Source organism: Eschrichtius robustus, chromosome 11, assembly GCF_028021215.1.
Source record: "Eschrichtius robustus isolate mEscRob2 chromosome 11, mEscRob2.pri, whole genome shotgun sequence".
NCBI classification, from domain to species: domain Eukaryota; kingdom Metazoa; phylum Chordata; class Mammalia; order Artiodactyla; family Eschrichtiidae; genus Eschrichtius; species Eschrichtius robustus.
This window is the reverse complement of record NC_090834.1, coordinates 64,562,826-64,843,067: the sequence shown is the minus strand read 5'-3', so window position 1 is coordinate 64,843,067 and position 280,242 is coordinate 64,562,826. Positions and strand designations below refer to the sequence as shown.

General features: G+C 48.7%; 13 protein-coding genes across 21 annotated transcripts; 9 read left to right on the top strand and 4 right to left on the bottom strand.

Annotated features, from left to right (window-relative positions):
* Positions 1-5,610: 5,610 nt before the first annotated feature.
* On the top strand, positions 5,611-7,056 carry MRPL17 (mitochondrial ribosomal protein L17). The gene is made up of 3 exons (XM_068555848.1): positions 5,611-5,834; positions 6,150-6,218; positions 6,596-7,056. Exons 1-3 carry the CDS (start codon positions 5,661-5,663, stop codon positions 6,869-6,871), a joined length of 519 nt encoding a protein of 172 aa, XP_068411949.1. The 5' UTR covers positions 5,611-5,660; the 3' UTR covers positions 6,872-7,056.
* A 20,569-nt stretch (positions 7,057-27,625) lies between these two features.
* DCHS1 (dachsous cadherin-related 1) lies at positions 27,626-62,093 on the top strand. Its single transcript, XM_068555214.1, has 21 exons — positions 27,626-27,862; positions 41,909-43,816; positions 49,503-49,691; positions 49,782-50,013; positions 50,145-50,381; positions 50,713-51,738; positions 51,959-52,152; positions 52,359-52,455; positions 52,558-52,715; positions 52,922-53,786; positions 53,882-54,121; positions 54,216-54,341; positions 54,895-55,104; positions 56,118-56,996; positions 57,121-57,234; positions 57,409-57,620; positions 57,710-57,864; positions 58,056-58,186; positions 58,302-58,585; positions 58,915-59,053; positions 59,386-62,093. Exons 2-21 carry the CDS (start codon positions 42,029-42,031, stop codon positions 61,995-61,997), a joined length of 9,888 nt encoding a protein of 3,295 aa, XP_068411315.1. The 5' UTR covers positions 27,626-27,862; positions 41,909-42,028; the 3' UTR covers positions 61,998-62,093.
* A 1,179-nt stretch (positions 62,094-63,272) lies between these two features.
* On the top strand, positions 63,273-69,852 carry TPP1 (tripeptidyl peptidase 1). The gene is made up of 13 exons (XM_068554605.1): positions 63,273-63,361; positions 63,477-63,548; positions 63,811-63,950; positions 64,783-64,933; positions 65,140-65,267; positions 65,364-65,542; positions 65,732-65,930; positions 66,079-66,272; positions 66,512-66,576; positions 67,007-67,127; positions 67,212-67,370; positions 67,538-67,663; positions 67,837-69,852. The coding sequence occupies exons 1-13, from the start codon at positions 63,318-63,320 to the stop codon at positions 67,975-67,977; spliced, it is 1,719 nt and encodes a 572-aa protein (XP_068410706.1). The 5' UTR covers positions 63,273-63,317; the 3' UTR covers positions 67,978-69,852.
* Positions 69,853-70,722: 870 nt separating this feature from the next.
* Positions 70,723-72,143, top strand: TAF10 (TATA-box binding protein associated factor 10). The gene is made up of 5 exons (XM_068554891.1): positions 70,723-70,991; positions 71,131-71,285; positions 71,526-71,590; positions 71,679-71,793; positions 71,977-72,143. The coding sequence occupies exons 1-5, from the start codon at positions 70,760-70,762 to the stop codon at positions 72,064-72,066; spliced, it is 657 nt and encodes a 218-aa protein (XP_068410992.1). The 5' UTR covers positions 70,723-70,759; the 3' UTR covers positions 72,067-72,143.
* ILK (integrin linked kinase) lies at positions 72,118-78,688 on the bottom strand. Of its 3 annotated transcripts, none has more exons than XM_068554888.1 (13): positions 78,608-78,688; positions 78,038-78,218; positions 74,781-74,946; positions 74,503-74,598; positions 74,219-74,315; positions 74,037-74,120; positions 73,840-73,925; positions 73,599-73,708; positions 73,361-73,488; positions 73,148-73,269; positions 72,949-73,048; positions 72,711-72,841; positions 72,118-72,527 (listed from the first exon to the last, which is right to left on the bottom strand). In XM_068554888.1, the coding sequence occupies exons 2-13, from the start codon at positions 78,124-78,126 to the stop codon at positions 72,378-72,380; spliced, it is 1,359 nt and encodes a 452-aa protein (XP_068410989.1). In that variant the 5' UTR covers positions 78,127-78,218; positions 78,608-78,688; the 3' UTR covers positions 72,118-72,377. The 3 variants fall into 3 exon arrangements, with proteins under 3 accessions (XP_068410989.1, XP_068410991.1, XP_068410990.1); XM_068554890.1 differs by having other exon boundaries at positions 78,038-78,172; positions 78,608-78,685; XM_068554889.1 differs by lacking the exon at positions 78,608-78,688 and adding an exon at positions 78,473-78,562.
* Positions 78,689-78,783: 95 nt separating this feature from the next.
* RRP8 (ribosomal RNA processing 8) lies at positions 78,784-89,875 on the top strand. Of its 3 annotated transcripts, none has more exons than XR_011075401.1 (8): positions 78,784-79,025; positions 80,213-80,582; positions 80,786-81,239; positions 81,330-81,459; positions 81,630-81,736; positions 81,821-81,917; positions 82,146-82,390; positions 86,233-86,322. XR_011075401.1 is itself a non-coding variant. In XM_068555341.1 (8 exons), the coding sequence occupies exons 1-8, from the start codon at positions 78,927-78,929 to the stop codon at positions 86,603-86,605; spliced, it is 1,512 nt and encodes a 503-aa protein (XP_068411442.1). In that variant the 5' UTR covers positions 78,784-78,926; the 3' UTR covers positions 86,606-89,875. The 3 variants fall into 3 exon arrangements, 2 of the variants coding, with proteins under 2 accessions (XP_068411442.1, XP_068411443.1); XM_068555341.1 differs by lacking the exon at positions 82,146-82,390 and adding an exon at positions 86,503-89,875 and having other exon boundaries at positions 86,233-86,384; XM_068555342.1 differs by having other exon boundaries at positions 82,146-86,324.
* A 12,811-nt stretch (positions 89,876-102,686) lies between these two features.
* Positions 102,687-176,957, bottom strand: DNHD1 (dynein heavy chain domain 1). The gene is given in 42 exon segments (XM_068556821.1): positions 102,687-103,075; positions 103,259-104,046; positions 104,270-104,419; positions 104,581-104,672; positions 105,474-105,675; positions 105,761-105,883; positions 106,079-106,265; positions 106,465-107,427; positions 107,560-107,738; positions 107,918-108,070; positions 108,314-108,595; positions 114,259-114,730; positions 114,947-115,378; positions 115,504-115,686; positions 115,936-116,085; positions 119,578-119,680; positions 119,756-119,960; positions 120,159-120,367; positions 120,562-122,158; positions 131,354-131,642; positions 131,872-132,064; positions 132,235-132,412; positions 132,613-135,499; positions 135,603-135,700; positions 136,009-136,134; positions 137,517-137,724; positions 138,273-138,367; positions 138,753-138,951; positions 139,053-139,180; positions 144,526-144,878; positions 144,880-145,010; positions 145,504-145,661; positions 150,027-150,270; positions 150,361-150,626; positions 161,290-161,341; positions 161,475-161,612; positions 161,722-161,976; positions 165,372-165,528; positions 167,538-167,648; positions 167,728-167,931; positions 172,948-173,121; positions 176,446-176,957. Coding segments are annotated over 42 exon segments (13,962 nt in total). The 5' UTR covers positions 176,943-176,957; the 3' UTR covers positions 102,687-102,724.
* Positions 176,958-189,097: 12,140 nt separating this feature from the next.
* On the bottom strand, positions 189,098-189,999 carry TIMM10B (translocase of inner mitochondrial membrane 10B). Its single transcript, XM_068556820.1, has 3 exons — positions 189,921-189,999; positions 189,634-189,729; positions 189,098-189,436 (listed from the first exon to the last, which is right to left on the bottom strand). The coding sequence occupies exons 1-3, from the start codon at positions 189,963-189,965 to the stop codon at positions 189,260-189,262; spliced, it is 318 nt and encodes a 105-aa protein (XP_068412921.1). The 5' UTR covers positions 189,966-189,999; the 3' UTR covers positions 189,098-189,259.
* A 164-nt stretch (positions 190,000-190,163) lies between these two features.
* ARFIP2 (ARF interacting protein 2) lies at positions 190,164-195,012 on the top strand. The gene is made up of 8 exons (XM_068555922.1): positions 190,164-190,262; positions 191,065-191,205; positions 191,462-191,558; positions 192,296-192,414; positions 192,591-192,812; positions 193,333-193,490; positions 193,639-193,813; positions 194,276-195,012. The coding sequence occupies exons 2-8, from the start codon at positions 191,107-191,109 to the stop codon at positions 194,429-194,431; spliced, it is 1,026 nt and encodes a 341-aa protein (XP_068412023.1). The 5' UTR covers positions 190,164-190,262; positions 191,065-191,106; the 3' UTR covers positions 194,432-195,012.
* Positions 195,013-197,315: 2,303 nt separating this feature from the next.
* On the top strand, positions 197,316-221,151 carry TRIM3 (tripartite motif containing 3). 2 transcript variants are annotated; one of them, XM_068555614.1, is made up of 12 exons: positions 197,316-197,432; positions 205,176-205,341; positions 210,964-211,195; positions 211,416-211,567; positions 211,793-211,973; positions 212,256-212,988; positions 213,094-213,197; positions 218,718-218,885; positions 219,076-219,244; positions 219,498-219,568; positions 220,576-220,716; positions 220,843-221,151. In XM_068555614.1, the coding sequence occupies exons 2-12, from the start codon at positions 205,211-205,213 to the stop codon at positions 220,993-220,995; spliced, it is 2,235 nt and encodes a 744-aa protein (XP_068411715.1). In that variant the 5' UTR covers positions 197,316-197,432; positions 205,176-205,210; the 3' UTR covers positions 220,996-221,151. The 2 variants fall into 2 exon arrangements, with proteins under 2 accessions (XP_068411715.1, XP_068411714.1); XM_068555613.1 differs by having other exon boundaries at positions 197,316-197,458.
* Positions 221,152-229,732: 8,581 nt separating this feature from the next.
* Positions 229,733-238,540, top strand: HPX (hemopexin). The gene is made up of 10 exons (XM_068555584.1): positions 229,733-229,826; positions 229,975-230,039; positions 230,138-230,209; positions 230,388-230,509; positions 232,126-232,276; positions 232,970-233,182; positions 233,446-233,553; positions 237,686-237,816; positions 237,897-238,059; positions 238,196-238,540. Exons 1-10 carry the CDS (start codon positions 229,744-229,746, stop codon positions 238,453-238,455), a joined length of 1,368 nt encoding a protein of 455 aa, XP_068411685.1. The 5' UTR covers positions 229,733-229,743; the 3' UTR covers positions 238,456-238,540.
* Positions 238,541-246,578: 8,038 nt separating this feature from the next.
* APBB1 (amyloid beta precursor protein binding family B member 1) lies at positions 246,579-269,188 on the top strand. Of its 3 annotated transcripts, none has more exons than XM_068555716.1 (14): positions 246,579-246,674; positions 254,032-254,763; positions 260,339-260,514; positions 260,610-260,666; positions 260,750-260,835; positions 260,950-261,013; positions 261,451-261,600; positions 261,976-262,103; positions 262,502-262,616; positions 262,765-262,849; positions 263,127-263,210; positions 268,096-268,211; positions 268,356-268,532; positions 268,617-269,188. In XM_068555716.1, the coding sequence occupies exons 2-14, from the start codon at positions 254,046-254,048 to the stop codon at positions 268,782-268,784; spliced, it is 2,124 nt and encodes a 707-aa protein (XP_068411817.1). In that variant the 5' UTR covers positions 246,579-246,674; positions 254,032-254,045; the 3' UTR covers positions 268,785-269,188. The 3 variants fall into 3 exon arrangements, with proteins under 3 accessions (XP_068411817.1, XP_068411816.1, XP_068411815.1); XM_068555715.1 differs by having other exon boundaries at positions 246,579-246,724; XM_068555714.1 differs by lacking the exon at positions 246,579-246,674 and adding an exon at positions 247,031-247,129.
* Positions 269,189-269,320: 132 nt separating this feature from the next.
* On the bottom strand, positions 269,321-273,922 carry SMPD1 (sphingomyelin phosphodiesterase 1). 2 transcript variants are annotated; one of them, XM_068555972.1, is made up of 6 exons: positions 273,456-273,921; positions 271,749-272,521; positions 271,012-271,183; positions 270,628-270,704; positions 270,277-270,422; positions 269,321-270,089 (listed from the first exon to the last, which is right to left on the bottom strand). In XM_068555972.1, exons 1-6 carry the CDS (start codon positions 273,753-273,755, stop codon positions 269,680-269,682), a joined length of 1,878 nt encoding a protein of 625 aa, XP_068412073.1. In that variant the 5' UTR covers positions 273,756-273,921; the 3' UTR covers positions 269,321-269,679. The 2 variants fall into 2 exon arrangements, with proteins under 2 accessions (XP_068412073.1, XP_068412074.1); XM_068555973.1 differs by lacking the exon at positions 270,277-270,422 and having other exon boundaries at positions 273,456-273,922.
* Between the last annotated feature and the right edge of the window lie 6,320 nt (positions 273,923-280,242).

Sequence of the window (280,242 nt, the reverse complement as noted above, 5' to 3'; positions counted from 1 at the left end):
GATAGAAAGCCCAGAGATAAACCCATGCACATATGGTCACCTTATTTTTGATAAAGGAGGCAAGAATATACAATAGAGGAAAGACAGTCTCTTCAATAAGTGGTGCTGGGAAAACTGGATGGCTACATATAAAAGAATGAAATTAGAACACTCCCTAACACCATACACAAAAATAAACGCAAAATGGATTAAAGACCTAAATGTAAGGCCAGACACTATCAAACTCTTAGAGGAAAACATAGGCAGAACACTTTATGACATAAATCACAGCAAGATCCTTTTTGACCCACCTCCTAGAGAAATGGAAATAAAAACTAAAATAAACAAATGGCACCTAATGAAACTTAAAAGCTTTTGCACAGCAAAGGAAAACATAAACAAGATGAAAAGACAACTCTCAGAATAGGAGAAAATATTTACAAATGAAGCAACTGACAAAGAATTAATCTCCAAAATATACAAGCAGCTCATGCAGCTCAATATCAAAAAAACAAACAACCCAATCCAAAAATGGGCAGAAGACCTAAATAGACATTTCTCCAAAGAAGATATACAGATTGCCAACAAACACATGAAAAGATGCTCAACATCACTAATCATTAGAGAAATACAAATCAAAACTACAATGAGGTATCACCTCACACCGGTCAGAGTAGCCATCATCAAAAAATCTACAAACAATAAATCCTGGAGAGGGTGTGGGGAAAAGGGAACCCTCTTGAACTGTTGGTGGGAATGTAAGTGATACAGCCACTATGGAGAACAGTATGGAGGTTACTTAAAAACTAAAAATAGAACTACCATATGACCCAGCAATCCCACTACTGGGCGTATACCCTGAGAAAACCATAATTCAAAAAGAATCATGGGGCTTTCCTGGTGGCGCAGTGGTTGAGAGTCTGCCTGCCAATGCAGGGGACACGGGTTCGAGCCCTGGTCTGGGAGGATCCCACATGCCGAGGAGCAACTGGGCCCGTGAGCCACAATTGCTGAGCCTGCGCGTCTGGAGCCTGTGCTCTGCAACAAGAGAGGCCGCGACAGTGAGAGGCCCGTGCACCGCGATGAAGAGTGGCCCCCGCTCGCCGCAACTAAAGAAAGCCCTCGCACAGAAACGAAGACCCAACACAGCCATAAATAAATAAATAAATAAATTTATATTAAAAAAAAAAAAAAAAAAAAAAAGAATCATGTACCACAATGTTCACTGCAGCACTGTTTACAATAGCCAGGACATGGAAGCAACCTAAATGTTCATCGACAGATGAATGGATAAAGAAGATGTGGGACATATATACAATGGAATATTACTCAGCCATAAAAAGAAACAAAACTGAGTTATTTGTAGTGAGGTGGATGGACCTAGAGTCTGTCATACAGAGTGAAGTAAGTCAGAAAGAGAAAAACAAATACCACATGCTAACACATATATATGGAATCTAAAAAAAAAAAAAAATGGTTCTGATGAACCTAGTTGCAGGGCAGGAATAAACAGGTAGACATAGAAAATGGACTTGAGGACATGGGGTGGGAGGGTGAAGCTGGGGCGAAGTGAGAGTAGCATGGACATACATACACTACCGAATGTAAAATAGTCCGTTGGTGGGAAGCAGCCGCATAGCACAGGAAGATCGGCTCAGTGCTTTGCGATGACCTAGAGGGGTGGGATAGGGAGGATGGGAGGGAGGCTCAAGAGGGAGGGGATATGGGGACATGTGTATGCATGTGGCTGATTCGCTCTGTTGTGCAAGAGAAACTAACATAGTATTGTGAAGCAATTATACTCCAATAAAGATCTTTTTAAAAATATAAATAAATAAATAAATCTAATTTTTAAAAAAAGTTGGCTTGGGATCCAATCGACAATTGCTTTTCACCATCATCATTAAATCGCTGATTGAACACTTGCTGAGCTCCCTGTACAGGCTCCCAGGACATTGCTTCATGAAGGCATCAGTAGAAGAGGATGCAGTTATTTCAGAGTAAAGAAAAAAGCTTGTTTTTCTATTTACAATAGTTCTGACACCAAAGCAATTATCCTAGTCCCAAAATCTCTCAAAGCCAGTGGGCACCAAGGGTTGGGAGGTAGATGTAGCCTGGCCCAATGCAAGCATAAGGAGGTGAATTTTCTGTAAAGAATTTTAAAATAGTAATAAAACTAACTAAAAGTCAATCTGATTTTTATCACATTGCATGACTATGCTAAGCAGTGTTAGTGATATAATAACCCTCAAAGAAAAATCTTTTGTTGGTCTAAGTTCTAAACAATTGATATGGTTACTGTTGCATTAAAATAAAATACATGTAAGCTTCAAACTATCACTTTTTAAAACTAATCCACTAAAACATTTTATTCCACATGCAAGTTAATTTGGAAAACTATCAGTTACATAGTCAGATTCGGACACATGTATTATTTTTCATAGTATTGATAAATTCATAACAATTTGTGATCTTTCAAGCTCACTTGAGGCACATTTTGTACCTCCAACCCTTGTGGTAGAACACAGCCCTGCTTCTAAAACTATAAATTTAAAATGAACAGTCCTAGTTGTATGAGATTTTTCTTTCCTGAGTTGTTTTTGTTTTAAGGTGAAGTTTCAGATGAGATCAACCAGACACAAAAGTATCTACAAACAGCCAGAATATGCCTTGAACAACATACAGTAAGACACCAAGGTTTAAAATGGTTCCTTGAACATCAATCCTCAAAAATTGTAGAGAAAGCCATTAACTATGCACCAACAAAATGTAAAGAAACTGACATAGACAAAAAGAATTAAGTTTGAATACTGCCAGGAGAACAAACAAGAGATGATGATCTTGAAGCAGGAGACAGATGGGACCCCAGGGGCAAATGGTCAAAGTTCATTCCCTGTGGACCAATACTCCAAGACGGAAATAACAAGACAATTGAGAGAGGAGGCTGGGCCCTGCCCAGATAGAAGGTAAGAGAGCACGTATTTCTCATTCTCGGCGTCAGGAGACCTCTCCGACTACATATGCACAGAAAGCCTCCTTGGAGGCCGAAAGGGGAGTGATGCTAACTGATGGCAACTGATGCTCACTACCCGTAGGCCTCTTTGGTAGAATCTATCTTGGTTAAGAGATGCGTGTGCATACATGGGAAGATCCCAAGATACACCCAATATGGACTCTGAACCAGACAAACCAAAATGATTGGCCAAAGGAAACACAGAAGAAATGCCCCATAAAAGTGATTTAAACTGCCACAAGGGCGCGGCTCTCTGAGCCCACCCGTGTGTCTATCCACACGTACTGTACTTCTTTTTTTCCTAATAAATACTTTACTTGTTTCACTACTTTCCATCTTTGTGGAAATTCTTTTTCTGCAAAGCCATAGGGCCAGGGCCTTGTAACTGACCACTGGTCTAGTGGCTAGGATTCGGCGCTCTCACCACCGCGACCCGACCTCAATCACTGGCCGGTAACTGAAACCCTGCTTCAAGCCGCTGCAGGCCGAGGCCACCCTAGATCAGCCTCACATAACCAAAAAAATAAATACGAACAATGTTTGACGCTGTACATTTTGACCAAATGGACATTCCTTTTCTAAAGCAATAGGTCAAATAACACCAGTGTCAATGTTCATTTTCTCTGACTTTTGCAAAGAAGAAAATCTTCCCAAGTTTTTACCAGTAGAAATTTATGATGAATTTTCTGATGACGATGTTACAGTGAAATGTGGAGATAACTGAAAGCTGCAAGAATCGATCCCAAAGAAACAAGACACAGACAGTATTGTAATTTCTGGAATTTATTGTGAAGTGTGGTTTGTATAAATTTCTGCCAACATATCCATATGTTTAAGACTTTTCCTATTTGCATGTATGTTGCTTCAGACAAAAGAAACTTTCCAAAATTAAAATTAGCAAGAGGTGTTCTCTGGTCACCTAAGAGGAAGACAGAATGACAAATCTAAATATGCTTTCTAACAAACATGAATACGTGTCTAGGGCTTCTGTAACAAAGTGTCACAAACAGAGCAGAAATTTACTGTCTTGTAGTTCTGAAGGCTAGAAGTCCAAAATCAACCTGTCAGCTAGGCCATGCATTCTCTGAAGGATCTAGGGAAGAATCTGTTCCATATCTTGCTCTTAGCTTCTGATGTTTGCCAGAAATCCTTGGCTTGCAACTAGGCAACTCTGATCTCTGCCTTCCCGGCCACATGGCATTCTGTGTGTCTCTGTCTCTCCACAGGTGTTCTTTTTATAAGGCCATCAGAAACTTTGGATTAGGCACCCACCCTAATCCAGTATGACCTCATCTTAACTAATTACATCTGCAAGGACCCTATTTCCAAATAAAGTCACATCATGAGGTACTGGGTGAGGGAGATGCAGGCTATATGGGGGTGGGGTAGGTCTTAGCATATCTTTTTTGTGTGGGGGACATATCTGAATCCGTAACAAAGAGCAATTTTGACTAGGTCATTGCAAATCGGCAGACACTAAGGCTCAAAACCAGAAACTATAATGTTACTGTTCATTACTTTAACACATAAATGCATAGGTATGGTTTTCCCGTTTTAAAATAAAAAACACACTGATGTAATTTAAAAGTATTAGCCCATTATTTTTCCTTGGAGTGTGGTAATTCTTCTTGAACCGGGATGATTATATGTACTTTGTGAACTAAAAATGCCACCTGCCATATCAGTAAACAAAGGATGTTGCAGCCATCAGCCACTACAGCCACCCCGGACAGCTCACCCTGAGGAGACTCAGGATGAGAAAACACAGGATACTGGTCCCAAATAGCTGAGGTGCAGATCAAAAGAATGATTTCAGTGAGCCCAGATTCTTGCATCGTCTCATACATAGAAAAGCGCTAAATTCCTTAACCTGAGATGTCTGGTTTTCTTTTAATGAACAGTAGTTTTTTGATGCTCCAACTACCTGGTCTTTGCTGCAAAAACTCCTATGTATCCTGGTCCCCACGCCACCCCACCCCCACCCCTTGCCTCTTCAGAGCAGCCTCTCAAAGTTATCTGAGCTGCTGTGTCCCCGACTTAAGTCCTCAGTTTCGTCTGACAAATAAAACATAACTCTCAACTTTTATGTTGTGCTTTTTTTCAGTCAACAACTTAAACCAAAGAAAATTTTCACCACCTGCGTTTCTTTCATATCATTGTTATCCCACTCATTTCACCATTACTACTGAAAACAATATTCTTTTAAAAATGATACGCTCAGGGTGTGGGACGCGCCGCACCTCAGGGAGGGCAGGGCAGCCAGCCTGAGGGACCAGGACCCCGCCAGGCACTTTCCCCTCAGGTACTCACTTTTCTAGCCGACACCAGGCGGACCTTGCCAGCGCCCTACCGGCCACAAGACGAATGACGCAGCACCAGAGAAACCAGACAGCCGGGTCACTCCACACCAGGGGGCGCCTGGTTCCCCGGCCGACAGGGAGCGTTCCCGGAGGCCAAACCCCACCAGGCTCGCTTACCCTGGAAGAAGTCAACGCCTCTTCCCCGCCCTCCCCCAGGCTGCCAACGAGGCAGGCTCTGATACACATGCGCAAACACGTCCACCACGCACCAAAGTATGGCGCATGCGTCCTCTAAGCTCCGCCTCTCCGCCGCGTCTACCCTGGAGTTTCCAGTTCCGGCCTCACAGAGGCTGGAAGAAGTTGGGAAAATGCGGCTGTCGGTCGCCGCTGCCATCTCTCACGGCCGCGTATTCCGCCGCCTGGGCCTTGGTCCCGAGTCCCGCATCCACCTGCTGCAGAACTTGCTCACGGGGCTGGTGCGACACGAACGCATCGAGGCGTCATGGGCACGCGTGGATGAGCTGAGGGGCTACGCGGAGAAGGTGAGGGGCGGGACCCTCTTGTTCCTCTCGCCGGTCTGGCCTGGGGAGGCGGGATCCGGCTGGAGTTGGGGAAGAATTGGGACCGCCCTGGTAAGCTGTGCCCGAAGGCTGATTCCCCTAATACAGTGAGCTGAACCTACTCCTCCGGCCCCTCTCATTGAAGACTGGTTAGGGCTGCGGAGTTAGAGGTTGCCTGAATTGGCGAGATGCTTTGCTAGTGTGTGAAATGAGTAGATTGAAGTCCGGCATTTAAGGAGTAAGATTGACGGCCTCCTTTCTTGCTGGGGTTGGGTCAGTGATGTTATGTCCTCACAGCTCATCGACTGTGGGAAGCTGGGAGACACCAACGAACGAGCCATGCGCATGGCTGACTTCTGGCTCACGGTGAGTGCATCCTGTCTGCCTCCCAAATCTCATCCTTTGCTCCCTAAGTGGGAGGGGGTTGTTAGAGGAAAGGGAACTGGGCAGAATTAAGATAAGGCACAGGCTTATGGACAAATGTGAACTAAATTAGAGATCTGTGTCCTAAGTTGAATTCAGTGTGAATCTCAGTCTGCACAACTGCCTGTAACTGATCCAGTCTGTGTAATTTTGACTCTACCACATCAGAGGGTGAGGGAAGGGGTGTGTGTGTGTGTGTGTGTGTGTGTGTGTGTGTGTGTGTGTGTGTGTTTGGACCCTACCTTTGGGAGTGCTGAAAGTTAAATGTCTCTGCGGTGGTGCCTGACTCTGCTGTCTCCTGGATAACTCTCCCCTTCCAGGAGAAAGACTTGATCCCAAAGCTGTTTCACGTACTGGTCCCTCGGTACCAAGGTCAGAATGGGGGCTACACGAGAATGCTGCAGATCCCAAATCGGAATAAGCAGGATCGGGCCAAGATGGCAGTGATCGAGTATAAAGGGAACTGCCTCCCACCCCTGCCCCTTCCTCACAGAGACAGCAACCTCACACTCCTAAACCAGCTGCTTCAGGGGCTGCGGAAGGATCAGGAAGCAAGCACCCACAGCTCCCACACAGTTCAAACACCAGAGATTTAACTGGAGCCAAAGGGTATGTGGCCCTCATCAGTGCCCATGATCCACAGGCCTTGGGAGCTCTTTTAATCTCTAAGAAGAACTGGAGCTTGAGTTGTAAAATGAACTGTCTGATTGGAGCCCAAAACCTTCTGGGAGCCAGATAACCCTCTCTTTGCACAATAGATAAAATTCATTGTATGAATATATGTAAACTGATTTTTTTTTTCCCCTCCCCTTGGGATTTCTGGAGAATGAGAACTAGCCACATGCTTGGTCTGTGTGGGATAGTAAATTCATGGTGTATGTTTCTGGTTCTTAAATCTGGGTTGGGTTAGCACAGTTTTGTTTTTTTTAATGCTAGATTATATGAGGTATGTATCCTGTAATTCCAAACTAGCCCCCAGAGGTGATTGAGTTTTGATATCTAGCATAGAGACTGAGCCCCAGGGATTTCTTAGAGAAGGATTACCTCCTGACAGGGGTGGGAGGGTGAACATCTAGAAGCGAACTTTCTGTAATAATCTGGTACTCTAGGAACCTACAAGGTTCCATTCCTCTGTTTCTGGACAGGATCACATATTACCCTTAAGTGTTCACCTCTAGCCCCGAATAGGCCTCAGAGGAGAGGACCTGAGAACTCAGATGTACGACCACCCTGGCCAAGGGAGTGGAAGTGTTCAGCAGAGGATGTTGACTCCAGGATAAGCTCCTTCCTCTTGGGGTGGGAGTGGAAGGGTGAAGGAGAGGGTTGAAGTGGGAGGAAGATTAGGAAGTTAAACCTGTGGGAATTTCCTGGAAGTTTTCAATCTGGGCCTCTCCGGGAACTCGGAAAAAGGAAATCCGGCTTCAGAATGGTCAGGGCATGAGAAAAGTAGGAAGTTCCTTTATGTGCACTAGTTACTGTGAAGCCAGACTTGGCCCAGGCAGGCTGCCCATCCCTCACACTCAGGCTTGACAGGGGTGATAGTCGTGGGAGGACTTGGAGCCATCATCCCTGCATGAACACGTGACAGCAGGGCCTAGCAAATCCCATCTTTCTAGTAAAGTGGAAAAAACAGATTTTTATCTTAGGCCAGACCTACAGAGGGTGTTTGGCCCACCAAACCCATCCACTGTCTGAGATAATGAGGGTGTGGGTGGAGGGGTCACTGGTCTAGCAGACAGATACTAGCTTCAGTGACAGAGCTATTCTGGTACTATTTCAGTACAGCTGCCCTAGTCTGAGACTCATCTGCTCCCAACAGGGATCTCATCTCTTTTACTCTACTCCAGTTGGTCTTTCACACTATTGCCAGAAAGCTCTTTCTGACATTATATTTTGAGTGACATATAGTAGACACTCAAAACATTTATTGAATAAACCTACAACTCTGAATGCTTCTCTAAAAATATTTGCCCTCTTTCTGTCTTTTTGGTACGAACATTCACCTCAGCCAGATGTCTTGGAGTCATCCTTGACTTCTAGAGAAAGCTCTTTCCTTAAAATTAAAACCACATCTTTAAGTAACGGTTAACAGGTGAGTTATGGCTGGACTCTCACAGCTTTTCCTGCTGGCGCCCAGAAATGTAACTTCCTTTGGGGCTTTCAGTAGTTCCCTAAGTGCTTATTCAGCATCTGCTAGTACCCAGCATCATTTTAGGCACTAGGGATATACCAGTTTAACAAATGTCAGCCATGTGTCGGGCCCTGGGCTAGATACTGGGACATAGAAATGAGAAGAAACAGGCTTTGCCATCAAGGAGCTCACAGTCTAATGGGCCACTTCTACTGCCACAGTGGTCTCAAGAGACACTGCATCCCCTTTAATATTTTGGAGCACATGAATCCTAGAACATTTACTAAAGGCTCAGGGATTAACACAAGGGAAATAAACAACAATGTAGCAGTTTTACTAATCTGGCCTATAAATGGTAACTCTTCACCTAAATTGGTGGAATATGCCCCCACGTCCATCCAGGCAGCTCTTTAATAAATTCCAAACTTCCAAGAGAGACCTGGATACACTGAAATTCCCTCTTACTTTCAAAGGTTCACTGTTCAGGCCCCAGTTCTTCACTACAAGGTTCACAGTTAATGCCCATTCCCCTCAAAATGTAACAAATTTCCTCTAGCCTCAATAGATCAGTGACACAGTGTAAGCCCAAGATCTAGAGGAGACACAATTACAAAAGTCAGACTGTTTCCTTACATTCATCTTCTGCAGTCAAATTAGCACATCATGTGGATTTTATCAATCTGCAGACACCTCTCCCTAGGCTGAGATCCAAGACATCCCTATCCTGGATTACTGCAACAGCCTCCTAACTTGCCTCCCTCCCCACTGCAGCCATGGTGATAGGAATCTGCTGTCTTAATTCTCTGCTTGATGGTCTCCAGTGGCTCTTCTCTTCCTGTAGGGAAAGAGTCCAGATTCCTTACCATGACTCCCCTTGGTGAGTAGGCACCTGCTCGTTGCTCCAGCTTCTTCCCTTGCCTCTAATTTTATGCTCCAGAGGCTTGGAAGGCCTTATTTTGACTGTTTCCCTATGCAGGTCTCTCCCTAACACCTTCTGTTCATCTACTACCCAGAAAACCCTCCCCGTTTTACCTACCTGCCTTGTACACAAACTTTTGGCATCTCCTGGGTGACTGCTCTGACCATCTCCACACCTAAGTTCATTACTTTGTGACCGTAGGTGCCACTATGGTATTCCCATAACGCACTGGATTTACCACATTTCATTACAATTCCCTGCAGTGGGTTAATTCCCAAACATCCACCCCGGTTTAGTCTAAGGCAGTCCTGCTACTTCCATCCCCTAGCTATTGATGGATTCAGGGATGGACAGGCCTTAAATAATTTGAGGCGATGAGAATCCAGGCTCTACTCTGCTAGATAAGAGTAAGATTGCTTGTTATTCTGATAAACACAGGGAACTGGCTCTAGGCTGAAGATGACACTTAGAGTGGCAGGTCAGAACAACTAAAAGATACTATATAGTAAGAATCTTTAGTGACTACTCCCATTTGTGCCTGAGTTTTCTGTTAATTGCTACTGAAAGTAATCTGGTAAATTATTTTGTACTGTTGAATCTTTAGGCTAGTGTTTCCCCAAATTTTTTTTACTATGACCCACAGATCAAAAAACACATCAGAACACGAAATTGACATGTATATATATAATTGAAACAAAAGCATCACAAAACATTATTTATTTGTACAAATATCATGTGCACTGATATTGTCTACTCTTTTCTAATTTACTCTTTTAAAATGATGGTCCCAATTCACTAAGTTGATTTTACAACTCACTAATGTTTTACAACCTTCTCTGAGAAACACTGATCTAAACCAGCGTTACAGTGATTCACCATTACCTTTGCTGGATAAAATCCAGGCTTCTGTCATGGCACAAAGGCCACCTATGGCCTGGTCTCAGTCACCTCTCAGGCTCATCTCCTACCATTACCTGCTACCACCCTTCACAGGAAATTAACTTGTTATTCTCTGAATGTATCATACCTTTTTGCATGATGGTGCCTTTACTATTGTGCTTGCCCTGTTTCAAATTACCTCCTACACGTCGTTCAAATCTCTACTCAAAGTCACTTCTTTGAGGCCTTCTCCAAACTCCACATCATCCTCCAGATGGGACTAGGTCCATTCCTGGGTGCAGTAATAGCCCTTGGGTCATATGTCTGTCAAAGCATTCATTACACTCTACTACAGTTGCCTGTCTGCTTGACTGACTCCTTCACTCAACTGAGCTCCCAAAGCCAGGAACTGGGACTCATTCTTCTGGGTAACTCTATACCTACCATTGGACCTGATTCAATATATGTTTATTAAATGAGGAGTAAGCTACATGTTGTCTATGACATAATCAACTCCCTGGCTTAGCTGTATAAAACCATAAACATGGTACTGTGTGCAGGGACAGTGCTAAGCTACACTGCTGAGTATACCAAGGCTGAAGAAATGGGCTCCTTCCTCTCCAGGGATTTAAATGTTCATAATGACAGTCAAGAATGTAAGCATGTGTCTAATTCATTTCCCACACATTTCATATTTCAATTTCCTGAAATATTTCTAACCTACCTACAGACAGAAAATACCTATACATTTTCCAAGACATAGCCAAAAGCTGATCTGATGCCTCTTCTGAGAAGTATTCACTGAATTCTGCAAGCTAAGTTAGGGACTTTTCCAGTGGTCCAGTTTCACACGTACATCCTTCATTGTAGCAATGGCACAATTACATTGTTCAACACCCATAACTAGCTGATTTATTCCTAGAGGGTAGGGGACATACCTAATCAACTCTTGGGCTACCCAGTAGAGAACATGGAACAAAATAGGCGTCTATAAATGTCTGTTGTACTAAGTTCTTCAGCCAAGCTCTGCCTTTTAGGTTTACTAACTCCTCCCTTCCCCAGTTTCCTCTTACTTCATCTGAAAATGAACTTCCTGCAACACTGATTCCCCATTGTTCACTACTGGGTAACGTCTGTACCCTTAAGGTTTTCCTCTCCATGCCCTTAAATGTGGGGGCATATTGTAGCTCTCTGACTCAGGGACATGAATTCGGCAGTTAAATTTGAGATGCCCTAATAATAAAAATGGTCTGTGTGCTTATATTTCGAGGAAAGGAGTTTCAACTTTTCTGATATTTTGCATTCTGTTCCACAGTATATCTGTTTAATATAAAAGTAATGTTTTTAGTTCTTACAACTTAAATATTGTACATTGCACACATACATACACACACAATTCTATCAAAATTGATGCTCTAAGCTCTAAGATGAGCCTTGTTTACACTGTGGCTTCACATATGCCTTGGCACACCACCGTGTAGCCCAGCACGGGAAGCACAGCATTAAAGTTCTACTGCTATTCACTTCAAGGAGATGAAAATGCAAAAGCTGTACCTAGAGATGTCACTGAACACTCAATACCATTGTTCTGACTTAATTTCTAACTTCTTTTCCTTAAAATGGTCTCAGAAGCTTTCCTACAGTTATCTTTTCCTTTTATCCCAAAAGGAACAAAAGAAAGGAAAAATAGTTCAGTTTTGTATGTGCTGAGTTTGAGATGCCTGGGAGCATGTGGAGTTCAGGAAAGAGTTCCTCGCCGGGAAAAGAGATTTGGGAGTTCTTGGCAATTAAAGCTAAGGAAATGGATGGGATGACTCAGAGTGTATATGTAGAGGAAAAGGAGACTGAGGTCAGACATTAGAGGACAGACAGGATGCAGAATCTATGAAGGAGACTGAGAAATTGCCTTACAGAGAGGAAAGAGAACCTGCAAAATTCATCACAGTACCCAGTACAGTGTCTTCCTTGTACATAGGAGACACTCAAAAAATAATTATCAAATGAATTTAGCAAGCATAGTCCTTTTTCATTCACAGCACTGTGCTAGTATAGAGAATACAGGGATGACTCCTCCTGGGCCCATCAGGCCAGTTGGAGAGACAGATCATTAATAAGTATAAGATAGTAAGACAGGTAGCTAAGAAAGTGGTGTGCACAAGGCATACTGGAGTACCAAGAAAGGAGAGGTCAATAAGGAACTCTTCAGAGGAAACAATGCTAGTAGGGCTGCATCTTGAAGAATGAATAGGCATTCATCAAGCTTTGGGTAGAGAGGTCCTCTGGGAGGGCATTCCAGGCAGCAAGATCTGCAGGTAGAAGTGCACTGAATTACGAAACAGAATGGAGTGGTTGAGAAAGTCCAAGTAAGTAATTTGGTACAGCTGGGATTTAGTTTTGAGGAAGAAGTGGAGGAAATGAAGCAGGAAAGCCAGGCAAGATCAGGTTACAAAGGACCCTGTAAGACATGATAAAGTGCTTGGATTTTATCCTGAAGACCAGGGGAAGCCACCGAAGGATTTTTAAATGGAGAGAAAAGGGATCAGATTTACAATTCAGAAATATCATTCTTCCATCAGACCGGAAGATGGGTTAGGGGCCAAGACTAGAAGCAAGGAAACCAAATAGGAGGCTAGTTAAGGAATCCAAGGGGAGTTGAGGGAAGGCTAGACTAGGCCTGAAGCAGGGGGGAAGGAGAGAAGCCAACAGATCAAACAGATATACAGGAGATAGAATAGACTAGACATCGTGTGTGACTACATGAGATAGAGGAAGAAGTTAAGAGTCAAGCACGATACCAAGTTTCTACTTGGGCAGTTGGGTGAAGTAATTCCATTCACAGAGAATGAGGATAGCAGAGGAGAAGCAGATCTGAGATTCTGTGATGAGCTCTGTTGTAAACGTATTCATGTTACAGAGTTGTCTTGTGAACAGTTGTTCTGGATCTCAAAGGATAGAGGTAAGCCAGCAATCCAGATGTGCTATTCACACATAGGAGGAAATTGAAGCAATTGGACTAGATGAGATTTCCCAGACAAAAAATATAGAGTAAAAGTAAAAGAAAAAGGATAGAGCCAACATTCAAAGGCCAGACAGAAAGAAAGAGAAGCCCTCGGAGGAGGGTGAAAAGAAGGACTACAGCTAGAACACTGGTGTCTCAAAATCCAAGGGAGGTGGGGTCAAAAACATCTCCCTCAGATTCTGAGGTCCTAAGGACAGACACTAGATGATTTTTGTATTCTTAGAACCTAATGTTGGCCAGGCTCCGGAATAGTGGTTTAACGAGTATCTTTGGCCATTGGACTTAAAAATTAGGATGTTCACTGTTGACCTCTAATGGAGCAGTCTCTTGAGAGGGGCAAAAGCAGAAACCATAAAGACAACTGGAGAAGTTTGGTGACAATGAAAAGAGAAGATACGGCAGCAACTTGAGAGGAAAGGAGATTTAAAAAGTGAATTTTGAAGATTAATATATTTATTTTTTGCTATGGTCTGAATGTTTGTGTCCCCCCCCTACCCAGATTCATATGTTGAAATCCTAATGCCCAATTTGATGGTACTGGGAGGTGGGGCCTTTGCAAGGTGCTTAGGTCATGAGGGTGGAAGCCTTACAAATGGGAATATTGTTCTTATAAAGGAGACCCCACAGAGATCCCTTGTTCCCTCCACCATGAGAGGGCACAGTGAGAAGGTGCTGGCTGTGAACCTGCACGAGGGTCCTCACCAGAACTCAGCCATGCTAGTACCTCGATCTTGGACTTCCCATCCTCCAGAACTATGAGAAATTTCTATTGTTTATAAATTACCCAGTCTGCGGTATTTTGTAATAACAGCCCAAATAGACTAAGACAATTTTGTAATGAGTACTTTTGCCAGGCCTTAGTTATGGAGATAGACACTTAAGGGTTTGTATAGGTTTGAGGGAAAAGTCCAAAATCTTGTGTTGAGGGCAAAGGGGATGGAAGAGAGCTTTCTCGTTCGCCACTGTGGCTTCCATGGCTCCTCCACCTTTATGTAAAGCCTCTTTTCTTTGGGGACTCGAGACCTTGGTTGACCACCTCCTCCTGATGTTCTTGGCCTTAGCTTCTACAGGATGCCTAAAGCACCTGCTGGCCCAACGTACAGGAAGTCAGTTGGCAAGCTTGCAGTTTGAACTTGTCTGCCTTTGAGGAGAAAACATACACAGTGTATAGCCCAGAGCTAGTCACAAAATGAATCGTTAAATTCCGTCAGTCTCAGACCTAACAGGATGGGCTAGAGCAGACAGACAAAATATCAGGAATTCCGAATGTGACTGAGAAGTCAGCATGGAGCTAGCAGAGATAAAAGCAAGTACAGGAAAGTCAAAACTCTGAAGGGGTTTTGTAACACTGAGAACCCTACCCCACATCTGTCTTTTTTATAACAGACTGGGCCATTCATTCCAGGCTGACTGGGGGTGAAGGTGGGGGAAGACAGCTTCTGATCACTCACACATTCATTCAAGTCTTAGGCCCAGAGGCTTACTCACCATCCCAACCTTGGATGCCCCATTCAAGACTCTGCCCCTGGGACTTCCCTGGTGGCGCAGTGGTTAAGAATCCGCCTGCCAATGCAGGGGACACAGGTTCGATCCCTGGTCCGGGAAGATCCCACATGCCGCGGAGCAACTAAGCCCGTGTGCCACAACTACTGGGCCCACACACCACAATTACTGAAGCCTGAGCATTCTAGGGCCTGCGTGCTGCAACTACTGAGCCCATGTGCTGCAACTACTGAAGCCTGTGTGCCTAGAGCCTGTGCTCCACAACAAGAGAAGCCACCACAATAAGAAGCCCATGCACTGCAACGAAGAGTAGCCTCCACTTGCCGCAACTAGAGAAAGCCCGTGCTCGGCAACTAAGACCCAATGCAGCCAAAAAATAAATAAATTTTTAAAAATTTTATTGAAAAAACGACTCTGGCCCCATAGTTCTTTATTGTTCTCTCCTACTGAAGCCCATCAATCCAGCCCACTCTGTTTACCACGCCTTTGACCCTTTCATGACCAGATCTACTTTACCCCTGAAGCTTTATCCTCCAGAATCTCACTCTCTAAACCCAGCTTCTTGCCTCTGGGTCTCCCTTTGCACACATATCACATTTTCAAACTCTAGAAACTCTAGTCCTCTGAACTCTTTTCTCCCTGTATATACCAGGCCTTTCTTCCTTTTCAACCCAGCCTGGATATCATGATCCAACTTCACCTGTTCTCATGGCAGCCCCTACTCAACCCCATGTCTTTCTCTCCCACCCACTTATTAATTACCAGATTTCTCTACTCCTGTGCGCTCATCACTAAGAGCTCCTAGGAACAAAAAATATCACACAACCACTCGCACTGGGATCGACAGAACCAGGCCCTGAACACAACAAGCCTGGATTGCTCAATCCTACCATCTCTTTGACCCCTGCAAACTTTCTCCACTTTTCTTAAACTCTTTGTATCATCTTCATCTCTTAGTATAAGCACTTAACTTCACCTCCTACTTCCCAGAATTAAAAAAAAAGGAGGCTGTAGGCATGGTCTTCTCAATTCCCTATCCTCCTGATCTTTATCTATATCTAGGAACTAGGCAATAAGTTGAAAATCTATTTACTGAAGACAGTTCACCCAATGACCATGCTCCCAAAAGCTCAATTCATCAAATTTTCCAAAGTTATCAAGTTTAAAAATTGTTGATTTTGAGCACCAAAATCTATTTGGTAGAGTTATCAATTCACCAAAAATTTGTTTCTATCAATAATGTATAAAATTTATAGAAATTGTGTTGTGTGGAAAGATTTAATAACCTTATGGATTCACTCTTTTTTCTTTTGCTTTTTTTTTTTAGTTTTAGTTTTCAATTAATTTCAGCTTGATTTAGTTTAGTTTTAGTTTAACCAGAGTCTTCTCATTAGGTCTGTTGTATAACCAGATTTCAATCAAACTGTTGAATGTCACTTTTGTGTGTGATACTCATATCAGAAACTTAGGATTCAGATGCCTAAAATGAATATATAATACTCGTTTGATCAAGCTGATAAAAAAATCTAGGAATTAAACAAAGTTAAAAACAGCACTAACTCATTCTGTGAAGCCATTATTACCATGATACTAAAACCAGAAAAAGACATTGCAAGAAAAGATCAATATCCCTTATGAATATAGATGCAAAATTTGCCAACAGAATACTAGCAAACTGTATCCAATAACATAAAAAAGGAATTATACACTAGGACCAAGTGAGCTTTACACCAGAAATACAAGATTGGTTACCATTCTGAAATCAATCAGTATACAAACATCAATTATATTTCTACACACTAGCAAGGAACGATCCAAAAAATAAATTAAGAAAACAATTCCATTTACAATAGCATCAAAGAGAATAAAATGTTTAGGAATAAATTTAACAAAAGAAGTACAAGACTCACACACTGAAAACTACAAAAGATTATTAAGAGAACATGTAAAATGCCTAAATAATGTAAAGATAACACATGTTCATGGATTTGAAGACTTAATATTGTTAAGATGCAGATACTCCCCAAATTGATTTAGAGATTCAACACCATCCCTATCGAAGTCATGCTGCTTTTTTTTTTTTTGCAGAAATACTAAAATTCATATGGAAATTCAAGAGACTCAGAATAGCCACACAAAATAATCTTGAAAAAGAACAAAGTGGGAAGACTCATACTTCCTCATTTTAAAACTTCTACAAAGTAATCAAGACTCTGTGGTACTGGCATAAGGACAGACATGTAGATCAAGGGAACAGAATTGAGAGGTCAGAAATAAACCCTTAGATTTATAGTCATTTTTTTTTCTTAACAAGAATGACAAGAAAATCAAATAAGGAAAGACAAGTCTTTTTAACAAATAATGATAGAACCAGCTATCCACATGTAAAACATTAAAGTTAGACCGCTACCTCACACCACATACAAAAATTAATTCAAATGGATCATAGACCTAAATGTAAGAGCTAAAACTATAAAACTGTTACAAAAAAATAGCAGTAAATCTTGTCCTTGGATTAGATGATGATTTCTTAGATAGAATGCCAAAAACACAAGCAACAAAAGGAAAATAAGAGGGAGAAGGGGCAACATAGGGGTGGGGAAAAAAAGGGTTATTTAATGTGATTATATGAAATCATGTGTGTGAAACTTGAAAATTTAAAGCGCTACAGAATTTAAAGAACCATTTAATTTTAAAAAGTTTTTAAAAAAGGAAAATAAGATAATTATTTAAGGAACAGAATATCCAAGAACTGTGGGACAATAACAAGAACTATGGAACAATAACAAAATGTATGTAATGGGAATACCAGAGGAGAAGAAAGAGAGAGAGAAACAGAAGAAACGTTTGAAGTAATAATCACTGAGAATTTTCTGAAATTAATGACAGACACCAAACCACAGATCCAGAAAGCTCAGAAGACATCAAAATAGACACTGAAAAAAATCTACACCTAGGTGTACAAAACTGCAGAATATTTAAACTACAGAAAATATTCAAACCACAGAAAATCAAAGGCATAGAAAATCTTGAAAGAAGCCAGAGAAGAAGTTATACAATGGCCAATAAGCATACAAAGAGAGGCTGAACATCATTAGTCATTAGAGAAATGTAAATCAAAACCACAATGAGATACCACTTCATACCCGCTAAGATGATTATAATAAAAAAAGATAAACAATAACAAGTGTTGGCAAGGATGTAGAGAAATTGGAACCCTCATACACTCCTGGTAGAAAGGTAAAATGGTGAAGTTGCTGTAGGAAAGTTTGGCCACATTTCCTCAAATATTTCCTCAAAATGGTGAACATAGTTTATAATACATAGTTACAATGTGTATCATACCAGCAATTCCACTCCTAGGTATATACCCAAGGATATTGAAAAAGTACGTCTACACAAAAACTTGTATGCAAATGTTCACAGCAGCATTATTCATAATAGCCAAAAAGGGCAAAAAATCTAAATGTCCATCAACTGATGAATGAATAAACAGAATGTGATATATCCATAGAATGGAATATTATTCTGCCATAAAAAAGAATGAAATACTGATGTATTCTACAACATAGATGAACTTCAAAAATAGGATAAGTGAAAGAAGCGAGACACAAAAGGCTACCTATTGTATGATTCCATTTATATGAAATACCCAAAAAAAGCAAATCCACAGAAACAGAAAACAGATTATTAGTTGCCATGGGCTGAAGGGAGAAGGAAATAGGGAGTAACTGCTAGTGAGTATGGGGTTTCTTTTGGAACAATGAAAACATTCTGGAATTTGATTGTGGTTGATGGATATACAACTGTGAATATACTAAAAACCACTGTGAACTATACAGTTTAAAAGGATGAACTTGGGCTTCCCTGATGGCGCAGTGGTTAAGAATCCACCTGCCAATGCAGGGGACACGGGTTCGAGCCCTGGTCCAGGAAGATCCCACATGCCGCGGAGCAACTAAGCCCGTGCACCACAACTACTGAGCCTGAGCTCTAGAGCCCGCAAGCCACAACTACTGAGCCCACGTGCCACAACTACTGAAGGCCGCACGCCTAGAGCCCGTGCTCCGCAACAAGAGAAGCCACGACAATGAGAAGCCCGCGCACCACAACGAAGAGTAGCCCCTGCTCACCGCAACTAAAGAAAGCTCGTGCGCAGCAACGAAGACCCAACACAGCCAAAAATAAATAAATAACTAAATTTATAAAAAAAAAAAAAAGGATGAACTTTATGGTATATAAATTGTATCTCAATAAAACTGTTACTTAAACAAATAAAAAATAAAATCAAAGTAAAAACTTTATTTAGAAGTAGTAGCAACTACATAATCAAGGATAAGAATAAGCAGAGATACTCCTAAAGTACAGTCATCCTATTGTGACGTGAATGGGACTGGCAGAAATTCTACAAATGTTTCTTTGATGTCACTATGGCAGGAGGCCCATTCATCAATGGTCATCATGAGATCTTAGAACAATTATCTTTAACTAATGAACTTATATAATTAATTGTAGCACTTACTGTAGTAACTATTAATTCCATTTACCAACCAGTATGGAAATACAGTATGGCCATATTTCAGCCCATATCTATATACCTATTAAAATTATAAGTGCAAAAAAAAAAAAATTATAAGTGCACAAAAAAGTGTTTTTAAGAAGGAAAATTATGAGATTGAAAATGTTCTGAAAGAGAGAACCACCCCCCCCCGCAAGATTGTTTATATTTGACATTTGAGTCATTGCACAACACTTGTAGAACAAAATACACAAGAACTTCTCAGTCTCAAAAGTTTAGATTCAAAGTAAGGAAAATTTTAGATTACACTGAACTTTGGCCAGCCATGGCAAAATGACTTCAGTGAAACAGCAAATAAATTACAACTAAAACTGAGCTAAACTACACTTCAAATGAGTCAACTGATAATTTGTAGAAATGTTCAAAAGTAGTTAAAATCCATACAACCATGCAATTGTTGTAAACTTTACACATAATTAAAAGAAACAAAATTTTGGTAAATTGAGAAAATTGGTGAATTTCAGCAAATTGATCATTCTGTGAACTGAAATTCAGAGAACTGGCTCTCCTTACTTCCTATCCCAGAGGATAGGAGTCCTTCCTCTTCTCCACATTTAATCCTTCCACCTGTGTTCTAGATTCCATCTGGTTCTACCTTCTCTGGCTCCTGCCCTGTGGGAGAGAATCGAGAGTCTCCTTTTTCCTTTCCTAGAGTCTCTGCTGGGAATTGAAATCCTTCAGAGCCTGGAAAACATACTTGGTCTTGGAAGATCCCAACTCAAACAGTGCTGGACTCTGGCCATTTTTTTAATACTCCTGCTCACTTTCTCCAGGGCTGGGCTCTACTGAAGAGTGCTAATGACCGTGGTCTCTCATGAGCATTTGAACGGGGGCTCAGTCTCAGAGCAGTATGCAACCAAGCAATGATGCTACCCGGTGCCTCCTCCCGCACTAAGAAGGAACAATTGGATAACAGAGCCAGTGAGAATTGTTAGCCTCCCATCCTGTCATTCAGGATCATCATTTACAAGGCAGGCCTTTTGGGTCATCTTTCCTTTTCCATTCGATCTTCCCCACATTCATCTGTCCTTCCTTGCCCCTGGTTAATTTGTCCTTCCACTGCTTCCCAGAGTTTAGCCCTTTCCATCGTGGACTCTCCTCCCAATCTCTCCTGTTCTGAAACCACTAAATTCTCAGCCCCATTATACACCCCTGAGTCTCCACTTCCTCTGAGAGAGTTGGCTTTGTTTAAGTACATCATTTCTTCACATTCTTCCACAAGTCTAGGGAGGAGAGAGAAGTTATCTCCACTCTTGGGGCTCCCTAAGGCCCAAACACACATAAGTACTTTTCCACACCTCCTCCCAGTCTTTGAGAATCATACCATCTTGTTATTCAAGCCTCTACCCTCCTCAGTGTTGTCATGAAATGACCTTTCTTTTTCATCAAAGACTTTAGTATAGCTGTGCCTGTACCCTTTGTTCTCTCACCAGCATCCTCAACTCCATGGTCCTTTAAGCCTGTAAGGCCACCAGCCATCATTCCTCTTAACAGTGTCTCCATTCCTTTAACACTTTCCTCAAAATCACTAACATACTGCCTCCCTCAAGCCCCATTTTTCACAAACTCCAACTCCTCTCCAGAGAGAATGGGATCACCAGGTATGATGGCCTCAAATTCCCACCCTGTCCGCCCTCCTTCTGCACTGCCATCATACCCTCATGCATGCACTTATCTGCATCCTCACCCATCTTCCCTTTCAGTCTTGAAGGAGGAGGTACCTCTCTAGGTTAAAAACCAATTCCTTCCTGTAGCCATGGTTAATTCCTCAGACCCTCCTCTCTCCTCTGGGACCTTGCTCCACTAGCCATTGCCTGTCCATCAGCTCTTTACCTGCGGTGTTAAACGAGGTCCCAGTGCTTACTTCCCAGCAACTGTTCCTCAATCCTTCCCTTCCCCTCCCCACTCCTCCTCTCAGCCTCCTGTTACCTATCCTTTCTCTCTTTCCTTGCTGCACTCACTGAGTAGTAGTTCTTCATCCTCCTGTCTCACTAGCATCCTTTCTTTATTCTGGAAAAAATATTTATATTCTTTCTTATATTCAGCATAAATGAATATTATTTATTCATTTATCCATCAGTGAACACTTAGGTTGTTTCCATGTCTTGGCTTTTGTGAATAATGCTGCAATGGACGTGAGGTGCAGATATCTCTTTGAGATAGTGATTTCATTTCCTTTGGATATACCCAGAAGCAGAATTGCTGGATCATATGGTGGTTCTATTTTAAAATTTCTTGAGGAACCTCCATAATGTTTCCCATAGTGGCTGTACCAGTTTACATTGCCACCAGCGGTGTCCAAGGGTTCACTGTTTCTCCACATCCTTGCCAGCATTTTTGATGTCTTGTTTTCTGATAACAGCAATCCTAACAGGTATAAGGTGGTATCTCATTGTGGTTTTGATTTGCATTTTCGTGATGATTAGTGATGTTGAACAACTTTTCATGTGCCTATTGGACATTTGTATATTTTCTTTGGAAAAAGATCTATTAAGATCCCTTGCCTGGGGCTTCCCTGGTGGCACAGTGGTTGAGAATCTGCCTGCTAATGCAGGGGACACGGGTTTGAGCCCTGGTCTGGGAAGATCCCACATGCCACGGAGCAACTGGGCCCGTGAGCCACAACTACTGAGCCTGCGCGTCTGGAGCCTGTGCTCCGCAACAAGAGAGGCCGCGATAGTGAGAGGCCCGCGCACCGCAACGAAGAGTGGCCCCCGCTTGCCGCAACTAGAGGAAGCCCTCGCACAGAAACGAAGACCCGACACAGCCAAAAAAATAAATAAATAAATAATAATTAAAAGGTGATAATAATTTTTTTAAAAAAATCCCTTGCCTATTTTTAAATTGGATTTTTTGGTTTTTTGCTCTTGAGTTGTATGGGTTCCTTGTATATTTTGGATATTAACCCCTTAGCTGATATGTAGTTTGCAAATATTTTCTCCCCTTCCATAGGTTGCCTTTTCATTTTGTTGACGGTCTCCTTTGATATGCAGAAGATTCTCAGTTTGATGTGGCCCACTTGTTAATTTTTGCTTTTGTTCCCTTTGCTTTTAGTGTCAAATCCAAAAAAGTAATTGCCAAGACCAATGTCAAGCAGCTTACCCCCTATGTTGAAATTCTCCTAGGAGTTTTATCGTTCCAGGTCCTAATGTTCAAATCTAATCCACTTTGAGTTGATTTTTGAGTATGGTGTCAGATAAGGGTCTGGTTTCATTCTTTCGCCCATGGATATCCAGTTTTCCCAGCACCATTTATTAAAGACACTATCCTCTCCCCATTGTGTATTCTTGGCACCTTTGTTGAAAATTAATTGACCACAGGGACTTGGTGGTCCAGTGGCTAAGGTTCTGCGCTCCCAATGCAGGGGGCCCGGGTTCTATCCCTGGTCAGGGAACTAGATCCCACATGCCGCAACTAAGAGTTCGCATGCCGCAACTAAGAAAAATTAAAAAAAAAAAAGATCCCGCATGCTGCAACGAAGATCCTGCAAGATCCCGCACGTGGCAACGCAGATGCCGTGTGCCACAACTAAGACCTGGTGCAGCCAAATAAATAAATAATTTTATTTTTAAATATTAAAAAAAAATTGACCACATATGCATGGGTTTACTTCTGGGTTCTCTATTCTGTTCCATTGATCTATGTGTCTTCTTTTATGCAGATATCATACTGTTCTGATTACTATAGCTGTGTAATACAGTTTGAAATCAGGAAGTGTGATGCCTCCAGCTTTTTTCTTCTTCCTCTCCTGTCTTTGAATCATTAAGATCATCAGCCACATCCTAATTTCAAAGTCTAATGGAGACCTATCAGACCTCATATTACTGTGGTATTTTTACTCTGTTGACGACTCTCATTCTAGTAGCTGTTTCCTTCCTTGGCTTCTATGATAACACATTGGACACTACTCTCTTGTTCAATTCTTACCTCATTGGCTGCTCTTCCCAATCCCCTTCATGGCTCTTCTTTTGTTATCCACCTTTAATGCTGCCCAGGCCCTCCTTTCACTACATATTCTCTGGAGGTGACAACATCCATTCTCATGGTTCCACTTAACCACTATAGACTGACAGACTGATGTCTCCAAAATATCTATCCTCAGCTCACCTGAGCTCCAAATTTTATACTCAACCACATCCTAGACATCTTCATTTGGATATCTCACATACATCTTAAAGTCATCATGTACAAAACCAAATTCATTATGGTATGTCTCTCCTCTCAAACCTGTTCATCCTTTCCTTCCCAAACATCATGAGTAACGTCACTAATGTACGTCCCAGGAAGACAGAAGTCATCTTACACTACACTCCTCCCGCACCACCACTCCTCACATCTAGTCAGCCACCAAGAATTGTAGTCTCTGTAACTTCTCTCATATCTTACTCCTCTTTTCTAATCCTATGACCACTTAGTTTAGATCCTCATTACAAGCTGGGCAATTGAAACTGACTCTTGTCTATTTTCCTTTGATCCTTAGTATTGAAGCCAAAATGATGCTGATGTTACATAACCTGATCACTTCCCTTATTAAATAAACCTTACAGTGGCTCCTCAGAGCCTGGACTATATGCATGATAGGTAATATCCTCCATGATTTGGCCCCATTTACCTTTCTTGTTTTCTCCTTTCACACCAGCCCGTATGCCTTACACTCCAGCCAAGTCAGTGTACTCAGGAACCACCAACACTTACCACCTGTACACCAGCCTCCACGGCCAAAGGCTATTTTCTTTCATGCTCTTGTGATTTTGAACATGGTGCTGTTTACTCTGCCTGAAAGTCCTTTCTCCAACTTCTCCCTCTGCTATGATTCTACTCATCTTTCAAGATCCAGTTCCAGCATCATCTTTGTGACACCACTTGCTGACATCCCAACCCCGGGCTAGATTAAGAATCTTCTCTATGCCCACAATCCCATGCTTTCCTCTATCATTATACTACCCAGTGCCAATGTGCAGATCGGTCTTCACAGCTTACTGTGAGCTCCTTAGTCATATCCTAACTATGTATCTTAAGTATAAAGCTGGCCACTTATATGTGTCTTAAGTAAATAGAAGGAAGTAAGAAAATTTAGGTTCTCCTATTGGAAAAACTCTCTGGCCCCCTAAAACACCTGTCCCCTTCCCCCTGCTATAGATCTCTCTCCTTTCCTGTAGTCAAGCCTCTTTAAAGAACAGGCTCTACTCCATGTCTTCAGTCCCCCCCTCCACCCTACCCAACTCCTTTACTGACTGCTGACTAGTTTCCACCCTGACCTCTCCACCCACCCCATTGTCCCCAAGGTCACCAGTGGTCTCCCTCTGGCCAAATCCAATGGATACGTATCAGTCCTTGCCTCCCTGGCCTCCTCTGTGTCAGTCAACCCTGATGAACACTCTCTGTCCCATGGCTTCCTTTGGCTTTCCCTTGGCTTCATTGGCACTGCCTCCTCCCCTTCTTCTCCCTCTCTGGCTACTCCTTCTCACTCTCCTTTGAAGGCTGTGCCTCCTCTCCTCAACCTTTAAGTGCTGGAGCTTCTTAGGGTCTGTCCTAGCCCCCTTCTCTTCCCAGTGTACATGCTGTTCCTGAGAAATCTTATTCACTCCCTTAGCTTCATTTACCATTTATCACATTTCCCATATAAGCCAACCCAAACCTAAGGTGATTCCTCATTTTCCCAATGAGAAAATCCAAAAAGCTTTTTGACCAACCTGAAACTGTATACCTTCAGGGATGAGGATGAAACAACCAAAAGTTTACTTCTATCAGTTAATGGACTTTATTATACATATATTTAAATTCACATATCCTCATGAAGTATAAATATTTATAAATAATATATTGATTTATAAATATTGCTTTCTTTCCATTCTCATAATTCCATAAACAATTTAATGCATACTTTTAACATGAATTCTCCAAAGCAGTGTCTTTCTCATTATTAGGGTCACTTTTTCAGCCATCTTACCTATTTTCCAGAACAGATGATCTTCTCTTCAGTCTAAGTGGAGAATTTGGGAGAGGACACAGCACAATTTGAATCCATTTGTGATGCAGTCATTGGAAACTGTATCCCAAGTCACAGGTCCCCATTTGCATCACTCTAGGGCAGCTGGTGTTTGGCATGCATCCTGCAAGAATATAGTCATGACCTCTAACAATCACTTAACGTTTTGCCTTTTAAAAATAACTTTTTAATTGTTAATTTTTTTACTGAAGTATAATATTCATACAGAAAATGGCCCAAGTCATAAGTGTTTGGCTCAATGAATTGTCACAAAGTAAAACATCCATATAACATCACTCAGGTCAAGAAAGAGAATATTTCCAGCAGCCTAGAAGCCCCTCCCAAGTACTACAGTATTACTTTTAAAGGCACTTTTTATAAAGCATATTTAGAAACATTCAACACATGCAGTTGTGAGACTATTACCAGGAATAGCTATCAAAGCTGTGACTATTGATTCTGTGGCAAATGACCTATACAGGCATCCAAAATAGCATTGTTGAGGGCATTTCAGGTTAATGGGTCTTGCCCAAACAGTAAAAATAGTTAGCATTTATGGAGCACTCACTATATGCCACGTATGAAGTACTTTATATATATTAAATACTTTAACCCTTAGCCCCACTTTATAGATGAGAAAACTGAGGCAGAGACAGGTTAAGTAACTTTTTAAAAGCCACACAACTTGTAAATGGCAGGGTCTGGACCCCAAGCCAGGCAGTCTGGCCCCAGAGTCCACAAGCTTAGTCACCATACCATACTGCTCTATCCAGTGGTTTGTTGTTCAAAATAAAGTAAATGAGAGCAAACCCTGTAATATGAGAGACTTTGTAAGGACTCAAATGTAAGGTTACTCCCTCTTTCCTTGGGATGATTTTAGAAAAACAAAACAGCAAAAACCTCACCCTATATTCAAGCTTATACGGTATTTGCAGATGACTCCCAAATATTTATGTCCATCCCAGACCACTCTTCTAAGCTGCAGACCTACCTACCCGACAGGCACTTCAAAGTTAGCAGCCCAAATCGAAAGTCATCATCTTTCTAAATCAGCCTCCTGCAAGCAACTCCTGTTCCTTTTGTCCAACACAGTGAATGTCACCACCATCCACCCAGCTGCCCAAGCCAGAAACCTGGATGTTATCAAGGATTCCAGCCTCTTCTTCACTCCTCTATTTCAAAATCACACTCTCTTCTGCTTTAACTGAAAGTGTGTTCTCTCACCCCAGAAGTTCCTGATTTCTTTGTACCATTTGCACATGTCTCAAGTCAGAATACCTTTGGACTCACAGCCTATACTCAGTCACAGGAAGGACAGAGGAGGGATCAAAACTCTTCCAGTTCTTTAATACTGTCTGCCTCCATCTGATTTACTTCTTTCCATTTTCTCTGCCAGTTGGCCCCTCAAGCCCCTTCCCACCTCCTTGCCTAGTTTCCATCTCGCTTTCCTTTTCTGAGGAGTATACCCTGAGTGAGACCACCATCCCTAAATCTCCTCGTTCCAATACCCTCCATCTGGAGCCTCAACTTTGGGATGAAAGAGGAAGTGAGGGAAGGAGAACTAATAAAGAGCATGGGTTAAACAGAAGTGACCAGGAGGAGAGAATGGAGAGATTAATATGGAAGAAGAGGATGAGGAAAGAGGGATGACAGAAGGAAACTGGGAGGGAAAGCCATGTGGGGAAGAGACAGGGAGAAAGGGACAGGGAGAAGGGGTTGGGGGGAAAGAGGTGAAGAGAAGAGGTGGGGAGCCAGGGAAAGGAGAAGGGCAGGCAAAGGACATGGGGAGAACTGGTGTGGAGAAGAGGCTGAGGAGAAAGGATCGAGAAGGGATGGGGACAAGGGGCTGGAGATGAAAGATGGGAGATGGGGCGAGAAGAAGAGGGTAGGGAGAAGGGAGAGGGGAATGGAGAGGAAAGGGTTGGGAGGGAGAATAGGGCAGTGAGGGAGAAGAGGGGACGGTGGAGGAATGGGGGGTAGGAAAGAAGATGGAAGAGCAGGACGAGAAGGAGAAGGGGACGAGGAGAGAGGATGTAGAGAACGGGATGGGAGAAGGGGACAAGGCCCTTGGACCAGGAGAAGGGAAGAGAACGGGGACGCGGGAACCGCGCAGCGCTGGGGCCGGATCCGGCCGGGGACTGGGGCCGGGAAGTCTAGGGGCGGAGGGAAGACTGGCGGGCGCTGGGGGGGCAGCGGCGCGGAGCGCGGGTGGGGGCGGGGGCGGGGGCTCGCGGGCGGAGGGGCGGGGGCTCGGGTTACCGCGCGGAGGGCGGGGGAGGGGAGGGGAGGGGGCGCGGGGCCGCGGCGGCGAATCTCGCTTCCTCCTCGGGGCGGCTGTGGAGGAGGCGGCGCCCCGGCGGCGGCGACGGCGGCGGCGGACGGACCGATCGACGGGCGGGGGCTTGCAAACCGACGGCCGGCCGCCCGCCCGGAGCTGCTCGCTGGCCGGGAGACAGCGGTGGCGGACGATGCGCGGCCCCAGGCCCCGCGCAGGCGGGCGCTGCCCAGGGGGCTGACCGCGCCGGACGGCGCCCCAGGACCGGGCAAGGGAGCCCGCGCCGCGCGGAGGTCAGTGCCCGCGGTCGCCCGGCCCGTCCGGCCGCACCCGCCTGGCCGCCGGCCTCTCCTGGGCGGCGGTGGCGGCGACGGAGCCGGGGGCTTTGTTCTGAGCCGGAGACAATGGGGGAGGGGGGGGCCTGGGCCTGCGGGACGAGGACGAGCGTGAACGTGAGCGTGGGGGCAGGGCCTGGGGGTCTTTGTGTGCGTGTGTCATCGAGTCGGATGTGTGGCGGCGTGAGTGTGCCGGGGATGTGGGCAGGGTGTGTGTGTGCTCCTCCGAATGTGAGTGTGAGCGCGAGTGCATCGCCTAGTGTGAGTCAGTGCGTGTCACTGGGGAGTTTGTGTGCGTGTGTGTGTGTGTTTGGCCGTGTGTACGTGCGTGTCACTCCGAGGGTGTGTGGGTCAGAGTGAGTATGTGTCTGGTGAGCCAGTCCCTGTGAGGGAGTGTGTGTTTGTGTGTGTGCACGCGTGTGTGTGTGTGTTGCCTGCCTCTGTGGGAGCCATGTGTCAGAATGTGGAGGATGGGTGTGTGACAGAGACAAACTGAGACAGAAACAAAGAAACTGAGGGGGGAGAAGTAAAGAGAAACAGAGGAGAGACAGGCGAAGCCCGAACTGGAGGTCTGTCACCCAGACTGGTGTTGAGTTTGTATCCAGGATGCCTAGATGGGAATCCTGTGCAGGGGACGGAGGAGGGAGGTCACTGCGGGCCTAGTCCCACGTGGAGGGGGTGGGGAAATGGAGGTCTAGAAGTACAATGAGCTCAGTGTGGCGTGGGCCGGGCTCACAGCCACGGGGTCATAGGCCAGAAAAATATTGTTGGTTATGTCAACTCCTCAAATACCCACAGGGGACACAGTTGCAGGCAGCACACATCCACAAGAGATGCCTTCACAGCCATCACACAACCCCCGGAAGCACTGTCAGAGCCACTACACATTTACAGAGGGTGCTTCAGAACAGCATACACCCACGACAGAAATGGTGCAGCCAACACATTCCCACAGGATCACTGTCAAGGCCACCACAAACCATGGGAGACACCACTGCTGCCAGCACCTTTCCGGAGACACTGCCACAGCAATATACATCCAATGGTAACCCTGTCACAGCCAAGCCATCATCTAGGTTATACTTCATCAGGACTGCCTGTACATCGCAGGTGTCTCAGAGACCTGACACTAACAGGAGGCTGTGTTGCAGTCACCCTTACCAACACCCATGTGTATATCCCATAGGAAACACAGTTTTAGGTGTCTTGCATACACCACAGACTGAGCTGTCGCAACTGCTGAATAAACTCCCATTAACTTATGATACTCACACCATGGCTTCTTCTCACTCATAGACTTCGCAGGCTTACCCTCTGGGAAGTTCCCTGAAAACTTGGGGACCTACATCAGTCTTCCCCTCACCCTATACCCTGCTATGGTTCCAAGTGTCCCTCCAAGTGTAGCCTCACAGTTTCTTGAGCTCTTTAGGTCCTGTTACCTTCTCCCCTCCCACGACCACTCTGTGTAATTGGTCCATCTCTAAAATTCTGAACTCCTACATTCCACTCTGCCCACAGCCTCCAGTGTCCTTCCAGCTCCCGGATGCCCTCGCTCCCATTCCACTTACTCTTCAACCTCATAATGACTCCTTGCCCTTGACCTCTTTGCTTTGTCCTAATCTGCCCCTTTCTGGCTTTGTGCTCTCCTTCCAGTTTATATGCCCAGGACCATCACTTCACCCACTCCTTGGCCTCTCTTTGTTCCGTTTTATTGTTGTCCTTGAGACCACCCATCCCACAAAGTCTCAACTCTAGCTGGAATGATTTCTCAACCACACCAAGTTATGCTTCTATAAATTCACGCTTCTATAAATTGCACCCTCAACTGGGCCCTCCATAAATAAATAGATGAAATTTTTTCTATTTTTTCACATCCCTTTACCTTACATCCCTTATTGTTTTCAGCAGATTAATTAGTCAACTCGCTGGATCACCTATTAACTCGCTGCAAACACCTATTAAGCACCTACTCTGTGCCAGGCAGTGTGGTAGGTGCTGGCATTACAAGGGTGAACAAAATAGAGGTGGTCCTTGCCCATATGGAGCTTACAGGCTATGGGGTGAGCTCTGTACCATGGCAGCACATAGCAGGGAAACCTGAGCCCTTGTAGGGAGACCAGAAGAGGCTTTTGGAAGGAAGTGACATTTAAGCTTAAGCTTGATAGATACATAGGGAGTCTACCAAGCAAAGGAGAGGTGGAGGTGAGGTGGAGTGGGTGGAAAATATGCCAAGCCTAGGGAGCAGCAATGGAAAGCCCACATGTAAGAAAGTATTGTATGTCTGAGGGAAAAAGCAATCCAGTGAGCCTGGCACTAGTAGCATGATGTGAGGGCAGGTCACAGAGTCTGGGAGAGGTAATGAAGGGTTAGTTAGGTCATGCAGTTCTTGTAGGTCATATGAGAGCTTATGGAAGCCAAGAATAATTGAAAATCACCGAATCATTTGAAGCTGTGGTGTGATATGATCAGATCTGTCTTATAAATACCACTCTGACAGCAGTGTGGTGACTGGAGGGAGGAGTCTGAAAAGAAAGGGATAGTTGGCTGTTGCAGGAACCCAGGAGGGGATAATGCTGGTCTAAACTGGAGGAGTGGCAGTAGAGGACAAGGAAGTAGATAGTTTCAAGAATTCTTTAGGCAGTGGGGTCAGAAGGGCTCAGTGACAGAATGGATGTGGAGGCTGAAGGAAAGGGGGGAAGGAAGAGTAGACATGACAGACACACCTGGTCTGTCGGCCACTCGGAAAATTGAGGCCATCCAGTTTGAATTCCCTCGGCTGTTGCAGATCCCACCCCCTTCGGCCTCACTTGACAAATTACTCTGAGTCTTATCCATGTGTCCAGTTTACCCCTCTGTACCCGTTCCTCCTGTGAGCACATGAAGAGCCTCCAGGCTCTCCTACCTTCTAGGTTATAATACCTCTCCAGGTATTAACCCCATAATACCTGACTAGCTAAGACGCTCTCTCGCTTTGCCTCACTGCCACATTTTGTGAAAGGGTCTTCCGCACAGAGCTGTTCCCACCTCCTCACTTCCCATTTACTCCTGCCCCATCCAATGTAACTGCTCTCCCTAAGAGAACATGACCTCTCACCTGCCAAATTCAGGGGCTCTTTTCAAAACTCCTCAACTGCTTGACCTCTTGGCAGGGTCCAACATTGTTGACTGTTTTTTTCTCTTTGAATCATTCTTACGCCTTTTGAGCCACTATTTTATTCTGTCAATATTTAATGAGCTCACTGCTAGGTGGTGGGGATACTGTAATAGAAGACACTATTCTATACCTACCCTTGGCAAGGGAGACAGACAAACAGATAATACAGTAGGGTGGGATCTGTGCATCTCTCTTTCAGAGCACCTCCTGGCTGTTCCTTCTCAGTCTGCTTTGGGGGCTCCCTTGGGTGGCCCCTAAATGTTACTGTTTATTAGGGTTCTGGCTTGGACCTTCTTATTGTCTCACTGTATACACCCCTCTTGGTCATCTGTCTCATTCATTTCCAGGGCTTTAATTATCATCTGTATAAGCTGATGACTCCCAAATATCTATCTCTTCCAGACCTCTCTTCTGACCCCCAGACCTGCAGGTCTGCTTCCTACCTGATCTTTACTATAGAGTCCATAAACCCCTTAACATGTCCAGACCTGATCTCATCATTCCTTCCTCCCCCAAGCCACCATCCCCACTCAGTTATCAAGCTACCAACCCAGAAATTAACCGTAGCCACTCCCTTCTCCACATGTCCCATAACCCAGAAAGTCATTGGGACCTGTTGGTTCTACTTCCTTTCCAGCTGTCTCTGATATCCCATCCCCGTTTATCCATGGCCTCAGCTACTGCCTTCACCATCTTTTCACATGAATTACTTCAAGAGCCTCCTAACTTGTCTCCCTAGACGTCTACTCTTCCCTCTTCCAATCCAGTCTTCTCATTGCGGCAAGAGGGATCTCCCTAAAGTGCAAATCCAGCCACGGCATTCCCTGCTCAGCATTCTTTAGTATCCTACCACTGTCTTGGGTGAGATCTCTACTTTAAGGAGGCTTAGGAGGTCTGTCATGACCTGACTCCCCCAGCCTCCCCACCCTCTCCCATTTCCATAGCTCCCTCACATTGCAAGTTCCAGCCATACTGAATTCCTTGTAGTTCCCCAAAGACACTGCATTCTTCCATGCTTCTGGCCCTTTGCACATACTGCCTGGAAAAGCCTTTTACTCCCTTTGTCTCCTGGCTAACCCCTTCCCATCCTCAGCTCTAGTCTCAAACCCTGCCTCTCCTGACCACCAGGCAAGCTTGGGACCCTCTTGTCTCACTGTTGTCATTACCTCTTCCCTTTCTGTCTCTCTGCCTGGGCTGGGATATCCTTAATGACAAGGTTGTATATTATTCATCTTCATGTCCCCGGACCCCTCTACAGATGCTTGGCAATGAACAGATGAATGAATGAATGAGGCACCTCACAGCACCTCCCTCACCCTCATTCACTCTTCAGAAGACTCACCCCTGGTCTCAGCTGCCCACACAGTAGAGACATTTTCACACACGCCCACTTACCCACTAGAGACATTTCCACTCCCCTCCCCCACAAGTTGTCCTTCCTCACCCTACTGTCTCTCCTCTTCTCTCTCTTTCACCTGGACTTCTCTTTTCCTGGATCCTCTTCCTCTCCCCTATTGTACTTTATTTCCCTTTCATTCAGCTAGCAAATATTTAACAAACACCAGAAATTTGCAGATCCAAATCTACTGGGCCACGTGCCTGTTGGGGTTCTTGGAGGGAGTGGAAGACGAGGAAGCTGTGACATGCCATCAGGCCACAGGACTACAGTGCCTCTCCATCTGCTCTACTCCACCAGGCCCCCTTCCCTGGAGGTGCCACGGGCTGCTCCTTCCTCTAACACCCCCTCACATACACCACTCTGAGCCCTCCTACTCCTGGCACCCAGGCCCCTGCTCCTCCCTGTATCAGGTTCCCAGATACTTGTGCCCTCTTCTTCCTCTTCCTTTTGCCTGTCAGTGGTGACAGAAGCAAGACTGGACTCTCTGATGCCCCGGTACCTGCAAGCAAAAGCCCCTCCCATGGGTTCATGGTATTGGATCCCATCTTTTTCCTGGTTTCCTGCTGCCTGCCCCTTCCTTCAGCTCCGGTGTCAGTGTTTCCAGGTAATCCTCTGACTTCCGGGCATTTCAACCTCTGCCACTTAGGAGGGGCTTCTCGGTTCCTGTGTCCCCTGGTGAGAGGGCACCTCCTTCCAGCAGTCCCACCTAGAACCCCCAGGCCTGAGTCAGGATGCCCCTCTGTGTTCGCTTAGCACAGTGGAGTGCCCTGTTGTTTATGTTTTTCTGTCTAAGCTGCTCCGTGGAAGGAGCTGTTTCCTCTCAGAGCCTAGAACACACTCTCATATGCTTGGTGAGGAAGGAGGAAAGGGAGGAAAGGAGGCGGGGGCGGGGGGTACACCTCACACCTTCCAGCCTCACCATTTACCACCTGGATGACCTTAGCTTCTCTGAGCTTCCCTTTCCTCAGCTGAATATGGAGGTAACAGTAAGAGAGTTGTTCTGAGGATTGAGAAAGAAAACAACTATTAAGTGCTCAACTCTTAACTTAGTTCATTTTACTTCCAAGATCTCAGTCCCTCTACTACTCTCTCCTTCTCCTCCACCTCTTGCTTCCCCAGACTCGTTCTTCCCTCTACGTCTCCAGCTTCTCTGCTAGCTCCAGCCTCACTGGCCTCCTCTGCAGCCCGGACTCTACTTGTGAGAGTCAGATCTTAAGACCAGGTCCTTGCTGCTCATCCCACCACTGTAGCTCCCTCCCCCTGCCCTGCCCATCCCTGCCCAGGCCTCCCTACCTGTGAACACCATGAAGGCAGGGACGCGATCTGTCCAGGTCACTGCTATGTCTCTAGTGCCTAGTATGGTGTTTGGCACATGGTAGGTCTTCAATAGGTACTTATTGAATAAATCTATTAGTGAATCATTTCACACACATGCCCTGGGCCCACCTCTCCTATTTTTCCCTTTGTCTCCTGGAGACCTCCAAGCATCCTCTGGTCACTTCCCCTCTAACCACCTGACCCCATGCCCACCTGACCCTCAACCTGGACTCAGAACTGCCTCGTCACTGATCACCTCCTGCTCCGACCCACCTTGCATATACTGCTGGAGTTACTCTCCTACACGCAGCTCTGCTCAGGCTCCTTCCCTGTTCGGTTGCCTGGCCACTTACATGAACGTTTATCAGGCTGTTCCGAGCCCTCCAGCAGAGAAGCAATATTGTGGAAGAGAAAGCACTAGCTTTGGAGTCCATCAGAGCTATGTTCCAGATGTTTCTCTGCTACCTAGTCTGAGCCTCAGTCTCCTCATCTGTGGAATAACACTTATCCCAGGGTTATTGTGAGTGTCTGGCACGCAATAGCAGCCAACATTTATTGAGCCTTCACTGTATACCAGCCACTGCTAAGTTTTTTGTCATTCTTTCATTTAACTTTCATATCAACCATATAAAGTAGGCACTTTAATCCCCATTTTACAAAAGAAGAAACTTAGGTCTAGAAAGGTTAAACGGTTTTCCCAGGATTTCACTATAAGTGGCGGAGTCACAGCAGAGCCCATCTTCTTAACCACTGTAATAATAGTTCATGCTTGTGTACTTACACAAGCATGTTTGTGTTCATGCTTATGTGTGCTTACTGTGTGCAACACACTATTCTAACTGTGAATACACTGTAGTATTATTATTGTCCCTATTTTTTTTATGTGGACCATTTTTTTAAAGTCTTTATTGAATTTGTTACAATACTGCTTCTGTTTTATGTTTTTCTGTTTTTTGGCCATGAGGTGTGTGGGATCCTAGCTCCCTGACCAAGGGACGAACCGGCCCCCCCCCCCTGCATTGGAAGGTGAAGTCCTAACCACTGGACCACCAGGGAAGTCCCTGTCCCTATTTTATAAATGAGGAAATGGAAGCACTGAGCATTTCAGTGGCTCACCCAAGATTACACAGCTAGCAAGTGAGAAGCTGGGGAGAAATCCCAGAGTTGGTTTACCCCCAGAGTCCATGTCTTCATCACTGCCTGGTCCTACCTCACCATGATACCTTGCCTCCATTTTCTAGGAGTGCAGTAAGCATGTGTTGATGAATGAATCTATACTGACATCTGGTCTATGGCTAGTTGTTAGTTGATTCATTCTCTATCAGTTCCCATTGCAGGAGGCTTGCTCCCTTAGGACTCTCCTGAAACGATTCTCCCCAAGATCACTATGACCTCCTGACTGCTAAAACCAGTGGCCACTTCTCAGTCTTCATCTTTCTTGACCTTTCAGCAGCATTGCACACTATCGCTCTCTCCGTCCTTGTTGAAATGCTCCCTCCTTTAACTTCTGAGCTACAGCCTCCCTCTCTTTCTCCTCCAAGAAGGATAACGCTCTCCTCAGTCTGCCCCTTGAATGTGACTGTTCCCCAGGGCTCTGTCGTAGACTCTTTTCGCTCTACATGTCCTACCTGATGGATCTCCATACCCATGGCTATGAGTTACTCCTTGATTGGTCCAAATCCATCTCCAACCCAGACCTCTCTCCTAAGCTCCAGACCTGCAAATCCAACTGTGTTTGGGACATCTCCATGGGGAGACCTCAACAGGAACCCCCAAAATGGCTTCTCTTTTGTGGTGTCCTAATGGCACCACATTAGTAATCAGGCCAGAACCCTGGAGTCAGTCTAGAGCCCTTCCATTCCCTCACCCTTCCTGAAGGGCTGGTGGCCAAATCTTGTCAACTTCACCTCCTCACATCTTTCTTCTCTGTGTCCTCTCTGTCCCGCTACTGCTGACCTGGGTTACAAACACCTTGTCCTTGGTGTCCCTCCTCCCGTATGTTCTCTTCTCCAGGCCTCCATTGTCTTCCTAGGTCTCTCCCCTGAAATTTCTTCCTCTCTTCATCTTTCCCTTCTCCATGAATCTCAGGCAGTATGGAGTGCATAGTCCTGGGATCAAATCAAGGCTGTGTTAACTCAGGACAGTTGTTTCACTCCGAGCCCCAGTTTCCTCAGTGGAAGGTGGGATGCCTTCTTCACGCGGTTGTTACGATGATAAAATAAGGCACCGTTTATGAATTGCCAGCACACTAACAGTTCAGAAAAGAAACTTTCCCTCTGCCTTCTCTGCTCACATCCATCCCCGGCCTCTCCCTGAGGTGCCTAATGGGACCAGTCCTCAGGAGGGACAGAGCCAGGCCTGGACACTGCCCTGGCCACCCATCCATGAGGTTGTCCTGGGGACATCCAAGAAGCCAGCTTGTCAGCCTTCTCCTCCCTCCTCCCTTACTAACGCCTCCTCTCCTCTTTACCCCCTTCTACCCACTCCCCAGCCCTAGCTCCCGCCTTTATTTACCGCCCCCCACCTCTCCAGCCCAGCTGTTCCTGTCTCTGACGTGCCTCCCCTTTCTGTATGAACTCCACTCACTCTTTCCTTTGCTGACACACGCTCTCCCTCAGTCCTGCTCCGAGTCATCCCCCATGAGAACTCTCGCCTCTCTTCCTCTCCTTTATGCCTGGCCCTGTATCTCCACCTCCCTTTGCTCACCAAAGCTACCCTCTTCTTCCTCCACTTCTGGGCCAATCTGCCTTTTGCAGCCCCCTCCTCACCCTGTTGTCTTTCTGGTCTCAGCCCCTCCCTGGCTCTGGGACAGGAAGTTGAGGGAGGAGACCTGTGAGGTACCAGCTCCCCCAGCCTGCTTCCCCTCTGCACCTTGGGCCATTCCTCTGCTTCCTTCTGGAGCACCCTTTCCCTTATGGTCCCCCTACTACTCCCCCACAGCCCACCTCTTTCCTCTCCCATGTTCTCCCTGCTCCCAGGTCCTATAGACGCACAGCCTGCTGGTGGGGGGGGGGGGATTGACATCACATTGCAGGCCCCAATGAACAGTCTCGCCCCTCCCCCTCCTAATGAGAACCAGCTGTGGTTCCAGAGGCCCAGATGTGGGGCTAGAGGGGGAGAGCAGGATGGAGCCAGAGGACAGAGTAACAGGACCGGGACAGGGTGAGGGCATGTAGCAAGGCAGAACTGGGTGGGGGAAGAGATGTGACCAATCTGGGGGCAGAAAGAAGACAGATCTGGGTAGGAGGCAGGACAGATTGGGGAAAGAGACAAGACGGATGGCTTAGGCCAGGTCTGGGGGAAGGGATGGGACCAACCTGGAGAGGGAGAGAGACAGGAACAGAGAGGAGGAGCAAGTCTTGGGGAAGAAGCAGTGAGAAACAGTGGACAGATGGGGAGATGGTGCTGAGAAGGGAGTTGGAGAGAGGATGAGACAGTCTCGGGAGAGAGTCTGGCGTTCGAGTTTGGAACTAGAAGCCCTGGAGCAGGAAGTGATGAAGCATAGTCCAGACAGGCCCCAGGGACCTCGAGGTCACAGCTGCAGCCGCAGAGCTGACCACGAGTGCCCCAACAGCGTGTGTGAGAGCGTGCCGGCGTGTGGGTGCATCTGCAAGTGTGTGCGCGGGCCTGCCAGCGTGAGTCTGTGCAGGGGTGAAAGTGGTTCGTCTGTGTCCATGAGAGGGAGGGGGTGTGAGTGTGCCTGTGTGTATGTGTGCGTGTGCGTGTGTGCGCGCGCCTGTTTGAGGCCCGCGAGAAAGTGTCTTTCTGCGTGCATGTGTCTGTGTGGGCAAAAGCATGCCTGTGTGTGTTTGCATGTGTGCCTGCATGTGTGTGGGGGGTGGGGGAAGGTTCCAGGTGAATGAACATGCCCATCTGTGTGAGTGAGCATCTGTGTGATGCTCCTCTGTGAGGCTGGGTGTCTCTGTGTATGTTAGAGTAGCTCCTGTCTATGTGAGTATGTGTGTTGAGTGTGCCCGTCTGCATGTAAGTCTGTGCATCTGTGTGCCTGGCTGTGTGTGGGTCTGTGACTTCGTGAGTAGGCACCTTTGTGTATCCACTGTGAGGGTGTATGGGGGAGTTTGCATTGAACAGGGACCCAGGAGGGCACCAGGGTCTACACAGGTTGGGAGAAGGGACATCTGCCTGGGCCTGAATCCCTCCTCCTCAAGGCTGATCATTCACCTGAGTTTTATCTCATACCATTCATACATCCTTTCATTCAGAAAATGTATTGATCATGTGCTATGTGCCATGCTCTGTGCTACACACAAAGGTGAATAAGATACAGTCCTGGCCCTCAAACAGCTGACATTCTGGGTTGGGGACAAAGAATCCTAACACAGAATGTAAGAAGTACATTGACCTCACTATCCATTATCCCCACTCTGCTTTCTCTCCACTGACTGATTAAAGGAATAGGACCAATTCCTAACCCTTGACCCCTAACCCAGTCTCTAGGCCTAGATCCCTGCCCCGGCCACTGCGCCATCTCTCTACACACAGCCTCTCCCCTCTCTGAGTCAGGCCTGTGTTCACTCTGACCTTCTTGTTCTGAATTCCTCTGATCTGTTATTCCATGTGGAAGCTCCACAGACTTCACAGACTTGAGCCTTGGGGAGAGGGGTCTTAGTAAATCCTAGAACTCTGAAGCCAGGGATGGTGTTGGGAACCGAGGAGAGAGCATCTACCAAATGCCCAACTCTGAGCTCCTTGTTTCCATTGCCTGTAATTCTCCTAAAACCCCACAAAGTAGGCATTAACATGGCCATTATATAGCTTAGGAAAATAACACTCAGATTGGACTCAAAGCCAGCTCAAACTCCAGAGTCCCAGCTCTTTTCATTGCCTCACACAGATGGGAGAGATGGGGGTTGGAAGTGTAAGCAGAGGGTCAGAAACTCTCATCCCTTGGGAGGACAGGAAGTCCTAGAGCAGAGCGAATCTAGAAAGACCAAAGGACACACTTCTGCAGCCATTTCTACGGCCACACTCCTGACCATGGTGCCTCAGGGGCACGGGCTCACACGCGTTTGTGTGTGTTGTCTGAGTTGGCGTGTCCAGGGACGTTTCTCCCTGTGTCAGTAGGTGAGGGTGGTGGTGTGCAGTTATGAGGTTCTGCACATTTGTTCAGCACTGATTGCCTGCTCTCGTGATACCTCTACGAACTGCTGGAGAACCAGAAACTAACTAAGACCCTCAAGCTGCTGTCCTCAAGGAGCTTTCAGTTCGGTGTAGGGGGAGGGGTGTGATGGGCAGATACATGAACAAATCAGGGCTGCTGTGCAATTTATTGTCAGTGTGCATCAAAAGCAGTGAGAGCCCAGTAGGGGATACCATAGGCACTGCAGGGAGGTCAGCGAGATATCATAGAAGAGTCCACAGAAGACAGGATATTTGAATGGGATCTTGAAGTTTGAGTAGGGGATGGCCAATTGGACAGGACTTTTAGAGGATATCTCAGGACAAGACCATGGTGCATACAAGGCAAGGAGTTGGGAAGGATCAGGTGATGGGTTTAGTGTTGGAATGCAGGGTGCAGTGGGGGAAGGTGAATGTGGGGCACAGTGGAGAGGTTGGCAGGGCTCAGGTCAGGAAGATATATTAAGGAGGTTGGGCTTTGTCTTGCGAAAAGAAGCTCTATACCTAGTGTCCATGAACCCGTGAAACTGCAGACACAGTTTGGGTGTATGTGCATCTGCATTTTTTTGTCCGTAATGGGCAGCAGTTTTCTGCCGTCAGTAATGGCAAACCAGTGGAAGCCTTTTGTCGGGACTGGTTTGGTGAGAGTTGTGAGGATAGCTCTGGTCAGGTGGACATGGATCAGAGGGTCCAATCCAGGAGGCATGGGGGCCAGGAAAGGGCTGTGGCAGGAATCGAAAAGAGGGATGACAGTGCTTGGACTGGGACAGCAGCAGTGTGGAAACATAGGAAAGGGCAGACTTGAGACATGTCTAGTTAAGATGGTCAGGTTCTGAAGACTAATTGGAAATCAGGACTGAAGAAAAGCAAGGAAAGCAAGGAGAGTTTCTGAGCGGTGGTGCTGTTCACAGGAAAGGGAATGGAGGAAGAAAATCAGGTTGAGGTGAAGGTTGGGGATACACTGTAAGGAAGTCCATTGTATGGATGGACATGTGTCTCCAGTGCTCTCCAGAGCTGGAGATTGCAAAGTCATCAGCACATAGACGGTACATAAAATGATTGATACATTTGAACTGAAGGCATGGGAGTGGATAAGATCACCCAGGCAGTGTGGTAAGTGGGAAAACATGCGGCCCTGGACTGAGTCCTGAGGAGCACCAGTTTTTAAGGGCAGAGGAAGAACTTGCCCAGGGGACTTTAGAGTGGACATAGAAGTACAATGGAAGCAAGAGGTGGGGGGTCACCATGGGAGGCCAGGAGGGCTAGGCTTCAAGAAGCCAGTGATCAGTGTTTCAGTGTTCCAGAATGATCCAGCAAGAAGATAACAAAGTGTCCATTGGATGTAGAGTATAGCGATGATTTGAAGCTTAGTGAAAGCAGTGTCACAGGAGAGGCAGACTCTCTGTGTAGATGGAGGAGGGGGTGAGAGGTGAGAAATTGGAGGAAGTGAACAAACCTTTCAGAGAGGGCAACGTCTCCACGGATTCTGCTCTCACTCAGTCCTTAAAGGCCTTCATGGGGCTTTAGGCCTCCTCCTTCTTGAACGTCAGCAGCATTTGAAGCCCTGGCTCCCTTAGTCACAGAGGCACCGCCCTTCCCTGGATTTCTTTCTCTGTCTCTCTCTCTGGCCAGTTAATGCTGCCTTTGTCCAGCTAATGGTTCAGGCCTGAAATCTGCCCATCATCCTTGACTCCTCCCACTCCCTCATCCCCTGCCTCAAGCCATCATCAAGCCCTGCCTGTTCTACCTGCGAAACGTCCCGCAGAGCTATCCGCTTCTCCCCATTTTCATTGCTAACACTCATCCAATTCACCGTCAGTTCACCCTCACCTGGACTCCCCCAAGTGTGTTATCAGGGCTGTCCTAAGATAACCTTCCCATCTGTGTGATCCTTGTTTACAAAGGGGCAGCAATAGAGATCTTCACAAGACGTAAGTCATATTGCAGCACCCACTCTTAAGATGCTTTCATGGCTTCCATTTGTCCTCGGCATAAAGTCAGAATCATCAGTATGGCCTACGAGCCCCTGCCCCATTTCATACCTTCTGCCCCAGCACTCTACACCTCACACACGTTGTGCCCTACCTGCCCCCAGACACCCTCAGCCCTTTCTTGACTGCAGACTCTAAGCCTCCCATTCAGTTCCCTCTTCTGAATGTTCTTCTCTCGTTTCTGTATCCCCCTTCTCCGCCCACCATTGTCTAGCAAACACCTACATTAAGTAGATCCTGACTTGAATGTCGCTTCCTCAGAGAAGCACTCCCTGACTCCCTGACTCCCTGACTGTGGTAAGCCCCTCCTATACCTGTGCCTTCACAGCTCCCCGCACTTCTCCCTCACAGCTCTTATCACACTTCTAATTACTTGTCCAATTCCTGGACTGTTTCCTTTATTCTGAGGTGTCTCCAGTGCCTCCACATAATAGGTGCTCAATCTCTTGTTGAATAGAGAGGGAAGTAGGGCTAAAGGTATATATATATATATATATATATATATATATATATATATATATATATATATATATATAATAGAGAAAGAGAGAGAAGAGAGGAAGAGAGAGAGAGAGAGACTTCAGCATAGTTAAATGTTGGTAGAAGGCTCTGGCAGAGAGGACAATGTTGAGATTCGGGTGAGGTTGCCAAGCACATGATTACTGAGGTATTAATCCTGGATGAGAAGAAAAATGAGAAAGAATTGGCCACATGTTTAAGTCTACAGATGGAAGGAAGGGAGTCTGAAGGCATTTAGGTCTGAACAATAGGAAGAAACAATCTGCTGGGGGGTGGAGGGGGGACGGGAATCAGAGTGGGATGGGACCTGCCAGGTAAAGACTGGAGTGGGTCCTGAGGAGCTTCCTGGGCCCCAGACGGTATGAGGCAGCACAAGGGCCCTGCGGGGGGACTGAGCATGCTTGAGTCCTGGTGTGGCCTAGACCTCAGCCTGGACGGTTGATTCCTCCTCCATCATGACCTTTTTGCTTCCGATTTTCTCCCAGGTCAGGAATCGTGAGCTGGAGTCGGGGTCCAAGTTGGATCTGATCCAAAGCCTGAGATCAAGCTGGGCCCGGAGCCTGGCCTGGAGCTGGAGCCCAAGCCACAGCTGGACTGGCCCTGCCATGCAGAAGGAGCGGGGCATTGCACCTTCTTGCCCAGGCATGCAGAGCCCCAGGCCCCTACCCCTGCTATCACTGCTGCTGCTGCTCCTGGGTGCGGGGGTGCCAGGCGCCTGGGGTCAGGCTGGGAGCTTGGACCTGCAGATTGATGAGGAGCAGCCAGCGGGCACACTGATCGGGGACATCAGTGCAGGGCTTCCAGCAGGCACGGCAGCACCTCCCATGTACTTCATCTCCGCCCAGGAGGGCAGCGGTGTGGGCACAGACCTGGCCATTGACGAACACAGTGGGGTGGTCCGTACAGCCCGAGTCTTGGACCGCGAGCGGCGGGATCGCTACCGCTTCACTGCAGTCACTCCTGATGGCGCCACCGTGGAAGTTACCGTGCGAGTGGCTGACATCAATGACCACGCTCCAGCCTTCCCACAGGCTCGAGCTGTCCTGCAGATACCTGAGCATACAGCTCTTGGCACCCGCTACCCACTGGAGCCTGCTCGTGATGCAGACGCTGGCCGCCTAGGAACCCAGGGCTATGCGCTGTCTGGTGATGGGGCTGGAGAGATCTTCCGGCTGGAGACACGTCCCGGTCCAGATGGGGCCCCAGTGCCTGAGCTGGTAGTTACCGGGGAGCTGGACCGAGAGAACCGCTCACACTACATGCTGCAACTGGAGGCCTACGACGGTGGTTCACCACCCCGGAGGGCCCAGGCCCTACTGGACGTGACATTGCTGGACATCAATGACCATGCCCCAACTTTCAATCAGAGCCGCTACCACGCTGTGGTGTCTGAGAGCCTGGCCCCCGGCAGTCCTGTCTTGCAGGTGTATGCCTCTGATGCCGATGCCGGTGCCAATGGGGCTGTAACTTACGAGATCAACCGGAGGCAGAGCGAGGGTGACGGACCCTTCTCCATCGACGCACACACGGGGCTCCTGCGGCTGGAGCGGCCACTGGACTTCGAGCAACGGCGGGTCCATGAACTGGTGGTACAGGCACGGGATGGAGGGGCTCACCCTGAGCTGGGCTCGGCCTTTGTGACCGTGCACGTGCGAGATGCCAATGACAATCAGCCCTCTATGACTGTCATCTTCCTGAGTGCGGATGGCTCCCCCCGAGTGTCTGAGGCTGCCCCCCCTGGCCAGCTTGTTGCTCGAATCTCTGTGTCAGACCCAGATGATGGTGACTTTGCCCATGTCAATGTGTCCCTGGAGGGTGGAGAGGGCCACTTTGCGCTCAGCACCCAGGACAGCGTCATCTACCTGGTGTGCGTGGCTCGGCAGCTGGATCGAGAGGAAAGGGATGCCTATAACTTGCGAGTTACTGCCACAGACTCAGGCTCACCCCCGCTGCGAGCCGAGGCTGCCTTTGTGCTGCATGTCACTGATGTCAACGACAACGCCCCTGCCTTTGACCGCCAGCTCTACCGACCCGAGCCCCTGCCTGAGGTTGCGCTGCCTGGGAGCTTCGTGGTGCGAGTGATGGCCCGGGATCCTGACCAGGGCACCAACGGTCAGGTCACCTATAGCCTGGCCCCAGGTGCCCACACCCGCTGGTTCTCCATCGATCCCACTTCAGGCATCATCACCACAGCTGCTTCACTGGACTATGAGTTGGAACCACAGCCACAGCTAATTGTGGTGGCCACGGATGGGGGCTTGCCCCCTCTCACCTCCTCTGCCACAGTGAGTGTGGCCTTGCAGGATGTGAATGATAATGAGCCGCAGTTCCAGAGGACTTTCTACAATGCCTCCTTGCCTGAGGGCACCCAGCCCGGAACCTGCTTCCTGCAGGTGGGTAAGCCCCCGCACACAGCAGGATGATTCTGTGGGCAGGAGTGGATCAGAGGGTCACAGGGGACCTCAGAGCAGGAACCAAGCCTTGCAGGTGCCATCTGTTGATGGTGACATATGCCAGAGGGCTCGGTCCTACTTGGTGAGCTCCAGTCTGTGCAGAGGGTGAGGATTAATGAGAAGATAAGAAAGCAGGGTGCAAGAGCTGGGCCAGGTAATCTTGGCAGTTGAGAGAATTAAGATTGGATATAGAGAAAATGTGTCCTGTGGTGGCAGGAAGTGAGAGAGGACTCTTTAAAGTTTCAAAGTTGTTCTGCAGGGCAGAGACGGAGATTCTGCACACCCATGTGGCTCCTGTTCCCCAAGGGAGATGCCAGCATTTACAGAGCTCTCCAACCCTAGTCTAGTGCTGAGGTGTCCTGGAATACACCCCCATCCCTGCCCTTGGAACTGAGCCTTGATGGGACACTTGGGCTCAGGCACGAGGATGAGAGACAACAAGAAGTATCGAGTGAGATCCCAATGTCCAGAGCAGGAAGACCTCTCAGAGGAAAAGGCAGGAGCCCTGGACAGGCTGTGGGAGCCACAGACTTCCTGCAAGTCAGGCTTGGAGGAGATGGGTGGAGCATGAAACTGGAGAGGCAGGCTGAGACCAAACTGCAGAAGTCCTTGGACACCAAGCCATGAGGGGTTAGGACTTTACTTGGAAGGCAAAAGAGGTCACTGAACTTCTTTGAGGCAGAAAAGGCATGATCAGATTCGGTTTTGGTTTTTTTTCAGGACTTTATGTTTTGGGGGCAGTTTTAGATTCATAGCAATATTGAGTGGAGGGTACAGATTTCTCATATACCCCATGCCCCCACCCATAGCCTCACGCATTATCAACATCCCACACCAGAGTGGTACATTTGTTACAACAGATGAACCTACATTGACACGTCATTGTCACCCAAGTCCATAGTTTACATTAGAGTTCACTCTTGGTGTTGTACATTCTATGGGTTTGGACAAAAGTATAAAGTATATGTATAATGGACATATATAATGACATACACTATAGTATTATAGAGAGTAGTTTCACTGCCCTAAAAATCCTCTGTTCTCTACCTATTCATCCCTCCCTCCTCACTACAGATTGTTTTTTTTTGTTTGTTTTTTGGCCATGCCACACAGCATATGGGATCTTAGTTCCCAACCAGGGATCAAACCCATGCTCCCTGCATGGAAGCACACAGTCTTAACTACTGGGACTGCCAGGGAATTCCCATTTTTGTATTTTTTTTTTTTTTTGGAAGCTAACTTGCTTTAAGGGTGAAAGAGAGATTAGATCAATGGTAAGTGATACATTCAAAAATTAACTTACCCACTGTAAGCCTGGCACTCTGCTGGGCCCTGTGAACAAAGAAAGGAAACAGTCTTATTCCCAGGCCAGTCCCAGTCTAGGCAAGGAGACACACCAGTAACTAGTAATGCATCAGGCTGCATATGAGGTGCTATGGAAGCCTAAAGGCAGACCTTTGCAGAAGCAATGAGACTTTGCCAAGTGAATAACATGGGGTATGAGGACAGGGACTCCAAGGCCACAGAAAGAGCTACAGAACATCATGATGTGTTCATGGAGCTGCGTTGTTCAAGTTGGCCTCGACTGTGCTGATGAAAAAGAGTTATGGGGAGATGAGACAAGTGAGTAGACAGGGAACAGATGACAAGCTTTGACTTTATTTTAAAAATCATAGGGAGCCATTGAGAATCTCTAGGCAAATCTGATATGTCTTTTGGAAAGATTGCTTTGGCTGCCCCATGGAATTTGGATGCAGAAGAGGACACTGGAGGCAGGGTGGTCTCTTAGGAGATTCGTGCTTGAAGTCTTTATGTCTCAGAAGTCCACCAGATCCCTGAGCATCTTCTAGGAGCTGCCTGTTGGCCTAGACTTTCAGGCCAGTGCCTAGGCCTGGCTGACCTCCTGTCTGGCCAGACTCTGGGTACTTGCCTGCCTACTGCTGTCCAGCTCCCACCCACTCTCCCATGTGTTTACTCTCCCTCTTGGCCCAGGACCAATGGGCTGTGGCTTCCAGACGTCTTCCCTCCTCACTAGTGCCTGAAGCAAGAGGGCATCTCTCCAGGTGGTTTCCTGGAGTTTTTACTAGTAGTAATCATAGGGAAGCAGGGGTAAAAATGACCGTTGGGTGTTCATAACTGTTACAAGAAGTCTTAATATTTGATTTAGTCAGTATTCATTTATCAACTATCTGCCATGTGCCTGTCATTGTATTAGGGACACAGAATACAGTAATGACTGAGTAACCCCTACCTAATTCATGGAGTTTATAGTCTAGAGGTGAGATTCATATGCAGAGAAACAGTTTTATTCCAATAATAAAAACTTCTATATGGGGATATTCATGAGGTACAGATAGGCAGTTGGAATGTTTTCTCAAAAGAAAGGACCTTTGAGCTGAGACTTAAAAGATGAGCAGGAGCTGATGAGGGGACGAGATAAGGGAAGGGTTGAAGCAGAGGTGACACGCAGAGAGAAGTGGAAGAGCTTGACTTGTCTGACTCGTTCAAGGGCCTACACGTGGCTCGGTATCTCTGGAATTTAAGGTGGGAGATGAGACTGCAGGAGGCCAGACAGTGAGGAGTCAAGCCAAGCCAAGGAGTTTGAGCATTTTTCTTTAGGGGACACTGAAGATATTTGGGTAGAGGAATAATATGATATTTGTTTTCTCAAAAGATGTTTTTATTAGTTAGTGTAGAGCAGTGGTTCACAACAGCTGGTGATTTTGCCCTCTGGAGGGGACATTTGGCAATGTTTAGAGACATTTTTGGTTGTCACAACTGGTGGGATCTATTGGTATCTAGTGGATAGAGATGCTGTCAACATCCTATAATGCATATGACAGCACCACAACAAAGAATGATCTGATCCAAAATGTCAGTCATGCCAAGGTTGAGAAGTCCTGGTATGGAGGACAGATTGGAGGGTCAGACACCTATGAGAAGGGAGCTACAGTAGTCCAGGGGAGAGACGACTCAGGCCCAAGTCAGGACAGTGATAATGGCGATGGAGAGGAACAGACAAATAGGAGGGATAATGAGGATTTACTTAGTCCCTGCTTGACTGATATGCCAAGAGAGGAAAAGGGAAGAACAGATTTCTGGCTCGAGCAACTGTGTGGATGGAGGAATCATTAGAGAGGGGTTGGAATTATCATGAGTTTAGTTTAGGACAGGTTGCATTTAAGGTGCCTGTGGGACGTCCAAGTGGAGATGTTGAGCAGGCATCTGGATGTACAAGTTTGGAGCACAGAGGAGTGGTCTGGGTCAAAGTACAGATGATGGTCAAAGCCACAGCAGTGGAAGAGAAGGCCCTCAGAGTGTGTAGAATGAGAAGAGGCCAAGGAAAGATTCCAGAGAACAACAGTGTATAACATACAGAGTAAGGAGAGGTGGAGGAAGGCTGGGGGTGGGGAAGCAGTGGGAGGAGAAGCAGGAGAGCACAGTATCAAAGTGTCAAAGCAGGAGCGACACCTGGGAAGGATGTCAGCATGGGGCAGATGAAGTAAGTTTGTGGTCTGCTAGGAATTTTAGAGAGTTCACAGATGAGGGTCTTTATTTTCTCCTTGCACTAGTGCATTTGATGAGAGCTAGGGGTGGGGTGGGGACAAGAGGAGAGAGATGAGGTTAGTTACAGCTTTCAGGCAGAGCTGGAAGCGGGAGCTGACCAAGGTTGGACTATGAAGCAAGGCTGAGAGCCTGCTGAAAATGGAGACTGCATTTGCTCTAGGACCTCCGAGCAGGGGCTGCACAGGCCAGAAAATTCACTTCTGCCTTGGTCATTTCCAGTCAACGGCCCCTGTGCCTTTTGGGGTCACTTCCTGACAACTTCTCTTGACCACTATTTATTGCTTTCTTCCTGCAGCGAGTCAGAGGGCAGAGGTCTTTAACAGCTTCTGGAGATGGTGCGGCAGCTGTGCCGCAGCCCGCCAGACTGATCCAGGGGCAAGTTTGTCTCCTGGGATATCCAGGCCCACGGCCACAGTAAAGAGTTGGGGCAGGAGCTGTTTCCAGGATTCAGCACGGCAAGGTCTTAGTGTCTCTCAGGAGGGTAAACAATGGCACAAATCACTTCTGTCAAAGGCCTCGGCAACAATCAGAAGTCCTTGGCTAGGCTTCTCTCTGAGCAACATTTTCTGGCCAAGAAAGGGGAACTCTCCAGCTTCCTTTTGCAGCATATCATGACCCTGGGGCCCGTGTAGCCACAAAGAGTACTTTGTCACAAGCTACAGCAGTCTGCACCAGCTAACCCACTATTGAGGGCCTAATGTGCACCCAATTTATAAAACTTAGTTTGAAAGAAGCTTTTGTTGTAAGGCAGGGCAATCCGAATGCCTGTTTACTCAATGAACAAATATACATAGAGTACCTACTGTGTGCCTGGCCCTGTCCTAGGCTCAGAAGCTTTCAGAATGGTGTCTCCTGCTGATCTGGCTCTGAAATGTTCAGAGGCTCCTGACATTGGTGTCCAATCATAAACTCTTCCTGAGCCAGTCTGGGAGATGCCTGAGAAGTCACCAGGAAAACCTTCCCCTATTACTTAGTTTTGGGGAGCCCCTGGAACGTAATGACCTCGGTATTCTCCTATAGACCTGCAGTTCTCCCTTTCTCATTTCCAGTGAGGTTGGCTTGAGAGATGAAGGGGTGCTAAAGGAGCATGAGCCACACCCCATAAATTCACAGTGCAGATCCTGATCACTCCAGTTACCAGAGCTGAGTATCCATCAGATCCCACTTTATAACCAAACTCAGTAAAGAGCAGGCCTGTAACATCAGTCTCAATAACTCTGTTGGTCAGCCAGTTCTCTGACTGGAGTGATTATGAGACTCGGTGATGGTTATTAACCCATCTGGAATTTGCTATCACAGCCCTTAGCACTCCCCTTTTAAGTACAGTTGGTCCTCATCATTTGCAGATTCTGTATTTGTGAACTCACCAACTCTCTAAAATTTATTTGTAACCCTTAAATCAATACTCATGGAGCTTTCACAGTCATTCCCGGACATGTGCAGAAGGATGGAAAATTCAAGTCTCTCAACAAGCACATTCCCGGCTGAGGTCGAACAAGGCAATGCTCTGCCTTCATGTTACAGCTCTCATATGGTAAACTAGGGTCCTTTTCGTGGTCTATTTAATGCCACGTTTTTTGCATTTTTGTGCTTTTTGTTTGGTGATTTTGCTGTATAAAATGGTCCCCAACTGTAGTGCTGAAGTGATGTCTGGTTTCCTAAACACAAGAAGGCTGTGCTGTGCCTTATGGAGAAAATACATGTGTTAGATAAGTTTCATTTAGTTATGAGTTGTGCCATTGGCCATGAATTCAGTGCTAATGAACCAACAATATATATTAAATAAGGTGCCTTTAAACAGAAACACACATAAAACAAAGTCCTATATTGACCAGTTGACAAAAATGTTGTGGTCAGAGTCTCACAGGAACCTAACGCAAGTGGTGAGGTCTGAGCTGGGTTTGGATTTTGGCCCGTGTCCTACTTGTCCCTTCTGTGTGTCCACCATCCAAAGACTCTGGGCACCAACTGGCCCAGGGCCTTCTCCTTCCAATTGCCACTTAGTTATGGCTTTTCTGGCCAAAAAGATGGGGCATTACTCACCCCAGCCTCTCCCCAGGTGACAGCCACAGATGCAGACAGTGGCCCATTTGGCCTCCTCTCCTATTCCTTGGGTGCCGGACTTGGGGCCTCGGGGTCTCCCCCATTCCGCATCGATGCCCACAGTGGCGACGTGTGCACGACCCGGTCCCTGGACCGCGATCAGGGGCCCTCAAGCTTCGACTTCACAGTGACAGCTGTGGATGGGGTAAGTGGACAGTCTGTGGGCAGATTGGGGTAGGGCATTCACCAGGGCCAATCAAGGGCCACCTGACTTAATGGCTGCATGTCTCACCAGGGAGGCCTCAAGTCTATGGTGTATGTGAAGGTGTTTGTGTCAGACGAGAATGACAACCCACCTCAGTTTTATCCACGGGAGTATGCTGCCAGTCTGAGCGCCCACAGTACACCAGGCACAGCTGTGCTGAGGGTGCGTGCCCAGGACCCTGACCAGGGACCCCATGGGCGACTCTCCTACCACATCCTGGCTGGCAATAGCCCCCCACTATTTGCCTTGGATCAGCACTCAGGTGAGGATCTTCACATTCCCAGGGCTTGCCTCCCCATCTGCCTAAATGAAGTACTGCCTGCACCCCACCCCCCAACCTTTCCAGCTCTATTCTGTTTCCCTATATATCTCCACTTCTGTCCCTCCTCTCAGGGCTGTTGACGGTAGCCTGGCCCTTGGCCAGACGGGCCAATTCCGTGGTGCAGCTGGAGATCGGGGCTCAGGATGGAGGTGGCTTGCAGGCAGAGCCCAGTGCCCGAGTCAACATCAGCATTGTGCCTGGAACTCCCATACCACCAGTATTTGAGCAACTACAGTATGTCTTTTCTGTGCCAGAGGATGTGCCACCAGGCACCAGTGTGGGCGTAGTCCAAGCACACAATCCATCAGGTATCACTTATCATTATATCCATTCGGTGCCATACCCAGACACCCCAACATAACCCTCGAGTATCACACCACTGATAGCCCCAATACAAAACACTGTGGTTCCAATCCCCGCCACCTCCTTGGGCATGGTACAGGCACTCTGCTTCATCCCCAGGTACATGAATATCACCCTGGTGCCACCCGGCTTCTCTGCCAACACCTACCCCTCCCTCTAATACTTTGAAAGGTCCAGGTGTGGGCACTGCCTAGCCCTTTTGGGGATCAGAGTCTGGGCCCCAACTCAAGAGGTACCCCCCCATCTCTTTTCTGACCCTTCTTTCCTCTTCCCTAGGTCGCCTGGGGCCTGTGACCCTCACCCTATCAGGTGGGGATCCCCGAGGACTCTTCTCCCTAGATGGGGCCACAGGGCTGTTACAAACGCTTCGAGCTCTGGACCGGGAGCTGCTGGGACCAGTGCTAGAGCTGGAGGTACGGGCAGGCAGTGGAGTGCCCCCGGCTTTCGCTGTAGCTCGGGTGCGTGTGCTGCTGGATGATGTGAATGACAACTCCCCTGCCTTCCCTGCACCTGAAGACACGGTGTTGCTGCCACCAAGCACTGCCCCAGGGACCCCCATCTATACACTGAGGGCTCTGGACCCCGACTCAGGTGTTAACAGTCGAGTCACCTTTACCCTGCTTGCTGGGGGTGGTGGGGCCTTCACTGTGGACCCCACCACAGGCCACATACTGCTTATGGGACCTCTGGGGCCTCCAGGGGGGCCAGCCCATGAACTGGAGCTGGAAGCCCGGGATGGCGGCTCCCCACCCCGCACCAGCCACTTTCGACTGCGGGTGGTGGTACAGGACTTGGGGACCCATGGGCTGGCTCCCCACTTCGACAGCCCAACCTACCGTGTGGACCTGCCCTCAGGCACCACCCCTGGAACTCAAGTCCTGCAAGTGCAGGCTCGAGCACCAGATGGGGGCCCTGTCACCTACCGCCTTGCAGCAGATGGGCCAAGTAGCCCCTTTGGCCTGGAACCACAGAGTGGGTGGCTATGGGTGCGAGCAGCACTGGACCGTGAGGCCCAGGAGTTATACACACTGAAAGTAATGGCAGTGTCTGGGTCCAAAGCTGAGTTGGGGCAGCAGACAGCCACAGCCACCGTGAGGGTCAGCATCCTCAACCAGAATGACCACAGTCCCCGCTTGTCTGAGGAGCCCACCTTCCTGGCTGTGGCTGAGAACCAGCCCCCAGGGACCAGTGTGGGCCGGGTCTTTGCCACTGACCGAGACTCAGGACCCAATGGACGTCTGACCTACAGCCTGCGACAGCTGTCAGAAGACAGCAAGGCCTTCCGCATCCACCCCCAGACTGGTGAGCACTGGGACCCAAAATCTGAGACCCCATAGCCTCATCCTCAGACTGGTGAACACCCAGACACGCTCCCCAGAGCCTGGCCATGAGGACCAGGACTGAGCTGGAGTTTTACCCGGGCATTCCCTTCCACACTCCCCAAACCCCGGCCTCTCACGGACCTCAGGCTCTGCATCCCTAGCTACCCCATACATGATCTCTATCTGTCCTGCACTCCCAGGAGAGGTTACCACACTCCAAACTCTGGACCGTGAGCGGCAGAGCAGCTACCAGCTCCTGGTGCAGGTGCAGGATGGGGGGAGCCCACCCCGCAGTGTCACAGGCACCGTACACATTGCAGTGCTCGACCTCAATGACAACAGCCCCACCTTCCTGCAGGCTTCAGGGGCTGCTGGTGGGGGCCTCCCTGTACAGGTATGTGAAGCTGCAGGACTCTGCCCTGAAGAAGTAAGAGGGTATGTGGGTCTCTGCTTAGAGCTGTAGGTGTAAGTGAGACTGCGTCTTGGAACAGGTTTGAGAGCAAAAAAGGGGCTCTGCCTGCACATAGGTGATGGGAACTCCATCCTGAGTTGTCTCAAGAACAGGAAGGAGACAACTGTAGATGAGCTGTGTTCCCACAGGTACCAGATGGTGTGCCTCCAGGAACACTGGTGACAACTCTGCAGGCCAGGGATCCGGATGAGGGGGAGAATGGAACAATCCTGTACATGCTAACTGGTATGGGGGCTGGAGAGAAGGGAGTTGGTGGGTGACGGCAGGCCCTCATGACATGCCCAGCTCTGGAACCCGAGGCCTCACCCTTCCTCTGCCTGTCCCCAGGTCCTGGCTCAGAGCTCTTCTCTCTGCACCCTCACTCAGGGGAGCTGCTCACTGCAGCATCCCTGATCCGAGCAGAGCGGCCTCACTATGTGCTGACGCTAAGCGCTCACGACCAAGGGAGCCCCCCTCGGAGCTCCAGCCTCCAGCTGCTGGTGCAGGTATGGCTGCCCTTCCTCCAATCTGTCCACGTCTCCTTGGTCACCAGTGTGGGCACCCCCCTCCAAGAGAGCATCTTCCTAAGGCCTTGCACCCTCTCCTCTAGTCAGGCCACTCTGACCGCCCTTCCTGCTACTCAGCAGGCCAGCCCAGATTCCCGTTTACATGGGTCCGCCTGATTCCGTACTCCCTCCTGGGTTCACAACAGGTGCTTCCCTCAGCTCGCTCGGCTGAGCCTCCGCCGGAACCTTCAGACCCAGACCCGGCCGCACCTGTGCCTGTCGTGCTGACCGTGACAGCAGCCGAGGGGCTCCAGCCCGGCTCTCTGTTGGGCTCGGTGGCGCCGCCAGAGCCGGCGGGGGTGGACGCACTCACCTACACACTGGTGGGCGGCGCCGACCCGGAGGGCACTTTCGCGCTGGACGCGGCGTCTGGGCGCTTGTACCTGGCGCGGCCCCTGGACTTCGAGGCGGGCCCGGCGTGGCGCGCGCTCACAGTGCGCGCCGAAGGGCCGGGAGGCGCGGGCGCGCGGCTGCTGCGAGTGCAGGTACGCGTGCAGGACGAGAACGAGCATGCGCCAGCCTTCGCGCGTGACCCGCTGGCTCTGGCGCTTCCGGAGAACCCAGAGCCGGGCGCAGCGCTGTACACTTTCCGGGCTTCGGACGCCGACGGCCCGGGCCCCAACAGCGACGTGCGCTACCGTCTGCTGCGCCAGGAGCCGCCCGTGCCCGCGCTTCGCCTGGACTCACGCACCGGGGCGCTTAGCGCCCCGAGAGGCCTGGATCGGGAGACCACTCCCGCTCTGCTGCTGCTCGTGGAAGCCACCGACCGGCCTGCCAATGCCAGCCGCCGCCGCGCAGCACGCGTTTCCGCGCGCGTCTTTGTCACGGATGAGAATGACAACGCCCCGGTCTTTGCGTCGCCCTCACGTGTGCGCCTCTCGGAGGATCAGCCGCCGGGGCCCGCAGCGCTGCACGTGGTAGCCCGGGACCCGGACCTGGGCGAGGCTGCACGCGTGTCATATCGCCTGGCAGCTGGCGGGGACGGCTACTTCCGGCTACACCCCAGTACCGGTGAGTTGGGCCGGGGGTGGGGGTGGGGACGAGGAGGGTGCTGACGTGGGGCGAGTGTTGAGGTTTCCTTCCAACCCGCCCTACCGCTCAACTAGGAGCGCTGTCCGTGGTGCGGTCCCTGGACCGTGAACAGCGAGCTGAGTTCGTGCTGACTGTGGTGGCCTCCGACCATGGCTCCCCGCCGCGCTCAGCCACGCAGCTCCTGACTGTCAGTGTCGCCGACGTCAACGACGAGGCACCCGCTTTCCAACAGCAGGAGTACAGCGTCCTCTTGCGTGAGAACAGCCCGCCTGGCACATCTCTGCTCACTCTGCGGGCAACCGACCCAGACCTGGGTAAGGCCTGGGGGGATGAGTTGAAAGAGGGATGGACTGGGTCAAGAAAGGGTATATTCACCCTCTGATCTTCCCCCACGCTGCCCCTCCTCAGGGGCCAATGGGCAAGTGACTTATGGAGGCATCTCTGGCGAAAGCTTCTCCCTGGACCCAGACACTGGAGTTCTTACAACTCTTCGGGCCCTGGATCGGGAGGAGCAGGAGGAGATCAATCTGACAGGTATACGTTGACAGGATGCCCAAAGCCTGAGGTGTTGTAAACAGCAGTGTTACATGGGCAGGACCCCCAAAGTACATTTTATAAGCTTCCACCTCTTACAGCACAGTTTCTATTATATTTTTAATCCTTTTGGGGAGTCAAGAGTTTGGCAGAGTCCAAGTTGAACTGCTATCTAGGCTGTCACCAGTGTGATCACACTAACTCTCAAATGCGTAATGTCACAGCTATGCCCTCTAGGATTCCCTCTGCAGCCATTTAACAGAGTAGCATGTGGATATTGAGTACCAGAGAGATTAAGTAACTTGCTTAGGCTAACACAGCTTGGAAGTGGCAGAGCTGGGACTTGAACTCAGATCTTTTGTTACCTCATTTAGTGCCTTTTCTGTCACACCACCACATATACGTATGTGTGCCTGTGTGCTTGTGGGGTGTGGAGAGAGGGACATATTCTGATTTTTGTGTGCACCTGGTGAACACATGTGAACACTATGTGGTGTGGATTCCTCCATGGGATGAGAGCAGGCTAGATCTCACTGATTTTGCTTCCCGATAGTGTATGCCCGGGATGGGGGCTCGCCTCCGCTGTTGACCCACGTCACAGTGCGAGTGGCTGTGGAGGATGAGAATGACCACGCCCCAGCCTTTGGGAGTGCCCATCTCTCCCTGGAGGTGCCTGAGGGCCAGGACCCACAGACCCTTACCACGCTGCGGGCCTCTGACCCGGATGTGGGAGCCAACGGGCAGCTGCAGTACCGCATCCTGGGTGAGAACCTTCCCGCACCCACTTGCCCAGGGGTACTCCTTGTTGGCCTGTGTCAGACCCAATGTGCCCGGTCTCCTTTTCCTTCTCTTTATGTTTCTGTGTCTCCAAGCATCTATTTCTGTTCCCCTCCAGTTCTTGATCTCCTCTTTGTCTCTTTTTATCTTTTTGTTTCTTTTCTTTCTTGATTGTCTCTCCCTGTAGAGCAGTTGTTCTCAAACTTTTTCGTCTCAGGAACCCTTAACATTCTTAATTTTTGAGAACTGTAAAGAACTTTGGCTTATATGATATCAGCATTTATTGATGTAATAAAATGTGAAATAATAATTTAATAAATATATAAATATATAATAAACAAATTATATCAGTATTTACAATATTTATATTAAAGATGAGAAAATTTTAAAATATCATTGCAAAGCAAACCAATGAAGTATACCACTTGCCGTATTTCTGCATAGGCCCAAGGAAATTTTAGGATTTCAACTAACAATTTGTTGGACAGTAATGAAGTTACAAAGATTATAGCAGGTATAACTGAACACAAGCCAGCAAAAACTGAGTGAATCTCTGAAAACAACACATATTTATGCTCTAAACTTTCTACCTAGAATGTTCTGGGAAACACAAGACTACACAAGCACACACATTCCATTAACCATCCAAGTCATGATGTCCTCACATGTCAGGTAGCATCTGGACCCCACTCTGCATTTATGAGTTGATGAGAATGAAAAAGTCATATAATGTCTTAGTATTACTATGAAAATAGTTTTGATCTTATGTACTCCCCAAAAGGGTCTCAGGGGAATCCCTGGGGTCCGCAGACCACACTCTTAGAAAAGCTACTTTGCAGTATCTTTCTTTACCTTCTGTGTTTTTTTCTGCCTTTATCCCACTTTCCCTCTTTTCTCTCTCCCTCTCTCTTTCTCTTTCTTTGCCAGGTTGCCTGTAAATCACCCCCACTCCCATGGGCTGACACATGTATGTTTATGTGTGCATGCCCTTCTCTGCAGATGGGGACCCATCAGAAGCCTTTGTCCTGGACCTAGCTTCTGGGGAGTTTGGCACCATGAGGCCACTAGACCGGGAGGTGGAGCCAGCATTCCAGCTGCAGATAGAAGCCCGGGACGGAGGCCAGCCAGCTCTCAGTGCTACTCTGCTTGTGACAGTGACAGTGCTGGATGCTAATGACCATGCCCCCGCCTTCCCTGTGCCTGCCTACTCTGTGGAGGTGCCTGAGGATGCACCTGCAGGGGCCCTGCTGCTGCAGCTACAGGCTCATGATCCTGATGCTGGGCCCAATGGCCGCGTGACCTACTACCTGGGTGCAGGTGCAGCAGGAGCCTTCCTGCTGGAGCCCAGCTCTGGGGAATTGCGCACAGCCACAGCCCTGGACAGAGAGCAGTGTCCCAGTTATGCCTTTACCGTGAATGCAGTGGATGGTGCAGCTGCTGGACCCCTAAGCACCACAGTGCCTATCACCATCATGGTGCGCGATGTCAATGACCACGCGCCCACCTTCCCCACCAGTCCCCTGAGGCTGCGCCTGCCCCGCCCAGGCCCTAGCCTCAGCACCCCAACCCTGGCTCTGGCCACTCTGCGAGCTGAAGACCGTGACGCTGGTGCCAATGCCTCCATCCTATACCGGCTGGCAGGCACACCACCTCCTGGCACCACTGTGGACTCTTACACCGGTGAAATCCGTGTGGCCCGCTCCCCTGTATCCCTGGGTCCCCAGGATCGTGTCCTCTTCATTGTGGCAACCGACCTTGGCCGTCCAGCTCGCTCCGCCACTGGTGTGGTCATTGTTGGGCTGCAGGGGGAGTCTGAGCGTGGACCCCGCTTTCCCCGGGCTAGTAGTGAAGCCATGCTCCGTGAGAATGCACCCCCAGGTGGGTGCCCAACCATGTCTCCCAGCTTTGTATGCCTGGATGGGTTGGGGTTACTAACTAAAAATAGTCCCCAGACTCCCTCAGTCTAGTGCTCACATTTCAACCAATATCATCCTCTCTGCAGGGACTCCCATTGTCTCCCCCAAGGCTATCCATACAGGGGGCTCAAGTGGACCCATCACATACAGCATTCTCAGTGGGAATGAGAAAGGGACATTCTCCATCCAGCCTAGTACAGGTAAGGGGCAGGAGCAGGGGGCTCTGTGAGGGGACAGGCTCCTGGCGGGGCTCCTGTTTGGGCCCGAGGAGACTCTGGTTGGGGAGAGGCTGCCCTTGAGTAGCGGACCTCAGACAAGGAGGCTCTAGGGCAAGCAAGAGGTCTGTCAGTGATGTACGTTCCACCTCCCTCCAGGAGCCGTCACAGTTCGCTCAGCAGAGGGGCTGGACTTTGAGGCAAGCCCACGGCTGCGACTGGTGCTGCAGGCGGAGAGTGGAGGAGCCTTTGCCTTCTCCGTGCTGACCCTAACCCTGCAAGATGCCAATGACAATGCTCCCCGCTTCCTGCGGCCCCACTACGTGGCCTTCTTGCCTGAGTCTAGGCCCTTGGAGGGACCCCTGCTGCAGGTGTGGGGTGTGACGGGAAGATGGGGGGCAGGGCTGGGCAGACTTTGTCTGTGGCCAGCCCAGTGCCAGCAGCCTCCTACTTTCACCAGGTCGAAGCAGATGACCTGGATCAAGGCCCCAGTGGACAGATCTCCTACAGTCTGGCCGCATCCCAGCCAGCCCGGGGATTGTTCCATGTAGACTCAGCCACAGGCACTATCACTACCACAGCTATCCTGGACCGTGAGATCTGGGCCGAAACACGGTGAGGCTTGGGTCTGTAGACCCTGAGACTCCATCCCAGGTCCATCCAGTTTCGAGCCCCGCATGGAATCCCCTTCAATCCCTAGGCCACGTCCTGAGTTCCCCACCCCCCAGCCTGTCCTGAGCCCTCCTATCCCTGCACAAGGTTCTCCCTTATCCCCAGGCCCCACCCCGATTGTGCTCTGTGTTCAGGCTGGTGCTGATGGCCACAGACAGAGGAAGCCCAGCCCTGGTAGGCTCAGCTACCCTGACGGTGATGGTCATCGACACCAATGACAATCGCCCCACCATCCCCCAGCCCTGGGAGCTCCGAGTGTCGGAAGGTGAGGACTGGGTAAAGTGAGAGGTACAAAGGGTGGTAGGGAAGCACTTTTCCCCACTCTGGGGCTCCAGGGGCCTCTGGGACCATGCCAAACACACTTGTCCCATGTATTGCAGATGCACTATTGGGCTCAGAGATTGCACAGGTAACAGGGAATGATGTGGACTCAGGACCAGTACTGTGGTATGTGCTGAGCCCTTCTGGGCCCCAGGATCCCTTCAGTGTAGGCCGCTATGGTGGCCGCCTCTCCCTCACGGGCCCCTTGGATTTCGAGCAGCGTGACCGCTACCACCTGCAGCTCCGGGCACATGACGGGCCTCACGAGGGCCGTGCCAACCTCACGGTGCTCGTGGAGGATGTCAATGATAATGCACCCGCCTTCTCACAGACCCTCTACCAGGTACTGATGCCCCCACCTCTGGGCCCAGGGTTGTTCACAACGGAGGGGAGTGACAAGGCTAAAAGGATCTGAGGTGGGCTGGATGTCGGGACTGACTTGGGGACGGATCTTTGGGGATATAAGACCAGCCTTATAAGTCCTGGGAACTGTGTCCAGGTTCTTCATCCAGTGCCCACAAATGGGGGAAGGTGCACAATCCAGATTCTAAGGGGTAGATGGGCTCCAAGCTGGGACGGATGCCAAGCGGAGCTCATGAGACCAAGCTCCAGAACATAGGCTGAGTGGGCAGCTGGGATGCTTGGCCATAAACCCTTGTCCTCACACCTCAGGTGATGCTGCTTGAGCACACACCCCCAGGCAGTGCCATTCTCTCCGTCTCTGCCACTGACCGGGACTCAGGTGCCAATGGTCACGTCTCCTACCACCTGGCTTCCCCTGCTGAGGGCTTCAGTGTTGACCCCAACAACGGTGCGTCCTTCCTGGGATCTACCCCCTTATCCTTGACTGTGCTGGGCCATGTTTTGACCTCATTCCTGGAATTTCTTGCCTGAACTCTTAACTCCTAGATCTCTGACCCAGGAAGGACATTTTCCACCCTTTGTCTCTATTTTAAGCACTGTCCTGACTGCATGCCTAGAAGCCATTCTCTGAATCCTGGAGGCCACTCCATAATCTCCTAGCACACAGGCCACTCCCTGGAGTCTGACTTCCGAGGCCATTTCCCAGTCCCTGAAGGGTCACTCTGCTCACCCACAGCCTCTGCTGATGGCATATTTCTCTTCATTCCCGTCTCATCTCAGGGACCTTGTTCACAACAGTGGGGACAATGGCCTTGGGCCATGAAGGGCCAGGAGTGGTGGACGTGGTGCTGGAAGCACGAGATCATGGGACGCCGGCTCGGGCAGCACGCACCACAGTGCACGTGCAACTGCAGGACCAGAACGACCATGCCCCGAGCTTCACGTTGCCACACTACCGTGTGGCAGTAACTGAAGATCTGCCCCCTGGTTCCACCCTGCTCACCCTGGAGGCCACAGATGCCGACGGAAGCCGCACCCACGCCACCGTGGACTACAGCATCGTCAGTGGCAACCGGGGCCGAGTCTTCCAGCTGGAACCCCGGCTGGCTGAGGCTGGGGAGGGTGATGGATTAGGCCCCCGGGCCCTGGGCTGCCTGGTGTTGCTTGAGCCTCTAGACTTCGAAAGCCTAACCCAGTACAATCTAACTGTGGCTGCAGCTGACCGGGGACAGCCACCTCGAAGCTCGGCTGTGCCGGTCACTGTCACTGTGCTGGATGTCAATGATAACCCACCTGTCTTCACCCGAGCATCCTACCGTGTGGCAGTACCCGAGGACACACCTGTTGGAGCCGAGCTGCTGCACGTGGAGGCCTCCGACGCTGACCCAGGCCCGCATGGCCTTGTGCGTTTCACCCTCAGCTCAGGCGACCCTTTTGGGCTCTTTCAGCTGGATGAGAGCTCAGGTGACTTGCGACTGGCCCACCCCTTGGACTGTGAGACCCAAGCTCGACATCAGCTTGTCGTGCGGGCTGCCGACCCTGCCGGGGCACACTTTGCTCTGGCACCAGTGACCATCGAGGTCCAGGATGTGAATGACCACAGGCCGGCCTTCCCTCTGAGCTTGCTCAGCACCAGCCTGGCAGAGAACCAGCCTCCAGGCACTCTCGTGACTACTCTGCACGCGATCGATGGGGATGCTGGGGCTTTCGGAAGGCTCCGCTACAACCTGCTGGAGGCTGGGCCAGGGCCTGAGGGCCGTGAGGCATTTGCGCTGAACAGCTCAACAGGGGAGCTGCGGGCACGAGTGGCCTTTGACTATGAGCACACAGGAAGCTTCCAGTTGCTGGTGGGTGCTACCGACGCTGGGAATTTGTCAGCCTCAGTCACTGTGTCAGTGCTGGTGACTGGTGAGGATGAGTATGACCCGGTATTCTTGGCTCCAGCTTTCCACTTCCAAGTGCCAGAGGGTGCCCGGCGTGGCCACAGCCTGGGTCACGTGCAGGCCACAGACGAGGATGGAGGTGCTGATGGCCTGGTGCTCTATTCCCTTGCCACCTCTTCCCCTTATTTTGGTATCAACCAGACTACAGGTGCCCTGTACCTGCGGGTGGACAGCCGGGCACCAGGCAGCGGAACAGGCACCTCTGGGGGTGGGGGCCGGACCCGACGTGAGGCACCACGGGAGCTGAGGCTGGAGGTGGTAGCACGGGGGCCTCTGCCTGGTTCCCGGAGTGCCACGGTGCCCGTAACTGTGGACATCACCCACACTGCGCTGGGCCTGGCACCTGACCTCAACCTGTTATTGGTGGGGGCTGTGGCGGCCTCCCTGGGAGTCGTGGTGGTGCTTGCACTGGCAGCCCTGGTCCTAGGGCTGGTGCGGGCCCGGAGCCGCAAGGCTGAGGCGGCACCTGGGCCGATGTCACAGGCAGCACCCCTGGCCAGTGGTTCTCTACAGAAACTGGGCCGAGAGCCACCCAGCCCACCGCCTTCAGAGCACCTGTATCACCAGACTCTCTCCAGCTATGGTGGGCCAGGAGCTGGAGGACCCTACCCCCGTGGTGGCTCCCTGGACCCTTCACACTCAAGCGGCCGAGGCTCAGCGGAGGCTGCAGAGGATGACGAGATCCGCATGATCAACGAGTTCCCCCGTGTGGCCAGTGTGGCTTCCTCTCTGGCTGCCCGTGGCCCTGACTCCGGCATCCAGCAGGATGCAGATGGACTGAGTGACACATCCTGCGAGCCACCTGCCCCCGACACCTGGTATAAGGGCCGCAAGGCAGGGCTGCTGCTGCCGGGTGCAGGGGCCACTCTGTACCGAGAAGAGGGCCCCCCAGCCGCTGCCACAGCCTTCTTGGGGGGCTGTGGCCTAAGCCCTGCACCCACTGGGGACTATGGCTTTCCAGCAGATGGCAAGCCATGTGTGGCAGGAGCACTGACGGCCATTGTGGCTGGTGAGGAGGAGCTCCGTGGCAGCTATAACTGGGACTACCTGCTGAGCTGGTGCCCTCAGTTCCAGCCGCTGGCCAGCGTCTTCACAGAGATCGCCCGGCTCAAGGATGAGGCTCGGCCATGTCCCCCAGCTCCCCGTATTGACCCACCACCCCTCATCACTGCCGTGGCCCACCCAGGAGCCAAGTCTGTGCCCCCCAAGCCAGCCAGCACGGCCACAACCCGGGCCATCTTCCCACCAGCCTCTCACCGCTCCCCCATCAGCCATGAAGGTTCCCTGTCCTCAGCTGCCATGTCCCCCAGCTTCTCACCCTCACTGTCTCCTCTGGCTGCTCGCTCACCTGTTGTCTCACCATTTGGGGTGGCCCAGGGCCCCTCAGCCTCAGCACTGAGTGCAGAGTCCGGCCTGGAGCCACCCGATGACACGGAGCTGCATATCTAGCTGTGGCCCGGGCTGGGCCCCGACCTGGGATGCGCACAGTGTCCCCAATGCAGGCCCCATCTGAGCCTGCCCTGGGCAGCCTCGGACCATGATTGGCCGCGGGGGAGGCCAGCGCCCCACCCCAGAGTCCTCCAGTGGGGACAGGTCTCACGTCTCACCCCGGCCCTGTCAGAGCACCAGCACCACGAGGCCCTGTTGGGCACTGACCTGTGGCCAGGTCCAGTGTGGAGAGAAAGATGATGAAGGAGGCAGCAGCCCTGGGTCCTCCTCAGTGAGGGCTTCTTGCCCTGTGCCAGCACCCTGAGATGGAGCTGAGACTTTATTTATTGGGGGGTAGGGGGAATGGGGGCAGTCCCTCTAACTTGTTTGGGCCCAGCTCCTTTGGGTTCCACTGACACCCCTGCCCCTGCCCAGAATCAAGTGCCAATTCTCACTCTGGAGCCTTAATAAACTGCAGTTTGTATCCAGTGTCCGGCTCTGTTCTGTGGGGACCGTAGGGGTGGGGGGGATGATGGGAAGGCACCTGGCACACTGTGGACACCTCAGAAGTCACGGAAGGTGGTGGACATAGGAGCATCTAGGGTGGGAGCGAGTGGGGATGGCACTGGGAGCCCAAGCCCAGCCTGAGGCTGACAATCACATCTCTCTGCAGTCGACCTTTCCCTCTAACATGGGCAGGAGGCCAGAAGACGGCAGACAGCAGGGGCTTGCTTGTGGCAGTGACCTAGAGAGGGATTGGCTGGCTGGGGAGAGATCTTGGAGATGACCAACTCTAGGCCTGAGGGTCTTCAGGGAGGTGGGGGTGGGTACAAGAGCAGCCACGTGGTGTATTTGTTTTCCGTGGGGCCCCTATATACTCGCGTGTAATAAGAGCTCACATTTGTTGAGCCTTTGCCATGTGAGGCTCTCTGCTGAGGGGTTTGCCTGCTTTACCTCTGTAAATTTTCACTGCAACCCTCTGAGGCAGAGCACTTTTAACATAATAGTCTCCATATTCTACATGAAGAAACCTAGGCTCCGAGAAGTTAAGTGACTTTCTGATATCATACAGCTAGTAAGAACCTGGGTCTGTGGGTTTGTGGGCCTTCAAAGCCCCTTACTTAAGCACCCCCTACACTGTGGTGAGTCCTGGATTCTGGCAGCAGGTAGGGAGCCCTGAGCTTACCCAGGGTTTGACAGTCCACAGAGGGAGAATCTGAGGGGCAGCCCCTCCCCTTCTTCAGCATTCAGGACCACCCATTCAAGGGAGGAGCCAGCATCGTCACTAGTTTCTAGGCAGAGACGGGTGGTGGTGCACTATAGGCTCATGTGATCTGTCACATGACAGCGGATCTGCAGAAAGGCAGAATGGGCCCCCGAGCCTGGTAAGAAACTAGGGGGCCCTGGGAGAAGGGAATCATGTTGGAGGGAGTATATGTTGGAGGGTGGGAACACAATGACAGTCCAGCTCCTGCTGAAACCCATGTGCTGCCCCTGCAGCCTCCTAGGGCTCCTTGCCCTCTTCGTCGCCGGCAAATGCAGTTACAGCCCAGAGCCTGACCAGCAGCGGACGTGAGTTGACTTAGCACTGACACCCCCTACCCCATGGCCTCTCCTGTACCCGTTTTCCTGGTTCTAGCCTCCCTCACCCCCCTTACCAGCTCCTGGTACCCACTCCATAGCCTTATTCCCAGGTTCCCAGACTCAGTCCCCGATAATCCACCTCCTGTGATCCATATCTGCTTCTGGAATCCTCCCCAAGGTCTAGGTCTAATGCTGAACCTTCCCACCCCTACTCTAATGAAGGCCATGTGCCTGACCCCTGACCCTGCAGGCTGCCACCAGGCTGGGTGTCTCTGGGCCGTGTGGACCCTGAGGAAGAGCTGAGTCTCACGTTTGCCCTGAGACAGCAGAACCTGGAGAGACTGTCCGAGCTGGTGCAGGCTGTGTCGGATCCCGGCTCTTCTCGCTACGGTGCCTGATGGGACTGGGGGTGGGATGTGGGATGCAGTGGAGGGACACAGGACTGGGCTGAGCGTGGGACGGTGCAGGTCATGTCAGGGACGTGCTCTTGGGGCCTGTCGAGAGGGTGGTATAGGACAGATGAATGGCAGTGACCCTTGTTAAAGAGTTTCTGACTAAAAAGGTGAATTGGAACTAGAGTGTCCAAAGCTAATTTACATTCTTTCCTCCAAAACTTTCCACCTATGTTCATCAGGCTGAAAAACTGAAAGTGGGTATGGTTAAGAGCACAGGCTTGGTGATCAGATCCGGATTCAAATTCTGACTCTACTGTTTACCAACTACCAGACAAATGGGGAAGTAGCATCCAGTACATATAAGTGCTCATTACCTCAAATTTCACCTCCCCCCACTAAATTCACTCTCATTTACTCCTCCATTCGACCCTAAGTCTGCCAGTTCCAGCTCTGAAATACTCCACTGTCTCACCATTCCTTGTTGCCACCAACTCAGTTGATTACTCTTTCACCTGGACTGCTGCCAGCCCCCTCACTGGTCTGCAGTCTCTTCCCCTCCACTCTTCTCCCTACTTTACTCCCCACTCTGCTCCAGAAGGTCCATGTTTTGCTCCAATGGTCAAGCTGGACTGTGGGCTTCCCCTGCTGGAAGCCCTTCGTGGTGAGGGGGGCAATCTAAGGTTCACCCAGGAGGTGTATGCATGATCCACACAGGAGAGCAGTGACTCGCCATCATGTTAAGCTCCAATGTCTCCTGGTTAAGGTTCAAAAAGGGCAGCTTAGAAAAGCAAGGAATGAAGGCAAAAGCCTCTACTGAATCCCTGCAGGAAAGTACCTGACCCTAGAGGATGTGGCTGAACTGGTCCGGCCATCACCACTGACCCTCCACACAGTCCAAAAATGGCTTTTGGCTGCTGGAGCCCGGAACTGCCACTCAGTGACCACACAGGACTTTCTGACTTGCTGGCTGAGTGTCCGGTAAGAGGGAATAATTGCCTCATGGAGGGCACCAATCATCCCATCAGGGAGATTTGTCACCGCAGTGGAAGGGAGCTGAGAGCTTGCCAGGGCCTGTGGGTGAAAACACGTGGGGAGATAACGACTAACTGCCCAGTGATGCTCAGGCAGCCTCCTCTGCTCTGTTCCATGCTTTCTGACCTCTGTTCTCTGATCTCGGACTTCAGACAAGCAGAGCTGCTGCTCTCTGGGGCTGAGTTTCATCGCTATATGGGGGGACCTGCAGAGACCCATGTTGTAAGGTCCCCACGTCCCTACCGGCTCCCGAAGGCCTTGGCCTCCCACGTGGACTTTGGTAACACCCAGGGGGGTTGGTGGGGGGGGGTGTCAGTGATAAAATGGGGGTTGGAGGCTAAAGGATCTCTTCCTCAAGCCTGACTCCTCCCCACAGTGGGGGGGCTGCACCGCTTTCCCCCCACATCAACCCTGAGGCAACGCCCCGAGCCACAGGTGCCAGGTACTGTTGGCCTGCACCTGGGGGTGACCCCATCTGTGATCCGTGAGCGTTACAACTTGACGGCACAAGACGTGGGCTCTGGCACGACCAACAACAGTCAAGCCTGTGCCCAGGTGAGCCACGCAGAGAGCCTCAGGGTCCTTACCGCCTCCCCAAGGTGCCTGACCAGCCTGGGGCTGACTCTCTTGACTCTAACCCCTGGGCTCTCACCCCCAATCCTGCGATTTGGGACAGTATCCCCTGACCTGACCCTTGGGGCTGTGTCCTCTGACCCATGATATCTGCTCTGATACCCTCCATAGTTCCTGGAGCAGTATTTCCATGACTCAGACCTGGCTGAGTTCATGCACCTCTTCGGTGGGAACTTCGCACACCACGCATCAGTAGCCCGTGTGGTCGGACAGCAGGGCCGGGGCAAGGCCGGAATCGAGGCCAGCCTAGATGTGGAGTACCTGATGAGTGCTGGCGCCAACATCTCCACCTGGGTCTACAGTAGCCCTGGTACTGCCAAGGGGACTGGCGGGTGGGGATAGAGGTGGGGGTGAGTGGTGATCTTTGCTTCCCCAAGGGAATCCCATGAGCTACAGGGAGATCCTGACAACCTCCCAAATGACTGCCCTTGTGCCCTCTTCTCCAAAAAAAAATCCAGGCCGGCATGAGTCACAGGAGCCCTTCCTACAGTGGCTCCTGCTGCTCAGTAACGAGTCAGCCCTGCCACATGTGCACACCGTGAGCTACGGAGATGATGAGGACTCCCTCAGCAGCGCCTACATCCAGCGGGTCAACACCGAGCTCATGAAGGCTGCTGCTCGGGGTCTCACCCTGCTCTTTGCCTCAGGTGACCTCCTACTCTAAACTTAGACCCCCACACCCACCCAGCCTCAGAACTTTGACCGCGCAGTGACTCCTGGACCTGATCTCTATCTCATAATCTGAACTCAACAGGGACCACTGACCTGACCTCAACTCTGACCTCTTGCAGTAATGACTAACACTTGAATTTCCTCTCTGACATCTGAACCCACATTCCAAGCTCTGACCAATTAAACTGAGTGGCAAACTTGATCTCTCTCCCAGGTGACAGTGGGGCTGGGTGTTGGTCTGTCTCTGGAAGACACCAGTTCCGTCCCAGCTTCCCTGCCTCCAGGTAAGCACCCCAGCCCACCACTTACCTGTGACCACCAATTCATCTATGACCTCATGATCTGGAACCTTTGTCTTGATTGCACCAGGTGCTCCTGTGGCTCAACCCTCAACTTTACCTGCGCCCCCCTCTTCTTCCTGTAGGTCGCAGGCCCCAAGTCTCCTGAGTAGGACATAGCTCCCAGTGTTCCGCTTCCTCAGTCCCCAGGCATTTTAGGGGGAGATTTGGTGGGTGTTCCGTAGGGAAAAGTGTGCACAGTCACCTCAGGCCATGCCTTGAGGGCCCAAAATCTCTCAGTCATCCCCATGTACATACTTCACCAGAGTGCTTCCCCAGTCCCTCCAGCAAGACCCAGACCCATACTCACCCATCCCCATGCATTTTGGAGGTGCCCTTAGGACCCTGCAATCTGAGTGCTGTTTTCTGCCCTCAGCCCCTATGTCACCACGGTGGGAGGCACATCTTTCCAGAATCCTTTCCGAGTCACAGATGAGGTTGTTGACTATATCAGTGGTGGCGGCTTCAGCAATGTGTTCCGACGGCCTTCATACCAGGTACGTGTGTGTTTGTGTGGATGGAGGGGGGACGGGTGGGATCCTCAGTGCAGCAGATGATACTCACTCAAGAATGCCTTTTAGGAGGAAGCTGTAGCCCAGTACCTGAGCTCCAGTCCCCACTTGCCACCATCCAGTTACTTCAATGCCAGCGGCCGTGCCTACCCAGACGTGGCTGCACTCTCTGATGGCTACTGGGTGGTCAGCAACCGTGTGCCCATTCCATGGGTGTCTGGCACCTCGGTGAGAATGAGCCTGGCTCCAAACCCCCACCCAGGGACTACCCGCACCCTCCACCCCCAAGACCTTACACCCAGAACCCCGATTCCTCAGAGACCTCTGATCCATCCCTCCCAAAAAGTCCAATCACTCTGAACCCGTAACCTCTACTTGTACCCTCACCCTTGCAGGCCTCGACTCCAGTGTTTGGGGGGCTCCTATCCCTGATAAATGAACACAGAATCCTCAGAGGCCTCCCCCCTCTTGGTTTTCTCAACCCACGGCTCTACCAGCAGCATGGGGCAGGGCTCTTTGATGTGAGTATGGAAGCGAGGGGTGTGGCCACTTTCGTAAGAGTATGTGGAGTGCTAAGATGAACTTGAGGACAATTCTGATGGGGTGGGATAGCCTCTGGAATGTGAATACAAGGTGAGGTGCTGTAGTCTGCTAGTATCAGCAAGCCGGGATCTGATGCCCACCTTCTCCCTAGGTAACACGTGGCTGCCATGAGTCCTGTCTGAATGAAGAGGTGGAGGGTCAAGGTTTCTGCTCTGGCCCTGGCTGGGATCCTGTGACCGGCTGGGGAACACCCAACTTCCCAGCTCTGCTGAAGACACTAATTAACCCTTGATCCTTTCTTGCTAGAAGAGTGGGCCTGTCCACTGCCCCACAGCTGGTGGCTCGGTCCCTGATTCTGCACTGTTGGAAGCCCTGCTAAACCCTCAACTGTTGACTGCCGCAGCTTATCTCCCTAACCCAGAAATGCTGTGAGCTTGACTTGACTCCCAACGCTACCTCCTCCCTCATACTCAGTCCCCCTGCCCCTTCCCCAGGTTCCTCTACAGATGCTATAACCTGCACCGTTTGGGAGCCTCCCCCGCACACCGCCCCCTCTTCCATTTTTTCTTTTTTTTTTCAGTTGTTTACACTGTCTGTGTAGTACACTATTTCACTTCATCTTCACTCCTCAATTCATTGCCATGAGACCTCTGCTCTTACTTTTTCACTCTTTCCTCCCCTGAGAAACACTGAGAAATGAAGGCCTCCCTGCTGCTTCATCCAGTGGACACTTCCCAATCTTTGCTTTGTGGGCTCTCTGTCACAGTAGTCTACTGCCTCTCCTTCCTTAGCGTCCAGGGCTTAACTTCTCCTCTGACGACTCCCTACTCCTCCTTCATTCCCTCTTCCCCCTTCATTCCCTCTTCCCTCTTTCTCTTTCTCCGCTTCCTCATCGAATGTTGTTGTATTTCATTGCTCCATCCTTAGTCTTTTGCTCTTCTCACTCTACTCATTGACCCTGGAACAAATCAATCACTGGCATCCACAGCCATCACCATCTCACTATATCAGACTTTTTATCCAACAGTGATTGATACCTCAAAAGTAGTATGTGTGATACTCAATATTTCATCTCCCTTCTTCCCAATCCCAAACTGTTCTCTTCTGTTTCTTCTTTGTAAATGACACTATGCTTCTTCCAACCAAGCCAGAAACCTAAAGTGTCATCCTAGACTCCCTTTTCCTCACCTCCTCCCGTCATCATCTTCAATCAACAAGTCCTACTGACTTTACCTCTTAAATATATCTTTATCAATCCACAAGTCCTGCCATTTGTATTTCCTAAGTATATCTAGAACTCATCGAATTCTCTCCATCTCTATTGCTACTACATTAGCCCTGAGCCATATTCCCTCTCCTCTGAATTGAGGAGGCCCTTGCAAGAAGTGTCCTTACTTTCCGCCCTTCCCTAAACCATCTACCAGAGTAAGATGCAAATCCCATAAGGTCATTTACTTGATTAAGACCCTTCAAAGATTACTGGATATAGTTCAGGCTTTTTATCATGACTTAAAAACCTAATCCCTTACTTGCCATTTGTTCCTGAGTAACAAATTGTTTATCCTTTCCTGCCCTCCCCACAGACACTTTCACTTTTGCTCAAGATATTCTGGGCCCTAACATTACACCTGGCTCCCTTTGCCTGGTTGATTTCCAGAATTCTTTCGAGACTCAGCTCAGAAGTCACCTTCTCGTGTGAACCTTTTGGCTCCCTGAAGCTAGTTGATTTTGGTATGACAGAAAAATCCTAGATTCTTGAAAACAAACCTGTTTGATTCTTGGTTCTGATATAGACTAGGCGAGAGCCTTGGGCAAAAAAGTTCAACTCTCTGAGCCTTTTTCCTCATCTGTTACATGAGGATATTGATACCTGCCTCTAATATTCAGGGAATCATTAAATGGGATAAAGTTAATAGAATGCCTGACACAGATATAGGCAGCAGCTGTTAGTTCCCTTCCTCCCTTGCACTGTACACTCTGTGTCTACCTCCAGTACTTAAACCCCCATATATTGTTGAAATGGCCAGTTTAACTGTTTGCCTCCCTTTCCAAGACTATTGGTGCCTAGAGGACTAGAACCTTGTCCTACTTAACTTTGTATTTGCAGGCCCTAGCTCAGGACTGACAAATAGGAATTAAATAAATGTTTGCTGCGTTGAAAACCCCACTCTTTCACTAGGTGTGATTTTGCATATCTTGTTTATTCAGGCTGAAAGACAGCCATCCCTCTGTATCCTCACATACCACAGCCACAGATTCAACCAACCATGAATTGATATTTAAAAAAAAAAAAATTCCAGGAAGTTATAAAAAGCAAAACTTGAATTTACCAGCAACAATTTACATAGCATTTACATTGTATTAGATATTATAAGTAATCTAGAGATGATTTAAAGTATACAGTGCAAATACTATGCCATTTCATATAAGGGACTTGAGCATCCATGGGTTTTGGTATCCAGGGTGGCGGGGGGGTGGGGGAAGGGGGTTGAGGGGAGGGTCCTGGAACCAATCCTGCCCACCCCTCACCACCTATACGGAGGGTGGACTGTACCTCCCTCCCCATCTGCAGCAGCACTGAGTTCTCCTGTTGCCCTCACTTCTTTGGGCAGCTGCCAGGGAGAGAGGCTATCCAACTCCACTACAAACCCGTAAAAGCCTGAATACAGGGACTAGAAAGGATGCAGACTGGCAGGCAACCAACGGTCGAGAGGTGTCGGGGCGATGGGCCCCAAAGCAAGGTTTTCGGGCGTCAGGCTGGGTGAGGGGTCCCAGACCTACGGAAGAGACTCCTCGACATTCAAGCATTCCCATCCCAGCGGATCGGCCTAGGAGAACCGCGGGGTGGGAGGAGAAATGTTCGCGCTACCGCAGTTCTCCAACACTTGGTCTCCGCCCATCGGCCTTTCTCATCTAGCCGCCCGAGGGGCCGCGAAAAGAGGCGGGCGGCCTAAGGGAGGAGCGAACGTGGCGTGGGAGGGGCGAGTCGCGAGGCGTGTGACGTCAACCCTGGTGCGTGCGTAACGTGAACGGAAGCGGAAGCGGCTCTGTTCGCCGCCTCTCCCACCGGCCCGATGAGCTGCAGCGGCTCCGGCGCGGACCCCGAGGCGGCGCCGGCCTCCGCCGCCTCGGCCTCGGGCCCGGCACCCGCGGTCTCGGCCCCCGCCGCGCTGCCCGCCGGCGTCGCTGCGGAGAACAAGGCCAGCCCCGCGGGGACAGCTGGGGGGCCTGGGGCTGGAGCCGCGGCAGGGGGCACGGGAGCCGTGGCGGCGCGGGCCGGGGAGCCGGCCGAGCGGCGCGGGGCGGGTGAGGGCCGGGACGGGTGAGGGCGAGGGCCGCGCCTTGGGCTGGGCTCAGCGGCGGTTGAGGGCAGAGGGTTAAGGCAGACCTAGCTGGGCCCCCGCGCCTCCCACCTCCATGTCTCAGTTTGCTGGTTCTCCTCCAGCTCCGGTGACGGCGGGCGGCGCGGCGCCCCCGGAGGGGGCCATGTCTAACGGAGTTTACGTGCTGCCAAGCGCGGCCAACGGAGATGTGAAGCCGGTGGTGTCCAGCACGCCTCTGGTGGACTTCCTGATGCAGCTGGAGGATTACACGCCTACGGTGGGCTTCCCGCCTGAACAGGCTGCTGGCCCGCTGTCACGTCAGCTTCTGCCACACCACCTGTATTTGCAGCGTCCTCTTGCGTGTACTCCCCTACTAGCTCTTGTGATTTATCCCTTCTGCCCACCCAAACGAGGAGCTTCCTGGTAGCCAGGCTTGCCCTCCATTTCCCTTACCCTCCCACTCTAAGCCCCACAGTACACAGGGCTAACACTGACAGTCGTCTAATTGATTTCTCAGATCCCCGATGCAGTGACTGGTTACTACTTGAACCGTGCTGGCTTTGAGGCCTCGGACCCACGCATGTGAGTAAACTCCGGGCAGGTTAGAGCCTTGGGTGCTTGTGTGGAGTTTGCTGTCCACCTCCTTCTCATACCATCTTTCTCTCTCTAGAATTCGGCTCATCTCCCTAGCTGCCCAGAAATTCATCTCAGATATTGCCAACGATGCCCTACAGCACTGCAAAATGAAGGGCACAGCCTCTGGCAGTTCCCGAAGCAAGAGCAAGGTGTGAGGGGAGGCTCATTGAGTCAGTTATTACCTCCTACAGCAGCAGAGGCTTAAATTATCCTGAAACCCCTTTGAGGGAAACTAAGCCCTAGGGGAGGTGAAAGACCTACTCAGGGTCACCCACCTGGGATTGAAATCTGGAATTCCTGTGTTCAGCTGGTGCTCTTCCCTCTTCCCTCAGGACCGCAAGTACACTCTAACCATGGAGGACTTGACCCCTGCCCTCAGCGAGTATGGCATCAATGTGAAGAAGCCGCACTACTTCACCTGAGCCACCCAATCTAAATGTACTTGTCCATCCCCTTGTCCCCACACCAGCCTGTTTTCATAATAAACTTTATTGTGACAGGCAGGGCTGATCCCTCCCATGCTGGGAGACACCGTGTGGCAAGTGACAAAGCTTTAAGCCCATTCCCTTTTTGGGCCACAGTGGTAGGGATGGGGGCAGGGGGTGGGCCCCGTGGCTGGGGTAGTACCATGACTAGAGGCAGGGGAGGCAACCAGAGGCCTGCTGCTTTGGGGAGGTGCACTCCCCTAACCGTGTCCTGACACCTCTGGAGTTTAGACAAGGACTCTCCAGCCCTACTTGTCCTGCATCTTCTCCAGGATAGGCACAATCATGTCAAACTTGGGCCGCTTAGCAGGGTCTTCATTCATGCAGATCTTCATGAGTTTACATACATGGGGGGAAATGCCTGGTGGGATGGTAGGCCGAAGGCCTTCCAATGCCACCTGCAAGCACAAGGAAAAACAACGTGGGTCTCAGAACTTGAGTCTCATGTGGGGATCGGCCTCTAGCCCTCAGGACAGGATTCTGTATATTTGAACAAATGTAGGAAGAGTCCAGCCCCACTACAATTATTGTCACTACCACCACCATTCCCCCAACACAAGTATATCCAGTTATGCTCTCACCTTCATTCCAATTTCCATGTTGGAGAGGTCAGCAAAGGGTACCTCCCGTGTCACCAGTTCCCACAGAAGCACTGCAAAACTCCACATGTCTGCTGAGCGTCTGTTTGTGTCTTCAGGCTTCTTTTGCAGAGCTGGAGGGACAGGACTTAACTGTTCCAGCTGCCTATCTTGTCTCTGCTCCCTTCCGTTACTACTGAGCTGCCCCTTCTCTGCCTCCCAACATAATGCACTCACTCACCTTCAGGGGCCACCCAGGCAGGTGCATACATGCGTCCGGGGCACTGGAAGGAGAACTTGACGTCGGCCATACTGATTCGAGCAGTCATGTCCTCATCAATCTGAGGAAGAGAAGATAGTTGTGTGGAAGGAGGTAAGTCCTATTCTAGATAGGGAAAGGGCTTCTGGGGCCTGGGCCAGGAGTGAAGTTGTGACCTCACCATTACACTACGACTGTTGAGTGCATGTCGTGGGATGAGGGGCTCTAGTGTGTGTAGGAAGGCCATGCCCCTTGCCATGTCCAGTGCAAACTTCACAGCCTGGCTCTGGTCCACAACGAAATCTAAAAGAGGAGGCAAGAGTTAAATAGTTTGGAGAGGCTTACACTTCTCTCCCCTCCCCTGCCACAACGAGATTTGGCATCCCCTACTCACTGGTGCCTTCGTGTAGCACATTGTACAGGGATCCATATGGCATCCAGTGTGTGATGAGGGTGGGGTGAGGAGCAGGTGGAGACTGACAGGCACCGAGCACTGGGAGCACATTCGGATGGGAGAAGATCCTGGAAGAGGGAGAGAATGTCCCTGGCTGAGACCCAGCATAAAAGATCTCCCTCTGGGTGCTGGGCAGGGTTCCTTGGAACCAAGGCTTCCAGTTTAGGCCTTGCCGCACCTGAGCCGGGGACACTCCTCGTTGAAGTCCCTACTCTTCCTTGTACTCCAGTCTCGAACCTTCAGCATCTTCACGACGATGTCATTGCCCTGCCAGCGGCCCTTCCATAGCTGGGGGACAGATATGGGTTAGAAGGCTTTAACTAAGGCCACTGCTTTCCTGCCCACTAACTGGAGGAAAAACAAAACGAGTGCAGAGCAGGTAATATGTGGGGGGGTGGGAGGGCAAGGGCAGGGGTCACCTCTCCAGAGTGATTCTCGTTGAGCTTCGCCAGGAAGTTGAGCTGTTTGAAGTCAATGCCAGAGTGTTTGTTCAGAGTCCCATTTCCTGAGAGTACGGGCAGGTCAGGTACTTCCCTCTAACCAGCCTCCCTCTCACCCAGCCCCAGGAGCCCAGGATTATTCTCTATCACCACCCCTCCCCTCACAACTGACTCACGGGGCCGAGTGCGGGTAGTCCCCTTCCAGAATGTGTCCTTGTATGGAATACGGTTCAGATTCTGGCCCATCTTCTCTGCCCGCTCTAGGGAAGAAAGACAAACAGTCTTGGCCTCAGCTGTTGTGTGCTGGGAGGAGATAGGCTGAAATATGATAAGACACGAGCGGTGGGTGGGGACAGACCTCGGAGAAGCTCTCTCAAGGGTGGCTTGGCTTTGTCCACAGGCATCTCTCCATACTTGTTACAGATGCTGACAAGGGCCCCATTAGCCACGAGGTCCTGGAATTAAAAGGTGGCTGTGATGAGGGCAGTCACAACCAACCATGAATGTAGATGCAGTACAAACCCTGTGAATGTCGTGAGTACTGGGCAGTACTCATAGGATGGATTGAGGGTTCTAGAATCTCCCACTCCAGCTCAGACTTTGCTTCCCACCCATCCCGGAACTCGGGGCCTGAGTACTCACCTCTGCCACCTGATCTTGGCCCCAAAAACAGGCATAGTGCAGGGGCACATTCCCATGCTCATTCACTGCATTGATGTCAGCTTTGTACTGCAGCAGCTGGTCCCCATGGCCAAACAGAAAGAGGCAGAAGGTACAGTCAGTCCCAAATGAGAGATGTGTGTTGAGGCATGCAAGGAGGGAGAAGAGTATACATACTTTCTACGGTATGTTATAGTGCCTGTGGCTGACTTCCAGGCAGGTACGTCAAGTAGATGACAGAAGCAGGGGTTCATACATACCTTCTGTACAATATCACGGTGCCCATGACTGGCTGCCAGGTGCAGAGGGGTGTCATCCCCACGGTTCATCACATTGATTCGTGCCCCGCGCATGATCAGCATCTCGACCACAGCAGATCGGCCTTCTCGGCAGGCCCAGTGCAAGGGGGAGAAGCCATGATCGTCCCTTTGAGGAAGGGGCAATGGTCATTGATCTGGAGGTGGGATGGGGGCAAAGGCTTTGATACAAAAAAAACTGATAGTCACTCTGCATACTCTCCCTGAGAAACTTTACCTCTAGGACTTTGATTCTCATTCATGCCAGCAACTCCCAAAGCTGTCCAATTCAGACCTTCCCCTGAGCTTCAAACCTAACCAACCACTACCTGAAATCCCAACAAATCCATATGATTCATTGTCTTCATCACCATCTCCCACTAGCCTTTCTTACCTGGCATGCCCTATCTCATTAAGTGGTAACATTCTTCATCTGGTTTCCTTTGCACCCCTTTTGCAACATCTGTTGGTCCTTTCTGTTTTCCACTGCATCTGGCACACCCCCCTACTACAGTACTTGTCACACTGGATTGTAAAAATCTTTTAGTGGGCTGTCTGGTCTATTAGACTGTAAGCTTCTTGAGAGAAAGGAGTGAGGGCAGCTGTTCAGTGCATGTTAATGGGAAGGAGGGGTAGCTTTGAGAAGGAAAGCTGCAGCTCATGGGAGAGGAAGCAAGCTTACTGATTGGTTCTGATACTGAAATTAAGATCTAAAAAGGGAATGGAATTAAAATGATGGTTTGGAAGGGTTTATAATGAAAAGGAGAAATGCTTTTGATAAGTCATTCATGATGAAGTAGATACCACCACATAAGACAGGATTCCTCTACTCAAGCAATCCTGGGCAAAGAAAACAAAATGAGAATGGCTTCTTTAGAAAGAAAGCTATACCTGACTTTTTTCTTTTCCCAAGAACTTGTACAAAAAAACACAAACAAACAAACAAAAAAAACAACTGGGTGGAAGCTAGGCCGGCCTGACAGCCTGGGGCCATAAAAGGAAATTCCCTCCAGTCCTGGGCTGCAGATCCAAGGGGCGGAGCAGGGGGGCAGTCCGTGGTCTGGGCCGGCAGCCTCGGGATGCCTTAGTGCTGCGGTCACTTCCCGTGTGTGGGCTCTGGGCGGGGCCTGGAGCCGCCACCGAGGGCCACCCAGATGTCCCCACAGCCAATGTGGGTGGTGGGTGTGGCCTTTAACTTAGATTTCCCTCCACAGCTGCCCTCATCTGCTCGCAAAGATAGCCAAAACCTTTCCTGGGAGGTGGGTGTTCCCCTCCCTCTTCCTAAAGCAATCACCACCCCCTGCTTATCAGTCAGTTTTGCATCCCAGCTCTTTAATTTGTGCCCCAGCTTATCAGCCTCTGGCAGTCTGTAGCCCCAGAGCAGGCCAGAGCCTGAGAGCAAAAGTATGGGCACAAGGGTTCTGCCCACTGTCAGGCTGCCGGTCACCTCAGAACCTGAACTTTAGTCCCGAAGAGGCCAGCAGGAAGTTCACCCTCACTTCATATCCAGCATATAGCCAGTTGGGCCCCCAAAGCCTATCCACTCAAACCAGCACCAGTTTCACTAATGCCACCCCTTCACCTTTTGGCAGCTGAGTCTTCCTAGATGCCAGGCTCACTGGACAACCTCACCTGACCCGTTATAAACCCACCAACAAAATACTAACTGCGCTCGCTGTCTTTATCAGAGCACGCTTTGAAGAATTACATGAAAAACGGAAGGAGTGACTGCGAATTATGGAGAAATAGCATAGAGCCTAATAGGGACCTGTAAAGCCTGGATGAAGATAACAGGTGATCCTTACCTCGCAAACCTAAAAAATAAATTCTCCCAACCTCAAAAACTAAAATTTTAAAATAAAATTAAAATCCACCATCCTGAATCAACATCACTACTGCTTTTCTTGTCCTCCTGTCTCAGCCAACCTTAAAGAACTTGTCTACATTCACTTTCTCTACCTCCCATTCAACCTGTCACAGGGCTGCTGCCTTGAAGGCAAGCATTATGTCTGATTCTGGACCTCTAGCACCCAGCACAGAAGTTCAGTATAGTTCCTTAAATAAAGGAACCAAGTATAGTCTGGTTTCTTCACCTGTTTTCCTCTGAAACAGCCCTCACAGAGATCATCAAATATATAATTGTAAATTCAGTGGTTACTTTAAAGTGCTCAAGTTCTTTGACCTTTCAGCAGCCTATAGTACCGTTGACCACGCCCCTTTTTTTGAAACAGTCACTTCTCCAAGCCTTACTAGCATATTTTCCTTCCTTCAACCTCCAGTTGCTCCTTTTTGGTCTTGTAGGTTTCTCATCCCCTCTGTTTCACACCCACCTCTTCAGGTGCCACCTACCTGCTAATATCTCCCAAATCTGTCTCCAAGTCAGATCTCTCTTGAAATCCAACAGCCTACTCAACATTTCCACTTCACTGTACTGTCACTTTAACATGTCCAGAGTGGAACTCATCACCCTTCAGTCTTGTCCATGTCAGTAAAAGGAACCACCATCTACCCAAGTGCCCAAGCCAGAACCCTGGTCATCATCTTTGACCTTCCTCACTTCCCACACCAAGTCTCACCAATTCTTTATCCTAAAGGTTTCAGGAATTTGATCATTTTTTTCTTTTTTACCTGCCCCAATTCCAGTCCAAGCTATCACCACTGCTGGTGCCTCTCTTCACATCACCACCTGCTCTTCACAAAGCATCCAAGACACTTAACAAATGGAGAGTCTCATCATATCATTGCATGGCTTTAAACCCTTGTTCTTGGAATAAATACATTATTATAGTCTAAATATTCTTGCATGATCTGGCTGACCCTTGCAGACCTTTCCAATCTTATCTCCTGTCGTTCTCCGCTTGTACCCAGTGCTTCAGCCCACAGAAGCCCACAGAGGTCTTCTATCCTCTAGCCATACGGAACTCCGGACAATTTCCGGGCACCCTCTTCTGGGTGTCTTGCCCCCTAGCTTTTGCCCATGCAGTTTACTGAGGCTAGAAAAGTTCTCTGCAGCCTCTGCCTGTGAAATTCTTAGTCAGTCCAGATTCAGCTCAAACAACAGTTTCCTGTGTGGAGACCCTCTGCCCCGCTGACTGGCTGTGCTTAGCCCTCATCACACTGGATAGGAAAGTCGGCAGCCCGCACCAGACGTGAGCACCCCCACATCGCGGAGAGGCGCATGTCTTCGCCCTTCCTCTCCCCCACCAGCCACCTCAGCTCACCCCTGGTTGAGGTCGTTCTCCGTGTTGTCCAGCCACAGGCGGACGGCAACCGCATTGCCCTCCCGGCACTGAGTGAAAATGTCGTCCATAGCAGCGTCCCGGCGCTCAGTCCCCTCGATTGGGAAAGCGTGGGGACTGTAGAAGGATCCAGGGAAGGGGGGGTGAGCCCCAAGCTTTGTCCCTTAAAGGAGAGAAGTGTTTGTGTTGGGGTGGGGGTCTGGGCACTGCGTCCCCGGCTACTGGAGGTCTGTGAAGGGGTTAGGGGGGCAGCGGGATGATCCCGTACTGTGTCCCCTGGGCGCGAGGGAAAGGCGGGTCGGGCGAAGTAGGGGGTGATTAAGAGGTAGTACCTCCCAAAGGGACGTCAGAGAGCAAGCACAGAGACCCTACCCGCGGACAGAGCTGGGGGGAGGAGGGAGTTTAGGCGCCCTATACCCTGGGGGAGGGGACCGGAGGTCCTTCCCGGGGATGGCCCTCGTTCCCCACTCGGAACGGAGTAGGCGGAGTGAGGGGTGACCGCCTGGTAGAGCTCGAGCCTTGGGGAGGGGGCACGGGTGCTCCCACACTCACCGGGACTCGGGCTGGAGGAGCCTTCTCCGGGGAACTCCCGTCCGGCCGCGCCCGCCGCCCGGCCCCGCCCCGCCCCTGGCCCTCTCTGGCTAGCGCGGGCCTCCTTCCCCCAGCCCTCCAGCCCGCCTTCCTTGACCTTCTAGCCCACCAGTGTCTAAACTCGATGGTTTTCGGCGCTGCGCCGGCTGCTCTAGCCGCCTTAGCTTTCACTCTTTGGTTTCCGGCCCTGTTCTGGAGGCTGTGAGCGATTTGATTCCTGGAGACGAGCTGGGCACGTGGGGAGGCTGGTGGACCGCGCGACCTCGCTCTCGCCAGCCCCATGTTCGAGGAGCCGGAGTGGGCCGAGGAGGCCCCAGTAGTCGCGGACCTCGGGTCTGTAGCCTTACGGCCTCGGACCACGGCCGACTCGCAAATCAAGGTGAGTGGACCCGCAGGGGCACTCGGAACGGACCCCGCTGGATCCCAGAGCTGGGGCGCGCCGCATGTGTATTAGGGGGAGGCGGGAGCCTGCTGCCGCCCGAAAATCCCGGAACTTCCAAAAGAAAGTGCCGTTGGAACTGAGAGAGACTTGGTGAGTAGAAGTTAGTGAAGCAAAGAGGGTTTCTTGGAAGGCAAAGCACGTGTAGAGACCGTGGTGTGAGAGAGCATGTTCTGCTAGGGTCACACACCTACACAGAAATAATCTGTGTAGTTGGAACGGAGAGAGTGAGAGGGGGTGCCGTAGAAATTGGAGAGCTAGATTAGAAGCTTTGCGTACAGTAAAGATAGAAGCCAGTGGAGTGTTTTAGCAGAGGAATGATTTCTTCAGATTTGAATTTTGAAAAGGTCATTGGGTGCTGTGTGGAGATAGGAGAGAGCAAGAGTGAACGACGATGAAGGGTTGTCAGTACTACCTTTCAAAGGGAGGTGGTGCTGAGGGGAACTCCAAGGTAAGTGCCTGGCTTAGGACCGCCCACTAGGACTTCAACCTAGAATGGCCTCCCAGACAGCAGACCTTCTCCTTTAAGCTTTTGCCGATGTGAGGGCTGCTGCACTTGCTCAGGCTCTTTCTATCCTTCGGTCAGCCTCCAACATGGAATCTGTCTGCTTTATTCCCTCCTCTTCAACCCCTCAACCCATTGCTGTAGTCCGTGCCACTGGCCTCTGTCTACAGCTTGTCCTTTTCAGTTTGTTCTCTACACTACAACTATTAAAGGAGGCACCTTTAATACACGCACGTGTGATCCTGTTACTCTTGTGTTCAGAAACCTTCCTAACTTTTATAAAAAGGTATTAGTTAGAGGTAGAAGCCTGAGATTGAGGGTTGGAACTCCTGGTTCCTGGCCTTGATCTTGTAGCTTGTGACCTTATCGCATTTCTCTGGGGAACCCCATTACCTCATCTGCACAATGAAGAAAGTGGGGTGGATGATTTATCTGCCCTCCTTGGGATGGCGACTTGAAAGTTCTTCAGGGTCTGGCAGTCTTCATGACAAGTTAAGTTGATTGGGAATAATCCAGAGATGCCTCTAACCAGCGTCTGAATGAGGTCCCCATCTCTCCTTTCTTATTCTCCAGGCCCCATCCATTCTCTTCGCCCCTGCTCTCATCCCTTGTTTTCCCCCAGGGCTCCAAGCGCCGCCAGCTCTTGGCCACATTACGGGCCCTGGAGGCAGCATCTCTTCCCCAGCAGCCCCCCAGTCTGCCTGGCAGTGACGAGGAGGACGAGGAGGAGGTGGTGGAAAGAAAGAAGAAACGCCCAAAAAAGGTCTTGTTTGCCAGCGCTTCTCCTGAAGTAGAGAAGAAAAGGAAGAAGAAACGTCAAAAACAGGGCCCACCTAGCACTGACTCCAAGGAAGAGGAAGTGGAAAGGAAGAAGTGCCACAAAGGGGCTCTTCTTGGCAATGACTTTGCTGAAGAAGAGAAGAGAAAGAGGAAATGCCAGAAACAGGACCCTTCAAATCCTGCCCAGCCCCTGGACAATGTTGACCAAACTGGTATTAGTGCATGTGGGACAGGGAGGGGGGATCAGCTGATCCTACATATGACAGAGGTTATCTGCCACCACTAGGTTTGGGGTTAGGGAATAAGAAGTACTTTCGTCTGGGCCACAACCTCTGTCTCAGGTTTAGTCTCTTGCTAAGCCTCTGAATTCAGAGGATATTGCCCCAAATATGCCTTCCCATCTCACTCCCTGCAGGTTCCAAAGCTTGGAATTCTAGTGCTGCAAATGACTTCACCAAGCCAAGACCTGAGACCCCTTGCTCTAATCCTCCGCATACCTTGAGTCGCAAGCAGTGGCGGAACCGGCAGAAGAACAAGCGTAGACAGAAGAACAAGTTTCGGCTTCCTCAGCCACCAGAGCAGGCCTCAGTCACAGCCGCCGCAGAGGAGACAGAGGTGCCTCCTGCCCCCAGTCCAGACAGCCATGGAGCCCGGGCGGAGGCTCTGCGAGCCCGCATGGCGCAGCGGCTGGATGGTGCCCGGTTCCGCTACCTCAATGAACAGCTGTACTCAGGGCCCAGCAGTGCTGCACAGCGCCTCTTCCAGGAAGACCCTGAGGCCTTTCTCCTCTACCACCGTGGCTTCCAGAGCCAAGTTAAGAAGTGGCCACTGCAGCCAGTGGACCGCATTGCCAGGGATCTTCACCGGCGGTGAGTGGGAGTTGGGCATTGTGAGAAGCGAGGTGTGTCAGTCACGGGCTCAGACCAGACCAGTGAGCTATTCCTCCCTTCCACTTCCAGGCCTGCGTCCCTGGTGGTGGCTGACTTTGGCTGTGGGGACTGCCGCCTGGCTTCAAGTATCCGGAACCCTGTGCACTGCTTCGACTTGGCCTCTCTGGACCCCCGGGTCACTGTGTGTGACATGGCCCAGGTAAACCCCACTCCTTCCACATATCTGGCCTGTGCCCTAGGCCCAAACTCCATGTGCTAATCTCTAACATGCCGTCTCTGCCCGGCATCCTTGTGTCCACCCCTAGCACTCAGTGCTGGCTTTCTCCTCCCCATAATGTGTGCTTCATACAATACTCTCACTCTGCACAGGTGCCTCTGGAGGATGAATCTGTAGATGTGGCTGTGTTCTGCCTTTCACTGATGGGAACCAACATCAGAGACTTCCTAGAGGAGGCAAATCGAGTGCTGAAGCCAGGGTAGGAGTCCCCAGGAAACAGATGCATGTATATGTGCACATGCGTGTGTCTGTGCATTTACCCAGAACTTTCCATCCTTTGCAGGGGTCTCCTGAAAGTGGCTGAGGTCAGCAGCCGCTTTGAAGATGTTCGGACCTTTCTGGGGGCTGTCACCAAACTGGGCTTCAAGGTCATCTCCAAGGTGAGGGCCCCAAGAAGTCTGTCCGTATTTTTGTCACATGTGTGGCCCTTCAGGGTAATAGTGGTGTTCAGGAAGGAGGTCATAATCAGACACAGACGTTTGTTCCTTGAAGGCATGACTCGTGGGAGAGCCCTGGGAAGCTTTCTGAGCAGGGACGGGATGTGGACGGAGGTGGTTTGAGGAGCTGGGGTGAGGATTTAGAGCTCACTGGGTCTTTTATGTCCGTAGGACCTGACCAACAGCCACTTCTTCTTGTTTGACTTTCAAAAGACTGGGCCTCCTCGGGTCGGGCCCAAGGCTCAACTCTCAGGCCTGAAGCTCCAGCCTTGTCTCTACAAGCGCAGGTGACCTCTGGACCCCCCTTGAAAGGGGAGGCAAGTCTTGAACTCCAGGCTCAGTACTCTGAAGACTGTATCCAGCCAGGCTGTGACCCGGGGCCTGGTACCACCCTTGCTCCATCCCAAGAACAAAATGTAATGAAACCCCTGGCTCAGCCCTGCTCTAATGAAGGCTTCTTGGTTCCAGGAAGCATAAAGTCATTTGGGCTAGCTAAAGAATAAGGAGTTTATTGTGAGAATGCAGGAGTATCTGGGAATTATGGATCCCCTCAGTGTCATGGAAACGACATGGTTTGGAATTCAAGGCATCTCTGGGTTTGGCTCCTCTTTCCATCTCAGGAGCCACATGGGCTTTCTGTCCTAGCATCTCCACTCTCCTCTATTCTGCTTTTCCTGTTTGAGCACCAGCTCCTTCTGCTTACCCATAGCTTCTGCAGCTTTGGTCTGCCCAGGCCTTGAAGGCCTGGGGCAGGCATTGCTTCTTGGCTCTGGGGCAGCTGGTAGCCCGCCAACATCCTGGCTGAGCACATCAGTCTGGACTTCTAGGTCAGGGTGGTTTGATTGTCCCTGTACTGAGTGCTTCTTGCCCCTGATCCTCATCTCCATCTTGGGAGCTGTATGTCCCAAACTACTCCTAGTATCTATTGTCCCATAGGGCCCTGGTGTGTGTCTGGCTGAGGGCACAGATTTGGAATCAGGTAGGCCTGCCACTGATTGCTGAGAGTCTTTTAATCTTTGAATGTCATATTACTCATTTGGAAAATGGTAGGATTCTTGTCTCATGGGATTGTTGTGTGGTGTGGGTTAATGAGGAAATCTGTAGCTAGGGCTGGGTGCACAGGAGGTGCACAATAAACTAGCTGTGGCTGATGTGTGTTGTAAGCGTTACTGTTTTCTAAAGACCTTCTCCAGGCAGGGTTAGGGGTTGAAGAGTAAAGAATGGATTTGTTGACTGAGGAAGACTAGGAGAGCTCAAGATAGGCCTTTCAACAGGCTTATTTTATAGGATTTTTAGAGATTCTTGACAGATTGTGAGCTGTTCTTGGAGGGGGGGTGGTGCAGGAGCTGGGTCTCTTCATAAATCACAACTGATTGATGCTATTTGGGGTGGAGATTGGGCTGTTCATTGGCAGAAGGGTCTGTCTGTTGTTTCTGCCTTGTAGTGGGCCCAAATCAGCATGTCCTAGGAAAGCTATGGACAGGGAAGGCTAGTGCTGGGAGAAGATGAACTGAGATGATAGGTCCTTGGCCTCTTCCAGAAGGCATCTGCCATGGGCCCAGGTATAAAGATATAGCCTGTTCTACCTATTTCAAAGAACAAGCACTGAGAGTGACCACTGGGACACAGGTTCTGGGGCTCTGAGGCAGTTGGGTGCCTCCAGTAAGGTGGGTGTTTTGAGGCAGGCTGTGTAGGCCAGAGGGCATGTTTGGAGGCTGGGCTATGAACCATCCAGCAGATACTGCTCAGTACCTTTGCGTGTGCTTCTCTCTGCTGAATACTCATCTGATTGGCAGAGTCTTACTCATCCTTCCAAACAGCCTAGTTGTTTCCTACTCCGTTACTCCCAAAGCAGAACTAACCTCTTCATCCGCACTCTCAAAGTACTACGTGAAGAGTGCAATTTCAGCACTTAAGTACTGTGTGGCAATTGCTTTGTGCATTAGGCTGCAGTCTTCTCAACTCATATTTATCTTTGTATTCCCGAGCTGGTCACTTGAGATCCATCTAAGGAGGTGATAAGGATGACAGGGTCCAGTTGAGTGGGACCGATGAGAAGCAGGGGTGTTGCAGGAACCCAGGTTCGGGCACATGATGAGGGCACTGTGGACTAGTGACGGTGGAATAGGCGGAGGCGGTTGGGAGAGCTTCAGTGAGTAGAACCGGTGGGACATTGCGGCTTGGTGAGAGAAAGGAATCTGAAGCAAGTCTTGGGCTTCTGGCTTGAGCAACTGGTTGGGCTGGTGATGCCATTCAAAAGGTTGGGTTTTTGGTACCTAGATGTTCATTTGGAAGTGGGACAGAAACTCAGCAGCCAGAGGAGGTAATTCAAGTCATAGGAATAGATAAGATATCCAAAGTAAGATAATGAGAAGAGAAAATGGCTTGGAATAGAACTCTCAGGAGCACTTAATGGATAAGTAAAGGAAAATGAACCAATAAAGGGGACAAGAAGAGAAGGTGGGGCCAGAGATGGAGGAGTAAAACCAGGAGAATGGATTTCTTAATGTGGAAGGAGTGGGGAGGTTTCTGGCTGTCAGATGCTGTTGAAAGGTCTATTAAGATGAGAGAGAGGTCAGATCGCAGCGGGGAGAGGATTGCTGCATAATGTTGAGGGCCTGGGGTTTGAATTTATAGTGGTATTATTCATGAATTTATAGTGAGCCCAATCAGCCCAATGCTGTGGTTATCTCTACCTACTCAGGAATCTAGGTGTAGCTGTGGGAAAAGTGAGTACTGAGGGATCATCCAGAGTTGGAAACTTGCCATGCAATTGAAATAAACGAGCAAAGGAATTTCAGACCGTTCGTAAGTAAGTGATTGCTATGCTGGACCATGGAATTTGGTAGAACAGGTGAGTGGAGTAAAGACAGGAGTAGGTTGTTGCATTGGGGGTAACTGAACAAGTAACCTGGAAGGATGGGAGACTGTGGTCAGAAACTGGAATGCCTGAATTCCTGAATTCCTGAAGCAGAGCAGCTCCAGGCAATGGCCAAGTTTAGAGTGTAGTTATAGGGGTGAATGCCTGAGAGGTGTGCAAGGGAGGTTGCCAGGAGATTGGTTAATGCATGGAGGCCTCAGGTGTTGAGAGAGGTTCTGCGTGGACTTTGAAATTCTCCAGTATGATGGTAGACATAAGCATGGAACAGGTGCCAACCTCTTGAAGAAGGGGGCAGATCCAGGAGATCTGCAAAGAGTAGGAGAGGCGGGATAGCATGAATTTCAAAGGGACAGAGGGTTCACACAGCCTACTAGAGAGACTTCCATCTTGGATCTTGGGGGTGATGTGAGGCTGGTGAGTGGAGCTGGCTGCCAGGCAGCCAAGACAAAATACCCTGACAGTCCTCTCCAGCTTGTCGGGATTCACTGGGGATTGTTGGAGAGACAACTGTTGTGGCAGCTCCATGGGACAGGAATCACCTGGGATAACAGGGAGGCAAGCCATAAAGTCTAAGGGATGTTTTGGAGTAACAGGGCATCTGTCTCACTGTAGGACACACATCACCTTTTTATAGTTCCACATCTCTGTTTCCCAAGTGTTATTTATATTCCTAGATCTTGATTAATTTTCCCTGCCTTATTATTATGCTCAGCAGGACAGCTGGGGTCTGCCTTCCTCCCTCTTTTGCTTTCCTCCCTTACTTAAAATTTGGATTCTTTCTTTGCCTGTTCTGGCTCCAGCCACCTATATAAACATCTTTCTGGGTCTGACTCAGGCCCCCGGCTCCCCCTAACTCAGCCAAGCCTCTTATCTGCATTTCTATCAATTCTGAAAGCAGGACTTTCCTGCGTCTGGGTCCTCCCTGCTCCATCATCAGCTTCAGGACAAGCTGTTCTTCAAGTCCATGCCTGGGCTTCAGTGTCTAATGTTGAGAGCCTAGACTGAAGAGAGAACAATATATATTTCTTTAAGAAATAACAGCATGCCAGCTGTTTAAGGAACAATGAGATCAGTTTAAGGAACAATTGGAGAACAGAATGAAGGAGTGCAGTCATAGTAAGAGGTAAACAGGAGTGGGAAAGAGTGTAATTGGAGATTCCACTGGGAGCATTTGGGAAGCTTGAGGTATTTATTCCTAAAGCCAAGAAATGGTGAACCTGGAATCTGACTCCTGCCCTGGAAATGCGGAGGGCAAACAGAGATTCATTAACTGTTTCAGGGGTGGAGCCAGGGGAGTGCTGCTGCTTTTGCATTGGCCTGTGTTCCCAGAATTTGCTGTGGTAAGCCATGCATGAGTGTATCCTTTGCACCTTGCAGGAGAGGGAAGCGTCAGCTGGTCTTGAGTCCTGTCCAGTAGGACCATTTGAAGAGGCAAGGAGACCTCAGCACAAAGAAGCTAGGAGTGTGCCATGTGGGCTGAGGAGGGAGGCTCAGGAGACCACCCAGAGTATAAAGCTGCCTCCACCAAGGTAAAGGGGACTGCGGAAAAGGGACAGCATGATGCTCCCTTTAAATATGTAGCAGGCTCATGGGGCACAGAAACATCCAGTCAAGCAAGAACTGTTTTATCCCCTTCCTTCTCTGCAGTTGGGCCCAGAGCAGTCAGCAGCTCTTAGGTGGAGAGGAGGTGAGAAGAGCAGAGAGCATCCAGGTCGTTCCTCCCTTCCCCAGTGCAGGCTCCTTGACTTAAGTGGGACAGAGCTGGGAGGCGAAATAGTTCAAGCTACAATAGGTGCAGATTATTTATTGTAACGTAGGATTAGACATTGCAATCATTTTTTTAAAATTAATTAATTAATTTATTTTTGGCTGTGTTGGGTCTTCGTTTCTGTGCGAGGGCCTTCTCTAGTTGTGGCGAGCGGGGGCCACTCTTCATCACGGTGCGCGGGCCTCTCACTCTCGCGGCCTCTCTTGTTGCGGAGCACAGGCTCCAGACGCGCAGGCTCAGTAGCTGTGGCTCACGGGCCTAGTTGCTCCGCGGCATGTGGGATCTTCCCAGACCAGGGCTCGAACCCGTGTCCCCTGCATTAGCAGACAGATTCTCAACCACTGCGCCACCAGGGAAGCCCCATTGCAATCATTTGAGATTGGTTTTGTATCTTAAACTGATTCTAAGACATCTATGAACTAAGAATGAGCTGAAAAGTCACAGGCTTGCTGCAGCTTTTCTCTAAATGAAAAAGGGTTGGTGGGTGGTGAGAGACAAGAATAAAGTTGGGTTTGGATAGCAGTCTGTGCTCATGCTTCCTCAGCATCCCTTTTAGAGGCTTATTGCCCCTGCAGTCATCGGGGTGCTCCAGCTTTTGTTCCTGTAACACTGTTCTAAGGGAGCACAGTTCCCAAAGAAGCAACGTGGTCTTGGCAGAGACACAGCTTGGCTCCAGTCACTCAACCACTTACGTAATTGCACGAAGCCCTTTACAGATTCTCACAGAGACCTCTAATTACGTCGTCCTCCATCCCTGGTGACCTCTCAGGCTGGCCACCTGGTTCTAGGACATTCGACTACTGCAGTAACCACCTTACTGGTCCAGTTGCTTCCACTCCTGTCCCCAGAGCAATTCATTTTCCACTCAGCCAAGTGAGCTTTTTAAAATGTAAGTTAGATATGTCACTTCTCTGCTGAAAATCCTTCAATGGATTCACAGTGCTCTGAGAACAAAAGGCAAACTCCTTCCCAGGCCCTATGTGATCTTGCCCAGGCCTCTCCAACTGCACCTTAACCCACTGCTTCCACACGAAACTGCAGCCACACAGGCTTTCTTTCCATTCCTCCATTTCCATTCCCATGGAAAGTGTTCCAAGCCATTTCTACTTCTGGGTTGTTACATTTGCCACTCCATCTTCTCAGGATACTTTTCCCTGGTGAGTTCATTTTCATCTTCCAGATCTTCACACCAGCATCACCTTTTCTTTGGAGGAAAAAACGGGCTAGATGCTCACCAAAATGTCCTTTTCCTGGACACACAGTTAAATTACATTTCCCAGCTCCTTGCATCAGGGTGGGGCTGTGTGCATAGTCCTTCCCAGTGGAAAGTGAGTAGAAGTGATGTTTCACTGCCAGACCAAGACAGTTGAAGAGTGGACGAGCCTTCTCCGTATTCTCCACCCCCTCCTCTGCCTTCCAGGGTGACCCTGAAGCACGTGTTTTGAAGATGGCGTCAGAGCATAGAAGGAGCCTGGATATTTTAAGTCCCTGCTTAGAGGAGAATTGCTTGACCAAGAATATCCACATTTCTTTGAACAAGGAATAACCTCTGTTGCGTTAATGTTTAGCATGATATGCCCTGGCTAATATATCTTCTCTGGCCATACTGTCCACCTTATCTTGATCACAAAACCCTTTTTGTTTCCTTCAGGTGCTTCAGACATTTAATTAGCTTACCAGATGCCAGTCAACACTTCCCCCAGTCCTATGAATTGGACTCCTAACTGGGGAAAAAATGCTCACATGAGGAAGTTGAGATACTGATTTTATCAGTTTATCAGTTACATTTTGATTGTGACCAAAAAAAAAGGAAATCCCCCTAAAGAATATCTTAAACAAATTAGATTTTTCTTCTTGTAAAACTAAAAACCTGATGGTTGATGGTTGTTGGCATTGCTTCAGGAATTCAAGGATGTTAGCAGTTAGGTCTGTGTGATTCTCTTGATCTCTTGATCCTCACGGTCACAAGATGATGTGTTTTGATTAAGCAGAGACACCCTACTTACCGTTTCCCTTCTCAGGAGTCTCACAAGTAGCCACAGCCCCTATCTTTTTGGCTTTACTTCAAGGGTCCTTCTACATTGTTAGTACTCTGGTGTAAGTATGTTCCATTACTCCCTGTAACGTGGCTGAGACCAATCTGAAATATTACTATTTTAAATATATTTGTCTCCCCCGCCCCTTCCCACATCTCAGTGGCCTGTCAGCAACTCATCCAATTCAAAGCTGTTCTCCCTCCAGCTCAGTGGGGTGGGGAAACCTTCATGGTCTGTTTCTTTCACTCATTCTTTACCACCTCTGTCACTTCTAGGATTGGGATGGGGGAAGGCATGTTAGAGGCAAAAAGGCTAAACTGATTTAGTTTAGCTTCATCAGTGTGTTCTACCAAGACAGGCATTTAAATGTTGGCTCAGTGTGTGAGGTATTGGGGTTCTTTGGAGTCCCGCCATGGGGACTTGCGTGCTAACTGGTTTTGGTTCCCTCCTTATGATACTCAGCCCACACTCCCCCTCGGCTCCTCAGCTCCTGACACTGACAGTGTATGCACAGCGTCCTCGTGCTAAAGTCCCTCACCCTGGTGGGCAGCCCTCCTGGGAGAGGTCCCAACAAATACCTTAAGAGTGGTTACCTTTCCGGGAGCTCCCAGGAAACTCATGCATGTTGGTCCTGCCAAACAGCCCAAGTGCAGCCCAGCCAGCAGCTGACTCCCCTCCCCTTGCCCTGTCCCAGCTAGCCTGACTCTGAGCTCTCCATATCTCTCTCTCTCTGGCTCCAAACCCTCACAAGTGATTCAGGTTACTTTCTCCCAAGAAGCCTCTGCCCCAGGCTCCACCCCAGTGGCCATATGGAGCTGGGTCTATAAGTTTCTGAGTATAGCAAGCGTCTTGCTAGAGAATGTAGTGCTGAATGAATATAAGGTCTCTCCCTCTCATGGGAACATGAAATGACAATAAGTGGTTCTGTTGGAGCCCTCCTCGCTTGATTTAGGATGGAGAGAACAGCACTGCTTCTTTACCTTTCAGGGAGAAGTTCTCTCTATTCCTAAAAATTCCCATCAATGAAGCTTGCATTTCTAACTTCATGTACAGTAGGAAGGTTGGTGGGCCCTGGATCACCTTTATTACCTTAGAGTAAATTCTATGTAGGTATATCTAGCACCCTTATTTAACATCTTCTTACTTGTGCAAGTATTCTTGTAAAATGTGAATTGTTCTCATGCATGTGCTTTATTTATAGAGTATTGTCAACAAATCTTGTCTTCTTTTTTTCCATCACTCAACTGTGTTTTTAATATCCATCTATGTTATCAATCAGGGCCCACTCAGGAAAATAGAAACCATTCTAAGTGTTTCAATTAGAGGGCATTTAATGCAGAGAATTGACTACAAGTGATAGAGGCTGAGACAAAAGAAGATGCTTGATGTAATTAAAAATTAAGAACTGGAGAAATCAGATAATGTCCTAAGGCCTGGGAAAACAAAAGGGAAGAAGGGAAATGATTACCAGAAACTAGGAGCTCAGAAAAGGGGCCACTTTTGACTGGTCAGTACTCAGATCTTTGTGGGGAGGCTCCCTCCACATACCTGGTGCTTGGACTTCTGAGGAAGGAAATGGCCTTGAGGGTGAGGGAGCAAGGTCTGACTGTTCTCTGACTGCCAAGCGGGGAGCTGATCTGCTGCTGGTGTCTCAGAAGTGCAGCAAAGCTGCTGCTGAGTGCAAAAGAAGCTAGTAGCCAGAGACAACTGTCTGCAGCTGAAATACTGTGACAGCAACTGGAAAACGGGAATGAAGACTTTCCCCCCGTGTTTCATATTCAGTTTCCCTCTATGGCATCCCTTTGGCAGAACCTAATGGAACCACCTGCCAGTGGATTCTGGGAAATACACTTTGCATAGTCACAGCTGCAACAACACAACTCTAGAGTGTGTGTACGTGGGGGCTGAGAGGGAGGTGTGTTGCAGAGGGAGATATGGAGAGTGTAGGAGCCAAAAGAAAATAGGTAAATAGCCAGTATATTCCATGTAGCTGCTCATACATCTAGATTGTTGCTTCTGTCAGCTGTGAAGTACTTCATAATATGCATCCACCATAGTAAACTTATATATTGGCCTGGTTGCCTCAAATTCTTTGCCATCTGGAGAAATTAAAATCCTTGCAGCTAGGGTTCTGAGTACAAAATAAGTGCCCCCGACTAGATGCACTCATTTGAGATTTGGGAGGTAAGGGTCATCTTCCTGCCGCTTGGCTGTGATTGCTGGAGGCAGGTGTAGGCGCTGGGCTTTCTGCAGCAGCGTCCCGCTGAAGCCAGGGACAAAATAGGGTGCCTGCTGTAGGGGCGAAAGTTCAGCATATTCTGGAAGTTCAGTAGGTAAAATAAATCTGCTCTGTACAAATTTGGCTTTAATAAGATGGTTAAGAAGAAAAATTATTGGAATGGTGTCAATAATTTATTCAGAGAACTAATGGAAAGTCCAGGGAGTGAGGCTTAGAGAACAGACAGGAGCCACGGGAGGATGAACAGCTGCAAAATCTAAGGTCAACTTTAGTCAGTCGGGTTAGGATGGCACTGGTGTCACCATTGCTACTTGACTTTTCTCTCACTGTTGTTGGTACATAGATTGATGCTGAAAATTGAGTTAATCCTCCTCTGTGTTCATGGCGCTATATTAGGACTGGCTCAGAAAGACCCCTCTCCTGTTCTTTGTTATTTTGTTTGTTTACTTTATTCCTGATTCATACTTCTGCCCCTCTTGTACCCCACAATGTGTTTGTCGTGTGCCCCTGGACACCTGTGTATCTTTGGCAAAATAGATGGTGGTTTTGGTATATGCATGCTGTGGCAGAGACTTGCCAGCTGTTCCTCACACCCATTTTCTTCTTCCTGGGAAATGAGCTGTACTCGTTCCCGGCTTCCCTTATTCTTAAGTGTGGCCATGTGATTGAATCTAGCCAATTGGATGGTAGTGGAACTAAGGTGTGCTACTTCTGTGACTTGGGTCCTTAAATTTTCCTATGCACAGTCCCCCATGTTATTTCCACTTTGGCCTTTGAGCATATGACCTTGAAAGCTACACATTGAAGATGGTGGAGCCAAAAGGTGGAAGGAGCCTGAACATCACTTAGAGGAGAGCCACCCACCAATTAGGAACATCTGTTTTAGATTTCACGTGAGTGAAAAATAAATCTCTATCTTTTTGCGCCATTATACCCTTGGTTTGTCGTTAGAGCGACTAGTAATCTTTTTTTTAAATCCCTTTTAATTGAACACATCAGAAAAGTAAACAAAACACACACCCATACAGAAAAGTAAACAAAAATGTTAAGCCTAATGGTTTATCACGAGGCCAGTACCTGTGTACATGCCACCTAGACTAAGAAACAGAAGGCTGTCAACACCCGGAAGCCTCTTTTATGTCACCTCCCAACTTTCTTCTCTTGACTTCGCAAAGTTACCACCATCCTAACTTTCATGACATTGATTTCCTTGCTTTTCTGTATAGTCTTACCAGTTGAGCATCCATACCTAAATTGTATATATTTCCATGTGTCTGGCTTCTTCCACTCGACATTAGATTTATGGGATTCATCCATGTGTTGAGTGCAGCTGAATTTCATTCATTTTTATTTCTGTAGAAATATATCCCATTCTGTGAAGAAACCACAGTTTATTGATTCAACTGTTGATGTACATTTGAGTTATATATCAATCAGAATGGCCTGGATCATGCTACAGGAAATAAAAACCCAAAATATTAATGGCTTAACCCCACAAAAGATAATTTTTTATTATTGCTGTAGGTTGGCAGGGACTCTGTTCCTAGTCACTAAGGTACTCAAGCTAATGAAACTCCATTGCAATACATGCTTCCATAATCACTAGGCGAGAAAAGGGAACAAGGCAGATCACACCCTGGCACCAAAAGCTTCACCCTGGAAGCGACACATGTCCTTTTTGCCCCGTTTAATTGGCCAAAACAAGTCTCATTGCCATATATACCTCCCGTACAAGCCTACCGTGTACCCAGAAGGAAGAGAAACAGAATGTGAACTGCCTAATGATTAGTTTGTGGTTCCTACAAACAATGCCGCTGTGAACAATCTTGCAAGTGCCTCTTGTGCATGTGCACATGCTTCCTTTGGGAATATAACTAGGAGAAAACTGGTCATAAAGTATGTATATCCTCAACTTTAATAGTTAATGCCAGGCTGTTTACAAATTTTTCAATTTATACTCCCTTCACCAGGGAAATGAGTGTTCACATAATCCACGTGAGAATTCACTTTATTCCATATCTTTGCTATCTTGTGGCATTGTCCCCCAGTTCCAGTATATGTGTTATGTTATGCCCCTTGGTTTAACTTTTCATTTCCCTGATTACTAATGGGATTGACCTTTTCATGGGTCTTACTGGCTGTTTGAAAATCCTCTTCTATCAAGTGCCTGTTGAAGTCTCTTGCCCATTTTTTCTAATGGATTGTCTTTTCTTTGTTGATTGTTGTAGTCATATATATGTATATATATATATATATATATATATATATATATATATATATATATATATATAAAATCCCTTTTGGTTATATGTACCGCATGTATCTTCTCCCATTCTGTGGTTTGCTTTTTCACTCTCTTAATGGGTGTTTATTGATGAACAGAAGTTTAATGTAGCCTGGTCTATCGATTGTTCATGGTTAATGCTGTGTGTGCCTATTTAAAGAATCATTCCTACCGCAAAATGATGAAGATATCTTACTAAATTATCTTCTGGACGTGTTAGTATTTTGCTTTTCATAGTTCTGCAACCCATGTGCAACTGATTTTTCTGTGTGGTTAGAATAGGAGCCAAGTTTAATTTTATTTCCATCTAGATATCCAATTAATACAACACTGTTAATTGAAAAAAAAATTTTCCTGTTGCTCTCTACCTTTCCATATTTTTCTATATAAGTGCGAGTTTGTTTCTGGGCACCCTAATCCATTCCTTGGTCTGTATGTCTATCTTCACAGCAGTACCTCACTGTTTTAACTACAGTAGCTTTCTAATAAGTCTTAGTATGTGGTACAGCAAGTCCCACACGTTTTTCATCTCCAGAAGGACTATTGTTGGACCTCTGCATTTCCATGATTGTCAAGTTCCCCGAACACCCTGATGGGATTTTCTTATGCTGGATCAGTTTGGTGCGATTGGATACATTTGTAACACTGAGGCCTTCCAAGCCTGTGGTCTGTGTGCTCCATTTCATTAACTGCTGTCAATAATGTTTACAGATTTATGTGCACAGTTCTTCTTGCACATCTTTTGTTAGATTTATTCCTAGGCATTTCCTGTTTCTTTTTTAGACATCTTGCAAATGGGATCTTTAGAAATTTCATTGTCTGCTTGCTTGTCTATAGAAATATAACCACTTTTTGTGTGTTGACCATGGAGCAGCACCCTTGCTAAGTAACCTCGCTTACTAACTGTAATAATTTATCTGTATTCTTTTATTTTCTACATATATTATACGCATATCATCTCTGAACATCGTATCAGTTTATTTCATCCTTTCTAATTCTGTATCATTTATTCTTATCCATGCTATACTGCACTGGCCAGGAGATCCATCACTGTGTTCAAGAAAAGTGATGTTGGTGGAAGTGTGAATCGTTATCAGACTTGAAGGAAAAGCTTTCAGTATTTTGTCACCGAGCGTGATATTTGAAGGGAGATTCTGATTAATGGTTGTCAGATCAGTAATGTGCTCTACTTGCTATTACTTGTATCATGAATTGGATTTTTTTAATTTATTTATTTATTTATTTATTATTTATTTATTTATTTATTTATTTATTTACTTATTTATTTTTGGCCGTGTTGGGTCTTCGTTTCTGTGCGAGGGCTTTCTCTAGTTGCGGCGAGCGGGGGCCACTCTTCATCGCGGTGCGCGGGCCTCTCACTGTCGCGGCCTCCCTTGTTGCGGAGCACAGGCTCCGGACGCGCAAGCTCAGTAATTGTGGCTCACGGGCCCAGCTGCTCCGCGGCATGTGGGATCTTCCCAGACCAGGGCTCGAACCCCTGCCCCCTGCATTGGCAGGCAGATTCTCAACCACCGCGCCACCACGGAAGCCCCCATGAATTGGATTTTGTCAAATGCTGCTTCTGAATTGAGATGATCATATATTTTTAAAAATTCTGTCAGTGTAGCAAGTAAAAGATTTATTTCCATATGTGAAATCAACCTTGAGTTTTTGGAATAAAATCAGCTTAGTTGATTATATCTTTTTTATATATTGATGAAATCAGTTTAATAATACTTTGTATAGGACTTTTTAATCTGTGCTCATGAGTGAACATAAGTGATATCTTCCTATAAATCTTCCTTTTCCCACTCAACACAGTGCTTTTAGTTCTCTTCGTGTTGCTATATGTACCTATACCTCACTTTAACCTCTTTTTCAAATGCTCTAATGGCTTCCCATCTCATTCATAATATAGCCCACAGTTCTTTACTATAACCGAAAAGCCCCTTGTATTATCTGGATTCCAATTATCTCTCTAACACTCGCCCCCTTCATGCACACCTTTTCAGCCATACTGTCCACTTTGCTATTTATTGAATATTCTAGGCATGCCCCTGCCTCAGGGCCATTGTACTATTTCATCTACCTGGAATATATTTTCAGTTACCTTTATGGCCTACTTCCACACTATATTTGGGTCTCTGTTCAAATGTCAGTCTATCAGATAATCTCTCTCTCTAGCCAATACTTTTTTTTTTTTTAACTTTTTTTTTTTAAGCCAATACTTTCTACTGCCTTACCATGCTTAGTGTTTCTTCAGGGGACTAATCACCACCTTTTAAATTACATATTTATTTGTTTATATAGTTATTGTGTATTTCCCCACACTAGAATGTAAATTCCAAGAGAGCAGGGACTTATCTGTTTTATTTAATACTGTATCCCTGGGATCTAGTACATACTTGCATCTGAAATCTGTTTAGTGTTCCAACATGTATTTGTTTAGAACATTTAACGTAGCCATTCCTCTAAAGACATTTAGATTATCCAAATCCTTCTGACTACAAAAAAATGGGGGAAGGATTTTCTTATAAATGTTCTCTTAAATGTATACAGTGTATATATGAGTCTTGGTTCCAGATTTCAAGTTAATTTGTCAGGCCAGTTATGCCACAATTAACAACTATAAAATCTGAGCAAAATACAAACAAAAACCAATATTTGAAGGCCCTGGAAAGTGAACAAAAGCAGGCAGAAAGCACAGGAGAATTTACCCATGAAAGACTTTAGCTGCAGTGGGTAAGAATTGTGATTTTTGTGGTCTTTCTGTCTGAAGGTTTTCCTTCCCCACCCCATTTTCCAGCCCCACCCTATCCCCCAGTTCCAAACGCAGAAAACCACAGCCTCACTCAAAACAGCAGAGGACAGAGTTCAAGGCTGGTAAAAATGCTGGAAATTTAAGAGCAAAAATCCTGGAAGAGAGAGTGGTATAAGGGGTGAAACCAAAATTTGGACAAACTCAACCCAAATCTTTGGATGACTACTAAATTACACATGCAAAGGGGAGACTCAAAGGGACCTAGCAAAAATAGCTGGCAGAATCCAGCGTGGAGCCTATCTTCAAATGACAGAAATGCACTGGAGTAAGATGTGCAAATTTGCTGCGTTTTTTGCCTGAATACATTCCTCAATTCATGTCCAGCTTGGGTGGCAGCTGAAGTGTCAGAAGACAGGGTTTGGCAGTGGAGAGCAGCTGGAAATTTAAAAGGAAAATCCCAGAAGCAAAAGAACTATAGAGGAGATGAACCCCCAAAATCTGTCCAAGTCTTTGGCCAGTGACTAACCTATGTAAATGCAGGTGAGATGCTCTGAGGCTAGGCTAAAAAAGCAGCTGCTAGAAGCCGAAAGAGCTAAGTAGATATGTCAACTGTTGTATGCACAACATAGGAAATATGAAATTTGCATTTTGAGGCCCCCCCATCCCAAAATTCCTTCATAACAACACCAACAACAAATCTTCAGAACATAACAGAATGAAAATTTCCATTTGGTTCTTTCTTGTAGTTTCTGTGTTTCTACAACATATTATTCACAATATCCAGTTTTCAACCAAAATTACGAGACATGCAAATAAATAGGAAATTATAGCCCTATTATAATTATAAAAATATGAAATTATAAACAGTGATTTATACTCAAGGGAAAAGACACTCAATAGAAACTGACTCTAGTGGGCTCAGATATTGGATTTAGTTGTCACAGAGTTCAAAGTAGCTGTTAATAATGTGTCTAAATAATAAAATGAAAATATGGATAAGAAATTCAAGGAAAATACGGCCTCAACGAATATACAGTTGGGGAACCTTGCCAGAACATAGAAACTACAAGAAGGAACCAAATGGAAATTCTAGAACTGAAAAATATAAATAACTAAAAGGGGGGAAAATGAAGGATAATACAAAGTACTTGATTTGTACGACAGAGAAAATAGACTGAAAAAATTGATGGGACCTGTGGGATTATAACAAAAGATCTGACATTGTGTCATTGAAGTGCCAGAAGAAGATGAGAAGGAGGATGTAGCTGAGAAAGCACTTGATGAAAAATATCCAGAAACTTCCCAAGTTTGGTAAGAAATCCATATGGATTCAAGAAGCAAGTGAACCCCAAACAGAATAAACATGAAGAAATCCATTTAAAACATATATAATTAAACTTATGAAAACTAAATAAAAAGAAAAAATTCGAAACAACTAAAGAAAAATGACACCTTACCTAAAGGGGGAAAACAATTGAATGACAGCAGAGTTCTTATCAGAAACAAAGGAAGCTATAGGGGAGTGGCACAATTTTTCTCAGATTTTGAAATAAAAGAACTGTTAACCCAGAAACTTATACCCAGTGAAAATAAAATATCCTTTAGGAGTGAAGGGGAAATTTGGATATTCTCAGATGAAGGGAAACTAGGAGAATTTGTCATCAGCAGACCTACCCTAAAAGAATGGCTAAAAGAAGTTCTCCAAATAGAAAGGGAATGATAAAAGAAGAAGTCTTAGAACATCAGGAAAGATGAAAGGGCACAAATATATGTGTAAACAAACGTGTGCATGTACAGCTAGCTTTCCTTCTCTTGAGTTCTCTGAATCGTGTTTGATGGTTGAAGCAAAGTTTATAACATTGTCTGATGTGGTTCTAAATGTATGAAGACAATTACATTATAAACAGGGAAGGATAAAGGGAAGTAAGGTTTCAATACTTCACTTGAACAAGATGACAACACCAGTAAACCATGTTAAGTAATATATATATAATGTAATACATAAAACAACTACTAAAAAGCTATGTAAAGATATAAACTCAAAAACACTATAGATAACTCAAAATGGAGTTCTAAAAAATGTTCAGTTAACTCATAGAAAGCAGAAAAAAGAAAACAGACAAAAATCAGAGAGAGTAAACAGAAAAACAAACAAAAGCAGATTTACTCCCTAGCATATCAATAACTATATGTTAATGAACTGAATACACCAATTAAACAACAAAGATGGGCAGAGTGATTTGAAAAAAAAAGACCCAAATATATGTTGTCTACAAGAAACTCACTTTAAATATAGCAATATAGGCAAATTGAAAGTAAGAGGAAGAAAAAGATATATCATGCAAACATTATTTAAAAGGAACCAGGAGTGGCTATATTGATATCAGATAAAGTAGACCTCAGAGGAAAAGATTTTGACAGAGGGAGAAAGGGACATTATATAATAATAAATGGGTCAATGCAGCAAGAAAACATAGCAATCCTAAATGTGTACACACCAAACAACAGTGTGCAAAGTACATGAAGTAGATCTGATATAACTGAAAGGAGAAATATACAAATCCAAACTTGCAGTTGGAGACTCTCAACAATCGGTAAAACAACTAGACAGAAAATCAACAACACTCGCAGGATTGTTAAAAGGATTAAAGGAGAGAACCGATTTGAAAGTGACTCCTCCAGTACCTGGCATATGGCGTGTAGGATCTGCTCCCCAAAATGAGTTAATCTGTTCAATCTAAAAAGACTAAACACTCAAAAGGCCCATGTCTCTACCTTCAGTGCTGGCACCAACCAGTCTTCCAGCAGACCCATACTCTCCAGGGATGGGCTAATCGTTCATCCAAGACGAAAGAGGGGCCTCCTTCCCCCAACTCACATACACCTAGAGAAAGCCATATTCAGTGGGGCGAACTTGAATCCCCATTCTAACCGGTGGCTCAGATCCTCAGGGCCAGTGACGACTGTGCTGGATGTTTACTGTATTCTTTCATGCAGAAAAAAGTTCAGTATAAAGTAGTGCTGTCTTAGGTCCCATCCAAGAGGATTTGTCATCCTGAAGTTTTTAAAAGTACTCTTATTCAAAATGCCATTCCTTGCATGGCTGTCAAGCACAGGCTCATAGTCATATGGTCTAAAATGGTCCAATTTTCTCTCACAAAGTGAGAAAAGTATGTCAAGCAGAGTAAGAACTTGAAACCTGAGTAAGAGTACACTTTGCCTAAAATGAGACCCAGGTATGATTTTGTTGTAATAACTACTGACTAAATTTTTTTAGAGAAAGAAATATAGACAATAAAGGTAAAAAACAAACAAACTGGCTCTGACTTTATGACCTTGAATAACTGACTGAATTTGTATCTCAGTTTCCTGATCTGTAGCACGGAATAATAATAGTACCTATTATAGCTACTATTATAGTTACCAGGGCTTCTTAGGCATTAGTGGGTGAACTGGCACCTTTTTTTTTTTTTCTATTTCAGACATTTCTCCTATATATCCTATTTCTGAATGAGGATTTCAAATTAGACTGAAAAGCTGAAAAAATATGAGTTTCAGGTGAGCTGCAGAGCACTAGTGAATGAAATTTTTGGTTTTTGGATTTATTAGTGCATATAGTGTACAGAGCAGGATCACAGATTTCCTCACAAATTTGGATATGCAAATAAAATTTAGCTCCTTTCTCAATTACTGGTCTGATTTTCCTCACAAGTCTCACTCCCATTCTCCACTCCGCTGGATAGTAGAAGAGGCTAGAAATAAATTTGTTTCACTCTCTTTAGGTTTCATTTATTCTCTTTGAAATACAGACTCAGAATTTCAAATTCTGAGCATTCTACCTTTGCTCCTCTCCAAAGTGGCATCTAGGTGTAGAGAGGAGGGCTTGTGTGGCATTTTGATGTTCAGAAGGAAGGGGTCCCTGGCCTAATACTGGTTCTTGGGTGTGCACAAGCTGGAATTCTCTTGGGTATGGTTGGCCCAGTTCCACCCCTGGGCATCCTGCCAGAATTTGCTTCTAAAGCTGATGAATTCGTGGTCTTGTCTTTTTCAGCTGTCAGGGCCTTTTGCTCCTCCCTGCCAATTTGGCCTCCTCTCAACAACTCTGTTTGGTGCTGCAGACCCTAGTGATTCTCTGCCTCATATTCCCTCGAGCCTAACAGGTCTCTATTCAGTTTCCACACCATGTAGGGATCAAGGGATACTTCTTCCTTTCCATGTCACTCTGCCTTCTTTATCCTCTTGGGGCCACAGTAGGTCCATGCTGCAGAGCAGTTCCCTTCTAAAGTCCCAGTTAGGGAAAAGGGCAAAAGCCTCTGCCCTCAGTACCTCAGTTTACTGCTAAAGTCCCAGATCAGGTTGATTTTGTCATATTCCTCCCTCCCTTGATTCCACTCCTTCATCCATCCGCCCAACCCCTGCCACCCCATCTGTCCAGACAGGATGGGACATATTTCTCTCCTTTGTCAAGTGTCTTACTTCCTCCTGACTTTTCACTGAGACTTTACTTCCCTAATGAGATTTTTTGGGGCCACACCTAGCAGCATGAAGAATCTTAGTTTGCCGACCAGGGATCAAACCCAGGCCCTGGCAGTGAAAGCACTGAGTCCTATCCACTGGACTGCCAGGGAATTCTCCCTAATGAGATTTTAATTTACCTGCTAGACAATTTCAACAGTGAAACTGTCAAATCTGGAACATTTTTACATGCAGTCATTGTATTTGAGCTATGCTGTCACTTGGTACTTATTTTATAATCTCTGATTGACTAAGTTTAATAATTTGCTGGGCATAATTCAAGAATGAATTTCAGTCAATGATGCATCAATAAAGCTGAAATTTAAAAAAATAAAAGAAATGCTAGGTTACAAAAAAGAATAAATTTTGGTCTCGAGAAGGATGTGGATTTGTAGAAACTATTCTGTGCTAACCAATTTCAGATGGTTTTACTCGTATATCACTATTGTTCCCTGTTGCCACTGGGGAAAATAGTACTGATGGTAAATATGGACAGAGGGTTCATTTATCCAGAAGGACTTCTTTAGTACTCTGCTAATCTCCTCTCCTGAAGGAGTAGGCATGCCCCTGGTTGAGTGTGGAAAGGAAAAGGGAAGAGTTGCTGAGGAAAGAGAAGGCTTTTGCCTCTTTGCTTAGCCTTTCGTTAAAGGAAATCATTTGCACCGCAGTCACCAGCAAGTGGGATGACTGTGAAGAGGTTGTGCACTGATGCTCAGTATACACCTCTGTTTGCATTTCCTTCCACCATGTAGCTTGTACCGAATCATACAGCAAGGGGAGTAAGTTGTACCTAGTAAGTTTTGGTGCTTGGGGGCAAGGAGAGGAGCTCTTGTTGGCTTTTAGCTGGTGTTGTCTGCTATACTCTAACCCAGCTTTTGTCAGAGAGGTTTGCCCTGGGGTAGCAAGCAATCACGCAACTAATAATAACTGAACGTATCAAAGCAGAACTCCTCTGATTCCCTACCTCCAACCTGTCTCTCAGATTTCTCATCTCAGTTAGTGACACCATGATCCACCCAGTTGCTCAGTCATCCTACGGTAGATTTGCCCTCTTCCCTCACTCTTCACATTCAATCCATCAGCAAGTTCTGCTGGCTTTGCCTCCAGAATATTTCCTAAATCCATTAATTTTCCATCTCCACTGTTAATGACCTTAGTCCAAACTCCATCATCTCTCACTTGAATTACTTCAATAGCCTCCAAACAAATCTTCCTCCTTGTTACTCTGGATTTCCTTCCATCCATCCACCCACCATAGAACAGCCAGAGTGATCTTTGAAAAAGCTCATTTCCCAACTAATACTCTCTAATAGATTCCTTCTTTTAAAAAATACAAGCTCATTATCATGAAAAGGCTCTACGTGATCTGCCCCTTTCTATACCTTTCCATCCTTTTGGCTTACTCTGACCCTCACTCACAGTGCTCCAGCTATATGTTCTGTTCCTTGAACACCCCAAGGTTGTTCCTGCCTCAGCACCTTTGCACCTACTGAGGGCTCTACCTGAAACCCTCCTAGATCTTCAAATAGCTCTCTTTCAAATATTCAGCGAGCCTTCCCTGACCACCCAAACTAGATTAACTGCTCCCCTTTAGTCACTCTCTAACACATCAGCCTGCTTTGGTTTTTTTTATAGCACTTAAAAGTCATCAAATTTCACTCATTTGTATGTTGGCCTTTTATTTTCTGTCTCCCGGCATTAGAACAGCCTCATCAGTGCCTGGCAGAGCACATCGTTCAGAGGAGAGCTCATAACCAATCATTGAATGAACATATGACCTTGTGTCTTATTTTGCTTTTGTGTGTGTGTGTGTGTGTGTATGACTCACTCAGGATCCATTCTGGGGGAGGGGATGACTAGTAGGGCAGGATTGGGGCATTCCCAATAATACTGCTAAGTGCCTGAAGAAATTATCTTGAGTTCTAATGTTCTCCCTTTAAAAATATCGCTTGTGGGTTTAGCACAGTCGAGGGCTGGGTAGGGATTCCAAGTCCTGTGTGTTAGCCATCCTGAGATCTGCCTAACCCCTTGGATATGTGACTAACCCCAGGCCCATCTCCCCCACAGTGTACCCACCCTCCCCTCTCCCCATCGCCAGGCACACACCCTCTTCTACCTTCAGTGTGAACAGACCACCTCTCTCTCAGTTGTGTACACTGTGCTTTCCCCTCAGTGTGTCACATTATCAGTGGGCACACACCTGCATTCCTTATTAAGTCTCAGAAATCTTAAATCAAGGCACTCCAACTTTATTTTGGCTGAGGGCTCAGGGCAACGGTGGGCTGCACACATGGACTCTCCGTTGGGCACAGGTGGCGGGGCTGAGCTTCGTGGGCAGGGGCAGGTGCATCAGGATCTTCCTGCTGTGCAGCCTAGTGGTGCCGAGGGGCCCTTCCAAGTACACAGGACAGGAATACACGGCCAGGCCGGCTGGGGGTGGCACGTCATTGGCCCCCGGGGCCTGGGCGCTGACTCTGACCGGAGGCAGAGGGCTGGGCTGACAGGAAGAACTGTCCTGCAAGGCCCCTGCGAGCGGGTCCCACTCGGCGTTCCAGAGCTGTAGCCCAATCAGCAGCAGCCCCACCTCTGGAACCCTGGGGTTTGGGCCGTTCACCACCTGGGGGCGCCAGAAACTGGTCAGGCAAGGCTAAGAAGCTGAGGGGTCGTGGTGGAGCGGGATCAGAGAAGCAGATGGGGCTAGAGGGAGTAAAACCAAGAAGAGGCAAGGTGGGGTAACGAAGAGGTGTAATCAGGGACTTCAAGGGGCGGAATTGGAAACGAAGGGGCAGCACGAGGATACCTGGAGGTGCAGAGGGCTGTTTAGCTCCTGACGTTTATGGGGGAGCTGACTGGAGCTAGAGCCTGGGCAACCAGGGAAATTCGTCAGGTCAACCCCAGCGAAGGCAGCCTCCCAACGCAGTGACAGCAGCAGGCGGCGAGGGTGGCAAAAGGCTGACAGGTGAAAGATGCGCTCTGGTACTTGGGTTCCCACACCCAGGTAGCGAACCAACAGCTGCCCACGGCGCGACAGCTGTCGCAGCCAGTGCCAGGGCGGCTGAGGCCCGGCAGGCGCGTGGGGTCGCCAAGGCGAGGGTAGGCGGCCAGTCCAGAGAGCGTGAGCCACCGCGGCGCAGCGCCGGGAGGCACACGGGGGCGCGCCCTTCAGCTGCTGCAACAGGCAGTCAAGGTCCCGTTGCAGCGCGCCCACCAGCTGGCTCAGTTCCAGCACCTCCGTCTTGAGGAAGCCCTCCAGAGGCCGCGGCGCACTCAGCCCCAGCTCCCCCCACCCCGCGCAGGACTCAGCTTGGCGAGTGGTCTCGGTCAGCAGAGCCTGCAATGACTCCAGCCTCCGCTTGGCTTGCACCAGGCGTTGCCGCAGCCGCCTTTCGGCGCGCCGGGAGCCTCCGCGGGCCGCCGGAACCCAAGTGGGCGAACACCGCTGCAGCGCGCTCAGGACTGCGCGACTCTGGCGTCGCAGCAGCCAGGTCTGGGGGCCAGCACTCAGTCCGCAGGTCCGGGGTTCAGGTGGTGTGGGCAGTAGGTGCATCTGGGTCTTGCACTCTTCCATAGCATCCAGCTCCCCTAGTTCTTGGGGGTGGAGGTGAGTGAGGGGTGAGAGAGAAGACTGTCTCTTGCCACCCCAGACCCAAGGGATTAGGCCTTTCTCTGACACTTTAAGCCATCATCATCCCATAACTGTGAATATTGCCCCCTTCTACACCTTTATTGGTACCTCTGTTATATTCCCTTGAGCAAGGTGGTATTACTGTGCTGTTCCCCACCTCAACGCAGATACCTGACTGGAGCTTACCTGGGCTGGGCATCAGAGTGGCCAGCAGACACTGGGGTGTGTGTGCTTGGGCCCGGTTCCCGCTGCTGGAGCTCAGGCAGGCTTGCGTGAGGCTAGTCAGGACCTCCCTGTCCTTCTCGTCTCCCACAGGACCCCCATAGAAAACTGAAGCTGAGGATGAGGTCAGAGCCCCTCAGTTACAGCCCCTCCAGTTTCCACCACCTCCCAAACCAAAGTCGTAGATTATGTCCCCATCTCAGTGCTCCCCTCCCTACCCCTTTCTGGGCTCTCCTGGGGGCTGGTGACTGCATGGGGGACAGGAGGAGTCTCACCAGCCAGCTCCTGCATGGCAGCACTGGGATTGCTCAGGCTGGCCCACAGCTGGTCTTGGATCTGCAGGACCCGGGTCAGCGTCACTTGACTCCTGGGGGTGGAGAGCAGGAAGTAGGGTTTCAAAACCATCTATATGCTGAGGACTTTCACATCTTTCTCTCCAGCCCAAACCTCTCTCCTGAGCTCCAGACCCACGAGGGCTCACTAGTCATCGCCACTTGGCACCACAAATACAACTTCCTTTCAACTGAAATCATCATTTCCTCCCACACCACCCACCCAGTTGTCCAAGGCAGAAATCTGAGAGCCATCCTTGACTCTTCCCTCTTCCTCAGCCCATATTTACTCTCTCCCCACTGTGACTACCCTAGTCCCTACCTCCCATACCATGATCTCGTTCCTCAAGACTGCCAGAGCCTCCCAAAACTATTATGCTTGCCTCCAGCCCTGCCCCATCTGGTCCATTCTCCAGGCTGCAGCCAGAGTGATCTTTCCAACAGACAGATGGGATCATGTGTCTTCTACTTAAAACCGTTCAGTGGCTTCCCACTGTCCTCAGGATCCAATCAGGTCCCTTGTGATGGTCTTAAAGGCCCTTTACCACAAGCCTCGCCTCTCCCCACTCAACCCCCAGCATGTCCACGTCAGCCACACTGAAGTCCTCTCTCCTGCTAAGCTTAGTTCCTTCTGCTCAGAAAGGCCTCATCTCCACCTCATCTGCCTCTGCTGTCAGGACTCAGTTCAAAGCGAGATCCCTAAGTCCTTGGAGAAGCCTTCCTTGACTTCCCCCTGCCCTCACATTTTGGAGCTCCCCAGAGATGAATCCCAGCATGTGAAAAATATTCAGTGTTTGCTGAGTGACTGACAGAGTAGGATGGGTGGGGTCCCTCACCAGCACCCCCTGTGAGCCTGCAGCTTCATTCCATAGAGCTGCCGGTGTAGCAGGAGGCCATGTAGGAGGAGCAGAGGCAGCACCCTGGTTGGGGGTTGCACACAGAGTCCTTGCTGGACTAGCTCCACACTGTCGACCAAGACATGGCCCAGCTCCAGGGACTGGTCCCAGAAAATAGGCGTGGAGTGCTGAGTCAGCACAGCTAGGGAGGAAGGAAAGTGCTGAGTCAGCACAATACAGTTACCTCCCCACTCCAATCTGAGAGCCTAAGGGGGGAAGCTCCTCACCTGGTAAGGAAGTAATAGCCTCTGCAGATACAATAAGCCAAAGACGGAAATCTCTGTGGACAGTGGCCACATTCTCTCTTGCTTGTTGAGCATAAAGCAGTTCTAACTCCAGGTCCGAGACCACTAGGGGTCAGACATGGGGCTGAGATCAATCGCTGGGTAAAGGGTCAGACATAAGCCTAGAGATCAGACTTAAGGCTAGGGGGTTAGGAGTCAGATAACAAAGGGCATTAGGGGATCAGCCATGAGATCTGAGTTCAAGCTCAGGCCCAAGTGTAGGATAGGGTCCTAGAAGCCATCTCTAGGCAGCAAACCCACCCTTGGCTCTGGCCAACAGCCCCAGCAAGGGCTGTAGCAGCTCTTTTGGCCAGTGAGGCATCAGATGACAGTTCTCCAGCACCAGCCAGTGCCCGCTGTGCATAGCCTTGCGGAGAATGCTGACCACAACCGAGACCGGGTCCCAGGCTTCAGAGCCCAGAGCTATCACCTTCAGGTGCTTCTGCCCCTGAGGACCAACAGCAAAATGGCAGAGTAACTCAAAGGGATCCCAGGGTGACCCAAGGGACCCAGAGTAATGCCGTAGATGACCTGAAAAGTCCCTGAGTAATCCAGAAGGATCCATGAGAATGCTGGGAGGGGAGACCCACACCCCATCCCAGCCCTAAGAGCCCGGTGGCTCTGTGGCCAAGAGGCTAGGCTCAAACCTGCTCATGTTTGGCAGCCAGTTTCTGGATGACGGTCAGGGGATGCACAGTGGCGGTGGGGTGACCAGGTGGTGGCAACAAAATCAGCGTGGGCTGAGTAGCCTGACTGTGTTCAAAGGGTATGGTGGGAGCACACAGGTTTTCATCCAGGGGCCGGCCCAGGAGGCTGGTGGTGAAGGTTGCCAGGGCACTGGCCAGGCACTCAGGTCGCAGCACACGCCACAGGATCAGCTTTTGGAGGAGGCTGAATGGGTCAGTCCCAGGCCCCGGTGCAGGACCTAGCACTGTGGATGACAGTGACAAGTAAGCCTGCCAAACATTGGAGTGGCCTGCCAGGGATGCACACAGCCCAGCATATGGGGGCAGTACCTCTAACATCTCACATTCGTGCCAGGCTCTCAGCCCTAGCCAGGCCGGTCGAGCCACACCTGGGACTGGTCTTCTGTAGCCTGTGCTGGGAGAGGCTGCCAGTCCAGGCCAGAGGGCCAGCCTCTCCAGCTCTGGTGCCTTCCTTGCCACTTGCAGCAGAGCCAGAGCACCCAAGGCACCCACCAAGGGTACTTGGGTCAGGCCCAGTGTAGCAACAGTACTGCCCAGTAGCTGGAGGGTCAGCTGTCTTTTTAACTGCAGCAGACGGCAGGGTAGTTCTTCCTGTTGATGAATCTCACCTTTCATGCTGTTCAGAGCCCGCTTGGTGGCTGCCAGCCAGTTCTCTGGACTCATACGGAAAAGCGGTAGCAGGTTCCGCAGTGAGCTAAGAGCCTTTATAATGGCCATTCCATGCCAGACCACATGCCGATAGGGTGCCCACAATGCCACCTCCTGCATCCGCAGCTCTCCTAACTCCTCGAAATGGGCACGCAGCCGACACAGCTCTGCCTGGGCCCTCACCATGTCTCGCAGGAACTTGGCTGGTTTCTGATGCCCTGGGTTCTGGAGCAGCAGCGTCGTCAGCAGCCGCTCCTGCAAACAGTCGCCTGTTGCGTGGATCCGGCCCTTTCCCACGTAGCTCCCAATCAGCAGCACTCATCTCCACCCCCGTACCTGGGCCCCTGCAAAGCTCATCCCAGCCCGCAGACTGGACCCCCCAAGCACCTCAGCAGCCTGCACAGCTTCCCAGGCATCCAGGAATCTGATCCTCAGGTCCTGCCAGTGGCTCTCAAGCTCAGGACGCTCTGTGCACAAGATTTCACACAGCAGCTGTTCTTCTAGGATTTCCATGTTCATGCCCAGGTCCAGCACGTTCAGCCCTTTCAGCAATTCACAGCCTAGCACTTGGAATCACATGGGAGACACTTAACCTCTTCCCCTTGGCAGAGCCAGGGGTGAGAGGCACAGGGAGCATGGCTCCCTGCTACGGTCCTGAGCCCGCTCTGGGCCAGACTGACTGAGTGAAGCTCAGGCCCTGGTGTTCCCACAAAGCTGTTCCGGCAACTTACCCACTGGGCCTCACCTTTTTCCAAAGAACTGAGGGGAAGGGTCGTGCTCAGATAGAGACAGAAGCCAGGCTGCAACTGGGGTGGGCACAGCTGTTCCCGCTGCAGTAGCCTTTGCAGTTCTGGGCACTCTAGGCCCAGCTCCATGTTGGTCAGTAGCACCGGCAGGCCTGCGAGGGGGAGGCAAGGACACCCTACCCACCATGCCAGCACCTGGGCACCCCCATGCACAAAATCTGGCTCCGACTTGCTCCCCTCCGGCTGACAGGATGGCTCCCTCAGGGCTCTTCCACAGAGTTAGTGCCCAGGGTAAAGGTGGGAGCTGAGGTCAGACTGGGGTGTTGGAGTCCTGTGGGGCCACAGAGTAGGGGGAGGACACGGGAGACACGCGGGTGGAGGGGACGAGTTCTCACCACCGGCAGCTGCCTCCTGGAGCTGAGGCCCCAGCTCTGGGTCAGCACCGGAGAAGACGCGGAGTTCGGGAGGGGGCGGGGACTGCGACTCAGTCCCCGCCCCCTCCTCCTGTTCTGTCTCCTCTCGCTCCTGCTGCGCTTCCTCTTCCTTGTTCTTCTCCTCGATTCCCCTTTCTTCTGCCGTCTGCTCTTTTGTCTTATAACACTCATCGCTCTCATCACCTTCGTCTTCCGCGTCCTCCTCTTTAGACTCTTTTCCTTGATTTCTCCTGAAGCCCTTCCCTGTGGCAGAAAGATGAAGAGGAGCTCTTCTCAGGGAGGGACTCAGGCTCCTGGGGAGCCCCGTTCACCCAAGGGCTCCAGCTCATGAAGGAAGTTCTGCGAGAAGACACCTTAGGAAAGTCACTTAAGCTCTCTATGACGCAATTCCGTCATCTGCAAAATGGGGTTGATAGTAGTGAGTACCTCACAGGGTTACTGTGAAGATGACATGGAACAATGCATAGAAAGCACTCTGCTGGCACCTACCAAGCACTCAATAAAGGGTAGCTCTCATTATTGCTACTCTAAAATTCCAGGGAGGGGTTCTAGTCACCCCTGAAATCAGCTCCATTTCTGCTTTTCTGTAGGTTGGTTAGAAGAGTCAGTGCATTTCCCTTTTTGCCTAAGCAAAGTCTGTCACTAACAACTACAAGAGTCATCACTAGCGTAGAGGCCAGTGCCTGGAAGTAACAACTTGTAGGAGAAAGGCCATAAACTGTGGCCTTAGCCACGTCATGGACAGTGCTGTGCACGAGGTGGTTAGCTGACCAGCAGCCGTCTGCAACCCCCTTCTCCTTTGCCTCCTCTACTGCAGGATCTGGAAAACATAAATACTTATTTTTTTAATTGTCAAGAAATTTAAGAATTTTAAGGATTTTTTTAAAATATTAAGTGTTCAAGAAGTGGGCAAGTGGAGGTTGCCAGGTCCACAATTTGGTATGTTCGTTTCCTATTGCTTAACAAGTTACCGCAAACTTAGCTAAAAACAACACCCCATTTATTATCTCTCACTTCAGTAGCTTAGAAGCCGGATCAGGCACTCTGCTCAGAGTTACACTGGGCTAAAATCAAGGCTAGAATCGGGCTTCCCTGGTGGTGCAGTGGTTAAGAATCCGCCTGCCAGTGCAGGGGACATGGGTTCGAGCCCTGGTCCAGGAAGAGCCCACATGCCGTGGAACAACTAAGCCCGTGCGCCACAACTACTGAGCCTGCGCTCTAGAGCCCACAAGCCACAACTACTGAAGCCCGCGTGCCTAGATCCTGTGCTCTGCAACAAGAGAAGCCACCGCAATGAGAAGCCCGCGCACTACAATGAAGAGTAGCCCCCGCTTGCTGCGACTAGAGAAAGCCCGCATGCAGCAACAAAGACCCAACTCAGCCAAAAATAAATAAATTCATTAATTATTTTAAAAAAGACTAAAATCACTGGGGCTGCAGTGCTCATCTGGGACTTGCGTGCTCTTCCAGGCTTATTATTTTGGTGTTTTTTGTTTGTTTTTGTTGTTTTATTGAAGTATTGAAGTATAGCTTATTTACAATGTTGTGATAGTTTCAGGTGTACAGCAAAGTGATTCAGATATATATATAGATATATATATATATACACATATATACGTATATATATATTTATTCTTTTTCAGATTCTTTTCCATTATAGGTTATTATAAGATATTGAATATAATTCCCTGTGCTATACTGTAGGTCCTTGTTGTTTATCTATTTTATACATAGTGGTGTGTATCTGTTAGTCCCAAACTCCTAATTTATCCTCCCCGCTCCTTCCCCTTTGGTAACCATGACTTTGTTTTCTATGTCTGTATGTCTATTTCTGTTTTGTAAATAAGTTCGTTTGTATGTTTTTTTATTGATTCCACATATAAGTGGTGTCATATGATATTTGTCTTTCTCTGTCTGACTTGCTTCACTTAGTATGATAAGCTCTAGGTCCGTCCATGTTGCTGCAAATGGCATTATTTGCACATGTATATATATATATATACATATATATATACATATATATATATATATATATATATATATATATATATACATATATATATATATACATACATATATATATATATATATATGTATATATATATATACACACACACACACACACACACACACACACACACACACACCACATCTTCTTTATCTGTCGATGGACATTTAGGTTGCTTCCATGTCTTGTCTATTGTAAATAGTGCTGCTATGCATACTGGCGTACATATATCTTTTCAACAAGGGATTAATATCCAAAATATACAAACAGCTCATAGAGCTCAATATCAAAAAACAAACAAACAAACAAAAAACGGGGACATCCCTGGTGGCACAGTGGTTAAGAATCTGCCTGCCAATGCAAGGTACATGGGTTCAAGCCCTGGTCCAAGAAGCTCCCACATGCTGTGGAGCAACTAAGCCCACGTGCCACAACTACTGAGCCTGCACTCTAGAGCCCGTGAGCCACAGCTACTGAGCCCGTGTGCTACAACTACTGAAGCCTGCCCGCCTAGAACCCTTGCTCTGCAACAAGAGAAGCCACCACAATGAGAAGCCCGTGCACTGCAACGAAGAGTAGCCCCGCTTGCCACAACTAGAGAAAGCCTGCACGCAGCAACGAAGACTCAAAGCAGCCAAACCAAAACAGAAGCCAACCCAGTCAAAAAATGGGCATTTTAAGGTCAATTGATTAGCAACCTTAATTACATCTGCAAAGTCTCTCTTGCCATGTAACATAATTATGGAGTAACATCAGAGGACAAAGGTGATGGGGGCCAAATTCTGCCTAGAGCATTTGGCTATTGAGATTTCTGGAAGATCTTTTGTTTTCCTGATGAAGGGGACAGAATTGGCTAGGAGGAACTCTGACACGATGCTTGGAGGGATAGCAGCATTTGATAGCAAACATGGTGGCTTAAAACAACAGAAACTTATTCTCTCAGAGTTCTGGAGGCCAGAAATCCAAAATCAAGACGTTGGCAAGGCTGCACTTCTTCGGAAGGCTTCAAGGAAGACTCCTTTCTTGCCTCCTCCAGCTTCTGGTGGTTCTAGGAGTTCCTTGGCTCGTGGCTACATAATTCCACTATCTCTCCATCTTCACACGGCCTTCCTCTGTGTACCTATGCCTTCTCTTCTGCCTCTTATACAGACACTTGTCATTGGACTTAGGCCAACCCTTGGAAATCTAGGATGGTCTCATTGCAAGACCCTGAGCTTAATTACATCTGCAAAGACTCTTTTTCCAAAAAAGGTCACATTCATAGGTTCTGGAGGTTAGGATGTGGATATAACTTTTGGGTGTACACCATTCAACCCACTACAATGTGATAAATGAACATACCAAGGATCATAGGTCAGAAAGGTAGAAGATTCTGGGTGCTTGAAGTCAACACTTAAGCCCTGTACCTGTTTATCCCAGTCCATCTTATAATGTGAGATGAATAAATCCCATGGTGAGCTGGATTTTTGTTACTGGCAGTGAGAGCATTCCTAACTGGTACAGCACACTGGGGAGTAAGGGCAAATGAGGATTTTTCTTTTCCCTGCTGGGAAGGTAGTTAGGCTGTGTGGTGGGTAAGAAGTTAGCTTATCTCATGGGACTTGGACCATGTGCTCACTGAACTTCAGTGGATTTAGTAGAAAATACTGGAGCATGCTGGCTACTTCTCTACTTAGATGAGAGAAACAACCTCCAGAAAAAACTTTCAGGGAATTCCTTTCTTCTCATATCAAGAAATTTCAGATCACACATGATCAGATACTCATGCAACTTGCTGATTTACAAAAAATGATTCTGTATATCATGTCACATGGAATAGGAAATTATGGGCTATTGGAGGAGCCTGGAAAATCAGGGAAGCCTCCAGGTTCATCCGAAGCACTTCTCTCTATGCATTCCCTGCTTGACAAGAAATAGTCTCCCTCCCCCTTTTGATTTGCATACAGCCCAAATAGGGGCTCCACTCCATGGCCAGTTAGCCTAAGCTCACTACTCAGACTATTTTCTTACTACAGCTCTGAGGTGAAGGCCAAGGTTTAGATGGATGACAGTTACACTAAGGCTTAGTGGAATTTGTGGAGCCCCCAGAACCAATGTTAAGAGACAGAAGCCAGAAGCTGGGGTTTAAATTCAATAATGAGACTGTATCAAGATTTCTGGCATCTGTTAATAGCTAATAGAGTCCTTACAAATGAAATCTGCAGGAAAAAAGATGAGAGATTTTAAGGGATTAGCTGGAAAATCTCCCATCTGGTAACAAGTGATCTGTGTTTGCTTAATTTTAAGGCAAATCCTAAGCCCCCATGCCCATTCCAATAGGAAGTGGACATTTATGGCATAACGGCTATGAACAGGGGACTTTTGCCCAACTTTCCTCTCACAGATAGCCCTGGGGACAATGGGCAAGGAAAATTATGCTATTCATCAGAACTCAGGGCAGCTGAACTGGCTGTCCAAGAACTCACTCCAGTGAGTTCCATTAGCCAGTGAAATGATGCTAATCATTTGTCTTACTGTATCTGTCTAGCATTGTACAGTACATGCTAGAGACCAATATACAGCGTGCACTTCTTACCCTTTCCAAGTTTCTAAACAGAAGTTTATTATAGTTATCTTGATTTGATTTTGCTTCACTTTGCATATCAGGTGTATTGGTATGGTGAGATTCAGCGTGTCATGTAGCATAGGTTACAGAATCATGAAGAGCCACATCCAGATCTGATCAAGAGCAACAAACATCATTCAGAGTTTCAGGACTCAGAATTGGATATAGCAGCTAGATGTTTCTTTCAGGGTGTCTCTTATTAGAGAGGGGGTAAATTAATTTATAGATACACATGTGATAGCTGTATAATGGACGTTTTTGTAATGGAGTATGGGAACAACAGAGAGACAGAAAGTTGTGCTGGACAGCCAAGGGATGCACGGTAATAATGACAGCAGTAATATATTGGTAGTAATAATGACTAATGTTTTTGAGAACTTATTATGTATTAGGCACTGTGTGAACTCTTTCTTCATGAATTATCTTAATACTCACAACAATTTATGAGATGGGTATAATTAAGACCCTCATTTTATTGGCAAATAAACTTGGGCTTAGAGAGGTTAAATAACTTGCCTGGGTCACACAGCTAACAAAGGACAGATATTTGACCCAGATAGTCTGCTTATAGAGCCCCTGTTACAGACAAATTTATTATACACCTTCTATTCTAGATGTCTATTGCTCTTACCAGTACAACCCTCAACCCCTTCTTCTGGGAAATAAACACTCTCCCTTCCCCTAGGAAATGCTCCTTCTGATGCTCTACCCAGATGGGTCCCTGATCCAAGCAGGACCGATAGAAATATTTCCCCAGAATTCATGAACATGCGATAAATTTGGGTAGTAAAGCTCTGAGTTGTAGTTCAAGTTTCTAATAGTGCTGAGCAGATCAGGATGCGGAAGATCATGGTCAGCCACGTAGATTCAGAATCATTGCAGTATGGGCCCAAAAATGTAAATGTGACCTAATTTATTAATATCATGTTGGCTGGGGACTTCCCTGGTGGTCCAGTGGGTAAGACTCCGTGCTCCCAATGCAGGGGGCCCGGGTTCGATCCCTGGTCAGGGGACTAGACCCCGCACGCATGCCGCAGCTAAGAGTCTGCGTGCTGCAACTAAAAGATCCTGCACGCCGCAACTAAAGATCCCACGTGCCGCAACCAAGACCCGGCAGAGCCAAAATAAATAAATAAATATTTTTTAAAAATATCATGTTGGCTGATGGAATCTGGGATACCCTGGCCATAAAAATTTAGTGTCTTCATTATGAAAGGGAAGAGCACATGTGGCTGAGAGTGTTGGGCAGCTCAGACACCCAAGATGCACTGGGTTTACTATCCCTGGCTTTACCTCTGCCTTTGGTGGGACCTGTGGCCAAGCATCCAGCCTCTTCTAGAGGCAGTGGGTTCAGCCAGATGAGGGCCTGGTTGCTGGGGTCAAGCAGCAGGGGCCAACGGCAACTGAAGTAGTGAGTGTGACTTCGCAGAAGTAGGCCTGCCAGGCGGGCTGACTTTGCCTGGGGCTTCAGGTCTCGGTCCCACTGTAACTGTTCGGATTCAGAGCTCAGCAAGGCCAGAAGGCTGAAGGGAGAGCGTGTGGAGAGCGGGGGTTTCTTTGGTGGCGTGATGACAGATTTCTGCATCTGCTTCAGTGCCTGTGCCACGTCATCTGGGCCCAGCGGCTCCTGACAGCCCCTACAGAGAGCCAGCCACTTGTCGAGTAGCTCCTGGCGCCGCACTGGTGGGAAGGGACCCAGGTAGCTGATGGCAGCTGAACACAAGACAGCATCTCCAAACACAGTCGTGCAGTGCCCCTTCAACTTCTGGTGTGGAAGGGAAGACCAGAGGGTGTGTAGGCCAGCGGGGAGGGTAGAGGCAGAGGGTCTGGCAGAGAGGGAGCAAGGCAGGGTGTGGAGGAAAGCGTGGCAAGGAGGGCGGAGTGGGACAGAAGAAGGCAGTGAGGGCACGGGGAGGAGCAGAGGAGTGGGACTGTGGTGCCAAAATGGACTTTAGGGGGCAGCCTAGGAGGGGCTGGTTACCTGGAGCTCTGTAGTCCAGGAATGCATGGGCGTGAGCAGTGCAGCCTTGATGGGCCACCTGTGATGATGGCCACACTGAGCCTGGCTGAGTTTCTCTGCCACATGCTTGTGGGAAGCCTGGGCATCTTCCAGCTTCTTGGACAGGGCCAAACTGTACGCTAGGATCTCCTGGGCCTGGAACTGGTACTGGCCCAGGCGGGCCTGCTCCCGAGCCAGTGTCGCCTCCACCTGCCGCAACAGCAGGCCTGTGGGCAGTCCTCGGCGCCGTGCCAGCCCGTAGCACAGAACGGCCCAGAGCCAGGCTGCCAGCCTTGCTGCAGGTGTGCTCACTGCCCGCAAGGCTGCATCGCTCATGCCTGGAGCCTTCAGAGCTAGGTTTAACTTTATCATCTCTGAGTCTGTCATCTTCTCCTTGGGGAAGAACACCAGCTCCTGGGAGAGTGTGTGTTAAGAAGGGTGGGGGAAGACATAGGTGCTCTGAACCTTGCCCCACAGCCTTGCCAAGTCTCCCCTCCATGCCTCTACTCTCCTCCTCCATTGCGCCCCACATTCCCTACCTGATAAAAATCCTCAGTGCATAGCAGCTGCTTGGCACTGGCCCAGCCTGTTTCGCGGTGGAAGAGGTCACACAGAGCATCAGTCACCTGGACCACAGATTCTGGTGGCGCTCGATAGCTCCGTATCTCCTCAAAGTCAGCCACCTGCAGCTGGCTCAGGGGCCCCAGAAATGCCTTGCCCATCTGAATGAGGAGAGATGGGCTCTTGAAGTGAGCTCCCAGAATGTCCTCTTTCTTCAGTGTATTTCCAGGAGGGATCATCTTCTCCTAGGGTCCCCTAAGGGACCATACCCCAAGCCATCTTATTACCTTTACCCCCTCCCCCAGGAGACTTCATGAGAAGTCAACCCATCCTCTCCTCTGGGCATCCTATGAGGGGTTGTCCTCTTCCAAGAGAGGAGCAGTGCCGGGCAGGCAGCAGGAAGAGCCCACCTGCTCCAGGAAAGCCTCATGCTGAGCCCGCAGGGCATCCCGCTGCTTGGTCAGGTTCTCAATGAGGTTCTCCTGCTGCCGACACTCTGCCAGCTGCCGCTTGTGCAGAAGCTTGTTTTGGTCTAGCTGATGATGCAGTCTGCCGAGGCTCTGTGAACAAAGTTCAGGCTCTGTAGCTCTAGATCCCGGGCCAGGTGGGACTACCCCAAGGGAAGACCCCATGGGCTTGGACTCAGGCGTACTCCTCACTCAATAGTCAGGGTGACCAAGCTGAACTCCAAATAGGCCACAGATACATGCTGAGCTCTGAAAGTGTCATTTTCTCATCTGTGAGTTATACATGTAGTAATGCAGCCTCGAGTGGGTGGGTGCTTCTCCTGACCTACCATACAGGCCCAGGAAGTCTGAGTCCAAAGCCTGCACACTAACCACCGGGCTACACTCTTACTTGACCCATTAGTGGCATTTGCCACAGAGGACAGCTACCCCCCTCTTGAACATTCTCCTCCCTTGACTTTCATGAGCCCGTGTTCTTCTTTGGCTTTCTCCAGCTTCTGTGGCTGCTCTTTCTCAGTCTCTTCCTCTGCCATCCCTTAAATATTTCTCAGAAATTTTTTCAGGGCCCCCTTCTCTTCTCAGCCTACACTTCTGGGCACCCTCCTTAATCTCATGGCTCTGAGTACCACTTATACCGTAACAACTTCCAAATCTTCATATCTAGCCAGATTCTTTCCCAAGACCCACACCCCCGTATCCATCCGCTTAGTGGGAATCTCCTCTTCGGTGTCTCACAGGCCCCTCAGACTCCACGTGTCCAGAAGTGAACGTATTAGCTATGCCTCCTCAGATGTCTTGCAATCTTACCCATCTTTTCATGTGTTCTTTTCTCAGAGAACTGGCAAAATACATCGAAGTTTCCCAAGGAAGAGACCTAATTGTTACCCTGACTCCATCTCTTCTAGTCCCCCAAACCCAACCCATCTTCAAGGTCTTTTGGTTCCACCTCCTAAACGTCTCTCGTATCTACTCCCATCCCCAACACCATCATTCACGCCCATGCTGTCTCACTCCTGACCTTCTGCACTGGCTTCCTAACTCCTACTCCCCATCCTCTAACTGGCTTTTCATGCTGCAGCCTAATTGGTTTTCTCAAAGCCAAATATCGTATCATCATGTCCCTTAACACTTGCCACTTTTTTTCATTGGGTTTACAACGCCTCCATGACCAGGAGGCCTCTACTCATCTTTCCAACCTCATTTCCTTTTCCTCTCCCAGCACTCTGCTCTCCAGCCATTCCTGACTTTCAGCTCCTCCAACGTGGCACACAGCCTCTTGCCTCTGGGCCTTTGCACCTGCTGTTACTACAGCTTGTGACACTCTTCCCAAACCCTTTTATACATAATCTTACCTAACCTTCAGGTATCAACCTTGATACTTCATTCATTTGTTTACATATTTAAGGAATACTTTTGAACACCTGCCGTGTTCTACACGTGCCTCTGTGCTACATACTGTGTGGCACTGTGCTTTCTCTAGAAAGTCTTTCTTGATACTTCAGAGCACCCTGGACTTGCTCTGTTATAACACACTGTTTTGTAATCGCCTGCATGAGCCTATATCTTCCAGTAGACTAGGCACCACGAAGGCAAGGGCAGTGTCTTATCTTTCTTATTAGGAGGCAATCTAATACATGATAACATTTATTGGGCTCTTGCTATGTGCTGGCACTTTGAAGTGCTTTACATGTAAGATCTCATTTAATTCTCATCCTAACCTCTCTGGATCTGAGTTTTCTCATCTGTAACACGGAAGAAAGGATGGCCTCCTTAGAAAAGTTGAGGCGAAACTTCTATCTATCTAGATGTAAGCATAGATGTAGACATGGACAAAAATATTAATGAGTGCTCGGACAAAAAATATGGAGTTCAATTAATTTTTGTTGAGTACAGTAATAAATAAATGAACCAATTGAATATGAGAGGGAAAAGAGATGGAGAGGTCCAGAATGACTCCTGGGATTTAGCTTAAATGACTAAGTGGATGGTGGTGCCATTTCCTGAGGTAGACAACATTGAAAGAAGTACACACCATTATGGCTGTTGAGTGAATGCCCCTGAGACTATGAAAATCTCATATCCAGATTTTGGGGTTCTTATGTTGTGCTCTGATGTAACTGACCCAGGGATCAAAGAATAATAACACCCCTAAGCCATATCAACAATTCCTGGTATTATCCATTTTGGGAAAACGTAAGGCCCAAGACAAGAAACTGAAATTTGGAAAACATGGGAAAGAGGACTCCTGTCCATCTATGAACTTCTCAATTTTTTGCATCTCAACTGAGTCTTCATGTTTAATCTAAGCTAGTGACCTTCTGTGGCTGATGGTAGGCGGGCACCAGTACTATGAGGACTGCACAGAACACATGTGGAGTAGACACATGTACTTAGACACAATGTAAGCCATGCCCCTGGAGTTGTGCAACACTGGATGACAGCCCTGAGGGCACCCATCAGAAGAGGCGGGTTAGGCATTGGGAGCTGGAAGCCCTGAAAGCCCAGTAGAAAGTAACTCAGATTATCTGCTCATAAGTTGATCACTAGTTTACTTCACTGTAGTTATCCCTGAACCTTCATCAAAAAGTCTTGTGTAGCAGGAAGGAAAAAAAAAAAAAAATGCAGTTTCAGAATTCCTCTTATTAAAAACAAAACGAAAGAAAAAAGTGTCTTTATTTTAGAAAAACACTATTAACTAAGAGTGTTTGACTATAGAAGGTGTGATGACCCCACTGCTACCAGTTTTAGCTAGATATGAGCGGTTTGTTTATTCAAAGAAGAAATTGCTCTGTATAAGAAAGCAACAGGATTTAGGGTTTGGACTAGAAAGAAAAACCTCTTATTACATGAGCACTGTATTTGGGGAGCTCTAAAGGAAAAGTGGGGTGGCTGAATAGCATTGCGGAACAGTATTGTGGAGATGGGGGGAGGAGAGAAAAGTCCGTCACTAGCAAATGCCCTGTAGAGGAAGGTGACAGAGAAAAATTCAGGACACTGAGCTCTAGTATGCCATTTAATCTATTTCTGGTTCTGTTCTAGAATGTAAATGGCCCCCACAGCCATCTCCCATCCGCTGTACATAACAGTGTATATTTTTATATATACAGTGTATATATTTGTGTATTTGGTGCTTTTGTGGAAGGAAGCCGTGCAGGGACAAAGCAGCATGAGAAGAGAGGACAGCTACAGGAGGTGTGCCAACTAGCAGTGATAGAGAATCCAGGAGAAGAGGATTACAATGAGAGGGGACCATGAGGATGTAATCCTGCCCCATCCCCAGTGGGGATCTCTGGAGAGCTTGGGGAGCATACTGAAATTCACACAGTCAAGGTACTAGGGACAACCAGAAGCAGACACTTGGGTTTCATGTGTTTAGAGGAACCAGCCCGATCTCAGCTGCGCCATGGGGAACTTTGAGCCTGAGCTCTAAAGGAGGAGGTGGCAGGAATTAGGGAGATCCCCTGGGGAAAGGGGGACTCTCAGGAGACAAGAACTAAGGTTCCGTCTGTATGGTTCCTCCAAAGTCCCCGTTTGGGCTCCTGCTTTGACCCTACTGTGCACGCCTCAAAATCCTCTCCCCTTTACCTTGCGGGAGTCTTTCAGCTGCTGCTCCAAGCTGACGACCAGGTTGGCGTGGGCACTGTGCTGCTCAGTCAGCATCCTCAGGTTTCCCAGGGCATCCTGGATCCTGAAGACACAGTGTGCCAGTGAGTGGACCTGAGGGAGCAGAAGGAGGTACGGGGGAGGGAATGGGGCCACTCACCGCCGGGCCTTGTTCTTAATCTGCAGGGTCATCTGTTGCTGCAGCAGCACAAAGTTGTCCAGGAAGTCCAGGAAGGCCTTGGGGGTGACGAGAGGCAATTCCGGGCACAGGTGCCCGTGGTAGCTGGCAGCCGAAAGGTGGATGAGAGCCATGGATTTGGCCACACTGGGAACTGAGGCCTGAAGGTCTGGGCACTTCAAGAAGTCTGAAACAGGCATGGCTTTAGCCTGGACTTGTGAGTTCGTAGGGGAAGAAATGACAGAGACCCTCTCCTGGCTCAGGAAGGAGGGCAGAAGAGGTGAAGGGGGCTCAACTAGGTTCTAGAGAGAGAGACTGACCTAATTAATAATCCTCTTTAGAACCTGGTCAAGATGAGTGGCAAGGACAGGTAAAAAGGGCTCACCGTCATCAAGGGGTGGGCTCTGAGCACCCTCCAGATGGTGCTGGGCCACACTGACCAGGGAATCTTGGTCCCAGGGTTCATAGCAGTCAGTGCTGGCGATGGCCAGTTGAAGGAGCCTCAGGAAAAGGGTGGAGGGCAGCTGTTTGTGGGCCTGGTCATCTCCGATCAGGATGAACATGTGCAGGTGGCTGCACACCTGCTGGTAGAACCTGTGGGGCAGGAGCTCAGATACCGTCCTCCGCTTTATCCCTGTTTGCCCATCTAGGTCCCCATCCCAACCTGACGCCTCAGCCCTGCTCTCCTGTGCCCTCACAGTAGCCCTTCGGTTTTGTGGGGGGTTTTGGCCTTTGGCCAGGGTGGGGCAAGAGCAGAGCAGCCCCTAGCTTGGGGTTCTTGGCCTCACCTCTGCAGCAGCATTTCCTTCTTGACGTTCTGCTTGACACTAAGGTTGTCCCTGGGGAGTTGTTCTTCAATGTTGTCCAGATCTGCCTCTGTGTACTGGTCAGGGAACCTGCCTGAGGTTGCCAGGGCCAGCAGGCGATGAAGGGTAGTGAGATTCACACCCTTGGGCACCAGCAGGGCCACTGGCTGGCCTAACATGCCAGCATGCCAGCTGGCATCCCGTAGACACTGGAGAACGGCCTCCTCTGATCCATGTGGCAGATGGAAGAGGCGGGCCTGACAAATGCTAGCAGCCAGAGTGACGGCAGTACGGCGCCCAGTCCCCTGAGCCCCCGAGAGCAGGAGGCCATGCTGCCTGGGCCTGGCTAGCACCCGGACCAGGCGGGCCACGTGCTGGGCCATCGAGCGGCACCGGGCCAGGTGGGGGCTCAGCTTCAGCTGCGCAGCTGATGCGGCCAGCTGCTCCTCCAGGCTCACCCACTGCCGTTCCAGGTACAAGTTGGAGCTCTCCGAGTTGGACCGTAGTATCAGTTCCTGACTGAAGACCAGGTCTGAGGGCTTTTCCTGGGGACAGAGCAGTAGCACTGGGAACAACAGGGGGGAGGTCACGTCTGCCTGGGTTGTCTTCTGCCACCAGTTCTTGGATCTGTTATTCAGCTGGAGTTTGTAGCTGGAGGTCCCTGTGCCTTCCTCCTGGCTTATCTTCTGACTTAAGCTCCCTGTGGTCGCCCTCTTTACTGGTGCTCTGGATGGTGCTGAATCATTGGACAGTGAGCCTGTGGCCTGAAGGCCGCACGGGTCCTCCTCCTCCTCGGTCTCACCGCCGCTGTTGCTCAAGTCCTCCCACTGGGCCAGCTCCCCTTCGGATTCCACTTCAGGCACCCTCTCTTCCTCCTCCTCCTCCTCGTAGCCCTTGCCCAAGCTCTGGGGCGCTGGCCCACAGCAGAAAACATTCTGAGCTACCTCTAGGAGCAGGTTGGCACAGAAGGAGCGTTCCCTGGGGCTGTCCAGCCGGTCACAAAAGGTTCTCTGTGCCTCATGCAACCAAAGACGCACTATGTTGCGCGTGGCCATCATGACTGCCAGGCGGGTGCCACGTAAGCCGGACACCCGGCGCAGGTGCTCCTGGTGGTTGGGACAATCCACAAAACCCCGGGAGCCCACCCTGGTGGGCAGCAGCTGCAGGCTGCCCAGCAGCTGGCTCACAGAGTGCAGGGAGAAGCGGTAGTGTGGGCGGAGGGGTGAGGGCAGAAAGCAGTTGCCCACCGCCTCCCAGGCCTCCACTGAGGCCCGGACCAGGGCTCTTGCTAGAACGCTCTCCTGCTCCACAGAGGGGAAGCTCTCGAGCCAGGCCTGGATGCTGGGCACGTGCCTGCTCAGCAGCGTGGCCAGGGTCACGCTGCCCAGGGCCAGCACGGTGAAGAGCCGAGAGAGGCGTGGGCACAGCGGGAGCTCGCAGAAGCCTGGCACTGTGGCAGTGGCGAGGAAGTTGACTATAGGCTGCAGCGTCTGCACCTCCAAGGTGCTGTGGGCATACACGGTGCCGTCTATGGCCTGGCGCAGAGTCTCCAACACTGGCTGACAGCTCTTCTCTGGGTCTGTGGGCCGTGAAGAATAACAGAGAGAACAGGCGTAAGTCCTCATGACAGTGTCACCCCACTCCTCCTCTCCCTGCCTCACTGGGTCTGCTCCTGGCACACACGGGGTTCTAAGGAATTTTATGCATCTGGTGTGTTGGGACTTGGTCATGTCTGAGTAAGTTCTTCTCTCTCCCTCGCACTCTCCTTAGGAGTGAGTGATTTTTTTCCCCTCTTCTGCCCCAAATCCTACCTCTAAGACCAATTACATATTCCTTAACTGAAGGTTAATGAGTGGGAAGGTTTGGAAACTGAGACTGATGGAAACATGATCTGACCACAATAGAGGGAAAAGTGCAATCATCACAGTCAAACATAGTTGAGTTATATCTCATGCACACTTTTATAAAGTCAACTTTATTAAGAAATTATTTATATAAAATAAAATGTACATATTTTAAATAGTTCAATGAGTTTTGACAAATGTGTATGCCTGTGTAACCACCACCCCAACGATACTTAGGACACTTTCATTGCCCCAGAAAGTTCCCTCATGCCCCGTCACAGTCAATCCCCTGTCACACTGTCCCAGGAATTTCTATCTGATCTGATTTCTATCACTATGCATTAGCTTTGCCTGTTCCAGAACTTCATATAAGGGAATCATACAGTATGTAGTTTACCGTGTCTGGCTTCTTTCACTCAGCATGATTTTGAGATTCATCCGTGTTTGGCGTGTATCAGTAGTTTGTTCTATTTCATTGCTGAGTGATGTTTCATTATGAAAATGTCACAATTTGTAGATCCACTGACACATTGATGGACTTTTACGTTGTTTCCAGGTTTTGACTATTCAGAATAATGCTATGAACATTCATGTATAAGTTTATTTGAGAACATACATGTGCTTTCATTTCACTTGGGTAAATACCTATGAGAAGAACAGCTGGGTCATATAGTAAGCATACATTTAATTTGTAAGAACTGTCACACTTTTTTTTTCCATAGTGGTTGTATCATTTTACACTACCAGCAAAGTGTGAGGGTTTCACTTTCTCCACATTTCACAATTATTATCGGTCTTTCTAATTATAATCTTTCTAGGTGTGAAGTACTGTCCCACGGTGGTTTTAATTTGCAGTTCACTGATGCCTAATAATATCGAGCACCTTTTCATGTGCTATTGGCCACTCATATATTTTTCTTTTGTGAAGTGTCTATTCAAGTCTTCGCCATTTTTTTAATGAAATTTTTCTTACTGAGTTATAAGAGCTTTTTATGTATTCTAGGTATAAGTCCTTTGTCAGATATATGTATCATGAATTTTTTCTATGGCTTATTTTTTCATTTTCTTAACAGTGTCTTGAAGGACATAGGTTTTTAATTTTGTATCTTAAGAAATCACTGCTTCTAACCAAGTTCACACAGATTTTTCTCCAATATTTTTTTAAGTTTTATAGTTTTAGCTTTTGCATTTAGGTCTATAATCCACTTATAATTGATTTTTGTGGATGTTGTGAGGTAGGATTCAAGGTTCATTTTTTTCCCCCCACACAGACATACAGTTGTTTCTGCCCCATTCACTGAAAAGACTATCCTTTCCCTCACTGAATTATCTTGACACACTTGTTGAAAACCAAATGATTGTATATTTGTTCCTTTAAGCTGTATCCATGTCCTTATATCAATATTACACTTTCTTGATTACTGTAACTGTATATAGCAAGTCTTGAAATCACTAGTGTAAGCCCTCCAACTTTGTTCTTCTTTTTCAAAGTTGTTTTGGCCCTTCTAGGTCTTTAGCACTTCCATATAAGTCTCAGAATGAGTCTGTCAATTCCTAAAAAAAAAAAAAAAAAGAAAAAGCCTGCCCAGATTTAGACTGGGATTACAGTTAATTTATAGATCCATTTGGGGAGAATGAGCACCTTAACGATGTTGACTCTTCTGATCTATGAACATGGTATAGCTCTTCATTTACTTAAATCTCCTTTATCTCAGCAATATTTAGTAATTTTCAGTGTATATCTTTCACTAAGTTTATTCCTAAATACTTTGAGCTTTTAGATGATATTTTAAATATTTAAAAATTTTGATTTCCAATTGTTTGTAATTAGGATATAGAAATAATAATGATTCAACAGATTGACTTTGTATGCTGTGACCCTGCTAAATTCACTTATTTATTCTAATAGTTTTGTAGTTTGTTTTTTTTTTTTTTTGATAGATTCCTTAGGACTCTCCGTGTAGTAAATCATGTTATATGCTAGTAGAGACAGTATTACTTTGTCTTTTCCAATTTTAAAGGCTTTTATTTCTTTTTCTTATTGCACTGATGTGGGTCTCTGGTGCACTATTGAATAGAAGCAGTGAGAGTGGACATTCTTGCTTGTGACTGATCTTATGGAGAAAGTGTTCAATATTTCACAATTAAGTATGTATTAGCTGTAGATTTTAATAGATGCCCTTCATCAAATTGAGAAAATTCCCTTCTTTTCCTAGTTTGCTGGGAGTTACCATAGTGTTGATCTTTTTTTTTTTTTGGCCGCACCGCAGCACGCAGGATCTTAGTTTCCCAACCAGGGATCAAACCCATGCCTCCTGCAATGGAAGCATGGAGTCCTAACCACTGGACCACCAGGGAATTCCCAATAGTGTTGAATTTTATCAAATGCATTTTCTTTATCTAATGAGGCGATGTTACACTTTTTCTCCTTTATTCTGTTAATGTCATGAATTACATTGATTTTTGAATGTTGAGTCAACTTTGCATTCTTGGGATATACCCTACTTGATCATAATGTGTTGTTCTTTTTATATGTTGCTGAATTTTACTTAATATCTCATTGAGGATTTTTTAAAATAAATTTATTTATTTTATTTATTTATTTTTGGCTGCATTGGGTCTTCATTGCTGCACGTGGGCTTTCTCTAGTTGCGGCGAGTGGGGGCTACTCTTTGTTGCAGTGTACGGGCTTCTCATTGCGGTGGCTTCTCTTGTTGAGGATTCCAGGCTCTAGGCGCACGGGCTTCAGTAGTTGTGGCACGCGGGCTCAGTAGTTGTGGCTCGCAGGCTCTAGAGCACAAGCTGAGTAGTTGTGGTGCACGGGCTTAGTTGCTCCACGGCATGTGGGATCTTCCCTGACTAGGGCTCAAATCCGTGTACCCTGCATTGGCAGGCGGATTCTTAACCACGGCGCCACCAGGGAAGTCCCTGAGGATTTATTTTTGCATTTATATTTATGAAAGATCATGGTCTATAATTTATTTTCTTGAAATATCTTTTCAGAACTTGGTATTAGGGTTATGGTGGCCTTATAAAATGAGTGGAAAAGCATTTACTCCATTTTCTGAAAACCTGTGTGTAAGTTTCCATTGTTTTCTTAAATATTGGATATAATTTAACTGTGTAACCTTCCGGGACTGGGGATGTTTATTATTATGAATTCAAATTTTTAATAGACGTATAGGGCTATTCATTTTCTATTCTTTTTCCTCTCGAGTCAGACTTTGATAAGTTGTGTTTATCAAGGCATCTGTCCATTTCATCTAAATTGCTAAATTTATTAGTATAAAGTTTTTCTCAATATTCCCTTGTTATCTTTTTTAACATCTTTAAAATAAAACCTCTTTCATTCCTGATGTTGATAATTTATATTTTCTCATTTTATTTCTTGATTTGTGTTACTTGGCGATTCATTTGATTTATCTTTTTCAAATTTTGGCTGTATTGATATTTTCTGTTGTTTGTGCTTTATTCCGTTTCATTGATCTTTATTATTTATCTCCTTCTAATTACTTTGGGCTTAACTTGCTCTTCTTTTTCTAGGTTCTTAAGCTGAAAATACAGATCACTGATTCCAAATTTTTCTTCTTTTCTAATATAAGCATTTAAAGCTATAAACTCTCTGAGCACTGCTTTAGCTACATCCTACAAATTTTGATGTGTTGTGTTTTCATTATTTTTCAGTTCAAAATATTTTCTGATTTCCCTTGGAGTTTCTTCTTTGATGCATGAGTTATTTAGAAGTGTGCTGTTTAATTTCAAAGAACTGGGGATTTTCTAGGTATCTTATTATTACTGGTTTTTATTGTTACAGTCAGAGAAAAATATTCTGTAAATTTTAATCCTTTGAAATTTATTGAGACTTATTTTATGCATATGGTCTGTCTTGGTGGATGTTCCATGTGCACTTGAAAAGAAAGTGCATTTTGCAGTTAGTGGGTATAGTGTTCTCTAAATGTCAATATGGTTGATAGTGTTATTCAGATCTATATTCTTATTTTCTCTATCCTTGTTCTATAAATTATTAAGAGAGGAGTGTTAAATCTCCTACTATGATTTTGAAGCATTACTTTTTAAAAAATATTTATTTATTTATTTTTGGCTGTGTTGGGTCTTCGTTGCCGCGCGTGGGCTTTCTCTAGTTGTGGCGAGAGGGGGCTGCTCTTCATTGCAGTGAGTGGGCTTCTCATTGCGGTGGCTTCTCTTGTTGCGGAGCATGGGCTCGAGGCAGCGCGGGCTTCAGTAGTTGTGGCTCGCGGGCTCTGGAGTGCAGGCTCAGTAGTTATGGTGCACAGACTTAGTTGCTCCACGGCATGTGGGACCTTCCCAGACCAGGGATTGAACCCGTGTCCCCTGCATTGGCAGGCAGATTCTTAACCACTGAGCCACCAGGGAAGGCCCCTTACTAGGATTTTGGACTTGTTATTTCTCCCTCATTTCTGTCCGTTTTTTTTCTTCATATATTTTGAAGCTCTGTTTTAGGTGCATACACATTTTTGACTTTTATGTCTTTCTGATTATTTGAATCTTTTGATTATGAGATCTCCAGCTCTCTATAATACACTTTGTCTTGAAGGACTTTCATATTATTATAGCCACACAACTTTCTTATGCATACTAGTTGTATGGTAAATATTTTGCCTTTAAAAGCATCTATCTGTGTTTTTAATTTAAAGTTATCTCTTAGATAGCATATAGCTACTTCTTACCTTTTCATCTAGTCTAACAAAGCTATCCTTTTATTTAGAGTGTTAGTCCATTTACATTTAATGTAATTACTGATACGGTTGGTTTAAAGTCCACCATATTGAGGCTCTTTAAAAAACTAAAAATAGAGTTACCACATGATCCAGCAATCCCACTCATGGGCATATTACCTGGAGAAAACCATAATTTGAAAAGATACATGCACCCCAGTGTTCACTGCAGCACTGTTTACAATAGCCAGGACATGGAAGCAACCTAAATGTCCATTGACAGAGGAATGGATAAAGAAGATGTGGTACATATATACAATGGAATATTACTCAGCCATAAAAAAGAACAAAATAAGGCCATTTGCAGCAACATGGATGGACCCAGAGATTGTCATATTGAGTGAAGTAAGTCAGCAACATGGATGGACCCAGAGATTGTCATATTGAGTGAAGTAAGTCAGACAGCGAAGGACAAATATCGTATGCTATCACATATGTGGAGTCTAAAACAAATGGTACAAATGAACTTATCTACAAAACAGAAATGGAGTTACAGATTTAGAAAACAATCTTATGGTTACCAGGGGGGAAGTGTGGGAGGGATAAATTGGGAGATTGGGATTGACATATACATCACTACTATATATAAAATAGATAACTAATAAGGACCTACTGTATAGCACAGGGAACTCTACTCAATACTCTGTAATGACCTATATGGGAAAAGAATCGAAAAAAGAGTGGATATATGTATATGTATAACTGATTCACTTTGTTGTACAGCTGAAAGTAACACAACGTTGTAAATCACCTATACTCCAATCAAAAATTTTAAAAAGTCCACCATATTGTTGTCTTCTATTTTTTTTATTCCACTGTTGCTCATTTCCTGCTTTCTTTCACATAACTTAAATATTTTTATACCCCACTGTATTTCCTTTATTGGCTTTTTTAGTTATACTCTTTGTTATTAGTATTTAGTGATTTCTCTAGGGCTAGCAATATGCCTCCTTAACTTCTCAGTACTTAGAAGTAACACTGTACCACTTCACACCTCATACCTAACCTTTCCCACTTCCTATTTCACCTTCCTATTTCACATTTCACAAATGTAAGAACCTTAGAATGGTATAAGTCAGTTGACTCACTGCTCCCCACCCTGTCCTTTTACTACTGTTCCAATTTTTTTCACTTCTACTTACATTGCCAACTCTATCTAACAATATTATTATTTTTGTTTTAAACTACCAGCTATCTTTAGAAGAAATTAAGAGACAAAAAATGGTTACTTATATGTACCCACATATTTACTGTCCCTGATGCTCTTCATTCTCTTCTGTAGATATGAGTTTCCATATGATATTATTTCCCTTCTACCTAAAGAAAATCTTTTAGCATTTCTTGTAGTACAATTCTGGCAGCAATGAATTTTCTCAGCTTTCATGTATCTGAAATATCTTTATTTTATCCTCATTTATAAAGGTTTCTTTACTCAGTAGAGAATTAGGGTGACAGGGTTTTGTTTTGTTTTTTCCCTTTTAGTACTTTAAAGATGTTGTACTGGGACTTCCCTGGTGGTCCAGTGGTAAAGAATCCACCTTCCAATACAGGGGACAAGGGTTTGATCCCAGGTCAGGGAACTAAGACCCCACATGCCGCGGGGCAACTAAGTCCACGCTCCACAACTACTGAGCTTGCCCGCCTCAGCTAGAGAGCCTGCGTGCCACAAACTACAGAGCTCACATGCTCTGGAACCTGCATGCCACATCTACAGAGCCCACACACCCTGAAGCCTGCATGCCACAACTAGAGATGAGAAAACCCACACACCACAACTAGAGAGAAGCCCGCCTGCCCGCCGCAACGAAAGATCCCCCGTGCCTCAACGAAGATCCCGTATGCCGCAACTAAGAGCCAACACAGCCAAAAATAAGTTAAAAAAAAAAGATGTTGTACCACCACCCTCAGGACTCTGTTATTTCTGATGAGAAGTTAACCATTTTTAATGTTGTTCATGTGTACATTATGTGTCTTTTCTTCCCTCTACTTTCAAAGTTTTTCTTTCTTTGGTTTTTCAGCAAGTTGACTAAGATGTTCCTAGATATGTTTTTCTTTTTATTATCCTACTTGGGGATAACTGAGATTTCTATATCTGAAAGTCAATATTTTTATAGAAATTTGGGAAAATGTAGGCCATTATTTCCTCAAAGATATTTTTCTGCCCTAGTCTCACTCTTCTTTCCTTCTGAAACTCCAACTATATATACATTGGATTGAAGCTCTTTTCATAGTCAATATTTTTCCACGCTTCAGGGTTCACTGACTCTTTCTTTTGCCATTTCCAATGTGCTGTTAAGCTACCCAGTAAATTTTTCATTTCAGTTATTGTATTTTCCAGTTCTACAATTTCCATTTAGTTGTTTTTAGTAGTTTCCATTCCTTTGCTGAGATTACCTCTATGTCCACTCATTAAGCTCATATTTTCCTTTCAGTACTTGGATGCTCTGAAACTCAACTTCTAGACCATCTCAGGCTCAGTTTTTTATTGACCATTTTCTCTTGACGGTGGGTCAGTTTTGTTTTGTTGTATGTATATTAATTTTCTACTTTATACTGGATGTTTTGGTGGCTTTCACCCAAGGACAGCTTTTACACTGCCAGCTGTGTATACTTCACTCTACAACATTGCTTACAATGTTTTCAACCTTCCTGTTGAAATCTTGTCTTGGTTGCCATTCACAGATCTGGCAGTACCACCTTTTACTCTTTCTATTATCCACTGACATCCTGATTTCTTGTGTGAGTTCACTGAGAAGGCCAAATAATTTAGTTGGAAGAAATTGCTGGTTTTTAGCCAAGCAGGCTTAAATTTTAATCTTGGTCTGATACTTACTGGCTAGAGTGTCTTGGTCAAGTTATAAAATCTCCCAGTTTCTTTATCTTTAAAATAATCATAACAAATCTCCATCTTATTAGGCTTTTATGAACACTAAAGATGACATAGATAAAGCATGTAGCATATAGTACTCAATAAATAATACCAAATATTACTAAGTACTTATACCACCTGGTTCAAGTTTCTACATTGCATAAGGACTCCAGTGTCTAACTGGACAATCCATCTAAAGCTTTAGCCCACTGACTTCCTTGACTTCAATAACCTGTACCTATACTTCATTTTTGCCCATTCCCATGGCCATATTTGGAAACTGTCATCATCTGGATTTGACATCATATTGCTTTAGAAACATTAAACTTTAATAACCCAAACTTTCATCACAATTTCTCCCCTTTCCTTCCTTATCTTTTCTTCTACAAACTCTTACTGAGAACTTACTTCCTGCTGGGTCTATCAAAATGAGTGAAACAACTCTCTGTTCTGATGAAGCTCAGAGTGGGATGGCAGGGACAGGCCAGTAAACGTACAGTCATAAAACCATATTTGTCATAGATTTTTGTACAGAGCACAGAATGAGTATCGAACCTAGCCTGGAGGCCCAGACTTCCTGGAGGAGATATTGCCTGAGATTATTTGTAAAGAATAAGTAGGATTTAGCTAGATAAATGCAGGAGAGAAGGCCGAGAGGATGGCGATCCCAGAGGCTAGAGGAAGCCTAACTTACTGGATGCCTGCATTACAAAGTTGAATCCAGTTAGAGCACAGAGCATAAAAATCTAGAGAAGACTCATCACAAGAAAATTTGCCAGAGTTCCCGGTAATGACTGCCTGAACCAGGGAAGATGGAATGGAAATAGGTGGAGAGGTTTGAGAGATACTTAGGAGGCAAAATTAAGACACATGGTGACTGGATATTGGTGAGGGAGGGGAAGATGTCAACAGGATTTCTGGCTACAGTGACTGGATGGATGGTGGTACCAGGTACTGAGAGGGCACATGAGAGCAGGGTTTTGGGGGAGGATGATGAGTTCAGAGTTGGATCTGTGGTGTTAATGGGACAACAAGGTAGAGATACATAGCAGACTGTTAGATAAACAGATCTGGTGCTTAGAAGAGGATCTTGGAGATGGAGATTTAGCAGTCAGAGCATAGAGATGGTGGATGAGGCCATGCAAGGGACAGGATTATTCAGGGAGCGTACGTAGACTGAGAAGATATTAAGAATGGAACACTGAAGTTTGGTCTGTAGGTGTATGTTTGAGAGTTGAATATTGCTAGGGCTTTTCCGGTCTCAAGAGTTGACAGTGACTCCTTCCCTCCTCCCAGCTCCTTACCGGAAGCAGCCAGGTGCAGATCTTCCAGCAGGAAGAGGAGAAAGCCTTTGGAATCCACGTGCCGCCCAGGCCACGGGCTGGCTTGTGATTGGCCCTGGACCCCCCGGCTCAGCAGGAGGCGAAGGTGGGTGGGACTGACGGCAGGGTGGATGGGGCTGGACGTGTAAGGGTGCTGTGGCTCCACCAGCACCTCCAAAAAGGCTGACTTCCCCGTGGCTGCCTCTCCAGCCAGCAGCACCGGGTGTCCCTCTGACAGAAGCAGGTCCACCACGTACAAGAGCCGTTCGGTCTACAGGACAGGAGCAGGGCTTTCTGTGGCAGCTCCAGGTTAGCACAGTAATCTAGCCGAAAGTAAAGGTCTAGGAATCTGTATTAAAGCTGTATTTGCAGAACACTGCATGCATTCTGGAGACTGTGAAAACATTTCAAGGAATGGGAGCAGGTAGGCCTAGGACATGGACCGCCCCAGGATATCTCTTTGAGCCCCAACCCCAGCTACTGCCCCACTGTCCTCACACCTGAGGAGAAGGGTTGAAGGTGCCCTGAGTTCCCTTGATGCGGCTGCCCAGGTATTGGCCATTGAAGGGGGCCAGCGTCCCATCTTCAGGGCATACGTGTAGATCAAACACCAAGGCTGAGGCTGGTAGCTCAGGGTAGTCGGAGAGGCAACTAATAGAATCCCTCAGGAAGGTATCAAAGAGGGGCCAGAGCCTGCTCAGATGGACATACAGGCAAAAGTGTCAGACAGTTACAACAGTTCCATTTGTGATACACTCACACACTCCACCCTCCCCCAACAATGTCACCTGGGTTTTGACTCCCGTGGGCCATTCATTCCATCTCAGCCCTCTGCATCCCCCATCCCCCATCCCTGTAGATACCTGGAGGGAAGGTGGGCTCCAAAACCCCAGATCAAAGCAAAAAGAAAGCTGCTGACAGCCAGCAAGTGCTCCCTGCGCTTACTAGGCACAGCGTCACTGTCAACCTGGTACCGGTGCAGAGAGCTGCTTTTCGAGGACTTGAAGCTTCGGGCCACAGGATCACTATAGCTGAGGTCCTCTGCAAAGGTCACCATGGCCAGAATCAGAGCCCCAGGAGGAAAAAGGGGAGGGAGGTGGGGGAAGAGAGTAGAGGTTGGCTATTACTTCTCACTTTCAGTCCCCAGGCCCAAGTCCACCTAAGAACCTGGGCCACAGGCTCGAGCTATATCCCAGCTATCCTCAAGGCCACATAGCTCTCAGATCAGCCCTTCCCTTCACCTGGGATATGTGCCTTCTCCTTCTCATCTATGCGCAGGTGTGGGTCAAGCAGACAACGCATGATGCGGGCCAAGCTGGTGACTTCAGCCACACCTGGGCAAACGGCCCGCTGCCCATGTACCTGCAGCAGAGAGCTGGCACCCTGGCAGGTGAGGAATCGGAATGTGGCAGGCACCAGCACTTCTGCCAGGTGGTTGAGTGCAGTGACAGTCTGGAGCTGCAGGCGGTACTCCCGGGGCAGGGCTGCCATCAGGACGCTCAGCATACCCTGCCAAGTCTGCTCCCCACCGCACCAGACTAGGGCACAACGGCCCACCGCTGTGGGAGACATGTCTGTTGCATCTCCCACCTCCATCAAAAGAAAAGTACCTGGGGGTCGTGCTATTTGCTGACCATTGGGGAGGCTAAGCTGGGGGGGGTCACCCAGGAGGCAAGTGATGGAGTCCAGCCAAGCAGCACTGGGAGCCCCATCCAATATTATCCAGTGATGAATCCCCACTGATTCCTGCACCTTCCCCCTTGGGCCCACAGTCTTACACCGACTGGCTTCACGAAGCAGCCTGGGGAAGACACCATGGTGCCAGCAGGGGCCCTCCAGCCATCCCAGGAACTCCTGGGGACTGAGGACACTGGGATACAGGTGAGTAATTTCCACAGGCTGGCAGCTCTGGGTTGAGGGGTCCTCCATGGCTGCCAACCGATTCTGGATCTTAAATAAGCTGCGCCAACATGTGGTCTTGCCACTGCCTGCAGGGCCCAGGAGCAAAACACCTGAGGCCTGGCCCAGGGCCTGACTCAGCTGCTCCAGGGACCCCAAAATATCAGGGCTGGGATGCAGGCCTCCTTGCTGCAACTCCTCCACCAGCAGTGACTTCCTCAGCCTGGGGGTTACAGGCTCTGCCAGCACCTCGTTGGTGGTAGGGAAGAGCCCACAGAGCAGCTTTTGGAGGTTGTGCAGGTGGACCCCATCCAGTATGCTGAACAGTGGGGAGCGCAGCAGGGCACGCAGTAGGGCGGCCTCCTCGATGGCGGCTAGGCTGCGGGGCTGCTCGGACTCGGGATCCTCCTTGGTCACGTTTAGAGCCTGTATCATGTCTTCCAGCACCTTCTTCAGCAGGGGCAAGCGGCAGGGCAGGGGCCCAGACACCAGCTCACACTCAAGGGAGAAGAATTTGGATAGGCGGGTAGCCATGCGGGAGGCGTCCCGTATCCCCGCACCCAGCAGGGTCAGCTCTGCCACTTGCCGCAGGTCAGGCAGTGTCAATGCCACAGGCCTCAGTAGTTGGCGCAGGTTGGCAGGCACGGCAGGGCTCAGGGCACGCAGCGTCAGGAGACAGCCATAGCCAAGGCGCACGTCCACGTGACGTTTCTCAAAGAAGCCACTGCCAAGGAGCTGGGGGTGGGTGGGGTCGACGGTGCTGGTACTTCGGGAAGCTTCCTGGTACAGTGGGGCATAGAGGTGGCGCAGTTCGGCCAAGCGCTGGCCCAGGGCGGAGAGTAAGCCAAGGGGCAAGTGCTGAGCTGCTTCTAACAGCAGCCAGCCGCCACCCTGCAGGGCCCCGTTCAGGTAATTGCTCAGGCTTTGGGCCTCCATCTGAGGCAAGCAGGGCACCACCACCAGCTGGCGCCCCAGGGCCTGCGCTAGCGTCTTCACCATAGCTGCCTTGCCCACACCATCAGGGCCCAGTAGGGTCCCACAGGCCACCTCTTCCAGGGCCAATAACAGCACTAGGGCCGGCCGCTCAGGAAGCAGGCTGGGGAGAGACCCCAGTCTGGGACCCAGGTACTCGTAATTGTACCGGAAAGACCGACCCAGCACATCTATCCAGCATGCAGCTGGTGACAGAGAAGTCTCAGTAGGTGCAGGAGACTTGGGACTCTGCAGGGGGCTTTGGGGAGTGGGGTGAGGCGAAGCCAGGTGGTACTTGAGTTGGCGGGCCCAGTGGAAGTCCGTCAGATCACTGACCTGGTGCTCCTGCAGCAGCTGCGCTATATCCCGGTGAGTCACTGTCATGACCAACAGGGCGCTGAGCAGGCTGGTCTGGCGGACAGAGGGCAGGGGCTGCTCACCCTGAGAGGCCCTCTGGGCCCGCAAAAAATTCACCAGTACCTCAAGCTTGTGCACGTGCATGGGGACTGCGGCCAGGGCCTTCCCTTCAAGCAGAGCCTCCTCCATGTTGGCCCGCCATACCACCTCCTCTGCCACCAGCACACACTGCCACGGGAAGGCCTGGACTAGGTCCAGCCAGTGCTGGACATACATCTGCGGGGGCGACTGGCTTTGCTGGGGTGGCTGCCCGAAGGCCTTGTCTAGGGACGGGCCCAGAGCAAGACGGGCAGCCACGCAGTCCTGCAGCATGTGCACCAGGGCCAGACGCAGACACTCCTCCAGGGAGGCCAGCCACCTGGGGAGATCTGGATGCAGAGGAAGGGACCCCGGCAGCTTCACCTCCTCCCCACCTGCCCCGAGCACTGCAAGTGCCTCCACCTGAGTCTGTGGGCTTGGGCTTGACTCCCGGTCATCCGTGTTTCTATCAGTTCGGCTGGACTTGAAGCTCACGGCATGCACGTGAGGAAAACAGCGTCGTGCCCATAGCTGGGCCTCACAGGGCTCCAGCGGGGCAGCTAGCAGGGCCACCAGCTCACTGTCACTGAGGAAGAAGAGGCGGGGGAAGTGAGCACACGTGGCATAGAGCACGCTCTCCAGAGCCACGATGATGCCCTCCAGCTCCACAGAGCCCGCTTGCAGCAGTTGTTGCAGCTGCTGGCCTTGGAAGGAAGGGCTCCGCTTGGCACTGGGCACTATAAGTGACAGAACCAGGGGGTCAGCTACAGAGATCCTCATCAGGGTCCGATACTGCTCATCCATGGCCGCGAAACGGGAGCGCTGTGGTGAGAGAGAAGGTAAGAGTGAGGGCGGCATCCCCCTCCCACCCCGAGCCCCACTGTCCAGTAGCACTTGCCCACCCTGCCACACCCCCCTTCCCTACCAGGTCAGAACTAGGAAACTGGATCTTCATCTCATGCAGAACTTTATTCAAAAAGATCCACTTCTGCTGGAAAGTCACCCACACCTGCAGCAGGGCACCTGTGAGAAGCAGCCAGGGGAACACTGGAGGGAGACTAGGGTTCTAGCTTCTGCGAGGGGGTCCAGCCTGCTCCTGCCCTCTTGGGATGCCCCACCCCCGCAAAAACTCTGCTTAGCAGGACCCAGGGACCTTGCTCGAAGGAGAGAAAACCTGCAGCGTGAATAAAGACCTGGTCACTTCAGCCCAAGAAGTGGCCCTGAAGGAGGTCCTCACTCCGTCCTCACCCACCCCCGACCTCTCTCCCCATCCTTCTGGGCCATCTCACCTCAGGACCCACCCACCAGCCCAGCTAGAGGCCTGCACTCACTCAGGCCATGCATGATAGTCACCCACTCCAAAGCCATTTTGTTTAAGTCTCCTGACTTCTGGATGGCCAGGATCTTGAACAACACCTGAAGACTTTCCTGGATAGAATCCTGCAGGTTGCTGTAATCTAAGGAAGAGTGGGCTCGAGCTGAGCTGAGCTGGCAGTCAGATGGGGCAAGGGCAGGGGTGACTGATACCCAAAATACACTGAAACTCACAGATCTCAAACTACTCTCTAGAAGACACAAACTTTTTTTCTTCTACTAGTTGAACCTAGTTGCTCACCAAGAGCCAGAGTGTGTTTGCAAACTTGTTTATGTGAGTTCTGTTTGTGTGAGTTATAATTTTAAGTACAGAATTTAATCTTATATCATGTTAACCACTGAAATATGGGTGGTAAAATAGTTGCTGGATCTATGGAAACTATGGAAGGGCTTCAGTAAACTAATAAAAACATGATATTAAATTAGATATAGGCAAGTCGATATTTTAAGATTGTGAAATTATAATAAAAATCTAGAAAAGTTCTGGATTCAGATAGCTTTACAAGTGTCCTCATGTCGCTTCTCAACTTTACAGAAACTGAAAGTGGAAATAGCAGATGATGTATTAACGCAAGAAAGGCAGTGAGGAGCTTCTATCACTTGACTGCAAATCAAAGAAAATCTCTTGTCTTTAGGTTAAAAGGTTAGTAAATAAATGTACATTATATGATTTAAGCTAAAATAAAAATCTTAAGCCATGTATGCATATTTTATGATTTCCCTGTTTAACTTTTGGAATTCGCCAGTTGGGTTTCAATTAGGCTGGATAAGAGAATTTCTACTTTACTTCCCTAATTATACCATCTTGAGTACCCGTACATACGCTGCTCCCTCTGCGTGGCATGCCCTTCTCCCCTTGCAAATTTGGCAAACTCCTACTCCTTCAGAAGTCAGAATGAGGCCTTTGCCTAAGGGAAGGGAATATTTCTCTAACTCTGCGGGTCCCTTGATGTTGGTCCTCTTTCTGAGATGCTACTGCCCTCAGTTAGGTGCTCTGTCATGCACCTGTCTCTATTCTCTTGTCCCTCTCTCACTGGACTGGGAGTCCGCAAGGGACGGGACTTCGGTCTGTAAATCTCAGAGTCTCCTGCATTTGGCTCAGAAGAGGCAGGTGAGTTTGATGAGGGAATGACAAAGGAATTAATGAGTGGGTGCAGTCTGGAGGACAGAGCATTGAAAGCTGGAGAGACGTGACCATGAGGAATTTCTTAGCACACGCAGAAAGGGGAGGACCTTTGCTGAAGAGGCCAGGCATTGGGTGGGAGGGAGTGGGTGGGGGGCTCCCAAGAAGATTAAGACTGTACGAGAGCTACGTGGAAGATATTGTCTCAGAACAGACTGATGGCTCAGGCTGTCCAGGGGGGAGGGGGCCCTGGCTAGAGAAGCCAGATCCGGCAGGGCTTGGGGGATGAATACGCTCCCCAGCAGCAGGGGCTTTCACTGGGCCGCGAGGGCTGGGTCTCACCTGAAAGGATGAAGGTGCCACTATCCTTGCCCACCACCTGCCACTGGGGGCTGCGGGGCGCTTGTCTCTTGGAGCGCTCTGAAGCTGGGGGCTCGTACGGCACGTGCAGGATGAAGTTGAGCAGTCGCAGCTGTCGTGCTTCCCAGGCCCGCTGCAGCTGCAGTAGGGCCTCTTGGGCATGAGTCCGTATGTTTTCACACCGCCAGATCTGGAACAGTTGGGTCTCAGGAACCAGGACTGGCTAATGGCTCAGGGGATAGCCTTGGAGCTGGGACTCGAGGGCCAGGGCCCAGGAGAGTGGAGGTCTCAGAGATGGAGAGTGGGACCATCAGGCTTCAAAGACAGGCCACCAGCATCACACTGTGACCAAGGGCTGCTGCCCTGAAACCCACTTTTTTGCAAGGCTCCAGCTGAGCAGACAATGCCTCAGTCAGCTCATGCTCTTTTGGGCCAGGGTAAGTGTTGGGGGACATCTGCCATCCTGTGTGCCCACAACTTCAGGGCTGCCACCCACTTCCTTCCCCTGGGAGGGAAGGGGCATACTTTCCGTCACAGAGCATCTGGAACCACCCATCAGATCCCCATACCCTCCAGGCAGGCTAGCAATCTCAACCCCACCCCACTACAAGCCAATACCCACTGTCCTCCTTGTCTCAAGGGGCTGCTAAGCCTTAACTGGCTCTATTAGAGCTTAGCAAACAGGCCCTGGGCTTGGACCACCTTTCCTTTGTGGGCGGAGAGCGGGGGGGAGCCCACCTCTTTGATTCGATCTGTAAACTCCAGCAGGGGACAAGAGAGCAGCTGGCCCACTGTTAGGAGCTCTATGTTGTGGAGATCGCCTAACCCTAAGTCTGGAGGGGGAGGGACAACAAGTCAGAGCAACTCTCGGTCTTTGGCAGAGACCAGCCCAGCCCAGCCCAGCTCCCAGACAGCATGTCTCAGAGCACGACACAGAGGCAAGGGCCCAGAACCCAAGGTCCAGAGCACAATTCAGAGTCCAGAGGTAAGACTCCAGCCCAGCCCAGCCCAAGTCAGCAGAGAGGACCCACATGGTAGTGCGAGAGGTTAAGAATGTTTGTCCCTGTGGGGGAAAGGAGGCTGTGGTCCGTGAGGGAAGACCAGGGCAACCTGAGGAGGAAAGGTGTTTCCAAAAAGAGCAATAGGGAACTTAGTTGTCCCATTGTTCAAACCCTACGTACTTCCCTTCCCCTCCCTTCTGACTCTACCCAAACCCACCTCGCAGGAGGGCTTGGCAGTTGACGTTCTGCAGCTGGAGGCTGCCCAGCCTGGTGAGCAATGGCAGGAGGCTGCGGAACTCCTCCAGCACGTGCATGCAGCGCTGCAGAACTGGGCTGTGCAGCCCCAGGGTTGCACTCATCTGGGCCGCCTCTGTCAGCCAGCCATCTGTCTTCTCCTGGGCCACAGCCAGATTGAACTGTAGGGAGAAAGGCACACTGGCAGCTGGAGACCCTTCCCCACCCCGACCCCTGCAGACTCTCCACTCCCAGGCAGGGGGTCCAAGGAGGGTGTCAGCACCTTGGCAAAAGCCATGCACTTCCATTCGCTGATATTTTCAGAGATGACTCGGTACAGGTGCCAGATGCGCTGCTGCTGCACAATAGGACAGGTCCCACAGACTGGCAAGGGCACAGGACTCTCGTCCCCTGTGGGATAGGGCTTGCTGAGGTCCGGGCTATGTGCAGGGCTGGGGGTGGGGGCATGATGGGGGATGATCAGTCAAGAGCCCATAATGACAGAAGGGAGGGTCCTGAAAGTGCCAGGGACAGGGCAGGTGGGGTTGCCCAAAATTGTTCAGTACAATAATCCAAGGGAGAGTTAGTCCAAGGAAAGAATATCTAGGAAAATGTGATAGTGATGAAAGGGAAGGATTCCTCTTCTATTAGTTTCTGTCTCACTTATGCCACTCTGGCCACACCACACTCTTTACTGTTGCTCAGATACACCAGGCGTGCTCCCTCCTGCTGAGGGCCTTTGACTGGCAGTTCATTCTTTCTGGAACACACTTCCCCTAGAAAACCACATGGCTCACTCCCTCACCACATTCAAGTCCTTGCTCAAATATCACCTTCCGAATGAGGCCTATGCAGCCCACCTCATTAAGAACTGCTAGCCACCCTCCCTGGCATTCCCAACCCCTCCTAGCCTGCTCTACTTTTTTTCTATACCATTTATCACTTTCTAACATATTCCATCATTTGGTTATATTTTATGTTTATTATTTGTTGTCTTTCTCTCCCAGCTAGAACGTTCAGTTCATGAGGGCAGGGGTTCTGTCATTTGTTCATTGATATACTTCAAGCATGGTGCACAGTAGGCACTCAACAAACATGTGTTGGACAAATGAATGAGTTCAGTGAGATGCATATGAAAAAAGATCTGGCCCACAGGGAGGACCGTAAGGGGTAAATGGTGATGTTCCCTATTGTGTCTGTCTCTGACCATTATTCCCTCCCTTCATCTCACAAGCTTCTGCATTAGTTCTTAACCAAAATTTATATTCATTTTTGAGATATGTGTCAAAAATAATTTGTTATTAATAATAATTATAGTACTGAGGTTTGCAATTTACTTAAAAGACATCAGACCAGATTCAAGAATATTGCAATAGGGCTTCCCTGGTGGCGCAGTGGTTGAGAATCTGCCTGCTAATGCAGGGGACACGGGTTCGAGCCCTGGTCTGGGATGATCCCACATGCCGCGGAGCAACTAGGCCCGTGAGCCACAACTACTGAGCCTGCGCGTCTGGAGCCTGTGCTCCACAACAAGAGAGGCCGCGATAGTGAAGAGGCCCGCGTACCGCGATGAAGAGTGGCCCCCGCTTGCCGCAACTAGAAGCCCTCGCACAGAAACGAAGACCCAACACAGCCAAAAATAAACATATAAAAATAAAACAAAATAAAAAAAAGAGCCTTCCCTAAAAAATTAAAAAAATAAAATAAAATAAAATAAAAGAATATTGCAATAAAACTGTCACTCTCATTCACTTGAATTCCACTGTACCTTCTTGAGTGAGAGAAAAAGTGAAAAAGCTACACCCAAATGCTGAGAACCATGCATCTTACACGATGCATCATCCATCATGGAGGTCTGAGAATCACTAGGCTATCAGAGCTCTGATCTAACCAAAACGCAAAACAAAACCAAACCCGAAAAACCACACACACAAAGTAAATTAAACTCTTTAAATCTTCCTTTGTCTGAACTCAAAAGATCCAGCTAGAAACCCATATAATCTTTTTTTTTGGCTGCGCCATGAGGCTTGAGGATCTCAATTCCCAGACCAGGGACTGAACCCGGGCCAGAGCAGTGGGAGAGTTTGGAAGTCTAACCACAAGACCGCCAGGGAACTCCCCCCATATAATCTTTGATAGCAGTTGTCTTAACATTAAATATTGAACAAGTAAAGAACTCTCTTTGTAAGAAGGAGCAGACATAGTATCTCCAGACACACGAGAAAATAAAGGCAAACTTGAGGATTGTCTATTCCGTAAACTCCATTGCATTTTAAAACTTTTTATTTGGAAATGCTATCAAACTTTTTAAAGTTGCAAAAAAAAAAAATAGTAAAAAGAATTCCTGTATACCCTTTATCAAGATCACCTTTTGTTAACATTTTACCCATTCTCTTTACCATTTGTGTTTACATGCTCTGTGGGTGTCTGGGCAGGTGTGTATACACACACAAATGCATAATTCTTCTCTGAACTATTTAAACTAAGTTACATATATCATGTCCCTTTACCCCTGAATACTCAAGTGTGTATTTACTAAGAAAAGGGATATTCTCTTCTACAACGTTGGTACCATTATCAACTTCATATATTACATTGATATAATACTTTTATCTGATCTACTGTCTATATTTCCATTTTGTCAGTTGGCCTAGTAATGTCCTCTATAGCATTTTTTTTCCCCTCAAGTACAGCATCCAGTCTAGGGTCAAGCACCATATTTACCTGTCATGTCTCCTCAACTTCTTTTAATCTGGAACATTCCCCACAGTCTTTTGTAACATAGACATTTTTGAAGTAGACAGTCCCCTTTCTCCCTTTTTTGTTAACAGAAAGTTTCTTGTGCTGTGTTTCTATGCTTCTTTTCATGGCTAAGGTTGTAAAATCACTCTCAGCTGGACTGTTGAATCGGTAATGCTGGACTGTTGAATCGGTAATGTTGTGTCCTCTGGGTATCACGTCTGGAGGTACGTGATGTCCATTTGTGTCTCATCTGTCCCTCATTGGCGATATTAATTTTGATCACCTTCAAAATGTTGCCCAGTTTCTCCACTGAATTATTACCTTTGCAACTAATAAGTAGTCTCTGAGGGAGACTCTCTAAGACAGTGCAAATATTCTGTTCCTCATCAAATTTGCCCCCGAATTTGGCATTCATCGATGATCCTCTCCCAATCCAATATTTACCATGATGGTTGGCAAAATGAGGGCCCTCTCCAGCCCTCCCTTCACACTGCCCAGCTGGCTCCGGCATTCTACTGTAAGCACAAGTCCTCATTTCTCCCTCACTGATTTATCTACTTAGTATTAGTATGGATAATACATTCCTGTTTTTTTCAGTAGTTTACTTTGTACTTCCACTGGTGGGCAAATTGTCCCAGATTTGTCCATTTGGCATCCCTTCTGTGTCCTTGTGCCATGTCCCATCACTTTTAAAAAGAACTTAACACTTCCTTACTTTCTGGCTTAAAAAGATATTCCACTCTCATCTTGTACCTACCCTGCCATGGCCCTGGAATCATTCATTCTCTGAGGAGCCCTGATTCCTTTTAGTGGGGAATGGTATTAGAAACTACGATCTGGGCACAATGTGGCTCCTTGCTATTGGAGTGTATTTCCTTCTTGGACTCTTCAGTAGACAGAGCTAGGAAATATGTTCATGTATATATACACATATACATACACTTATATACATATACATGTGCACTTAATCAAACAAATACAACATGTGTATGTGTGTTTTAAAACGCAATGGAAATTGCAGGGACTGCCCTGGTGGCACAGTGGTTAAGAATCCGCCTGCCAATGCAGGGGACACGGGTTCGAGCCCTGGTCTGGGAAGATCTAACGTGCCACGGAGCAACTAAGCCCATGCGCCACAACTACTGAGGCTGCACTCTAAAGCCCACGATCCACAACTACTGAGCCCGTGTGCCACAACTACTGAAGCCCGTGCACCTAGAGCCCTTGCTCCGCAACAAGAGAAGCCACCGCAATGAGAAGCCCGCGCACCGCAACGAAGAGTAACCCCCACTCGCCACAACTAGAGAAAGCCCACGCGCAGCAACGAAGACCCAATGCAGCCAAAAATAAATAAATAAATTTATTTTTTTAAAAAAAGAAAGAAATTACAGAGTAGACACCACAGAAAATGGAAGCTTATAAGATAAATTCACATTTCCCCAGAACTCAAAAAAAAAAAAAAAAAAAGAATAAAAGAAATAATGATGAAGCAGATGAAAGAAATGGAGGAGAGATCCAGAAAATCCAACATACAAATAAAAATTCTGAAAGGGGAGCAGAGCAATTGTAAGAGCCATTATCAAATAATCGAAAAAAAGATTACCTACAAAGGAAGAAAATCAGATTGATATCAGATTTGTCCAAAATGATAAATGTCAGAAGACAGTGATGTAATATCTAAGTCTGGACAAAAAAATTTCGTGACTTCAGAATTCAATATTTAGCCAAGCTGTGATATAAGGACATTATACAGTCATTCTTAGCCATAAGAAGTTTAGAAATTGTAACACCTCCAACTCCCTTCTTAGAAAAAAGAAATACTCAAAGAATTATTGCAGCCATCCAAGGAAGGAGTGAAAATAATGAAAAGATGTGGTACTTTAAAAATTGGCAGTGGGTAAACAAAACCATTAAACCTTAGATATCAAAATAGTTGTTAACACAGTTATAGAACAAAGCAAATGTCAAAGGTAGTAAGTAAAATAAAAGATACGTAGTGGAAAATAAAGAGTAGTATTAATGGTCTCGATCTAAGATCCTAGATTATTTTTAAAAACTGGGAGTTTGGTGAGGAGACAGGGACGGAAGAAGGAAGTAAAAGCAATGCTGTGGGGTTTCCTGGACCTAACCCCACAAGGCCTGAGTCCCCTACTCTGCTTTTCCACAAATGTCCCAACCACTAGCAGGAAAGGTCAAGGTCTGGTCTACATCAGTTACAGTATAGGATGAGGGTCTCCCAATACTTGACCAAAGAAAAAGCCCCTTGTTTGAGGATGGTCCCACAGTGTCTTCCGCCTCACATTTGGTCAAATGGCCCTCCCTGGGATTGAGGATCCCACAGGCAGAGATGGTAACGGCTGGCGGTTGGCCAAGAGGCAAGTCAGAAGCAGTGTGCCCTTCCAAGGGATACAAGTGATCAACAGAACTGACTGCACCTGAGAAAAGAAACTGGAGCCTACAAAGTTTTTTACGTGCAGAGGGGAGCCAGCCTAGCTACACCACTGCACAGAAGGGCTAAGGCCAATAGTTCTGTCCCGGTCTCCTCCTAGGGGCCGGTGAGGCCTTTAGTAGCCAGCTCTCTCCACCACATTGGCTGGAAGCAGTGGCCGTGGAGCATCAAGACCCCTTTTTATCTGGGACCTGCTGCCTGGTGTAGGACTGGGTTGAACAGGGCTACACAAAGGCTAAGGACTACGATGAGGACACCTTTACATTTCTCCTGCACAGGCTTTTAGCCCTCTGACCCCATCACATTCTGATGGAACGCTCACCTATTTGCCTTCTCTACCAGACTGTGTGCCCCCGTATCCCCACCCTAAGCACAACACTTGACATACCCAATGTATTTAGATTTTGTCCTGCAGTCTTCACATATAAAAGAGACTAAAATGAAGGTATATGATTCCCAAGACTTGCTTAGGGTCACCCAAGATGCAGGTCCCTGAGTCCCAACCCTGATCTCAGTGGGAGGGGGCATCCCAGGGTGGCGATGGAGGGGGCGGGGCCCTCGGTACCAGTGAAGGTGGTGTAGGCATGGTGCAGTTCCCTGAGGCTGCTGGCTGTGTTCTGGAACTGATGCTCCAGGGAGATGAGCTGCCGTTCAGTGCTCCTCTGCTCCTGCGCAGGGTCCATGAAGGGACCGGACAGGGCCTTCCCAATCAGGCCCTCCAGCTCCGCCAGCGCCGCCGCCATCAGCTGCTGCAGCTTAGGCACAATGGCATGTCGCTCACTGAGCAGGAGCCCTGAGGCCTGGCTTTTCTCAAACTGGAATGACTCCCACGTGTCCAGAAGCTGCGGGGCGGGCAGAGGGCAGTCAAGCAGAGGTGGTTACGGGGGAGGGGCACTGGGAGAGACGGGAGAGGTGCCTTCTCACCGAGATGTCCAGTGCCTCATTCTCAGCACTGAAGGCGCCAAAGTCGTTGCGGACGAGCTCATAGAGTGACCGCGTATATTCCATTCGCTCCTCCAGCTCTGGGTACCGCTCGTTGGCCTCGTTCAGCTGCAGGGACTACAGTATGAGACCAGCACTCCCACAGCCCTTTGCACTTCTCTAGGCCCATCCTGAGGGGCACTCCCACCTGCTAGAGGCTCCAGGCCCCAGCAGCCACCTTTTAACCAACTGGGATCAGGGCAATCTGGGATCAGATCCCCCATCTGACCTAGGTCTCCCTGAAGACAGCACAGTTCCTCCCCCATCAGATCGTTGCCCTGATGGCAGGGTATGGATCCCTACTTGACTGTACAGAGAGCAGAACTCGGTCTCTGAAAGCCAGACTTTATCTCTCTCAAGACACCAGGGCCTCCCCCTCTCATGATGATATTGAGGGCCACGTGAGCAGGATGAGAACTGGCAAGGGCAGACCACACATGTGAGCACAGTTTAAGAGCATCAAGCCCCGTCGAGAGCTCAGCTGAGACTTGAAGGGAGTGTGCTGGGCATGCGAGCGGGACGGCCCTGGATAAGCTGGGAAAGGAGAATGGGGAGAGCCCACCTTCTGGGAGCACCACGTGAGGGCGTGGATGTCTGAGTTGATGGTTTGGAAGGCCTTCGTGAAATCTGTGAGCTCTGTTACTAGCTGCTGACCGCGGCTCCGGCATTCGTTCTGGACCTGTTCAAGAAGGTCCTTCCTGATGCTCACCAGCTTGGATTCTGAAGACAGGAGAGAGTTAGGCATGAGGGGGTGAAGTGCCAGGGGAGTGTGGCGGGGCCGGAGTGGGAGCAGGTTGAAGGGGCAGCCAGAGCATGAATTTGTTCCCTCAGTCACTGAACACTTACTGGACCCCTGCTTGGTGTCCAGTCAGCTGCAGTGCACTTGGGCCTGTGCTGGGCACTGGTGGACAAGAGTGATGAGTGAGACAGAAAGTGTTCCCACCCTCAGAAGCTCACAATATGGCAGCAGAGACAGACATATAAGGGGATAATCACATACCAGTGTGATAAATGCTCTTCAAAGAGCCCTCAACCTGGCTCAGTGAAGGGGCAGGAGGCCTGAGGATGCTGGGGAAGGCCTCCTCAGGGAAGGGGACGCTAAGTGGATGAAACTGTGTGCAAAGCCACAGGGATGCCGTGTCCATGAAGAGCAGAATGCCCACCACAGATAAACATTTTCTATCTGAGATGTCTTACTGCCTCTGCTCTAGTAGAAGAGGTACCAAGAAGAGTGTGTAATCTGCCTTTTGGTTTTAAGGATTAAAGGAAAGAGGCTGTCAGGTGGATTTGGGGCTAGAAGATAATCTTGGAAGCTGGTTTTGGCAATATGAACACCTCCACTGTCGCCGAGGACAGGAATAATACCAACATGATACCTCGTCAAATCTGAGATGCCACTGATAGTAAGAAGCACCATTATTTTACATACACCACGAAAAAAGAAAAGATGATGCCATCAATTATAATACACCTCTTAAGTTCAGAGATGTTAAAATATGCACAGAGCAGCAAAATACAATATAGAAATAGGGTCTGGAGTATGCCGCAAAAATATAGTATAGGGTGCTTACTACATGCCAGACACAGTGTCAACTACTTTACCTGTATTAACCCATTTAATCCTCACAAAACCCTTTGAGGTAGATACTATTATTGCCCCTGTTTTAAAGATAAGCAAAGTGAGACTCAGAGAGGTTAAATATCAACATCACACAATGCTACAGCAAGGATTCAAACTCTGACAGCCTGGCCCCACAAAGCATATATTTTATGCTTTGAAGGGTGAAAAGTAAATTAACTCATCCGCCATGAGCATCTCTGCAACTGGAAAGTAGGACAGTGAGTTCCAGGCACAGGTAATTGAGACATACAGGGAATGGACCTGTTGGAGCTTTGGAGGAGGTAACGAATAGGACTTGGCACCAAGAGCTGAGACTGAGAAAATCAAGACAAGGGAACTTCTGAGGGGTACCCAAGGTTGAACAGAACACAAAGATGTGCACTTATCCTTTTTCAAACTATCCCATTGACCTATGACAGTAGCTAGGCCATTGCAATGGTGCCGCTTTCTGACCAGCAGCATGGGGCCAGTGAAGACAGAGAGGAGCTCAACAGTGACACTGTGTGGTATAAGGGAGCAACGGACTGATAAAGTACCAGGGCTCCTTGGGGTTGGAAGTTGGAGATGGATGGGAAAACACATTTGAGAGATATTTAGGAGGCAGAAGAATGGAAAGGATTTGGTGACAGGCTGGACGTGGTGGAGTTAGGGAGAGGGAAGAGTAAAGTATGAACTCAAGTTTCTGGAGAGGCCAACTTATAACAGTAGGTAATTCAAGTATTCAAGGGAGCCCAAGTAGAAGAGGAACAAAGTTGCAGGATAAGAAGATAGAATTAGATCAGCAAGAAGGATGAGAGTGGACAGAAGGGAATAAGGTGAAATGAAAAAAATTAAGCATCTACTGCATGCCACACTCAGTGCTAGGAACATTGCAAATAATATCTCATTTAATCCTCCTTCCCATAACCCTGTGAGCGACTACATTGTTATGCCTGTGTTACAAATAAAGAAACTGAAGCTCAGTGATCTGAAGTCATGCAAACCAGTAAAAAACAGAGCCAGGATTCTGAACCCTGTGCTTTTATCTCTCCATCTGCTCCTCTTGAAGAGGCCAGTTGAACCTGGACTAACGACCAAGAAGCCAACAAACTAGAAAGAACACTGACTTCCTGAGCAAGAGTGGAGCAAAGCCTGCCCAAAACAGGGTCAGAAAGAAAGCAGGCCAATCACAGGTCCTCCTGTTCCTGCCTTGCCAGCCTGAATCCCCTGTGCATTTAGGAGCAAGGGTTGGGGAAAAAGCAGGGAGTTCTGTGGTCTAGAAGATAACTAAGGAGGTATGGGCTTTTATCTGTGGAAGAGCAAAGGCAGGGAGGGCTAGGCAGGCAAGCACTTTCAAGCAAACTCTTTCAGGCCCACCTCCAAGGCCTCCCACCTTATAAAGAAAGCAGGGCTGGGGACTTCCCTGGCGGCGCAGTGGATAAGACTCTGCGCTCCCAATGCAGGGGGCCCGGGTTCGATACCTGGTCAAGGAACTAGATCCCACACGCATGCTGCAGCTAAGAGTTCACATGCCACAACTAAAGAGCCTGCCTGCCGCAACTAAGGAGCAGGCGAGCCGCAACTAAGGAGCTGGTGAGCTGCAACTAAGGAGCCCGCCTGCTGCAACTAAGGCCTGGTGCAACCAAAGAAAGAAAGAAAGCAGGCCTGGAGGCCATGGATCTGAGAGTATCTAGTCTCTGCAGGAAGCAGACACGATTGGTTACTGCCATTCATGGGTGTTAGGTGACAAAACCTCTCTGTTTCCCAGAAGAACGAATCACCAGCTTCCCAATCTACCCCTCTGTGTGTTTCTCCACAGCCATCTCCTGCGTGGAGGCACTTAGCTAGTAACCAGTAGCATGAGACATCCTTCCCATGGAAAGGGAGGAAGAGAAAAGAGGAACAAGACTAGGTCTTAAACCAGATTTCTCAGAGACCCAGGGAGACCAACTGGGCCTTGGCCTCGTGCGGGTAGGTAGACACATGAGGTGGGAAACTGAGATGGGCTGAGTGGGGAACAGACAGCAGAGTGGGCTTGAGCTCCACTTTCCATGTATCACTTTGGGAAGATACCCCCTTGCAGGGTGCCCTCATGCTCATATGACATGAGATAGGCACAGCAGAGCAGAAATCATGGTGTGATGTGTTGTGGCAGAAAGAGGTCCAAATATAATGTTCCCAAGCCCGCCACAGCTCCCAAATGGCAGGAGATACAGGAGATAATGGAGAGTTGATAGCCAGTGGGCCCAGATAGGGTTCCTGTGTTGAGGGGCGAGGGACCCTTAAGCAGAAGCTATGGGGTGGCCAGCCTAAGACAAAGACTGGTTGAAGGGTTCACTAAAACCCTAAGGATATGTAATGTCAGCAGGAGCCAGTGCAGAGCCGAGTCAGCAAAGGTAGACACTCTGGGCTCCTATTAGCCAGGAGAACACACGCCAGCTACACCAGCTCAGGACACAGCTGCACCAGGAGCAGCAAGGTCACAAGGAGGGCAGAGACCTCAGGGAAGGCAACAGAAGCCAGCAAAGAAGAGCACACAGCCCAGAAGCCCTCTCTAATGCCGGGGCCACCTTGGGGAGGAAAAGGAGTAGAGGACACTTGAAAATCAAAACAATCCAGAACTGTAGTACGAATTTTGAATTGACCAAATACCCAAAATAGACTGAATTAGACCAAAAGTGCTGCTTTAAATTAAAAAAAAGTGCACTTTCAATTGGAATACAGTTGTCCCTTCGGGGGACTGGTTCTAGGATCCCTGAGGATACCAAAATCCACACATTTTATAAATGGCATAGTATTTGCATATAACCTATATATGTCCTCCTGTATACTTTAAATCATCTCTAGTTTACTTATAATACCTAAAATGACGTAAATGCTATGTAAATAGTTGTAAATACAATGTAAATGCTATATAAACAGTTATTGGTTCAAGTTTTGCTTTTTGGAACTCTCTGGAATTTTATCCACAGACACAGAACACGCAGATTGGAAGGGCCAACTGTCTCTTTTTTCACCATCAGCAGAATTTAGGGCTACAGACTAAGCCAAGATCAGTTAAAGAGAGTAACTTTTTATACATGCAAATTGTAGTGTCAATTTTGACTTCTACATGTGGGGAGAGGGCACCCTTGATTCCTAGCCTGAGTTCTCCTAGCCTAAGGAGCAGGCTAGGATTTTTCTCAGTCACATTTGATTCGAACAACTTCCGCGCCATAAGAATAGAAAGTGCTAGGTGACAGGGACACAATTCCTAGGGAGTATGGTGAAGGAGTAGAGCCAAGACAGGCGGAGAGGCTGTCCTCTGCAGTGATCACACCTTCAGTTGCAAAGGGAAGGGCCTGGGACCTGGGGCTTTGGGAGGCTGTACAGGTCCAATGAGGGGCCTGTACCAAAGGTCCCTGGAGGACGCTGAAGGCCCAAGAAGGGCTGTGTGGATAAGGTACAGAAGGCAAAGGAAAGGAGGGAAGATAAGCAGCACTCACCCATCTCTACCTGTATGTCACGGCAGCTCAGCAGCAGCAGCCCGCCTTTTGTGATCAGCTCCATGGGTATGCTGGAGACACGGGCCTGCCAACCATTTAGGCAGCTCACCAGCATCGCGTAGTTCTTGACAGGACAACCTCTCATAGACTCCAGCTTCTGAGGCCCACAGGCTTGCAGGAACTCATAAATGCCTTTCATCCAGTGATGGTCCCTGCAGAATTCCTGCACCTCCCGCAGCATGCCCTAGGGGCAGACAAGGTGTTTAGGGCAGAGGTGGGTGGCTTTGATGGGAATTGGTGGCCACCATCCCATTCTTTAAACCTCTGTCCTCACCTCCAGCAGGGCCTGTTGTATAGCCAGTGCCTGCTGGATTCGAGGGCTGTTGTCCAGGTCCTCTTGCAGCTGCTTATAATTGGGGGGCAAGTACTGGCCCCGCAGCTGGTGCCCACAGACCTCCAGGGCTTCAGTAACTGTGTGAGACTTCCAGGGCCACACCAATCCTATACTCGGGCCGCAGAAGATGTCCACAGCGTCGCTGGGTTGGCCCTGGAACTTGGGCATCATGAAGTCCGTGTCCGAGTCCTCCTCTTCATGTTCTTCTAGGGGGGTACATGCCATAATTGTCCCTGGTCCTCCAGGGACCACACACAACCTCTCCCTCTACCCTGAGTGTGTACACACACATACAAACACACACACACACACACACACACACACACACATTCTCTGTTCATGAGTGAGTTTACACATACATCTACATCATAAACACAGTACCAGACCCACCAAGGGAATTTATTAGTTAGGGTTCAGGTGCAGAGAACAGAATTCAGTCTAGCTAGTAAAAGCAGGGAGGAAATTATTATAGATTATTACATGGGTTGTGAATAACTGCAAGAGCTGAAAAACAAAAACACTCTAGGCCAAGTGTCTAGGGCTCTGTGCTGCCTGGTAAATTGGGATGTCATTGCCATACCACTAGCTACATAAGCACATGATCTTGTGATTACGAGCCCCACCAGCAGAATGGATGGCATATGCCCTGCCTCTCTCCCCTACTTACCTCAATTCTGAGCTGAAGTCACATATAGATCTAAATCACATATGACTCCCAGCCGCAAGGGGGTCTGAGAAACACAGTTTATAGCACTCTAGCCTCTGCAGAACAGAGGAGGAGGTGAGAAAGGAAGCTGAGCAAGCCCGTCCTCAGTATCCGTCTTAAGGAATATCCTTGAACTTGGCCTCCCCCTTAATTCTTAGAAACTGTTTAATTGCCAATTTTAGTATTTGTGTTAAAACTTTGCACAAAAAGGGAGAAGAAGCATCGAAACGTTCAGAAATTAGATCCATACTGCCAACACCTAAACACCACAGTGCCCGCAAGGGCCCATCCTCAGATCTCTTCTCTTCCCCATCAGTACTCACTTTCTAGGAGAGCTCATCCAGTTTCATGGTTTTAAATACCACCTATTTGCTCTGAAACTTATGTCTAGCTCAGATCTCTCCCTGAATCCCAATCCCACTTAAACAACTGCCTAGTCTACATCTCTACTTAGATGCCTAATATGCACCTCAAACTTTTAACAGCCCAAAATGAGCTCTGATCTCTATCTGCACCCCCCCAGATTGCTCCTCATGCAGTCCTCCAACGTCAGTAAATGGGAACTCCATTCTTCCGGGTGCTCCAGTCAAAAACTTTAAAGCTATCTTTGACTCTTCTCTCACATACAACACAGCCAGACATCAGAAAATCCCATTGGCTCTATGTTCAAAATATATCCAAAATCCAACCGATTCTCACCACCTGTACCACTGCCTTCCCCTCTTTCCCCAGCCCAAGTCACCATCAAATCTCACGGCATTATTGAAATACCCTTCTAACTCGTCTCCCTGCTTTGGTCCTTGCCTCTATCACTTTGCAGTCTGCCCTGCATAACCAGAATGATCCTTTAAAAATAATGCCAGAGGGGTTCTAGGAAGATGGTGGAAGTGGCAGCATAATTTTGAAATCTATTCCAAATTCCCACATGAATTTGGTATATAAAATTGACAGAGCAATTAGACAGTAAAACGAAAAACCCATCTGGATAACATTTTTAACAAAATGAAGACAAAGGATCCTTACAAACACTAAAATATAAGTGGGTGGGAACAAACCACCTACAGCCTCAAGACCCAAGTGGCATCGCCATTTATGGGGAAGGAAGCAGAGGAGAACAATGGTATACCAGACTGACCTGAGACTAGGAAAACTCTGCAACAGCCAACAGGCATTTTGTGGAAAGAAGAGGGCTAATTCGAGAACAGCAGGTAAAAATGGAAGGGGATTTGCCCGCTCCAGTAGCAGGTAGGTAAGGTTCGTAGAAGCTTTAGCAGTCTATGCCCAATGAGCTCCTAAAACCAACCGGCGAGGGCTCCCTTCTGGGACAGTGCTCAGCACTAAGGTGAAACTGCTGGGGGTAAAGTAAAAAGTGAGCAGAATGGAAGCAATAGAGAAAAAGAAAAGGTCCAAATAAAAGTGGGAGAGAGAAACAGAAACCAGGAAATCTCAGAAAGTTAGCCCCCGTTTTTTGAACACTACAGAAAATCAACAGAAAAGGAAATTGAAAGGTTAGAAAACTATTCTTGAACCAAGCTGTCTCCTAAAAGTTAGTAAAAGAGAACTTTTCAGAAATGAGTAACAGAAAAGTACCAACATCAAACCCCGTACAAAGCTAGTATAAGAAAAAAGAGAACGGGGAGTAGAATAACATCTTTATAGACAATGAAAGCATGTCAGGAAACAGATCAAAACAAGCCCATTTCAAAACAAGTCAAAAGACACCCCGAAAATGGCATAACCCATGAAAGGAAACCACGTATCAGAATTAGAAAAACTCAGAAATTATGCAACAGGACTCAGGAAAGAATTAGAAATAAAAGAAAACATAATTTTGGAATGGAAACTGAACTAAAAGGAAGATAAGAGCAAACAAACTTAACAGGTAAATAATGCCTTAAGAAAAATAGAAGGTAAAAATAAGGATAATTACAAAATAAAAAAGAAATAAGGATTTAAAAAAAAATATTTCAAGAGAAAGGAACATACATTGGGAGAAAAGTGATAAGGATCTAAAACACATGTAATAGGAGTCCCTGAAGAAAAATCCAAAGCAAGGGAAGAGAACAATACTAAAAGCCTTAATTCAAGAATACTTTCCTGAAATAAAAAATACTTAAAGCTACTTTATAAAGGAGCATACCTGAGAATACTATCTTAGAATGTTCAATACCAAGACATATTCTACTAAAATTACTAAATTTCAAGGAAAAAGGAAAAAATATTTTAGGTATCTAGGCAAAAAAAAAAAAAAAGCAAGTGATTAATAAAGGAAATAAAATTAGATTATTATCAGATTTTTGGACAACTTTTAATGCCAGAAGAAAATGGAGTAATATCTTTAAGATATGGAAAGGAAGAACATATGAGGCAATGATTTTACAACTGGGAATACTAACTTTCAAAGGGTACAAACTATTATCAACATAGAAGAACTTGAGAATTCTGCTCCCACAAGCCCATCCTGAGGAATCTAAATAGAGAATGAACTTTGGGCAAACAAAATGACTAAAAGAGACATCAACATAAGGACTGCTGGTGAGCATAAATATATTGTTACTTGTAGAAATAAACTTAAATGAGGTTTTATTCAATAATAAAATTATTAAAAGGGTAAGAATATAGCAGAAATGACAATGTAGAGAATGCTGGTGATTCTCTTGCTTGCCAGGAGGAGAGAGCCTATCTGAAGAATGAAACCTTGGAAGGCACGTTGCTTGACCAACTAATAGCCGTTTGCTTCTCCCTTCTTCCATGGTGGTAGAGCCTATCTTCCATGAGAAACTAAATATATCAGCCATTTGATTTCCCACACCTAGATTTTTACAATGAGATGTAACAGTGCATCTGCTGGGGAGTTTCTGGAGAAGATTTATTTTCCTGATAATAAGTGAGAGTCAGGCAAGGAGAGCTTTCTCTCTAACCTTGCCTCCCCTTTTTAAAACATGACTTTGCTTGAGAATGGGATGCATGGAGCTGCAACTTGTCTTGCAACTACAATGCAATAGCCTGAGGATGAAAAAAGATTTTTGATTGCATCCTCCCCTAGCACATATACCCTTCCAAGAGGATCTGTCCTTAACTACAGCTAAACCCAGAATGGAATCAGGGAAGGATATAAAGAGCCTGGTACTTGATGACATTTCTGAGCCACTGAACCAACCCTGGAAGCTACCTGGAGACTTCTTGTTATGTGAGATGATTGTATTGTTTAGGCTACCCTTACGTCTTCTGTTACTTCCAGCTGACAGCATTCTCACTGACTTAGAATTCAAACTCACAAGTAAAATCAAAGGACTAAGAGAGAGAGATAAAGCCTTGATGACATTGCCTTAGCCCTGAATCCAGCTGAGCCTGAATCCAGCTGTATTCATTAATTTCTTAGTTATAGGGGCCAGTAAAAAATCTCCCCTTTTCCTTAGCTAGCTTTGAGTTAGGAAATGTAATCCAAAACCAACTTGCACATTTAGGCCCATCTAATAGATGTTTATAGCCAGGACAAGCATAGCTGAAGGTTGGAGCCTCCTCCACCATATACACCCTTCTAAGAGGATATGCTCTGACCTATAGCGAAAGCCAATTAATTTGTACCATGACCCATTGCTCTTGCCAGATCTTATGGATACGTGACTCTCTATAGGATAGGCTGAATCAATCATATTTCTTGTCTGGAAAATTTGAACTAAGTCACACAATCAGGAAAACTTAACTGAAAGATCATATATAGAGTCAAGAATGGAGTTGGTGCCATAGAAAGTCTAAGTCACTTGGAAGCAATGGTTATAAGGGAGCAGAAAGTTCAAAGGAAGCAGAGACAGCTAGTGTTAGGAGAGAATCAGGGGAATTGGGAAGAAGCACAGACAGAAGTATAGGTGAAAGGATAATCACCAATTTGAGAGACAGGGACTCTCTTCCTGACTTTCTAGTTTCAATTTCTCTGAAGTTCGGTGCTGCTACATCTTTTCTGCCTTTGAATTTGGTAACTCTCTGTTTTGTGAGCTCCAAAACAAAGATGGGGTTGAAGAACTGTGATTCAAGGTGCCAAGACCCATGAGAGCACTCAGGCAATATGATGCTATATAGTCAATTCATGTGTGGTTCTGAGCAATGGAAAGAAAAGCTAGTGCATTTTTAATAAAATTTGGCGAATGCAATATCCCAACAGAACAGAACACTAATGACTTCTTAGCCAGAGTAAGAGTGAAATAAAGAGACCTGATATCAAGTAAATCAAAGAAATATAAGTTACCTGTCACTGCTAAGTGATTTGGGCTTCCATTTAAAATACATATGTTTTAGTATAATACATATGAGTCAACATGGAGCTGCATTTTAAAATATCCATCCAACTTGAAAGACCTAAATAATGATAGATCTTTACAGTAGGTTTCCTTGAATGAGTAACTCAGATATTTCACACAGAGCAAAGCATCTTGTCAAACACACTTATAGGACTTTTCATTGTTTCAAAATTTCTTACAGAGTGGCAAGAAAAAAAACTCCTTCCTCTCTCATCTATGAATCCGCTCACTGTTACACTGCTTCCATCTATACTTCCTCTTGCTGGTCATACTGTTCACACCTCACATTCCCAAGAGACCCTCCCTGCCATATGCAGCCCCCTGGAAAAATATATAGTAAGGACAGTTTCATTTTTTGCATTATATCTCTAAGCTAACTTCAACACCATTCCAACAAAAATCTACTTCAAGAGATTTTTATAATAAAAATGAAGCAATCCTTTGTCCCTTTTCAGGGTTACAGATTTATCTTACCACAAATATCAAAAATGTATTCTTTTTTTTTTAATATCTTTATTGGAGTATAATTGCTTTACAGTGTTGTGTTAGTTTCTGCTGTATGACAAAGTGAATCACCTATATGCATATGTATATCCCCATATCCCCTCCCTCTTATGTCTCCCTCCCACCCTCCTTATCCCACCCCTCTAGGTGGTCACAAAGCACCGAGCTGATCTCCCTGTGCTAGGCAGCTGCTTCCCACTAGCTATCTACTTTACATTTGGTAGTGTATATATGTCCATGCTACTCTCTCACTTCATCCCAGCTTACCCTTCCCCCTCCCCATGTCCTCAAGTCCATTCGCTACGTCTGTGTCTTTATTCCTGTCCTGCCTTTAGGTTCATCAGAACCATTTTTTTGTTGTTGTTTACATTCCATATATATGTGTTAGCATATGGTATTTGTTTTTCTCTTTCTGACTTACTTCACTCTGTATGACAGACTCGAGGTCCATCCACCTCACTACAAATAACTCAATTTCGTTTCCTTTTATGGCTGAGTAATATTCCATTGTATATATGTGCCACATCTTCTTTATCCATTCATCTGTCGATGGACATTTAGGTTGCTTCCATGTCCTGGCTATTGTAAATAGTGCTGCAATTTGAACTTTGTGGTACATGACTCTTTTTGAATTATGGTTTTCTCAGGGTATATGCCCAGTAGTGGGATTGCTAGGTCATATGGTAGTTCTATTTTTAGTTTTTTAAGGAACCTCCATACTGTTCTCCATAGTGGCTGTATCATTTACATTACCACCAACAGTGCAAGAGGGTTCCCTTTTCTCCACACCCTCTCCAGCATTAATTGTTTGTAGATTTTTTGATGATGGCTATTCTGACCGGTGTGAGGTGATACCTCATTGTAGTTTTGATTTGCATTTCTCTAATGATTAGTGATGTTGAGCATCATTTCATGTGTTTGTTAGCAATCTGTATATCTTCTTTGGAGAAATGTCTATTTAGGTCTTCTGCCCATTTTTCGATTGGGTTGTTTGTTTTTTTTGATATTGAGCTGCATGAGCTGCTTGTATATTTTGGAGATTAATCCTTTGTCAGTTGCTTCGTTTGCAAATATTTTCTCCCATTCTGAGGGTTGTCTTTTTGTCTTTTTTATTGTTTCCTTTGCTGTGCAAAAGCTTTTAAGTTTCATTAGGTCCCATTTATTTATTTTAGTTTTTATTTCCATTTCTCTAGGAGGTGGGTCAAAAAGGATCTTGCTGTGATTTATGTCATAGAGTGTTCTGCCTATGTTTTCCTCTAAGAGTTTTATAGTGTCTGGCCTTACATTTAGGTCTTTAATTCATTTTGAATTTATTTTTGTGTATGGTGTTAGGAAGTGTTCTAATTTCATTCTTTTATATGTAGCCGTCCAGTTTTCCCAGCACCACTTATTGAAGAGACTGTCTTTTCTCCATTGTATATTCTTGCCTCCTTTATCAAAGATAAGGTGACCATAGGTGTGTGGGTTTATCTCTGGGCTTTCTATCCTGTTCCATTGATCTATATTTCTGTTTTTGTGCCAGTACCATACTGTCTTGATTACTGTAGCTTTGTAGTATAGTCTGAAGTCCAGGAGTCTGATTCCTCCAGCTCCGTTTTTCTTTCTCAAGATTGCTTTGGCTATTCAGGGTCTTTTCTGTTTCCATACAAATTGTGAAACTTTTTGTTCTAGTTCTGTGAAAAATGCCATTGGTAGTTTAACAGGGATTGCATTGAATCTGTAGATTGCTTTGGGCAGTATAGTCACTTTCACAATGTTGGCTCTTCCAATCCAAGAACATGGTATATCTCTCTATCTGTTGGTATCATCTTTAATTTCTTTCATCAGTGTCTTATAGTTTTCTGCATACAGGTCTTTTGTTTCGTTAGGTAGGTTTATTCCTAGGTATTTTATTCTTTTTGTTGTAATGGTAAATGGGAGTGTTTCCTTAATTTCTCTTTCAGATTTTTTATCATTAGTGTACAGGAATGCAAGAGATTTCTGTGCATTAATTTTGTATCCTGCTACTCTACCAAATTCATTGATTAGCTCTAGTTGTTTTCTGGTAGCATCTTTAGGATTCTCTATGTATAGTATCATGTCATCTGCAAACAGTGACATTTTTAATTCTTCTTTTCTGATTTGGATTCCTTTTATTTCTTTTTCTTCTCTGATTGCTGTAGCTAAAACTTCCAAAACTACGTTGAATAATAGTGGTGAGAGTGGGCACCCTTGTCTTGTTCCTGATCTTAGAGGAAATGCTTTCAGTTTTTCACCGTTGAGAACGATGTTGGCTGTGGGTTTGTCATATATGGCCTTTATTATGTTGAGGTAGGTTCCCTCTATGCCTACTTTCTAGAGAGTTTTTATCATAAATGGGTGCTGAATTTTGTCGAAAGCTTTTTCTGCATCTATTGAGATGATCATATGGTTTTTCTCCTTCAATTTGTTAATGTGGTTTATCACGTTGATTGATTTGCAAATATTGGAGAATCCTTGCATTCGTGGGATAAACCCCACTTGATCATGGTGTATGATCCTTTTAATGTGCTGTTGGATTCTGTTTGCTAGCATTTTGTTGAGGACTTTTGCATCTATGTTCATCAGTGATATTGGTCTGTAGTTTTCTTTTTTTGTGACATCTTTGTCTGGTTTTGCTATCAGGGTGATGGTGGCCTCATAGAATGAGTTTGGGAGTGTTCCTCCCTCTGCTGTATTTTGGAAATTTTGAGAAGGATGGGTGTTAGCTCTTCTCTAAATGTTTGATAGAATTCACCTGTGAAGCCATCTGGTCCTGGACTTTTGTTTGTTGGAAGATTTTTAATCACAGTTTCAATTTCATTACTTGTGATTGGTGTGTTCGTATTTTCTCTTTCTTCCTGGTTCAGTCTTGGAAGGTTGTGCTTTTCTAAGAATTTGTCCATTTCTCCCAGGTTGTCCATTTTATTGGCATATAGTTGCTTGTAGTAATCCCTCATGATTCTGTGTATTTCTGCAGTGTCAGTTGTTACTTCTCCTTTTTCATTTCTAATTCTGTTGATTTGAGTCTTCTCCCCTTTTTTTCTTGATGAGTCTGGCTAATGGTTTATCAATTTTGTTTATCTTCTCAAAGAACCAGCTTTTAGTTTTGTTGATCTTTGCTATTGTTTCCTTCATTTCTCAAAGAGATATTCCGATCTTGGTAGGATATTGCTATAGTAAAGTTAAAGTAAGAACTTTAAGGTAATAGTTCCTGAACTTGACACCTGCCAGATGAGAAAAATGATTATCTGATTGTATTTCTCAGTTTTAAACTGCAGAATATTCCTGATAAGACTGTAAGAGCATCCGATAGTAACATTAATAACCTCTTTTTGGTCTCAAAATGTTCCAGTTCTAAGACTGCCCTCTGGAAAATGTCATAGAACATAGCTTATGAACACAGAATATGTTACAAGCGCTTTAGTAAAGCACTGGGTATTCTTTTAGGGACTAGAATCTAGTAAATATATAATTTTCTGTTATAAGGGGCTTATTTTTCATATTTTTGGGTATAAATGGAGGTACTGAAATCATTTTGTAATTTGGTTAAAATGCCATATAAATTTTGCCTCATTTAAGTAAAAGATTTCTCAGATGAATGTATTTCTTAAAGACTACTTATAGTGTTTTACCTGCTACATGTTTATTGTATATTACTCTAATTTTCATAAAGAACTTACAGAAAAATCCCAAATCAGAACTTTGATTCTGGTTCCTCCATGATATTAACTTGATTTTCCATGCTGATCTTGTTTTTTTCCTTCAAATTCTGATTTTGAAAAATCTCAAACATGCAGAAAAGTTTAAAGGTTCTACACACTCCTTTCTTTATCTATCTACTTAGACTCAACAATTATTAACATTTTGCCACATTGCTTTTTTTGTTTTTCCTTCTATTTTTCTTTTCCCTAAACTATTGGTTTGGCCAAAAAGTTCATTCAGGATTTTCCATAGTTATGGAAAACCCCAAATGAACTTTTTGGCCAACCCAATACTTGCAAGATATGAGTATCGTGACACGTCACCCCTATATACATCAGTCCCTGCTGCTTTTCTAAAAGTACAAGGGATAACCCAAGACATTGCAAGTGAATATTCTCACTTTCACTAGAATTTAGAATAAAAGTTTAAGGGGTTTTTGTTTGTTTGTTTTGCCATTCAAAGGAAAATACTGGAGCATATGCATAGTATGAATTAGGACATCATATAATGAGGAAGCACTGTGAAATGTATGATTTACCTAAATCTTTAATACTACTACTACTAAGATACTATCTGTAACACGTACTACTATGTGCTGAGCACTATTCTAAACATATTACTCTTTTATTCTTCAAAACAATGCTGCAACTGAGGTATTTTTGTTTTCCCATTTTACAGATTAGTGAACTAGCCTGTCTGATTTCAGAGCCCTTCCTTTTTCCACTGTACCATGTAAAACAAACATCAATAATCTCTATTGATTAATCTAGATTCACTTGAGAAAAAAATGTGCCACAACTGGTGTGATTTGTTAAAGACGCAGGCTCGGGAATTCCCTGGTGGTCCAGTGGTTAGGACTCCGAGTTTCCACTGCAGGGGGCACTGGTTCGATCCCTGGTCGCAGAACTAAGATCCTGCATGCTGCGAGGTACGGCCAAAAAACAAACAAAGAAAAGAAAAACACAGGCTCCTTTCAATGACCCTTTTTCTTCCTTGTCACCTAATTCCTAAAATTAACCTGGTGTCTTTACATCATCTTAATGAAAACGTACTAGTTGAATGGGAAAATGAAAAAGCACCTACATGTCAGAGGTGACTGAATGCATTTGATGGTTTTATCTGTGACGGCGTGAGTATTCCAAATAAAGGGAATGTGAAGGTGTATTTCCTCCCTGATGATTTACTAGTTTGAGGATTGATAATCAATGATAACTGGTAACTATAAAATAGCTCAGTAATACTAATGAATTATTCTATATGAAATGAAAAAGAGCTGCATGAAATAAAGCAAATATTGAACAGGCAGAGTTCTTCAAACAAGTACAAATTAACTTAGCAATCAAATCCAATTGTAAATGAAACGCCATTATGACATTAGAGAAAAACCTCATGGAGTTAGGACAAATCAGAGGACAATGTACTCACACTCTTTCATACACCGCTCACTACACTCAGGTGCGTGCACATACCTACACATAGGCACGTGCACGAGAAAGCAAAAACATGTCTCCACTCTCCTACCGCCCAACACACGTGCAGACCCAGGTTAGAGCTGCTCCATCCATGCCCAGTGCCCGACTCTCTGGCCATTAGGACACTGCATGTGCCCTTCTCCCTCCTTCCACCCTTCCTCCCCGCTGCCTAGGGCTCCTTAAATACCTTCAAAATACAGGGAATCCCGGAAGGTCTTCGGGTCTGTACACTGCATTACCTTCAGGCCAAGGTACAGAGAAGGGGCAGAAATAGCAAACAATGAGAGTTCAGACCAGGCTGAGAGCTTCTGATTATACAGAGGATAGGAACTGGGAATTCCTACAGCCAGCCCCCTGTCCAATCCAGAATACCTTCAGGGCAGAGGCCTTCGTAGACCTTAGGCCCCCAGTTATAACCTGGATCATATTTTCAATACAGGGCTCATGAGACAGCTGGCCACAACTGTCAAAGACCAGCTGCGCTGAGAGAAAGGGTTTCTGCCTTGGGGCCTGTAAAGGAGGGTAAGGAGAGGTTGTGGGGCTAGATGTCAGTATCCGTTCCCTACCAGCTGGCCCCTGACTGCCCGCCACCCTCCACACATGACACCCACCACCTCACTTGCAAGATGTTGGCCACAAAAGAGGTTATCTCGTCCTCTATGACGGACACGAGGTTCTGGCAAATCATGTAGTCTACCAGGCGGGCCAGCGGCCCCATCTGCAGCAGCCAGGCTTCTGCCTGCATCAGCTTCTGCTCTAGCTGCTGGCACTGCACCCTCTGAAGGTACAGGGAGCCCTGGCCTGTCCTGATCCTCTTGCAGTTTCTCACTTGCTCCTGCAGGCCCTGTTGCATGTGGTATGTATCCTCGTGAATCTGTCAGAATAGAGAGTGGAAAATTCACTGGAGAAAAGGGGATGGAGACCAAACTGGCCACCCACTGGCCTGTTGCAAAGCTCTCAGCTCATGGAGCCTAAAACCTAGATATACACATGAATGGCTGCTTTTTAGTAGAGATCGGCCCTGGAGATCTTTAAGTGACCAGAGAAGATGTGAAATGGAGAACATATATTGAGAGGCCACAGTGAGTTAGTTTGATAGGCCAGGCCTGTCTGCTAAAAGCCCCCAGGATGGAGCTCAAATAGAAAATTTGTGCGTGTGTAAATAGAGAGATTCACAATGCATAGATCAGACAAAGGACAAGAGAGACTGGCTAAGTAAGGCTCAGCAATTATTCCAGGATATGGAGTCCAATCACCAGGCCTGGGTGATGTGGCCTGCTGACCAGCACAACACTGCCTTCTGCGAGAGTAGAAGCTGTCTCTGGCTACTGACACAGACTTTCTAGTGGTGGACAGGGAATAGGGTTAAAAGCTTGGGGACCTCTTTGTGGGTTCTTCTCACAACTGGGAAGTTCCTCAGCCTACAAAGGCTGCTGACAGTTGCCACCTCTGGGCCTGTCCTGTTGAGGAACAGAGGGGAGACACCAGAAAGACATATTTGGCCAGATGGACCTTTTGTCCTTGCTGCTCTCCTATTCTTTCTGATGTTCAACAGAGCTTGTGATTAGAACTATGAGTTGTCTGTGGATTGTATTCTGCTAACTCTGAGCTCAGATCCCAGTCTTCTGAGATCCAGGCACAAGGCAGTTGAGACCTAAGCTAGGCGTGTCATATACGGACATGCCTTGGACTTGGCGAGGTTCTTAACCACTGCGCCACCAGGGAAGCCCCACCACGAATTAATTTTTGTGTATGGTATAGCAACTATTAGAAAACAATAATGCTTTAAAATACCTTTTATAATAGCAACAAAAAATATCAAATATCTAGTAATAAATCTAATGAAATATTTTCAAGACCTCTAAAGGAAACCTACAAAACCTTGTTAAGAGTAATTAAAGAGGGACTTCCCTGGTGGTGCAGTGGTTAACAATCCTCCTGCCAATGTAGGGGACATGGGTTCGAGCCCTGGTACGGGAAGATCCCACATGCCGTGGAGCAACTAAGCCCGTGTGCCACAACTACTGAGCCTGCGCTCTAGAGCCCACGAGCCATAACTACTGAGCCCACGTGCCACAACTACTGAAGCCTGCGCGCCTAGAGCCCATGCTCCACAACAAAGAGAAGCCACCGCAATGAGAAGCCCGCGCACAGCAACGGAGAGTAGCCCCCACTCGCCGCAACTAGAGAAAGCCCGCGTGCAGCAACGAAGACCCAACGCAGCCAAAAATAAAATTAATTAATTAATTTAAAAAAAGAACATTAATTAAAAGAAAGAATAAAGAAATCAAAATAAATCAAGAGATCCATGTTCACGGATTAGGAAACTAAATATTGTTAGGATATCAATTCTCCCCCAAATTGATCCATAGATTCAAAGCAAGCTAATAAAAAAAATTCCAGTAAATTACTTTGTGGAAATCAACAAGCTGACCCTAAAATGTATATGGAAATTCAAAGAACCTAGAATAGCTAGGGAAATCTTGAATAACAAAAAGCTGTAGGACCTAACAACACCAGATATTAAGACTTACTATAAAGCTACAATAATTAAGATAGCATGACGCTGACAAATAGACAGACAAATAGATTAATGGTACAGAACAGAGTCCAGAAACAGACCCACACATACACAATCATCTGATTTAAGAAAAAGACAACACTGTCATTCAGTGGGGAAATGGAAGTCTTTTCAATAAATGAGAAAAATAAACCTTGACTCTTACCTCACACCATGCATAAAAATTAATTTGAAATGGATCATACACCTAAATGTAAAAGATAAGATAATAAAATTTCTAGAAGAAAACATAGTAGAATATGGGGTAGGCAAAGATTTCTTAAACCAGAACCCAAAGGACACTAACCAAAAAATAAATAAATAAATAATAATAATAATAAAGTGAACTTCAAGAAAATTAAGAACTTCTGCTCATCAAAAGATACCATTAAAATAGTAAAAAGGTAAGCCACAGACTAGGATAAAATGTCCACAATATGTATATATTTGATACCAACTCATATCCAGAATATATAAAGAACTCCTACAAATTAGTAGGACAAAACCCAGACAACCCAATCAAAAATGAGCAAAAGTTTGACACTTCAGAGAAGAGGGTACCAAAATGGCCAATAAAAATATGAAAGGATGCTCAACATCACTGGTGATCACAGAAACACAAATTAAAACCACAATGAAATACCACTGTACACTCACCAATTTGGCTAAGATTAAAAACCTTTACACTCCCAAGTGCTGATGAGATCACAGGACAACTATAAGTCGGATGGGAATGTAAACGGGTACAACTACTCTAGAAAACCGTTTGGCACTGTAAAACATACATAAACCCTATTCCAGCAATTCCACTCCTAGAATATATACCTCAAAGAAATGAGTGTTTATGTCCATCAAAAGACATACAAAAATGTTCATAACAGTTATTCACAATAGTACAAAACTGGAACCAACATAAGTGTCCATCAATAGGAGAATTAACAAGTAAATTGTGGTACATTTTTATAGTAAAGCACTACAAAGCAATACAAAAGAGTGAACCACTACTACCTGCAATGTTATGGGTAAATCTCACTAACATAATGTGGAGTGAAAAAAAGCCAGACGAAAAAGAGCACATGCTGTCTGATTCCATTTACATGAAATTCCAAATTGGACAAAATTAATCTATGGTGACAGAGGTCAGAGTAGTGGTTACCTTTGTGGAGGCACTGATGAGAGAGGTACCAGGGAGCTTGCTGAGGTGCTATAAATGTTCTATATCTTGACCCGCTGGTAGTTACATGGGTGTACACATATGCAAAAATTTCAATAAACTGTACTTAGGTGGCATGTACCACAGATACAAAGTAGGCACACGAAGGAAGGACTCCATGACTGGATGCTTCTACCAGCCACAGTGGCCTGTCAAAGGTTCAAGATATGCTCAGAGATGAGCCTAGCAGCACAAAAGATCAGGATTCCAACTCTCAAATTCTCTAATGCTCCTGGCACGAACAACTGAAAAAAACAGACGTTGTTATGTTCCTCTTCCTCTCTGCTCAAGGCCTTAGGAAAGGTTGAGTCCAAGTCTCTGCCTGCCTGTTATTAATCCATCCACCTAGAGCAGAGACTGCTGTTGCTGGACAGGACAATGGCTCTGAGCCAACTGCAGAGTCCAGAACACACAGGGAAGCTTAAGCCAAGAGAAGGCTGAAACACTGGCGAGTTCAGCTTGGAGAAAAAGCTCACAATAAATCGGAGCCTCTTACCAGATGAAGGATGGATGTGCAGAGACGCAGGCAGCGATGGAGCAGCCGCAGAGCGTTGTGGTTTTCCTTGGCTAGAGCCCGCCGCAGGTCCAGCAACTCGTAGCACTGATCTGCTTCATGGGGGAGCCAGGACACAGAGCGCAGCTCCTGCAGAAGCCTGGAATCAAGGACTAAACTGCTCAGAGCCAGCGACTCTGCCCTCTTACCTTGGACACCTTTGACTTCCTCCTAGCCCAGCTCACCTCAGAATGAGCAAAGGTTTAGAGAGATTATAATATTCCCAGTGACCAACAGTGCAGCCTCCTCTTGAGGGTTCTTTGGAAGAGTTTAAGCCCAGGAAGTTGCTGGCTGGGGAACTCTTTGGGAAAGGCTTGGGGTATGTGCAAATGTTTTTTGGTTTTGGTTTTTTTCTGTTTTATTTATTTAATTAAAAAAATTTTTTTTGAATTTTATTTATTTTTTTATGCAGCAGGTTCTTATTAGTTATCTATTGCAAATGTTTACACTGAGTTACCTTTCGGCCAGGAAAGAGGGTCAAAGAGATCCCAACGTGTGACTCAGAAGGAGAGACTGCAGCGGCTTCTTCCGTGGAATAGGGGAAGCCAAGGGCCCTAACAGTCTAGATGGACAGGTAGGTTTTATTTTATTTTTTCTTTATTTATTTTTTACTATTTTTTAAACATCTTTATTGGAGTATAATTGCTTTACAACGTTGTGTTAGTTTCTGCTGTACAACAAAGTGAGTCAGCTATATGTATACATATATTCCCATATCTCCTCCCTCTTGCATCTCCCTCCCACCCTCCCTATCCCACCCCTCTAGGTGGTCACAAAGCACCGAGCTGATCTCCCTGTGCTATGCGGCTGCTTTCCACTAGCTAGCTATTTTATATTTGGTAGTGTATATAGGACAGGTAGGTTTTAGAATCAAAGGTGAGGAACCTCCAACTTCCCTACGGGGAAGTTTCATCCCTGATGAAACCCACTTCTGTTATTCATTCCCCAAACAACCACCCTGAAAAATCTACATCTCTAAATATCCTTGAAAAAATGAAGGACCCTCCTAATAAGCCGCGGAGGATCATAACGGATGTAATTTATTCAGTACCTATTGGGGCACTGAACATGGTACTTTACATTCACAATCTCATTTAATTCTCACTACAGCTGTGAGTAGCAGAAATCTTCCTCTCTTGTTTTCAGATCAGGAAACTGGGGCTCAAAGAGTAAAGTCCCTTGCTAGTGTTCAGGACTTAAATTCAGATCTGTGCAGCCCAATTATGCCATGATGATTAAGCTAGACTGGGAGGATACCTAGAGTAGAGGTTGCAAACTGGTAGCCCATGGGACGAATTCAGACTGAAAAGGTTTTTATATGTACCACTAAGAGTTGGCCAGCACAGTGTTTTAATAAAAATTTTCACTAACCAGGTAAAATTAAGAGATTTGACAACAAAATGTGGATTCCCAGGTCATCCTGAAAAAATAATGTGGCTGATGCACTGGACCCATATTCCCCACGGCAACAGTCAGTTGGAACTGAGTAGTGACTGTCCTTTTTAGGTGCACTCTCCAAACTGACTGCAGTCCCACACTCCCTAAAGTCTTGAATCGAACCCATTGCATTTCTTCCATAGCTCCTCCTTGGGCCCTGTAGGCATCTGAGCTTGCAACTCCTATCACAGAACATAACTGGTGTGGTTGAAGAGTTGTGCAGAGAAAGCAAGAAAGTACTGAAAATAGGAGTAACTAAGATTTTCTTAAAAAAAAAAAAAAGAATCCAAGTAATACCATAGTAAGAGCAGAGTTTCAAACACCTGTATTACATCCTCAAATTTGATATTTAATAATTGTATGATCTGGGGCAAGTTGATGTAGAAATTCATTAATACATAGAGCTACATTCAGAATATATTATTCAGAGAAAAAAACTGGTTACTTAACAATATGTAAAGTATGATCACATTGGTATATGTGATGGAAAAAAAGACTACAAGGATCTGCAACAAAATGTTTGTCATGGTTATTTGTAGATGGTGAGACTGAAGATTTTTTTCCTTTGTGCTTTTTTTTTTGTATTTTCCAAATCTTCTACAATGAACGTGTTGTTACTTCTTGTAAAATAATTTTTTAAAGGCCACTGAAGTTGTGTTTTGAAGACCTCACCTGCTAATATGGAGTAGCCCAACTCCAAAGTGGGGCACGGCAAAGAGCAGATGCTTCTCTAGGAAAGTCCGGTGCCGGTGCAGCCTCTGCAACTTCACACCCTTCTTCCAGCTACAGATCAGAGGGCAGTGAGAGTGGCCGTTGCTCTTTGTGACACTTCTTCCCAAATCCCATACCCGTCGTCACCTACCAGGCCAAGGCCTTGCGTAAGAGGCAATACTTAAAGAATGGAATGAACTGGAGCTGTTGCCAGAGGACAGAGCGGTGGTGCCAGGTACCCAGCGTCATTGCCTCACTGCCCTCTACAGGATGTATGTGCAGGACCCCAAAGGGAGAGAAGATGTAGTGCTCAGAATTCACCTTGTTGGGTGGTACCACCATCAGGCTGTAAGGTCTTTAAGAAAGGGCACGAATCAGTGGGAGCCTTGCAAACTTGTGCAGACTCCAGGGAGGGACAAAAGAAGGACAGGAAGGGGGAAATAAGGAGGCAGGAAAGAAGGCGGAAGAAAGTGGGAAGAGGGGAAAGAGAGCAGAATGATCTTCAAACCAGAAAGATGGAATATTAAGAAGAAACAGCAGCCAAAAATAGGTGGGAAGAAAGAAAAAGACCCCTAGCCAGTCTCAAGAAGTTCCTATCTCCAGACCCAGAGCGCTAACATCCCATCAAATCTAAGATGCCATCAACTGTAAGCTCGCAGCATTTTAAAAATTATTTATTTATTTATTTATTTATTTATTTATTTTTTTATTTAGGCCATGTCAGGTCCTAGTTGCAGCATGCACGCGGGATCTAGTTCCCCAACCAGGGATTGAACCCGCGCCCCCTGCATTGAGAGCGAGGAGTCCCACCCACTGGCCCACCAGGGAAGTCCCTAGTTGCAACATTTTCTTATGAAATGCTAAAATTAAAAAATGCCGCCAATATGATATGCCACCAATTTGTAACATGAGATGTTTCGGAGATGTTGAAATGTGAAAAAAAATGTGCATCTTAGAAATGATAAAGTATGTATATCCTTAGATGCTGAAATAACATGCAGAGATAATCAGGGAATGCTGTTTGGAGTAACTGAGAATGGGGAAAAGCAAGAGTAACTAGAAGACTAGACACAGGCCAATAAAGAGAAAAACTGCCACCTAGTGAACCAGACAAGTACCTCCAGAGCCATCTTAAAATCCTACTAAGTTGTCTTATTTCAAGAAAATGCACCTACATCCCACATTAAATACAATTTATATGTAACTATATAATAGTTGTACCTAGTTGCAGAAAACTAGTTGCCATAATGCTATGTTTGGGCACATTTAATAAAGCATTTATTAATTTTTTAAAGTATTTATTTTTGGCTGCGTCAGGTCTTAGTTGTGGCAGGCGGGATCTTCATTGTGGCATGCGGGATTCTCCGCTGTGGCGTAAGGCCTCCTCGTTGTGGCGCGTGGGCTTTCTAGTTGTGGCGCGTGGGCTTTCTAGTTGTGGCACGTGGGCTTAGTTGCCCCGTGGCATGTGGGATCTTAGTTCCCCGACCAGAGATCGAACCTGCGTCCCCTGCATTGGTACCACTGGACCACCAGGGAAGTCCTAAGCATTTATTAATTTTTATCTTGCAGGTTTTTTTTCATAACTTGGAACTAGTAATACTTTTAAGCACTAAATATATTTTTAAGCCCTTTAAAGGCAGTGTGTCCCAGGTCCCATGCATATAATGCCTAAAAGATGAAACGACCCTTCTCTCTCTCTCTCTAGAATACATAGCAAACGACTCAAGAGCATTTACATGGATACCAGAATAAACTCACTAAGTCAAGTCATATAAAAACTTTATTTCAGGGCTTCCCTGGTGGCGCAGTGGTTGAGAATCTGCCTGCCAATGCAGGGGACACAGGTTCGAGCCCTGGTCTGGGAGGATCCCACATGCCGTGGAGCAACTGGGCCCGTGAGCCACAACTACTGAGCCTGCGTGTCTGGAGCCTGTGCTCCGCAACAAGAGAGGCCGCGATAGTGAGAGGCCCGCGCACCACGATGAAGAGTGGCCCCCGCTTGCCGCAACTAGAGAAAGCTCTCGCACAGAAACGAAGACCCAACACAGCCAAAAATAAATAAATAATAAAAAACTTTATTTCATTTCTGACAAAGTGACTAGATCTTCTCAAGTACTATTATCCCCAAATTACAGATGAGAAAACTGAACAAAAAGAGGTCATAACTTTGCACAAGGCAGTTAAGGAAAGAATACAGGACTTAAAAACCAAATCTACCTGACTCAAGCCCCCTCTCTTAACCACTGGGTCATTTGGCATCCCACAGGATAGCTACCTACCCTGACTGAGGCCTGACTTCCCAAGGGAACACTCCTTCCCCTGTGGCCTTCTTAATGGAGGCGACTCTTCCTGCACAGGGCCAGGAGTCAGGGATAGCTGAGCAAGGACTCTAGGGAAGTGAAGGAATATATTCTCCCCTAAGTATAAATCAAAATCTAGGACAGGGAGTTCCCTGGTGGCCTAGTGGTTAGGATTCCTGGCTTTCACTGCTGTGGCCTGGGTTCAATCCTTGGTCAGGGAACTGAGATCCCACAAGCCACGTGGTATGACAGAAAAAAAAAAAAAATCTAGGACAAGTACAAGAAAAAAATTATTTTTATAAATTTATTTATTTTATTTATTTATTTTTGGCTGCGTTGGGTCTTCGTTGCTGCACGTGGGCTTTCTCTAGTTGCAGGGAGTGGAGGCTACTCTTCGTTGTGGTGCATGGGCTTCTCATTGTGGTGGCTTCTCTTGCTGCGGAGCACGGGCTCTAGGTGCGCAGGCTTCAGTAGTTGTGGCATGAGGGCTCACTAGTTGTGGCGTGCGGGCTCTAGAGCGCAGTCTCAGTAGTTGTGGCGCACGGGCTTAGTTGCTCCGCGGCATGTGGGATATTCCCGAACCAGGTATCGAACCCGTGTCCCCTGCATTGGCAGGAGGATTCTTAACCACTGTGCCACCAGGGAAGTACCAAGAAAATTTTGATAAATGCAAATACTTTGAAAGAAAACCTGTTACATGGCAAATAAATAAAGTGAAACAAAAAAGGCCAGTTTCCACTTTTACTGATGGTGCACTTGAAATTTGGACCAACACTCCTACTTGAGAACAACTAGAAAAACTGGGCAAAGTATCTGGGTAAAATATGAAAATCATCAGAGAACCCACAAATTAAATCCCCTGGGCTTCCAGCTGGGACCCTGGTTACGACACAGGTTGAACCAGAAAACACCTCCCTCCTTGGTGTGGGCCCCCAGCTGCAACTTCTGCTGTTTAGCTTTCTGAGTCTGTTGAAAGCTCAGCTCCTCTTCTCCATCTTTCAGGAGCATATAGTAAAACTAACACACCATTGCCTCTACTGGAATCTCTGGGGAAAAGCAGAACCAAGTGCGAAACTCACTTCACTGGGTTCCTTCTTTGACAGATGTTGGCCCTGTGATTATTCACTGCCTTTTTAGTTCTCTTGCTCATGGTTTCTTGTCTCTCTCTGTGCCTAATTATCTTTGATTGTGCTGCTTCTCTGACTATGACTGAGCTGATAGTTGAAAGCCCTAAGCTTGTAATTTTCTTTCTGTAGGCTCTCCACCATGGTCAACAGGCATCTCATCCAACATTGCTACCATTACTGTCACTACTGCCGGACAGTCAAGTGTAGCAGCCACGAAGTGTCGGTAGGTAGGTTATCACTTTCAACCACAGTGACTAATTAATTGTGATGCCACTATAGGTCATGGATTACTAGTATACTATTTCCCATTAACAAGGAGGCCGGTACTGTCCAAGGCCAAGGACATTACCAAAATAATATCAAAATCCCATATTTGAGGATTGTTTCCTGGGACCACTCATAATATCAGGTACTATATCAGAGTCCAGTCAGGAAAACAGAAATTGCATTAGGAATTTCAACAAAGTGAATTTAACAGAGAAAATGTGTTTTAGAAAAAGTGTCATAGGACACCTAAAAAGCAAAAAGGGAATACTAAGCGCAGAGACAATAACTGCAGGAAATGGATGCCAGCCCTAGAACTAGAGGAACAAAAGGAAGAGGTTTCTCTAAGAAGGAGATGCTGCCTGGCTATTACTAGTATATAAGGAGTTTGGAGGTGGGGGGCGCCTTGCAGAGCGGTGACTCACAACTCTGATGGGAAGATGCTACCCAGCTGGCGTTGGTCCCTCTCAGGATCAGAGGAGGCTGATTCAGAAACTGCCAGCTCCTGCCAGAGTGAAGGACAATTTCTGGGGCAGTGACATGAAGAGCAAGCAAAGGAAGGACAAAGTCCCTTCTCCTCTTATCCGGCTGTCCAGTCTCCTTCTAGCACCCCCTACTGATCAAACCTAACAGGAAGCTAGCTGAAAAAGGAGAAATGAAGTTTGTAGTCCCAGCCCCAGTATTACAAAGCAGGGAGAGAAGAGCAGAACTAGAGCCAAGAGACAATTGCTTAATAACTGGCACAAGGCTCTCAGTGAACTTTCGTTAAATGAACTGATCAGTAAATCAATGGATGGTACAGCTCATCAGTGCCACCTAAGTTCAGGAGAAAGAGGTCAGTGTACGCAGGAAATAAGGCTCCCTGGGAGTGGGTATCAGATACTGCTTAACAGTGTGGACTTTTGAGTTAAGACAGTCCTAGGTTTAAGTCCTGTTTCCATCACTTACTATGTGGTCTTGGACCAGTTACTTAACCTCTCTATTCATCAGTCTATTCATCTCATACATGGAAATAATAATGGCACCTGTCTGGTAGGTGGGGATTAAATGACGACACATGTATATAGAAAAGCTTGATTAATGGTAATTGTTATTGTTATTTCTGGGAAGAGAAGAGACTTGAATAAAGCATTTAAAAATACTAAGATCTGGACCTAATAGAGGAAAGTGAATGAATGCCTCTCAAGTCATGTGGATTGAGACTTGTTTTTATCACACAGAGATAAAATTAGGACGAAAATGTAGAAGTTAAAAGAAAGTAGTCTAAGGAACAGGATGCCTTGCAAAACACAAAGCTTCCCTGAGAGTGTAAAGATTTAAACAAACACCAGGGTTCTTGCACTGGAGTTAGAAGAGACCACCATTAAATTCCCTTCTGAGGTGATGACCAAATGTTTCTATCACTCTAGGACAGAACAAAGAAGACAGAGAAAAAAGTAGAAAAGAATGACTAAGACAAAAAGCTATGAGAGCAAAGGGAAGCAAGAGGAGGTGAAGAGTGGAGAGGAGGCTGAGGAGAAGGGAAGACAGAGGGAAACCAGGAGACAGAGGAGAAATGAGAGGGGAGAGGAGAAAGATAGGAGAGGAACAGGTCTGGAGAGGAGGAGGAGGGGGAATACAGCACGGGAGGAAGTCAGGGAGCGGGAGGAGTAGGACAGGGGTCTGGGCATGGGCTCTCACCGAAAGTAGCGGCTGGGAGCCACGTTGAGATAGAGGAAGTGGATCTTCTTCAGGTATCTCTCTGTCTTCATTACGGTCCTTATCTGGCTTCCCAGGAGGGTATTCTGCGGTAAGAAGCCAGTCCTTCTTTTCTGGAAGATCTCCTCCCCAGGAACTTCCGAGTCAAGCTGAGACCTGTATGATAAAAAATCAGGAGAGAAGAGGCAGAGCAAAGCGGTCAGGTGGCCACTGTCAGCCAGTGAATAAAGGTGCTAGATCAGGTGCCTGAGAGGACCTGATGTGACCTTGTCAGAGCCTGTCGACCATCTACACCCGAAGGTTCACATACTGAGCAAATACAGCCCATGAGGAGATACAGTCAGGCAACTATATTCATACACCTGTGTGTGAATAACCTCTCCCTTTCTGATAAGTGAATAATCATTCTGGATTGATTGTGATTACTATGACGTCAGTATTACATAATACTGAGTAAAATAATGGGGATACTTGGCTGTCCCAACTCATCACCTTGCAAGCCCACGGTGCTGGATTTCTTCTCTCTGGCAGCCTTCCTAACGTTCTTGATCGCCTATCTTTGCCCCCATTATACCTGCTTTCCAACCCTGCGTGATCTCCATGCTTGTGATTCTTTCTTACTCTTCCTCCATCATCACCCAACTTCCAGCTTCACATCCATCTCTTCCCAGCCGGGATCCGATGATGCATCCTTCAGCCCACTCAAGCCAGCACCAGTACCATCAATCTTCCTACACTTCTACCATACCAGTCGATAAAATTGGTATTAAAATTAATTATTCAAGAAGCCAAAAGTCAGTTACCTGGACTAATAATTTTGGTTAGAGCACAAAAATAAAACAAACCAAAAACTCTCTGAAAAATTAATCAGTCAAAGTATATTCGTGTCATTAATTGACCCAAATCTAGATCAACAGAACAAGTTACCCCAGGGATACAATGCAATCCTATTCTAAAGTTCACATCAACAGTAGGGTTTATGATTTTGACGTCAGATCAGGACATCTTAATGGTGTAACTGCTATTAAAGATTCATTTCCTCAATAATTGAAGTGCTACATGATCTAAGTAGGTTCAGAAGATCTCAGAACAAAGGAATATCATCAGCTCCTCTATAGATTCCTGGTGTCCAGTCTCATCTGTGGGCTCACTCTGCTCGATGTCTTAGTACAAGTCCTCAGGGAGCTACCCCTTGCAGTCTCCTCAGCTGCTATTCCAGGCCTCAACCTACCCACCCGCCCCCCTATGCCCAGCCCTGCTGAGATCCCGGTCCCCTTCTCTGCCTCCATCTCTGCCCAGGGAAAACTGAGGCTCTCAGCCATGAAATAACTCCCTCAAGTTCAGCTGCCTTTCCACACATTTATCTGTACATATTTCCATCCTAATCTTGTCTCCTAATTTGCGAGGAAGGAATGACTTTCTTCTCTGCTAGGCTAATTCCTCCATTTGTGCTCGGGATCACTTATCCCGTCTTCATGATGTATTTTTTCTTTTTTTAAGATTTTTTTTTTTTTTTGATGTGGACCATTTTTTTAAAAGTCTTTATTGAATTTGTTACAATATTGCTTCTGTTTTATGTTTTGGTTTTTTGGCCCCGAGGCATGTGGGATCTTAACTCCCCAACCAGGGATCGAATCCGCACCCCTTGCATTGGAAGGTGAAGTCTTAACCACTGGACCGCCAGGGAAGTTCCCTTCATGATGTATTTTCAATCTCTTCTTCTTTGACTGTTAGCCTATATTTAGTCATTAACTCTACAAATATTTATTGAGCACTTACTTCTCAAGCGCTGTCTTAAAGACTATAAACATCTCTTCATTTTTTTCAGTCCTACTCAGATACCACTATTCTTTCAATCTGCAGTCCTAATCTCTCTCTTTCCCTTTCAAGCCAAGCTTCATGAAAGAACAAAACGTGATTTCCACTTCTTCACCTTCCATTCACTCCTGTACACACTACAATCTGCCTTCCTCCTCACAAAACTCCACTGAAACCACTCTCACCAACCTCTTCCTTATTGCTAAATTCAATGAGTATTTTTCAGATTTTTCCTACTTGCCTCAGTAGCATTTTACACTACTGACTGCTCCCTCCTCCTTGAAACTTTCCTCTTTATTTCACCTCCCAATCTTCAAGATATTTTGTTAACCCTAATCTAAACCCAAACTCCTCTGATGTGCTTTCCCCTAACTCTGATGTGTATACACACACACACACACACCCCAGAGGAGCAGCCAGGGGAAAGGCAGTGTTCTTTGATTTTTATAGCACTTAACACAAATTGTAATGATATTTTACTTAAATCAACTTACTTAACATGATATTTTACTTAAATCAACTTACTTAACATCTATCTCCCTTAACTAAGCTGTAAAACCCCAGGGAAGAGCTTGAGTCTATCTTACCACTTCTGTATCCTCACCATCTAGCAGTTCCTGATATATATTACGATAACCAATAATACTTCTTGAATGTATCAATGCCTGGGAGGCCAGTCCTGGGGAACATGGTACAAATTAAGTCACATTAGCTAGGCCTCAGAGGTTTACCGCCAGCTCCAAAGAGAGGACAAAGAACTTGGCTTCTTGCCAACATCTCAGCCCATTCTCACTCAAGTTAGGTTCCCCCAGGAAAGGAGACTTGTACTTAGGGCACAGGGAAGATCTTTGAAGAAGAAGAGTCTGCTGGGGTTACTGAAGGCATACACTGTTGGCACTGGCCACCTGTCATCAGGCCCCCAGGAGCCTGCCTATCTGCCCACCATTAAGACTTCAGGAAAAACTTGACCCAGCCATTAACTTAGAGCAAAAATTGAGAAAGCCAAGCTAGATTAAACGTAAAACTACCCTTCTTCCCAGACAGTGAATATGTCACAGACAAGCTGGCCAGAGGACAGGGAGAAATTCCAAGATTAGAGTTAGAGAACTCTCAGAAGAGGGGGTCTCTGTAGGCATTCTGAAACCCTGAAGAGAGCAATGAGAGCCAGACTGGGGAGAAAATCACCACTCCAGGGGCCAGGATCCCCTCACTCGCAGGGCAGGAAGAAGGCTCTGGAAGGTCAGAATGAAAGTCCTATCTGTCAGTGCTGCCAACTGTAATGTGCCTTGGAGCTGGCTTAGTTCGCACAGACGTGAGTGGGAAGGGCCCTCAGACAAGCACTCACCTAGGAGCGTCCCGAGGGAAGGAGCTGGATCAAACCTCCAGCACCCAGCACTGGGTAGGCCCAGAGGCAAGACTCAGGGATTACGAACAAGTGAGAAAAACAACTAAGCACTGTATGAAAAAGAAGTCTAGAAACTCTGGAAACTCAAGCTATTGTCTGAAGCTTTGGCTTCCTCATCGTTGACTTTTGATTTCCATTAATTTCTGCATTTCCCTATGGGGATTAACACTGAGACCACTGGGTTTATTTTGCAGACAGAAGGGAAGCGGGTTCTGTCTCTCTTTTGCTCAAAGCCCCAGACTAGGTCCCTCACTTACTTAGTCTCTCTTCTTCCGACAGGCTCCTCTTCTGCGTTGTCACCGTCACTGCTTTCATACTGTACAGGGATGTCCGTCGCTAGTGCCAAGGGCAGGAGGCTAAGGCCATCTAGCCAGTGGGCCTCTTCCAGGGCCACCTCAGTACCAACAATACCCAGGCTGTGCTGTAGCTCAGGCAGTGTCAGTGGTCGCAGCCATGTGGCCAACCCCTCCTCTACTTGCTGCCCTCCCCACCGGGCCTGCACAAAAGGGCAGGCTGGGCGTGGGGGCCCGTGATGGAACCTCTGCTTCTGGGGATAGCAGTCAACATGGGAGCTGCCCTCTAACAAAGAGGTGTCTCGGGGAAAGGCCTGGTCTATGGCACCTAGCAGGTCCAGCTGGAGCTGGGCCTGGACCCAGGGTGCCCAGCGGTACAGCCGCTCCACAAAAGGCAGCAAATCAAGGCAACCAACAAGCAGCGCACGATATGGAGGCAGCAGACCCAGCACTGCGTACATGTAGTACCAAGCTGCGGGGCTGCCATCCTGCAGCACTGCTGAGAACAGAGTTTGGAGCTCAGCTACCAGGAGCTCCAGCACTGCCGGCCGCCCTGACCGAGTCACTGCCTTCAGGAACTGCCTCTGTTTTCCCTGACAGGCCCAGGGCTGCTCTGCTTTGTCTAGGACACCTACAGAGTGCCGAGATTCAAGGGCTCTAGATGACGCCTCTTCATCGGAGACCAAGAGGAGCCAGGCATTCAACTGCTGTCGAACTGACCCTGCCCACTGCTCAGGATCCGACTGCCAGTTCCAGGTTCGTGGTTGCTGGATCTCACCTGCTTAGTTCAGCCCAAGAGAGGGCAAGAGAAAGGGGGCTTAGGCTCTGGGCAAGGTCAAAGGGATTGGGAGAAAGGGGAAGGGAGGGACTTAGGACAGGAAAATGGATGGAGCTGCAGGGCAGAGCTAGACCAGCAGAGGGCCTTTCCTGAGACCCTCAACTGACCCCACAGATTCCCCCAAAGACTGGTAAAAAGCAGGCCCAGGACAGAGGTAGGGCCCTCCCTGCACAAAAGTCCCTTTCCCACTGCCCAGAACACTGTCCCCTCACCTGGCCTAAGAGGCACGGGAGGCAAGGGAAGGGAAGAGAGCGGTATCTGCTGGTGAGGTTTCATGGGGAAGTGCCTGCTGGAGAAATGGATGAACTTAGACTTGGGTCCTAGGCACAGGCTCGCTCTACTCACAGCCACCTCCACCCAGAGACTGGCACACACACGTGTGATCACTTGTAGACACACACACCGAAAGGGCTCACTCAGAGGACCTTAGGACAGCAGGGAACTGTCACTGGGACTGGAGCCTGGCGATCTCCTGAAGGGAGGAACAGGTCGTCACTCAGAGGCAGCAAAGCCGCAGTCCCATTTGCCCACGGGCTGAGGGATGTGTTGAGGACAGAAAGCAGAGGAGTGGGTACAGAGAACTACTTGGTTGGATGGAGTGGGGCGCGGGGTAGAGCGGAGAGGGCCGGGCTGGAAGGAGGAGGAAAGGAGAAGGAAGAGGAGGGCAAGGGAGGGGAGGGGGATCCGTAGGAGCGCAGGAGAAGGGGACATGCCTGGGGGCAGTGGCGAGAGTGGGTGTCTTGGGGGCGGTGCGGGGAGCGGTGCGAAAGGAAGCTGATGCCCAGCAGCAAACTCACCCGCAGCTCCACCCGCTCCCAGCGGTTAGAACAGTTACAGGATCGCTTGAGGCCCCCGAGCCTCCTTTCAGAGAGCGGGTGAAGCCAGAAAGGGGCGGGGCCTAGGGGGGAGGGGCCGAGCCCAGGCCGAACCTACGGCCTTGGGAACAGGCCGTCTGACCGGTTGGGTCTGGAAAAGAGCTACGTGGTTGATCTGGGGAAGTCGCAATCCTGAGGGCATCGTGGGCAGGTGTAATGCATGTGCCTGTTTATCTATTACTGAGCCTGTAAGCTGCCACGGGCACCAGCAAGCTATGTCTTTGGGACACTCCCCAACCCAACACGCACTCGCACGAATCCGCCTAGCCCACCTCACCCCCTGCAAAAAACCCAAACAAGACAAACTCCTTGATCGCAGGGAGCTCAAAATGGGGGTTGGAGGTGGGGGGAACGCCTGAATGATTACAATGAATAGAAATTCAGCACGTGATAGAGTCCCACCTCTGCTTTATATATCTGATAAGAATCCCAAACTTAAAAACTTAAAATGTCCGAAACCAGACTCCTAACTGCCTCCCTCCCAAATAAACCTGTTCCTTTCACTGTCTTCCCCATCTCAGTAAATAGCAAGTCCATTTTTCCAGTTGCTTGGGTCAAAATTTAGTGTCACCTTTGACTCCCCTCTCCCCCCACACACATCCCACGTCTAATGCTTTAGCAAATTTTGTTAAGCTATAGCTTCAAAATATATCCAAAATCCAACTATTTCTCACCACCCTAAGAGCTAAACCTTGGTCTAGGCCACTATCACCTCTCACCTAGATTATTCCATAGACTTCTAACTGGTCTCTTTGTTTCCTCCCTTGCCCCTACAATCTGCTCTTTTCAGAGCAGCCAGTGACCTTTTTCAAATACAGGCAGATCCTATCACTCCTCTGCTCAAACTCACTAATGCCTTATCATCTCATTCCCTCAGGAAAGCCGAAGTCCTACACAGGCTACAATTTGCTATCTGATCAGCTGGCTGCTACGTCTGTGGCCTTTTGTCCTTCTTTCCCTATTCACACCACTCCTCTGTGCCTGGCTCACACTGAGCATGCCCCCCCCCCCCACCCCCAGAGCCTTCATACAGTACATCTCTGCTTACGGTTCATTTAGAAGACAGAGAAGTTTTCTGTGGCTGTGTAACCAATTGCCACAAACTAAGCAGCTTTAAAACAACATCCATTTAGTATCTCACAGTTCTGTACATCGATGCCCAGCATGGCCTGACTGGGTTCTCTGCTCAGGATATCGTAAGCCTGAAAGGTCAGCTGGGCTGAGTTCTTGTCTGGAGGCTCTGCGGGAAAATCCTCCTCCAAGTTCATTCTTGTTGTTGACAGGATTCAGTTTCTTGCGGTTGTGGGACTGAGGTCCCTGTTTCCTCCCGGGCCTCAGTTAGGGGCCACTCTCAGGTCCTAGAGGCCACCTGTCTTCCTTGCCATATGGCACCTTCATCTTCAAACCAGCAACAGTGCCTCAAATCCTTCTTATGTTTCAAATCTTTCTGACATTCTCTTCTGCAACCAGCCAGAGAAAACTCCCTGCTTTTAAAAAGTTCATGTGGTTAGGCCAGGCCCACCCGGATAATCTCCCTTTCTTACAGTCAAGTATGTCATATAATACAACCTAATCACAGAAGTAAAATCTGTCATATTCACAGTCCTAGGGATTATACAGGGTGTGTACACAGGGGGTGGGAAATCTTGGGCACCATGTTAACATTCTGTCTACTACACATATGCTGTAATAACAAAAAGACCCCAAAAATACGATGGCTTAAACATAATAGAAGCTTACTTTTTCTCTCACACAACTGTCCAGGAATAAGTACTCCAGGGCTAATATGGCAGACTTTTAGTTGTTCTGCCTTCTCCAAGGAAGTGGTCCTTATCTTCAAGGTCCAAGACAGTTCAACACCATGTGTGTTGGGCCCCATCCCAAGTAGTGAGATGGGGGAAAGAGTAGGAGAAGGCATACCCTTACCCTTAAGGGCACAACCTGGCAATGCATGCATCACTCAATCACATGGACACACCTAGCTGCAAGGAAAGCTGCAAAATCTGATCTTTATTTTCAGCCACCATCTGCCCAGGTTAAAGTCAGGGGTTCTATTAGTAAAGGAAGAAGGGGACAGTGGATGCTGTGGGCAAGTAGAGGCTGATACCACAGTGAACACTCTTTTTCCAGATGTCCACAAGGCTTACTCCCTCATTTCAAGTTTCTGCTTAAGGAGACCTCATTAGTGAGTTCTTCTCTGACAACCTAGCCTAAAATAGCAACACTCTCCCCACCTTCCTTATCCTTCTTACCCTGCATTCATTTTCCCCATAGCACTGATTACCATCTCATATCAATACTTACTTAACTGCTTATTGTCTGTTTCCCCTGACTAGAAGTATAAGCTCCATGGTGGCAGATTCTGACTGCTCTCTGCTGTACCCCCAGCCCCTAGTGCTAGGCACCATGAGTAGGTCATCAGAAAATATTTGTGGAACAAACGCATAAATGTATAGCAATCACTCTTCATTAGTGAGAAAGAGGACAGACTCTGGAAGTCACACTGACTGGATTGAAAACCTGACTCCACCACTTGCTAGTCGTGGGATATTTTACTGCAATTTTATTTTTTTTTGTAAAATGAAGATAATAGTAGTATCTACTTTACAGGGTTGTTGTGAGAATTAAATGAGTTAATGTATATAAAATGCTTAGGCTAGAGCCTGGTAGATAATACACACGTAATATAACTGATTTGTGTGAGCCATGTGTTTTTGTAGTTGTTTATGGCACTCTACCAAGTGCTGTGGACATAATGGTGAACGAGACATAAAAGGGTTCAATGAGGGCACAAATAAGAATCCTTCCTGGAAAGGGCAAGGAAGAGTTACAGTAGGCCTTAAAGTTTTAGGCCTTAAAATAATAGTTTTTTCCAGTTATAAAATAAATTAAGTTATGGGGATGTAATACACAGAAGAGGGAATACAGTCAATAATATTGTAATAACTTTAAATGGTGACAGATGGTGACTAGACTTATTGTGGTGATCATCTCATAAGGTATATAAATGTCAAATCACTATGTTGCACACCTGAAACTAATATAACGATGTGTATCAATTATACTTCAATTAAAAAAAGTACCAGACAAAGCCAAAAGGGAATTCTGTTCAGTAACCTCTACTGAGCTTTCAACACTACCTAATAATCTAATTATGTTCCTTTTGTCAGTTCACTCCCTCATTCTGTGCAATGACTATTTCAAACCTTCTGCTGTACGTTCTCATTTTCCATTTTCTTTGGCTTTACTCTCTGATGATAACTTCACTTCCAACTTAAAAAAAAAAATGTAGATGCTGTATCAGTCAGGGTTCTCCAGAGGAAAAAAGCAGAGGAGGAATGGAGGGAGGGAGGGAGGAAGGGACGGAGGAAGGAAGGAAGGAAGGGAGGGAGGGAGGGAGGGAGGAAGAAAGATATATATGCATGTGTGTGTGTGTGTGTATATATATATATATACACAGAGAGAGAGAGAGAGAGAGAGAGAGAGACTGATTTTAAGGAACTGGCTCACACGACTGTGGCGCTGGGAAGTCCAAAATCTATAGGGCAGGTCAGCATGCTAGAAACTCAGGCAGGAGTTAATGTTGCAGAATTTCTTTTCTGGGAAATCTCAGTTTTTGCTCTTGAGGCCTTCAACTAATTAGATGAAGCCCACTCACGTTATTGAGGGAAGTTTCTTTTGCTTAAAGTCAACTAATTATAGATGTTAACCACATCTATAAAATACGATCACAGCAATACCTCTATTATTAATGTTTGATGAAATAACTGGGTACTGTAACCTAGCCAAACTGACACATAAAACTAACTGTTACACAAGCTATTTAAAAGGAACTCTCAATCTTCCAAAACCAAATCAAAAAACTACTTAGATCTGATCTCATCCATTCCTCCCTCCTTCCTGTTACCAATAAGAGATGATCCTCCTCCCTCTAAAGCCAAGCTCTAGACCTTTGCTCTGGAAATATTCTCTCTTGCCTTCACTTATCAACAAATATTTGTGGAGTATCAATTGTGTTGGGCGCCAATTTAGGTGTTTGGTTGTATCAGTGTACAAAATAATAACACTGACAAAAATTCCTGATCTATGGAGCTGACTTTCTAGTGGGGGAGGACACAAATAATAAATAATAAACAAAATGAGCAAACTATGTAGTATGTGAGAAGTGACAGTGCTGTGGGAAAAAAAGAGGATCAGGAATGTCCAAGGAGAGGATGGGCTGCAATTTTAAATAGGGTAATCAGAGTAAGCCTTAATAAAAGGTGGCATCTAAGCAAAGACATGAAGGAAAGGAGGGCAGCCCTTCCCTCCTTCTATTGCCTGATTAATTCTAATTCATCCTTCAAATCTCAGCTTCAAAATCACTTCCTCAGGGAAGTTCCTCTTCATCCCACACACGGGTTAAGTTAGTACTACTGTCTGTTCTCATTACAACACACATTTCTTCTTCATGACATACGTCACGGTTGCAATTACTTGTTCTATATTGACCATCACCATATCCATGTTAAGTTCCAAGAGAACGACGATTGCATCTTTCTCATTCACCTCTGTATCTGCAGGGCTTAACAATGCTGGTAAAGGCAGTCTCTCAAGTATTTGTGAAATATATAAATATATGGATGAATGTGGGGCATACCCAGAAAAGGAAAGAGTCCAGAATTAGCATGATGTGTCTGAACACTACAAATAAATCAATTCTTTTATAACAAGGATAAGATAATCAAAAGCTGGCTGAAGATGAGGCCAGAGAGGTCATCTAGGACCTGATCAGAGAAAGCCTCCATTGTGAGGCTAAGGAGTCTGAAGGTCATGGAAGGCGTTAAGTAGATGAGTACCATGGTTAAACTTTATATTTTACATGAATCACTCTTGGTTAGTATGGAAAATGGATTGGCAGGTGTCTCCCAGTAACCATTCTCCTCTTCCTTCTTAGTAACAGAACCTCCAATTTTTAACTGGGTAAATGACTGGTAAGAATCCCTCATAACAAGATCTGAATGATTTGCTGCAGATGGAGGCTTTTAGGTGTTGACTTATCTGCTTAAGGGAGGAAGATACAAAAAGTGAAGGTTTGAATGAAAAACACCTCTAAATCGTTGGCAAAAGGTCAAAGGTTAAATGCAGATTCATCGCTGTCCCTTCTGATAAAAAGCCTTTCTCTCATTATATAAACAGTTGATTGAGCTAGGAAGAGACTGAAAGATGCTCATTCAACAAATATTTATCAAGCACTTTTATGTGCCAGGCACTGTAATGAGGATACAACAGTGAGCAATACAGACAAGGACTCTGACCTCATGGGGTTTATATTGATCATTACCAAGTGTACAAGTGCTACATGCCAAAAACATAAGCATTTATGGGAGCTGGAGTTTGGGAAGTGTTATTTGAGGAAACAGTATTTGAACTAAGTACTCAAGAATGAGTAGAAATTAGGTAGGGAGAGTAAGGGGGAAAGCATTCCAAGTCAGGAGACAGCAGATAGGCCCTGAGACGGAGTAGTGTATGACTGGTTAGAGGAACTGAAAGGCCAGAGTGGTTAGAATACAGAGAGGGAGTGAGGTGTGGTTCAGTTCCATTCAATTCAGTTCAACAAACAGCATTAACTGTCCGGTGTTTGACAGTTACTGACAAGATTAAGCTGAGGTAGGCGGGGGCTGGATCATGCAAGGCCTTGTAGGTCATGTGTAGAATGTCAGTTTTGAATCCTAATGGGGAGCTACTGCAAGGTTTTAAGCCTCAGTTTGTGTGATCTGGCCAATGAATGGACAACAGATTGGAGGGGTGCAGAAGTGGATATGGGAAGAAGCAGGAATTGCAGTAATCTTGGTGGGAGATCGTGAAGATGGAGAGAAGCAGACAGAATCAAGGGACTTTTAGAAATGTAAACTGATAGGATTTGGTAATTGAGTGAGGTTTCTAGTTTCTGCAACTGGTTGAAGTACCAGGCATAGGAGGAAAGTTTATGAGGAAACATGCTGAGTTGGGATGGTTCTGAAACACCTAAGTGGAGATGTCAAATCAAGTAGCTCAGAGGAGAGATCTGAATTATCAGTGACTAACGCTCAAAATGGGGATGAAACAATCCCAGAAAAATTACACTGAGAAATAACAGGACCTTGAGAAACTTTTAGATTTAATGGCTGGAAGTGGGTAAGCCTGCAAAGGAGGCTAAGAAGCTGTGGCCAGAGGTCATAGTGAAAACACAAGTGGAGTCACAGACACCAGTGAGAGTGTCCATGAGGAACAAGTCGATAGTACCAGATGCCACTAAGTGAAGTAAGCTGAGGAAATAACCACTGGATTCAGGGATATGAAGGTCGCTTGGTGAGCTATGGTGACCTCAGGAAGAACTATTTCAATAGAATAAAGGTTACAGAAGTCAACATAGAGTGGGCGGAGGAGTGGGAATGGAGAAGACCAAAGTATCCACTGTTTTGAGTTTAGCTGTAAAATGGAAAAAAACAGGACGGTACCTGTGAGGTAGAGTGGTTTGTTTGTTGTAACGGGAGTCTTCGGCATGCTTAAACACTGATGAGAATTTAGTAAAGCGGGAAAAAGTCAGAAATCTCCAAAGAAGGAAGGACTAGGATTCAGTGCACAGGAATAGGCACTGGCCTTAAGAGGGATGCTTGTCCTGTTTAGACGGGAGGGAAAGAGGAGAGAATGATGCAGATGTAGATGGGTGACCAAGTTTTGAGTTGCAAGATGTTGCGGGAGCTCCTAACTGATAGCTTCTACTTTTGCCTATGAAGTTAAAATAAGGTTACCTGCAGAAAGTGAAGAGAATCGTGGGGATAATAAGAGGCTTAAGAATATTGGTTTGGGGCTTCCCTGGTGGCGCAGTGGTTAAGAACCTGCCTGCCAATGCAGGGGACATGGGTTCGAGCCCTGGTCCAGGAAGATCCGTGGAGCAACTAAGCCCGTGAACCACAACTACTGAGCCTGCGCTCTGGAGCCCATGCGCCACAACTACTGAGCCCACGTGCCACAACTGAAGCCCACGTGCCTAGAGCCTGTGCTCCGCAACAAGGGAAGCCACCGCAATGAGAAGCCCGCGCATCGCAACGATCAGTAGCCCCCGCTCACCGCAACTAAAGAAAGTCCATGCGCAGCAAAGAAGACCCAACGCAGCCAAAAAATAAATAAATAAAAATAAAATAAAATAAAAAAATTTATATAAGAAGAAGAATATTGGTTTGAAATTGTCATTGCAGGGAACAGGAAAGACGACTAGAAAAATCTAGTGGGATTACAGGGCCTCAGACTCCATTTGAAGTTGATAACCGTGGATTCATAGCGATATAAATCTGCTCTATAGTGATTACCTTGGGCAGTTTTTAGATGTCCAAATGCAGGCACAAATGTTTCATTTTACCCAAGTCCAAAAAAGAAATGAGAGGGAAGGAAATTTAGCCTATTCCAAAAGAATTACTAGAATTTAATAAGGACTTTGTTTGTTTTTGGCCACGCCCCATGGCATTCGGGAGCTTAGTTCCTAGACCAGGGATCGAGCCCAGGCCCCCTGCAGTGGAAGTGCGGAGTCTCAACCACTGGTCGACCAGCGAAGTCCCAAGAATGACTAGAATTTAAGCGCCACAGGAATCTAAAGACAGGAAGGTGTTAATGGAGAGAATGTAGAAGCAATGGTCTGGATGCTGCAGTGAAATTAAATAAAAAAATGGTAGAGGAATAGTTCAATAAACAAAGTGGAAGGAATACAGTCAGTGAATAAGATGCAAGTAATAGTGCTTTGAAGATGGAGCAGTTTGGGGTGGTGGCAATGGAAAGGATGTAAGTAAGAGTAGCTGAGACAGAGTAGAAATCATTAGAGATTGGGTCAAGGAACTAAGAGACAAAAACAGAATGGACTGTCTTGTGCAACATTAAAGTATCAAGAGGTGGATAGGAAGACCAAGAGCTAGCTATGTAGAGGAAAGTAGGAGAGTGGCAGTTACTACAGATAAGTAATAAGAGAGGGTGGTATAGTTGAATAGGCTCAAAGGAATTAGACTTTGCAAAGGAGTAGGCAGTTAAGTTCTGAAGCCACAATAGCAAGAACAACCCTGTCTCAAATACGTTTGTGATAAAGGGATAAAGCTTTGTCAACATTTACCCTCGTGTTGTGCCTGAAACATCACATTGCTCATTGGAACAATGGCTAGGACGTTATGGTAAGACCTGAAGGAGATTTCAGTGACAAGGGAAGACAGATAGTAGGAATAAGGTTCTTTTCATAAGTATTGAACCTATTTATAAACAGAAAGGAAAGAAGAGATTTAAAAAGTCTTGGTGGATCAGATTGAGGGACACTTGTCTTTCCATGCCTAGGGAAAGGTTGACTGCAGATGAGCAGGCAAATATAAGCTCTGGAAGTTCAAAGGACACAGGCTTTAGAGTCTGACAAATCTGTGTTCCTAGCCCTTCTCCAGCAATTACTAATTATGTGACATGGAAACATAGATAATTCACAATGGAAGTTTATTGCAGGGATATACATAAATATCGATGTAGGGGGCTTCCCTGGTGGCGCAGTGGTTGAGAATCTGCCTGCCAATGCAGGGGACACGGGTTGGAGCCCTCGTCTGGGAAGATCCCACATGCCGCGGAGCAACTGGGCCCGTGAGCCACAATTACCGAGCCTGCGCAGTCTGGAGCCTGTGCTCCGCAACAAGAGAGGCCGTGATAAGTGAGAGGCCCGCGCACCGCGATGAAGAGTGGCCCCCGCTTGCCACAACTGGAGAAGAGCCCTCGCACAGAAACGAAGACCCAACACAGCCATAAATAAATAAATAAAATATAAACACTGGGCTCAATTAACTGCCCATCCATTTATAACAACAAAAAAAAGAAAACAAGGTACACAGCACACACTGAAATTTAAAAAAATAAAAATAACGATCGATGTAGAAGAATCCTCCCACCATCACAACAATATCCCAGGTCTCCACTCCTGTCCCTGGGAATTGCAAAGTTCACAAGCTGTTTTACCTGCATTTACACTTTTCAAGGAGAGAACTTTATTGGGCAGACATGAAGCCACTCAGTAGGAAAGTTCCTGGTCAACAACTTTTTTATTAAGGAAGGGTCTTAGCAAGCCTTTCTGTTCAAGATTTGTTCAGCTAATGAGGCAAAAAGCTGATTAGAGCCACTTTTCTCAATAGGTAACTGTGTATAAGGTGGGCTTCTGGTACATACTGAATTCTTGCTTCCTCATCTGTTAAGTGGGGATAATACCAAGATCAGAACCTATACAAAGCAGGTGCTCAACAGATATTTTGAAAGGCAGCCTGGTGTAGTAAAGGATTTTAAAGACAGGTCTGCATTTTCAGACAGGGTCTGCTACCAGAGAATTTCAACGTCCTGATCTGTACAGGAGAGGAAAACATCTGCTTTGTGGATGGTTATAAGTTTTCTTTTATTTCCTTCTTTTTTTTTTTTTTTTAAATGATTGTGGAAGCCAATGTCTAAGAAGTTCTACTTCCATTTTAAAAATCAAACATGGTCACCTGATGGGGAATAGTCGAGGGTGAGGTAGGGGATTAAGGAGAGCAATGGAGGTGTAAAATAACTGCCATAGTGATTAGGAGAGCAAACAGACCAGGAACCCACAAAGGGTTGCTTGTTTGTAACGAGGGCTTGGTTGAGGTTGGAGACCTTGAATATTTAGTGGCATTCACTACACAGCTTTGTTTTTCTCTAGCAGTGTGAATAGAGGAACAGAAATGTTAAAACAGCTGATACAAAAAGGACACAAAAATGGCAAGAAAATTCAGTGATGGACAGGCCACTCAGATTGCTGAATACAGAAGTAAATTCCACACGGAGGGAAATAATGAGGAAAGAACAGACAGGTTGGAATTAGAAATCACAGAACAGGCACAGTGGGAACAATGTGGGGTAGACGAAGAGATGGAATCAGGAGATTACAGACAAGCAGTGAGACATTAAGGTAACATTCAAGAAGTCCTGAAGATTTGGCTTTCTTCCTTTTTTTCCCATAACCATCACCATCTACTTCTCCCTTAGGTTTTTTTTTTTTTTAAATTTTATTTATTTATTTAATTTATGGCTGTGTTGGGTCTTCGTTTCTGTGCGAGGGCTTTCTCTAGTTGCGGCAAGTGGGGGCCACCCTTCATCGCGGTGCACGGGCCTCTCACCATCGCGGCCTCTCTTGTTGCGGAGCACAGGCTCCAGACGCGCAGGCTCAGTAATTGTGGCTCACGGGCCCAGTTGCTCCGCGGCATGTGGGATCTTCCCAGACGAGGGCTCGAACCCGTGTCCCCTGCATTGGCAGGCAGATTCTCAACCACTGCGCCACCAGGGAAGCCCCTCCCTTAGGTTTTTATCCCTCGAGTCTGACTGTATTGCAGAATATGGTTCCACAAGTTTTCCCCTTTCTGACTGCTCCTGAAGACAAGTACACGGATCTTGTTTGTTTAAAAATTTTACTGCTCATCCTAAGAAGACAGAAAATATTAAGTAAGTAACAACTTGAGGAAGTGGTTGACTTTCCAGAACACTCCAGAATTCTTACAGGTTTCATCTCAGTCTGAGGCTACTGACTTCCCAGGAGGTAGCTCCTAAAAGCCCTGTGGATTCTTAATCTGCTGTCCTTAGATATCTCTAAGTGAGCCATTTAAGTCAGACAGATTTAAGGACAGCTAGACAGAGTTCCCATTTTCTGTCATCTGGGCAGAAACCAACTTCTTGTCGCTATTACCAGTCTTAAAGTTGTACCCACAGACGTCGCTTTAACCAGGTGCCTGGGAATGCTGAGGTTTTTCTTCTACACATTGAAGGCAATTTCTCTGCTGCCAGGGCTGAAGCATCCTGACAGAATAATAAAGATGGTGCCAATCAAGTGGGCAAAGCTTCCTTGCCCAGAATATAAACCAAACAGAGTAAAAGTGGGTTTATTAGCTCCAGGAAAAGGAGCAACAGTACCCAGCTCCCAGGCAACTCCTCACTTACTATATACAGGTTGCACCCAGCCCAAGGTCCACTGGCTCCTTAAATTTGAGGGTCCATCCAGTGCCTCCCTTCCCGGGGTTGGGGACGGCTAGCTCCCTGATGGCGAGGTTTCGGGCTGTTCAGCAGCAACACCTGGCACAGATGAGGCAGCCTCGTAGTCTGCGAGGCGGCGCTGTACCAGGGCAGGCATGAGCTGCACGTAAGCGGCCATGAGGCGGTGATTGGAATGGATCAGCTTCCCAGCACAGCTGTGCAGACAGGCCTCCTGGAAGGAAGACAGGGTGGAAGTAGAAGCCAAAGGTGTCTTGTCAGGTCCGTCTCCTTCTTTCCCATCCCCAGCCTAGGGGCGAGGATCGTAGAAAGGCCAGGGCCAGAGGTAGGGGAAGTGGCAGAACAGGGAAGCAGTCTACGGTTAACTCTGAGGATCGAGGGTAATCTCCCTACTCAGTTCCCCCACCTAACCTCCTCAGCATCCAGAGCTCGGTGGTGCAGGCTGGGCACGCAGCGCTGGAAGCAGAGTTCCGTCATCCGATTGTAGACCAACAGGAAGTCCCGCAGCTGGGAAGAAAGGGGACAAGGAACTCAGCGAAGAGGGGCCACATCTCAATTCAAGGCCGCGCCGCCCGAGCTCTCCCAGGACCGCACCCCATGGCCCGACGTTCCCAGCCCTCTGATGCCTGGTTCCTTGGAGTTCCCGCCATGCAGACCGGGATGCTAGCTGAACGCGTGGCCCTAAAGCTCCCACTCACGTTTCTGAGCTGCTGCTGCTGTTGCTGCTGCTGCTGCTGCTCCATCACGCCACCGGCCCGTGCCCTACGTCACTTCCTTCACAGCCTCTCGGTAATGCCCCGGAAGTGACCTCTAGTGGCTCCCCAGGGACAGAGAGGTTGGCTCCAGGATCGCCCTGCCCCAGATGCTAACGTCACTTCCGCCCTCATAATCTGCGACGTGGCCGGCTTCTTCTGCCCGGGAGAGGACGTCACTTCCGCCGAGTCCCTGACCTGCCGCTAGGATCGCGACGGGAACTGGAGCCCGAGGTCCCCGCGCGGCCCGGGCCTGGCGCCCTGAGGGGAAGAGCGGCCCGGCCCGAGGTGAGAGGGACGTGCATGGGCGAGGGCAAGTTGAATGCACGAACCTGACCTGAGGACAAGATGCCTCTGAACCCTGGGGAAGGATGAGGACACACCTGATGCCCAGGTGTATGGGGGGAGGGCGGAGACTCACACACCTGGGGAGACATAACTGACTTTGGAAGGGATCACCTACCTATGTACTGGGAAAAAGAGGCTTTTCCCAGAGGTCGGGAACTTATACCAACTGATTCAACTAAGGCCTGAGGGGGGAGGGCCCGAGGAAGAGGAGGTGCATGGGACGGAGGAGGGGGAGACCACCTGCAGGAAAGAGGAAGAAACACTAAAGGAGTGTGAAAGGCCAAGCAGTGGTGAACATACCTGAATGGGGGTACACACCTGAGCCCTGGGAAAGGGGTTCATCTCCCGATGGGGAGAAACACCTGCATGGGCATACGCTTCTTGAGAGCACAGACTTTATCTCTCTTGTTCACTGCTGTATTTCTATTGCCTCAAATAGTGCATGACACATAGTAGGCACTCATTAAATGTCTGCTGAGTGATTGAATGCATGAATGATCACCGGAGTCCTGGTAGGATGGGGGGTTCATGAGAACATGACCTCAGGTCAGGCACACCTGAGGCCTGGGTGTGCGTGTTACAAATATGCACCTTGGAGGGGAGAAATACATATACTTCAGGGAAGGGTAGTGACCAAACGCCAGAACACTGAGGCCCTGGGACAACCTCCGAAATGGCAGGGGAGATCTTCCTCTTTGGAGTACTGGCCAGTTTCCAGAACTGTCTGTGTTGGGCTTTGCAGGGCGCTGGGGTAGAGACTTTGACTCCAGTCCCTTCGCTGGCCATGACGGACGGGATCCTAGGGAAGGCAGCCACAATGGAGATCCCCATCCACGGGAATGGCGAAGCTGGGCAGCTTCCTGAGGATGATGGGCTGGAGCAGGTGCTTCTGTTTGATTCTTCATATTGTTTCCATTGAGGAATCCCAACTCCTAAACCCTGAACTCTCGCCCCTATTCCAGTAGCCTTCCCCTAACTTACCTATCTCCCTTCAATCTTTTTACAAATCTTTGTTCTGATTCTGTGCAGACTTCCTTTGTGTGCTCTCTCTATGAGGCTTCAATCCAAGCTTGTTTTCACCCCCAAAATGCTTCAGCTGCCCCTATGTTCCTGAAGCCCCCCTCTTCTCTGGCCTATAGGACCTCCAGCAGGTGATGGTGTCAGGACCCAACCTCAATGAAACCAGCATTGTGTCTGGTGGCTATGGGGGCTCTGGTGATGGACTCATCCCCACAGGTATGAATGATCAGAACAGGACAGGGAGCTTGAGTGGAGAGGGGGAGAGTGGTGGTTCTAGGGAGCATAGAGTATGGAGGCTTGAAGGAGGCTTGAATTATGTCTGGAGATCCTGGGAACCTCTGCTAGTATGAACCCTACGGAATCTCAGCCCAAGGCCAGTTCCCAGAGGTGTCCATCTGCTCCCACTTGTCATTTAGCCCCACTTGTCCTTTCTCTGCTGTCACCACCTAAGTCAAGCAAAGAACTCTGTTTCACAGGCCTCCCCCGCCTACTCTGGAGCCTGAATCTGATTTGGAACTTTGTGAGGCTTCTCAGAGTTTTACTTTAGACTCTAACATTTAGAGGAACAAACAGCTCTGAATCTCACACTGACTAGTATCCACATGGGAATGTCAGCCGGGTTTTCTGTTTGATGTACCCCCTATCCTTGATCAGTCACCCCATACTCAGCCTATTTCCTGCTGTTTTCTCTACCCCTGTACACTAGCAACTCCCTCTTCCCTCCTTCTTCAATACCCACCACCACTTCAGAAGGAGGCCGGATGTATATTGGGTTTTGGGTCTCAGGGCACAATATATGAGTTCCTCCTAGTGAGTAGGAGAATCTAATTGTCTCTAGCTTCTGCTCCTTCAGGGAAGTCATTTTCATGTGCTGGGAGGGAAGTATGGGCGGAACCACAGAGGTGTCTGATTGTATCTGAGAGAGGCTGGTGTCAGAGAACTTGGTCCTTTAGGGTCTGGCCGCCATCCATCTCACAATACCACTCCTACTGGCCCCGGAGATGAGGTGGCTCGGGGCATCGCTGGAGAGAAGTTTGACATCGTCAAGAAATGGGGCATCAACACATATAAGGTGGGATTCAAGTGCCTCTCCTTTCCCCCAAACTCCCCTGGGTACCTTTTCCCCATCTTCCAGATCCTAATGTCCCATCTATGGCTGAGACTAGGAGCCTGGGGATGCTGGGGTAGGTACCTTTTGGGAGGACAGGGTGCCAGGGTCTCTGACCTATTCCCTCACTTCCCAATCAGTGTACAAAACAGCTGTTATCAGAGCGATTTGGCCGAGGCTCCCGGACTGTGGACCTGGAGCTAGAGCTGCAGATTGAGCTGCTGCGTGAGACGAAGCGCAAGTATGAGAGTGTCCTGCAGCTGGGCCGGGCACTGACAGCCCACCTCTACAGCCTGCTGCAGACCCAGCATGCACTAGGGGATGCCTTTGCTGACCTCAGCCAGAAGTCCCCAGAGCTTCAGGTGCCTCAGCCAGGCCTGAGAGGGTTGGGGGCTGGGCCCGGGCCCGCCAGGCAGTCACCCCTCAGCCTCCCTCCCTCCTGCAGCCCAGAGGGAGAACCCCTCCAGGGCAGGCCCAGCCCTGCCCCCAGCAGCACCCACCTGTGGAGGCAGGGGCTTGTACGGAGGTCCAGAAGTTGGAGGGGGTGGGGCAGGCGGCACACCAGGTGCATCACAAGTATCCCTCTCTGCATTGACAAGAATGCCTTCAGTGCTCAGCCTAATCGGAGCCCCTCCTTTGCCTGCTTCACTAGCTTTCCCTATTCCAGTCCTGTGAACTTCATCTGAGGCCCTCACTCCCACATTCCTGCCCCAGGCATCCCCAGGGCAGCCCCACTAACTTTCTGGCTAAGGGAGCCTTGCTGGAGGCAGTGCTGGGTTGTTCCACTTTCAATGGCTGGTTCCTCCCGGGACAGGAGGGCAAAGAAGGGCCCCCAACAGCCCCCACTGTTACTCAAGGCCTGTCCCTCCCTTCTGCCCTCAGGAGGAATTTGGCTACAATGCAGAGACGCAGAAGCTGCTGTGCAAGAACGGAGAGACGCTGCTAGGGGCTGTGAACTTCTTTGTCTCTAGCATCAATACGTTGGTAACCAAGACCATGGAAGACACACTCATGACTGTCAAACAGTATGAGGCTGCCAGGTGTGGGCACTGGCAGGGCCTAGGGTTTGGGGTGTTGGCTGGCATGGGTGGAAGTTTGAGCTTTAGGGGCATAAGAATTGAGAAAAGAAAGGAGAGTATGTGTGGAGGGCAAAGGGGTGGAGACCAGCCCATATCGCCCCCTCCCCAGGCTGGAATACGATGCCTACCGGACAGACTTAGAGGAGCTGAGCCTAGGCCCCCGTGATGCAGGGATGCGTGGTCGACTTGAGAGTGCCCAGGCCACTTTCCAGGCCCATCGGGACAAATATGAGAAGCTGCGGGGAGATGTGGCCATCAAGCTCAAGTTCCTGGAAGAAAACAAGGTGCTAACCCCACCCCTTTGACCCAACCCACCTTCCCATCTGTAACACTGACCTCACCCCCCCCCCCCAAAAAAAAAACCCTCCCCATTATTGGATGGGGAAATGCAGTCTGGCTAAGGAGTGGGATCTTCCCCCAGCCCACTCAGCCCCTGGACCTTTCCTGTCACCCTCCCTCTGATCCCCGGCCCTTTCCTATTGGACGATTTGGCTGCTGATCCCAAGAACATAACTGGGAAAAATCCACCCCTTGAGCTTGGGTGCCAGAACCTCTGGCCCTGCCAATCAAGACCGGTTTCTCCTATCACACTGGCTTTTATCCTTTGGCCCCCTTGATGGAGGTCAGCCCCCGCTCCAAAAGCACCATCAGAGCAGAGTCCATGTGCCCCTGGTCTGGGCTCAGGCTCATAGCCCCTCAGGAAGGGTGTCTGAGTCCAGTCTCAGCTGACCTTGCTGGACCCCCAGATCAAGGTGATGCACAAGCAGCTGCTGCTCTTCCACAATGCCGTGTCAGCCTACTTTGCTGGGAACCAGAAACAACTGGAGCAGACCCTGCAGCAGTTCAACATCAAGCTGCGGCCTCCAGGAGCTGAGAAGCCCTCCTGGCTAGAGGAGCAGTGAGCCACTCCAGCCCAACCTGGCTGTCAAGAAGGACATTGGGAGGGGCAGTCCCAGGGTGGGGGAGATTTGGACATGGGACATCCCTTGCCACCTGCGCTCTGGCTTGGGTTCCCTTTCCCTGGCTGGGGCCTGACAGGAGGTCTGCAGGCCCAGCAGCTGCTGCCCTGTCCTTTATCTTCCTGGCCACTGGGCTTCATTCCCAGATCTTTTCCTTCCACTCCACAGCCAAAGGCTATGACAAAAACCACTCCCTGGCCAATGGCATCACTCCTCAGGCCTATCCCAGTTCCTGGGGTGTGCCCCCTGACCAATGGCAGAGCCTCAAAAGGCCCTGTCAGCCAATGGCAGCTCTTCTTGGGCTCCCCTGGGCCAATGATGTTGCCTCCAATATCCTTTGTCCCTCCTCAATGCGTGCCCATTGCAGAGAAGGGGACTGGGACCAAAGGGGTGGGGATATGGGGAGCCCCATTTCTGGCCCTGCATCTGAATGGGTCTCCCCTCACCTACCCACCCAGTTTAATTGTGCTTAGAGCCCTGGAAGATTGGGACCTAGCACTAGGAATAAACCTTTCATAAAAGCAGGCCCAGTGAGGTCAATTTGTGGGGGACTCTAGGAGGGTGGTCTGGGTAGAGAAACGCTCAGTCTAATTACACACCAAAATCCTATCATTTCAGGAGAGCTGGGGCCAGATAGCTGAAGTCACAGGTTTCGGGAACAATCTGAGGGCCTACTCTCCTCCCCCGGCCCCAGTAGGAGCCAAAGCTTTATTTGCCCTTTAGGCTAGCACCAAGATAACAATGGATCTTAAAACACAGGGCCCAGAGGGGGTTGGGCCCACTGACCTCCATCATCCAGTCATTCATACAGCAAATATTTACTGAGTGTTTTTATTTGCCAGGCACTGCGCTAGACCCTGGCGAAACATCAGGGAATAAAACATGGTCCCTGCCCACAATGCTTACGGCCTAGTGGGGGATAGAGGCAAGTAACTAGGCAACTACAATACAGTGATAAGTACTAGGATACAGGGAGGATACAGGTACAGGATACAGAAGTACAGGGAGCTATGGGAGCACAGAGGAGGGGCATCTAGCCTAGATGGGTGGAGATGGGGATGTCAACTTGAAAGCTGAGACCTGAGGGTAACTAGAGGACAGCCAGGTAAAGAGTAGGGGGAAGAGCATCTTAGGCAAAGAGGCCAACATATGTGAAGGCCCTGAGTAGGAACAGGAAGGAATTCAGCTTGGGAAAAATGAAGGGGGAGTGGCTGAGAATGACTGTAGAGGTAAGGTAGTAAGTAGATCGTGCTGAGCCTTTTCAGGCTGCTTAAGGACTTTTGCCCTTTGTTCAAAGGAGCTGTGAAGCCTTATCAGCAGACGTTTGATGACATGGGAGAAGTTTAGGATTGAGGAAAGAAGTCTTTGTGAGGCTTAAAATAGTGTTATACAGACCGGAGTTGCCTCATATTGAGTGGTCTCTTAGCCCTGGCCCCATATTCCAAAGCAAGCGTGAACCCTGTCTGAGGCTCATTTACAAGCACCAGAGCACCTGTGCTGGGTGCCAGAACTGAGGCAGATGAGAAGTCAAGGCACTTCCCAGGGTCCCTGCTGCATCCAGGTGTTGAGCCCAAATCTGAACCTTGTGTGATGCGAGAAAGCTCCCCAATAGCACTTTGATTTACTCAGGGACCAGGTACCATCACCCTATGCTCCTTGACCAAGGAATGCTCCAGAATTTTTCAGCATTCTCCCCTACCTCTGGAAGGGTGCAGTTATCTGACTGGAGCTTCATTATAAAGGGGGGTGGTCCACATACAGGCCCCTCACTTTATGGGCCACTGGGGCTTTTTCAGCATGAAAGGTACTGAGGCTCCAAGTGACTGGAGGCAGGACCTATAAGCAGAGCTCAAACCCTGGTTCCAGCACTTTCTGCCTGAGTGATCAGGGTTAATGTCTGGGGAGCCAAGGGCCCTCAGTTATTTCCGTTGCAAAACACGGCTAATAAAAGAAGCTACCTATTAAGATTATGAGTACTAAAGAAGATAATATATGTAAAGTGATTCGTTATGTGTCTGGCACATAATAAGCACTCAGTCCTTGTTAACTGTTATACTTTTTATTATTTTCCACCGGGGCTGCTTTTCCACAAGGCGATGATTCTGAGAATTGCTCTGGTCTTTGGAGGGTGGAAGGGAGTCGCTGGATGGTCTGAACCATAATTTCCTCGCGAGGGGGCTCCTGAGGGAGAGCCAGGCACCTTGAGCCAAGTTAAGTCCCCCATCTTTCTACCCCGTCAGCCCCTTCTCCCAGAGCTCTGCGTACTGCCCTTCTACCCTGGGGCTCGTCCGCCGCCCAGAGATCCGTGCCGAGTCACCGGCGATCCCTGTCTCCCCCTGCTCAGCAGAGATCACACTAACATAGTCCGTAGGAGCCCCCCAGGAAAGCCTGGAAGGGCACCTCCAGGAGACAGCCCTTACCGGCTCCCAGAGTCCGAACACCCTGCTGTCCAGCTGCCTTTTCGTGACGGAGCGTCCGCCCAGTCCCTGAGACCCACTGCGCTGCCCTTTCCTGGAGCCGTCGGGAGCCAGAGGCAGCTGGCGGGGATCGAGGATCCGGGATCCGGGATCCGGGATCCTGCTCAAGGATTCCCCAGCCCGGCAGGGGAGGCAGCTCCTGCAGGAGCCTCGGGAGAGTTGGAGGAGCGGTGCGGGTGGGGTAGGGGCGGGCGGGGCCTCCGTGGCTGCGGGCGGGGCGTGGGTGGGTCTTCGGTCTCCGAGCCGCCCCCTCCCCCGGCTGGTCCGCAGCCCCGCCCCGGCCCCTCCCTCCGGCCTGTGCGGCGGGTCCGGCGGCGGCGCCGGCGCGGGGACAGGCGGCGGCGCGGGACGTGGGGCGGCGCCGCGGGCAGAGCCGGGCGGACGGGCGCTGGCAGCAGCGGCAGCGCCGCGGGCCCTTCGGAGTGGCCGCAGTCCGGGTCTTGGCCCTCCCATCCTGCCTCGCCGCTGTGAGTGCGAAGGGCGGCCCCCAGGGGTGCGTTTGTATCCCTGTCTGCCCAGGTCCCGGTCCGGGTGCGAGCGGCGGTGTGTCTGTCCGAGTGTCTGTGGGTGAGGGCATAGATGCTTTTCAAAAGCTGTGCCTGTCTCTGTCCACGTGAGGCGTGTCCCTGTCCGTGAGAGCAGTGGGGGGATTCTTCGGGCTGTGGCTGCTCACGTGAGGTCCATGTTTGAGGGGGGAGGCGCGGGTGGATGGGTGATGCTTCCTTGGAGGAGCGCGGGGTTTGGGAGCTTGTGTATGTTGGCGGAGGGTGTCGAACGCTGCGGCCGAGGATGGTGGGGGGTGGGGGAGCGGGTGGGGCTGCTGAGTGGGACTCTGGAATCTTGTGGCCCAGCTTGTCCGAGGGTTCCTTTCTCCCTGGTGCAGACACTTCCACCCCTTGCTACCCCCTCCCTTCTCAGGCACCTAGAGGCCCACCGGCGGGTATAGAGGACACCCTTTCCTCCTCTAGCACTGGCCTCTGGACAGGAAGCCGCATCCGGAGGCTGTTTCTTGTAGGAAAGGACCCTTCTGTTTCCCCTGCAGCCTGGGCCCCGCCTGGAGGACCCCAGGCTCCTCCCTGGTTCTGGCCTCCTCCCTTCTGGACTTGGCTTCAGATCATGGGCTGCAAACCTGCAGGGACAGATGGTTGCAGGTTGGAGGGGCAGGCTGCACCCCAGGGAGGTCAGTCCACTAAAGGCCAGCCCTGGTCTTGTTCCTGGTGTGGGGGTCTCCGATGTGGAAAGCAGAAACCCAGGACTGGCCCCTGTAGGAAGATGAGATCTGGGAGGTTGGAGCAGGTGCAGAGGTCTTTTTCACAGGTCTCTCCCTGCCTGTCTGTCCAGCTCATCAGTGCCCATTCATCCCCTAAGCAGGGTTCTGATTTGCTGCAGAATTGGCATCAGAGCTGCAGGCCTGACAGGTGCCCTGCTTCTCTTGGCTTGCATGCCTCCAGTGACAGAGCACTTACTACTTCTGTTATGGGAAAGCTTCTTTATGTTAAGTAGAGGTCTTTTTCCTTGGAACTTCGTTCACTTGTATTGTTATTGCCTTTGATTTTGCCTCTCTGTCTGGTGAGAGGATACTGCAGTGACTTAAACACGGCTCTCTTGTCACCAACATATGCTGAGCACCCTCTGTGTGCCAGGTGCTGCCTCAGCCACTTAGGGGACAATGGCATTCTTGCTGAGAGAAGAGCTTGAGCAAAGGCCCATAGTTGATATAGTACAGCCTGTGTTCAGAAAAATGGAGCAAAACCATTTTGCTAGGCTAGGGTAGGGGGTGCCCAGAGGGAGTGTCATGGGTGCCCTAAACTCAGCAAACATTTATTTTGGAAGGGAGGTGGGGACAACTACAACCACTCTCTAACACACCTAGCCTTCCTGTGGAAACCAGCAATCATACTCAAGGTAGTATATTAATGGATTTAATCATGGGTACATATTACAGTCTGTAGGGACCTTTGGCTGGACAGAAAACCTTGGGAATCTCAGATTTGGGGAAGAAAAAGACACCCTCCCCCAATTTGCAAGTAAGGGGATGGAGTAGGAACTTGTCCAGAGTCTTACCTTGCATTGGTGAAATTAGTGAGAGTCAGGACTAGCTCCTGGATCTCCTGACTTTTAACCTAGACACATTTTAGGAGCAGAAACAAGAATAATAGTCATACCTTATATCTGAAAGTTGAAAGAAGAGGAGGAATTGAAAAGACTCCCAGGATTCTGGCTGATGTGGCTAGGTGGATGGTGGTGGCTTTTATTGAGATGAGAGACGCAGCAAGATGAGTAGGTTAGGGGAAAGTGAATTCAGTTTTAGACTAGTCTCTAGCATTACCCCTGTACAGATGTCCAAGGTACAGCTGGATATACAGGTGTGGTGGGTTCAAGAAGTTTTCTGCACAGGAGATAAGGCTTTAGGAGTCATTAGCAAGTGGATGGTAACTGAAACCATGGGAGATGGTGAGATTTTTCCAGACAGTATGAAAGTGAGGGGAGAAGAGGCCCTAGAACAAAGCCCTGAGGAGCTAGACATATAAGGAATGGACAGTGAAGGAGCAGCCAGAGAGGCAAGTGGAGAACTCGCATCGAGTGGGTTGTGATAGCATCAAGTACAACCTCTGCCCTTTTGAGTCTTGCTCTCTTGCCCAACTGGTCCATGTTTCTTAATTTTTCATGCTTCTGTTCCATTACTCACTGTTTTCCCAGTGTACCTATCAAACTCCTATTTGTCCCCCAAGAGCCAGCTCATACATCCCTTCCTCTGCAAGTCTTCTTTATTCTCCACCACCTTCAGAGTTGGGTACTTCCTCCTCTTTGCTGCCATAGCAGTTTGAATATGTCAATATCATGACACTTATCACGTGGTAGTTGTGTATTTCCATGTCTGTTTCCCACACTAGTCTGAGAACTTGTGAAGGACAGGGAGTGTGTCTGTTTCAGCATTGTGTCTCCAGTAACCACTTTAAGGGCCTTGTCCAGAGTGCCCAGGAAGTTTGATTGTTTGATAGGTTGATCAGCTCATTGAATGGTTCATTCACCTACTTACTCAGTCTGGCAGTAGGGGGTGGGAGAGATGGTACTGCAAATTTCATCATTTTCCTTCCCTGCCAATGTTATTGAAGGATTCCTTGGCTTTGAGGACTTTACCTCCTCCAAGGCTTCATCTGTTTCAGAGAAAACCCAAAGACTGTATCCTGCAGTCATTTGTCATTTTGCTGAAGCCTCAAATGATCAAATACACTTGCAGGCTAGTGACCAGGAGTGAGTCATTTTCAGAAGCAAGTGAGCCTAACTGGCCTCTTGCATCCACTTTTTCACAATGCCTCGGTCACCTGCCTTCACTCACAGCTGTGTCAATCATGTATACTGGGACTCTCATGAGGTTGTACGAGGAAGTCATGGAGGAAATTAGATGCTGTTTGAGAATTTGGAGAAACTGAAAAGCCTTGAAACACATCCTTTGCAGATGTCAAAGATCAGGTGGAATCAGCACTGGCTGTCCTCATTTGCTCACAATCAACTTCCTCTTCAGCCCCCTGGATCTGGCTTCCTTTCCTCCAGCCCTTAGAAACCACACTCCCTGAGGTTAATACCAGCTTCTTTTGGGCTTTAGATCATGGGAACTCTTTGCAGCATTTCACAATGAAGATTGTTCTCTTACTCGTGAAGCTCTCTTCTCCCTTGGCTTTCATATCTCTTTCCTGATTCTCCTGCCTCTCTGGCCACACCTTTTCAACTTCTTTTCAGGCTTTGCTTTCTGGGCCTGTCCCTTAAATGTTGAGGTTCGTTGGGGCACAGTCAGAGGCTCTCCCTTCTCATCTTATGCCCTCTCTGGGTGATGTCATACACTTCCATGCCTTCAGGTACCATCTCTACACCAACTCCCAAATCCATATCTCCAGGCCAGACCTCTTTCCTAGGCTCCAGCTTATCTTTCCAACTGCCAGCTGGACCTCTCAGATGTCCCATAGGCACCTCAGATTCCTCTTACTAAACACTGAGCCTGTCACCCTCCCATCCAAACTGCTTGTCTTTCAGAGTTTTCAAGCCAGAAAACTAGGAATCATCTCTAATTCTTTCTTCTCCCTCTACTCTTCCTATCTAACCAACTGGTCACCAAGTTCTATTGATTCCTCCCTATAAAATCCACTTCTGTCAACCTCCCCTTTGCTACTCCCCTAATCAAGGCCACCATCACCTCTCCTCTACAATATCATGGCAGTCTCTTAACTTTCTACTCATGATACCCCTCACCTGTTTTCCACGGTGCAGTCAAAACTTTACTCTTTCTGCTCTCTCACTCTATACTTAAACCCTCTCCACCTCCCCACCCTGCTCCTTTGCTCTTTGGATAAAGCCTTAATCCCCTAGCAGGGAAGGGTAAAGTCTCAACTCCTCAGTAAGGCCAACAAAGATTTGTATGATCTAGCTCCTGCCTACCACTGCATCTCATTTCTTAGTCCTCCCCTGTCACAGTGTTTGATTCAGTCTCCTGATGCAGAAGGCACCATTCTCTCTGTAACTCTTACCCATCCTGGAGCTCTTGAATGGCCCTTTCTTCAGGAGAACTCTCTGGACCTCCAGCCTCCTGTACATCCTTCCCTCGCCCCAGATCTAGGTTAGGTGACTCTTAGCAATCTGTGCTTCCCTGTGATAGCCCTCACCATATTGCACTACATTAATTGATTTATTAGATTGTGGAATCCACGAAGGCTGAGCTGCGAGTATGTATCTTTGTATTCCCAGGCCTAGCAGAGGTGTTGAATGAATGCTGAAAGAGGAAATGAAGTCCCTTTAGAACCTCAGTTAAAAGATGGGAAGGATAAGGGATGCAGAGATGGCAGTAGGCAGCCCGAGGAAGGAGGGTGAAATCTCAGCTCTGAGTTCAAGATCTTCCAAGTACCTGCTGTGATAAACAGTCTATTTAAACCATGGCCTGTAGGACCTTGGGGGCAGATCTCTAAGGAGCAGCGAGATGGGAGAGGTGGGAGTAAAAGCCCAGGAGAGGAAGGGAATCTTGGTGATTTAGGCAGGGGTGTGACCTCAGCGGCTGTACGCCCAGCACGCCTGGGTGGGGAACTGAAGCAGGAAGGGGAAGGGAGGGAGCTGTCCGTGCTTGGATGTTGCCCAATCTCCGCCCCTGTGTGACAGGCTGGGAGAGCCCCTTGGGCTTGGAGAGAGGCGGAGCCTGACTTCCAGCTGCCCCAGAAGGGCCCAGCAGACCACTCCTACTCTTCCTCGCAGCACTCCCCTTCGCCAAACAGAAGCTTCAGCTCGGCTCTGGCCTCCTGCTCCCTCTGCCAACCCTCAATCTGTCCTCCTCCTGCTATGTTGTTGTCTTTGTATTAAGTCTCCAGATTCAGAACCCTGCACATCTGGAGAAAGAACCTCAGAATCCCAGTGTCCACATTCAGGGATGCCCTTCCTACCCTATCCATGCCCACCCTCACATAAACATAAGGCATGTGCAGCTGAGCCCCTCTCCTGCCCCTCCGCAAACCTGGAGAGAGCTCTGCACTCTGGACTGGCCCCACTGCATTCATTCATTCGTTCTTCATTCATGCATTGTTTTTAGAGAGGGCCATGGTGCATCGAGCTGGGCACAGATAGTGGTGACCTGCTCCTAGTCACTGCCTGTTTTGAAGTTGTCTGACTATCTTTCTGCTTCCCTTCATGGCCAGATTTCTCTCCTGAATTGTCTACAACTGCTGTGTTAATTTCTTCATTTCCATTCATTTTTCCATCACTCTGACCTGGCTTCTGCCCCTCCCATTCCACCACAGCCAAATCTGGTGGACAGTCTCCAGTCTTCATCTTACTTCACTGCTCCTTCTTTCTTGAATCCCCCCCCTCCCCTGACTTCCTTCATCCCACACACTCTTGGTCTTCCTCCCATCTCTCTGAGTTCTCCTTCACTCTTCACTCTCTATCCCTAGATGGTCCCATCCGTTATCATTGCCTTGTGTCATTAATATGCCAATGCTTCCAAGTCAAAAACCAGCCCAGACCTCTCCCTGGAGCTCCTATATTCTATTTATTACTTGACATTTCTACCTGGGTATCACACAGGCACCTCTCAGACGTCTCATGGTTAAAATGGAATGGCCCACATCAGCTCCTTAGCTTTCACTGTCTCTAGGCACAGCCCATCATCCTCAGGGGAGAAACCTGGGAGTCCTTATTGTCATTCCTTTCCCCTCCCACATCCAGTCCATCGTGGTGTCCTTTTGACTCAACCTCATGGTTATTTCTCAAATCAATCCACTTTTTTGCCTATAGCTCTGCTAATAGCCAACATCAGCCTACCTGAAGAACTGGGGTAGCCTCCCAAGCGGTCTCCCTGCTTCCACCCTGGCTCCTCTTCAATCCTCATAGCTGCCAGTGTAGCTTTTTAATTTATTTTTATTTTTTGTAAATTGCATCATTTCCCTCCCAATTTGGGATAGAACCCAGATTCTTAACATCAAGGTCCTTTGTGATCTCATTCCAGCCTACCTTCCCAAACTCACCTGTGGCCTTTTATTCCCTTTGCTCTGACCACATGAACCCTTTCGAGTTCTCAGTGAGTCTCTGCCTAAGGACTTTCCTTCATGCTGTTCCTTCAGCCTAGAACGATTTCCCTCCCTCACTCTCTGATGCCCACACCCTCATCCCTACTATTTTCCTTCTAGTCCTCAAAGCTCTGCTTAAAAGTTACCTGCTTGGAAAGGCCTTCCCCAATCACCCAATCAAAAAGGCATTCTTTCTCATAGCATCCTTTTCTTCTCTATAGCACTCCCGTCCCCCAATTTGTAATTATATATTTATTCATTTATTTACTTTTCACTACCTCCCCACCACAAGGACAGTGACCATATCTGTTCTGTTTATCACTCTATCCCCAGCGCCTTACAAAGTAGGCACTTAATAAATATTTGTTGAATTACTGAATTAATTCAATAAATATAGACCAATCCTTATGTCAGGCTCTGTGCTAAGTGCTAGGAATAGAAAAGAAATAAAATATAATGCCTCTCCTCAAGAACTCTGCATACTATGGAAAAAGCAGAGAAGTAACAAGAAAATTACAGTATAGTGTAAAAGGGCCAGGATGGAGGAAAGACAGGGTGCAGAATGACATAAAGGTGGAGCACCTCACCCAGACTTCAGGAAATCAGGGAAGGCCTTCTGGAGGAAGTGACATTTATGTGCAGACCTGAAAGATAAGCAAGAGTTAGCCAGACGAAGTGGGGGTGAGAAGAGGATCTCAGGCAGAGGGAACAGAATGTGTGACTGCCCAGAAGCGAAAGAGAACAAGGAGTTTTCCAGGAACTGAAAAGAAAGAAACCAGTGTGACTACTCATAGAATCATGAGACGTGAGGTGGTGGAGGGAGGTATGGGCCAAAGCTAAGCTTTGTTGGCCTGTTTAAGGAGTTTGGACTTTGTCCTCTGGACAATGGAGAACCACTGAAAGAATTTAAACAGGGAGTTAGTGACAAGATGGAATCTGTGTCTAGAAGCCTCATTCTGGCTGTGAGAGAGAGGGATGAGAAGGCATAGGCGAGGAGACAAGGACGCCAGTTAGGAGGCTGTTGCTGTATCGCTGGAGAGACTTGGTGGCACCTGAATTGGGGGTGGTATCTGTGCAGTTGGAGAAAAGGGGATACGGTATTTGGGGGGGCAGAATCCACGAGACCTGGATACTGATTGGATGTGGAAAAGGATGTGATCCCGGGCAGTTGTGCTGGGAGGTGGGTCAGAGCATAGATAGAAGGGCTGCAGGTGGTCAGAGGAGAGACACTCCAATAGGAAAGTCTCCTGGGGGAGGGTTTGGGGGAGGCAGAGGAGATGAAGGGTGGGTGTGTCAGTGAAGGGCATCCCCGTACCACACACTTGACATACACTATCGCAAATTCTCAAAACAACCATTTGAGGTAGGGATTATTATTTCCATAACTGCAAATTAGGAAACTGAGGCTCAGAGAGGGTGTATGAATTGTGCAAGGTCACATAGCTGGTAAGAGACTGAGCTGGGTTTGAAATCAATCTAACCTGACGCCTGTGCTTTTAACCAGAGCAGCAGGCTCGGAGGGTACTCAGTCCATGTTCTTCACGCTGCTCGGTCCCTGGCAGAGAAGAGATGGGGCTAGTGCTCTGCAGGGGTTTTGAGTGATGGGGATCAGGTGGAGAGAGGGATTGCTGGCTTCCCTGGTGCTGACCGTCTTTCCGTACACAGGCTGGTGTGAGTGGCAGGAGCCATCCGTGGGCACCATGGCGAAGAGGGAGGACAGCCCTGGCCCAGAGGTCCAGCCAATGGACAAGCAGTTCCTGGTGTGCAGCATCTGCCTGGATCGGTACCGGTGCCCCAAGGTGCTGCCCTGCCTGCACACCTTCTGTGAGAGGTGAGGGTGTGTGTACCGGGGAGGGATGAGGACCTTGCAGGCCCCCCGGAGAAGGGAGTGGCATGTGTAAACCTGTAAGAGGTGGGGGAGATATGTGCACACATGGAGGGGAGCAGATGAACCCCAGCCTACAGGAGGTAAGGGTTCGGTGCAAGAACCTGTGAGAGGACCAGAGGTTCCTAACACTGGGCTGTGGCCCCTGCCCAGAACAGGGCCTTCTCTGCCCCTGCCCAAACGCCAAGGCAGCCTTCGACACCACCAGAGAAATCAGGCAGAGCTGAGACTCTCAACCAGCTCTGGCCCCAGAACTTTCTGACCAGTGGGAAGATGTTCAAAGCTAGGTCTGTCCTCCCTGCCTGTCCTCACTGTTGTCCTGAGGCACTGAATGAAAGGCAACCCCTCCCAGCCTCTGGGCTTCTATCTATTATTCATTCAGTTAACAAATATTTATTTATCGAGCAACTACTATGTGCCAGACCTGTCCCAGGCGCTGGGCAAGCAGTGATAAGCAAAAACAGGTATGATCCTTGCTCTTAAGGAGCTTACAGTATAGTGAAGGAGAAAGATAGTAATCAAATCATCATACAGTCAGACTACAGATAAATGTAGTCCTGTGCCACCTCAGTCAGACACCCTCCCAACGAAGCCCTGCATCTTGCCATCACCCAGAATAATACCACTTCTTCTGTGGTTACAAACTCCAGGATCCCACTCTTGGCTTCCATTACCCCACTCTCACTACACCAGCTTTGACTGGATGTAGATGTCCAATGCCCTTGACTGCTCCCTCTTCTCCCAGCCTCCATCTCCTTCCTGGTCTCCCTTTCTTTCCTACCCATCCTGAATCCCATGGTGGACCATAGGCCTCTACAATTCCCACACACCTTTGTCCTTTTCTAAACCCATGTGGCGGAAGCTCAATCCTGGATCTGAGCCGTAATTGGATATCTCCATACCTTCTCCTATACCCAGATCACTGAGCACTCTTGGAGAAAATCAGTGCCTGAGAAATTATAACAATAGCTACCGTGTATTGATTGCTTACTATTTGCCAGGGACTGGCTAAGTGATTTACATGTATTGATTTACTTAATCCTCACAACAGATACTTTATTATCCCCATTTTAGAGAGGAGGAAACTAGGGTTCAGAGTCGATTAAGAGATACTTTCGAGGCTCCACAGCAAGTAAATAGTCGAGGTCTGAATCCAGGTTTAACTGCAGAGCCTTCTCTCTTAATGCTACTCATTCATTTATCCCCTGGTCCCTGCTCTCAAAGACTTATGCTCTGGTGGGAGGTGACAGACAGTAGGCAAGCAAATAATCAAGCAGGAGAGTCACAGCTTGGACTAAGTGTTTTCCAGAAAATAAACAGGGAGTAAGTGAGGGCGGTTGGGCCAGGGGCTAGTCTACGTGGAGTCATCAGGGAAGGCTTCCCCGAGGAGGTGACATTTGACCTGAGACCTGAGGATGAGAAGGAAACAGACATGTACAGATTGTTCCAGGCAACAGGATTATCTTTGCGCTGTTCCACGCAAAGACCTTAAGAAAGGAGTAAGTGGGGCATGTTCAGTGACCAGGGGAGAAGCCAGCGTGACTGAGTAAGGAGGAAAGTGGGACGAAGTGAGGTCCGAAAGAGTCAGAACAGTTCACGGGGGAGCTTGGCAGTTTTAGGAAAGTTTTGGATTTTGTTCTATATGCAGTGGGAAACCACCGGAGGATTTTTTTTTTTTTTAGCAGGGAAATAATGTGACATAAATTAGACTTTTTTTTTTTTTTGGCCGCGCCGCATGGCTTATGGGATTCTAGTTCCCCATCCAGGGATCGAACCCGAGCCCTCGGCAGTGAGAGCACGGAGTCCTGACAACTGGACTGCCAGGGAATTCCATAAATTAGATTTTCTTTAAGCTCATTCTGGTTGCCGTTTGGAGAGTGGATTCTAGAGAAGCAAGAGTGGAAACAGGAAGCCAGTTAGGAAGCAGTCGTAAGCCAGGTACGCGCAACACGTAGGACGGAGATCTTGATGAGTTCAGAGGTATGCAGGGTGAACCCCAGATTCAGCAAAGCTGGGGAGAGAGTTACAGGGGAACTGAGTGGAGTGGTTGAAATGCAGATTTCGTAGCTGATGCCGTGATGGGTGATGAGACATAGGTGGTGCCGGGAGCACATGGGAGTGGACAGCTGGGGTGAACTGGAGGAAAAGATCACTGGGGGAGGGGGTGAGAGGAAGCTTAGGAACTAAGAAGTCTTGACGGTGGGTGGGTCACCCTGTGGATGTCAGAGCCACCGAGAATGATGGCAGGAGCGTGTGTGTTGGGGTGGGAGGGAGGGCAACAGAAGAGAGTGAGCCAGAAGAAAGACTTCGGCCAGTGGGGAAGCAACCGTTGAGTCAGCGGAGACATCAAGGAGGGGTGTTGTAGACAGAAGGCCTGAGCTTCCAAGGAGCTGAAGAAGAAGAATTTAGAAATGTTCCAGTTGGGGGCGGGGAGGACTCAACCCCACCTTCTGGTCCTGAGGAATGTGGAGTATGAGACAATAAACCACTCTCAACTCGAGAAGACCGAAGGGGAAACTAGGTCACAAATAAGTTAATATTTGTGAAGCGCTTAGAATTGTGCCTGGCACATAGTGTTTGTTAAATAAATAAAAATTAATTAATTCAGATCAAGAAGTGTAGAGAACGTTAAGAGAAGAGATTGAGGATATGGGAAACTTTGCAACATGTAAATCTTCCCTCCACAAATTTGTGGTCTCCAAACACAGCTGCCGTCAGTCTGTTTCTAGTAAGATTCCTCTCCTCCTCCCTTCAGTGACTAATCCCAGCCTCCCTGTCCTCCTGGATTCCCACCACCACCCCGCTCCTTCGCTTTCAGCAGCTGACCTTGCCCGAGGCAAGTTGGGCATCCTCTCTGCAATTTTGCCCCCTGTGCTCAAGTGCATCCACCTCATTTTTCCCTCCCTCCGTCCAGAGGATGGGGTCTACTCCTCCTCTTCCAGCCAACCTAAGCCACTCTCCCATCCCCAGACCTCGTCCCATGTCTTCTAGTCTCTTCCCTCCCTCCTTCTCTACTGGCTCCTCAACTTATAAACATGCTCAAGCCTCCCATTACAAACAGATAAGAACACTCCTTTGTCCCTCTGTCCCTCCCAGCTGCCATCCAACCCATCAACCTCCTTTTTACTCAAACTTCCAACCTCCCATTCACTCTTCAACTGGCCAGAGTCAAGCCTTCCTTCTTCTACCCCTCCCTCCACTCACTGTTTTCTTCACAGACAAAAGTACTCTTACAGTTGCCAAATTCCATGGGCATTTTCCAGTCCTTACCTGCCCTGACTCCTCAGCTGCTTTTGACACTGATGACTACTCATTCCCTGCTTCTGAAATTGCACTACTCACTTTGCTGCCCTGACACTCTCTCTCCTCCTACCTCTCTGCTCGCCTCTTTCAGTACTTGCTGGGTGCTCTGGCACTGTAATCCCCTTCTTGGTGATCATATCCTCTCCCATGGCTACAGAAGCCACCTAAATGTTGATGGCCTCCCTGTCTTTTTTTTTTTTTTTTTAATTTTTTTAAAATTAATTAATTTATTTATTTTTGGCTGTCTTGGGTCTTCGTTTCTGTGCGAGGGCTTTCTCTAGTTGTGGCAAGCGGGGGCCACTCTTGATTGCGGTGCGCGGGCCTCTCACTATCGCGGCCTCTCACTATCGCGGCCTCTCTTGTTGCGGAGCACAGGCTCCAGACGCGCAGGCTCAGTAATTGTGGCTCACGGGCCCAGTTGCTCCGCGGCATGTGGGATCTTCCCAGACCAGGGCTCGAACCCGTGTTCCCTGCATTGGCAGGCAGACTCTCAACCACTGCGCCACCAGGGAAGCCCCGGCCTCCCTGTCTTTATCTCTAACCTGCCTTCTCCTCAGCTGTCTACTGATCCCCTCTGCCTGGATGTCCCACCATTACAGTAAACTCAACCAGGGCAAGGCTGAACTTCCCTGTAAACCAGTCCTCTTTCTGTGTTTCTCAGCGTGGTGAATGTCACCACCATCCACTCAGTCATCTAAGCTAGGAATCTGGGAGTCAACTGAGACTCATCTCTCACTCCCCATATCTAACCAGACAACACTACCCACTGGCTGCACTTCTTAAGTACTTCTCAAATTTGTTCCACCTCAGTCTGCATTGCTGTTGCCTAAATCCAGGTCTTCCTCACCTCTTGCCTAGACTATTACAAGAGTACCTTGGTTAAGCACACGCTTTGCCTTGGATCTGGCTCTTGTGCTTGCTAGCTTCGTTACTTTGGACCACTTACCCTTTCTGAGTCCATTAACAAACACCAAGTGCAAAGCACAGCCTGGCACATTGTGCTCAGTAAATGGTAGCTGGATGCTGAGAAGGATGCTCCTCCCCGTCGTCTGCTGTCTCATCATGTTCACGCTCACCCTCCACACAGACGCAGTGAAGGGGAACCTGGTAAAATGTGAACCTGGCTGTACCATGCTCCTGCAACTCCCTCGTGCTGTTGAGATAACTTCTAAGCTCCTTGATGTGACCCAGGAGCCCTCCGTGAGCTGGCCCATGCCTCTCTCTCCAGACTTCCCTTACCATTCCTTGCCTTGGACGTTCTCTCCAGCCACCTTGAACTGCTTATAATTCCCTACTCATACTATGCTGTTTCTGGCCACCTTCTGTATCTGGAACACCCTTCCTCCTCTCCCTGCACCTTTCTTGGTCAGACTAACAATTATTTGTCCGTGAAGATTTGGCTTACGTCACCTTCTCTTCAGCCTCTTCTGGCTACCCTCTCTACTACCAGAGGCCCCTTCTGTGCACTTCCTTATCACTGCATCTTCTGTGTTCCCTATATTAATGATAGGTAATACTAATAGCTGTAATTAGTATTATAATAGTATTCTAATACTACAATATATCGTACTTTCTGTACGACATATCGTACAGGCATGTCAGCACTTTACATTTAATTCTCCACACCTTGTGAAGCCTGTACTGTCTCCATCTTACAAAGGAGGGATCCTTGGCTCATAAAAGTTAAGTAACTTGTCAGGGGTCATACAGTATAAGAGTTGACTGACCTGGGAATTGAACCCAGGCAGCCTAGCTCCAGGACCCATGCCTTTAATCATCACACTGTTTACTTCTGCAAACTCTAATTTTGTTACTTTTTTTTCTCTATAAACGGGAAGTATTTTAGAGGTAGGCACTGTGCTTTATCTTTGTATCCCCAGAGCTTGGCATAAATTTGGCAAGAGTAGGCAGCCAGTAAATGTTTAATGAGTTAATGGTGCGGGGGTAGGTAGTCACACATTTTCTGTGAGAAGGGTTTGTAAACACCTGTGAAAGGTGAACTTGTGTCTGTGCACACTGTGAGGAATGTGGGTATGTCTGATCTTCTGAGAGACATCAGGGATGTGTTGCCACTCAGTTGTGAGAGGTGAGGCCTTTTACCCCTGCTGTCAGGACAAGATGCGTGTGCCAGCCAGAGAGGTTTCAAAATGAATGTAACAGCACACCTGTGAGGAGAAGGATTGGCACCCATGGCAGGTGAGAGGAGGGGTGCACTGACACCGCCCCGCCCCTTCATCCCTTTGACTCCCCCTCCTCCCTGGCCAGATGCCTCCAGAACTACATCCCTGCCCAGAGCCTGACGCTGTCCTGTCCAGTGTGTCGGCAGACGTCCATCCTCCCTGAGCAAGGCGTCTCTGCGCTGCAGAACAACTTCTTCATCAGCAGCCTCATGGAGGCCATGCAGCAGGCACCTGATGGGGCCCACGACCCCGAGGACCCCCACCCCCTCAGCGCAGTGGCTGGCCGCCCCCTCTCCTGCCCCAACCATGAAGGCAAGGTGGGCCCAAGCAGGCCCAGTGAGGCCAGGACTTGGGGTGGAGGGGGAGGAGAGGTCGGGGGAGGGGCCGAGTGGCTGTGGGTGAGAGGGTAGTCTAAGTGGTCCAGGTAGGGGGGGGTGCACCTGGAAGGTGAGAGGCAAGGAAGGCAGGTGGGGGGGGGGAGGGGACAGAGAAGTGTGGTGTGTAGTCGTTGCCTGACGGGAGTCCTTACGCCGCCAGACGATGGAGTTTTACTGTGAGGCCTGTGAGACGGCCATGTGCGGCGAGTGCCGCGCCGGCGAGCATCGGGAGCACGGCACCGTGCTGCTGCGCGACGTGGTGGAGCAGCACAAGGCCGCCCTGCAGCGCCAGCTCGAGGCGGTGCGCGGCCGGTAGGCGCCCGGCGGGAGCCCGCGCTGGTGGGGCCATCTGGGACGGTGCTTCAGCAGGGGCAGAGGAGGGACCTTCGGGAGGGTGGAGATAAAATTCTTAGGGAGGGTAGGGGGGTCTCAGGGAGGGGAAATCCTGGAGGGCAGCGGTAGGGTCTCCAGGGAGAAGGGACGGTTTGGTGAGGGCATCCTCAAGCAGCCCTGGTATGAGCTGTTTCCCCTCCCCAGACTACCACAGCTGTCCGCTGCCATCGCCTTAGTGGGGGGCATCAGCCAGCAGCTGCAGGAGCGCAAGGCGGAGGCCCTGGCCCAGATCAGCGCAGCCTTCGAGGACCTGGAGCAAGCACTGCAGCAGCGCAAGCAGGCCCTGGTCAGCGACCTGGAGGCCATTTGTGGAGCCAAGCAGAAGGTGTGTCTGCTCACCCTTTCCCACCACCGTCCATCATGAGATGGCCTGTTGCCTCTACGCGTCCCCTGCTTCCCACACCCGCGCACCCCTTCCCCTAGTCTATACTTGCGCCCTTCTGGCTTGGCCAGTAGGTACTGCGGGCATCTGTGTCCCTCGTCCACACTCACCCTCTTGTATTCCTTTCATGCCATAGCACAAGTTCATCAGGAATCACGGAGACGCCCCCCCTCACCTTCCCCTCCACGAGCCTGCTTATCCAACTCTCCCCTAACCCCTCCTCAGGTGTTGCAGACCCAGTTAGACACACTGCGCCAGGGGCAGGAGCACATCGGCAGTAGCTGCAGCTTCGCTGAGCAGGCACTGCGCCTGGGCTCGGCCCCGGAGGTGTTGCTCGTGCGCAAGCACATGCGAGAGCGGCTGGCGGCGTTGGCAGCACAGGCCTTCCCGGAGCGGCCGCACGAGAACGCGCAGCTGGAACTGGTCCTCGAGGTCGACGGGCTGCGGCGATCGGTGCTCAATCTGGGTGCGCTGCTCACTACGAGCGCCACTGCACATGAGACGGTGGCCACTGGCGAGGGCCTGCGCCAGGCGCTGGTGGGCCAGCCCGCCTCTCTCACTGTCACTACCAAAGACAAGGATGGGCGGCTGGTGCGCACAGGCAGCGCCGAGCTGCGCGCGGAGATCACGGGCCCCGACGGCACACGCCTGCCGGTGCCCGTGGTGGACCACAAGAACGGCACATACGAGCTGGTGTACACGGCGCGCACCGAAGGCGAGCTGCTCCTCTCGGTGCTGCTCTACGGACAGCCGGTGCGCGGCAGCCCCTTCCGCGTGCGGGCCCTGCGTCCTGGGGACCTGCCACCTTCCCCGGACGACGTCAAGCGCCGCGTCAAGTCCCCTGGCGGCCCGGGTAGCCACGTGCGCCAGAAGGCGGTGCGTCGGCCCAGCTCCATGTACAGCACCGGCGGCAAACGGAAGGACAACCCCATTGAGGACGAGCTCGTCTTCCGCGTTGGTACAGAGGGCCGGGGGCGGAGCCAGAGGGGGGATGGGGCGGGGCCAGAGACTCAAAATGACCTTAGTGTGAATTTTTTGCTTCCATCCCGTTTCTTCCCCACAGGCAGTCGTGGAAGGGAGAAGGGTGAATTCACCAATTTACAGGGTGTGTCCGCAGCCAGCAGCGGCCGCATAGTGGTAGCAGACAGCAACAACCAATGTATCCAGGTAAGCTCTCCCCTAACACCAAAATAGAAGTTCTCAAGCTACAGCCTACTAAAACAACAAAAAAACAACAACAAAACAAACAAAGAAACAAAAACCCAACAAAGTATACAGGTCGCCTCCTGAGGGATGAAACCCTACAGATAGTACCTTTACTTAAAGCGCAATGAGTCATAGCACCACCCCTCACCCACTCACTCGCCATCTGTTCCACAAGGGCCACAGCAGTAACCAGCACCTTCACAGTTAGGCACCAGGGTTTACTGTGCTGGCAGCCTCTACCTCCCAGGCTGTGGCTCAGGCCAGACCAGCTCCTGGACCCCAAAGATCTGGCTCATTGTTCCCTCCCCTCTGCCTCCACCTGAGTCTCCACCTGGCTGGCTTGCTTTCTGCCCACCACAGTGGTCAGGATGCAGTCTCTGCACCTCCCCCACTATCTTCCAACATGCCTGCATGGATCCGGAATGCGTGTCGTCCGTGCCCGTCTCCGCAAACGTCCAGTTGACTAGACAGTCAAACGGGGATAACTGGTGAAAAGGGGTGCCTTCCAGTGGCTAGACTATAGTGCATCCTCATAGGTGGTCCTGCCTCTGGCCCTCCCGGTGCCTCACACACCTGAGTAAAGCATCTGCCACTTGAAGGAACACGGCGTCTGCTGCACTCTGAGCTCCATAAAGCCTGAAGATGCGGTTTTCTCTTTTCCTTGTAGTGAGCCTACGAACAGGTAGAGCCTAGTGACGGGCACCAGTGTGGTAGGCGCAGCAGAGCAGTTCAAAGCTCAGGCTCTGAAACCAGACACCTGGGCTTGAATCCTAGCTCTGCCACTTACTGACAAGTCATGTGACCTCCCTGAGTTTAGGTTAACTCATGTGTAAAATTAGGAAAAGAATACCTCAGAGGGTTGCTGGGAGCATTGAATGACATCATGTACTGTGCCTGACACCAAGTGAACCTTCTAACTGTTAGCTGTTGTTGAAAATACCATTGTCCAGGTGGGGACAAAAGCCAGGAGGTGGAAGGTGCTCTAGGGCGTTGTTCAGGGAACTGGAAGGATCCCAGAGCGGCTGGAGGGAGATTACTCTTAGGAGTGGAGTAGCTGAGGTCACGCTGTAAATGCTTTTGGAGAGGAAGCTGTGGAACTTTGATTTTATTCTGTACAGGATTGTTTCTAACTACTGTAAACTTTCAGTTCTTGGAAACATTTTGTCAGGTAGTAAAACTTTTCCCTGAAGATCCTTACTTCACATCTGTATGTTTAAACTTCTTCCTGACCCTCTGCCTGAGTACCCCTGTCACAGGTGCAGCTCTGCCAAAGGCCTGTCACCTCAGTGTCTGCTCTCCTGGCCCTTGCTTTCCACCTAGCCTACTGAAGGAGCCAGGAACTCTTCCATGACTATATTCCCAAGCCTGTCTAGCCCACCTTTATTCCCACCTTGTTCCTAAGAGCAGAGGAAAGGAGAGGCTCAGGTCAGGGCAGGGAGGCGTTTGGGTCCAGGCTGGATAGTGAGGAGTGGAGGGGTTTGGATGGGTAGGGGTGGTGCCGAGGCCCTACTCCATCACACCCTCCACCCTCCAACTCCGTTCCTCCTTCTTATGCCAAGGATGCTTTTTGGCACAAACGTTGAGGTTTGGGAAACTTCCCCTGGGGCGCACACACACAGGTACTCACATCCCCGGAAAGATGTGCCACTTTGTCTCCCTGACGAGGGGCTGTGTTTGTCTGTTGTTTCAGGGTGGGGACTTAAGAGGGAGGGCCTAGTGCAGCCCCTCCCCACTCCAGACACTTCCTTCTACTACAGCCATCCTCCTTGCCCCTGCTGCCACCCACGCAGCAACCTCATAGCTGCTAGGAGCCTGGCTCTCGATTCCAAAGCTGAGGTTCTCTCACCCTGGGGTTCTCAGGTGTGCTGTGGGCCAGGCTGCCAGATGCACTGTGACCCCCCCCTCGGTTCGTGAGGATTGGGGTTCTCGTGAACTTCTCCTCCTTTGGACCCGGCTATGGTGGCAGCTGAGGCAGATCCTCTCCTTGTGCTGAATCAGCATCAGCTGACAGAAGAGAAGAAACATTTTGTGATTCTGAATGAAGAATTTGATTTGGATATATTACATCCTTGTGTAATTGTCTGAGTCCAGAAATTTTATCAGCTCTTCTGTGAAAACTTCCTCATTTCCTTCAGGCAGAATGCTAATCACACTCTCCTCCAAGCTCCCTCAGCCTTTTGCCATATAGCACTTTTCATTCTCTCCCAGAATCCCTGGTTGGTTGGTTGGTTTTATTTTGTTTTGGTCTCTCCCCCAAGTAGACTCAGATCCTGAAGTTGCTTACTGCTACCATGGCAAAAGAGAGAGATGTTAAGGATCAAATTAAGGCACTGGCAGATTCTAGAGATAAGGAAGCAAATACGGCAGGTTTTGATGAGCCATCAGATGTCCAGGGAGAGGGAGGGATCAAGAATTGCAGGGCTTGGTGACCTGAGTAGGCGGTGTTGCCATTTGGGAGCGGGCCTGGGGATAAGTTGATGAATTCACTTTTGCGTGCGGTGAGTTTGAGATGGCTGTGCGGCATCCAAGGGGAGGCGTCCGATTCTGGTCTGCGAGTGAGCTGACGGATTCGTTCATTTGTTGAACGTCTGCTGTGTGCCAGTTGCTATTCCGGTGCTGCAAATGCAGCAGTGAACAAAACAGACACAGTCCCTGCCCCACCTGGGGCTTACATCCTTAGATGGGGGACAAGGATATTTAGCAGTTATTTAGTGACAGGAGTGACAGTTGTTATGAAAAGAGCTAAAAAGCATATATCACGGAGACTTAATTTTATGTGTGTATATTGATATAGGAGATGGAGTTGATCATTAAAACCTTCTCTGAAGAAGTGACCTGGAAATTCTGAGAACTGGAGGATGAGTAGGAGTTGGCCAGGTGTAATGGGTGGGATAGGTTAGGATAGGATGGGAAGAGGAAGACCCCCTAAAGCCTCAGTGTTGAGCTAGAAACTAAGCTGCTCGGAGTGGAGGAGGCAGACACATTGCCTCACTACCCAGCTGGTGGTACAGCACCTCTTCAGCCCGTGGTGCCTGCCTTCTCGTGCTGGCAAGTGCTGTCCAACCACAGGGGACCAGGGCAGAAGCCAGGGGCTGTTCTGATCAGCCAGGGGATGGCATGATGGGAGGTCCACATCAGGAGGAAGTGATGTCCATTGGTGAGACCAGTTCAAACAGCCCTGCGGGCCTAAGAAATGGGGATGGTGCAGGGGCAGGGGGCTCAGTCCACGCAGGAGGGAGAACATCTGGATCAAAGAACAAGGCCAAGGCCCATAACTCGAGTTCTCCAAGGCTGCTCCTGGCTCTGATTTATCTTGTGTCCCTAGAGTTATAACAAAGCAATGTGTTAGGCTTATGCAGTGAGTGATGTTGTGGCTGTGAAGGAGAAGCACGAAGGCTTAGCTATAGAGGAGAGGAGCGTTAAAATCGTAGGTGCTTTTAGGATGGTGAGACCTGAGCATGTTGCTAAGGTGGAAGAAGTAGAAGAGGGTGAGAGCTTGAAAGGTTTCCTCTGTCCAGATTACCTTATCAGCCTCATAGCCTGGATGGGCTAATCCTTGTCCATTCCCCCACCCTTACCTACCCCTTTCTTGTCTGCTGCTAAGTCCTGTGGAGTCTTCCTCCTGTATGTCTCTTGATCCATCTACTTCCCTCCAGCAAGTGCCCTGGTCCAAGCCATCATCAGTTCTCACCTGGACCACTGCAGCACCTCTGACTGGCCGGCCAGCTACCAGTCTCGACTCCTCCCTGCAGCCAGAGTGCTCTTTCTGAAAAAGCTCCCATGTGCTTTTTCCAACACCGCCAAGCAGTTCTCCAGTTCTCAGTGGACACCGACCAGGGATCCTATAAATTTAACTCAATTCCAACATGATCTACCTGGAGATGGCATCACATCCCACAGGTTGAGGGCTCAGTCCCATAAGACTGCCCCTACTTCAGATGCTAATCGAAAGTTCAGTTTGTCACCTGTAGTCTGACCAACCAGCTATAAATTGGAAGTTCCCACAACCCACTCCTTGTGTTCAATTAATTGGCTAGGGCAGCTCACAGATCTCAGACAAACATTTAATTATGTTTATCAGTTTACTATAACAGATATTATAAAAGATACAGATGAACAGCCAGGTAAGAGATACATAGGGTGAGGTCTGGAAGAGTCCCTAGTATAAGGAGCTTTGGTCCCTGTGGAACTGGGGTACACACCCTCCTGGCACCAACCCGGAAGCTCATCAAATCTTGTTGTTCAAGAATTTTTGTAAAACTTAATCTGTGCTCCCCACCCCTTCTCCTTCCCAGAGGTTGGTGGGTAGAGCTGAAAGTTCCGACCCTTTAGTCAGATGGTCTTTCTGGTGACCAGCCCCATCCTGAAGTCATCTAGGGGCCCCGCCCTAAGTCACCTCATTAGCATAAACTCAAAAGGGACTCCTTATGAATGACAAAAGACACTCTTATTGATCAGGAAATTCTAAGGGTTTGAGGAGCTCTGTGCCAGGCACTGGGGACAAAGGCCAAATATATATATATATATATATATATATATATATATATATTTTTTTTTTTTTTTTTTTTTTTTTTTTTTTCCCCAAATTTATTTATTTGTTTATTTTTGGCTGCCTTGGGTCTTCGTTGCTGTGCGCGGGCTTTCTCTAGTTTCGGCGAGCGGGGGCTACTCTTCGTTGCGGTGTGCGGGCTTCTCATTGCGGTGGTTTCTTTTGTTGCGGAGCACGGGTCCTAGGGTGCTCAGGCTTCAGTAGTTGTGGCACTCAGGCTCAGTAGTTGTGACTCGCAGGCTCTAGAGCGCAGGCTCAGTAGTTGTGACACACGGGCTTAGTTGCTCCGCGGCAGGTGGGATCTTACCGGACCAGGGCTTGAACCCGTGTCCCCTGTGTTGGCGGGCAGATTCTCAACCACTGTGCCACCGGGGAAGTCCCTCAAATGTATTTCTTATTATACTACAAAGTCAAATCTCATCTTGTCACTTTCCTGCCCAGAAATTTTCAGTGAATTCTCATCATACCCAGAATAAAACCTTACTCCTTCTGTTCTTTACGGGAGTGCCCACTGCACTCCATCCACACTAGGCAAGTAGTGCCCATACTGAATTCAAGCAGTGCCCCTGTTGGACTCTGTGCCTTCTACATACTGCTGACTCTGCTTAAACACCTTTCTTCCTCCTTCTTTACTCGCCAACTTTGGTTCATCTCTTGGCATCCTTATTAGGCTATTAGCTCGGATTGCCCCTGCTCTTGGACCACCTCTCACCCCTTTCACGTTCTTACAGTCCCATTCACACCTCTGCTGCATGTCCCCTAAGGTCTGCTGCTGGCAACGTCTGATTCTACCCACAGCAGGGTGTCAGGAAGTGCTTGTTGAGTGATGAATGAATGGGGGTGGGTCTCCTCCCTCAGGATCCTGCTCTCTTCCCTCTGTGCCCACAGTCTCTCCCCTCCTGCCCACTCGCTCCCTTGCTCCTCTGCTCCAGGTTTTCTCCAATGAAGGCCAGTTCAAGTTCCGCTTTGGGGTCCGAGGACGCTCGCCTGGGCAGCTGCAGCGTCCCACAGGTGTGGCCGTGGACACCAATGGAGACATTATCGTGGCAGACTATGACAACCGTTGGGTCAGCATCTTCTCCCCTGAGGGCAAGTTCAAGGTGAGAGGCCTGCTGTCACTCTACTCTGCACCCTGGGGGCCAGCTGAGATGACCATTCTAGTGCCTCCTGGTGGTCAGGGCCTGGACTGCTCAATCCATCCTCAGCCTAAGGTTCTGCTTTGGTGCCAGGCTGGGACTACTCTCCCCACCGGGCAGGATAAAGCCCCTAACGGATATCCCCTTCCTCCAGACCAAGATTGGAGCTGGCCGCCTCATGGGCCCCAAGGGAGTGGCTGTAGACCGGAATGGGCATATCATTGTGGTCGACAACAAGTCCTGCTGCGTCTTTACCTTCCAGCCCAATGGCAAGCTGGTTGGCCGTTTTGGGGGCCGTGGGGCCACTGACCGCCACTTTGCAGGTATTGGGAAAGAATTTAGAGACCTAGTCTCCGATACCCCAGTCCCAGAGAGCTCCCCTGGATGTCCCAGCTCTACAGACCCCCTCCTCCTATATTTTGGCCCTAGGGGACCCCGTCCCTTCCTATACCCTGGCACCATCATCCCAGAGACCCCACCCCTCTCCTCACACCGCAGCTTTGTCATCCCAGATGTTCTTCCCCATCCCACTCAGTATCCTGGCTTACTGCCAGAGAGCCCACTTTGTATTTTCAGGGCCCCATTTTGTGGCTGTGAACAACAAGAATGAGATTGTAGTGACGGATTTCCATAACCATTCCGTGAAGGTCAGTGTCCTCCCTCCCTCCACGACCACTGTTCCAACACCCTTTCCTCTCGCACAAGACTCCTCTCTCCCTCACCTCCCTTTTTTCCCCCCTTGAGATCATTCATTTGAACAATTAACATCTATGGCGTGGCTGCGTTGTCCCAGGCACTATGCTAGAAGCTGGGAATACAGTGATGAATACAGCAAATACATTCCCTATCTTATTGGTTATGGTCTAGTGGGGAAGAGAAGAAGGTGCCAAGATATTACAGTGTGATGTGATACATTCTGTGGTAGGAGAGTGCAGGGAAACTGGGTGAGGGTGTAGCAGGAGCATTTGATTCAGGTGAGACTAAGCACAAGTGGGAATTCACCAGAAGGTAGGGGGACAGGAGAAGCCAAGGAGGTGGGAACTCATACCATGTAGTCAAGAAACTACAAGTAGTTCAGATGAGGTTTGAAGAGGGCAGTGGTGCCAGGTGAGAATGAGGCTTGCTCATTCCCTTAAGGGGCTTGCTCTCTTCCTAAGAGCTATGGGGAGTCACTGAATGACTGCGGGCAGGAGGGTGATGCAGTCCTGTGTGTCTTAGAAAGATCGCTCTGGCTGGGGCGAGACTAGAGGCAGGAAGATCAGTCTTTTACAATAATCGAGCTGAGGACCATTGCAGTGGCAATATATGCATAGGGTACAGATTTGCGATACAGTCAGCGGGTTGTGGTAATTCATTGGCCGTCAAACAGAGGAGAAGGTGGAGTTGAGAATGACTCATGGCTACCTGGGTGTTGCCAGTCACTGGGAAGGAGAAAGAAGAACTACTTTCCCAGGGAAGATAAGCTGCCCAAGGGACATCAGCTGGAGGTGTCCAGTAGGCAGTGGCATGCGTGGGCGTGAAGCCTGGGAAGAAGAACTGGTTTATAGCTGCAGATCTGGGGGTCCTCAGCCCTGGGGCTTCACCCCATCCTCCTCCAAGGCCCCGCCTTCTGCCTGAGGCCGGGTCCCCAGTCCCCAGCCCTTTCCCCTGCCAGGTGTACAGTGCCGACGGAGAGTTCCTCTTCAAGTTCGGCTCCCACGGCGAGGGCAATGGGCAGTTCAATGCCCCCACGGGAGTAGCTGTGGACTCCAATGGAAACATCATCGTGGCTGACTGGGGCAACAGCCGCATCCAGGTGAGGAAGGAAGGCCCAGGGTTGGCACCAGGGGGAGGTTTCCCGCTGGGCCCCATGCACCCCCTTCCCAAATGCCACTCATCTGCCTGATCTCACGGCTCCCTCCAATCTCCACTCGTTCCTCAGGTGTTCGACAGCTCTGGCTCCTTCCTGTCCTATATCAACACATCTGCAGAGCCGCTGTATGGCCCGCAGGGCCTGGCACTGACCTCGGATGGCCACGTGGTGGTGGCCGACGCGGGCAACCACTGCTTTAAGGCCTATCGCTACCTCCAGTAGCTGCACAGGGCCTGCCTGGCTCTTGGAGGGACGGACATAGGGGTGATTGGACAAGATGGTCTGGCCAGGAGGTGGGCCAGACCTGGCAGCACTGAATGTGGGCTGCGGGCGTGGGTGCGCCCGGTGCCCTCCCTCTCTCCACTCCCAGCCCCACGGTTGCACTTTATTTATTCGGTTCTTGCTTTGGTGACTGGGTGGGCCTGGACCATGGTCCCAAGGATGTGTGCAGAGCTTCACCCTGCCCTCCCCTCCTTACACACCACCCCATCCCCTCAGTCTGCTCCCCACCACCCCCAGCCTGGGGCCAGAACAGCCTCTTACTCCAGGGCAGAAGTCCCTCTGGTTGCCTCCCTACCAGCCCATACACACTGACAGAGACAGCAATACCCACCCCTCATATTAAATAAATGTGTTCACCACGATGGTTTTGTTGCTTTCCTGTGGGCCGGGGCTGGGAGGGGAGGGGAGGGTGCAACTACCTCTTGACGAAAAGGTGGGCAAGCAGCTGGGTAGGGGACCCAGCTTCCCAAATGTGCCCTGATGTTTTGAAGCTTCAGGAGAGGAGAGCAGAGAGGGGGAATGCCTGGGGCTCAGCCACCTCTAAATGCCTGTCCCCAGACCCACGTCTCCTGCAGAAATAGTGAGTCCTTTGGCTATCTGCTCTGGGGCTGAGAAATGACCCTGGCCTAGAACACAGCCAGCAGCTGTAGGGAGAACAGTTGCGGGGATGACAGCAATCCTTGAAACGCAGGCCTGGGTTAGGGACCTGGGGCGAGCCCAGGTGGAAGCTGGCTGTGGGAGACTCCGTGGCCAATTGGAGAACTCAGTCCTGAAGGCTTGGAGCTCTGCTTCATCCTCCTGCTCTTCATGCCAAGACTGCTGCCCTTTCCCCACAGTGGAACAAGGGTCCTAGTGTCCCCTCCTGAGCTCTGTTCTGCCAGGGTTTGGCTGCCAGTTCCAGAGAGAATTAGCACTAGCTCTCAGCAATTTGGGAGGCAGGGACTGTGGTTTCTCCCTCTCTACAGAAGGCTGAAGCTGCTCTTCGTTGCTGAGTAAGAGCAGAGGCCAGTCTTGAATCTGTAGGTGTCATACTCCTAACTGGTAAGTTACAGCACCTTACTCATTCTTACGCCCCTTGCACCTAGCATGGTGACTGGCAGAGAAGGCACTCAACAATATTTGGGGAGTGATGGATCTGGGAAGGTTGGTTATAAGAGGCCATGGGGAAGCTCAAGACTTTGTCCTGGTGTAGCACGATTCCCAGCGCTAGGGTGGGAGGGCCTGTCCGTGGACCTGTGGAAGACCATAGGGGCTTTGCAGAGATCAAAGGGACACCGTGTGGACCACATGGTGTGTTCACCTTCCTGGTGCTTTTTGGCCCCACTGGTTGGGACCTGGTAAGCAGGTGGAGGGACAGATGAACTCCCTGAAGGCTCTAGGGCAAGTGTTAACAGGCCCTGGCCCCAATTAGGAGTAGGATTGCCTGAGCCCATGCCCTGGCCAGCAGAGATGGTGTGCTCAGTCATCAGTCACTCAGCACCAGCCTAAGCCATGCAGAAGGCATCTCAAGCCAGGGCAGGGGGGTGGTGTGTGGGGGGCAGTCACTCACTTTTTCCTAGATCTGATCACAGTGGGCATTTCATTTCCGATTCAGACCTTGGGCCCAGAAGTAGATGGAAGGGGTGACAGGCAGTGGAAGCTATGCCTTGACTCATTTGGCCTAAGTCTTAAACGATCTTTACAGACCTGGGGGTTGCAGCAGAGCCTCCTGCTGGGACAGGTCAGAAAGTTATTTTGCGGTCCTGCAAGAGCTCATACCTTGCTTATATAGGGCTGTCTGGAGATCAGAACAGCCCTATGGCCACATGTGGCCTACAGGTTCATTTATTCATTCAAAAAGTACTTCGGAAGACTTCCTATTGGTTGGGCAGAGTTTTGAGCCCTGGGAATACAGACAGAAATGGTCTTTTGCCCTTACGGAGCTTATAGTTTAGTGGGGAAGGCAGGCAAACCAGTAGACACAAGGAACTAAAGGTGTAATGAAAGTTTGTGTTAAATTGTGAAGGAAATGAATGGAACGCATTAAATAAAATAGAGAGTGAAATGGTGTTAAATAGGGTGGGCGAAGAAGGCCTCTTTGAGCAGTGACCTGCGGGTTGTTGCGGGGTGGGTAGGGAGCCAGCTGGGTTGAGAGAGGAGATAGAGATTTCCAGACAAAGGCGGAGCAGGTACAAAGGTCCTGAGGGGTCAAGATCTTGGTGTGTTGGAGGATCTGAAAGGAGGCCAGGGTGACTGGAGAGTCAGGCCTGAGTTGGATCATTTAACTCAGGTAAAGTGTTTGGATTTGATTTGCAGTATAACAGTAAGCCATGGAAAAGTTGAAGTGACAGGGATGAAAGGGATGCCTTACAGGATGAACTGGCAGCTGGACAGTGCTTCTGTGGGGTGGGAAGAGAAGTGAGACTGAAAAACAGAAGAAAATTAAACATCTCTAAATTGCTCCTCTTTAAGACTTTGGATGCCTTAAAATCATCTCTAGTCTTGCAGTTCTAGGCATGTCTGCTAAGAAAATAATTGGGCAAATGCACAAAGAGGGTGTGTGCAGCAATGTGTATCAGAGCTTTATTTATAATAGAAAAAAAAAAAATCCCGGAGAAACCTAAATGACCATCAGCAGGGAATGGTTATATAAAGTTCTGCTTACACATATAATGGAATTATATGCATCCTTTCAAAACACCAAAGTCTGAGATACACTGTTACAGAAAAAACGTTGGTTTTTTTTTTTTTTTTTGGTTTATTTTTGGCTGCGCTGGGTCTTCGTTGCTGCTTGAGGGCTTCTCGTTGCAGTGGCTTCTCTTGTTGTGGAGCACGGGCTCTAGGCGCACGGGCTTCAGTAGTTGCAGCACGTGGGCTCAGTAGTTGCGGCACACAGGCTTCAGTAGTTGTGGCGCACGGGCTTAGTTGCTCCGCGGCATGTGGGATCTTCCCGGACCAGGGCTCGAACCCGCGTGCCCTTGCATTGGCAGGCGGATTTTTAACCGCTGCGCCACCAGGGAAGTCCCAGAAAAAAAAGGTTTATAAAATCATACCTTTGTTTTAAAAAGGAAATTGCAAGAATAGAAAAAGACTGGAATAGACAAAATGTTAATATATAGTGGTGTTCTCTGGCTAGTAGAATTAAGACTGATTTTTATCTTCAAGAAAAAAGACTTTTAAGCCAGAGCATAAGGTGGTCTCAGATATGTTTTTGAAGAGTACCATGGTTGCTACAAAGAATGTGTTATAGAGGGGCAGGAGAAGCAGAGAGGGAGAGGCTATTTCAGTAATCAGATAAGAAATGATGGTGTTTGCACTCTTAGGTCTAATTAGGAAGTAGGAACAATAGGATTCAATATTTATTAAACACATACAGTGTTTCAGGTCCTGCTCTAGGCACTGAAGATATAGCATTGAATAAAGCAGATAAAATCCTGGTCCTGTTCATTAAGGCAGGATGGTGAACAGTGCAGTGCTGGAGCTGGTTCATGTTGGCCCACGAGGGCTCATTGTCAAATTTTCAGGAATTTTAAATTTTTTTTTGGCCGTGCCACACAGCTTGTGGGATTTTAGTTCCCCGCCCAGGGATTGAACCCAGGCCCTCTGCAGTGAGAGCTCGGAGTTCTAATCACTGGACCACCAGGGAATTCCCAAAATTTGCAGGAATTTTGACAAGTGATTGTTGAAAACTCAGCCATTATTTAAAAATTAAATTATGTAAATTTAAAATTAAATTCATTTTATTAAAATCAAATATAATAAATACTCAAAACTCATCCCTTCCTGATTATTTTACTGCATTTTACTATTACCTGTGCTCTTGGGCTTATTTATATGTGTCCTATCTGCAAGGTGGAAATACCATATAGTAAGTAGTATGTTACTGTGCATTTCTTCTCAACTCCATGAGAAGATGCAGCTTGAAGATGCTTGTTGGTAGCTTTTTGGTCTCGCTGGTAGCTTGAAGATGGCCGTGATAGGAGTATTTACACCACAGAAACTAATGAATGCTACAGATCAGGGCTTTTTCCCTTCTGGAAAGCTGGCTGTTAAATATGCACCAGCACACCCCTTGATAGGGCAAAGAGCACACCCCAGGGAGTCAGGCAGCCAGAACTTAATCATGGCTCTACCACTTGCTAATAATGGGCTTTGGCTGAGACACCAAACGTCGGTTTCCCCATTTGTAACATGGGACTAATAATACAGTATATATTTTATTAAATCATACCAATAATATGAGTTAATAAAATAATCCATGTTAAGTGTTTAGCACAATGCCAGGCACGTACATGTGCCCAATAGATATGAGCAAATTATTATTATAATTATTTATTCATAGGGAAGCAAGAATAGACTATGCAGGAAGGCCCATTAGAAACAGAGCAAGAGAAAATCCTGGAGGAGTTGGCTGGGAGCAGCAAGCACTTTTTGGTACCTGGAGCTGCACCCAACTCTTCTAAGCCCAGGGCAAGGGAGAATCCAGTCTCTGCTCCCTGGAGTACACAGCCACAGGCAGCAGGCCCAGCACAGGCAGCACTCAGTGGGCCCAGGACAAGTAACTGAGGTCAGAGAACTCGGATGACAGCAGGGCAGGCTGTACACAGCCATTCCAAGGGACAGTGGGTCAGTGTCCAGCTTAAATGTGGTCCCTGGCAATGCAGGGGAAAGCTCTGTCCATGAAGATGTTTGCAGGCCCATATTCAGACTGCCTCAGGGGGAAGCCAGAAAGCTGCCTGTTATGAGGATTGGGAAGACTACATGGAAAACGGGACGGTTGCATATTTCTGGGCTTGAATTCCCCAAGAAATCAAGCAAGAGACTGAGATCCCCGCACCCGCTCTGGGCAGCAGAGGTTTGCAGAGGGAGAGGATGTGGCACTAAGGCCCCACAGCCAGGCTGAGAAGAGCGAAGGAGGAAGGCTGTAGGGAGCCAGTTTCTGGGAGGAAAAGCTCCGGGGCTGTAGCCTCTGGTCGAAGGGTGGAAACGCACTGATCCCTTCGGCCTCCAGGGGGCGCTCAGGCCCAAGTATGGGCAAGCGCTTTGTCCTGAGCCGAAGCCAGAGCGCAGGGAAGGACTCAGGACAAGCAGAAACAGCCCTCTCAAGTGAGGAGAAGAGAAGCAAGGCCAGCCCTATCTTGGGCCCCCTGAGAACAGTTGCCTTGTGCCCTGTTACCAGCACCAGAATGGCCAACATATCCACAGCCTGGGTTCTCAAATGGCCTCTCAGCCCCTGCTCAGAATATGAGCTCCAACCTGAGCTGCCTGCCATGTAGAAGACTCTGCTAGTCTAGTCCCTGAGAGGCTGGGGGGATGGGAGTGGGCGGGAGGAAGGAGGAAGGCTTCCAATTATGGCATCTAAGCCACCTTAGGGTAGGCAAGCAAATTAGGAAACAACAGTGGAAGAGTGCCACAAATCACTCTTCTGCGATAGGTAGATAGGGGTGCTATGAAGGGGACCAGAGCTGTGTGGGAAAGAAGAGGCTGAGCTGAAAAACCGCCATCCAGTATATGTGCTGTCTCCCCTCAAAGAGCCCTGCTAGGGCACAGGGAGGCTGCTTCCTGGACCAGCAGGCCTGTGCGGGGCCCTGCCAGTACAACTATTGAAGACCCTCACTGTGGGTTTTCTGAGGGGTGCTCGTGACTCGGTGTGAACGCTTCCATCTCCCCAGGCAGGCTCAGTGAAATCTGCAGGACACGCAGACACAGTTCTGGAGCTACAGGCAGCTGTTGAGGGGTTTGCTGATGAAAGGTTCACTGGGTGCTCAAGGAGGGAGAATCCCAGGAAGGTTATATTAAGGTTTTAGAGGCTGAAGAACAGGAGAGGGGGAGTCTGGGAGTAGCGGCCCCCAGTGCCCAGTGCCCAGCAGCTGGGGGGAAGCAGGTGCAGTCAGAGATGCCCTGAAGTGGGAGAAGGTGGGTGTCAGGTATCTGTTGAGGGAGCCGAGGCACTGTCCATGCTGCCAAGGGCCTGGGGAGTCCAGCTTTGTTCACTAACCCAAGGGGAGCAATGCTGTTAACGTGGCTGTCTTCACTGTAAGTCAGGAGAGGATGTTGATCCTTTTGGCAGAGGCATGATGACACGCTGTTCCAGAGGTCCCAGAAATCTCTGTCTTCCTGTTAGGAGGAATCTTCGCAGAGTAGATAAGGGAAGTGAGGCCTTTGCTAAGGTTATATATGTCAAGGGCATCTGAGAGGGATCAGGGCTCCTTCAGGCTGGACTGGGGAACAGGGATCCTGGAACCTCAGCATGGCCCAGAGCTGACTCTGCCCATATTTGTCTCCTGCAACTACATCTCAGATAGAAATGGGGCAGACTTTGGGAGTAGCCCCAGTGAGTGCCGAAGATAGCAGGTACCAGAGATAGGAGGGCTAAGAGGAGGAGAGGGATGTAGGGCAGGGACACTGGAGAGAGAAACAAAACCATAAGATGAAGGTCAGTGCCAAGGAGACCTGTGACCCTTACTTAGATGGCAACAGGCCTCCAAAATAGCACACCCCCAATCCTGATATTCTCCTTACCCCAGAAGGAGGAAAATTGTTAGCAATTTGGCTGCAACGTTAGTAACACTATTCAGTACTTGAAATTAATTTTTTTCATTCAACAAATATTTATTGAGCATCTATTACGGGCATACTTGTTTATTGCACTTTATTGCACTTCACAGATGTGGCATTGTTTTTACAAATTGAATGTTTGTGGCAACCCTGTGTTGAGCAAGTCTGTTGGCACATTTTTTCCAACAGCATTTGCTCAGTTCATGTCACTGTGTCGCATTCTGGTAATTCTTGAAATATTTCAAACTTTTTCATTATTATTATATTTGTTATGGTGATCTGTGATGTTACTGTTGTAAAAAGTTTACAACTCCCTGAAGGCTCGGACGATGGTTAGGATTTTTAGCAATAAAGTATTTTTAAGTTAAGCTATGTACATTTTTTTTAGACCTAATGCTATTACATACTTAATAAATTACAGTATAGTGTAAACATAACTTTTTAAATTTATTTATTTATTTATTTTACTTTTGGCTGAGTTGGGTCTTTTTTGCTGCATGTGGGCTTTCTCTAGTTGCGGCGAGCTGGGGCTACTCTTCGTTGCGGTGGGCGTGCTTCTCATTGTGGTGGCTTCTCTTGTTGCAGAGCACGGGCTCTAGGCATGTGGGCTTCAGTAGTTGTGGCACGAGGGCTCAGTAGTTGTGGCTCGCAGGCTCTGGAGTGCAGGCTCAGTAGTTGTGGCTCGCAGGCTCTAGAGCGCAGGCTCAGTAGTTGTGGCGCATGGGCTTAGTTGCTCCATGGCATGTGGGATCTTCCCAGAGCAGAGATTGAACCCGTGTCTCCTGCATTGGCAGGCAGATTCTTAACCACTGCACCACCAGGGAAGTCCCACGTAAACAAAACTTTTATATGCACTGGGAAACCAAAAAATTTGTGTGACTCACTTTATTGCAATATTCACTTTATTGCAAGGGTCTGGAACAAACTTGTGATATCTCTGAGGTATGCCTGTACGTGCCAGGTACTAGGTGGAGAAAATGTAATGGTACAGGGACTGCCCTGGTGGTCCAGTGGTTAAGACTCTGCCCTTCTGATGCAAGTGGCAGAGGTTCGATCCTTGGTTGGGGAACTAAGATCCCACATGCTGCGTGGTGTGGCAAAAAACCAAAAACATTTAAAAAAAATGTAATGGTACATAAAACAGGCAAATCAAAACAAGCAAAGAAACAAAGCACAAGCATGCAGAAGCAGAAGCAAAAGCGTAAGCAGACAGACAAAATAATTTCAAGTTTTATTAAGTAACAAAGGAAACAAGTGAGAGTCTGAAATAGCTAGATGGGGTGGTCAAGAAAGGCTTCATTGAGAGGATAACATTTAAGCAAGAATCAGCTGTAAATATTGTGAAACCCCAGTACAGTTCTATTTATTCTGTGATAGGTAAACAAAACACTTTCCCCTTAAGGTGGAAACTATGGAGAAAGTCTAATTACTAGTAGGTCTCTCTGGAAGAGAGACACCTCTCCCTGCACCATTACTGTCAGCCCTTCTCTCCCAGGTGATTTTTGCAAAGCTCTTTGTCAATGGGGGTGGGGGCTAGGGTGGAACTTGGACTTTTGGCAACAGTGAAATATTATTGACCCATCAAGGGCAAAGCTAAAGAGGCTTGGGAATGCCCCCAAAAGGCCCCTGATGGAGCTTGGAAGAAGCTGTTCTCTGAGTAGTTCTAAGTGTGTTTGCATATGTGTGTGGTTACTAAGTATATGTAAGTGTCAGTGTCGTTAGGGGTCTCAGAGCTGGGCATGGCACAGTACACAAAAATGTTACTTTCCTCTTCTCACCTCCTGCATTGTTGAGGTAAATCCAACCACAGAAAGGTGGTCCTCAATCAATCTACCCCCTTCCCCGACCTTACGGGCACTCAGACCCATCACCAAGGTGAAGAGAGTCACAGTTGAACATCAGTGGGCTGGGCTAGTCACTGCTCAAAAGTCACTGAAGGGGGATGGGCCCTCCTGCTGGGAAGAGTTAGTCTTGGACTCAGATTTCTGTCCAGACCCTGACCTTATTTGCACTGATGTAATCACCCAATATTGGCATAGCCCTGAGAGATCTCATTCCCAGCAGGCTTGGAGGTGGGGTGGTGCTGCTGCCATGCCTATATAGGGGTTCAGCCAGGTGCCCAGAGCTGTCCTGTGGCCTCTCCAGCTCATCATGGCTCGGGCACTGGGAACACCAGTTGTACTGTGGTTGTTGGGCTTGTGCTGGTCTCTGGCTAACGCCCATCCTCTTTCTCTGTGAGTGAAGCCGGGGCTGGAGGAGGGCCGGGCTCCGGATTAGAGTGGGCTAGGGCCAGTTTTTAGGTCTGGGGCAAGTCTGGGGTCAGGAGCTAAAGGAGAGGGATTGGACCCTGTGGAGCCAGACGTCTCCGTGTCTTCTCTCTAGGGCTAATGCCCCTAGGCATGAAGCTGAAGGTGGGAATGCAACCAAGTTGGACCCAGATGTGATGGGTGAGACCCTGACTTCCTGAGTCTATCTGTCTAGCTGTGTCTCTGCACTGTATCATCTGACTGGTCTTTTATTTGCTATCTCCCCACCTCCTTCCCAGAACGCTGCTCGGATGGCTGGGGCTTTGATGCTACCACCCTGGATGAGCATGGGACTATGCTGTTTTTTAGAGGTATGAGGGGCTGGGATTGGGGCATTTGGGACCTCAGACTTGGTCCCCTTCACCGCGGGTGTATCCATCTGCTGGAGATCGTAGGAATTATCTGAGAGTATCACCCATAGCTTCTTTGTAACTAGCTCGGTAGGCCAAAAGTTTGTTCCGGGTCCCTCAGTGAGTGTGCGTTTTGCAGGGGAGTTCGTGTGGAAGGGTCACAATTGGACTCAGGAGTTAATCTCAGAGAGGTGGAAGGATGTCCCCGGCCCCGTGGATGCTGCATTCCGCCATGGTCATGACAGAGTCTTTCTGATCAAGGTACGGCTGGACCAAGGTCAGGGCCAGGCCAGGAAGTGCTGGAATCAACACTAGAGACCCTTCCCCAAGTGGCCCTGGCATGGAGCCCTTACCAACAGGCTCCAGGTTTCCTCCCCCTGTGCCTTCCTTTTCTGAGAAAGCTCAGGCTAGGGGAGTTTGTGTGCATGCGGGCCTGGGAGGCACAACATCCAGTGGCTCTTCTTCAGTCCTAATCTGCGTCCACACCTCTCTGCTACTCCTCAATCTGTCGACCATCCTTTCCTTCCGGGAAATTTCTTCCCTTGCTTCCATGACCCTGCATCAAGTCTTCTTCCTATGGTTGCCAGGTTGTTCACGACACAATGGTACCTGGCCGAGGGGCAAGTGGAGGATGAAATCCAGCCTACTGTGCTCGTCAAGTCCCATGCCTTGGCCCAGCCTGTGTCTGCTCCTTCTGGCACCTTCTCTTGACTCGCACAAAGATGCTGTGTGGTCGGGGCGGCCCTCACTGCCGGCTTTGTTTTCCCTCCTGCCTCTTTTCCTGCTCTTCTCAGGCTTCTCATCCTGGGCCACTCCTTGAATGTTTCTTGGGGATCCTTCCCAGCCCTTCCATACACCCTGCCTGGGTGATCTTAACCACTGCCACGGCTCTGAGTTCTCTCCACGTTGTGGACCCCAGATCTGGATCTCTCCCCGGAGCTCCAGACATCTCTTTCCGATTTCCAGGCTGACATCTTCAACTTAGATGTTCCGTAGGCACCTCAGATTCAGCATCCTCCAAACGGAGCTCAATATCTTCTGTACAAATCCACCCCTCCTCCTGAGTTCCCTATTTCAGCAAATGGCACCACCACCTGCTGATTCCTGCAAGCCAGGTGCACATGGGTCTTGAGACCGGGACTCTGGTTATCTTTGCAGGTTTATCTCCTCCTCCACCACATTCACTGTGTGCCAGCCACATGAGCATGCTGTGTACACGCTACTCCCTCTGCTGATAACGCCCAGTCCACACTTGTCTACCTGGAATATTCCTGCTCAGTTTTTAACTCTTGGCCCAAATGCCTCCTCCTCTGTGCAGCCTTCCAGGAATTCTCTAGGTTGACTTAGGTATTCCCCCTGTATTCCCAGTGCACTTCACATGCCTCCACCTTGGGGCTCACATGGCTAGGACTGTAGGATCCTTTCTGCTTTTGTACAGTGAACTCCTTGAAGGCAGAGACAGAGTCTTGTCACCCCTTTATCCCCAGTGTCTCTCACAATACCTGGCATATGGTAAGTCATTCAGCAACTGTTTCTTGAGTGAATAAATGAACAAATGAATGTATGAATGGATGGATGATTGCAGGATGACTATTTGTGGATGTGTTTGCCAAAACCAGTGGTATTGCAGATAATTGTGCCATGGGAGTATCTGGTTGTACATAGACAGTTGTGTGTGGTATAGTAACAGTGATGGGATTTGCACAAACAGAAGTTGTGCAAGGGGACAGCACATTGTTGTCCACAGATGGATTGAGAGTGTGTGGGACTGCAGAAGGATATTATGTAAGTGCAATAGATCAAAGATGTTGTGTGGGATGGCAGAGTGGCAGTAGTATCTGGCGTGCATGCTAAAAATAGCATGTTTTTGCATGCAGGGGGACAGAGTCTGGGAATACCCTCCTGAGAAGAAGAGCAAATATCCAAAGTTGCTCCAAGAGGAGTTTCCTGGAATCCCATCCCCAGTGGATGCAGCTGTGGAATGTCACCATGAAGAATGCCTACATGAGGGTGTCCTCTTCTTCCAAGGTCAGTCCAGGCTGGAATAAGAGAGCCTGGGGTAGTGGTAGGTTGGTGGTGATAGAGGTAGTGGTAGGGATGGTGGTGGTGGTGGAACCACTATATGGTTTCCTGAGGAAGGGAAGGAGTAGAGAAGCCAATTATGGTCTAGAGGTCAAGTAGCGGAAGGAGGGGAAGTCATCCTGGAGAAGGTAACTGGGTGTAATTCTGCTAAAAGTCCCTCATTGTCCCCCATGACCCTTAGGACAAATCTATGTTCCTTAGTTTTACATACAAGGTTCTCCATGACCAAGTCCCTATTGACCCTCCGGCCTTGAGTCTCATCAAACCCTTACCTTGAATATGAAGCCCCAGAAACTCTATGCTGTTCCCTATACACCCAAGTTGCTTCATGCTTTAGACTTTTGTTTCTGGAGTTACATCTCCCCCTCTTGTCTGCCTTGTAACTCCTCCTTCAGATTTTAGTTTAAGTATCACCTTCTCTGGGAAGTTTTCCCTGACTCGTCCCACCGCCCTTGCTGAGCTGATCATGTGTATTTTGCTGCTCCATTTTATTGTATGATTACTTTCCTCAACTGTTTCCCTGCTGGGCTGTGAGCTCCACGTGATGGGGACCATATCTGGTCCATCCTGGGGCCAGTACAAGCACAAGGGAAGGCACAGCCTGGCCTCACTGAATGCTTGTTGGTTGATTGGACAAAGGCAACCACATGAGGTTCTGGGACTTCACTACAAAAACCGTAAAGAAACGTTCCTGGCAGGCTGTTGGCAACTGCTCTTCTGCCATGCGATGGCTCAGCCACTACTACTGCTTCTGGGGTAACCAATTCCTGCGCTTCAACCCTGTCACGGGAGATATGTATCCTAAATACCCGCTGGATGTCCGAGACTACTTTATGCCCTGCCCTGGCAGAGGTGAGAAAGCCCAAGCCCTGGGACCTCCTGGAATTTGTCCACCTTCCCTGGGTTCGCGGACCCCATATACCCCAGCTCCTACCCTCACCCTGTGGAATGACACCTTGGCCCTTGCCCTAGCTCCACTTCCATTCTGGCTCTTCCCAGCTGTCCTCATATGGGGAAAACCTGCACCCCCAATAACCCCAGCCACCTCTTCCACCTCGGAACTCATTCTGACCTCTTGCCTTCCTGTGTTCCCCCTCACCTATTTCTCCCCCAAGGCCATGCACACAGGAATGTGACCCACCATAGGGATAAACGCTGTAGCCCAGATCTAGTCTTGTCTGCACTGCTGTCTGACAAACATGGTGCCACCTATGCCTTCAGTGGTAAGAGATGCCCTCCAACTCCCCCATCTCTGCCCTCCATACCTCCCGTCTCTTTCATGTGTGTCTCTCATCTCTGGCACATTTCCTCCATTTTCATCACTGTGCCCCATATTTTGTCCCATCGGCCCCCATCCTTACACCCTATCATGCCCCTTTTCACACCTCATTTCGTCCGATGCATACGGTTCAACCTGTCTCTCATTGCTGAGGCCTCTAACTTCACCTGTCTGCCTCCCAGTACCATCCATTCCCAGATCTGTGCCTTCTCTGGACCTCTTGGCCCCTGTGACTCCTCATATTCTCTTTGCTTTTGCATGTCTTGCAGGGTCCTCTGGGCCTCCCCACCTTGAGCTTATCATCAGGAGCTCCATCTTGTTCCAGGTGCCTGGTTCCTATGTCCAGGCCTCTGGGCACAGCATCACCTGGGGATGAGACGCTCCCGTTGTTGGGAACCAGCCAGGAAGTGTTCAGTCCCTTAGACCTTCAGGCAATAGTCTCACCAGCCTGAAGAGATTTCTCCTCTGAGTGACCAGGAGAAACCCCTCTCCCCAGACCTGTGCCATTAAAAAGCCATCTAATGATACCTAAGGATGTTCTAGGGCTAGTCAGACAGGTAGTGATAAGTCTTGATCTATACTTGAGGACAGCTCCAAGAGAAGGAGTGACCTACCACATTACACTCAGCCTAAGATATATGTATGATCAGACACAAATGTAAAATAGTGGTGAGAATACCAGAAGAGTGAAAATCCTTTCTTGCTCCTAATCCCTGAATAAATCTGATCAGATATGACTACGAAGTTGTAATGAAAAATACACAGCCGCAAGGAGAGCATATCCCCACAGCAGGAATGCATGCTGTAATGAGAACATGCATCCGTGATGAAACACACACCTGTAGTGAAAAGGTAGACCTATGCTGAGAATATATGCCAGAGTAAGAACACATAAATATCAGGAGAACATGCAGCTATGGTGAGAGCAAGGCACCATGGGGAGGACACATACACAAAGTGAAATAGCAATGGTTATAGAGATAGAGAGATAAATAGAGATAGAGAGATATGGAGATAGAGACACTAAGAAAATAGGGCCACAGGGACCACACAGAGATGTAGAGAGAACACCCAGCCATGGAGAGATCATGGAACCTCAAGACCATGTGTCCATAAATAGAATGCAGCTGAATTCCTAAATCAAGAGTATTAGAGATGTTCTATAGCTGTTGAGAGAATATTGTTATGTTAAAAATACCCAGCTGAGGTGGGAACTCGCTATCTTGGTGAAAACACCAGTGTGACCCAGCCACTCAGCACAGGGCTGGTCCTCTCCTCTCCCTTATTGATAAATCTCTTGTCTCTACCTCATAGCTGCTAATCCATTCTTTCTGTTTTGTCACTACTTCGGCTCGAACAGGGACCATCATGCCCTCTCTACTTTCTCTCTAGTCAGGATCTTTTAGCCTCAGATCTGACTGATAACTGCCTCGGCTCCCTTTTTCCTACTTGGATTTCCAGAGAGAGAATGGGACTGGCTCAGCCCATATTTTTATTCCAGACCACATTAAAGTGGCTGCTGGTCAGCCTCTGCATCGGCTTCTAATGGATTGGGGGCTCAGCACTTACTTCCTCTGCACAAAATGCAGCACAGCTCTGATTCTCAAAATAGGGGCCACGAGCAGGAGGGGAAGGTGGATATGTAGTTACTGTGACTTTCCCAGTTAATACCCATAAAGAGAACTTGTGGCTGCATTGGGAATACCAGCTATTTTTCGAGCACCAAAAAATATCGAGCACCTGATAGGCACTGGGCATTTTTCTAGGCACTGAGATACAGTCGTGAACATGGCAGACGAGACACTTGCCCTCAGAGAGCCTGCTAGCGGGAGAGAGGACAGTAAAAAAGAGAAAATGAAAGAGAATACTTTCAGGCAGTGTTAATAGCTGTGATGTGTTCTGGGAACATCAGAATGCTTCTTATTCTCAAATACCATTTGAAGCTAGAATAAATGAATTTATGAGTCGTTGATGTTTTAAAATATAAAATAAAAAATGTGAAGTGTCCCCAAAAAGCTGTGAAGAAAATAAGACAGGATAATGGGATAGAGGTGAAGAGAATTAGGGGCCCCTTCTCTGAAGAGATGATTTTTGAGCTGAGATTTCAGTGATCAAAAGGAATTAGCCACATAAAGCACTGGAGGAGAAGCATTGTAGGGAGGGTAGAGAGCAAATACTTTGAGGGGTCAAGAAAGGAGGCCAGTGTGGCTGATAGGTTGAGAAGGAGCAGGTAAGTGGCTTGAAAAGAGGGAGGCAGGGGCCAGATTACATGGGCCTGGTAAGGATTTTCAACTGTAAAAGGAAGCCAGGAAGGGTTCTTGATCAGGGCTGTGATATGTTCTGGCTTATTTTTTTAAGCATCTGTCTTTTTTTCTTTTTTAATTAATTATTTATTTAATTTATTTATGGCTGCGTTGGGTGTTCATTGCTGCGCGCTGGCTTTCTCTAGTTGCGGCAAGCGGGGGCTACTCTTCGTTGTGGTGCGTGGGCTTCTCATTGCAGTGGCTTCTCTGTTGCAGAGCACGGGCTCTAGGCATGTGGGCTTCAGTAGTTGCGGCACGCTGGCTTCAGTAGTTGTGGCGCACAGGCTTAGTTGCTCCGCGGCATGTGGGATCTTCCCGGACCAGGGCTCGAACCCGTGTCCCCTGAATTGGCAGGCGGATTCTTAACCACTGTGCCACCAGGGAAGCCCATGGCTTATTTTTTTTAAAAGATCATCCTGGCTTCTTGTGGAATATAAGTCACAGAGGTACAATTGTGTAAGCAGGGAATCCAGCGAGGAGTTCTTGCAGCTGTCTGGATTGGAGGTGATGACAGCTTGGACTGGGATAACAGCAGCAGAGGTGGTGAGGAGTCATCATGATGTATTCTGGAAGTCGGGCCCATGGCACTTAACCAATGCCTTGGATATTGATCGGAGTGGGGAAGAGAAAAGAGAGGTTTCAAGAATGACTTGGCTTTTGGGGACTGGGAAACTAGGTGACTGGTGGTTCCTTTTTCTAAAATTGGGAAAGACTAGGGAAGGAGGTGTGTGTGTGTGTGTGTGTGTGTGTGTGTGTGTGTGTGTGTGTGTGTGTGTGTGTTGGTGGGGGCAGAAATAAGTTTGGACACATTAGGGTTTTGGTGTCTAATGGTCCCAAATGGACAGGTCAGGTAGGCAACTGAGTTTGAGCCTGACACTCGAAGAAGCAGTCCATCAGATCCAAAGAGAACAGATCAAAAGTCATCCGTATATAGATGGTGTTTAAAGCCCTGGACTAGGTGAAATCACCAAGAGAGTGAATGTAGATAGAGCAGAGGTCCAAACTGGGGGATTCCAATAATAGATATCAGGCTGAAGAGGAGTCAAAAAGATAAGAAGAACACTGGAAGAGTCTGGAATCACAGAGCCAAGATCCAAAAAAGATATTTAAAGAAGGGAGCTGTGAGCAGTCAAATGCCACTGAGAGGTAGAGTAAGATGAAGACATTAGATTTGGCAAGTTGGAGGATACTGGTGACCGTGAAAAGAGAAATCTCAATGGAAGAGGAAAACAGGAATGTAAGTGAAATGGGCTGAGGAAGAAAAGGTAAATGAGAGTTTAGACAATTCCTTTCATAAGTTGTTATGAAAAGGGGAGAGGAAAATTAGGGCGCTGGCCTGGCTACTCCCTCCATCTCCTACCATCTCAAGGGATTAGAGAACACAGCCAGCGTGAGAACGCCCAGTGGAAGCTTGCTGCGGTGCTTCCCTTTTAACTTCTGGCCACTGTCTCATTGTAGCATCTCTGCACACAGACATCTGAGATGCATAAGGAGACCCCACTGAACCCCATGACGCTGGCCTTACCTGGCAACTTGGCCACTGTTCTCCAAGCTCGCCCTTCCGTCAGGCCCCTACTGACTCCAATTCCAATTAGGTCACAATGCCCAACTTTGCCAACCAAGTCTTGCTCAACTCCTCACATGGCCTCTTCCCTCTTGGCCTCTGGATGCATTCTTTCCTCCCTCTCGAGACTCACCCCTGCCTCTGTCACTTGCCTCTTCACTGCCTGGCCTTTTACCACCAGTACTACAGGTACCTCTGCTACCCCACAGGATCCCACTACTGGCGTCTGGACACCAGCCGGGACGGGTGGCATAGCTGGCCCATCGAGCATCTGTGGCCCCATGGTCCTTCAACAGTGGATACTGCCTTTTCCTGGGATGATAAGCTCTATCTGATCCAGGTGTGTGTTGGGAGAGACGCTTGGGGTGGAGACAGGGAAAATACCCAGCTCTGTGCTGATTAATGTCCTTTGTCCTCCAGGGCACCGAGGTATATATCTTCCTGACAAAGGGAGGCTATACCCTAGTAGATGGTTATCCAAAGCGGCTGGAGAAGGAATTCGGGAGCCCTCATGGGATCAACCTTGATACTGTGGATGCAGCCTTTACCTGTCCTGGGTCTTCTCTGCTCCACGTCATGGCAGGTGAGGGGCATCGGGTGCTGAGGGGTGGCTTGTTCTGCTACTTCTCCCTGGCACAGAGCCCTGTCAGGGCATGAGAAGAGCCAGGTCAGGATCCCCATGACGTGGAAGCCATGTTATGTCCGCTGTTTCTTCCCAGGACGGCAGCTGTGGTGGCTGGACCTGAAGTTAGGAGCTCAAGCCACGTGGACAGAGCTTCCTTGGCCCCATGAAAAGGTTGACGCAGCCCTGTGTACGGAAAAGTCTCTGGGCCCCAACTCGTGTTCCGCCAATGGTCTTGGCTTGTACCTCGTTCAAGGCCCCAATTTGTACTGCTACAGAGACGTGGAGAAATTGACTGTGACCGAGGCCCTTCCCCAGCCCCAGAAAGTAAACAGCCTCCTGGGCTGCCCTCACTGACAGCACTGCTGATGTGAGTCTGGCCCAGCTCCTTCTCCTGGTTTTCCTTACAATAAAGCCAGAGTGCTTCCTCGCTTGAATCAAAGGGCCCTGGTTGTGGAACAATCTCACTTCTTTCTTTGAGTTGAGAAGCTCGTAACCTCTCTTTTGAGGCTCTTAAAGAGGCTGCGGGAGACAAGGGAGGGGAGGGCTCAGGGACAGACCTCATTTTTGCACAGGTGATTCCTGAACCCCGGTCATAAACTGACTTCTTCCAGACTACTGACACAGAGAGGGAAACAGAGGAACAAAAGTAGAGAAAGGAACCCCTGTGTCTACCCAGCACGTAAGAGGCAGAGCAGGGACTCTGCCCCCGCCTGCTAATAACTGACCACAGCTTGGCCCCAGGACATTGGGAAAATAGGGCTGGAGGCAGCTATGTTTGTGCAAAGTGGATTGCTCGGTGCTGCCACGGAGGGCCGCGGGGGCCCTCAAATTGTAGGTCCGGGGGTTCAGGGAGCATCACTCCAGAAGACAAGTCTTTGGTTGCTATGAGTTAGGCATAACAGGTGGAATCAAAACAGTGTTTTCACTCACCTGAGGCAAGCTGGGGAAAGGGGAGAAGGCCTGATTCGGGGAGCGGGCACCATGAAACACATTTGCAGAACGTCACACAGCCCTTGGGGGGTCCTGCTGGCTAAGTCCCCTGGGTATCTGCACCATCTAGGCCAAAGAATGTCATCTGGGTGGAGGTTGCAGTGGTTTGTTCTTTTCAGGTCATAAGCTGACCAAGGCTTTAGGCTCCAAACTTACTGACAGCCATTTGACTGGGGATTGGCCTGGACTATAGGCAACTGGGTCTCAGGTGAGACCCTTTTCCTCCTCTACGTTTCCAACCCACCTGAGCTTGAAAGTTTGTTTGTTTTAGGCTCAAAAAAATAGCCTCAGACCCTAGCAGGGGGCCCTCATTCTGAGCTTCCATATCTTAGCCTCAGTGACTTCTTCCATAAAATGGGTATAATACTAGACACTTCCCAGTGACAATGAGTATGGACTCAACCCATCTCTTGGATTCACTCTGGAAGGGGCCTGAAAGGATACCCACACTCTGGCCCATGGCCTCTCCTGGTTTAGGGTCACCCCTCCTGACCTGGTGGCCCCTTGCTCTGTGGGGCTTTCATGGGTAGAAGAGTAGATGGACAAGCTTTGCACTGCGAAGCCAGGCCATAGAGTGGCTCCCAATAGGCACCAGGCCCCTGCGGTTCAGTTGAACTGTCTCAGGTTCCTTCCCCAGCCTCAACGGCTAGGAAGGGAAGCAGGGGATGAACCTGGGACCCTTAGATCAGGGTCCACCCAGCACTTGAGGTTGGCTGGGGCTGGGAACTAAGGTAGGGGCCAGGCACCAGGGCTGTGGGGTCCACTTCCAAGGAGTGCCTTGAGCTTTCTCTTCCAACCTGGAAGATGTCTGGATGGTTCTCCTCATGGGATTGGCTGCTCCTCCTTCAGTCTGAGGGGCGAGGACAAGGCCAGAGTCTCAGTTCTGGGCCTTATTCAGTCCATGTGTCACCTATGGGGCCATCACTGCATCATGTTAGGGAGGCTAAAGGTGTCTAAACAGTTATCCAGCAACTCTGCTGGATACTCAAGGTTAACTTCCTCCTCTCTATTGAGAAAGGAGAATTTAAGTCTCCTCTTTCTTCTCTTCTCCCATCTGCTCTGTTGCAGGGAAGCCTCTAGCTTGTGTCCAAGGACTCCCAGAAAAGGTCCAACTCATGCTTCCTCCATCCATGCATTTAGTACCTCCTATGTTCTGGGCAGTGTGTCAGGCAATGGATCAAAAGATGAATCGGACAGTCCCTGCCCCCAAGGCCTGCTACTTTACACAGTCAGGAGGGGGATGCAGACAAGGCATCAGATAAATGCAGTAGAGTGAGACAGACATTAAGATGGAAGACGATATATGCAAATGAAAGTGGAGCCAGCAATACCTGGATGGAGAGGGGGTTAGGAAAGGCTTCATCTGACATTACACTTGAGCTGAATTTTGAAAGATGAATAGAAGGTACGTGATCCTTTAGTAAATATATATTCCCTGCTATGCACTACCATGCGCAGTGCATTACAGACAGAGGAGGCAACACAAGCAAAGAGCCAGGAGTGGAGACCGCAACTACTCAGCAGGGCTGAATACAGGGGATGAGTGACAGGCTGGTGGGAGATGAGGCTGGAGAAGGAGCCAGGGGCTTCTCATCTCATGTGGACTTGCGAGTCAGGCTCGGAAGCTTGGATTTTGTCTATCTTTGGGGCAATGGAGACCTACCGAGGGATTTTAGACAAAGGAGTGAGGTGATGAGATTTACATTTTAGAAAGATTACTCTGACTGTTGCAGAGTGGGTACTGGGTGAGACAAGACCGCTGTGGATTTGAGAAGGCCACTGAGGAGGTTGGTGCTGTGGTCCAGGTGGTAAATCATGGAGGCTTGGACACTGGTGCCAAGGAGATGAAGAGAAGTAGGCAGATTAAAAATCATTTAGCACACAGTCTATACGACTTGCTGATAGATTGGATGGGAGGGTGAGGGAGAGTGAAGAATCTCACCTCCAAGCTGCTCCATGGCCCCTTTTCCCTGTTCATCATTGTGCCTCTTCTTCCTGTACTTTCCATGGTGCCCTCTCTAATGCACTCTTCATGGTCAATAAGCTTCTCTATATTCTTTATACACTCCACAGTTAATATGCTTCTCTATCTCTTTACCTGCAGCTTTAATTGAGACCAGGCTCTGCCCCAGGGCCCTCTTCCTTTCCCTGTAGCTGTCCCAGTGGATGGGAAGCATCTCAGCATTGGCATGACTCCCACACACGTCTACGCCATTTCTCTTCTTTCTATGCAGATTAAATTCCTCTTCCTTTGGCGTCAAGCAAGCGAGCTGTAGTATTCTTATGGTCTTCATCTACCAACCTCCTGACTATGTCCTTACTTGCTGAAGTCCCCACTTCAATCACCCAAACTCAGACCCTAGTCCTCATTCACAATTGCTCCACCTGTGAAGAAATTCCTTACATTCCAACATCAGCCTTGTGACCGCAGCCTCTTACCCTCATCCTTCTGCCTCCCTCACAACTTCATTCTCACTCTCCTGCTCTTTGACTTTATAGAGATTTTGATCCCTTTATTATCTCCCCATCCTCCATTCCCTGAAGGCTATTCTTTTTCCTACCCAAATTGAACATCAAGGTTGATCATCTGAACAACTTTCTTAACAATGCCTTTATTTCTCTGTCCCCTTTAACTTCTATTTAATCTAACTATGAAAAAGAAAAGAACAACAAAAGTGAACTTTAGGTCAGAGAAAGAGTTGAGAACTTTAGAGTCAGACATGTCTGAACTGCAGTCCCAGCTAGGCCACTTACTAACTGTAGATTTGAGAAACTCAGCCTCTCTGAGCCTTGTGTGTGGTGTTATGTGTGTGTACACGCACATGTGTATGCAAAGTAGGAAAATGTGTATTGTATCATTGTTCCGTAAGGATACACAGGCACTCTAGATATTCCAAGTAGAGAAGGATTTAATGCAAATAATTTGTTACAAAGTTGTGGGGGAGACATGTAGAAGCATAAGAGGGAAAGAAGCGTTACCCAGAGACCAGGAAACCACCACTAATCTTGGCTTAGAGGAGCAAAAGGGAGAAAAGGCATTGCCCAAAGATCAAGGAGGTAGAACCCACACATCTGCACTGGCTGCTGATGCAGCTGGAGTTTGTATTGTTGATGCTGCTGGAACAGCCTCCACGTTTGCTAGGTTGGGACCACTGCTGCTGCGGTCGCCAGAGACACTGCCAAAAGCAGAGCGACTTTTACCTTCCTCCCACCTTCCTCAAGCGAGGGTTCCCATTGGCAGAACCTAACCGGAATGAAGTGACAAAGGAATCTGAGAAATGTGGTTTTCAGATTTCCAGCTTTGTTGGTACAGGGGAGATTACAGAAGACTGGATGTGGGGCTGAGTACCAACAGGCAATATTGGCCTCATGTATTTGTCATAACTCTTGGTTGCAAGTGATAAAACCCAACTCAAACTGGTGTAAGCAAAAAAAAAAACAAAAAACCAACAACAAAAATACCAACTTACGTGGCTTCAGGAAAGGGTAAATATAGGCGTTAAATTGATGTTATCAGGCATCTGTCTCTCTCCAGCCCTTAGCTCTGCTTTCTTTGAGTTGGCTTCATTCTCAAGCAGGCTCACCCCTCCTGGTGGCAGGATAGGCCCAGCTCCTCTTGCCTAAAAGTTGCAGGAAAATTCCCGGAACTGAGTTTCACTGGCTCAGATTTAGTCATGTGCCTATATCTGAATTGATCACTTTGACTTGATCCTGGGTTAGGAGCCCAACACTGAAGTGGGTTGTGGAGTGGAAGGAGTCCCATCTAAACTACATAGACTAAGAGTGGGGAGGAGATGGGTCTTCAAAGAAAATTGATGTGTTGCTACCAATTAGAGGGGGAAAAGATGCTGCATTGATAAAAACAAAGGCAACAACAACATGTTCATGACAGAATAATATTTATCTTGTAAGGTTTTCCTTGTTCTCCATCCAACCCTTCTTCCCTTCCTCAGCTAAAGACTTTGAAAATATTGATATCACTAGGCATGAAATACCTTAACTTCTTGCCTGTTCCCACCTTATTAATTACCTTACCTACCCCCTACCCTCACCCCATCCCTTCAGCCTCTAAAGTGCGGGCGTCCAATTCTACATGAGCCCTTGATCCCACCTCCTCTCATCACCTCTAGGATCTCAATCCATCTTTCATCTTTTTTCTTTACTTTCAAATTTATCTTCTCTCTTGGTATCTTTTTGTAGTTTATACCCATGGCCAAGTCTCCATCATCTTAAAAAAAAAAGACAAAACCAGTCTTTAACTCTATATCACTTTTCAGCTACTGTCTATCCTTTCTCCCAACTTTCTCAAAAGGGGAATCTGCACTTACTTATCTTACTTCCTCATTTTCATTTGCTCAATTCATTGCATTGTGGCTTCTGCCTCCATTTTCTGCTGATTTAGATCATACCATGGGGATACATGACCTCCATGTTGCCAAACTCAAAGGATACATTTTTGCCTTGACCTTGTTGGAAATCTTTGTTGCATTTGATGCTGTGGACCATGTCTTCCTCCTTGAGTCTTTCCTCCCTTGGATTTCCTCTATGACATTACTCTCTCCTGATCGTCTCTTACTCTCTGTTTCTTCTCAGCTTTCCTCTTGGCCTTCTTTTCCTCTGCTGGCTTGCCAAATGCTGGCATTCCCAGAGTTCAATCCTCCCTCCTTTTCTTTTCTCATCCTATATGCTCTTCCTGGGAATGTATGAGAACAATCCTGTTGAAGAAGGGTGTTGAGGACATCCTTGCCAGGACTAGCAACTGATTTATGAATTCCATTGCAATATAATATGTAGGAAGATTCTACTCCTTATGGACTTCCCAAATGATAACAACCACCCTGAAGAAAGAGGGTTTATTGGATCAACTACAATAAAAATTACAATATCAAAGCAATATTTACATGTAGTGGTAGAAAAGGCTGCCTTTGCTCCAAAAGTGTCTTTGCTGCTAATTGAGTTGTAAGCGCTATTCTTCCCTACAGGTGATTTGGGTGCCAACTGCCTGGTAAAGCAGTTGTCCACCAGGCTGATCTATCAAACCAAATAGCATAAAGCCAGTACTCTTGGTAAATGACTCTGGATGGATTTGCTTCTAATTCAAGTTTTTCCTGATAGGTCCAAGGTAATAATTTTAAAAGTTTGCTGCCTCAGAGGGACCCACATTGGTCAAAACCACACATAGCATCTGAGGTGGCTCATAGGCTATTGGTTGCTCTAGAAAGCATCAGAAGGGGGATGTGATACAATAGAGAAGGGATGGGTGAAGGGTACAGGTTGACTCCCCACTGATCAGGAGGCTTTGCAGACCTAGGAGATCAGGGATTCAGGAAGATGGTGTGTGGGTCAAACTGCACTGTGTGTGAACTGTACACTTTACTTTTTTCATCTTAGCTAATTGGACTCCTCTCCCCATCCTTACCACCCTATCTGTGAACCTCTGATTACCTGAAGAGACTTCCCTGGATATTGAAGCCATTCTGTTCAATGGGATTGGCAAGACAAGTATTCTGGTGGGCTGTTTGTAAATGAGTGATATTTCTGGATTCTTTTCATTTGCTCAAGCAGAAATCTGGAAGTCATTCTTTCCTTTATAGTACCATAGCCAGTCAATCAATTGATCACCAGTTTTTGTGAATTCTGCCTCCTGAACATTTATTAAACCTATGCAATTTTTTCCATCCCTACTCCCACCACTATAGTCATCTCCTACCCAGACTATATCAATTGCTTTCTAACTGGTCTCCACCTTGCCAGTTTTGCTCTCCTCCTATCTATCCTCCACTTAGCAGCCAGAAGTGATCTAAAATGCAAGGGTGAACATGCCCCTCCCCTGCCTCAAACTCTGTGTTGATTTTCCATTGCCCTTAAAATGAAGTCCAAAACCCGAAGCCTAACATACAAGGCCCTCCTTGATTTGGCACCTGTCCACCTTTCCACCTCACCTTATGCCATTCTTCTCCACACCCATACTGGCCACCCATTATTGTACTTCCCCTTTGACTTGGAATCATTTTCTCTTCTTTTGGATAAACTCTATCTCCTTCACCCCTTCCCTTCACATAAGTGCCCTTCCATATGAAAGCCTTCCCAAACCTTCCCAGACCAAATTTAGTCCATTCACATAGCATCATGTACATCTTCAAAATACTCATCACATTTCTAATCATATGTTTAATATCTCTTTCCCCTGTTATTCAAGCTCCCTGAGGGCAAGGACTCAATCTTGTTTCTTTACAAGTTCCTAGCACCAAGGACAGTGCCTCCCACATGATAATGATTTGTTGAGAGAGAATGATCAAATGAATGAGGACACCTTTCTTCTTCTGGGTAACTCCTGCTCATCTTTCAAGGACAAAGGTCATATGTTATACCCTCCAGGTTGGGTGACAGTCAAATCTGATTCATCTTTGGGTCCCTAGGACTTAGCTTGGGACTTGGTACATGGTTCATATATCATAGAAGTTTGTCAATTCATGATAAATTCTTGTCCAGGAGTTGATAATTTTTGAAGCTGAATGATGGGTATATGAGGGTTCATTATACTGTTCTGTCTCCTTCTGTTATATATATTTGAAATTTTCCATAACAAAAAGTTAAAACATTTATATTCACCTCAAATCAAGTGAAAGTGTAGTCAAAGATGATCTTGAGGCTTCTGGCTTAGGCAAGCAATAGATGGTGGTGCCACTCACTGGGATGGATAAAGTGGAGCTGCATCCAGTCGTGTGTGTGTGTGTGTGTGTGTGTGTGTGTGAGTGTGTGTGTGTGTGTTCGTGTTCGTGCACACATGCACTGGGGAGGGTTCTTTTTCACCCCAGTGAAACTTCTTAGAAGGCCAATAAAGGGGATGAAACAATGAATTTAGATTTGGACATTTTTAGTTTTAGGTACCTTGAGGGCATCTTGAGTCAGTTGCTCAGTACTTAGTAGTTACAATAAATTAAAACGTCTGCCTTAGAGGAATGAGCCAGGAGAGGGTTTCTAGATGGTAATATTCCCCCTCACTATCTTTGACAGCCTCTGTGCCGCTGACCTGACCACTGGGAACTATCTCACTATCCAGGGAGTCTGTGCAATATTGGGCCCCATCATTCCTTCCTTCACACTTTTCATCCACATTCCCCCTTCTTCCTTCCCTCCTGTGAATTTCCACCAGGGAGCGATTCATTCTTCACATCTGCAAGGCCTTGGTGTCACAGTTTCATGTTCAGCAGCAGTGGTAGGGTGTTAAGAAACATCTGGGTTCCAGTTTGTTTCCCTCACTTACCTGTGACTGCAGGCAAGTCGCTTTGCCTTTCTGAACCTCAGCATCTGCCTCTGAAAACTGAGGATGATCATAGTGGCGACTTCACAGGGCTGATGTGAGGACGAATGCATATAACGGGTTTAACACAGAGCCTGGCACCGTGTAAGCGGCCACTAAATAAGAGCTATTATTATCACCAACGCTGTGCCCCCATCGCTCCTCCACCAGGACGTCACGGAGTGTTGCCGCAAGAGCGGAGCAGGCTGCCTCCGCGGAGCCTCTCCCCGCGCGGCCGCGGCCCTGGCACTGCCACAGCCGCTCCCGCTCCAACCCCTCGGTGAGTCGCCCCGCCGGGGTGCGGGGCCAGGGCCCAGTGGGCCGCGCAGGGTGAGTCCAAGGCCTCGTGGTGGAGGGCGGTGCCGGGCCGGGCGGGGGTCGGCGGAGGTTGGGGCAGCGCTCTGGAACCCTGGGACCCGGGCGCAGGGATGGCGGCCGGCGAGGGGATTTGGGCCTCTGGACTCATCGAGGCCCGAGGGTCCCGTAGGGAGGGGCTCTCCGCTCGGCTGCAACCAGTAACGCCCCCGAGGGGCTCCCGCTCCCCGACCCGCGCCCGGCCCAAGATGGCGCCCCTCCCCCACCCCCTGCCCCGCGCGCGCCTCCGCTGCTCCGGGCGCGGCCCCGCGGCCCGCGCGCTCCTGGGCGGGGGATGTTGTGATGGAGAAGCCGCCGCGGAGCCCGAGCCCTGCAGCCTGAGCCACCTCCGCCACCTGGGCCTGGGGCCTCCCCGCGCAGGTAGGAGCTGCCCCTGCCGGGACCCAGCCCGGGCGGTCGGGTCCCGGCCCCCAGTGGCCGGCGGACCCCGCAGCCCGAACTCCGCGGCGGCCCGCGTCCTCCCGCCAGGCCCCATCCCCGCGCGCGGCCCTCCCACCGCGTATTCCGACTACCCTCCTGTTCTCCCCCTTACAAGGTCGGACTCTAGTTCGGTCCTCACACCGTCCCCTCCCCGACCTTTACCTTCTGCCCCTCTGGGATGAATAGGGAGCCAGAAGAGGGGAAGGGAAGCGAGGGGCGGTGGGGGGATGGGGGATGGGGACTAGGGGATGGAGGAGGGGAGGTCAAGGACTGGGAAGAGGACGTGTGGTGAAGTAAGCTCAGAGGCTGCACAGATTCCTGCAGGGTCCCAGGCCTGGAATCTGTCAAGCCGCATTCTGTTGCCCTCGGCGACCGAGGGGTGTGCCCTGGGGCCGGCTGTGTCCCCCCTCGGCCAGGAGGCCTAGCATTGGCAGGAACACCCATTAGGAGCAGTTTTCCCACTGCTAATTCAGAGGATATTTCGAACCTATTGAATCTGCCTGTGCGTTTCTTGCTTTCCCAGTACCTCAGAGTCCCAGCTCTCTCCACTCCTTAAAGCCAGAACCTCGTCTACACTTGACGTCTTATTTCCTCACTTCCCATTCATTCACTTCACTCGGTCTTCTGTCTCTGGCACCCACGGAAACTGCTCAAGCCAAGGTCACTGGAGACGTCCATGTGGCCAACTCCAATGGACACTTTCCTACTATCCCCTTTCCATTTTCTAGTATTGGTGGTGTGTGTCAACTCTCCTTGAAACATTTTCCTGCAGCATTGTCTGCTCCCTCTCAGTCTCATTTGCTACCTCCTTCCCCTCTCTTTAGATGCTGGTGAGGCTCTTGGTTCTTTCCTGGGCTATCTTCTCTCATTCTGCACTTTCTCCTCGGGTCCTTTATTCACTCTCAAGGCTTCAAATTTCATATATATATATGATTATATATATATATGATTCTAGGATTTATACATCTTGCCCAGATCTCTTTCCTGAACTCCAGACGCAATATCCAACTGGCCTCATGACATCCCCTTGGAAATCCAGCAGGAATTCCAGACTTACTGATCCCAAGCTGTATTATCTTTCCTATGTTCCCTCTCTATCCCTTCTTTCAAATCTGTTCCTCCTTCAACTCTCAGAAATGGATACTTTCCAATCAGCTACCCAAGCTGGAATCCTGGGCAACATTCTAGATTAATCTCTCTCTCTCTCTCACTCTGTACATTTTAAGTCACCAAGTTCTGTTACATCCACTACCTAAGTATTTTACAAATCCATTCATTTCACTCCATCTCACCCACTGCTGCCAAACTTAATCTAGGCCCCACACCCCCTTTTTTCCTTGATTGCTCTGATAACATACCCTCTTGTCTACCTCCTCTTAATACTCTAACGTAGTGTTTTCCTTAAAAAACAAAACAAAACTATCTGATCATTTATTCATTCAACAAGTATGCTTTGAGCACCTAATACATACCAGGTACTGTCAGGCACTGAATATATAATTACGAGCAAAATAGACTGTGTCCTTGTCCCCATGGAGCTGACAGTCTAAGGGGAAAATCAGATAAGAATAAAATTACGAATGTAATAAATACCATGAAGGGAAAGGTGAATGGTGCCTTGAGAACACACAAGAGCACCAACTAAACTGGACTAGGAGGTGGGGAGAGAGGGTCAAGGAAGGCGTCTCTGAGAACATGACATTTGACCTAAGAGGCAAAGGAATTAGACTGAGAGGGTAGGGGAAGGAGGGTCCAGGCAGAGGGGGAATCACATGCAGACACCTTATGGAAAGAGAGAGCATGATGTCTTTGAGGAATCAAAAGAAGGCCAGTGATGCTGGACAGCAGAGCGCCAAAGCTGGAGAGGAAGGCTGAGCCGGACAATGTAGGGCATGTTAAGAATTTTGATCTTAAAGTCTTTGCCCTTGGTGTGGACTGTTGACGGTAGTGGATGCAGAGAGTCGACAAGTCCAAAAGTCTTTCTTGGATAGAAAATCGTCAGTACTTGGGGATGGATTGAATGTGGGGAGTGAGGGAGAAGGTGGTGTCAAGAATGGTATTGCTACTTCTGGTTTACAGAAAAGAACTGCTGGTCATGTCATTCCATGAGCCAAGATCCTGAAAGGACCAGTTAGGGTGTGGGAGAGAGAAACATGAGTGGATATGTTGGTTTGAGAGGCCTTTGAGACATCCAAGTGGAGACGTTGAGTAGAAAGTTGAATGTGTGTGTCTGGAGCTCAGATGAGAGGTCTGAAATGAAGGTGTACTTTTGGAAAGCATCAATTTGTAGGGGGCAACTGAAGCTATGGGCATGAATGAATACCTGTGTCGAATATCGGGTGAGAAAGAGAAAAGGGCATAAGAACAAGCTGTGAGAAACTCCAGTGTGTAACGGCTGGCAGAGGATGAAGAGCCAGCAAAGGAGTGTAAGAAACCACCAGGCAGTAACTAGAGTGTAGGAAGAAAACCAGGAGATGTAGTGTGTGGAAGCCATGGATGAAAGCTGGATGAGAGGCCCATGGTGTCAGATGCTGCTGAGAGGACAACCAGGATGAGGACTCCAAGAGTCTGTTGGATTAAATGACACAGGGGTCATGTTGACCTTGGTAGGAGCTGTTACTGAGGCATGTTGAGAGTGAAAGCAGGACTGGGAAGAGTTGAAGAGTGAGACCCAGGTGCGGATATGGCAACCATGAGTAAAGACAGCTCTTTCAAGAAGTTTGCAGGTGTGGGGGAGAAAAGACAGTAGCAAGTGGCGCTGGAAGAATGTCAGGTCAAGAAAGATTCTGTGTTTTAGTTGGGAGACAGTGGATCCCACTGAGGAGCGGTTGATTAGGTAGAAGAAAAAAATGGATTAACAGTGGCATACAATTCCTGGAAAGGCACGAAAGGAAGGATTTAAATGACAGGTGAAGCAACTGGTTTTAGGAAAAAGGAGAGAAAAGGGTAGGTGCTGAGTCAGTAAGTTTGTAGGTTTGAGAATGTTCTCTGGCTGATGGCTGCCATTTCCTCTGTGAACTGAGAGGGCGTTGGGGGTTGGGGGTCATCCTCTGAGAGGGAAGGATGGTGAAGGGAGTGGTCCAAGGAGAATTGTATTCTTGTCTCAGGCAGGTCTTCGCCAATGTCTCGGTCAAAGTAAGCCTAGGGCTCCTATAGTGCCCTGTTCTTTCCCCATCAAAATAGTCAATCATTTATTCAACAAATAGGGAGGGCTTAGAGTGCTAGATACTGCCATTACACTGCATTGTAACGAGTTGTTCAGTGACTGTTTCCCTGCTAGACTGTGAGCTCCTTCGGGGAAGAGTCATTTCTTTATTATTCATCACTCTCCCCCCCTGCCCAGCACAGTGCCTGGCATATAGTAAGTGGTCAGGTTAGAAGACCATTGACCTTGAGCAGGTCTCACCTGTCTACCCGTGTGGTCTCCTGTCAGCCCCTTCAGGCTTAGTGGCCACTCTTTTAGCTCCTCCCCTGAGGGCTCTGCCCAGCTCCCTGCCTTGAGTCAGAATCCATTTGGCTCTTTCCATCCTTTGAGAGGCTCCAGGTATGGGTAGCACCAGTGAGAGGGGAGAGGTTAGGTTGTGCCCCTTCTTGAAGGTATTGGGCAGCTGGTCATCCTTTGACCTTAGAAAGTGAGGTGAAGGAGACCGCACTGCTTTGGGCTAGGCGCTCAGGCTTTAGCACTCTTCACACAGCAGAACTTCCCCCTTCCCTCCCCCGGTGCTTTCTGCCCCCGTGACCAGATGGGCAGGCCTGCCCTGAAGTCACCCTGCTTCTTCACCGTCCCAGCCTCACGGGGCATTTGCCCTTCCCAGACCACACTTCCAAATGCGAAGGAGGTTGGTCCTGGCCTGAGCACTGAGAAACCTGGCTCCATACACTCCTGCTTCAGAGAAGGGCCTGGCATCCCTACGATGCTCTGAGCGTGACAGAGTCATGGGGTCTTCCATCTCCTGAAACTCATGGAGAGGCCACTCAAAGGAACAGCCTTTGAGCTAGGATATCGGTTTAAGCTAGCTCCCTCCCTCCCTTTTTTCCTAGATCTCAGGCCTCACCTGTCCAGGACCCCATCCTACTTCCTTCTCAGGGACCCTGCATCATTCTCCAGCACCCTCCCTGACACTCCCATCCGCAGCCCATGAGGCCACACGAGCCTGTCTCAGTGTCTGTTCCCAATTAGTTCTGAGCTTGCTAGTTCCTGTTCCTCTCACCCCTCCATCCCGACCAGGGGCCCACTCTGTGCAGACGCACAGCACACTCTCTTTGGTAATGGGGTGCGAAGTTGCATGAGACAGGGTCTCAGATGTTCGGACAGAATGCAGTACTGGGTATGGGTATGGTGAGCCAAGGAGGGAATGGGCACGTGAGGATGGGGATAGGGGACTGAACAGAAAAGACTTACTGCTTAGGAGCTTTGACCGCTGAGCCAAGTAGTGAAACATGAGCAGAGGTCCTCATAAGGGGAGACAGGATTCCAAGCCGAGAGATCAGTGTAAACAAAGAACCAGGGCCGTGTGAGTGTGACGTGTTCTAGAATCCACCATACTTCCTGTGGCTGGAGTGTAAGGTGGGAAGGAGGCAGGATGGGGAGGGGGCCCGAGAGGTCATAGGGATTGGCTCAAGGAGGCTCTTGGTGATCTGCTAACGAGTACAGACATTATCCTAAAGGCAGTCTTGAGCCATCTAATGTTTTGAGCTGGAGAGTGACACAATCTGGTTTCCATTTCTGGAAGATTACTGTGGTTCTGGGTAGAAACAGAGCCGTCTGTCTTTCTCATTTATGCCGGTGGCCATGAGCTTTCTCATTGCTGAGGTGGAGCCATGCCGAGCAGATCAGCAGGTAGTTACACGTGAGGCAGACACATGGACGGGGACCTTCTCACATTTATTTCACAGATGTGTGCATAGCATTGTGCTAGGGTCTGGGGGGCTAGGAGTGATGGAAAGGCGAGCTACGGCTCCTGCCCCAGGACCCGGCACTGCACCCGAGAGACGGCAGAGCCTTGCGGGACAGCCTAAACACGTCCGTGCAGTCTGTGCTCAGGGCTGAGAGCCGCGCTGTGGAGACAGAGAGCACTGGGGCCGTGGGTTCAAGGAGAGAAAGAACTCAGGGCGCACAGGCAGGTGGAGAGCGCTCAGGTAAGAAACTGAGGAGAAAGGACTGTGCAGCGGGAGTCTGAGGGGAAGGTGTGCCTGGGGGGCGGTCCGTAGGGGAGAGTTGCATGTTGAGGGGAGGTCAGTTAGGAAGACAGAGCTCTGAGTGAGGGTATCAGGGAGGCGAGGATAGTGTCTAAGAGGGTCAGGCGGAGAGACAGTCGGATAATGGTTGGTCAGGGAAAATAAACTGTGAGGGGGTGGCCGGGGAGGGTCCAGGGAGTGAGCACATTATAGTGGGGGTCAGGGAAGGAGAGAAGCCTAGCAGCGGAAGGTCAGGGAGATGCGGAGGGTGGAATGGGGCTTTGAGGGTGAGATCAGTCGTTAGGGTGATGGGCTTGGCTGATAGGAGGAGAAGGTGATGGGCGTCAGAAGCGCTTCTGAGGATGCAGGAGGGGGTCTGAGGGGATAGGACTGGTGGGCTTTCACTGTGGGACAGGAGAACCCCTTACCTGAAGGGCAGGTGGGGTTTGGTTGGGGCATCATGAGCAATGGTTGAGACACAGTAACATGACCAGAGTATGTTTTCTGAAACTGGCAGAGGAGATGCTAAATGGGGCCTGGGGCAGATGGGAGGGTAGATTCATACATTGATTCAACAAATATTTATTGAGTTCTTGCTCTGTGTCAGCGCTGTGCTAAGCCCTAGGCATACTACATTGAAAAAAAAAAAAACAAGAAAGACAAAATCCTCATCACCATGGAACTGAAATTAGAGTCATGAGCAGACAATCATTAAACAAAATAAATAATAAATTAGCCTGTCAGATGGTGTTGGGTGCTGGGGAGAGTTTGGGGATTGCTGGGAGGGGGCACGGTGGCCTACAGATTTACAAAGGGTATTCAGGGAAGGCCTCACTGAAAAGGTGACATTTGGGCAAAGACCTGAAGGGCTGGAGGGTCCAGATCAAAGGCTCCTGCAGTGACCCAGGCATGGGACATTTTAGGGGCTGGCAGAGGAATTGGTACCCGAGGTGAGATACTTTATAGAAACAGTCACCAAAATGTTGCTCCAGCTGGTCAAAGGAACCACGAATTGGAGCTGAAGGCCCTTCCTTTATGACCTGCCTTCCCAGGACCTTGCCCTTGAGGGCTTGGTCTATGCTCATTCTCTCTTGTCCTCATGGTCCCTAGGATGGGGTGGGCTTGGGGGCTGATTGGACCCAGCGATTTATGATGATAGGAGCAGAGCGTGGGGAGCTCACAGTGGTGGGGCTGTGCATAGCGGTGTGGCAGGAGGAAGGGGGCAGGCAGTGTCCAGTGTCCAGAACACACGAGCCAGTCCCTCACCAGCTGTGCCCCTGGCACAGCAAGCCCCAGTTGGGTGAGCTGGGGGTGGAGATGCACAGAGAGCCATTGTGTGGCGTCTCTGCAGTTGGGAGTGAGGGCGAAGCAGGGGCTGGCTCTGCTATCCCAGCAAGCTCAGGGCTGGGGATTTGGGGATGGGGTGGACTGCGGGCCTGGGCCCAGTCAGTGGGGGTGGGGTTTGAGCCGGTGGTGGTGGTGATGGTGGACAGAAGTCGAGCCCAGTTATTTCTCTGGGAAAATAGCTCAGCGGACACAACGGTGTGTGCTGGCCTGCTGAGTGTAGGGAGATGAGGAGGTGCAGGGCACAGGCCTGGGACAGAAGCAGGGGTGCTGCTATCCTGACCTGGAGGCTCAACGTGGTCTCCCCTCCCCGCCCGCAGGATCTGCCAAGGCCATGTCTGTTCCATCATCCCTGAGCCAGTCGGCCATTAATGCCAACAGCCACGGAGGCCCCGCGCTGAGCCTGCCCCTGCCCCTGCACGCTGCCCACAACCAGCTGCTCAACGCCAAGCTGCAGGCCACGGCCGTGGGACCCAAGGACCTGCGCAGCGCCATGGGGGAGGGGAGTGGGCCCGAGCCAGGCCCCGCCAATGCCAAGTGGCTAAAGGAGGGCCAGAACCAGCTCCGGCGGGCCGCCACAGCCCACCGTGACCAGAATCGCAACGTGACCTTGACCCTGGCCGAGGAAGCCAGCCAGGAGCCCGAGATGGCACCCTTGGGCCCCAAAGGCCTGATGCACCTGTACTCTGAGCTGGAGCTCTCCACCCATAACGCGGCCAACAGAGGGCTCCGAGGACCCGGCCTGATCATCAGCACCCGAGAGCAGGGCCCAGATGAGGGAGAGGAGAAGGCGGCAGGGGAGGCTGAGGAGGATGACGAGGAAGAGGAGGAAGAGGAGGAGGAGGACTTGTCTTCTCCCCCAGGGCTGCCGGAGCCCCTGGAGAGTGCGGAGATGCCCCCCGGGCCCCAGGCCCTTGCAGACGGCCCCCGAGAGCATAGCAAGAGTGCCAGCCTCCTGTTTGGCATGCGGAACAGCGCAGCCAGTGACGAGGACTCGAGCTGGGCCACCTTATCCCAGGGCAGCCCCTCCTATGGCTCCCCGGAGGACACAGGTACCTTGTGGAGCTTGATATGGGGAATGTGGGAGGGCAAGAGGGCAGAGGGTGGGTCCCTCCATTACAGAGGGTCAGCCTGGGCGTGAGTCCCAGAGCCTGTGTCCTCAGTCCTCAGCAGGCCATGCCCAGGTTTTCCTGAAGGAAATGGTCCCTGCATTCAGAGAGTGCTTGAACAAGTTGATAGACCCATCCATCCCACACTCCCTATGGATGACGGACTAGGGGTCTGTTTATGAGGCACTTACCAGGTACTGGCTCTGTGCTCAGCATTATCGTATGGAATCCTCACTATAACGTGAGGTAGATACCATAATTATGCCCATACTACAGGTGACAAAAAAGAGGCCTGGAGAGGTTTAGTCCTTTCCCAGGGTCACAGACAGTCTGAGATCACAGGAGAACTGAGATCTAAACCAAGTGCAAGTGCAGACCCGAGCTCTTGGCCCTTATGCTGTCACCGATGCCTACAGCACGATGAGCCCAGGTGCACTCCGGGCTGTTTCTAAGAGGCAGCTCCTCCCCACAGAGGTCTATTTGGAAAGACTGGGGTATTGTGTGCAGAGCACCGCACTGGATGTTGCAAGAGTACTGTTTAGTCAGGAATAAGATATTGACTAAAAGTTAGGAAACAAAGGAAGAATAAACATATGCTCTGTTGGGGTGGGGGGGATAGATATTAGGACTCCAAGGACTGACCATTAAATGTGTCCCATTTAAATAAGTTGAGTCTCTGCATTTGCTAGTGTCACATAGAGATGCAGACAGAGCTGAGGAGCAAAGGGCAGAGATAATGGGCTGCGGCCACAAGCCCGGGCTGGATATTAGTGTAAGGAAAGACTCCTCCCACACCAGGCAGCAGGCACCTTACCCAGACCCTAAACTGGGGGACCTTTGCAGGGAGCATGCAGTTCAGATGAGCCCAGGGCAGCATGTCATCCCCTTTCAAAGAACTTACTATGGACATTTTCAGACATATACAAAAATAATAGAACAATGAGCCTGATTTACCCATGACCCAGTTTCAACAATTATCAACACGTGGCTGACCTTGCTGCATCTATACCCCCACCTACTCCTGGGCCCCAGCCTAGGTTATTTTGAAGCAAATATCCGTAAATGTTTACTCATGCTTTTTTTTTGGCTGCACCATGAGGCATGCGAGACCTTAGTTCCCCAACCAGGGATCGAACCCACGCCCCCTGCAGTGGAAGCTCGGAGTCTTAACTGCTGGACCACCAGGGAAGTCCTCACTCATTCATGCCTTTCTGAAAGATAAAACTCTTTTGAAAAAAAATCCACAATATCAATATCATGCCTACGGAAATTTAGCAATAATTCCTTAATATCATCGAATATCCAGTCAATGTTTACATTTCCCAGTTGTCTGATAAATGTCCTCCCCACTCTTTTTAAAAAGTTTTGATTCACTGCATCAATATCCAAATAGGAACAGACCTTTTGAGAGTTGATATGTCAAGGTTTCTTTTGATCTATGCATTATTCCTCCATCTCTCTATCTTTGCTCGCAGTTTTGTTGTTGTTGTTGTTTTAATTGAAGCCACTGTGTTGTTTGCCCTGGGCTTTCCGTGGTCTGGATTTGCAGACCCTCCCTGTGTGGTGTTGAACATGTTCCTCTTCCCCTGGATTTCCTGTAAATTGGCAGTGAATTCTAGAGCCTTGATCAGATTCAGATTCGAGGTTTTTTGTGTTTTGTTTTTGTAAGAACACTTCACAGGTGGTATTGAGTAATTCTACCAAAGACAAAGTCTGATTGCTTGTCTTTAGGGGGATGTTAGTGGCCGTCAGCGGTCATCGCCTGGATCCCTTTTGCAGGGAACAGCTACTACTCCACTCCAGCTGGTTATTTATAGGGTTAGGTGGGGGGAAATGTAGTCTCAATGGAGCCACTTCATGTAACTTTTCAAGGGAAACTGAAAACTAGATATCGATGTGAAACATCCCAATTTCTAAACGTTAGCGACCAAGTCTGTTTTTTAAAAAAGCACCATGCAGGCCAAACAAAATCTATCTGAGGTTTACATCAGACTGCAGGTTGCTTGTTTGCAACCTCTGCCTTAGGGGGTGTGAATCTGGGGCCAAATAATGGAGAGCCTGGCTGCTCTGGGGCCCCTGAATGGTCACCGTAGTGGCCGCTCCTATGAGCTTTCTGGGAGTGGGAGGGCAGAACTGCTGAAGAGCTGGGAAGGGTATGCTGGGTGCGGGCAGTGACCTCAGCAAGGGAGCTGGTGTGGCGAGAGGATGGGCAAGGATCAAGCTCTGCTGGAGGCTGTGTTAATTGAGGGTAGCAGAAGGGGCTGTGTCACTGTCTCTTTTGTAACTGTGTTGCTATGACCAGGAAGGCCACAGAGGAGGTCTGGGCTCCTGTAGGAATGTGGTAGAATTGAGCAAACATTAATTTCTCCTTCCCACCCTAGGATCTCCACAAAGTTGTTGATTGCATGCATAAGTATATGAATGAATGAATGACGACCAAATGATGAATGATGAATGAATGAACTTTCCTACCTGTGTTGGGTTCATACTCAGTGCCAGGCCTTGTCCTAAATGCTAAGAATACATACTGCGGGGGACAGATGTTCCTGCCCTCAGGGCGCTCACTGTCTAGGGTGGAGACAGAAGTAAACAGGTAGTTTGGGCCCTGGGGTGGGGGAGGTGCAGGAGGGATATCACACACCCTGCCTGTGTGCATGGTCGGGGAGTGGGGGTGGGTCAGTTTTGAGAAGCGACCTTTACACTGATGCTGGAAGGAGGAGTGGCTGGTGCCAGGTGAAGATTGAGGGGAGGGAGACTGGGCTCAGGGAGGATAAGGGGCGTATCCCAGGCAGGGAGAGAGAGACCAGAGGTATGGAGGGTGGTCAGAGGTAAGGCTGAGAGGCAGGCGATTAGGGGCTCATAACAGCAAACAAACCTTGTAGAGGAATTTGGGTTCTATCCTGAGGTCAAGGAGAAAACAATTAGAGTACTCAACTGGAGAGAAGGTTAGCATTTTGGAACAATCATTTGGGATGTAGCATGAAGCTCAGATTGGAGGAGACTAAACAGGAAGAGGGAGACCCCGTTCATGAGGCTGCTGCATTGACCCAGGTAGAAGATACTAGTAGTCTGGACCACGGGTGTGCATGGGGGTGGGGAACGGAGAGCATTCCTGACTCCTGAGCAAATGACTACGTCTGGCTTAGCCTGGGAGGCAGGCGTGGGTAAATGAATGATACATGAACCTCTGAGTGCGTGGAGGAGCGCCTGAATGAATTGGTGCAGGAGTGAAAGTGTACATTCCTGAATAAATGCGTGCTTGTGGAAGCAAAGGCTGGGGTGGGGCTGTGCTTGGAGGGAGACGCGCCAAGCTCCAGAAGGGCCTCCCAGATGGTCAAGGGGGGAGAGCGGCCCCTCCAGGACAGATCGGAAGGATGAAGCTCTTTGAAGCAGGAAGGTGCAGGCTGACAGGGATGGCAGATGGATTGGTGTGTGTGACTCAGTCAGAAGATGGTGAACTGGTCCGCAGATTCAAGGGGCCTGTGACCCTTCAGGAAGAAAGGTGTGGCTCTAGGGGGCACGACTGCCCTGGGTGTGGGGTTCCTGGAAGGTTTGGCGGGAGAGCCCTGAAGACGATGGAGGGTCTCTGGGGAAAAGCGGGCATTCTAATTCCCTAGGGCCTGAGGGGAGGGGAGGGTAAGGGGGAAAGAGGCAGTAATGGGTACCTAGAGGCTGGATGGGCAAGAAGAGCCCATCCTCTGTGGGCCCACCTCATCTGGAAGCGGAGGGCAGCGAGGCACCTCGCCCCAATGACTCTCACGTCAGGTATGCATCCACCTTGGTGTAACCACGCCCACGCCCAGCCCTCCGTGCCTGTTTGCCCAGCAGCCTGGGTCTGGGGACTGCCTGTCCCTCAGTGCTGCCTCTTGGACCAGTCAGGATTTCTGGTTTCCCTGGTAACGGGAAGCACGTCAGCAGTCTGGGCGCTCCCAGCCGGTCCTGGTGCTGCGGTTGCCGAGGAGATGCTGCAGCCTAGCTGGGCCCTGGCAGGTGAGGGGGGTTGGTGCTGGGAAGCCCCAAGCCCGGCCTCAAGCTTGCTGGGGCCCAGCCCCTGAAGCCCACTCTCCGCTCGAACTGCTGGGCAGGTTCTGGGCAGGGGAGGGATCCCTGGGAACCTTGAAGCCACACCCTGTTTGTACTGAGAGCTCTAGGCTTTGCAGGGCCCCAGGTAGCTGGGGTATTCCCGAAGGGCTGAGCCTCCTGGTGTCCCTAAGACTGGGCTTGACTGTGGCACTGAGGTGACCGCTTTGGGGTGGGATGGAGATTCAGGATTGGGGGAGGGGACGCAGGATTAGAAAGAAGAGATGTGAGCAGGGAAGGCTGGGGTCTCATGAGCCCTACCCCACATCCCCACCCCAATGGGGTCCCCTTCCCTGGTGGTCCTGGCCCCTCCCTAGTGAGCTCCAGGCGGGGGAGGATCTTGCCTGGCAGGCGCTCTGCCCTGGTGAGAAGGGGGCGGGATGAGCTTTTCTCTGCAGCCCAGCACCAGGCTGTGAGCCCAGCTGGCTGGGCTGGAGGGGCTGTGAGGAGGGAGGGTGGAGGCAGGAGGGGCTGGGAACAAGCACCATGTTCTCCCAGGACTTCTTCCTGGCCATCGTCCTGCAGGACAGCAGCCCAGGTGAGGGGCAGCACGGGCCCGGGCATGATGTGGGGCGGGGCTGGCAGGGAGCACAGAAGTGGTGGAGGCCTCAGCTGGGCTGCAGGGCTGGAGTGGCGTGGCTCTGCCGGGGGAGGAGGGGCCGTGTCACAGGTGCGTGGTGTGTGTGCATGTGCATGAAATGTTTGCCTGCATTCGTGTGTGGCAAGGGTTAGGTTGTGGGTGTCTGCGGTATCTGCACACATGTGGCAGAGGTTGACATATGTTGTGTGTCTGAATGTGCATTCACTGTACCCACACATGTTTTGGGGGTCGTTGTGGGTGTGGTCTCTGCACACACGTGTGGCAGGGGCTGGACTCTATCGCTGTATGTGCGCACTCCTCCGTGTATGGTGGCCGCATTAGTGGATGGCTGGAGTTGGTGTGTGTGTGTCCGCCCCTGCACTTGCGCGTGCACCTGTATGCAGTACCTGCTGTCTGTGCAGGTGTCTCCTGTGTGTGCACACCCTTGGGGTTGTGGTGGCTGCACAGGTGTGTAGTAGGGCTTGTATATGTTTTATGTCTGTGCGCACCTGTGTGTGCAGGAGCTGCTAAGTGTGTGCACCTGGGATCCGGATATGTATGACAGGAGGTCATTTGGGGTCACTCAACCTCCCTCCCTTCTCTCTGCCTCCCTCCTTCCCTCTGTGTGGCCATATTAGCCAGGCGCAGAGCCCAGGAGGAGACCTGAGTCATGTCTCATGCTGGGGGCCCCCCATGCTGTGAGTCCAGACTTCAGGCTCTAGGAGGAAGCGGGAACCTTGTGCTGGAGCCCTTCCCCCGCCCTTCCTCCACCGTGGGGTCTTGGGAGGGGACTGGCCAAAGCACCCACGATTTGTTTGTTGGGTGGGCAGACCCTCACCAAGACCCCCCACCTGGCAGATTCCTTTTGGAACCCGAACGCCTTCGAGACGGATTCCGACCTGCCAGCTGGATGGATGAGGGTCCAGGACACCTCAGGGACCTACTACTGGCACATCCCAACAGGGACCACTCAGTGGGAGCCCCCGGGCCAGGCCTCCCCGTCACAGGGGAGCAGCCCCCGAGAGGAGTCCCAGGTGAGGCTCGAGGGCCTGATGGTTTTGACCAGGGGGGGAGGGTGGCGCTGCTGTTGCTAGATGAGCCACCCACCCCTGGCTCCCACCCCTCCTAGCTCACCTGGACCGGCTTCGCGCATGGAGAAGGCTTCGAGGATGGAGAATTTTGGAAGGTGAGTGAGGGGACCTCCTTCACAGTGGAGGAGCTGGAGAAGGGGCATCATTTCGGTCCTGATTCCTCTCTCCCCTTCCCAAGGATGAGCCCAGCGAGGAGGCCCCGATGGATTTGGGACTGAAGGACCCTGAGGAGGGGACGTTGCCTTTCCCAGCTCAGAGCCTCAGGTAAGTGGGAAGGCATGACACAGTGGGCTGACAGTGGGCTGGGTCTGTCTGGAAGGGACCTTGGGACAGCTCCCCGTTTGGGGGCCTGTACCAAGTGTTACCATCTGCCTCCAGCCCAGAGCCATTGCCCCAAGAGGAGGAGAAGCTGCCCCCACGGAATGCCAACCCAGGGATCAAGGTTTGTTCAGGACCAATGCCCGTTCCCACGTTGGGCCCCCCCGTGTACAGGAATGCCCCTTGCGTCATGTTCTGCGGGCCTCTCTGGTCTCAGTACAGCTTCCCAGGTCCTGAGCTCTCGAAATCTCAGCACAGACCCCTGTGTCTGAGCGGAAGGCACTTCAGTTTTTAACTCAACCAGTCCCGTGGCCTGGCAGGGGGCCGTTCCAGGCTTGGCTCAGATGCTTCCTTGGCTGGCAGGGGTCTCCTCTGAGACCAGCACCCCTCCTGCAACTATATCCTGTTTGTAGATCCTCTTAGTCTTATACCCTCCCACCCGCCGTGTTCTGAGTCAGGAACTCCTCTGGTCTCAGCAGACCTCCTTGCGTCCTGGGCTGGGGGCTCTTCCGATTTTAGCTCAGAGCCTCTATCTCCCACCCCCTGTTTTGTGTCTGGCAGTGTTTCGCCGTGCGCTCCCTTGGCTGGGTGGAGATGACGGAGGAGGAGCTGGCCCCTGGCCGCAGCAGCGTGGCAGTCAACAATTGCATCCGTCAGCTCTCCTACCACAAAAACAATCTGCACGACCCCATGTCTGGGGGCTGGGGGGAGGTGAGGGCCTGAGCTGGCAGGGTGGCCGGGCAACGGAGAAGTGAAGGGAACTGTGAGAGCTGGGAGAGCCCAGCTGCCGCCACAAGGGCTGGGGAGGGAGGTGAACACCCACCAGGTGACAGCCTGTGAGATGGACGTGTGACTCCACGTTGGGACCTTGGGAGATGGTTGTCCAACTGCCATAGGGATGATAAAAGGAGTCTCGTTAGAGATGACGGGTGTGACCTTTACTAGAGTGAGGCTGCAGGGTGGCTGGTCCAACACCAAAGCAAGGGGCCTCGGGCTGTGGCTCGCCCTCCCTCAAGCTGGAAGTGGCAAAGATCAGCCACCTTCCCAGCTGGGGCACCGCTGAGCGTCTGCTTCCTGGGCCTGCAGGGAAAGGATCTGCTGCTACAGCTGGAGGATGAGACGCTAAAGCTGGTGGAGCCGCACAGTCAGGCCCTGCTGCACGCCCAGCCCATCGTCAGCATTCGCGTGTGGGGCGTCGGGCGGGACAGCGGAAGGTGGGAGCAGGGCCAGGGATCCTGGGTGGGGGCAGTCAGAGTGGGGCCCTCCTCCCTAACTCTGCTCTTTGCCTCTCTTGTGCTGCCGGACCCAGAGAGAGGTACTATGCCTAATTTGCCTTGACCGTTCCTCTTCCCACACCTGGACCAGATGCCATGAAGCACCCAAGTTCCCCTATTCTGCCCTGCCCCTTCCTGCCCGCTGTGCTCGCCCATTCTCCTCGACCTCGGCATGCTTGCCTGTCTACCCTCCGGCCAGAAGGCAGCGCCTGCAGGACCCCATCCCGAGGGCAGAGGCCTGGAGGAGCTGCGATGGATGGGGAGGGCGTGGGTGGGGTGGGAACGAGGCTCAGCTGGAAGGCAGCTGGGAGCCGCTGAGGTGCCCCTCCCCCCAACAGGGACTTTGCCTACGTGGCTCGCGATAAGCTGACCCAGATGCTCAAGTGCCACGTGTTTCGCTGTGAGGCACCTGCCAAGAACATCGCCACCAGCCTGCATGAGATCTGCTCTAAGGCACGGCCCCCTTCGCACCCCGGACTAGCTGCCACCTTTGCTCTACAAGGATGTGGGTGGGGTCACTGAGTCGGGGTGGGGGGCTCCAGGGCTGTGAAGCCTAACACACCCTCCCTCGCTCTTTGCCTTCCCCTTTCCCCTTCCGCAGATCATGGCCGAACGGCGCAATGCCCGCTGCTTGGTAAATGGACTCTCTCTGGACCACTCTAAACTTGTGGATGTCCCTTTCCAAGGTCAGTGTCACAACCCTGCCAGGTCTGTCTCAGCTTTGTTGGCAAAGGTGGGGTGACCCAAGAAGAGGCACGAGCTACTGGACAGGGTGATAGAAAAATGGAGACTCAATTCTTTGGGTCAAATAAGTGGAGGGACTTTGGTTAAAGGGAGGCAAGGGGAGGGGGTGGAGGTAGGGCCTTGGCTGGGTGAATGTCCAGCTTATACCCTGGTGGTGGGGACTGGGAGTGAGCAAGATCTGCCACTATGATTGATCCTCTTCTTTTTTCCCCCCCGCAGTGGAATTCCCAGCGCCTAAGAATGAGTTGGTACAAAAGTTCCAAGTCTATTACCTGGGGAATGTGCCTGTTGCTAAACCTGTTGGTATGTGTGTCCTTTTTCACGCAGGGACCACCTCCTTGATCCCAAAACTCTGCTCCCACCCTCTGCCTCCCAGTGCCCCTTCTACCAGACCTTCCTCATGCTGATGTCTCCCTGCCCTTCAAAATGCATCCCACCTCCTGGACTTCTGTCCCAGCTGCACTCCGTACCCTGCCTTCACTCACTGTGAACCAGTGAACCAGGCATATAGGGAGATCCACTCCTGAATCCCACAGAAAAGCTTTGGTTAGGTTGGGAGGCAGGTCTTCGATGACTGGAAACGCTGGAGCAGCCGGGAGCTGGGTTTGGTATGGGCTGTGAGCATCTAGAGAGGAAGCAGTGAGCATATTTGTCAATGTGCTTTATTGTTTGTAAAGTACTCCCTTATATGTCATTTAATTCCTGAGGATCCTGTGAGGTTGGGATTATGATGATACCCATTTTATAGATAAAGAAACCGAGGGTAGAGACTATTAGGTCCACTCTTATATTTCTGGTGCTTTTACAGTACCTGTTATTCACTTGTTCATTCACTTAGCAAATACCTATGAAGCCTACCATGTACCAGGTCCTGGGAGAACAATGGCCACAGCCCTGCTTTCATGGAGGTTACAGGAGATTACAGTAGAAAAAAAGAGGAATAAATCAAATAATCACACAGATAAATGTAAAATTACAAGTTGAGTCATTCGCTGAAAGAAAGTAGCAAGACGCTATGAAACTGTGTAACAGAGGAGCCTCATTTAGTGTAGGGAGTCCGAAAGGACTTGAGAAAGTGACATTTGAACTGAGGTTTAAAAAATGAGTGGGATCTAATGTGGCCAAGTGGAATGGAGACAGGAGTAAGTGGGAAAGATCACTCCAGGCAGAGTGCACAGTGTGAGGACCCGTCATGGGAGGCACCTTGGTACTTCAAAGGCATTGAGAGAAGGCCAGCGGTGCCGGATGAGGCTGGGAGCTCGGCGGCAGTCAGACCCTGCGGGACCTCATAGGCCATGTTAGTGATTTGTTCTTCAACCTAGGAGCGGCAGGGAGTTATAAGAGGATTTTTCTGGAGCGCACTAGGCGTAATCATTTGAGTTTTGTAACGCTCACCTTGGCTATACCAGTGGAGAAGGCTGCTCAGCAGGTGGAGGGGGACGTGGGGAACCCAGGAGGATCTTGCAGTAGTTGTGGCCAGTAATGAGAACATCTTGGACTGTGCTGGGGCTGAAGAGGAGTGTGTGGATTCAAGAGATGATTAGACAAGTAAAGTCAGCAGGCCTTGGTGATTGGTTGGATGCGGGGTGAGGGACAGAGGTACTAACGCTGACCCCTGGCTTCCTGGCGTTTGGAGCTAACCGGATAGTGGTGCCATTCTCTAAAGGTAGTAAGCATTGGAAGAGGCCAATTTTGGTTTGGAGATTTGAGTTCAATTTTCAGGCATGCTGAGTTTGATATGCCTTCAGGAAGGTGAGCGGCAAACTCAAATTGGCATCTGGATTCACGGAGGAGGGGTCTGGGCTGGAGATACAAATGTGGGCATCACTGGTTAGAGAGGTACTGAAAGCCACGAGTGTGAAGAAGATCGAGCCCGGAAAGTGGGTGGCCACTGCGAGAAGGCAAACGAGCCTAGGCCTGGCGGTGAGCCCCTCCAACATTTAATGGACAGTGGAGGAGCGAGGTCAGAGGGAAAAAAAAGAGACGGCTTTAAGAAATGGTTGGGTGTCATGTCAAAAGACGCTTAGGAAGAACTCGACAGTGTTGGGTAAATGGATAAACAAACACACAAATGAAAGAATGCCTCAAATGACATAGCCCAGGAGATGGCAGACCAAGGACATTACTAACCCTGGTCATCTTCAGTTCTCTGCTCTTCCCCTCAAACCATGCTGACTAATGACCAGCACCTTACATTCAGTGAGGGAACCTTCTTAGAGAGGGTGGGGATTTAGCTGGGGTTTGAAGGAAGGCCTGGGTCTGCAGAGAGGAGTGGATTGGATTCCGTGGCACTGCCGCAGATGTGAAGCTGCAGGCGAGAAAATCCTGCCGGGGGAGCAGGAAGGAGGTGTGGCTGAGCCCTTCCCCTTTGCGCTAGTTTCCTCCTCCCACTCACCCTCAACTTCACGCCTCTTCCAGTTACTACCCTACTCCCCTATCCACCTGCCACTCACATAAGTTCTCACCACATTAAAGCAACTGTCTGTAGCCCTTGACGGCCCCTCTGCTGTCCATCAGCTCAGTGGGTCTGCTCTGTTGAAGCCACGGCTTTCACACTGTAGTCCCTAAACTCACTTCATGCTTTATTTTTGTTTTTTTTATAAATTTATTTATTTTTTTAAATTTATTTTTGGCTGCATTGGGTCTTCGTTGCTGCGCGCGGGCTTTCTCTAGCTGCGGAGAGCGGGGTCTACTCTTCGTTGTGGAGCACGGGCTCTAGGCGCGCGGGCTTCAGTAGTTGTGGTGCGTGGGCTCAGTAGTTGTGGCTCGCGGGCTCTAGAGTGCAGGCTCAGTAGTTGTGGTGCACGGGCTTAGTTGCTCCGCGGCATGTGGGATCTTCCCGGACCAGGGATCGAACTGTGTCCCCTGCATTGGCGGGCGGATTCTTAACCACTGTACCACCAGGGAAGTCCCACTTCATGCTTTATTTATGCTCCCTTTTTAACCTCCATGAGTTTAACATTGGTCCCTCCTGAAGCTGCAATATTCACTCATTAATCACTCATTCATTAACAAATGACTATTGGTGCCTGATTTGTGCCAGGCACTACTCTAGGTTCTTGGTATATGTTAATGAGCAAAACTGACCAAGATTCCTGCCTTCAAGTAGCTGCCATTCTATTCAGGATAGATAAAATAAGTAAATTATATAGTATGTTAGAAGGCTACAACTGAGATGGAAAAAAAATAAGGATAAGGGGGATTGGGACCTTGGGGCTGGGGTCAGGGTGTAGGTTTCAGTCCTGAGCTGTTACCAAATAGACTTTTTCCAGGCCACCTAGTTCCACTGCTTTCCCCACCTGCATGCTGCTTCTCCCCATCCTGGGGCCAGGTGCCACCTCCACAGCTCCATCTGCTTATTAAGCAGTTTGACTTTGATGTCTGGTCTACACTCATGATCTTTGAGCTTTTCCATTGACTGGCATCAGTGTCATTCACATCTGAGCCCTCTGCAGGCTGCCCTGGCCCACCCACTCCTGCCTGTGTTGTCACCCTTCTGTGGCTCCTGGGTTGCTTGGTTATACCAGTTTGGGTGCATTTGCCCACGTTGCCTTGAGGGTGACTTGCTCAGGCATCTGGAATTCCTTCAGTAGATAAGCCCTGTGCTAGGACTGGGGACACAGACATGAATTAAACTTGGTTTCTGTCCTTGAGATGGCCACAGCCCAGTGTGGAGAAAGGTTTCCCAGCAGTTACAAGGTGTGCTGAAAGTTGTCCCAGCAACACCCTCTCTGCCCTGCAGCAGGGAAGGCCTCCCAGGTGGGCCCTGGGTGAACTCTGAAGCGTGAGAATTGGGAGTTTCACAGACAGTCAAGAGGGGAAGGGCCCTCTAGACAGAGGCTTTTCCCTCAGTTACAGTCTGTCTCTCAAGGGCATCCTCTTCTCTTACTTTGTATTCCCCATCTGCCTAGCTGGGCATTCGCCAAGATTAGATGTTAATAATGCTACATAAATCGTTTGAAGCTCAGGGAGCAGTAAAATATGAAGCTTGACAGATCGGATGAGGCCAGTTTTTGGAGGACCTCATGCTTAGGAGAGGAGTTTGGCTTTGATCCAGCCAGAGGTAAGACGAGCAAGGCCAAGATGAGGGAGAACTTTCGAGGAAGATCTGTTTTCTGCCCTCAAAGGGTCCACGTGTTCTGCTCCTAGTGGGAGCCCAGAGGCACTGAAAGGGGCAAGAGGGCCCAAGAGCAGACCGCAGAGGTGTGTGCTTTTGCATTGGCATCGTTCACTCTAACTTCTTCACTGCGATGGTACCCAGATGACACAGCCAGCTCACGAGCAGTGCAGGGAACAGAACCCGTGCCCCACCATGCCAGTGTGCTCCTGCCTTGGTTCTCTGCTGAGTACAAGCAAAAGTGGGATGCATGGGTGGAGATGTTTAACAGCAGTTTGAAGTAGAGGAGATATGGTTACAAGGGAAAGTTGATTGATCTAAAAGCCAGGAACCTTGGGTTCCTCGGCTTTTGAGCAAGTCACAGAAATTACTGAGTACAACTAAGATTTTGACAGCACTCTGGTTCTGAAACTAGGACTATAGGCAAGGGGCAGGGGAAAGGCCTGGTTAAGAACCCAGGCTCTGGAATCAGACTGCTTGCCTTCAGATCCCCATTTCTTAGTGTGACCTCAGGTTTATTACCTGGTTTCTCTCAGCTTCAGTTTCCTAATCTATAAAATGGAGATAAAGGGATCTATTGTGAGATTGTAAATGACGTAGTACACTGTAATGACTTAGCACTGTATGACACAAGAGTAAACATTCCTCAAATGGAAATCTTTAAAACAAAAATGAAGGTTGAGTCTTGAGGATTGGATAGGGCTGGCCTACAGGGGCTGATTTGGAAGTGCCTGTGGTGTGAAGCCCTGGAATGTCTGAATGTGGAGAGCAAGATATGGAGAGGATAGAGATTTGGGGGGTCAGTCTGCTTAGGAGGCTGGAGAAAGAGAGTCAGTGAAGCAAACCAAGCTTAGGATTCAAGGTGGAAGAGGCGAGAAAAGTGCCAGTCACTGAAGCCAAGGAGGAGAGGACCAAGGAAGGGATACAGCATCACCCAGGGCTGTAGGCTAGTGAAGTGGGGATGGAGCAAAGGCCCTGGGCTTGACTGGGCAGAGCTGGAAAGTCTAGTGTAGAGCGGGGGTATCCTCTCTCCACCACCGGCAGTGCCATGTTCATGTCCTTATCTTTCAGGGGTAGATGTGATAAATGGGGCCCTGGAATCGGTCCTGTCCTCCAGTAGCCGTGAGCAGTGGACCCCAAGTCACGTCAGCGTGGCCCCTGCCACCCTCACCATCTTGCACCAGCAGGTAAAGACCTGGGTGGAGAAGGTTATGGAGGGGCCTTGCCACGGAGGGGAGACCGGGAATGAGGGGAAGGGCCGTCAGTAAGATGGACGCACCCAGTGTCAGAGGGGCGGGCTATTCCTTTCCAACTGGCTCCCCTCCCCGCAGACGGAGGCAGTGCTGGGGGAGTGCCGCGTGCGCTTCCTGTCTTTCCTGGCCGTGGGCAGAGATGTCCACACGTTTGCATTCATCATGGCTGCCGGCCCAGCCTCCTTCTGCTGCCACATGTTCTGGTGCGAGCCCAATGCTGCCAGCCTCTCAGAGGCCGTGCAGGCTGCGTGCATGGTAAGCGGGTAGGGTGGTGGAGCGGTGGCACCCGGACCACACGGGGCAGGCTGGAGCGTGACCGCCCCTCCTGCCTCTCTGCAGCTCCGCTACCAGAAGTGTCTGGATGCCCGCTCCCAGGCCTCCACCTCCTGCCTCCCGGCACCCCCAGCTGAGTCTGTCGCCCGGCGCGTAGGGTGGACTGTCCGCAGGGGCGTTCAGTCGCTGTGGGGCTCCCTTAAGCCCAAACGGCTGGGGGCCCACACCCCCTGAAGCCCTCAGTACTCCCTCCACCTGCTTGCGTTGGGCCCCAGGGAATTCAAGGGCATGGGGCAGGGAGGGGCCCTACAGGTTATTCTTAGACTTCAGGCCCCTCCCAGAGCTGCCCCTCCCCAGTAGCTGGGGTTCCCTGCCTAGGGGCTGGGGAGGGAGATCTAATCCTGCAAGGAAGTGACAATACTGGGTTGATGAGAAGAGGAGCAGGAAGCAAGGCCAGCCCCGGGCTCTCCATCGCCACGTTTCAGGTGGAGCAGGAGGAACTGGTCTAGGCCAGGCCCCATCTTCATAGGGTCCTGCCGGGGCAGAAGGAGGGGACTGGTCCCGGCATGGGTCCCCTTCCCTTTGCTCCATGGGCACCTCTGCTGTACTGATATCACTAATAAAGTCTGCCCTGCTGAGCTGTGTGCCTTCCTGTGCCTGTACCACACCATCACTCCTGGTACCTTGATCCCTCAGTTAGGCTCTTGTTTCCAGGGCCCCCTTGCCCTTCCTGCCTCAAAAGAAGAAACTGGGACAGTCACAGCAGGGTCTGGAGTCCAAGTCCCTTGTTTTTATTTTAACAGCCTGGCAACCAGGCAGCAGCAGCAGTACAGGGTTCCTGGCCGGCCAGCACAGGCCTGGGGTGACAGCTTCTGTCTGGTCTTCCTAGGGCAGTGCCAACTTAGACCTCTGCTCCACGGCCACGGAAGGGTAGCAGCCTCAGAGCAGCCAGCCCCGCTCCCATATTTTGCTAAACCAGATCCAGGAAAGGAGGTCTTGTTTCCGAGGTGTGCTTGGGCCCAGGGATAAGCTCTTCCACCAGACATTCTTCTCACCACAGGGTCCCTCTGGGGTTTTCGCTCCTTTCCTAAGAAGACAAGCACTTTCCCACCTCTGGGCCCCGTGGGTGTTAGCATAATGGTGGCCTTGGCCGCAGGCTCTGGACAGGAGGGAGGTTTGCGTCCGGCGCCAGGTGGCGACACAGAGCAGGGCTGTCTGACCTGGCGGAGAGCTGGGCGCACAGAGTAGCGAGGCGGCAGGGTGTGCCACAGGGCTCTGAGGGCGGGTGGCCCTTATGGTAGAGAAACCAGAAGGTCTGGAAAAGCTGCGTGTCGCTCCGCATGCGATACACCAGGTCGTGCCAGGCGGCGGGCAGCACGTTGGGCAGCCCATAGGTTTCCCGAGCCCTGTAGAGGAGCTTCCAGTGCGGTGTGGCTCCGGGCTGATTCGCCTGCGTCAGGTTCAGGATGTAGGTCTCGTGGTCCAGGACCAGGTGAGAGCTCCCGGAGTAGTTGCCATCTATTTGGTAGACACGGTACCCTGCAAGGAGGGAGGGCTGACTGGAGAGGGAAAGGGCAAAGGCAACTCCAGTGGGGAGGCAGAGCTCGCCCCTGGGCGGCCTTGGCTCCAAACCTCCTTCCTCTACCCCAACAACTTCCTCCCTCTCACCAGCTTCCTCTATCCCCAGACCTCCTTTATCCCAACAATTTGCTTCCACCTCACTCACCAGGATTGAGGCTGATGTAAGTGGTGGCACTGGGCGCCAGGAAGGCTACAGATAGTGGCCGGCTTAGGGTCTCCTCGTCATAGAAGACCTCAAACTCATCCACGTGGGTGTGGCCAAAGAACTGACCAGCCAAGGTGTTCTCATACCTGGCCAGAAGACACTAATCATATTCAGAAGTTTCAAGCGAGGGGGAGGAGGAGATCTGGGGAGGACTGGATGCTTGCTTTCTCCATCCTGTTCAAGGAAGTGGCGTCCCCACCTCAGTGGGGAAGCAGGGATGGTGAGATGTTCCAGGGAATTTCTGACCTTTAGGCTCTTCACCCGCTCGCCCCCAACACACCTCCCTCCTACCTCTCCACGATTCGGTAATAATTCCAGCTCCAGCTCTTCAGGCAGCGCCCTGGGGGAATGTGGCCAATTATATGCACCTGTGGGGAGAGTTAAGGAAGGTTATCAGGGCAAGAGGGGTCCAGGAAGCCCTGGCCAGGCTAGTTCGTATTCATCTTTCCTACAATGGCTGGCATTCCTGGCCAGAGAGACGGGGAGGAAATGAAAGGACTTTCTAAGGGTGACTGTGAGCTGAAACCCCAAGGAACACTGTTGGGAGTGCCAGAAAATCAAGCGTCTCTGCTCACGGGTGCTCCAGCTCCAGAGAGAAGTCTGTTTGTGAAGGGCCTGCTTTTCCTCCCACCCTACCGGCACCTGCCCCACTGGGTTCCCACCACTCTCCCTCACTTTGTCTCCTCGGTCCTCAGAGGCCTGAAGCTCCCCCACCAGCCACTGGAGCTCTCCAGCAGGATCTGTGGAGTTGATGAAGAGCCAGAAGTTCTCACGGGAACAAAAATTCATATTGAGAGAGATGAGGCGGAGGCCGGGGCGTGGGGAAAGTGCATAGTACCCCCCAATTCTGAAACAAAGTGAACACGGGTCAGCACGCATTCATAATCCTAGCCCTGCGTGCCCAGTCCTGTGCAAGGAATCTGGGTGGAGGGCAGAGGCACCTAGGACATCACCCCTACCCTCAAGCCCACGTTCTAGCTGAAGATCAGACAGCACTGATGATAGGGCCCGTGTGATTGAAGCGAGTGGCTCAGAGGACTAAAGGCTCTAGGAGTTCAGAGGAGACATAAAAGTGAGCTAGAAGAGGCAAAGGCCATCCAGAGGGAAGAGGACCTAGGCCTGGGAAAGATGGGAAAAGCTGGGATGTTAGAGAGGGGAAGGCATTTTAGAGAAGGCCAACATGAGCAAAGACACAGACTACCATGGAGAAGGTATGCTGCTAGCCCTTCACCCTGTGAAGGAGGGTGGCTGGAGATAAGGGTGGAAACGGAAAGTGTGGTCCGATTTGGAGGGCCAGTGGAGAGAGCTGAGGACTCAGCCTAGAGTAGCCACACATAATGCTAGGTTCCCTGCTCCCTGCACTTTCATCCATCTTTCTCCTCCCTTCCTGGGTTTCCGTGGGTCTCAAATACCTGAGGGTGCGAAGGGCTTCAGCAGGCAGCCAGGGCTCCCAGGCCTTGGCCATCGCCTCATAGAGCCAGTGCGAAGACTTGTTGCCCTCTATGAAGGGGGGAGGGAAGCCATTGACGGGTGTGCTCTCGTGGTTGCCCACAGCAGGGTACACAGGCACTGGCCCCAAGAACTTCCTCACAAGGTCTGTGACGGTGGTCAGGGCCCGCAGCTGGTCCTGACGAGACTGCTGCCAGATGTTGTGGGCAGGGATATCGCCCGTCCAGTACACCATATCAAAAGGGCCGGCGGGGCCCAGGCCACGCAACAGGCTCTCCAGGGTCCGCAGGGGCAGGTCGCACTTGCTGTACTCGCCCCAGTATCCAGCACCGGGCCGGGAGGCAGGCGGTGGGCCGGAATCCTGGCGGCAACACAGCGGGTTCTCACAGTCGGGGTCTGTGCCCTCCAGGTAGTCGTGGTCCCAGTGCAGGTCGGTGAGGAAGAGGACGCGGCTGACGGGGGAGCCTGGGGCCGGGGGCACGGGCGGCTGGGGGGATGGCTTTGGCACAGCCGGCAAAGAGATGTTCCAAGATGAGAAGATATCCCAGTGTCCACAGGAGGAGCCCAGGAGCAGACCACAGGCCTCGGACGGGCTCAGCACCGAGCGCGTCCACACCTCCACCACGTCGTCCTGAAAGAGCTGGACAGCTGATTGGCACACAGCAGGCGGTGCGATTTTCAGCAGCGTGCACATCTTGATGGCCATGGAGCCCACCCGGGCCACGCTGTCCTCGTGCTGTGGTGGGAAGAACCAGCGGTGAGAAGTCAGAAACAGAGCACAGGGACCAGGCCAACACCTGGATACGACCCGTGGGCCTGCATATCCACACTGGGCCTAGCATGGACTCAGTACCACGTGGTGAAGAGATGTCAGTTCACCCCTGCCTCTCACAGACACTGCCCTGACTCAGGCGTCACCAGGCCGGTACTTCCTTTTTAGCTCAGTGGCATTTCAAGCCTTTGCTTGCGCAGCTGGCTTTCTCAGGCAGTCTGCTGAGTGCTCTGAAATTTGGGCTGGGCGGAATGACAGACTGACCAGGGTTTGGGGACACACCCGAGGAGAGGGCCCTGATTCCCCAAGGAGCCCCACAAAGCACACCTACCAACCAGCGCTCCTCATCACCCCATCAGGGTCGGTCAAGGCAGCCCAGCCCCAACTAGTCCCACACCTCTGGATATTCCTTAATTCAGGTCCCCTTTGAGTGAGTAGCTGGTCCCAGGCACGGTGCTCGGGGCTGGAGGTGCTAGGTGTAAGGCGGAGGGGATTCGGTCAGGCACGCCTGGGTGGGAGTCCAGCCCACCCCCCAGCAGCCGGCCCCTCCTACAAGTGACTTCAGCTCCGGGGCTTCTATTCATTTGCAAAACGGAGATAACCACAGTAATGAAACCACCCTGCAGGCTAGATTTAGTCTGTATAAAAGGGTTGGCACGGTGCCCAGCATATAACTTGCGCTCTTTCCTTACTTCAGTAGGTCACCGTGGAGGTAGTGCTGGTGGTGGTGTGCAGCCGCGGGGGGCCCCAAAGGGGGGCAAATTCAGTAAAGGCTTGTGGATGACAGCCTCTCCATCAGGGATGCTCTTGGGGACCCCGGAGCGCCGGCCTTAGCCCCAGCCGCCACCGCCAGCCCTCCCTTCTGGCCTGCACCTCCCGCAGCCCCTTTAGCGCTCACCCGCAGCCTGATGTCGATGGCGGTGAACAGTCCTTTGCAGGCGGGGCAGGTAAGGTTCCACCAGCTAAAGGCTTCCCGGAGCTGGGGCGCTAGGCGAATGAACTTGGCGGGATGGCCTTGGGCGGGAAGAGGGTGGGCCCCGGCAGGGGCCCAGAGAACCTGGGAGTCGGGCAGGGCCAGCGCCAGCGCCAAGCCCATCCACAGGAGCCTCAGGCTGGGGGCCCCCAAGGACCTGTCCAGTGTCTGCTCCCGGCCCGAGCTGGGGCGGCCCTGGCCGGAAGACACTCCGTGGCGGGGCATCGCCCGGCTTCCTAGACCAGGCAGGTTCGCCCGCCCGGCCCCGGATGGCGTAGGCCCTGGTTGGCTCTCAGGATCCCTGGCGGTGCCAGGGACACCGATTAGTCCCCCGCTGCAGTCGGCTGACTGCTCGGAGACAAGCCACAAAGCAGCTCCGCCCCTTCCTCTTCCTCGGTTCCGCCGCAGCTGATCGCGTTGGCTGGCAGCCCGGGCAAGGCTAGGGAGGCGGAGGTGCAGGGGGAGTGGGCCGGGCGCGCCTGGGACCCGCCCAGGATCCCGCTTGCGATTCCGCCCAGGCTCTGACAGCTGTGCGAGGCCGCTGTGGCCGCCCAGCTCTTGCTGGAGTCGGTCATGTGTGGCTGGTGAGAGGCCCCTCCTCTCTCCAAACCTGCACTCAAATTCCTGGAATAGCTAACTGCCAGGCCCACCGGGCTTTAAACTGGGGAAGTGGAGAGGACATAGGGGGTGTTGGTGGCCAGGAGCACAGCGGGGAGGGGATTCTCACACTGTCACCTCTCCGGCCCAGAGGGCTCCGACCCTCAATTTCTTATGTTCTGCCACTGCTATCCACACCCTTGAGTCGCCCTGACTGATAATCTTTTTGACTCAGACCTCGCCAGTTGGAAGGGGCCCTGGGCTCATGCGGGGACACCCATACCTTCATTATATGGATGAGGAAACAGACTCAAAAATGGTGAAGTGGCCAAGAAAGGGTAAAGACCATACAGACAGGAACATGGATTAGAACTTGGGTCTCCCACCTTCCTGTAACCATGATGGTGAAAGCTATCATTTACTGAGCTCTATAGGATGCCCCAGGCACTGAAACAGGCACTTTATAATGACTAATCCTCAGTTCTAACAATAACCCTAAGAAGTAAGTATAATACTATTATTACCTCCATTTTACAGATGGGGAAACTGAAGCATAGGAAAGTTAAGTGGCAGAATAGCAATTAAAACCTAAACTGTGTAACTCAGTGCTTCTCCAGGATCCACAGATCTACCAAGTCCTGTCAGTTCTTGCCTTTGAGAACTTTTTTCAAGTGACTCCCCGCCCTTCCCGCCCCACATCATATCAGATAGAGTAATTATGGTATAATAGAAAATATATTTGGTCTTATCTCCAGTTTCTGGCACTGAGCTCGTAAAACCTTTTGAATTTCCTGAGTGATAAGAGTGTCTTTTGTTACGTATACAAGCCCCTTTCAATCACACCTGAATTTATGCTAATAAGGTGAGTTAAGGTGGGACCCCTAAATAGCCTCAGGATGGGGCTGGTCACCAGAAAGAACTGATCAGAGAGTGAGATGTTTCAGTCTCACCCCCAATCTTCTGGTTGGGGAAGGGGGTTGGAGACTGAGCTCTATAAAAACTCTCGCAGAGCTTCTGGGTTGGTGCACATTATCAAGGTGTTGGGAGGGGGGTATACCTGCAGAGGGCGTGGAAGTTCTGTGACATTCCCCCACGCATGCCTTGTCCTATGCGTCTCTTTCATCTGGCTATTCCTGAATTGTACCCTTCGTATTAATCAGGACATGTCAGTAAGGTGTTTTCCTGAGTTCTGTGAGCTGTTCTAAGCAAATTATCAAACCTGAGTAGAGGGTCATAGAACCCTAGAATTTACAGCTGGTTGGTCAGAAGTATAGGTGGCAACCTGGGACATTTTGTAAGCAGATAGGGTAGGGTGTCCCCAGAGGAAAAGAATCAGATATAGCTTTTTGACATAAGGGAAGCCATTTTAGGCCTAAGCCATTTTGTGATCTAAGCCTGGCACAATGCCTGCCCTTCAAGAGGTCTCAGTAATAAAGATCTTAGGGGAAAAAAAGAACAAGACTGTTATCAGGCAAGAGAGGTAACCATAGCAAAGAGACAATAAATCAGTTGTAAAGACTCCCAGTTCTGTTTCAATGGTAAAGATTAGCCTGAAGCACTTTCTTGAGCTGTTTTTCAGAATTTAAACCCCTCTTCTGAGTGAACACCCAAGAGCCACTGGAACCTAAGGGATGATAATGTTGACCTTTTCTGACTTCAGTCAACTAAAGCTGGGACTCTATCGACCTTTGCCTCAATTCTATGCAGAATTCCCCTGCTCAGGCCCCTTCTTGAATATGTATGAGCCCTTTGCTTAAAACTTCCCCAATCTTGCTGTTCAGGGAGATGCTGCTTTGGGAAAGATTCCTGGTGTTCACCTTACTTGCTACAAGTAATAAACCCTTCCTTCTCCTAATCTCTGGCTCATTTGTGTCTTTTGGCTTGACAACCACTGAGAGGTGAACCCAGTTTTCCGGTAACATTGTGACTGGCCTCTGGAGTGGGGACAATCTTGTGGGACTGAACCCTTTAATTTGTGGAATCTGATGCTAACTCCAGGTAGATAGTATCAGAATTTAATTGAATTGTTGTAAAATTTGTTGGTGTTGGAGAATTGGTTGGTGTCAAAGAAAGCACCCCCAGAACTGGTGTCAGAAGTAGGATTTGCTAGTTTGGCCCTAGCTCATGGAAACAAGTGGTTTGGGAAGAGATAGGATGAAAGGGCAGAGGACAAGGAACCTTTGATTCCTGGGTGACCACATAGGCACCCATGGTATGAAGCAACAGATGTGCTGTAATCAATTACCAGAGGTAAATTTTACCAGTGGAATTTAGAGATAGATCCAATTCCTGGGGCATTGGTTCACTAGGTACTTGAGGAAATGGAAACTAATAAGAAAAAAGCAAACTGTATAATCTCTTGGTTATTGATATCTGTAGTAGCCAAAATGAAAGTAAGAGAGAGTGCTGGCTTGGACCTTGATTGGTCTGAGCTTCAGCTACTAGCCTCAGAGCCACCTGCACAGGGAAAAAATTATGTGGGGACGACAGCGGGTACCTCTAAGACTCTGGTCACCAAGAAGGTAGTACATGTTGGGAGAAGACAAAACCAAGAAAACTACTAAAACCAGGGGATATAATGTGAAAGAGTTGTTTTATTTTGTAGATTAGTATCATCAACTTCCTAAATAATCTTCACTGAAATGGATTGTGAGAATGATTAATTTGGGGGCAGTACCTATGCTTTTAAATGCTACAGAATGGAAGAGCATGTTTGGGTTGATACAAGACCCATAGCTTACTATGGAACAATTACAGATGGTTATGTGATCCAGACACACAGCAGGTTGTTCCTGAGGAAATGGCCAGGCTGTTGGATTGGATAAAAGCCACTGTAAAGTCTGTTTACCCCGATAAGGGTAATTATTCAGCAACCCTCATAAATGTCAGGTGGAACACCTCAGATAAAGCAGCTGATCTGCTTCATAAGCAGGCCATGTGGAACTGGCTTTATGATGACCTGGATATTTACCCACTGACTATACCCATTACCCAGGACATGGTAAATGCTATGGTTAAGCAGGCTCCTTTTGCATGGGCATCACTTTTGCATTGACACCTCATGTAACTTTACTGCTACGTAATGGAGCACCAGTCCAAGAAGTCATATTGAATTTGTTATCTTCCCCTCATGGGTCTTACAGATGCTAATAAAAACATTATATTAATTAACAAGAGAATGGGGAGATGTGGATGGGAGAATCAAGGGACTCATCCCAACAGGGTGGATATCTTTAGATGGTTATTAAGAAAGGGATTTCAAGTAGCCCCATTTCTCCTCAACTGCTACTGCTCTGCGTCTCTGTCCTTCCTCATGTAGGACACTGATGACCCTCAGGGCCCACATTCTATCTGTTCTCCAAGACCTTATCTTCCGAGGTCTCATAAACAAAAAATGTTGCGTATCACTCTAGTTCTACAAGGCTCAAGCACTGCAGTTGCCTAGATAGTTAAGATGCATGTTTAAAGAATAACTTCAGGGACTTCCGTGGTGGTCCATTTTGTTGACTCTGCACTCCCAGTGCAGGCGGCACGGCCCTGATCCCTGGTCAGGGAACTAAGATCCCATGTGCCACATGGCATGGCCAAAAAAAAAAAAAAGAATAACTTCAATGAACCAAGATTCTTGCATCTTCCCATACATGGAAAAGAACTAAAATAATTAACTTGAGATGCCTGTTCTTCGTGATTAGCAGCAATCTTTTGATGTTCAACTATATGTTTGTTTGTTTTCCCAGCAAAAACCTCATATATATCCTGGCTTCTCCCTTACTTCTTTGGAGCAATTCCTCAGAGCTATCCTAGAGGCTGTCTCCTGGGCTATAGTCCCGCAGTAAGGTCTTAACTCACAAATTTACATTGCGCGTTTTTCTTTCAGTTGACAGTCTTATCCTTCACTCATATCCCATCTCCTTAATAACACCATTATTATTTTTTTAAAATTAATTAGTTAATTAATTTATTTTTTGTCTGCGTTGGGTCTTCGTTGCTGTGCGCAGGCTTTCTCTAGTTGCAGCGAGCGGGGGCTACTCTTCGTTGTGGTGCGCGGGCTTCTCATTGCGGTGGCTTCTCTTGTTGCAGAGCATGGGTTCTAGGCACACGGGCTTCAGTAATTGTGGTGCAGGGGCTTAGTTGCTCTGCGGCATGTGGGGTCTTCCCGGACCAGGGCTTGAACCTGTGTCCCCTGCATTGGCAGGCGGATTCTTAACCACTGCGCCGTCAGGGAAGCTCCAATAACACCATTCTTGATCACTCCCTCCTTTTTCATTTGCCCAGTCTTCTTTTTCACAGTGTTTTCACATATATTGTTGCTTTTGATGGAACCATCACTTGCTGCATATCAAGCATCCTTATTCTTATGGATAAGTGATCAAAGGCCCCTCTTCCTCTGACATGGATGACATTGTTCTCCAGAAATCAGATTCTGAGAAAGAGATTAACATTCAAGAGGTTTGGGAATTCCCTAGTGGTCCAGTGGTTAAGAGTCTGCGCTTTCACTGCTGTGGGCCCGGGTTTGATACCTGGTCGGGGAACTAAGAGGCACGGCCAAAAAAACAAAAAGAAAAAGCAAGAGATTTATTAGGAGGTACTCTTGGAATCTACAGCTGTGGGAGGAAAGGGAAGGCAGCAGGGTTGAGCAGAGGGACCAGTGGAGCTGCGATGCTGTCTCCGCAGAGGACCCAGTGGATTTTATGGGCGTGTTGAAGCTGAGATGACCCTTCAGAGTTGTCCTGAAATAGGGTGAGGGACAGCTTCATTTGGGGAAGTCCCAGTAGCTGATCTCAGGACAGCAACTGATACCTATCGTTTTCCTCTTCTAGACCTTTTAGATTTCCTTCACTCTTAGCTAGCACTCCTGCTGATTTCAGTGGCTCACCTGATGATGCGACCCAGACTTTTCCCTTCAGGGGTCTGAGCCGTGGCATCCATGCTCTCCTCAAGTCATAGCAGCTGCTCTTGTCATTACTGTCAAAAAGCAGAGCAGGGGAGTATCAAGAGGCTCCCAAGTGGACCAGCTGGTGCCAAACACGTTCCCTTACGTCTCCTTTGTGTAACAGCCATCCTGCCTCCCCTTATTTATTTATTTATTTATTTATTTATTGGGTTGGCAAAAAAGTTTGTTCCGGTTTTTTGTAACATGAAAAACCCAAATGAACTTTTTGGCTAACCTAATATTTATTTATTTATGGCTGTGCTGCACGGCTTGCAGGATCTTAGCTTCCGGACCAGGGATTGAGCCCGCACCCTGGGCAGTGAAAGCGCGGAGTCCTAACCACTGGACCACCAGGGAATTCCCCCCATCCTGCCTCCCCTTGTTCTTGTGATCAGGATTTACTTTGTAGTCCACATGGCGATGCCTCTTCTTGCCTGCTGGTCCCTTCACACAAGGAGCCCAGAGTTCCTATACAGCAGCCATACTCTCTCTCCTGTTGGACGCGTTTTCTGTTTGGGAGCCAGAAACTCTAAACATGAGATCCTAGAGTTGTAGGGGCAGGAAATACAAATTGCCCAAGTGGATCACAGGAGTGATGGTAAGCACGCCATTCCTGTTTCCCTCTCCCCTTGTTTCTAGACTCACGTGTTCTATCTATTGGGCACACAGCTCCATATAAAGGTTGTTGTATTAAAGTAGACACTGCATGCTGGAAGATGGCACTTGTTTTTGCTGCTAGCAGCTTAGGCACTGTCAGTGGCAAAAGCTGTGTCAGCCTTGGTAAGTGGGAGCCCTTGCTATTGGGCCTATGCTAGTGGGGGCTTCTGTTGGTTATATGCTGCCACCTAGCCTCTTTTTTGGGGGGAAAGTACTATCATTTCCATCGCTATCAGTGCGCCCAGCTCAGTAGCGGCCTTTCCTACCATTGGTCTTGGCCTATACAGGAGAGCCATGACGGAGATTCTTAGTGATGCTGGTGCCCTTCTCATCACACATTCCTTATTGCTTTCATAAATTGTGTATCCTCCAGGCTGCCCCAAGGAACATAATTATTTAGTGGGTTTTCCAGCCTGATACATCCATTCTCAATGCCCACTTTCTGAGCCTTTTATTTATTTTTATTTTTTGAAGACATTTATTTAATTTATTTATTTTTGGCTGCATTGGGTCTTTGTTGCTGCA

What these genes read in the sequence shown, in the direction of transcription:
- MRPL17 (XM_068555848.1), top strand. Translation starts at nt 5,661, where the DNA reads ATGCGGCTGTCGGTCGCCGCTGCCATCTCTCACGGCCGCGTATTCCGC. An exon ending in TGAGGGGCTACGCGGAGAAG is followed by an intron (nt 5,835 to 6,149) that starts GTGAGGGGCGGG and finishes ATGTCCTCACAG; the next exon opens with CTCATCGACTGTGGGAAGCT. An exon ending in TGGCTGACTTCTGGCTCACG is followed by an intron (nt 6,219 to 6,595) that starts GTGAGTGCATCC and finishes CTCCCCTTCCAG; the next exon opens with GAGAAAGACTTGATCCCAAA.
- DCHS1 (XM_068555214.1), top strand. Translation starts at nt 42,029, where the DNA reads ATGCAGAAGGAGCGGGGCATTGCACCTTCTTGCCCAGGCATGCAGAGC. An exon ending in GCTGCAGTACCGCATCCTGG is followed by an intron (nt 55,105 to 56,117) that starts GTGAGAACCTTC and finishes CCTTCTCTGCAG; the next exon opens with ATGGGGACCCATCAGAAGCC. An exon ending in GGAGCTCCGAGTGTCGGAAG is followed by an intron (nt 58,187 to 58,301) that starts GTGAGGACTGGG and finishes CATGTATTGCAG; the next exon opens with ATGCACTATTGGGCTCAGAG.
- TPP1 (XM_068554605.1), top strand. Translation starts at nt 63,318, where the DNA reads ATGACAGCGGATCTGCAGAAAGGCAGAATGGGCCCCCGAGCCTG. An exon ending in ACAGTCAAGCCTGTGCCCAG is followed by an intron (nt 65,543 to 65,731) that starts GTGAGCCACGCA and finishes TACCCTCCATAG; the next exon opens with TTCCTGGAGCAGTATTTCCA. An exon ending in TCCGACGGCCTTCATACCAG is followed by an intron (nt 67,128 to 67,211) that starts GTACGTGTGTGT and finishes AATGCCTTTTAG; the next exon opens with GAGGAAGCTGTAGCCCAGTA.
- TAF10 (XM_068554891.1), top strand. Translation starts at nt 70,760, where the DNA reads ATGAGCTGCAGCGGCTCCGGCGCGGACCCCGAGGCGGCGCCGGCCTCC. An exon ending in GAGGCCTCGGACCCACGCAT is followed by an intron (nt 71,591 to 71,678) that starts GTGAGTAAACTC and finishes TTCTCTCTCTAG; the next exon opens with AATTCGGCTCATCTCCCTAG. An exon ending in GTTCCCGAAGCAAGAGCAAG is followed by an intron (nt 71,794 to 71,976) that starts GTGTGAGGGGAG and finishes CTCTTCCCTCAG; the next exon opens with GACCGCAAGTACACTCTAAC.
- ILK (XM_068554888.1), bottom strand. Translation starts at nt 78,126, where the DNA reads ATGGACGACATTTTCACTCAGTGCCGGGAGGGCAATGCGGTTGCCGTC. An exon ending in TGTGCTACACGAAGGCACCA is followed by an intron (nt 73,270 to 73,360) that starts GTGAGTAGGGGA and finishes CTCCTCTTTTAG; the next exon opens with ATTTCGTTGTGGACCAGAGC. An exon ending in TCAACAGTCGTAGTGTAATG is followed by an intron (nt 73,049 to 73,147) that starts GTGAGGTCACAA and finishes TCTCTTCCTCAG; the next exon opens with ATTGATGAGGACATGACTGC.
- RRP8 (XM_068555341.1), top strand. Translation starts at nt 78,927, where the DNA reads ATGTTCGAGGAGCCGGAGTGGGCCGAGGAGGCCCCAGTAGTCGCGGAC. An exon ending in CGGCCGACTCGCAAATCAAG is followed by an intron (nt 79,026 to 80,212) that starts GTGAGTGGACCC and finishes GTTTTCCCCCAG; the next exon opens with GGCTCCAAGCGCCGCCAGCT. An exon ending in AATCGAGTGCTGAAGCCAGG is followed by an intron (nt 81,737 to 81,820) that starts GTAGGAGTCCCC and finishes CATCCTTTGCAG; the next exon opens with GGGTCTCCTGAAAGTGGCTG.
- TIMM10B (XM_068556820.1), bottom strand. Translation starts at nt 189,965, where the DNA reads ATGGAGCAGCAGCAGCAGCAGCAACAGCAGCAGCAGCTCAGAAAC. An exon ending in AGCAGCAGCAGCTCAGAAAC is followed by an intron (nt 189,730 to 189,920) that starts GTGAGTGGGAGC and finishes CTTTCTTCCCAG; the next exon opens with CTGCGGGACTTCCTGTTGGT. An exon ending in GAGCTCTGGATGCTGAGGAG is followed by an intron (nt 189,437 to 189,633) that starts GTTAGGTGGGGG and finishes TCTTCCTTCCAG; the next exon opens with GAGGCCTGTCTGCACAGCTG.
- ARFIP2 (XM_068555922.1), top strand. Translation starts at nt 191,107, where the DNA reads ATGACGGACGGGATCCTAGGGAAGGCAGCCACAATGGAGATCCCCATC. An exon ending in AGGATGATGGGCTGGAGCAG is followed by an intron (nt 191,206 to 191,461) that starts GTGCTTCTGTTT and finishes TCTGGCCTATAG; the next exon opens with GACCTCCAGCAGGTGATGGT. An exon ending in TGATGGACTCATCCCCACAG is followed by an intron (nt 191,559 to 192,295) that starts GTATGAATGATC and finishes TTGGTCCTTTAG; the next exon opens with GGTCTGGCCGCCATCCATCT.
- TRIM3 (XM_068555614.1), top strand. Translation starts at nt 205,211, where the DNA reads ATGGCGAAGAGGGAGGACAGCCCTGGCCCAGAGGTCCAGCCAATGGAC. An exon ending in CTGCACACCTTCTGTGAGAG is followed by an intron (nt 205,342 to 210,963) that starts GTGAGGGTGTGT and finishes CTCCCTGGCCAG; the next exon opens with ATGCCTCCAGAACTACATCC. An exon ending in GCCCCAACCATGAAGGCAAG is followed by an intron (nt 211,196 to 211,415) that starts GTGGGCCCAAGC and finishes TTACGCCGCCAG; the next exon opens with ACGATGGAGTTTTACTGTGA.
- HPX (XM_068555584.1), top strand. Translation starts at nt 229,744, where the DNA reads ATGGCTCGGGCACTGGGAACACCAGTTGTACTGTGGTTGTTGGGCTTG. An exon ending in GTTGGACCCAGATGTGATGG is followed by an intron (nt 230,040 to 230,137) that starts GTGAGACCCTGA and finishes CCTCCTTCCCAG; the next exon opens with AACGCTGCTCGGATGGCTGG. An exon ending in GACTATGCTGTTTTTTAGAG is followed by an intron (nt 230,210 to 230,387) that starts GTATGAGGGGCT and finishes TGCGTTTTGCAG; the next exon opens with GGGAGTTCGTGTGGAAGGGT.
- APBB1 (XM_068555716.1), top strand. Translation starts at nt 254,046, where the DNA reads ATGTCTGTTCCATCATCCCTGAGCCAGTCGGCCATTAATGCCAACAGC. An exon ending in TGGCTCCCCGGAGGACACAG is followed by an intron (nt 254,764 to 260,338) that starts GTACCTTGTGGA and finishes CCCACCTGGCAG; the next exon opens with ATTCCTTTTGGAACCCGAAC. An exon ending in TGCATGAGATCTGCTCTAAG is followed by an intron (nt 262,617 to 262,764) that starts GCACGGCCCCCT and finishes CCCCTTCCGCAG; the next exon opens with ATCATGGCCGAACGGCGCAA.
- SMPD1 (XM_068555972.1), bottom strand. Translation starts at nt 273,755, where the DNA reads ATGCCCCGCCACGGAGTGTCTTCCGGCCAGGGCCGCCCCAGCTCGGGC. An exon ending in TATTACCGAATCGTGGAGAG is followed by an intron (nt 270,423 to 270,627) that starts GTAGGAGGGAGG and finishes TCTTCTGGCCAG; the next exon opens with GTATGAGAACACCTTGGCTG. An exon ending in TTACATCAGCCTCAATCCTG is followed by an intron (nt 270,090 to 270,276) that starts GTGAGTGAGGTG and finishes CCCTCCTTGCAG; the next exon opens with GGTACCGTGTCTACCAAATA.